General features: G+C 32.3%; 28 protein-coding genes, 1 non-coding gene and 1 pseudogene across 38 annotated transcripts in view; 14 read left to right on the top strand and 16 right to left on the bottom strand.

Moving 5' to 3' along the window:
• Window positions 1–6,199: 6,199 nt before the first annotated feature.
• On the top strand, window positions 6,200–14,680 carry LOC130799320 (ubiquitin carboxyl-terminal hydrolase 3-like). The gene is made up of 6 exons (XM_057662424.1): window positions 6,200–6,735; window positions 9,425–9,541; window positions 10,508–10,606; window positions 12,003–12,185; window positions 12,420–12,601; window positions 13,243–14,680. Exons 1-6 carry the CDS (start codon window positions 6,619–6,621, stop codon window positions 13,640–13,642), a joined length of 1,098 nt encoding a protein of 365 aa, XP_057518407.1. The 5' UTR covers window positions 6,200–6,618; the 3' UTR covers window positions 13,643–14,680.
• Window positions 14,681–15,083: 403 nt separating this feature from the next.
• On the bottom strand, window positions 15,084–24,925 carry LOC130799310 (calmodulin-binding transcription activator 2-like). 2 transcript variants are annotated; one of them, XM_057662412.1, is made up of 13 exons: window positions 24,714–24,925; window positions 23,399–23,518; window positions 22,460–22,575; window positions 21,606–21,694; window positions 21,431–21,473; window positions 19,558–19,726; window positions 18,984–19,103; window positions 18,612–18,892; window positions 17,729–18,070; window positions 16,963–17,597; window positions 16,257–16,818; window positions 15,599–15,940; window positions 15,084–15,487 (listed from the first exon to the last, which is right to left on the bottom strand). In XM_057662412.1, the coding sequence occupies exons 1-13, from the start codon at window positions 24,751–24,753 to the stop codon at window positions 15,368–15,370; spliced, it is 2,979 nt and encodes a 992-aa protein (XP_057518395.1). In that variant the 5' UTR covers window positions 24,754–24,925; the 3' UTR covers window positions 15,084–15,367. The 2 variants fall into 2 exon arrangements, with proteins under 2 accessions (XP_057518395.1, XP_057518400.1); XM_057662417.1 differs by having other exon boundaries at window positions 15,084–15,484.
• Window positions 24,926–26,654: 1,729 nt separating this feature from the next.
• Window positions 26,655–26,728, bottom strand: TRNAI-AAU (transfer RNA isoleucine (anticodon AAU)). Its single transcript has one exon. It is a non-coding gene; the product is annotated as a tRNA-Ile (tRNA).
• Window positions 26,729–30,994: 4,266 nt separating this feature from the next.
• On the bottom strand, window positions 30,995–32,064 carry LOC130815036 (uncharacterized). Its single transcript, XM_057681393.1, has 2 exons — window positions 31,454–32,064; window positions 30,995–31,310 (listed from the first exon to the last, which is right to left on the bottom strand). The coding sequence occupies exons 1-2, from the start codon at window positions 32,062–32,064 to the stop codon at window positions 30,995–30,997; spliced, it is 927 nt and encodes a 308-aa protein (XP_057537376.1).
• A 5,353-nt stretch (window positions 32,065–37,417) lies between these two features.
• On the top strand, window positions 37,418–42,562 carry LOC130799299 (ubiquinol oxidase, mitochondrial-like). Its single transcript, XM_057662401.1, has 4 exons — window positions 37,418–37,896; window positions 39,123–39,251; window positions 40,461–40,949; window positions 41,459–42,562. The coding sequence occupies exons 1-4, from the start codon at window positions 37,555–37,557 to the stop codon at window positions 41,516–41,518; spliced, it is 1,020 nt and encodes a 339-aa protein (XP_057518384.1). The 5' UTR covers window positions 37,418–37,554; the 3' UTR covers window positions 41,519–42,562.
• Window positions 42,563–44,682: 2,120 nt separating this feature from the next.
• On the top strand, window positions 44,683–55,036 carry LOC130799291 (copper-transporting ATPase PAA1, chloroplastic). Of its 2 annotated transcripts, XM_057662398.1 has the most exons (10): window positions 44,690–45,237; window positions 45,325–45,378; window positions 47,158–47,311; window positions 49,462–49,536; window positions 49,636–49,913; window positions 50,923–51,153; window positions 51,398–51,496; window positions 51,634–53,360; window positions 53,573–53,616; window positions 54,898–55,036. In XM_057662398.1, exons 1-8 carry the CDS (start codon window positions 44,881–44,883, stop codon window positions 53,173–53,175), a joined length of 2,790 nt encoding a protein of 929 aa, XP_057518381.1. In that variant the 5' UTR covers window positions 44,690–44,880; the 3' UTR covers window positions 53,176–53,360; window positions 53,573–53,616; window positions 54,898–55,036. The 2 variants fall into 2 exon arrangements, with proteins under 2 accessions (XP_057518377.1, XP_057518381.1); XM_057662394.1 differs by lacking the exon at window positions 54,898–55,036 and having other exon boundaries at window positions 44,683–45,237; window positions 53,573–54,882.
• Window positions 54,187–58,347, bottom strand: LOC130799305 (ubiquinol oxidase 2, mitochondrial-like). The gene is made up of 4 exons (XM_057662407.1): window positions 57,961–58,347; window positions 56,633–56,761; window positions 54,944–55,432; window positions 54,187–54,246 (listed from the first exon to the last, which is right to left on the bottom strand). Exons 1-4 carry the CDS (start codon window positions 58,141–58,143, stop codon window positions 54,187–54,189), a joined length of 861 nt encoding a protein of 286 aa, XP_057518390.1. The 5' UTR covers window positions 58,144–58,347.
• A 3,881-nt stretch (window positions 58,348–62,228) lies between these two features.
• Window positions 62,229–67,884, top strand: LOC130799303 (uncharacterized). Its single transcript, XM_057662405.1, has 3 exons — window positions 62,229–62,428; window positions 62,591–62,658; window positions 66,725–67,884. The coding sequence occupies exon 3, from the start codon at window positions 66,732–66,734 to the stop codon at window positions 67,281–67,283; it is 552 nt and encodes a 183-aa protein (XP_057518388.1). The 5' UTR covers window positions 62,229–62,428; window positions 62,591–62,658; window positions 66,725–66,731; the 3' UTR covers window positions 67,284–67,884.
• Window positions 67,885–68,633: 749 nt separating this feature from the next.
• On the top strand, window positions 68,634–76,887 carry LOC130799282 (serine/arginine-rich splicing factor SC35-like). Its single transcript, XM_057662386.1, has 8 exons — window positions 68,634–68,876; window positions 68,975–69,053; window positions 69,185–69,264; window positions 69,347–69,413; window positions 72,895–72,948; window positions 73,909–74,121; window positions 74,211–74,427; window positions 74,503–76,887. Exons 1-7 carry the CDS (start codon window positions 68,801–68,803, stop codon window positions 74,326–74,328), a joined length of 687 nt encoding a protein of 228 aa, XP_057518369.1. The 5' UTR covers window positions 68,634–68,800; the 3' UTR covers window positions 74,329–74,427; window positions 74,503–76,887.
• Window positions 76,888–82,436: 5,549 nt separating this feature from the next.
• On the top strand, window positions 82,437–86,326 carry LOC130799277 (MDIS1-interacting receptor like kinase 2-like). Its single transcript, XM_057662382.1, has 2 exons — window positions 82,437–85,005; window positions 85,662–86,326. Exons 1-2 carry the CDS (start codon window positions 82,557–82,559, stop codon window positions 86,111–86,113), a joined length of 2,901 nt encoding a protein of 966 aa, XP_057518365.1. The 5' UTR covers window positions 82,437–82,556; the 3' UTR covers window positions 86,114–86,326.
• A 1,033-nt stretch (window positions 86,327–87,359) lies between these two features.
• LOC130799269 (glutamate decarboxylase-like) lies at window positions 87,360–94,510 on the bottom strand. Its single transcript, XM_057662375.1, has 7 exons — window positions 94,290–94,510; window positions 93,872–94,076; window positions 90,346–90,546; window positions 89,769–89,983; window positions 88,985–89,238; window positions 88,839–88,891; window positions 87,360–88,226 (listed from the first exon to the last, which is right to left on the bottom strand). Exons 1-7 carry the CDS (start codon window positions 94,373–94,375, stop codon window positions 87,738–87,740), a joined length of 1,503 nt encoding a protein of 500 aa, XP_057518358.1. The 5' UTR covers window positions 94,376–94,510; the 3' UTR covers window positions 87,360–87,737.
• Window positions 94,511–110,568: 16,058 nt separating this feature from the next.
• LOC130799265 (uncharacterized) lies at window positions 110,569–120,344 on the top strand. Its single transcript, XM_057662369.1, has 13 exons — window positions 110,569–110,940; window positions 113,890–113,963; window positions 114,332–114,415; window positions 114,516–114,596; window positions 115,240–115,320; window positions 116,136–116,228; window positions 116,435–116,614; window positions 116,712–116,779; window positions 117,743–117,794; window positions 118,286–118,339; window positions 118,415–118,507; window positions 118,813–118,879; window positions 119,776–120,344. The coding sequence occupies exons 1-13, from the start codon at window positions 110,799–110,801 to the stop codon at window positions 119,847–119,849; spliced, it is 1,143 nt and encodes a 380-aa protein (XP_057518352.1). The 5' UTR covers window positions 110,569–110,798; the 3' UTR covers window positions 119,850–120,344.
• Window positions 120,345–121,906: 1,562 nt separating this feature from the next.
• On the top strand, window positions 121,907–129,062 carry LOC130799250 (translocase of chloroplast 34). The gene is made up of 8 exons (XM_057662358.1): window positions 121,907–122,117; window positions 122,541–122,652; window positions 122,765–122,872; window positions 123,542–123,666; window positions 125,633–125,897; window positions 127,101–127,169; window positions 127,271–127,432; window positions 128,192–129,062. The coding sequence occupies exons 2-8, from the start codon at window positions 122,554–122,556 to the stop codon at window positions 128,300–128,302; spliced, it is 939 nt and encodes a 312-aa protein (XP_057518341.1). The 5' UTR covers window positions 121,907–122,117; window positions 122,541–122,553; the 3' UTR covers window positions 128,303–129,062.
• A 245-nt stretch (window positions 129,063–129,307) lies between these two features.
• Window positions 129,308–132,932, top strand: LOC130799259 (uncharacterized). Its single transcript, XM_057662365.1, has 3 exons — window positions 129,308–130,118; window positions 130,491–131,365; window positions 132,558–132,932. The coding sequence occupies exons 1-2, from the start codon at window positions 129,900–129,902 to the stop codon at window positions 130,605–130,607; spliced, it is 336 nt and encodes a 111-aa protein (XP_057518348.1). The 5' UTR covers window positions 129,308–129,899; the 3' UTR covers window positions 130,608–131,365; window positions 132,558–132,932.
• Window positions 132,933–132,966: 34 nt separating this feature from the next.
• On the bottom strand, window positions 132,967–135,771 carry LOC130799243 (probable aquaporin PIP1-2). Its single transcript, XM_057662351.1, has 3 exons — window positions 135,497–135,771; window positions 135,273–135,378; window positions 132,967–134,103 (listed from the first exon to the last, which is right to left on the bottom strand). The coding sequence occupies exons 1-3, from the start codon at window positions 135,631–135,633 to the stop codon at window positions 133,354–133,356; spliced, it is 993 nt and encodes a 330-aa protein (XP_057518334.1). The 5' UTR covers window positions 135,634–135,771; the 3' UTR covers window positions 132,967–133,353.
• Window positions 135,772–139,115: 3,344 nt separating this feature from the next.
• Window positions 139,116–147,726, top strand: LOC130799226 (diphthine--ammonia ligase). Of its 4 annotated transcripts, XM_057662333.1 has the most exons (13): window positions 139,116–139,350; window positions 140,230–140,354; window positions 140,513–140,584; window positions 141,382–141,461; window positions 142,187–142,412; window positions 142,494–142,526; window positions 142,816–142,898; window positions 142,988–143,060; window positions 143,249–143,594; window positions 144,158–144,489; window positions 144,873–145,204; window positions 146,024–146,366; window positions 146,841–147,689. In XM_057662333.1, exons 2-13 carry the CDS (start codon window positions 140,277–140,279, stop codon window positions 147,060–147,062), a joined length of 2,220 nt encoding a protein of 739 aa, XP_057518316.1. In that variant the 5' UTR covers window positions 139,116–139,350; window positions 140,230–140,276; the 3' UTR covers window positions 147,063–147,689. The 4 variants fall into 4 exon arrangements, with proteins under 4 accessions (XP_057518316.1, XP_057518326.1, XP_057518322.1 ...); XM_057662343.1 differs by lacking the exon at window positions 139,116–139,350 and having other exon boundaries at window positions 140,287–140,354; window positions 142,183–142,412; window positions 146,841–147,726; XM_057662339.1 differs by lacking the exon at window positions 139,116–139,350 and having other exon boundaries at window positions 140,287–140,354; window positions 141,382–141,488; window positions 142,183–142,412; window positions 146,841–147,725.
• A 761-nt stretch (window positions 147,727–148,487) lies between these two features.
• On the top strand, window positions 148,488–151,206 carry LOC130799219 (type III polyketide synthase B). Its single transcript, XM_057662327.1, has 3 exons — window positions 148,488–148,723; window positions 149,256–149,624; window positions 150,157–151,206. The coding sequence occupies exons 1-3, from the start codon at window positions 148,540–148,542 to the stop codon at window positions 150,780–150,782; spliced, it is 1,179 nt and encodes a 392-aa protein (XP_057518310.1). The 5' UTR covers window positions 148,488–148,539; the 3' UTR covers window positions 150,783–151,206.
• Window positions 151,207–155,930: 4,724 nt separating this feature from the next.
• LOC130799211 (gibberellin-regulated protein 1-like) lies at window positions 155,931–157,007 on the bottom strand. The gene is made up of 3 exons (XM_057662321.1): window positions 156,843–157,007; window positions 156,488–156,530; window positions 155,931–156,363 (listed from the first exon to the last, which is right to left on the bottom strand). Exons 1-3 carry the CDS (start codon window positions 156,921–156,923, stop codon window positions 156,182–156,184), a joined length of 306 nt encoding a protein of 101 aa, XP_057518304.1. The 5' UTR covers window positions 156,924–157,007; the 3' UTR covers window positions 155,931–156,181.
• Window positions 157,008–166,195: 9,188 nt separating this feature from the next.
• On the top strand, window positions 166,196–168,247 carry LOC130799201 (snakin-2-like). Its single transcript, XM_057662312.1, has 3 exons — window positions 166,196–166,357; window positions 166,740–166,776; window positions 167,743–168,247. Exons 1-3 carry the CDS (start codon window positions 166,259–166,261, stop codon window positions 167,922–167,924), a joined length of 318 nt encoding a protein of 105 aa, XP_057518295.1. The 5' UTR covers window positions 166,196–166,258; the 3' UTR covers window positions 167,925–168,247.
• A 1,105-nt stretch (window positions 168,248–169,352) lies between these two features.
• Window positions 169,353–175,102, bottom strand: LOC130799196 (uncharacterized). Its single transcript, XM_057662305.1, has 6 exons — window positions 174,575–175,102; window positions 172,713–172,912; window positions 171,935–172,075; window positions 171,771–171,851; window positions 169,927–170,051; window positions 169,353–169,827 (listed from the first exon to the last, which is right to left on the bottom strand). Exons 1-6 carry the CDS (start codon window positions 174,795–174,797, stop codon window positions 169,779–169,781), a joined length of 819 nt encoding a protein of 272 aa, XP_057518288.1. The 5' UTR covers window positions 174,798–175,102; the 3' UTR covers window positions 169,353–169,778.
• Window positions 175,103–176,127: 1,025 nt separating this feature from the next.
• Window positions 176,128–181,915, bottom strand: LOC130799187 (probable alkaline/neutral invertase B). Of its 2 annotated transcripts, XM_057662297.1 has the most exons (6): window positions 181,650–181,793; window positions 181,440–181,517; window positions 179,574–180,090; window positions 178,579–179,010; window positions 177,642–178,200; window positions 176,128–176,699 (listed from the first exon to the last, which is right to left on the bottom strand). In XM_057662297.1, the coding sequence occupies exons 3-6, from the start codon at window positions 180,039–180,041 to the stop codon at window positions 176,404–176,406; spliced, it is 1,755 nt and encodes a 584-aa protein (XP_057518280.1). In that variant the 5' UTR covers window positions 180,042–180,090; window positions 181,440–181,517; window positions 181,650–181,793; the 3' UTR covers window positions 176,128–176,403. The 2 variants fall into 2 exon arrangements, with proteins under 2 accessions (XP_057518280.1, XP_057518285.1); XM_057662302.1 differs by having other exon boundaries at window positions 181,440–181,915.
• A 4,250-nt stretch (window positions 181,916–186,165) lies between these two features.
• LOC130799174 (uncharacterized) lies at window positions 186,166–197,851 on the top strand. Its single transcript, XM_057662275.1, has 10 exons — window positions 186,166–186,607; window positions 187,810–189,421; window positions 190,614–192,020; window positions 192,538–192,890; window positions 193,141–194,828; window positions 195,398–195,827; window positions 196,374–196,536; window positions 196,712–196,815; window positions 197,051–197,142; window positions 197,340–197,851. The coding sequence occupies exons 1-10, from the start codon at window positions 186,333–186,335 to the stop codon at window positions 197,411–197,413; spliced, it is 6,198 nt and encodes a 2,065-aa protein (XP_057518258.1). The 5' UTR covers window positions 186,166–186,332; the 3' UTR covers window positions 197,414–197,851.
• A 227-nt stretch (window positions 197,852–198,078) lies between these two features.
• On the top strand, window positions 198,079–198,621 carry LOC130799181 (uncharacterized). Its single transcript, XM_057662286.1, has one exon. The coding sequence runs from the start codon at window positions 198,079–198,081 to the stop codon at window positions 198,430–198,432; it is 354 nt and encodes a 117-aa protein (XP_057518269.1). The 3' UTR covers window positions 198,433–198,621.
• Window positions 198,622–202,852: 4,231 nt separating this feature from the next.
• On the bottom strand, window positions 202,853–204,874 carry LOC130799165 (uncharacterized). Its single transcript, XM_057662265.1, has 2 exons — window positions 204,236–204,874; window positions 202,853–203,393 (listed from the first exon to the last, which is right to left on the bottom strand). Exons 1-2 carry the CDS (start codon window positions 204,669–204,671, stop codon window positions 203,071–203,073), a joined length of 759 nt encoding a protein of 252 aa, XP_057518248.1. The 5' UTR covers window positions 204,672–204,874; the 3' UTR covers window positions 202,853–203,070.
• Window positions 204,875–210,270: 5,396 nt separating this feature from the next.
• LOC130799159 (protein VACUOLELESS GAMETOPHYTES-like) lies at window positions 210,271–213,568 on the bottom strand. The gene is made up of 3 exons (XM_057662255.1): window positions 213,527–213,568; window positions 212,264–212,739; window positions 210,271–211,282 (listed from the first exon to the last, which is right to left on the bottom strand). The coding sequence occupies exons 2-3, from the start codon at window positions 212,709–212,711 to the stop codon at window positions 210,957–210,959; spliced, it is 774 nt and encodes a 257-aa protein (XP_057518238.1). The 5' UTR covers window positions 212,712–212,739; window positions 213,527–213,568; the 3' UTR covers window positions 210,271–210,956.
• Window positions 213,569–216,430: 2,862 nt separating this feature from the next.
• Window positions 216,431–220,977, bottom strand: LOC130814890 (uncharacterized; annotated as a pseudogene).
• Window positions 220,978–238,706: 17,729 nt separating this feature from the next.
• Window positions 238,707–241,576, bottom strand: LOC130799154 (protein VACUOLELESS GAMETOPHYTES-like). The gene is made up of 2 exons (XM_057662245.1): window positions 240,703–241,576; window positions 238,707–239,305 (listed from the first exon to the last, which is right to left on the bottom strand). The coding sequence occupies exons 1-2, from the start codon at window positions 241,145–241,147 to the stop codon at window positions 238,935–238,937; spliced, it is 816 nt and encodes a 271-aa protein (XP_057518228.1). The 5' UTR covers window positions 241,148–241,576; the 3' UTR covers window positions 238,707–238,934.
• Window positions 241,577–247,830: 6,254 nt separating this feature from the next.
• LOC130814822 (uncharacterized) lies at window positions 247,831–248,535 on the bottom strand. Its single transcript, XM_057681085.1, has one exon. It carries the CDS (start codon window positions 248,533–248,535, stop codon window positions 247,831–247,833), a length of 705 nt encoding a protein of 234 aa, XP_057537068.1.
• Window positions 248,536–260,000: 11,465 nt separating this feature from the next.
• Window positions 260,001–262,072, bottom strand: LOC130799150 (berberine bridge enzyme-like 8). Its single transcript, XM_057662241.1, has one exon. It carries the CDS (start codon window positions 261,997–261,999, stop codon window positions 260,398–260,400), a length of 1,602 nt encoding a protein of 533 aa, XP_057518224.1. The 5' UTR covers window positions 262,000–262,072; the 3' UTR covers window positions 260,001–260,397.
• A 2,779-nt stretch (window positions 262,073–264,851) lies between these two features.
• LOC130799131 (transcription factor bHLH121-like) overlaps window positions 264,852–268,572 on the bottom strand; it is a 4,644-nt gene continuing 923 nt past the window's right edge. For 3 of the 4 annotated variants that reach the window (XM_057662211.1, XM_057662224.1, XM_057662233.1), the window contains exons 2-5: window positions 267,976–268,107; window positions 267,005–267,132; window positions 266,428–266,919; window positions 265,401–265,869 (exon numbers count right to left, since the gene is read on the bottom strand). In XM_057662211.1, the coding sequence (XP_057518194.1) occupies window positions 265,729–265,869; window positions 266,428–266,919; window positions 267,005–267,132; window positions 267,976–268,107 (893 nt within the window). In that variant the 3' untranslated portion in view covers window positions 265,401–265,728. Of the gene's footprint in view, window positions 265,307–265,400; window positions 265,870–266,427; window positions 266,920–267,004; window positions 267,133–267,975; window positions 268,108–268,572 lie in introns of those variants that run through there. The other variant, XM_057662217.1, reaches the window with a different exon arrangement.

Raw genomic sequence — 268,572 nt, 5'->3', positions numbered from 1 at the left:
TGAAAATTTTTATAATACTAATCAACTAAAATTTCTTTTTCATAGAAAACAAACTAGACACATTCCCGTGTCAAATACGGTTTATAAATTATTTAATTTAAAATTTATAATCATATATATGTAATTAAGTTATTATATAACTCTTTAATTATATTGAAACTATAGATGTACAAAAATATTTTATTGAAAGAATATTTTTTACATTAATAACTAATATTTCATCTAATATTTATCCATTGTAATTAAAAGATAACTAAATATATTATTAATTGATTGTATTTGGTAAAAAAATTACTAGTAAATAAAGTATAGTTTCAAAATCTTTTGTAACTAATTAATTAAAATAATCTAAACAATTTTTGCCTAATTAGAACTTGTTTCTGCATTGGTATATTGTATAGATGGTTAAATTAATTTGAATACTAAAATTGAATTTTTTTTTTAAAATCATATCATACAATCTAATAAAAATAAGAGAAAATTTACAAGAAACTACCTATTCTATAGCATCTTTTGCAAAAAACTATCTAATCTAATTTTTTCTGCAAAAACTACTTTACATGATATTATTGTTTGTAAGAAATTACCACTTCACGGAATCAGTTAGTTGACCGTCAAGTGGGTTTTTAACCTTGCACGTGACAGGCACGTGACTTCATCTGACGTCGTTTTGCCCTAGTTGTTTTAACCTCCATGACCCGAACTCCTTAAACCCACCTCTATGTCTCTCTTCATCTTCTTCCAACAATGAGTATTTTCCAAAAACAAACTAATTTCCACTTTGCATTAATTGGGAAAGTATTTCCCACATTATCGTCCACGTAGGATAGGTTTGGGAATTTTTAATTTTTTTTTAATATAACCGCTAGTTGAAATGGCGGTTTTGTTTAGGAATCTTAAGTAAACCGCTATATGAAATGGCGGTTCACATGAATTTCAATTTTTTTTTTTTGAAAAAAAATTTAATATAGCAAACCGCCACTTAAAGTGGCGGTTTTGTAGCTGTACAAAACAGTTGCTTCTGTTTTTATTTGGTCACTTCATCTCACTTGTTCTTCCTTCCTCCTTGCTGCTGCCGGTTCTGTTTTAAAAAAAAATTCTTCAATCCTCATTTACTTCATATTCACAATTCCCCTCATTCAACTAAATTAATCAACTACATTCTCATCTTCTCTTTCATTACTTGTTCATTTTCATCATCATTTAAGGTATTAATATAAACCCTAATTTATTTCAATTTGCAAATTGAATATTTTGTTCATTAATGTTGTCATTTGAAGTTATAAATACATTGATTGTTTGTTACATTCTATTGATTTCATGATTTAAGCTTACGTTTTACACATGTGTAGTTGAATTTTATGATTTGGTTTGTATGAATATAAAGTGTTTGATGAAATGCTTCAATGAAAGTTTATTACTTTGTTGGGTTAGTTTAATGGTTTTAGTATATATTAATGGTATTTTTAGCTTTATATTTGAATTGAAATCACATGAAAAACATGTTTGTGTTTGCAGAATATGGATCATTATCCCGTTATAGTGTATTGGGGTGGGGAAGTAAGTTATACTAGATCTGATGTTGTGTATAATGGAGGATTAAATACACTGATGTTTATCCATCGTCAGAATACTAATTTTGAGGTGTTTCATAGCAAAATCTGTGATTTAATTGGTTGTGATCGCAACTCAGATGAAATACCCGGTGACTGGGAAAAATGTGTTAGTCCCGATTAAGAATGATGAAAGCATAAGTGCTCTTGCTTATACGGCATCACAAGCCCCTGGAACGGCAATGGAGGTTTATGTTGAATTGGTTGCAAATTTGAATAATGCGAGGGAAAGTCATGACTAACATGGAACTTCCTGAATCATGTCCTAGTGAACGCCATGATACATTCACAGAAATGTTAACTAACCCAAATTACGTTAATGAGCAATTGGATGAGCTTACCTCTCCAACTCATTCACGTAGCATTGGTGGTGGTGTAATGAACACCTTCTCCACGAGTCAATTGGGTAGGCGTAATGCGAACGAGGTTGATTCTTTAGATCAGGAGGATGAGCATATTGATTCTGATTCAGAGGAGGATGATGAAAGAAGAGAAGCTCTAGATACAGCGATTAGAGATGGTGCTCCATCTCAAGACTGGCTTAGAATTGATGAGATTGATCAAAGATAGATTGATGCATAAATGACCTGGAACGATGACAACTCCATGAATGAAAATGGAGACTTTAGGATAGGGCAAGAGTTTAGCTCCTTAGACCACCTTAAGAAGAATGTTAAAGCATGAGCGATTTCTAACAATAGAAATTTCCGTGTAATTGAGTTGGAGCCTTCAAAGTACGTTATCCAATGCACTAATGCGGAGGATATTGGTTGTGAATGGAGGATGCGAGCTGTTATGACCTCACAGCAACATCATGCTCCTGTCAGAAACCAACCATCTTCAAGTTACCTTGCTCACATGTTCTTGCAGTATGTCGAGCTCGTAACATATCGCATGATGCTTTTGTGGACACTTCGTTTCGCACTACAAAATACGTATCGACATATAAGAAGACTTTCATGCCTGTTCCAGACATGTTCACCTGCGATCCTTGGAACGGTCCTACAATTGTTCCAGATCCCTCAACGAAGCGTGGAAAGGGTCGTCCGCGATCAACTCGTATACGGAACGAAATGGATGCACCATTGACGTGTCCTCGTAACACGTGTAGCTTTTGTGGATTTAGTGGTCATAATAAGAAAACATGCCCTCGAAGGTCAACAAAGTATGTTTTTTTTTAATATTTTGTAATATCATGTTGATTCACCTAATATTTATATGATTTTTATAACACTTATGTATGTAACAGCGATCATGACGATGCCGGGCAAGTTGATCCATCAGTGCTTACGCTTCAGGCAACACACAGGAGCATAGCTGCGTGGGAGGGCTCCACTGCCCAATTGATTACTCATCCACCGGTGCGCAAAACAAAAGGGGCCGGGGGTTGTAGTGTAACAAACTTTGTATATTCTTATATGATTTGAACTTCTTGTATGACTTTCCATGATTGTAATATATCTTCGCATTATTTTCATAATTAATTTTTTCAAATCAAACTGGTTCATAATTGATTATTATTGAATAGATGGTATTGAACTAGTTTAATGCAAGTTGCGTTCTATATTTAAGGAAAAAAAAAAAAAAAAAAAACCAAGACCAAACCGCCACATGAGATGGCGGTTTACCAAGGCAAACCGCCATCTCAAGTGGCGGTTTGATCTGAAAAAAAAATAAAAAAAAAAATTTTCCACGTGGACGGTAATGTGGGAAATACTTTCACACATAATGCAAAGTGAGAATTAATTTTTTTTTAAGCAATATTATGGGAAAAACTCATCAATCGTACCCTCACGTGCTTGAAATGCAATTCAATCTCTCACATCACCTTTTGTCCCTCCTTACACCCCCAAATCTCCTTACCTCTGCTTTCTTTGTTCAAACCCTAATTTCAAGTTATTCGATTTTAAGAAACCCAGAAAATCTCAATCCAATAATGGGTCGGAACCCGGGTTTGTGTCCGGGTCTGGGTCCGACGCAGAAAATCGACAGGTTATTGATGAGAAGGGTGCTAGGATTCTGACGTTAGCAGCGAGGATTACGAAGATTTCGATGAATAAAGTGGCTGTTCAATCGTGAAGTGAAGCTGAGAGAAAAGTTAGAGAATCTGCATTGGCTAAGAAAAGAGCTAAAGAAGCAATTGACTATGTCATGAGTATTTCTTCAAAGTTTAATAATATCAAACCGAAGAAGGTTATTAATAATAATGTTGTTGTTCCGGTTTTAGCTCCTGATCCGGCCCCGAATTTAATCCCAATTAAGGTTGAGAAAGATTGGTGGGGTCTGCAATGGTGGTGTTGATCAAGTCAGTAATAGAAACGGCCCAGTCGCGATGGCGGTGGAGAGTAATGGAGGGAGTAATGAGAATCTTAATCATATTGGGAAGAATCAAATTGATAATGGAGGGAGTAATGAGAATCTTAATCCAATTGATAATCATATTGGGATGGATCAAATTGATAATGGTGGTGTTTTTCCTTTTTTTTTATTTTTTTATTAAAATATTTGTTTTATTTTTAAAAAAAATACAAGGATCAAATTGATAATGCCAAGTGGAGATCACGTGCCTGTCACAGGTCAAAGACCCACTTGACGGTCAACTAACTGATTCCGTCAAGTGGTAGTCTTTTGTAAACAATAATATTATGTAAGGTTGTGTTTGGGTATATGTATTTCATTTGAAGGTATATGTATTTCATTTGAAAATTTAGAATTGGCTTAAATTTATTGTTTAGCAAATCAAAAATTTTCAAATTTGTATTTAGATCAAATTCCACAATTGTTTTTAAAGTAGTTAAAGTTGAGAATTTGAGAATAACTACTCAAACCTTGTCATTCTCAAATTCTTCATTTGTGATTTCATAATTTAAATCCATAATTTGAAATAAAATACTTGTTCTCAAACCCTACATAAGGTAGTTTTTTGCAAAATAAATTAGATTATGTAATTTTTTTGCAAAATGTGTCACAGAATAGGTAGTTTATTGTAATTTTCTCTAAAAACAAATGGTTGAATTAATTTGAGTAGAAGTATTACATATCTTTGAAGTTTTTAATCGTAAATCTCCATACTCATACGTTCGTGCATTGCATGAGTTTTTATACTAGCTTTCTACAAATAATCTAACATTTGCATGCATTTGCCTACAATATATTATTAAAAATAATCTAAAATTGGAAAAATTTACAATGTACGAGACTTTTATTTGTATCAATATTTATTTTCGATTTTTTTCATTATTTTATTTTATTTTTACAAATTTAAACTATATCACCTTTTAAATCTAATTTACATATTTAAGTTTCTTTAAATAACATCCACATAATTCAATATCATCTCCATTAATTTAATAGAGTATCACATTTGTTACAAAGAAGACAATGTTACAGTTTCCATATTTATCTCAAATATCACTCTATTTTTCTTTGATGAGAGTTAATTATAACAACAATTCTTACGTAAGAACGTCTTTTTAAAGACGACTCTCAAAAGCCCAGCTTAAATCTAATTTATGTTAACTTTTTTCAAAAAAAATTGACGCATGCGTCTAAAGTAGAATATGAAAAGTCACGTAATATATTTCGAGTTATAACAACATTTATTTGGGGTTATAACATAATATATTTGGTGCTATACCAGCATATATTTGAGGTTTATAACATAATTTATTTTGGATTATAACATAATATATTTGAAGTTATAACAATATATATATTTGAGGTTATAACATAATATATATGGTGTTATAACAGCATATATTTGTGGTTATAACATAATAAATTTCGTATTATAACATAATATATCTATAGTTGTAACAATGTATATTTGAAATAATAATACATATATATATATATATATAGAGAGAGAGTTATAACAACATACATTTGAGATTATAACATAATATATTTGGTGTTATATAAAAATATTATACCCAACACGGACCATTATATACCGAACTATATATTATATTATAACCCAAAAACAAATATATGTTGTTATAACCTCATATATATCATGTTATAACCTCAAATATATATATTGTTATAGCTTCAAATATATCATGTCATAATCCCAAATAAATTATGTTATAATCCTCAAATATATGCTGGTACAATACCAAACATATTATGTTATAACCCCAAATAAATGTTGTTATAACTCCAAATATATTATGTGACTTTTCACATTACACTTACACGCGCGTGTCAGTTTTTTTTAAATTAACATAATGGGCTGAGCTTTTGAGAACTGTCTTTAGAAAATATGGTCTCTCAAGAGAGAGGCCGCTTTATTAATGATACCCCTAAGTTTTTTTATTATCAATAGTATTCTCGTATTGTTGAGCGTTTTACAACAGTAAACTTTTTTCCGTCGAAAATCGTTAACTTTCTTTTATGTTTTGAATTGAATAATAAAAAAAATTAAGGGCTTTGAACGATTTTGAATGAAAAAAGTTTTAAAAAGTTACAGTTATAAAATGTTTAATAATGCGACGTTACCATTAATAATAAAAAAATTTAGGACTACCATTAATAAAGTGTAAAAACTTTAACATATAAATTGGATAATATTAAAGTCAAAGTTTGCATTTGTGCTACTTCGTCAACCTCTCGTCATTTCTCATCTATCTTCTTCCTCTACAGTACTTCAACCTTTTTTATTTTCCTTGGCATTTTCCATTTTTAACACCCTCCAAAAAAAAACAATAAAAAATACTCCTTCAAAATAAACCCATCTTTCTTGCTGTGCTTATCATCAATTTCTCTCTACCAATTTCCCAGTTTTTTTCCAGCACTCTTCTACTCTTCCATCGTTAAAATAAAAAAAAAGAAACCTTCAAACAATTTTCAATTAATTGATGAAATTTTATAGCTGATCATTTTTCACTTTTTCCCAAATTAAAGAATTAAAGATTAAAATCTTATAAATTATAAGGAGAGAAAAAAATTGGAGAAAATTAGAGGAATATTAAAGGAGAAAATACTAAGGGAACGAAAAACAATAATGGGGGCAGCTGGTTCCAAATTGGAGAAAGCCCTCGGTGATCATTTTCCTGAAGGTGAAAGATACTTTGGTCTCGAAAATTTCGGCAATACTTGCTATTGCAACAGTGTTTTACAGGTTGATTTACTAGTTTTTGCATTAGGGTTTTTGAATTAAATTTGTTTAATGTTGATTTTATGTCAAAGATTTGATCTTTAATTTGTGATTGTGAATTTGATTTGGGTTTTTTGATTTTTAGGTTCGGCTAACGTAAACATCGAAGTTAGAATATGCTTGATCGATTATTTCATTGTTTGCGAGTTGATTAGGTATTTAGGTAGTATCTTAAATTATTTGTGGGTTTTTTTTCTTCCCCATATAATTATCCAATTTTTTCTTTTTTCTTCCTTCAACTAGGGTAATTTTTTTTTTTTGGAAATTTGTGTTGTGATGAATTCTTTTTTTTTTTTGTGTGTGTGTGTGTGTGTGTTACGAATCATGTGGTGAAGAAATGGGAAATATTCTTCATTTGAAATTGATAGGTTTTCCCTTTTTGACATGTAATGAACTTGGTATTGGCATTCTTATGATTGAGACATCTAAATTTGAATAGATTGGAATGCTCAATTTTGATTCTTTTGGAACTCGGAAATATATTAGAATTAGGGAAATTTTGGATTCAGATAGCTGGTGAAATGTCATTTGATGTGTTGTGGAACTTTTTGATGGTAAAAGGGTGGTATATCACTTGCTATTGGCTCCTTTATTGAGCCTTTTGTGCTTTAAGAGTCTTTTTGGCTGTATTTGGTAATTTTTTGTTGGGATCTAGGGAAGAGGATACGAGTAGAAGGTGAGAATGATTTGTTTTGCTCCTACAAGTTAAGAGAAATTGTATTGTTGAAGAGTAGACCTATTTATGCAAGCTAGAAAGAATAATTTATATACTTCCATTGGGGGATAAGAGTCGTGGCATCGCGGGCATGTGATGATACAATGTTAATCTTTAACAGGAGAGGCCATTTTCTCTAGGAAATTGATATTTTACATGCCAAGGGTTTGGGGTTATAAAGTAGGAGTATAATTTGGTGTTAAATGTTGTCGCCTTGTTGAGCCTATGGCAGGTTGATAAATCATTTTTATTGTCTAGTGGATTCAGAGTTTCAGATATTGTTGAGTTTTTTTGCTATGTTCTGCTTGAGGTATCAAACTTCAAGAAAACCTTAATGTTCTGAAATGTTTAACATAAGAGACTTTGATCCTTCATGGTTGGTTATAATTTAGTGCAATACCTCTTTTACGAGTGAAGATTAGCTGTTGTAGCTGTTTGGCATTTTGACATGTCAATCAATCTCCTTTCAGTTAAACAATGGAAAACCATTTTTAGAAAATAAGACCAACACTTGTTGGCCTCGTATTTTCGTACCAAGTATCTACATAACATGTCACAAAATAGAGATATTGCCTTCTAGTGCTTTGAAATGTTAGTACTTAAGACATTAGACCTATCTTTGAATTGCTTTTGATTATCATAGTGGGCTGGTTCAATCGCAAACATTTGATCCACCTTACGTATAATACCAAGATGAAGTATTGATTGCTTTTAGGGATTGTGAGAAGTCCAATTGGCTTGACTTTATCTTACTTATATTGATTTCATATGCTTGAGAGATTGTATCTCAAGAGTGTGCGAGATTGTAGTCAAGAGTGTGCAACTAGTAAGGATAAAACTAGATGTAGTTCAATGAGCAACATGTGCTTGTGGGTTGGTTATGCTACATCCACTTTCACTTATAACATCATTAATAACAAGACTCCATCTGATCTTGGGAATTTTTTGTCCATAATCTGTATCTTATTTTCAATTTTCCAAGGATATTAGTGAAATTATTTTCAAGACAATGTGGTATCTACTATGGCATTTTGCGAAACAATATTAAACATTGACAAGCGGATATAAATTTTGGCCTTATTAATCCTTCTTAGCTATGTAGCAAAAGGTGAGGATGGGACCTGAAAGTGTGATAGTAAATCAGTCGTACCTCCTTTTTTCTGCTTGTGAGACGTAGTTCAGGCATTCTATCTGGTTGTAGTATCTTATTCATATTTTCACGATTAGCTTTTAGCTCCATGGAGGGTATTAGAATTCTTTGAGAAAAGACAGGTAGAAATTTGAAGCATTGAACAGTGGAGATTTCCTTTGGGTATGGACCTGTACAATTTGGATGTAGTTCAGGAAAGGGTGTTACCGAGTAGTCGTCCTGCTTTAACCCTACGGGCAGTATTACTTTTGATGACAATCAGTGATATTTGAGAACTGGGTTCTGTGCAGGTCTAACCTTTTTCCGTGCGAAGTTTCTGGTTTTAAATCTCATTTATCTTGAATTTTTGACAATATGTGTGATTGTAGTGCTGTTCACGTTCCAACATATTTGTGTAGTTTGCAAATATTTTCAATTTTGAATTGTATAGATCCAACATCGTATTGAATACTTCCCTTTCCTACGAGTTTCTTATTGCTTGGACCTTCTTTGAGCTATCTTGAGATCTGTCGATAAAGTGCATTCATGATGTAAAAGGCTTATGTTATACTCTTCATTTTCAAGTCCATTCTCCGCTTGTTGTTCGCTTCTTTTGACCGTAATATGTGAGAGATATTGGTCAAACGGGGCTAACATCAAGAGACCGAGCACAGTGGGTGTATGATTTTAAGCAATATGAGGAAACAATTATCTAAAAGACAATTTTCTACACGCCAATAGAAATCTATGGAAACTTAGTTTGAGGCCGAGTTTCATTCATTGTTTTCTATTGTATATTTCTATGCCAGGCACTTTACTTCTGTGTCCCATTTCGTGAGAAATTACTGGAATACTATGAGAAAAACAAAAATCCTGCTGACCCAGAAGAAAATTTGCTCACGTGTTTGGCAGATCTATTCACACAGGTATGTGATTTGATTACTATGAAGGTTCAATATACTTCTTTGACACTGTCATTGTCCAGTAATCTTCAAACTGGATTATTATTGTTGTAAAGTGTAATTTTCACTTTTAATTACCTTTTGTTTCTTTCTTTTTTTCACTGTTTTTACATATTTTGAAATCCCTGTTCATTTGTTTTGTTTCTTATGCTTTTAAATGCAGACTAATGTTTTGGCGTCTTAGTTTTGCTTTCTCTCATGTTTCCTACTCTCCACCTTTTGGCCCTACCTACTATAATTATATATCACACCAATAACTATTATTAGTCATAGTACAAAAGTATGGTCGCGAAACAAATTTCACGGCCAATATGGATGATTTTGCAGCCAATGCGGCCTATATTTCGTTAGCAGCAAACTCAAAAACCTTTACACTACGATCGTGATACAGTGAAGCGGCCTTGTTTTTGCACTATGTTATTATTCTCTCTTTATTTGTTAATTTGCTATTTATTACATAATTAATATCTTAGCATCCTTAATATGTGTAGCTACAGTAAAAGGGTTGAGTGTATCTTATCTTAAAAAGTAGCAGCTAAAAAAGGAGTGCGTTGAAACAAAGAGCTGTGTATAGGGTAGTTACAATGTTTGTTTCTTAAAGTTTTACTTGGGACTTCTCGAGTAATCATTTAGTTGGGCAGGGCTAGCTACGATTGGAACAATCTATTCTTGACCTGTAGTAAAGCATTATGGATATATGTTAACTAATGGTTGTCACATAACCAACTTCGCCAATAGTTGAATTACTTGTGACGTGACAGCTTAGTGGCTAGTTTTCTTGATTTTAGTTCAGTGGAACCTGTGAGCACTTTAAGATGCATAGAAGTTTGATGAAAAATTTCTGATCCTGTTTTCTTTTCTTAATTTGGATTATTACTACTTGTTGTATATTGTCGAGAATCAAGATAAACATTGGATTTCTTTACGCAGATAAGTTCCCAGAAGAAGAAAACTGGGGTAATTGCTCCGAAACGCTTTGTACAGAGAGTTAGGAAAGAAAATGAGCTTTTTCGTGGTTACATGCATCAGGTATGTTGCTAAGCATCACCAATGCTTTGCAATTATTTATCATTTTTCACCCTTCTAGGATGCATGGATACTTAATATGTGCTGCTACTCTCCTTGGACACTTATTAGGACATGATCATTATATTTTCTGTATATATATTATAAACTCTTATGAATTACTTTATGTATATATGTGACATCTGAAAATATCTTTTTCTATAATATATCAATCTTAAAAATGAAGAACTATAATTCAAGTGGTAAAATAAGATAAATATGTAATTTTCATTTGAAACTTGTATGAATTTATAATAGACTTATATATAATTTTGAACATATTTTTTTTGTACGTATACCCGTGTCCTACATTTTTTTATTTACAGTGCTTCGTGTCTTTCAGCTCTCGTATCAGAATTCATGCAACCTAGTAGTCCTGCATATTTTAAATTACAGTGTCCCGAGTTAGCATCTAGAATGTTCATTTATTGCTAAAGGCTTTTTATAGTTTTATTTTGATTTTGGATTTTGGGTTTTCGTGTTTCACCCAAAAATCCCTTATGCCCTCTTGTTACTTGAGAACTGTTAAGAAACATGTTTAATATCAATACTTGACTCCCTCTTATAAAACGTTCTTTGTTTCAATGGGTAAATGTGCATGAAAAACTTAACTTACTGCATTTAATAGATCTGTCTTGATATTTCAGCGGACTATAATTTATCTCTTCCTCGTCAACAAATCTGAACTTAGTTTTTATCATCAACTCAGTGGCTCTGGTTTATTTTTGTGAACCTGGATTAATCTTAGCTCATTGTAAGAATATACTTTTATTTCATATGGGTAAAGACAACGACTTGACGTGGCATGGTTGTTTTTTTTCTGCATTCAAATTGTGCATAATAAAGTCGAGCTTTTTCTTTGACTGGAAAGCTTGGACTGATTAAAACTGGTGTTGGCAATACATGATCGTCATCTAGTATAGTGCCTAGAATATCCTCTATACTTTGTTTTATATACATGTATATATAATCGTTATTATTCATGTTAACTGTCTCAGTTTTTGCCTCGGCTATTTTTAAGCTAACCCTGTGTTGGTCAACTACCCTATTGTATATTCCATGAGAAAAAGCCTTCTATATGCGTCTCTTACTTCAGTATTCAGCACTGTCACATGATGCTCTAATCTCCTTGCGAATAGCGAATCAAAAAAGCGAATTATGGTCGGTTTGGGCTATTTTAGGGTCATTTTGAGCAAATTGCGAATTCAAAAAGTGAATTAACGGGCAAGTTATGTTACACTGCTATTCACTAGTGCCATCAGGCTGTCAGAAAATTAGTTAGTCCTTTTAAGGGTATAATGCCCATTGGCCTATTGAAATTCATTTCCACTTATATTTGATTGGTCTTGTTCTTATGTAGGATGCTCATGAATTCCTGAACTTTTTGTTGAATGAACTTGTCGATATACTGGAGAAAGAATCTTCAACTGTAAAAGATGGCTCAGATACATCGTCTGAAAAGATTGCAAATGGGCCTACAAATGGCTTAACGAATGGTGTACATAAGGAACCTCTTGTTACTTGGGTTCATAAAAATTTTCAGGTAATGTTACGAATTAATTGCTCAAGTGCGGTTTTTTTAGGTTATCCCGTTTTTGAAGGACTAGGTGTTTGGGTATTGTTGGGTGCTGTCAAACAGTTACAAATTGAAAAGAATAATAACGGCTTTTGTTAAATGTATATGATGTTGCTCCTTGTATTTGAAACTGCTGCTATATATTGCTGCCATATGATGTGCAAACTATCATAGCTTCTGATGGATGACACGCAAATGCAGGGTATATTGACAAACGAAACAAAGTGTCTGAGGTGTGAGACTGTCACTGCCAGAGATGAGACGTTCTTCGATTTAAGCCTTGATATAGAACAAAATAGCTCCATTACGAGCTGCCTCAAGAACTTCAGCTCAACTGAAACTTTGAATGCTGAGGATAAGTTTTTCTGTGACAAATGCTGTAGGTATGTTCACCTTGTTCTCATTTCTTTGTTTCCGTTGCCTCCTGTGAAATATCAATTCTTGTGTAAACGGGACTGGCCTATGTAAGATTGAACTTTTTCTCTTACATACTTACTCTATCCCCTTGAGTTTGCTACATTTTTTTCCCATCACTCTTGATTTGCTACAATTCTTATCATGTAAATGGTCCTACCACTTTCTATAATTCTCTTCCACGTATTTTTTCTCTCGTTCAATATCATTCACACAATTGAAACTTTTGTCGTGTTCTTCTGACAATTATTAAGCTAACCTATAATCTTTCTGCCAAAGTTCTTTGTAGCAAATTCAAGGTGACAAATGAGTATATTGGTTAGCTTTAAACTTACTGTTTGTGCATCTCTATGTTACTTGAACTCTGTTATTGATGTTGTATACTGGTACGTGTTCAAGTGTCAGATACGTCTAAATATTCAATTTTATGCCTACAATGAATTGTCTAAGTGTCATACCAACGTCCGAGTATCAAGTATCGGACACGGGTACGTGAAGCAAAATGAAGAGTCCAAGTAACATAGGTGCATCTACTGGATCCAAGAACCGTAAGAACCAAAACTGTTTTCCTCGTTTGTTACATTGTAAATAACTGTCCCGTTATATGCAGTTTGCAAGAAGCACAAAAGAGGATGAAGATTAAAAAGCCGCCTCACATCCTTGTCATTCATCTAAAGCGCTTCAAATACATAGAGAATCTTGGTCGGTACAAGAAGCTTTCTTACCGGGTGGTGTTCCCGTTGGAGCTAAAATTAACAAACACAGTGGAGGATGCAGACTCCGAGTATTCTTTATTTGCTGTAGTTATACACGTAGGGACAGGACCAAACCATGGTCACTACGTCAGCCTTGTGAAAAGCCATAACCACTGGCTGTTTTTCGACGACGAGAATGTCGATATAATAGACGAGTCGGCAGTTCAGACTTTCTTTGGATCAGCGCAAGAGTATTCTAGCAACTCGGAGCACGGATATATTTTGTTCTATGAAAGGCTTACAAGCGAGACATAACAAGTTAACCAAATTTTTTTTTGTCTCGGACAACTTGTCTCTACTCATGTCATGTGTAACTTGTGAATTAAGCGCGAAAACCTCAAAGTTCCTGTTGTACAGACGATGGAGTATCGTTTTTTCTTCTGTTACATTCTCTTTAGTTTTCCCGATGGGGATGAAAATAAATCGATTGTAAATGTCAGTGTGAAGAAATATGTGCACCAACTTATGGGCTGCCGATAATTACAAATCGGATTTTATACACTCCAGCTCAGGATCTTTTGCATTTTCGCTCTGCACCTTCTGGGTTTTCATTAGTGCCTGATTACTTTGGAAGCTTGTATAATGCTGGTTGAAGAAAGAAAATTGCACTTGACCTTTGAAAGTTCTGTGGGTTGTTCTTGGATGATTTTGCTAGTGATGATGAAAAATTTATTTCTCTTTCAAGTTTTAAGATGGTTTTGCTAGTTAAGTTCATAGAATGTAGCATTTTAATTTTTATGTGACCAAGTTTTGTGCAAGCTGTATTGTAAATGAAATGATGACTTGTATGTGGCTTCCTATAGGGCATCAACATATAATAAGATTCATTTCTAAATAATAGTTGGAACGTATGAATACAATTTAGTGGTTGTACCTTGTATTCGCCTTAATTTAGGAGGGTATGGATACACTAAATAGTTGTGTATGAAAAGTCATACAATCATGAGTGATAGATAGGTAGTTGAGGCTTGCCTACCCTATGACCCATCCACCCCAAATCCGTCCATTACGCACACTACTTGCCCTTGTAATATTCTAATTAGCATTTAAAGTTCTATTTTTAGATGTCTCAGATCTTATTGATGGCAGGTAGATGGATATGAGGCGAGTATGACTATAGTGAATATATAACTAGTTACTCCCTATGTTATGTATAATTTAGGGTAAAAAGAAAATTGTTGTTTTCTAAGAAAAAGGTGAATAATGGGAATAAATAAAGAGAGTTTGAATCGTGTAGATAAAATTAAAAAAGAGTTAAAAGGTATGAATGAGATTAAAAGAAAGTGATGGGTCATAGTTCAAATATAAAATTGATGCAAATTAAATGGAAAAAACCAAAATGAAAATGTTGTAAATTAAATGAGATGTTGGGAGTAAATGATAGATAGAAAGTAATTTTAAAGATATAGCAGCCATGTAACAGCCGTGGACAATATGATAAATAAATGGGTATGCAAAATTGTAGATAAGTATGGAAATGAAAAAAAAGTTTTCACTCCTCAAACTCACCACCACTCCACCGAATTGACATCCCAAGTGAGAGCTTGGAACTTATTAAATATACAATAACATTTTAACACAGCATTAAACCTAAACATCAATTTTCCAGGATAATTTTCAGTTTCAACATGCTTAGCTACACATATTAACAACAATTTTGCAAAATGAAGGTAGTATCTAACACACCTTTAACATATTTCCAGAAGATTAAAAGAGCAATAATTTAGACAACAGAACTAGATTACAGAGTTATTCGAATATCCAACATATTCGATGTTGTTCAGATGATTTTTACTTCTAATCTATGGTGTCAAACCGGAAAATGCCTGCATTCTACACATCAGTCTTCTAAATATTCTCCTAATTAATATTATACTCATTATTATTTACATGAGAAACTATTACCTTTCGTCCAATTAAGGTGTAGACACTTCACTTTATGTACAAGTTGCAAATTAGGGCGAAAAAATTATGAGCCAATTATTCAAATGCAATAGCCATGAAGTTGTCATCATCCAGTAAGCTTTCGACATCAATCATGTCCTCTTCACCTTCAACTGGTAGATCTTCTGAACTGTTCAAGACGCTTCCGTGCACCTGCTGCAATAAGGCAGAAGAAATAAAAACAATTTGAACTTGCATTAAATTTACTCACTAATTAAACACCATGAATGACACTACTAAAATGAATTTAAGTGAATACAAAAATACCTGATTCTTTTGAAAGCCTTCTACGGCAGTGAGAAGCCTTCGATACTGTGCTCTTCCCTCGGGATATTGAACCATGGACTTCACCCTCACGAGGGCTTTTTTTAGCCGTTCTTCCGTTTGCTTTCTTCCTTCCTTTAAATAATCATAATCATCATCTTCAGAAGGATTCTTTTGTACGTCTTGCGTTTCCTGTGTGCTGGATGGCTTGTTGAGGGCATCAGGACGGAACCCTCGTAGTCCAGTCCCTCTCCGTCTCCACCGCAGAATTACTTTCTCCAGTATTCCCACAGACCATACTACAGTTTTATATCGTTTTCTAACCTGGTGACCTCTAACATGGGCCTAGAAAAAAAAAATAGAAAAAAAACAATTAGTTATAATCTATAATGGTAATGTTTGCTTTTTTTGTAATTACAGATTTATGGATTTTAAACATTCACAATTCATAAGGAAAAGTAATATATAGGACACTTGGACCTGCCGTCTGATAATAAGAAAAAGGGTCAAAAGCCATGTACTTTGGCCAAGTATTATACTGAAGGGCAAATCAACAGGAACACAACATGGTACACTTAGACGGTCAGCCCACAGCAGGTTCAAAACAATGATCCTTAACTGAAAAACACAGAATTCAAGAAAGAAAAAAGTAAGGATGCACCTGGATTTTAACAACTCGTTCACGAATAATCAGAAATTCTTTCCTCTTCTTGTATCCACGGAATTTTTTCTGGATACGTACCGCAGCAGAATGGGCTTGCTCATCAGGGTGTCTAGGCCTCTGAATCTTAGATGATAGAAGTGAAAGAAATTGTTCATCACTGAACAAATCATCATCAGCAGGTGCACCACCCTTACTGACATGCTTCCTTTGGAAGGACTGCATCCTGAAAACTTGATGGATACGACCAGCAGCTTGTGTGGCATTGCGAACAGCAGCTAAGGAATCCTTTAGTGACAAATCGGACCCATCACCTTCATTGCCAGGAGTTGCCACCTTCTCTCTCATTGTTTGTACAGCTTTGCTTATAGAATCTTCAGTCATTGTAAGGGTCTCAAGGTGAGCAGTCAAAGAATGCTCTGCAAGGAAACCAGATATTCCTTTGAATCCATTAGCTGAAGCTAAGTCGGCAGCAGTTCGACCCAAGTGAAATTCTGGAGAAGGATCTGTAACTGCTCCTGATGCAGCTTCAAGCGCAACTAAAAGAGCGACAGTTGTCTCTCTAGAAATAACACACAATATAGTAGTAGATGTCAATCAAAAGACAACATAGTCAGAAGAAGATTTGAATGTTAAATCTCACCAGAAATGTACTAGTAAACACAAAAACTTTGCATAGCAAGTTCCAAAATAAAAAAGACTTTACCTTCCACAAAATGCAGCCCAGTGAAGTGCTGTCCAGCCGCATATGTCCCGGAAATTCACACTAACACCAGCAGCTACAGTAGGGGGGATAATCCAATCTAAACCAAGTGCAGCAGCCAGATGTATCAACCCTTGCCCCTGTTTATCAAGTACATTTGGTCCTTTTCCATCTTCATTTACCTTGTCAAACAGCCAGGAGACCACTTTCTCTTTCAGTTGTTGTTCAACCCCCACACAGAGCTCATCTTCCATTGATAAAAGAATTTTTTTAAATACCGGCTCCATTTTTCTAAAACTCTCAGATGTAGAATCAAAATTCCCTGGAGATTTAAGAGACAGTAGTTCATGAAGCCGGATCCATAGCTGCTCCTCTGTCATACTGTTTCCAGAAACATTTGTACTTTTCGCCTTTTGACTATCTACAATATAGTCAAATTCTCGCACTTGACTACAAGCAAACCTATTGGAACAGGTTACATAGAAAGGGACTCGTCCAGCTTTGTGTAATGGCGCATGGCAACAGAGAACACCATTACCAAGAACTAAAGCAGGAACCTCAACTTCCCCAAACATGCATGACCAATTATACTTGGACACCTCAGTGGGACTCACCAAAAATTTTCCTGTGATCACAACCTGTTGTTTGATGCAAGTAACGCAAAAGGTCAGAAGTAGATAAACCAATATGTTTCTATCTTAATCACGTTAATTCAAGTTTTTGGAGTAAAATAAAAGTACGCAAGTCTTTACCGTTTATACAAGATTACCTTAGTTTCAGTGTCGGTGGAAGAACAACTTGGTGAAAAATCTTGAATGTCAAAAAGCTGATCTTGGCCAATTGAGGGACTCACTGAGTAGTTCTCAAGTTGTACTGAGGGATCATCAACAGAAGCAGTACTTTCAATATTTTGCCATGAAAAATCAGAAGACGACTTCAAATTTAAGTCATCTACACCGGCTAATTCCTTAGACATCCATTTAGAGAAACTATCAACTTTTTGCAAGCCTTCCCCTGCAATAATGTTCCCCAGCAATTGCTGCTTTGCAGTACAAGAAACATTTGTATTGTCTTGAAATTCCGTGCTAGAAAGTTCTAATGGGTTGATACTCTGACATACATAAAAATACATGTATTAGGATGAATAATGCATTGTTCCTGAAATATATGTGGGAACATAGAACTCAGCAATGGCACATAAGTCCTGTGAATAATGCCCACATTGCACATATATCATAGCATTCTTAGTGCAAATGAATGAACAACACGTATAATTTATAAACAGTATTCCAGTTTTACAGAGAGATCAGTAGGGTTTTAAGTTCTAAGTACTAAAAACAAAACCAGTCATGCTTGAAGGTAAATTTTCAATAAACAATAAAAGATGAAATCATAAGTTTCATCATTCTAAAGCAATTTTCTTCTAATAACAAAAGCATGTAATAAGCAACTCATGTACAACATGATTATTGGAAATCTCCATATTATATGAGACGTTTATGTCACCTAAGACAATAATTATAATGAGGACATGCTCAAGGCATTAAATTTGAATAGCCTACATTCTTGATTCAACTACACGTAAAATGAATCCTATGCCAAAAAAGTCAAAATTTTCCCATACTCGTAATCAAATTAAAACGAAAAATTACCGGAAAGTACGGAGGTAAAGAACCTCCTGCTACAGCATTGAAACCTAAGCCAACATCCGAAAACTGGCTGATGTTCTCATTGTGATCCCCAGTGCTTCCCACAAGAGGAGCCACAGACATCAATGGATTAACCTGTAGATTTCCTGGGCCTCTAGTACTCTGTTGAAAGACCTCTTCCCATGATGCCAAGTCCAGTGTCTTAAACTGATTATCATCATTAGTTCCAACATCTTGTTGAACAAGTGAAACATAATCCAAAGGCTGAACCCCATTATATTCCTCTAGAAAACATGTAGTGGAAAAGAGGATAGCAGCTTAATATAAGTCAACAAAACAGCTGTGTAAGTGATTAAATTAGGTGCTGATACATACCAGGGAATGTTTGCAGAAAGTTAGAGCTCAAGAGGGGACCCATCTTGTTGTTTTCAAATCTGTCTTCTACGGTTGAGAAATTTAGAGAAGGGTACTTTGACATTGCCTGGTGATTATCCTCTGCACAAAAAGTACAATTGACTTCGTAAATCATGTAGAATTTATCTGAATGAATCAATCTTAAATCTTATCTTAAATACTCCCTCCAATTCAGAGTTGATGTCCCATTTGCCTTTTGGCACTATTCACACTACATTCTAAATTTGTATTTAATTCTTAATCGATAAGTTCAACTATAGTCGAGTGGGACCTTGTTAGATTCGTCTCAATGTGAAGTTTATTAATGTCAACTTTTAATAATAACTATGCACAATTAGAGATAATATGGGTTGAATTAGTGCATTGACAAACGTGTAAAATGCAAATGAGACATCAACTCTGTATTGGAGGGAGTATAAAAAATATGAAATTGATTCACTGCCAGAGAAGACAAAGGAAAGCGCTAATGATCAGTGATCACTAAAAGTTGACAACCATTTACCAATATTGAATTACAAAGCAGGGAGGAAATTACCAGATTCAAAATCATCATACGAAGAAGTCAAAGAGCTAACTGCACTTGGTGATCCAGCATTTCCAGTAAAAGCATCATTATAACTGTTTGAAACACTGCTCGACATAGAGTTACTAATCTGGGAAGTTGAAATAACAGGTTCAGTCCCTCTGACGTTGTTCCGGTTACCCTGTTTCATTAATAAAATGAGGAAATGTTCCGGAAGATGACCAGTGAATGGGTCTAAAAAAGAAGGAAATATGTTCAAGACTTCAAGTTGTGCTTAATTTACAATTTGTCAATTCAAATCCAAGCTCTATGTTGACTTGATCCAAATTAATTCAAATTCATTGTATAGGAGTACATACAAGTTTTATATTTATCCAATTTTATTTCTTAACAATAGTCACGAATATGTTTGGATATCATTTAAGGAGAGAAGGGGAGGGGAAGGAAATGAAAGGCAGGGGAGGGAAATGGTAGTCCATATCCCTTCCAAATCTTCCATAGTAGGAAGTCTTTAATTTATAAAAATTGTGAAGAGTTTTTCCCCACAATTTCTTTACCTACATTTCCCTCCTCTCCCTTTTGCTATTCGAATCTTTGTTACCAAAACTCGGGAACACATCCGACACGAGTATGTGTGAGTGTCCACTGTGACAAATTATAGAAAAAAAAAATCAGGTCTATGTGTCGTATCTATGTCTAAGTGTCGAGGGTCTGCCACTAATTAAGTAAAATAAATAGTCCAGGTGACAAAGATCAAAATAAGGAAAATCACATCCCTTCTTCCCTCCACTTCCTTCCATCAAAACATAGCATACAAGAAACTCATAATGGCATGTGTAACCCAAGGAAAATTTCCAAAAGAAAGGAGGGTGACATGGGGAGACTCAGATAAAATGTTCTTGAAAAAACACTTTCTCATATTTTTCCCGAATACAATTCTTGAATAAAGTATTTATTCATGAGATTCAAATATCAAACTTTCACCAACTAAGAAAGTCAATTGATTTTCTCATTACACAATTATGATTCAAAATGAATCTTCTCTTTAAGAAAAGAATTTAGGCCTAGCTCTAAGGTTGTAGTTACAACTCCAACGAGCAGTCCTGGAGAACGTTGACATCAGATTGTTTAGAAAAGCCTTTTGACCTAATTTCCAACCGTGTACAAGCCCTTTAGTTTCTCTCTACATCCATCTCCAAATATAACTTCTTAGCCCATATTAAATAAACGACAGTAATTTGTGTTGGAAAATAACCCAAATGTGATCCCACATCGAAGGATTATAGACTAACATATAAGCTTGATAAGCTACTCCTATTATCAATTGGTTTAAGGATGAAAACTCAGTCGGATTTGTGTATAATCAACTCTTCTCTTGAATCTTGTTGTGTACAAGCCCAATGACAAGTTTATCAATTTGACCCCATTTTATGAAATAAATGTAAAATATCAATGCATGAGTAGGTAGCAATTCATCAAGTTGTGCCTTCTTGGGTTGTCTTGCATCTTGTTAGTTCTTACATATCACTTAAGAAATTGAAACCACAATTCCACAAACAAAATGTTCAAGGACTAGGGCCATATATAGCATGTCAAGAAAAAAACTAAGACAGTGACACTCAGTGGATAGAAGTCGCAGCATCAACATATTAAACAAAAATAAATAAATAACTACAAGAAATAAATCATATGACAGAGGTTTTTCTTCTTATGCTCATCTGTCATCAATCCCCACATTTCTTCTTGCCAAGAATGGTCAGAACTGAATTGTGAAAATATTCTAGGGATAAAGGTAAGATGTATTACAATTACCTCAACATAGAAATATTGTTATGACTAAACAAAAGTACAAACATAAATTCAGCAAGTTCTGAAACCAGCATACCTTCACTTCCAAGTAATGCACAAAGACTATATGCATGAACTCTCTGCAGCATTAAGAAAGAACTAGTGAGAGAAATTAAGAAATGTCCCAAACTTCAAAGCATTGAATCTTATATTAATACAGCATTTCAATGAAAGAGGTTAAGAAAAATTATGTAGAAATTCATAATACATACTCTTCTAGCAACCAGTAGCTGCGCCGCTGAAAAAATTCGTTATCTTCGCCATGGGCATAGTAGCAATGCAACACATCAACACTTCCCACCTATGATTACTTGAAGCATTAGGTCTCCTAGTCAAACATCTATAATAAATACCTAAAATCATAACTATCTCTGACCTAACATAAAGTTTTGCTTCAAAAGCAGGGTGCTAGTAACAACTTTCTCGATTTGTTTCATTCTTGCATTAAACAAAATCATGTACCATACTATCATCCCAATTCCCAACCACTAATGCCGAAATAGTGAAACACCATATTTACAACATGTCATAACCTCAATGCTATTTAGTAGAGCCCACATTCTAGGCGAGATTTGGGGTCGGGTGTATGAAATCTTACCTTTGTTAGTGATAAAAAAGAGTTTGTTTCGTACTGATCCTTAGCAGCAAACACCGTCTCCAACTTAACATAGATGAGAAGTGTGCATAATTTTAAAAGGTCGTTTTAATGTAGTGTATTATAATCAGAAACTAAAATACTATAAATCTTTGGACTCATCGAATTAAAGGACAGAGTGAAACACCGTATTTAAGAATATCACTTACATCCTACTGTTACATTTGAAGAGAAACTTCTATTTGAGATGTGATTGAATACTCATAAGGAACTACATTTAGAAATGATTCAAAAAGATTAACAACATTCTTCTCGTTTTTCTCTCCATCCATGCTGTCCTTATTGGGAGGCAAAGTAAAGAGAATGAGAAATCAATATGTTGTTTTTGGTGTCATGTAAACCAGTTCAAACTTCAAAGACCCCATACACATTTAATGACAAGCATGTAAAGAGGACAATCGTGCACCCTACCTTTAGCTTCTCATGAGCTTCCTTGACAGTCTTTCCATCCTTTTTCTTTCGCCAATTATGGCCATCCTTCCTGAAATATCTCAAAACCTTTCGGTCAAAGAGAAAGAGTGACCCACCTGAGAAACAATTTACATCAAGATATAATAAGTCTCAAAAAAGATTCTCTGGCTCAATTAACAGGAATAAAAGAAGGGGAGAGGATACAATAAGTCTCAAGACAAACTAAAGAGTAACTTTTAGTACAGGAGGAACCATGGAAGATCAAAATGATAAAAAATTGGAATAATTGCTTATTAAAGGCCAACCTTTTAGCCCGTGTGCCGATAAACGACTAACCTTACGTTTATTCTGCAAAGGTCAACCTTTTGCTCCCATTTGGAACGAAAGAGCCAAATGACTTGTAATATATCATACAAGTCACCTTTGACTTTTATATATCTAAAAATGCGCAAAAATGGAAAAAAAAAATTCCCTACTACCCTGTCTCTCTACCAAACAACCACCGCCTATTCTACCCCATCCACCACCACCCAGCTCTTCTACCACTCTGGTCTGTGTAATATTCTACCATAGCAACACTTATTACAAACATTACAATTTATGGAGTGCAAAACTCAACCAAGGTTCATCACTAAAATGGGCGGTTCTCTTTCAACGACCTGCTGCATGAATCTAAAATGGCATTTGATACTATGCCACAAAGGGCAGTTTTCAGTAGCTACATAAAGCTTCCTTAATGGAATCAAGTTTAATAGATGTATAAGGGGAAAAAGAATAAAATACATAAACATGTAGCCTACAACAATACTTTGTACTGAATGTAGCAGCATGAAAGTAAATGTTGGACAAGATGATTGTGTACCCTAGAAATAACAACCAAAATATAAAGCAAAATCATCATTAGTAATACGCTTTAAGCAAAGTTCACACAAATCTTACTTGAAGGGCGGTTTGGAGGTTCAGTAGAAATTTGAAATTTTGGGTAATTCCTCAGAATTTCACATATTTCAGCTGGTCGCAGCCATCGATGTTGTGCTTCCAATTGTAGTTGTTGAATATCTGTACTTGTTGAGGAAAGAGTTAGAAAGCAGCACAGACAATCAGTGTAAGTGTCTATATCCACAAACACAGAAATTGAAGTTGCCAATTACAGTAGCTGGATCATAATAGTCGCCATCTCTCATGTTCTCACTTTCAAGACCCAATATTTGACTTCAGATCTACAGAAACGGACACAGGATGGTGTTTCGAACTTTTCAAGTTGCCAACTATAAGGTTGAATCATTATATTGCAGTTATAAAGATAACTCAGAACCATGAACATCAAACTTCATGGCTCAAACAAACACACCCTCATCAGTCATCCCAAATTGAAGTCTGTTGTTCCAACTCACGAGTTACCCAATACTTCAAAACCAAACCTAGATAACCGTACATATGAATTCTATGCGTGCCTACACACGTACTCAAAATTGAAATAAAGTGAGGCTGGGTCAACACATCATTAATAAACACAAATTGCTAACAAACGCAAAAGACCGAACCAAGGATAATCATGAAGAGAAGAAAAAGACTGAACTTAAGAATGAACTTCCACAAATAGTATTAAGCTGAGTGTTAAAATGCAAATAACACTCAAAAACAACTACAGAAATAGCAAGTCACTAAAATGCTTATTATACACCATTATTGACCCGAGCCAAGTCAGCCAACAATGCAAAACCTACCACTTCACTTCTCAACATTACAAAAAACGAAAGCCATAAAAAAAAATTTGCTGCTAAATACACAATTACAAACAAAAGATTACCTAACATTCACTAAACTCACTCAACTCAATCACTGTTACGAGACTGATGTCAAAAAAGTAAGTAAACGCAGTCCCAATCTCCACTGTGAACGCAATAATTCAGAGTAACCACCGTCAATTGCTTAATCAATCACTAAACTTATTAACTAAACAATTTCAAAACCGTCCATTGCTTAAACAATCGCTGAAGTCGTCAACTAAAGAAAAGTCCGAAAATTAGATACACAATAAAACACTCGATTTTCTTCTTCTTTGAGCCCAAATTAACTAATCAACACTCAAATACACAAATTAAACTGAAAAAATACATATTTTCAATTGAAGCAAAAGAACTATCTAAATAAGGTGTTTATAGTGAAGTAAATAAAAAATTCGAACAATTTGTCAAGAACTTAATGCAAAAACGACAAAAAAAGTGAAAAAAAGAGTGAATCGAGTTCAAACCTAGACGAATTCCAGGATTAATAGATCCTCTATCCGCCATGAAAATTGAAGATAGAGAACGAAGATTCGATCCAGAGCCAGAAGTAAGGATTTAAGTGATGAAGGAATGTTTGGTAGGGTGAGTTTAGGAGAGAGAAAATGAAAGGAAGACGATCCGAAAACGTAAAGCTGTTTTTCTTGCAAATGGGAAAAGAAAAAAGAGAAAAGAGGATTTTAGGGGTGAATTACTGTTTATATAAGAAGAAAGGGAGAAAAAAAAAAAAAGGAGAAAACAATGGGAGCAGGAGCTGATGAGTTGTTGAAGCAGCTTTGTCCAAATTTCACGTGACCGAAATCGAGAAATATGAAGTATTTTATATTTTTATGAATGAATGAAGAGTTGTAACTTGGGAGTAGATCGAACTTTTTGTCAAAATAATGCTGTCATTCAACCAAATATATTAGATAAATTTGGCAAATAATCGTTTTTGTTAAAACTTCTGATTGATTTGATAACTGATTAATAATTATTTATGGTACTTATTTAAGTTCGTCGTTTTGAAAATATTTGGTAAAAAAAAGAGTATGTATTAGCTAGTTGCTGTTTATTAGAAAAAAATTATTCAAAAATAAAAAATCATATAAAAAATATAAAGAATAAGTTTTTGTATTGCTTAAAAGTCAATTTTCAGTTGTCTTATAGTTATTTACCAGTATTTTTTTGACTGTTTAATTAACCTAAAATCAAAAGTCAAAAACCAAAATAGCCAAAAGCTATCAAATTGGCAAACACCCCATTATCCAATAATATTAACGTTACTAATGTATTTTGTACTTAATTTAAGAAGTTAAAAGTAAAAATTTCTAGTGAAAAATAAGTATTAACTATCAAGCTAATTTGTATGATTTACATATTAAAATCATAAATTTAAGTTAAAAATCATTATTGATTGCATAATTATTTGTTTACATTTTAATTAAAATCATTTTACAAATTTAAATCACCCATAATATTTCAAGTGGCTTGTGTTTTTTTGGTATTTTAGAAAACAATAGAATTACTAAATGCCTATAATTGCTAAATCAAATATTTTCTCATCGTTGTATAATACTTTTGCAACTGAAAATGACATTTTTTTTAATACAATATGTTATTATGAGTTGCGAATATTTCAATAAGAGGTGATATATTGTCCTAAAATTTAACTATCCAAGGAAAATTGCAATGAATTTAAGCAATCATTGAGACAAAATGAAAAATGTTGAAATCTTGATGACTTTCCTATTGTAATATAAAATTGGTCCGTTATTGTTAGACTATATAATATATTCAGAGGCCTATCCAATCAGAATATATTATAATCTCTAATAGATTCAATATAAAAAACCGTCAGCAACCATAATGGTTTTATCTTACTAAAGAGATAACTAAGTTTCTTTAATATATTGTGAATACGTTGAGATCTTATATAGTTTTATATAGTGATACGTAAAACTAATTCAAATAAATTACATTTTTTGTGGATGGTAGTTGAGAAGAAAAAATCTGAATAGTAGTATTTTAAATAAGATAAATTAAAATATTAAACTATGATAATTCTCTGGCCTTAAATAATTTAATAGCAATTCTTATTTCTCACAAATCATCATTTAATTAAAGTTTATTTTATAAGTCATATTATAAATTTATAATATATAATGTTTTACTGTCATTAACTTATTACGACCCTCAAATTTATTTGTATTTGAGCTTTTTACATTAAAAGTAATATTTTAATAGTGTTGCTTAATTATTGTAAGACATAATATAACATATACTCTTTTTGTTTTTAAGAATTTGCTGCATATTATTTTTTCACACAATCTCAGATAATGACTTAATTGTTAATATTTTTAATTATATATGATAAAATTATAAAAAATTAATAATTATTACATTGAGACGAATCCGTACAAAAATAATGGCCCATGCAGGTCTCGAACCTGCGACCTTCGCATTATTAGCACGACGCTCTAACCAACTGAGCTAATAGGCCACATTAACCTATAAATTTATAATAAAATACAAATTAAAATACTTTAATATAATTTTAAAATACAACTATTGCAAAATATTAGGAAAGACGAGATAGAAAAAGTTGACTTTAAAGATCAGAAAAGTCAATATGAGACAACTAATTTATGGTCAGATAGAAATATTTGCATAGATCTTGAACAAACCGCAGTACCGCACAGCCATCTTTTGCTATTATAAATAATGAAAAAGAAAGTGTTAAAAATAATACTCCATAAGTCTACAGTCTACACGGTAAAGAAGGCACCAAGAAAAGTCATCGAAAGACCCTGAAAAGTGAAAAGAGCGCGTATGACTCTCAAGTCGTCAAGCCGTTGATTCCTGGATGAAATGGCTCGTGAATCACAACTCACTCATGCTGTCATAGATACTCTCATCGAGTATTTGCGGGGAGGTTTTATTCAATATGTTCGATTCAACTGTAGAATTGGAGCTCAAGTATTAAATGACATAGCATATATTAAATATTTAATGATATAAAATTATACTACCTCCTATTCGGTCTAAATGTCCCATTTGATTTTTAGCATTATTTACTTATCACTTTTAATTTGTATTTTACTCTTAATTTATAAGTTAAAATATAGTCATGTGAGATCTTGTTTGATTCGTCTTAATATCAGGATTATTAATATCAACTTTTTATAATTTTTAATTAAGAATAATTTAAGATATTAAAGATTAAAATGTTATCTCGGCAAATGTGAAAAGTCAAATGGGACATTTAGGCTGAATAAGAGGGAGTAAGGAAAATAGTACTCCTTTTTTGAAATTACACAGGGTTTTTAAAGATTGACAATTTTTAATATTAAATAGTAAAAATGGTTATACACAGAAGCCAATATTCATTAACTTATGTTGTTAATTGACAATTTTTGACTTATGTATAAGCCCATATTCATTATATATTGATAAATTAGATGACTTGGTTGAGGTTTGATTATATTCTAGATTTGCGTTTAATTATAGATAGTTATTAAGTTAGTGTAATTTTTTTTAGAAAATCTCTTTTAAAAGTTTAATGGTCATGTTTATTATACTTCATTTATTTTATTTTCTTTAAAAAATTTATCCAATTAATGAAGTGTCATCTGGAAAGATGGTATCAATGATCTTAAGTAGTAATGCAAACTGTAAATAAAATTATTTTATAATAATTTTAGTTTTATTACCATAAAAATATCATAATATATTTTCAAAAAATTATACTCCCAACAAATTATTTTTAGGAAAAATTTCAAGTGGTGACCTTAAGTTTTTGGCTTTTGTACAAATGTTTTTTAAATCCACGTTGCGACCTTGAACTTTTAACTTTTCCATGTGAAAGATAAAATGTTAAGTTTTGAGTTAAATTAAGATTTATTTCAGCTGAATTTTGAAATATGTGGTCAATTAGGGTGGCCACCGACATTTGCTTTTTGAAAACATGTCATTACATTGGTAAAATTAGCTTTAAAAAATCCCCTTTTGTGTACCACGTGGAAAAATTGAAAGAGCAAAGTCACTATGTGGATCAAAAAAAAAAGTTTATCTACCACGGGGAAAGCTAAAAGTTCAGAGTTATTACATGGAATTTCTCATATTTTTATTACCAATTTACCATCATTTAATTACAACAGTCAAATTGACCAACATAGGATAATAAATTCGCAAAATAATCTAACAACATTTAAATAATTAGTCTCTTAAAAGACCGTCTTTTTGAGAGACGTATCTCAAGCCCAATCCATTAAAGATTAATACTTACTTACCGTATTCTTTATGCGTACTAATATTATTCTTAATGCTTACTTATCGTATCCTTAATATCATCTTTCAATATCTTAAATGTCTATTTACATCATTCTTAATGCGTACTTATAATATTTTAAAAAAAATATATAATAGGTCGATCCAATTAGAGATGGTCTCTCAAAAAAATTTGTGACATTCAAATGGGTAATTTTTTTTTTATCATAAATTCTTGTGAGAGACGGTCTCTTTGAGAGACCATCTCTAATTGGGCCGGGTCATTATTTATTTTTTAAAATATTGTAAGAAGGCATTATGATTGATGTAAGTAGAGATTTAAGATATTGAAAGTAGACATTAAGGATACAGTAAGTAAACATTAAGGATAATATAAGTAGGCATTAAAAATATGATAAATAAGTATTAATCTTTAATGGATTGAACTTGAGATACATCTCTCAAAAAGACGGTCTCTTAAAAGACTAGCTTTTTTTTTTTTTTTCATTTGGCCCATCAACTAATGATTGTTGTGCATTTAGATTGATTACGTAACGGGCTCAGTCCCAAGTCCCAACATGGCTATCAAGAATCCACAAGTCGTAAATGTTTTTATTTCATCCAAAGGAAAGTAAATCAGTTACTGTTTGTTTTATATAAGACCGTTTCATCATTATACGAGTCCGTATAAGTAAGCTTATTTCTCTAAGTGATCACATTGAAATTGTAAGCGATCATTTTAAGTTTTAAGTGATAACTTTAAGACTATAAAAAGTCATCACTTTTTAAATGAATATACGTTGGGCCAACCCAATTAAAATGGTGTTACTATGAGACCGTCTCATATGAGAATTTATGATCGAGTTTTGCAATTGATTGTTAATTATTCGTCGTTTGCCTATTGGAAAAGTTGGTTCATCATTTTTTTTTTGGTAGTGCTCAAGTCAATTAAATGTTATGGAAATATTTGATAAGAATTATTTGTTACTTATTGGTTTTTTACAAGTAAAAAGACCAGTCAAAAGGTTAAAAGTTAAAAGAGTAATTTTTTAATTTTTGCTTTTAAAAGTTAGTTTTCTTAATTGTAACTGAGCCAAAAGATAACAAAAAATCATTTATGAAAATACATCTAAATTCAACTTCATTTTGAGACGATTAATATATAACATAAACGAATTAATATTGATTAGAAATGTTAGTGCCTTAGAGCATTTTTATTCATGACTCAAAAAAAGGTCATCTTAGTATTTCACAACTTTTCTCTCTCCTAAAAGTTATTCTTTCAATTTAATTTTATTAACAATGACCTCTTTTAAAAGGTTATCATCCTCTCTTTCTTACTTTTTTTCTACCCCACCATAATTTTTCTCCCTTAATTTATCTAACATTTATCTTTATTTTTTATAATAATATTTTCATTTACAAAGTTAATATAATTTTTTATTTGATTAAAATAGATCTACTATTTTATAATTAAAAAAAATTATTCTTTTAATAAAACTAATATTTTTTAATAAATATAAATGTAGACATTAATAATAATTAAGGAAAATTCGTTAACTTCAAATAAAGATTACAATGCGCATACATAAAATAAATACACAAATTAAAAAACTAAAATTTTAAATGATACATTAATTGCGGTTCCCTTCAAACTTTTGCCAGATATTTTCAACCAAGTCATCTTTAAAGGATAAATGTGTTTGTCGATCTTCAACATCATCCTGATTTGCCAAGTATCGGTTGATATCAACAATTCTATCTGTGCAATACTCAAAGTCATCATTTAATCCACTTGTACCTTCCGATTGACCTTTTGGGCGATCTCCCATGAACTCTCTACCATCAGCATAGTGTGTATATGTATCTCTTTCATCTTTCACTATCATATCATGCATAATTAGTACAAGAAGTAATTATATCAAAGACTCTTTCTTCATCCCAAGCAAGTGAGGGCTTTCTAATTATTGCAAATCGAGCTTGCAACACCCCAAATGCTCGCTCCACATCCTTTCTTGCTGTTTCTTGATGTTGGGCAAACAACCTTGCTTTTGCTGTTTGTGGTTCAGTAATAGACTGAATAAAAGTAGCCCATTTAGAATAAATGCCATTAGTGAGATAGTAAGCCATGCCGTATTGATTTCCATTCACCGTGAAATTGACAGGTGGTGGAAATGAGACCAATGCATGCCAAAAGTTGATGAAAATGAGAAGACTAATGCATGCCAAAAGGTAATGAAAAGGAAAAGATTAATGCATACCAAAAAGTGATGGAAATGAGAAGACTAATGCATGAAAACCTTACATATATAATTAAAACATCTATTTTTAAGACATTACATAATTAAAACATCATTTTAAAACATTACATAATTAAGCCATCATTAAAAACAATAAATAATTAAAACATAATTAAGACATTACATAATTAAACTATCTACTGACGATTATAATTTTGAAAGTATTGTCCAAGTTGAACCATCATATCAGCTTCCCATGGCTAAAGAGTTTCCTTTTTGCTTAATGTTTGACAGATCTCCCAATTCATTCGATAAATTCCAGTAGAAGTTGTTTTTGTTTTCGGGCTTCTTTTCGTTTTTGAAGTTCTATCTTCTCCTTCATTATTTTCTAAATTAAGTCGAAGACTCTCTCCAAATGCACTCAAAGCTTGAATTGATTGATCTGCAACATTTTTCCCAGTCATGTGAGTCTTAGCCTTCTTCACACCCTCGGGACGAGTAGATGATCCTCCTTGAGGTTCACTTGTTGGTGTTTCAGAATCTTCTTCCGTCCTTGATCTTTTTCCACTACTTTCACTACTAATACCACCAGTTGGTTGTTGATCCAATTGTTTTTTTGATTACTTTTTACCACTTGCTTCCACTTGTTATACTTTCTTAAAATTTTCCATCGCTAAATCAAGTTAAAGTTACCGTGTTTTCTTTGATGGATTAAATGCGCTTCTTTAAGCACATCTTCGTCTGTCGTGCCACTCTTCTTCCTCCTAAGAGCCTCGTCATAACTTCCAGACCACTTCAAATATGCTAGAGCAACTCTACCCCAACGACATTTAAGCATGTCGGCGGTTCTTCGTGGGATCAGATGGGGTCGTTCCATCCTCGCTGCATCATAAGCTTCCGTAACTTTCTGCCACCTCACTTTTATCTTTTGGTTGGTGCTCACAATTGGATCTGTATTTGTGTTCATGACTGAACATATGAGAGCAATATCTTCAATCAAATCCCAACTTTTCTTTGAAGGTATAAGGCCTTCATCATTAGAATGCTGTTGAGATGGTTGAACCAATTGAGTGAAACTCGGTGGTGAACTAAATTGTGAAACTAGATCTTGAAATGATGGTTGGGTGTCAAGATTAGTATCAACATGATGAACAAAATTTCCCCCATCTTCACCATATTGATCATCTTGATCATTTCCTTCATTTTCATCATCATCATCAGCAGCAGCATACTCCATCTCATTTTCGTCTAAACTTTCACCCCTTATTGGAGTTGAATAGTTATCAATATTAGAGTTGACATTGTGAAATTGATGATGATGGTGAAACATAGTTTGAGAATTTTGGGTATTTTGAGGAACTTTATAAGATGAATTTGAGATATTTTGAGGAACATAGTAAGAAGAATTTGGAGTATTTTGAGAAAATGGAGGATTGAATGGAGGATTTTAAAACTGAATTTGAGCACTTTGATTGTTAGAAGATTTTTTTTCTTGGTTTTTTTTACATGGATTTCTTCCATAATTTGGGTTATTTGAATCCATATTTTTTTTGGGATTCATGAAATGATTAATTTGGTATTTTTTTTAACAAAAAAAGTAGGAAAATAAGAAGAAAATATGTAAATATAAATTATGTCAAAAAATATCAATATTGGTCTCATTTTATAGATCTCAAAAAAATATGACCGTTGGTATAATTTTTTTTTTAAAAAAAATTATTTAAATACGAAAATTGTCGTTAAAGGAAAAAAACGGGTATTTTTTTGCACCCAATCAAAAGCCAACAAGTGGCGTTAGCAGCAGGCTGGCTGTTTTCCCCACCCAATCACACAGCGACATGTGGCAATTTTTTTTTTAAAAAAAGGGGGTGACCGTTCACATGAACGGGTCACCTATTGACCTATTTGTCCAACCTTTTCCCCAACCCACCCAATATTAGGTCACCATTATAATCATTTTTGCCATGATTTGGTCATATGACCTCTAAAAGGGTCACCATTATTGATGCTCTTAGTGGAATGCTGGGAGGATGAATGAGTAGAAGTGAGTTTAACACCCGAATTGAAACAGTCGCAGAAATTAATCTCATTTTAATCACAAATTTAACGTCTAAAATATTTTTTAAATGAGTGATGGTAGTGATTAAAAAAAAATTCTACGATGATTAGAAACTTGTTAATTTGTAATGTGGTTATTAATCATAAGAAGTAACGTAAACTTTGGAGGTAAAACTTAAAGTTGAGCAATTACCCACAACAATTTGGAAAAAATATAATAATTATTCGAAAATTTTATTTACCTATGTTAGGAATAAATTAAGTATTTATTACATATATACAAGTGATTATTGCACAAGAAATACAAGTTACATAACATGTTACATGTACAACAATGTTTGCCCAAACTTTAAACTATCTTAGATAAACCTTTCTTACACCATATTAGACCGAATTGAGGATAAAAATAACTTCAAATCAGCCCCAAAACAGTCAGCCCCTAGCTGCCATACTATCCCTCTTTTAATCCAAAATCCACTTACATACTCCAATAAACTCTCTACCCAAAGCCCCTTTATTCTTACCCAAAAACACCCTCATAACAAACATGAAAACATGATAAATCAAAACGTATTTGCTGTTCAGATTTTCAGCTCCATCAACCTTCTTTCACTCTTCATTTTACTCCTAAATTCATCCATAAGCGTAATAGAAGTTCAATCTTACAATTCATAGCAAAAACACCTTCTTTTCTATTCAAATTTTCTTCAAAAACCATCAAAAACTTCTGAAAGTTTATGTTTATAAACTCAAATATTCCAAAAAAAAACAAACTTCATTTCAAGAGCTTTCTGTAGACACCAAACTTGAAGAAATCCACCAAGTAGAGTAAGTTATGTTCATTTCTTTATTCCACTAGTTTTGTTAAAATTTGTTCATGTAAAATTCTTTTTACATGAAATCTTTCTATAAAATAAGACTAATATAAAATGGGTATTCCATCATAATAACTAAGAAAGATAATTTTCTAAGAAGGCCTAGAAATTTCGGCCAAAAGAAGAAAATTTGAAATAGTTTTCTTCCATCAACTTACAATCTCCTATTTGTATTTCATAGCCAAAAACTCTCAAGTTGTGGAACTTGTTCAACAAGTGTTACTCAACACTAATCAATCTCCAAATTAAATAAAATAACAAAGGGTAAGTAAATCTAAAAATCTTTAGCTAGAAATCAAAAGTCATCAAGTTATATAGAAAGATCCGAAGTAATGGTATTTTTGAATTTTTTAAAAATGATTGTAGCAAAGGAGTTAGATCTTAGTTATTGAGAATTTGTACCAAAGGTTGAGAAGTACTTTTAGAGCTAAGGATCGAGGTATGTCACATGGGGTGATTTTTAAAGGATTTAAGAACAAGTTGTGAAAGTTTGTGTATAAACTCGTTATAAAAATAAAATTCCCAAAGTGAAGTTCTTAAATCTTGAAAAATGATATCAAAATGATAATTTTGAGTATGGATGAATTATTACATGTATTATTATTGTGGGCAACATGCATGTTGATTTTATGAATTGTTGTATGTTTAAAGGCATGTTTAACAATACTTTGTGAGAGTAATTGTGATGAAAAAGATTATATGGACTTGAAAAATATTTGAAATGCATTTTAAAAATAATTTTTAGTAGCTATATGTTAAGAAATTCCCTTGGATATTTTTCTTGAAATTTATTGGTTAAAATGATATTTTAATGGATTATAAGGTGTTAAATACTCTTATAATAAAAAATGGTATTAAATAAAATCTTCATCATCAAAATAATTAATAAAAACATATTATAATATGTTCAATAAGATTTGGCCAGAATATAATTAATTTGAAATTTTCATGATTTTTGAGTAATCGTTTAATTGTTTATCAGTAGATTGTGAAATAGTAAAATATAAAATAATTACCAAATAAGAATATGTGGACCTAAAATTTATGGTAAGATTTTGGGACCATTTTATGGACATTTAAGAACCTTAACAATTTTTATTTGGTTATTAACAATTGGTAAGTTAAAAAAAGGGTAAAAAATAAAATAAATACTAAATGACGTATTTTAGATATGAAACATTTTTGAGAAACTTATATAAACAATAGATGCATGTTAAAAAATTTATATGATTTTCGTGACCATATTTCGACTTAAATAAATTCTATTTGTTTTATCGGTAAAATAACGACATTAATACGAAAAATACCCCAAGTGATTCTTAATGGTTATTTGAAATTTTATAACCCTTAAAGTTTTACCTACTCCTATTTTTATCCTACTCTATACTCTATACTCTATAATAAGATACTATACTATACTCTATAAAGTAACCTAACAACCTATTTTTCTTTTTTCTTTTTCAATTAATAATAATAAAATACTATACTCTATAAAGTAAACAATTAGCTACAGTGTAGGTCAATCACTTTTCTTAATTCCCGTGTCCATGCAAATGTAGCGACTAAAATGGAACGGAGGAAGTACGAAATCTTCTGTCGTAATAATTTTATATACTTATGAACTATATGCTAGTTTGTTTTGAAATTTTGAATGAATTTCAAAACTCTTTTAAGTTATATTTACTTTAAGAAAGATTGAAAAAAAAACATTTTAGTGGTTTCCTTGAAAAATGGTATTAAGATTTAATCACTTGTTACGATGCATTTTCTTACGTGCTAATGACGTCCCAATATAATATAAAGGTTACGTTTGAAGATGTGATTATGCTAAGCATGTTTTACTCATGTTGGAAAAATTATGATTTGATTTTGCTATGTTGCAAATAAAATATGTTTTGCTATATTGTAAATAAAATATGTTTATCATATGGAAAAAATCAATATTTTTGACTTTTCAAATGCTATTGAAATTACAAGATATATATTATATGCAAAAATATTTTAGCCTAAATGGCGGATACATATGCCACAGCAAATATTGTGTGCATGATTAAACGGCTCACCAATGCTGAGCGCGTATTGTTCACAATACCATTGTGTTACACTTGCCGGACATGCCGCGGACAACATACCAACTACCAACCGAGTTACAGGATGACTCACAAAGTACCCATGCAAATTTACAATTTGAGTTTGAAGTTGATTTGGATCCATTGAGATCTTAGGATTTATGATGAAAAACGAGAACTTGGAATAATTATGAAACCATTGAATTGAGTTTGAATGATGATATGATTTATCAAATGAAAAAGCATCTTTCAAAATGAATTTACTCAAACCAGAATATTTTAACAACTTGTTTGACGGGCACTAGTGTTATACTCAGCCTTTTGCGGATACTATGCTTTGTATGTTTTTCAATGGTTTTTGTTTTTAGAGTGAACCCCCATGGCACCTCGACGGAGAATTGATATTCGAGCGAAGGATGAACTTGAGTTGGAGATTGACTCCCTTTTGTTTAGATCTCTTTATTGTATCTGTGAGACTATTAGTACAGTTGTTTAGATTTGAACTATTTTAAAGATGTAATTCGAACTTCAGAATTATTTCGATTTGGTTGTAATTTTCCTTTATTTTGGACAACTAAGACTTCCGTTATATTGCTTTGGTTTTGGTTCAAGTATTTTACTTAGACATTGGTTTAACCTTTAAGTAACCCCCTTAATTGTGTTGGCAAAAGTGAGCTTCCGCTTGATTAATACTAAATTCCAATTAGTTTTCGCCTTCATAATTCGGGGCGGTTACACGAATTTCCTCATATTCTTTACGATTTTGGTTTCGTTTAAGGAGTTGAAAAATGCATTTGACTATGGTCATTATGTTGAGCAGCTGAAGGAGTATAGATCGGCATAGCAGGTTTGAGCTTCAATTACATTGCATGGGAAAGTGTGGAGTGCGATTGTAGCAATTATTATACAATGAGCTTGATGTTTTGTAGATCCTATTATTCTTGTATGAGTTTTTGATTTTATAAACTTTTTGTATGAAACCATGTGACCTCTTGTATTGTTTATAGTTCCACTACGTAGTTGTGGGCTATATAGTCTAAAAGAATATTTTTGTGTAGCTTTCAAAGTCGATGCGTTAACATTGGGACCACAATCTGTGTTGGTATTGATGATTTGAGGAGCCGACGATGAATCATTCCGTCGTGGGTGGCATTTGGCATTGGCACAATCCACTCATGATAGCCCACACAAGATGAACCGCCGACCACTTTAGTAGGCAACAAGCGTGCCACAATCACCAATTCATCGTCTTGTAAGATTGACACGACACGACACATGATCTGCAAGTTCAACTCATCACGCCTGCCATTATATAACTAATCTTGTGGAAAGAGTAAAAAAAAGAAATTGTCATAGCATGTGGTATGACTTGTACAACACGTGGGCTTATGTCGTCCCACAAACTATTGTTTAAGGGTAGTCGACATACATAACTACTTATTGTACACTTGTACGTAGTCTGTCATAATACAACCTATCGAGCATGTGGCTCAGGCCATTGGCCGTTGGCTGTTGGAGCTTGGCCACGACAATCCGATCAGAAACGTGGCTCCCCAAAGAAAGAATCGTGACCGAAAAAAAAAAGTCCGTACAATTATCCAAAAATCTAAATCCAGCGTACTTGGAGCCCAAGAAATTGGTAAAATTATCAACTGCCATAATATCACTATTTTTAAAAACATCCTCGGTCTTTCTAATTTACCCGTCACCGTTTTTCATTTATATATCTACCATTTCTCTGTATTTTCACATATTCAAAAAAGACCAAACACAACTCACTGAGTCTAGTCGTCGAGAACCGACTCACCGAGCACGAAGATGAATCGCCTGGTTACAAAATCTTCGCTGATAACCATGATGATGAAAAATTCTTCATCATTTTATCTCTCTTCCTCCATTAATGGATGTCATCGGATGATTCTCGGTGGTGTAATTCAGCCGGAGATGGATCGTTGGAGTTTAATGGCTTCGGAGTTTCGCCGGAATATGACGTCATCGCCACCTTCGCCGCCTCTATCGAAGAAGGAGAAGGATATAGTCAGGGAGTTAGGGAAAACGGATACGAAAAGTGATCTTCCTGTGATTTCAAGTTACTGGTCGGTTCCTAGGCCTGAAATTGTGAAAGAGGATGGTACTAAATGGACTTGGAATTGCTTTATGGTAATTAGCTGGTCCTGTTGCTATATTTCATTTTAATTTGTTGATTATATGATATGCTTTTGTGAGAAATTTGTTGTTGATTCGTTTACTTGTTCTTGTAGATTTTGGCAAAATGTGAAAAGTAGGTTTAGATTTTATTTTAGTTTGTTTGCGAGGATAGCAAAGATATTTGATACAATCATACAAATATTTATTCTGCTAAAGTTTTAATTCGATAAAATTTTGAGGTATTACTCCAAAGTTATGAATTAACTCTGTTTCATCGGTTCTGTTTTTGATGTTACGAAATGATTATGTTGCCGAACATATGGTTTCATTTGTTTATTATGCTTATAAAATGTAAGGATCAACTTTACTTTGACTATACTACTGTTAATGATCTTATTGATTGTTTTTAGACTAAAATTGAGGCGTTAACCGTTACTAGGATGATCGTTAACGCTCTAACCCTTCCATCAGTTCCAAATTTTATTTGCTAAGCTTATTGCCAAAGTATAAATGTGGTAGATCAAATGTGTTTATAAGGTTTTTAACAATTTATGTATAGTATATATCTTCATAAGATTACTAAGCTATGGAGCTGCTCACCTGCATGATTCACGGTTACATTTTGAGATTTTTAACGATTGCGACTTGAGATTGGATTTATAGGGTTTATGCTTTACGGTATTCATGAGTTATAAGACTTGGCATCAATGTCCTTTGTGAATAAGAGTTACAGGTCTCCATCAAAATAAAAGTTGTGAATAAGAGTTCGAAATGAATGATTGTTCTTATATCTACCTAAAGTATGATTGACCTTTAAAAATTGAAGATAGACAAGAATTATTGAGTCTTAGGTTGGCTCTTTTGTTGGTTCGTTCCATTTATTTTACTATATTTGGAAAATGATAGGATATTCCCTATTTATTCATGCATTATTGTTTGTTATAAAGCTTTCACATTACGAAGAACATTAGTATAGCAGAATAAGAGGAACGCAAGAGTAAGTTTTTGATGCTTTGCACAGGCTGGATGTCATTATTAGAGCCATAATAGCTGCTTAGTGTCCAAAAACTAAATAATGCTTTAGCTAATAAAGCTAAAAAGGCTTTAATTATTGTATTGTATCAATACTTTATTGTTTAATAGATAGATTATCGAATAGGACAGATATATTTTCATATGTGATAACTTAAGATGCCATGCTGGTTGCTGGACCTTGTCTAATGTATTTTTATGTGCAGCCTTGGGAGACTTATGAGGCGGACTTGTCAATTGACCTCAGCAAACATCACATACCAAAGTTGTTTACAGACAAAGTTGCCTACAGGACTGTGAAACTTCTCAGAATCCCAACTGATATTTTCTTTAAGGTAGTATAGCCTTCTATATTTGACTGACTGTATCATGTGATATTGCAACGCTTGTGCTTTTTTGGATATTCTTAAGTAACCAGGAGTTCGGGACACAAAGTAGCAAAAATATGTAGTTAGTTATTCAAAGGAATACATACTGCTATACTGATGGAGTTACTGTACAAATCAAAGGGAAGAGGTTTAACATTGTGATTCCTGTTTTTTGTATTGATGGGGATAACTATCTTTGGTCATCGGCTATACTTAAGCGTCTATATTGTATATTAATATATCTGTTTGAAAGTTCAATTTGGAACTTGTAACAATACCATGTAGAGGCATGCACTTATTAGCTTTGCTTGATTGCATATTGCCATATCCTTCTTTTTCTCTTTGTATAGGATAGTTATGGGTTAAGAACATTGTCGTTATTCTGTCAACTTGCCTATCATGACTCATTGAGTTTCCTTTCTTCCATTTGGCTTTGCTCTACTAAAAGCATTGTGTACCATTGTAGCAACTAACAACAGTGTTTGGTTTATTCATTTGAAGGGAAGGGATGGGAAAGGGAGCGAAGGTGACCATGATTCTCTATTATGAAACACTTGAATTGACGGTAGGATGTTGTTTGTTAGAGAACGATGGTAATTCCTTAACTCTTCTAAGGTCTAACCAAGCCAAGCATCCAATATAGGTAAAATTATCCCTGATTCAGTTATTCACTCTCTTCATATTCTATTTTCAAAACCAACCTCCAAATATGTTTTAAATATGTGGAGTGAGTGAGAAGATGAATTTTTAAACCAGCTTCTTAAAGAGAATTTGTGACCTTTTTAGTTGCTTTCTTTTCTTTTGTTATAGGGTAGGCTGAGGGAGGGGGGTTCATGAGAATCAAACCCAAGTACCTCCTAAGAATATGATACTTGCTGCCACAGAGGCAAGACCTGATTCTCTACGTTCTTGCTGTTCTTACTAAGGTGATTGACATAATTGGTTCCTGCCAATGTTCCTTTGGATTGATCACACCAGAAGTCAAATTTTCACTTGTATGATTCTGTATACCTCTTAGTTTCATATGTAAAGGAAGAAATTTGTGAACTTAATGTTCAACTATATGGAGATTTCAGTTCAGAAGTGTTGCATGCTACAATTGCTTGGTTTGCTTATACGTTCTAGACCTGACTTGTTTCTCTGTTTCTTGTTTTCCTGTTTAACAATGATTCCTAGAGGCGGTATGGTTGCCGTGCAATGATGCTTGAAACAGTTGCAGCTGTTCCTGGTATGGTTGGTGGAATGCTGCTACATTTAAGATCTCTTCGTAAGTTTGAGCAAAGTGGTGGCTGGATCAAAGCGTTGCTTGAAGAAGCCGAGAATGAAAGGATGCACCTAATGACAATGGTTGAGCTTGTGCAGCCTAAATGGTATGAAAGGTTATTAGTTCTCGCTGTCCAGGGAGTTTTCTTCAACTGTTACTTTATTCTCTATTTGTTATCTCCTAAAGTTGCACACAGAGTAGTTGGTTACCTCGAAGAAGAAGCAATTCATTCTTACACCGAGTATCTAAAGGATATAGACAATGGTTCAATTGAGAATGTACCCGCTCCTGCTATTGCTATTGACTACTGGAGGCTGCCAAAAGATGCCACCTTGAAGGATGTTATAACTGTCATCCGGGCTGACGAAGCTCATCACCGTGATGTTAACCACTTCGCTTCTGTGAGTACTTTAAATTGATGATTCTTTGTACTGCTACATTGTCAATCTACAGCCACGACATTGCAAGTTAGTATGCATTCACTTAGTATTTCATTGATAGATTTCCAGCATCCTACAAATGTAGCGGTGAAGAGATGATGCTCACAAGTTTTGTTTATGTTAAGTCTTATTTTAATTTTAATTATGTTTTCTGTCAAAAGTCAATCGGAAACAATCTCTTTGTTGTCACAAAGATGTTGCATATATTTGACTCTTAAAAGCCTGCCTATGTGGGAGCCTAAATGACATTCATTAATAGTGTTAAGGTATGAAATGTTGTCAAACACCTAAGATGGAAAAAAAGTGATAATTTCAATTTTCTGCAAGATGCTCAATTCATCATATTTAGTTCTGACTGTTGCCAGAGCCTTTTACTTCCCTCCAAAAGGCGCTAAATTAGATCCTTCCAAGAACAGTCATCACATAATATACCTTTGTCGCTGAACTAATGATGTGGTTATATGATGCAGGATGTCCATTTTCAGGGAAAGAAACTGAAAGAAGCACCAGCTCCTGTTGGTTATCACTAAAAGGATCCTTAACACTGTTTGGAATGTTGGATTTTATTCTTTACGTCTACTAGGTTGAGTACGTGTATTGATGTACAAGCTTGTAAAAGGTACAGGAATATAAACTCACAAAAGCTTATTGAATGCTTTAAAAATGAATTGTTACTTTTCAGAAAATTGAATAATATCTTACGACTTGATTGTTTTTGTACTGTTGATCTGTTTAACGTTTTGATTTTACTCTTGTTTTTACCGAGGCCTGTAAATTTAATGAGTTGTTAGCTCGTCTAGTAAATTTATGTGGAGGCTTTTACAAAAGCTGGAGATTTTGATGGTCTAAAAGTAAAGTTAATACTCCCGTGTGTTACATTTACATATTTGTAATAACAGTAGTACATGCCCCACTTTTAGTTTGGCACATAGCCAACATCCAACAGAGAAGTGATGATACTCGATTACATTTGATTTATTGTCAAATCAATGTGCTCTGTGGTTTCTAAAAATCACTTTGAAGATACCTCTGATCGAGCTGCGTCAAAGTAGATCTAACTTATTTACTCAGCAGCCATGATCATAAACGTAACTAAGAGTGAAAGGGCATAGCCATGTCAAAGTAGATTTAACTAATTTACTCAATGTATCGCTGCAAATAGTCAATTTACCTTTTTGGCTATGAGAATTGACGGGCTATTCCCATCTGTCAAAGGTGACCAAAAGCTAATAGAAGCGTTGATGACTGCAATGCAAAACCATGTATATCATGTTATCATGAATCAGGACTCAGGATCCTCACGACTTCTAGGAAAAGGATGGTCGAATTTATGTGACCAGCTTTCCTCACAGTTTCAACCATGATCATGAAGCATTTTTCGATCTAGAACCAAACCTAAAAAGTATATTTTGAATGAGAACATATTATGATCAAATCGTAAGTTTTTGCTGTAATATAGAAGTATATTTAAGATATAGCTGATATTGTAAGTTTAAATACCTACTCCTCCTCTTATTTAGCACTCGTTGCTTTTTGGTTGAATATTAGTGAAAAGAAGAAAAGGATAAGCTGAATTAAGGGTGCATATTACATACTAAGTGAGTCAAACTTAAATTAAAGTTAGTGTAAATTGAAAATAACAAAAGAAGTAATATTTTTTTGAAGTTATTAAATAGCAATATTTTATCACATATAATTCTTAAATGTTTTGTTGGCATGTCTACAATTGATTGATATTGTAAGCTTTATACTAGTAAATGGAAATTTACAAAATCAATTATAATTTAAATTAATTCATATTATCATCATCATCATACCCAATATATCTCGTTTACAAAAAACTATGATTAGGGTCTGGGAAGGGAAGACGACGACAGCTCCTACCCATAGAGGAGAGTGCGGTCAAAGAATCCCTCGGCTCGAGAAAGGTTTTCAAAGAGAAAGAAACCTGCAACTTGCAAATAGAATAAATAGATTAAATTAAATCATATTACTATACTGTAATTAGGGACAAAAAAAGAATCCCTCGGCTCGAGAAAGGTCTTCAAAGAGAAAGAAACCTGCAACTTGCAAATAGAATAAATAGATTAAATTAAATCATATTACTATACTATAATTAGGAACAAAAATTAAAATTATACGATTCTATAATTTGAATTGAGGTTTTAGTAACCATGTTTGTCCCTTTACATCAATAACTCTTACGGCCCGTTTGGTTGATGGTAATGAAGTAATGGAAATGAAATGTTGTAATGGCAATAGTAATGAAGGAATGGATATGAGAATTGGTAATGGAGATTCTTTTGTTTGGTGTGCATGACTAAAGAATGGTAATGAAAGATAATATTCCATTGATTGCATTTGGTTGTTAGTAATAAAAACATGGTAATGACTCTTAGTTTCATTATTGTATATTTGTATCTAAAAGCATTATTGTATCTAAATTATTCTATCTAATGATTCTTTTTTTAATAATAATATTTTTTTAGATAATTAAATAAATTACCTTTTTTTTCTTCAGCTCGAAACAACATTATCTTATTTTATTACCACAATAATACTTCATTACCATTACAGCCTAATACCAGGTTGTTTGATGGTAATAAAAATGGCCCTTTTTGGTAATTTCATTACCTTATTTTATTACCATCCATTACCATTGAAGGCATCCAAACAACCAAATTTTTTATTACTTAATTTTATTACCATTACCGTCCTCTAATACCATGTACCAAACGGGCCGTTAAGGCACTTGATGGTCACTATGAATTTTTGGTGTTGCCATTTGGCCTCACAAATAATCCAACCTCCTTTCAAATTTGAGCTATACTTTATACAAGCAATATTGAAAGAAAATTATTACATCTAATACCAAATAATCATTTGATAAGGTAACAAAGAAGGGCCAATCATGGGTTTTGTAGTAGTTACATTTAATGTCAAATTTGAGTTTATAATTGAGACAACAAAGATTGCGTATTTTTTAAGTATTTACCATTTTTATTTAAAGATATTTACTTAGATAATAATAAAAATATTTTAATGAATTAAACAACCTAATATGTTTAGTTGTGATTCGATCAACGGGTTAAGTATAGGGTATTAGGGTTTGTATTTAATTAATGGGTTACAGGGGATTAAATTATTAATGATGCAGGTCGTTGATAAACTTCATAAAAAATAATTAATAATTGATTATTAAGGGTCAATAATTGTTATAGAAGCACATAAAATTCACGTATAAGCAAGTTAAAACAATAATAAGACCATGACTTGTCTCTATCTTCGTTTATTCTTTAAACTTATTCCTTTTTGTCATTTTAGGTTGTTCAATGTGTATTAGTATTTCATTAAAAATCATTCTATTTATATCACAAATATCGAATAATTTTAATAATTGTGATCTCAATATTTTTCTTCTAAATTTGTTTAAATATTTTTTTAATGCTTATGATCTTTACTTTTTCTCTATCATATTTATTATTCAATAAAATTAATATATCCAACATTTAAAAGTTTTTATTTTTCTAAATTTTGAAAACAACTTTAAAAATTGAACGAAGTAAATAAAAAACAGTAGTTTTTATAGTTTCTTTATAAAATAATATATCTCATATTTAAAAACTTTAATATTTTTAATAATTAAGACCATCTCATAGCAACACAACTTCAAGCACTCGACCAATGTACAAAAACTATAACGAGCTTCATCCTTTTCCCGCTTCACATTTTCAACCGATTAGATAAGGAGTAATAAAATGAAGTATAAACTCACATCTCCCTTTGAAAGAACTACCACCACTGAACAGTAAACACACCACAAGTCCGCAACCCTTACAAAATTTACAATTCCTTCCACAAAACTTTCCATTCTTTCTATCTCATTTCAACAATGGAGTCGACTCTCTCACCTGCGTGTTATTCTCTCTTTACTCTCTCCAAATCCCTGAGATCGTCCTCCTCCGTTTACCCTACCGTTTTCTCTCTCCTCCATTGCCGCCGCCTATCCACAAACCCTATCCTGACTCGCTCCCTAACCAGTCGATTGTTAACTCGGCGACTTAATTCGAGTTCAATTAGAGGTTTTTGTTCTCCGATTCGATGCTTTTCTTATGGAGGTGGCGGTGGTATTGGCGGCGGAAGCGGCGGTGGAGGTGATGGATCGGATGGTGGAGTTCCTAAAGTTACGGCGAATGCCGTTGATGATGTTTCGGCGCTTTCTCCTGACGCTATTGTACTTGATGTTACGGTAACGATTTCTATCCTTTACGTCTATGGCTGGAATTTGATGTTTGTTGTTGATTTTTTTCAGTTATTTTTTGTTTTTTAATTTTAGGGGATGACTTGTGGTGGTTGTGCATCCAAAGTGAAGAAAATACTGGAAAATCAAGTGAGTTTTTTTTTCCTCGATTTTTTAGTTGACCTTGTTGATGAAGATTTGTTTCTTAATTTGTAGTTGAAAATATTTTTTAGTTGATCAGTGTGAATGTGTAAGATGCTTTTTGTTTGTTTTTTTTTTGGTAATTGATATTGAATGCTTAGTTTTAAGAGGTTTGAGGCCCATGAGACGCAAAAAGTATTTTTTTTTTCCGGGGGGGCAAGGCAAAGGCCCGCTTTTTGCATATGAGGCGCACAATTTCGCTTAAAAGCTCCAAAGTCAAATTTAGAACATATTTGATAGTTGCAACAACAAGAAATTTATATTATTACTATATACAAGTTAGATAAACACTACATTAGCATATAAAGTCATAAGTTAATATAATTCTGAGTTGTCCACATTCTCTTGAAGGATAAAGGTATAAAGATGCAGTAGTAGTTGATGAAGTCATTGTTCTAATAAAGGGGTTTTTTTCTCTTTTAAATTCTGATAAACAACTATTCCTTGCACCTTTCCCCCGCCTCCTATATTGCGTTGTGCGTAGAGTCTTTGAGGCATTTTTCTAGTCGCCTTGCTGCACTTTTTAAAACCAAGATTGAATGTTGAATCTTGAACTTCGATTTACCTAATTGGTTGTATGAAATTGCATTTGGCTTTAGTTATTTGTTATAATAATGCAAAATGGCGTCTTTTGGTTCAATTTTCCTTACCGCCCATTTGATCATTTGTATTATATGATGTTTGATCATTAGCATTAAATGATGAAATGGTAATGAAAATTTAATTAATTTAGCTTAGCAAAACGACTTCACCAAATTTATGATTATGCTTGTTTAAATATTATCATATCATTTTCTTCACAACAAAATGTGGTTTAGTGATGTTGAAAAATTGAGAAAAAACAACACATGTTTAGATGAGAGCTTTATTATTGCGCGAACGACACAACACATTTTATGCAAATTAATAGGAAACTCATTTCATTACCATCCTTTAATATCATAAACCAAACACTGAAGTTTAGCAAATTGGGGAACACATAGGGGTGAAGCCATAATTTAAAATTAAGGGGGCTAAATTGCCGATACGCTAGCAAAATAATAATAGTATATAAAAACAAATAAAAAGTTTGAAGTTTTTGTTTTTAAATGATAAAATTTTATAAGTTCACAATAACAATGGAAATGGCTGATTAGTTAATTTATTATTAGTTCACAACAACAACAACAAAAAGTTTGTTAAAATTTTATAAGATAAAACAAAAAATATGTTAACTTATTGGTTTGAAAAGAATTATAGCAAAACATAAAATTATGGTTTGTATGAACATTCCAACTACAAGCTAAATATTATTTTTACTCTTTTGACCATTGAACTACCTAATTTTGTGATTTTAATTAACCATTATACAAGATATTATAAATAATTAGGGGCTGGGTTAAAAATACTATAGAGCACGCATTTGGTACAGTCCTGGCCCCCGATGTAGCTTCGTCCATGGCTTCAACTGAGTTGCAAAACTATTAGGTGTTAGTGTTCAATTGCAAGAAACTTAATGTAGTAGTGAATGTAACAAAAAGCAAACTATTTGTAAATTTCCAAATTATTACTAGATTATATTTTACTTCTAAGCAATTGGATATAATCCAATATTTTTTCCTATTCTGTTTTGTTTGTCACTTTTTGTTTTTTAAATCTAGCTACTTTTTCAAAGTGATTAAGCAACTATAGATGTTGATTAAGGTGTATGATATATATTTTTTTCATACATTGAATTGCGGGGAACAGCCTCAGGTTTCTTCTGCCAGTGTCAACCTTGCAACTGAAACTGCAATTGTCTGGCTTGTTTCCGAAGCCAAGGCTGTGCCAAATTGGCGACAAGAGTTGGGAGAGATTCTTGCAAAACATTTGACCAATTGTGGCTTCGAGTCTAATCTTCGAGGTTGGTTATTTAAATAATCTTACTATATTATATACAGTTGCTTTGCTCATTAACTGGTGATTCATGTTACTGTTTTGCCTTGTTTCTTCTACTTCATATTTCATCCAAGTTGTTTGTGTGGGAAAAAGGCTTTTTTTTTTGAAGAGTCAGGATTGTACTGTACTGTTGCAGACGTGGTTAAAATCATGTGTCTCTTATATATCTAAGCCAAACAAATCAATTATGCCACCAAATGCTGGTCTAAATCAAAACAGTATTTTCTCAAATTGGGTTAATGATTGAATCATTATTGATGCTTGGTTTTCTTATGATTGTGATGAACCATGTTAGTGGTTACTAGTACACAATATTGTTACTGCATTAATGGCAACCCTTCCATGGATTCAGTAACAAGGAAAGAGGAAAAACTTTTTTTTTTTTTAAAGTTTAGAGATTTAGAGATGATATGTTGTTCTTCAAGAGGTAGTGCCATTGAATTTTCCTCTTTGTTTTGTCTGCATCCTACAATATTTTATGCTCTAGTTGTTATTTTTTCCTATACGAAACGCCGCTTATGTCTGTTCAAATAAAGCTGAATTATACTTAGTTTCAGTTATTTAATTGTTTTGTTGTGTAGTGTTTACTTGGCTTCTTCTATAATGGCTCTCCGTTTACAGCCTTGCCTCATGCGCATAGCTCAATGTCAATTATCTTTTCTTTGTTCATAATTCTGATTGATTTAGTTCTTTTGGCTTGTATAAGTAGCAAAAAAAGAGTAGATGGTTACCCTTTTTCTGGTTTGGGGAATGGTTTTTGTAAAGTTAGGTTTAGTGACTGGATTTGAAGTAAAAAATTTGGGTCATTTGAGTCGAAACTCTATTTGGCACTCTAGAAATATCTACAATGTTAAGTCTCACAATATTATGACCGAATGAAGTTATTTTGGTTTAATACTATGATATGGTTAATAATATCCCAGAAAAATGGTCATATGCTTGAAATTTAAAATGAATTTTATTGTTTGGTTCGGAAATAGTTGGTCCATACATGATACATCATCATACATTTTAAATGTCTTAGCTTGACAAAAAGAGTGTAACATATAGCTTTGATGATTCATGTGAAGCTTGGTTCTTAATTGACAGGTGAGGGGGACAAGGAAGGAGATACTGCATAAGTAGGAAATACCAAAGATTCTTGTAAGGATCTAGCTTAAATGGTATGTAGTTGACTGGGTTTCACATCTGAAATGGTTTCTTTTATAAGCTATTTGCTTTCCTTTTAAGAAGTGAGTGGGTAGGCTCCACAATATATAATGATGGATATTTTTCTTGTGCCCATAGGTATATATGTTGCGGCTACTAGTGGTGCATTGGGTAGAGAGAGACCAATCAGTCATGCAAGCAAAATATGTTTGGATACTTGTGTCTCAACATCTTAGTTCTAAGTTGTATAATTTTATAATTCTTGTAGCAAATTGAGGAGTTCCGTGGACTAAAAAGTCCTATTGCATGATTTTCTGTAGAACAGTTTTACTATTGATGCTGATATTCCATAGAACATTATTTTTGTTGTATAATTTTCTGTAGAACAGTTTTTCTGTTATATAATTTTTTGTATGACAGTTTTTCTGCTGTTTGATGTTCTGCGGAACAATAAAAATGAGCCAGAGCTACTAAGGCAACTGCGGACCTTTGCCTTTTTATTAGATTCATATTGGATAATTGGAATTAATTTGTGTATTCTCAATAAGACTTCTATATCTATAACATTGATCACTTTTAAGAGGATGTTTCATTTAATTAGGTTATACTTTATGCCCAATTTCTAATGGATTTGCTCATATCATATGTTTGACATTTTTGTTTTGTTAATTTTACACATAGATTTTGTTCACTGGTTACATCGTTTTCATCCCATTGAACTTATTTTTATCAAGCGACAAGCATATCCTACTAGAAAAAGATTAAACAGGCTTCAACATGTTTTGTGGGGAAATAATGTTTTTCATGCTGAATCTTTTTTTTCGAGTCATTTGCGTTTATTACTGCTATTTTAATGAGAAAAAAAGAAATGACTTTAGCAGAAAAAAGGAGTACAAGAAAAAAACACAAGATGTCCACTTAGCTGGAAAACAATTATCAGACGTGACTCATTTCCATTATATGCAGATCTTAAACGGGAGAATGTATTTCAAATTTTTCAGAGGAAAATGGATCAGAAGCGCAGCAAATTGAGGGAAAGTGGTAAGTGTCTTTCGTTTTGCAATTTAAACTTTTACTCTCAATATTTTTCTCTTTTCTTCTTGATATATAGTACATGTACTTGATAAAGGTGTTCTACAGGTCGAGAACTTGCAGTGTCTTGGGCTCTTTGTGCCGTGTGTATGTTTGGCCATCTGTCTCATTTCTTCTGGGCAAAGGCTTCGTGGATCCATGTGTTTCACTCTACAGGATTCCATTTATCATTATCTCTATTCACATTACTTGGACCTGGACGACAACTAATTGTTGATGGTCTGAAGAGTTTCTTCAGAGGTGCCCCCAACATGAATACCTTAGTTGGGCTTGGGGCTTTATCATCATTTACTGTCAGCTCATTGGCTGCTTTTATTCCAAAACTGGTAAAACTTGAGATTCTCTCTTTCTAGCAATACAAGTTCCGTGTACGATTTGTGCCTCTTTTAATGTAAATATTATGATCATGTTGTGCGGCACCATCTTTTTGCAATCCAAGTTTGCATGTGGGTTAACGTCTCTCGTTAACAAAAACTTGGACAAATATTCTTAGGAAGCCTAGATATCAAATGTAGTTAGCTAGCTTTAGTAACGTACTTTTAGCTGGTTTTGACAGATTCTGTTGATTGATATTCTCAGCAATGCTATCATTTGCCTTTTTCATTTAGTGAATTGGAATTTTTCTTGCGCTATAAGCCTATATGAGGTTGTGTTTTAGCATCTGTTTCTAGAACATTGTAGCTGTGCTTTGTGATTTCCTTGGAAAAATAACTTGTGTCAATTTTGAAAAATAAGCCTGTATGAGGTAGGTTTCTAGAACAATATAATGGGGATATTGGATTGAGATTCTGATCATCCCCAATCCTATTTATTATATCACGCCTGCATGCTTGCTTTTCCCAATCTTCCCTATATAATTATATCCCTGCCCTTATTTTCCCTTTCAGCACTCTTCTATAACCGACAATGCTTGCAACTAATTTTGGTGCTGAATTCCCTGATTGCCCTTGTCTCCCTCATCAAGGTCAGTGATTCAGAAGTAAGATTTTTAAAAAGGGAAGTATTTGTTGTAGAAAAATGGTACTATAAAAATGATATTGGACTGAAAATTGAAATTAATTGTGAAATATTTGGTTTCTCATCATCTTCGAACCTTAATTTGTCTAATTCTTTGTTGTCTGCTGGTATACGTATCTGACTTGTATTGTCAATTTTTTTTATAAAATGAACATAGTTTACTTTGCTGCACTGATGATTTTGTAATTTGAAATTTAGTCGGATTCTGGAGCCTTTATATGCAATATTTATGCTGTGCATTTTCTCATTTTTTAAAAACTGTGTGCATGCTATTCATCTTTCACAGATGCTGTTACTTATGTTATGCTATTTATTTAGGGTTGGAAGGCATTTTTTGAAGAACCGATTATGCTGATAGCGTTCGTCTTGTTGGGAAGAAATCTTGAACAAAGGGCGAAAATAAAAGCTACTAGTGATTTGACCAGCCTTTTGAGTATTCTTCCCTCAAAGGCTCGTTTACTAGTCAATGCAGCTGAAGATACCGTGTCTACTGTTGAGGTTCCTTGTAGTGATCTCTCTGTTGGAGACAAGATTGTGGTGTTTCCAGGAGTAAGTCTCATACAACTATTTTTTTCATGTTTCAAAATGGTTATTTTTAACATTGTAATTGTTGGTATCCTTCCCATTCGTTCCCTCACTTAATTTCCTTGCCATCATTGTTTTGATTGTCATGTTTTTTGTTGGTTAAATATTGGTTTGGATTTGCATTTGTATAATTAATGGGTGGTCACATTTGTTGTAAAGCATAGAGCCTAGCAATGGCATCCTTTTAACATGATTCATTGCTTCTCAGGACCGTGTGCCAGCTGATGGAACCGTTAGAGCTGGCAGGAGTACAGTTGATGAATCAAGTTTTTCTGGTGAGCCGCTGCCAGTGACAAAACTGCCTGGGGTACGGCTTTTCATCCGTAGTATAGCATAAAAATGCTTCCTTTTAACCCCTTCCCTCCCTCTTTACTTACTTTCAAAGTTATTTGTTCTCAACATTGTCAATCCATGACCTTATTTTGTGATTTCTGTTTTTTTTAGACTGAAGTTTCTGCTGGAAGTATAAATCTGAATGGAACACTTACCATTGAAGTACAGAGGCCTGGTGGTGAAACAATAATGGGTGATATTGTTCGACTAGTGGAGGAAGCACAAAGTAGGGAAGCTCCTGTTCAGCGTTTGGCTGATAAAGTAGCTGGGCAGTTCACTTATGGTGTAATGGCATTGTCAGCTGCTACCTTCATGTTTTGGACCCTTTTTGGCTCTCGTATATTGCCATCTGTCTTATCGGGAGGAAGTTCAGTTTCCCTTGCACTGCAGCTCTCTTGCAGTGTTCTAGTTGTGGCTTGTCCATGTGCTCTTGGTCTTGCAACTCCCACTGCTGTGCTAGTTGGAACTTCACTTGGTGCTAAGAGGGGATTGCTCTTACGAGGTGGCGATGTCTTGGAAAAATTCTCTGCAGCTGATGTTATTGTGTTCGATAAGACTGGTACTTTGACCATTGGCAAACCTGTTGTGACGAAAGTTGTCACCCTAGAAAATGAGATAAATTTGCTGTCAGATGCCAATTCAGTTCACTTTTCAGAAGCTGAGGTATTAAAACTAGCTGCTAGCGTGGAGTCAAATACTATTCATCCAGTTGGAAAAGCTATAGTGCAAGCTGCACGTTCGATTGGTTGCCAGACATTCAAAGCTGCTGATGGTACCTTCATGGAGGAGCCAGGATCCGGTGCGGTAGCAACCATTGAAAGTAAAAGGGTTGCAGTTGGGACACTAGAGTGGCTCCAGAGGCATGGGCTTGAAGATAACCCTTTTCGAGAGCTAGAGGATCAAAGCAGTAATCAGTCAGTTGTATATATTGGAATCGATGGAAATATTGCTGGTCTTATTTACATTGAAGATCAGATAAGAGAAGATGCCAAGAATGTTGTTCAGACTTTATTTAACCAAGGTGTAGATGTTTACATGCTATCAGGAGATAAAAGACAAACTGCCGAACACGTCGCCTCAATTGTAGGCATCCCTAAAGACAAGGTCTTCTCTGGAGTTAAACCTCATCAAAAGAAAAAATTCATTAGTGAACTCCAGAGTAACAAGAAGATTGTCGCAATGGTTGGAGATGGGATCAATGATGCAGCTGCTCTTGCTTCATCACATGTTGGAGTTGCCATGGGCGGTGGTGTTGGAGCTGCGAGTGAGGTATCGTCTATTGTGCTTTTGGGGAATAGGCTTACGCAAGTACTTGATGCATTGGAGCTCAGCAAATTAACTATGAAGACTATCAAGCAAAACCTCTGGTGGGCATTTGGATACAACATTGTTGGACTTCCTATTGCAGCCGGAATGTTGCTTCCTGTTACAGGGGTGATGCTCACTCCTTCGATTGCTGGAGCCCTTATGGGTTTGAGCTCAATTGGGGTGATGACAAATTCCTTGCTTCTCAGATTAAAATTTTCCTCGAAACAGACATATGGCTCGGAGATTGCTCCAATTGCTGAAGATCAGTCTGCTTTTCAAGTCCTAGTTGATCGAAATCAGAAGCCGAAAACTTATTCTGATTCTAGTTTGAAAAATGCTTCATGATCATGGTTGAGACTGCGAGGGAAGTTGGTCACATAATTCAACCATCCTTTTCCCAGAAGCCGTGAGATCCTGAATCCTGTTTGTTGACCATATGCTATACATGGTTTGCAGTCATCAACGCTTCTATTAGCTTTTGGTGATCTTTGACGGATGGGGTAGCCTGTCAATTCCCGATAGCAAAAAAGGTAAAATTGACTATTTGCAGCTATTAATTGAGTAAATTGGTTAAATCTACTTTGACATGGCTGTGCCCTTTCACTCTTAGTTATGTTTATGATTGTTACAACAGTCACCGAACCAAAACTAAACCAAACAACTTTGCATCTGTTCTAGTAGCTGTATAATCGATTTTTTAATATGAGCAGAATTTCTCATATGCCATGAACCTGTATTCCAGGTTGGAGTTCATACGGACAATTTTTGGAGTTAATTCACACAAAGGTATGTCAGTTCTATATAATGATGGATTGAATTTTAATCCGTCAAATTAATCAATTGGCTCTGTAACATAGGTGTAGAGTTTTTATTATTTTGTTTTAGTTGCTATAAAATATTTTTAAAACACGTGTAATTTTTTGTAAAAATTTTTTAACTGGTTTTTCTTATAATAGTAGAATATAAATCTAAATTTAAAAAATTGATGGAAAATTCGCAGGTAATATTGATATGGAATTAAAACTTTACCAAATTTCATAAGAGTAAGTGAAATTAATTGGTTCTGTACCAAAAAATAAATAAAAAGTTCTTGATAAGATTAAATTCTTCAGTGTTATAAGTCAAATAAAAAAAGAGTATGATCAAAAATTAAACAGATCAACTGTACACAAACAAACAAGAGGAAATAAAATTATTATTTGATTTTCTGAAAAGTAACAAATCACTCTTAAAGCATTAAATAAGCTTTTGCATATTTACATTCCTGGACCTTTTTACAAGATTGCACATAAATACGCACACTCAACCTAGTAGACTTAAAGAATAGAATCCGACATTCCAAATTTAAGGATCCTTTTAGTGATAACCAATAGGAGCTGGTGCTTCTTTCAATTTCTTTCCCTGAAAATGGATATCCTGCATCATATAACCACATCATTAGTTCATATTATGTGAAGACTGTTCTTGGAAGGCTCTAGTTTAAAGCTTTTTCGGGTAGTAAAAGGATATGGCAATAGTCAGAACTAAATATGCTGTATTAAATTTCATGCACCAAGCGCACAGGACGGATCACAGAATATGGGATTAAGCATCTGGCGGAAATTGAAGATATAACACTTTTTCCATCTTCGGTGTGTGACAATATTTCATTACTAATGACTTCCATTTAGGCTCCCACATAGGCAGGGTTTGAAGAGTCGACATATGCAATATTTTTGTGATAACAAAGAGATAGTTTCCGATTTGACCTTTGATAGAAAACATAATTGAAATGAAGATAAAAGGGCCCCACAAGCTATGTTGTGCATCACATTGTTTTAGGTTCAATACGGTAGACTAAAATACCTAAGAACAGAAGGTTGTATGCCTGTACAAATACTCTTTTCTTGCCAGGATTAGTAGTCATATATCAACCCCTTTAATTAGAACTAATATAAGACTTAACATAAAGAACACTTGTAAGCATGATAAAATGAGTCATCTCCTCACCGCTACATTTGTAGCATGCTGGAAATCTATCATAAACCACTAAATGGATGCATACTAACTAGCAATGAGTGGCTGTAGATTGACAATGTAGCTGTACTAAGAATCATCAATTTAAAGTACTCACAGAAGCGAAGTGGTTAACATCACGGTGATGAGCTTCATCAGCCCGGATGACAGTTATAACATCCTTCAAGGTGGCATCCTTTGGCAGCCTCCAGTAGTCGATAGCAATAGCAGGAGCGGGTACATTCTTAATTGAGCCATTGTCTATATCCTTTAGATACTCTGTGTAAGAGTGAATTGCTTCTTCTTCGAGGTAACCAACAACTCTGTGTGCAACTTTAGGAGACAACAAATAGAGAATAAAGTAACAGTTGAAGAAAACACCCTGGACAGCGAGAACTAATAACCTTTCATACCATTTGGGCTGCACAAGCTCAAGCATCGTCATTAGGTGCATCCTTTCATTCTCGGCTTCTTCAAGCAACGCTTTGATCCAGCCACCGCTTTTCTCAAACTTACGGAGAGATCTTAAATGCAGCAGCATTCCACCAACCATACCCGGAACAGCTGCAACTGTTTCAAGCATCATTGCATGGCAACCATGACGCCTCTAGGAATCATTGTTACACGGAAAAATGAGAAGGAAGCCAAGCAATTGTAGCATGCAAAACTTCTGAACTGAAATCTCGGTATAGTTGAATTTTATTCCTTTATTTACATACGAAACTAGCTAGGAGGTATACAGAATCATGCAAGTGCCAATTTGACTTTTGGAGTGATTGATCCCAAGGAAAAATAGCAGGGACCAAGTATGTCAATCACCTTAAGTAAGAACAACATTCAAAAAGGAAATGAACATAGAGAATTAGGTCTTGCTTCTATGGCGGCAAATATTATATTTTCAGGAGATATTTGGGTTTGATTCTCATGGACCTCTCCCTCAGCCTACTCTTATGTCAAAAGAAAAGAAAGCAACTAAAAAGGCCACTAATTCTCTTTGATAAGCAGATTTTAAAATTCATATTCTCACTCGCTCCACATGGTTTAAAACATATTTGGAGGTTGGTTTTGAAGAGAGAATATGAAGAGAGTGAATAGTTGAATTAGGGACAATTTTCCCTATATTGGATACTAGGTTTGGTTAGAACTTATGAAGAGGGGAATTAAGGACTTTACATCATTCTCTTAACAGACAAAATTCAACAGTCAATTAAAGTCTTTCATAATAGAGAATCACGGTCTCCTTTGCTCCCTTTCCCATCTCTTCTCTTCAAACAACTTAACCAAACACCGTTGTAAGTTGCTATAATGGTACATAATGCTTTTAGAAGAGCAGAGCCAGATGGAAGAAAGGAAACACAATGAGTCATGATAGGAAAATTGACAGAATAAGGCCAATGCTCTTAACCCATAACTACCCTATACAAAGAGAAAAGTAAGGATATGGCAATATGCATGCAATCAAACATATTCCTTTTGATTTGTACAGTAACTATATCAGTATGGCACTACGTATTCCTTTGAATAACTAACTACATATTTTTGCTACTTTGTGGCCTGAACTTTTGGTTACTTAAGCATCTCCAAAAACGCATAAGCATTACAGTCAGTCAAAATACATTTTTCGGGCTCTTTATGTTTTGAGGGTTAATTTGACCACATTCTTCTAGTATTTCTTCTGTTCGCTACTTTGAGGATGGATATGGATAATTTGTCGCCTTTTTTTTACCTAGATCCTGTTTCGAGCAGGATGTTGGATTGATAATGATGAAATGATGATGATGACATCAAATATAGAGGGCTAGACTACCTTAAAGAAAATATCAGTTGGAATTCTGAGAAGTTTCACAGTCCTGTAGGCAATTTTATCTGTAAACGACTTTGGTATGTGATGTTTGCTGAGGTCAATTGACAAGTCTGCCTCATAAGTCTCCCAAGGCTGCACAAGATTTTAAAATACATTAAACAAGATTCGGCAACCAGTATAGCATCATTCATGTTTATCACATATGAAAATATGTATGTTAAATTTCTATAATCTATTCTACAAAAAAATATTAATACAGTACAATAAAAAGTTTAGCTTTATTAGCTAGGATTATTTATTTTTGGATCACTAAGCGGCGATTATAACTCTAACAATGAGATCCAGCCAATGCAAAGCATCAAAGACTTAAACTCTTGTGTTCCTCCTGTTCTGCTATACTAATATTCTTCGTAATGTGAAAGCTTTAGAATAAACAATAACGCATGGATAAATAGGTAATGTCACGTGATTTTCAAAATATAGCAAAATATATAAATTGAACAGAAGAAATACATAAATTGTTAAAAACCTCATACACACATTTGATCTATCAAATACTTTGGCTATAAGCCTAGCAAATAATATATGGCAGGAAAAGAGCGTCATGGATCATCCTAGTGACGGTCAACGCCTCAATTTTAGTCTATAAACAATAAATAAGATCAATAATAGTAGTATAATCAAAGTAAAATCAATTCGCAAATGTTATAAGCATAATAAAGTGAAAATAAACCATATTTTCAGCAACATAATCAACTCTTAATATAAAAACGGAAAGGATGAAACAATGAACTCATATTTTCTTATTAGAACTATCAAGAAATTAATTTAAACAAAAACTTAAGCTGATGGTTGAGACTTTATGATGTGTCATATATTATAACACATTTCTTCATATAAGAGCCCTTTGGGTTAAAAAAGTGGATGAAGTACAGAACAACCTTTGTTATACTTGGCGTTAAATATTTCACTAAAAATGAATGGTGGTTGAGAGTTGGACCCATGACCTCTTTCACGCTGACTTCTGATACCATGTGAAAGAATCAACTCAACCAAAAGCTTAAGCTGATGATTGAGGCTCCATGATATGTATATATTCCAACACGCCCCTTCACACAAGGTCCATTTGAGCTAGAAGTGTGGATACAACACATACCTTTTATTTTTATATATGGCGCTAAATATTTCCCTTTAAATAAGAGCTAAAAGGTTGTTGAGATTAATCCGTGACCACTTATTACGCTGGCTTATGATACATATTAAGAGACCAACTCAACCGCTTAAGTTTATAATTAAGGCTCTAGAATATGTTATACGGATAAGCTAGTTACCATAAAGCAATTCCAAGTCCAGTTAGTGCCATCCTCTTTCACAATTTTGGGCCTAGGAATCGACCAGTAACTCGAAATCACAGGAAGATCATCACTTTTCGTATCCGTCTTCCCTAACTCGCTGACTATATCCTCCTCCTCCTTCGATAAAGGCGGTGGAGGTGACGATGACGATGATGCCATATACGTCTTTCACAATTTCAAAGCCTATTAGGAACCGACTACTAACTCAAAAAGCTTAAGTAAATATGAAAAATTGTGTCTGATTGAGTTGTGGTGGTCGAGCTGCAATGGCCAATACGCTATATAATATATATAAGCTTAGCAGGTTGTGTATAGCAGGCCATGTACAAGAAACAGTCGTGTTGACATCCCTCAAATAATAGTTTGTGGCACGACATAATTAAGCTAACGTTGTTACGTGTTGTGTAAGTCATACTAAATGCTATGTCATGAGTTTTATTTTATGTTTTTTATTATTTCCACAAACTACAAGATTATTTATAAATGGTAGGCATGATGGCCGGGTCATAATTGCGTTGCGGATTATGTGTCGTGTCGTGTCATACTCTTTCCTATTTTTTACAAGTGTTTTATTTATTTTTTTGAATACTATTTATCTTTTACTCTTAATTTGTATTTTATTATTAATTTATAAGTTAAAACATAATCAAGTGAGATTTTATTTGATTCGTCTCAATACAAGAATTATGCATATCAACTTTTCATAATTTTTAATTATATATGATTAGAGATATTAAGGATTGATTATATATTAGATAGAGTGAATAAAGCAAATGGGACACTTATGGTGAATATCAGGGAGTATCATGTTAATCTCACAAAACGGTGACTTGTTGACTATTGCGTGCTTGTGGCCCATTGCAGTGGTTCGCAGTTCGTCTTGTGTCGGGCTATTGGTTTGTTCCATGCAACCTATAAATCGGCACAACTTGTGTTTATGTCTATCTTTAAGTTTTCTGATTATGTATGTGCACACTTAATTATTATGAATAATTTAGAAAAGTAACTTGACGATGTTTATAAATTATAAATATGTTGGTGCAAATTTAATCATTTTTTCTTTATAAATTTCTTCCTCATTATTATCATTTGTGAAGTATTATTTGGTGGTAATAAATTGATAGTAATATTACTCCTATTATATTAGCACATAAAAAACTTGTTCTCGTTACTAACATTCATGAAACTACGGCCCATTTGGTACATGGTATTAGAGCGGTAATGGTAACAAAATTAAGTAATAAAAAATTTGATTGTTTGGATGCCTTCAATGATAATGGATGGTAATAAAATAAGGTAATGAAATTACCAAAAAGGGCCATGTTTATTACCATCAAATAACCTGATATTAGGCTGTAATGATAATGAAGTATTACTGTGGTAATAAAATAAGATAATGTTGTTTCGAGCTGAAGAAAAAAAATAATGAAGAAAAAAAGGTAATTTATGTAATTATCTAAAAAAATATTATTATTAAAAAAAGAATCATTAGATAGAATAATTTAGATACAATAATGCTTTTAGATACAAATATACAATAATGAAACTAAGAGTCATTACCATTTTTTTATTACTAACAACCAAATGCAATCAATGAAATATTATCTTTCATTACCATTCTTTAGTCATGCACACTAAACAAAAGAATCTTTATTACCAATTCTCATATCCATTCCTTCATTACTATTGTTATTACAACATTTCATTTCCATTACTTCATTACCATCAACCAAATGGGCCGTAAAAGTTATCAAGAAAATATTTTCCTTATCCATCCCGAGTTAATGACATATAGCTATCAAGTTCGATTTGAAAAAGAATTGTACTCGCGCTATTTCATCCAACCATTATTCAAAAACAGATATGAAATATTTATTTTTTAATGATTTGTTGATTTAATTTCCTATAATGAGCGCAAAGTTACACGATCGTTAAACATCATCATCTTTTTTATTTTATTGCCACTTCTATTTTAATAAATTTTTGATACTGTCCCTGGACAATAATAATAATAATAATAATAATAATAATAATGATAAGAAAAAAAAAATTAATATTTAAAAAAAAATAATAACAACGTGCAACTGAGCCGCGGCCGAGTCGTGGGTTTTGTGCGACTTGCCCCTTTAATTTTTTTTTTAAATATTATTTTTTCTGTTATTATTATTATTATTATTATTATTATTATTATTATTATTATTATTATTATTATTGTTATTATTTTTATTTTTATTATCATTATTATTTTTATTATTATTATTATTATTATTATTATTATTATTATTATTATTATTATTATTATTGTTATTATTTATATTTTTATTATCATTATTATTTTTATTATTATTATTATTATTATTATTATTATTATTATTATTATTATTATTATTATTATTATTATTATTATTATTGTTGTTGTTATTATTTATATTTTTATTATCATTATTATTATTATTATTATTATTATTATTATTATTATTATTATTATTATTATTATTATTATTATTATTATTATTATTTTTATTATTACTGTTATTATTATTATTATTATTATTATTATTATTATTATTATTATTATTACTATTATTATTATTATTATTATTATTATTATTATTATTACTATTATTATTATTATTATTAGTGTTATTATTATTATTATTATTATTATTATTATTATTATTATTACTATTATTATTATTATTAGTGTTATTATTATTATTATTATTTTAAATATTATTTTTATTATAATCATTATTATGATTATTAATATTATTATTATTATTGTTATAATAATAATAATAATAATTAATAATAATAATAACAATAATAATAAAAATAATAATAATAATAATAATAAAAATAATATTTTAAAAAATTATAAAAAATAAATTTAAAGGGGTGAGTCGCGCAAGACTAAGCCGCGGCCGAGTCGCGAGTTTTTGTGCAAGTGAGTCGCGGCTGAGTCGCGCGCGACTCGCCCTTTTAATTTTTAATTTTTTTAAATATTATTATTATTATTATTATTATTATTATTGTTGTTGTTGTTGTTGTTGTTGTTGTTGTTGTTATTATTATTATTATTATTACTTATTTATATTTTTTCTAAATATTGTTTTTATTATTATTATTATTATTGTTGTTATTTTAAGTCCAAAGGCATTTTTATCATTTTATTAATATATAGGAGGCGATAAAATAAAAAGGGTGATGATGTTTATCGATATCCCAAAGTTACCAGGTTGATCCTTCTTTCCAATTAATATTGTTGGAGAGGCATAAGGATTGTAAGATCACTCCTCTTTCTAGGATCTCGTCAACAACATTTTTTCTCACTGGAATGTAAACTATACTTAAAGTTTCAACTTGTCTCTCCAAGAGTTTTCTATCATTGAACCTCAAAGACCAAAAGACCATATCACATTCCCTATTGAAATACAAATCACCACCTTTGTGTAAAAAGGTTCTTCATTAATGTCCAATGTTATTATTGATTAATTAACAATTAGCTAGTCACTTGATATATTATCTCTTTAAGAGACATATCTCAAGCCAGTCCATTAAGGATTAATGTTTACTCACCGTATTCTTAATGCCTACTCACATTATCCTTAATGTTTATTTACCGTATCCTTAATGTCTACTTTCAATATCTTCAATGTTTACTTACATCATTCTTAATGCCTACTTACAATATTTTAATAAATATATAATTGATTGACCTAATTAGAAATGATCTCTCAAAGAGACCGTCTCTCACAAGAAATTGTAATTAACAATAATGCTCATTGATTTTTTTTTTCATATGTTTTTATGGTTAACAATATTCGATAATTAATTGTGTTTATAAATAGTCTGAATATTTTAATTTTAATTTTATAAATAGGAGTGAATAAAGTTTTTATTAATAAAATTTAGTATGTAAACTAATAATATATAAATTATTATTGAAAATAATATGTTCAATAAACATGGACTTTTTTATGATTACTAAGTGAGCAAATGGGATTTGTGCAAAATTACTGCTTCGTCCGTAATTTAGTCGTTTCATTACTTTTTTTTTTAATATCATCCGTACATTTTAATTTTTTTAAATTTCATCTACATAATTTACTTTCTTATTTATTTATGTAAATTATTTACATTTTTTAAAAATTCATTATCTTTACTACTAAATCAAAGGCGCAGAGTAGTATACTATAATTTTGTTTTAATCTAAGTTTGAACTTAGAAAAAGAAAATGTTGATTTATTCATTATTTGATTTTTCTAATTGAAATTGAAAAGGAAAAAAAAGGCGAAACAACTTTCGATATCCAGCCGGTCTTTTTCTCTCTCTTTGTTGATCTTTCTTCGTCACTAAACAATTTTCGCTCTTTTTGCTATCGGGAAACTGATTTTACACGTATTCTAACCCTAATCGACATTCAGCAAACGAGCTCACCCCTGTAAGTACAGCGATTGTCTTCATTTGTGTTCATATATTTCCTAATTTGTTGATTCATGATAAAAATTTTAAGATCGAGTCTCATCGTATTATTGGTTTGATTTCAGATCCGTTGTCTATATTTTTTATTTTTTATGTTAATCTTTTTGTATTTATATTACAGACATTCCGAAATTTGCCTATCAAACACACCAGCTAAAACCTGATCTTGAGGAGTTGGATTAGCACCAGGTTTTACTAGATTTTTTTTATTTGAGTTTGTTTGTTATCGTTACTTTAAAAGCGTTTATGTTTTTGTTGTTAATCTTTCGTGCCGGAAGTCTTCATTTGATTGGTATTTTGGAATCTGTCAGTGATTTGGGTCGGTGCAAATTTGATTAGATTATTGGTAGTTGAAGTAAGAATTATTTAATGAGTTCCTGGGCTTCATTTGTTGGTTGTTTATGATTAATTTGGTTGTAGTGATTGGTTTTGGTAGATTGGAGTTTGGACAATGATTTTAAATAAATTAATGATAATCAACTAAGACAGGAAAATAACTTGTAGTTTGCATAGCTTTCGTTAAGGTTTATGAAATTAATTTTAAAGGTGTCTACTAAGCATCTTTAGTATTCAAAGAAAAGTAGGTTAATGGTTATATCTTATATGTTAGAAAATTAAGCGAAACTTTTTTGAGATGCTTCAATTATCATGGGATATAGAGTTTTATGGTTGATTTATGAATCTTATATGGGCTTTTGAAGCAGTAGGGGTATCTATCATCATTCAATCACTCTTTCATGATGTTAATAGTATAAAAAAGGCAACTTTGTCTGTTGCGAGTTAAACAATAGGACTTTTTATTTATGTTAGAAAATTTCGTTGGAGTGTTAATTGCAATTGCAAATGTTTGCAATTTTCTGGTGAATGAGTGTGTCTAGGTTATTATATTATAAGGCTTCATTCTCTGTGATTGAAGGAAGAAGACTCACTTGACCTGATTTATTACCGGGCTATTAGTTGGTGGTGCTTGTTTGACAAGAAAGCTTGTGTTGCAGTAAAAGGTTAACATGTTTTCATTCGGTTACTAGGGATGAAGAGTAGGCTACAAAATCTTCAATTAGTGAGGTTTTGTATCATTATAGTTACACATGGTGTATAATCCGTTTTGAGTGGTTGCTTCTAAAAAATAGCCAAGAACCCCTAATTACATTCACACCTTGTTTGGGTAATAATTTATTTGGAGGGAAAGAACGAGAAGGGAATGGAGGCAAGGGAAACAAAGGGGGAGGTAACAATAGGGGAAGTCTTTATTGTTTGTTGGGAGGGAAGATAGGGAGAGGAAGGGAAATAACATTTTCCCTTTAAATATTTTCACATTTGAAGAGATTTGGTTATTAGCAAAATTAAGAAACTTAATCCTTTCAAATCTCTACCTTTCAAATCCCTCGCTTTCAAAACTAGTATCCGAATGAAGGAAATTGTGTCCCTCTAAACTTCTCCCATTCCTTTCTCAATCCCCTCAAGCCAAACAAAGCGTTAGTGTCTAGTTTTCTTTTATTGATGATAAAAGCATGCTTGTATATGTCATTGTTGTGCTTGCACTGTGTCATGCATGGAAAGAAGGACGCATGAACAACAACAAATATCAATTCTGTTACAAGGAAGATGCCAAAGAATATAATGAGAATTCTCGAAGGGAATAGTATCACGTTTGTTAGGTTTGGTAAAAACAAATATATGATGCTTATAAGGCAATAGTAGACATGAATGGAAATAGACAAATATCTCTTGATTGTAAAGGAAGTGCTTGAATTCTGCCCATATCATTTTTCTTCTTATTCCTTTTTTTCTTTTATTTTGTTTTCTATTGCTTTAATCTGAAATCCAGTCTATTACTTACACAGTGACACATTCCTTAGTTCTTTATGTAAAGGATCCTCTACAACCACAAAAGCTTATAGATGGTTGGTAAATAGGTAGATGTCAAGCAAAACCTGCTGTAAAGCATGTTTCTACCAGCTTATTCCAATAGAACAGATTTATCTGATAATGCTGCCAGAGTCTTATACCCTTGTAAATGCCTCTAATAATGATCAACTTATCCTAGGAACCAGTTGGTTGACTTTGGGTAATGGCCTTTTATGAATGGTTTAGATTTTCTTGGACATGAAGCCACTTGATCCTAGGTATAATTTACAAAGGATACTCCATTCCGTATTTGGTTGTATTTACCAGGAACAAGGATGTGTCTACCCTATGCTTTCTTTCTTATGAAAGTAGCTGGATACCTGGAATAGTCTTTGATAGAGGTTTCATGCTACTGCTAGGCTTTGGAGGTCTCGTCACAGTAAAATATTTGATAGAATTAACGGATTCTACTATTAGCATATCTCTAGTCAATAGTTATGTTATGATTAATGTGATCATACAATTCACTGATAGTTTGTCGGTTTTCCTTGTTAATTTTCGGAGCAATAAGTTCCCCTGCATGCCTATTGAATTGTACGCTTTTTGGTTTCCTTTAGGTTACACTGCAACAATTAGCTTCGTGTTGGGTTTCTCATTTCATCAAGGATTAAACTTTTTTTCAGAGCATGTTAGAAGGTTACATCACATTCTTTCTTCCCCTTGCCACCACAATAGAAATTTGAGTCTTTCCAACCATTTTAGAAGGTCAGCTCACATTCCTTTCTTAGCCACACCTTGGGCAATATGGTCTTTAAGGAATAGGCACATTTTCAAGTATCATTTTCTTGAATTAAATGTTGTTTGGAATAAGGCTAAATACGTAGCAACCCTATGGGTTATGGCCAATGGTTTGTTTGGGAGCTTTGCTATTAATGATTTATGTAGTAGCGATTGAAAGATTTTATTGTGATTAGATGTTATTGCAGTGAGATTCCTTATCCCTATCAATGCCTTTTACTCTAATAAAGTTTTTCTTTATTAAAAGAAAGAGAGAAAATGTCTGACAAGCCTATTTTTGCTGTTGGAAAGCAGTTTCATTTAAGTAGAAAAGATTTTGCTTACAATATTCCAAAGTTTCATACCTTTGGCTATGTTTCATATAATGGTCATCTAGCCCTATCTTATACATTGATACACTAAGCATTTTATGAAATAGACATCAAGGATGTGTCTTCTCTATTCTCTCTCCCTTATGAAAGCATTTGGATCCTTGGATCAGTTTTAATAGACGTCTGGTACAACTGTTCGGCTTTGGAGGTTTTGTCATAGAAGAAGATGATTGTTTTGCATAAGAAATTACTCCAAATCATCTCAATTAAATTGGAGGGATTTTATGGTTAACCTTGGTATGACTCCAGTCTTGTTTGATATGATTTTGGTGTTTATACGTTATACTATTCTCTTATTGTTTATCATTTTTTCCTGTTGTTAGTTTTGCCCCTTTGAGCAAATATCTTCCCCCCATATCAGCTGCATGCTCTGTTCAACTGAAGCCTTCTTGGCTTCTCTTTGGTTACACCCCAACAGCTAAGTCCTTGGTGGGTTTTTCTTTTCATCAAAGCTCAAACGGTAAACCCCATTTAGAGTTTTGGCATTAAAGATCAAACCCATTTACTTCAGCTTTCGTGTAAAAGATCTAACGCATTTGCTTCACACTACCTTCTACCCCTTTTTCTGTATGTCACTTCAAAGAGGAAATTTGAGTCTTTCCATTCTATAAAGTGAGACAATGTCACTTTAGTGTAAATCTCCGACTATATTATACCTGTGTATATCACGGCCTGCTAGGGTCACCCAATAGGTTCTTGATTTATTTGATAACAATGATACCTCTTGTGGAGTTTCTTTTAAATCTGAAATCGAGTTAGATTTATGTTTGAAATGTGGATGGGTGTGTATTATCACAAAGTAAATTGAGGCACATGAATTTTTAATTCAAATTGTGTTTGACCCCCTTCTATCGAATCATCTTAAGTTCATGGTATTAAGACAATTTCTCACTTATTACATCCTAATAACCATGATAATTAGATTAAGACTTATATATCTTTAAACATGTTTCCAAGTGCTTACGTGCTGTTCTTTTCTATCCCAAAATGTTAAATTAAGAGGGGTTAAGTCAAGGAAAAAATTTCCTCCGTTCTAATGGCTGTCAGTGGGAACTGGGAAGTTCCTTTTTCTGTCTTTCTGCCCTATCTTTTTACTTCCGACACTATTAGTATTTGCTATTCTTTTAATAATGCTGTGCTGCTGCTTCAGATACGCATTAGTTCCTTATCATCAGTGTCACGAAGTAACTGGAGATATAGAAGTTATATTCCTGATGTTGTCTTTTTATATAATACAGGCTGGTGATGGGGGCTTTTATATCAAAATTTTGGTTCATGTTATTCCCCGCAAAGGAGTATAAGATAGTGATTGTTGGTCTGGATAATGCTGGAAAGACAACTACTCTTTATAAGTTGCACTTGGGAGAGGTGGTTACAACTCACCCTACAGTTGGTAGCAATGTTGAGGAGCTTGTCTACAAAAATATTCGATTTGAGGTTTGGGATTTGGGCGGGCAAGATAGACTGAGGACGTCATGGACCACTTATTACCGAGGAAGCCATGCTGTTATAGTGGTGATAGACAGCACTGATAGGGCTAGGATTTCGATCATGAAAGATGAGCTCTTCCGGTTGCTTCCTAATGAGGATCTTCAGCAAGCTGTTGTTCTTGTCTTTGCAAATAAACAAGATCTGAAGGATGCTATGACTCCAGCAGAGATAACCGATGCTTTGTCCCTTCACAGCATTAAGAATCATGACTGGCATATTCAAGCTTGCTCTGCCCTCACCGGTGACGGGTTGTATGATGGATTAGGATGGATTGCCCAACGGGTTTCTGGTAAAGCTACGAGTTAATACAAACTCGGAACTATTGTCGTTTGTTAACCCCTTTTTTTCTCTTTTTTTTTCTCTTGATTATACAGGTGCAAATGTACTGTTTGATTTTGTAATAAGTTTATATGTGGATCAAGATTCAAATAGATACTTGCCAAAATTGGAATTTCTATTGAAGTTCTGTATTTTTCTGTATGAGGTAGCTCTTCATCACTGGTCACATTTTCTTTCTTTTGCTGGGGGGCCTGAAGTAAGGTGCTGCTACTTGCAGTTGTGGCCAAATGTGTGCAAATTGTTGCATACATCTTGTTCTTGAAAAACCTAATTTATTTCTAAAGAGCACCACTATTTTCAAATACAACAATGTTATCTCTACGATGCTGAATGACTCAAGTGTGCAATTGTATTCTTGTAAAATACAAAGGAGTTGTATCTGATTGATTTTTTGATTTTAGAAAGCGTAAATGGTTTATTGAGCCATTTTAGTGTATCAATCAATACTTAATATATACTATAGGGAAACATTTGAGTGTCATGTGTAATGAATTAATTTCTTTCATGCCTTATTACAAGAAATAACTATTTTTGTAAGAGACAGTCTCTCAAAGAAATAGACCTCAAAATAAGAAGCTCATACTCTTATTTTCTTAATTTGTATTAATTAGGCTATTTAACTTATATATCTAATGCGTCTCTCTGAGACATTGTCTCTTACAATAATTTGGGTACAAGAAATAATACATGATATTTGTTGATAACTAAAATTAGCATAATATTCTTAATTGAGTACAGTTAAATTAATTACGAATATTTAGAAGCAAATAAAGTATCAAAAATCTTATTAACTGATAGAAAAACTATATTGCAATTAAAAATATTATTTGTGATTAACAAAGGATTGAAATTAGCTTTCTAGTAATAATAGTTGAGGGTATTTTACGTTAATAAGTAATAACTGAGTATTATTTATAAATTTCAAAATCTATCTGCCTATGGGTCCTACCTGCTAAGAGAGTAGACACGCAGCACCAATATAGTAAGCCTGTAATTTTTTATGAACAAGCTTGGTCTGCTACTCACTCTTGAACACTTTAATCGAATCTTATTTCACAAATCATTATTTCACTCTTGAACAAGCTGATGTTGGAAAACTGACTTTTTTAACTTGTTTAAAAGCCAACAAAAACAGCCAACATTTTCAGCTGGTCAAACAAACTAATTAAAAAGTCAACCACTAACAACTAACAACCAATTCCTATTATTGGAATCGACAAGGATCAAACTTGCTTTTTTGTGGAGTAATTTCGTGTTGGTGACGTGTCGTTACTATGCCGACTGGATATAAATTCAGACTCAAATTGGGATCCGTTCAACTTCCTGATCATGACCCTATTTTCTTAGTTTACTCTACACAGTCCACAGTCCCTAAACTTACCATAAAATTGTTTCCCAATCTTTCCGCTTCAATCCAGGAACCCTAATTTTTTTTCCTATTCTCTTACTCGAAGAAATCGCAGAAAAGAAGGAAATTCACGAAGATGTCACACTTCGGAAGAGATGGTCCTCCCGACATCACCGATACTTACTCTCTTCTCGTTCTCAACATCACTTTTCGTAAGTAATTATTCTCTTTTCTTCGAAACCCTAATTTTCCGTAAAACCCTAAAATATTTGTATTCCTATTCGTTGAATAATTTGAGATTTATTGATAGGTACTACTGCTGATGATTTGTTTCCATTGTTCGATAAGTATGGAAAAGTTGTTGACGTTTTCATCCCTAGAGACCGAAGGTCAGATTTTTATCATTTTTCCTTCAATTTTGTGCTCATTTCGATCATATCGTATTGTTTCCTTGTAGGAATCAAAGAAATGAAGCTGATTAATTTTGTGTTGATGATTGTGTTGTTTTCGGGTGAGTTAGGACTGGTGATTCGCGTGGTTTTGCGTTTGTTCGGTATAAGTATGCGGATGAGGCTCAAAAGGCTGTGGAGAGGCTTGATGGTATTTGTGTTTACTTCATTTTATTTGATTGTATTGGTTGGTATTTTTTTACTATATAATATAATATAATTATGTTTTGTAGGGAGGATGGTGGATGGTAGAGAAATAGCTGTCCAATTTGCGAAATATGGTCCGAATGCAGAGAAGATGTAAGTCTGCTCCTGTTTTAATTTCATAGTCGAATTACTGCCTTTATGTGGGGGTTTATTTGTTCTGTAGTGGTGGTGGTTTATAGTGTCTGAGTGAGTGTATGACATACTTTTAAGGTTGCTCTTTTTGTTCAATATGCTGATATGCATGAACGTATATGCAACATGGCTATTCACTTATTTTTATGGAATGAGTTTAGAGTTATACATATTATGCTTTATTTAAAGCTTTTATGGCGTTTTGAAATTGAAATAGATATGTGCATGGTTGTTTTATTGTATATGATGGACACTGTGGAGACTGAGTTGGTTTGTGTATGTAGTAAAATGTCTTTAGAGAGGTTCTAATTGGTTATTTCTACAGAATGTTTTAAGGCGCCGTGTCTGGTATTTTATTAACGATCTACTCTTATGTTCCTATGCTTTAGAAAAATTTAATGGATGATTGGTATCTCAACAATCAATGTAGAAGTAAAAACAGGATAGAATAAGGTGTGTGTCTATATATATATATATATATATATATATATATATATAATCTTTTAGGGTTTGTAAAATCAGAGTATCAGAAAAATAGTAGGCGGTGTAGGCCAAGGGGATGTAGTAGAAGCTAAGGTACTTTATTTATTACTTTCTATGGGTGTCGCAGTGTGAAATTGAAGAGCTAGTGTGTGATTTCCAAGAGTATAATAGGCTAGGGTGAAAGGAAAATGGAAGTGTTATTAAGGAGGATACAAATTTTGGTGAGGTAAAAGATGACCATGCTTTAATTGAGCTTAGAACCAGAGACTATATCCTGTCTCGTCTCCTCTTCTTTTGAATGCACCGCGTGTTATTTGTGTCTTTTTGGGTTTGTTTCTCTACTCTATTAATTTGAAAGAGTTAGTAGTGATCATTAATGTAATAGTGCCCAAAAGAATGCCAACTTGAATGTATTATGGATTGTGATTGTTTGGTTGATGATGGCATTTTATTTGCTAGGTGTACTAACAGAGGCTCTTTTTTATAGTTGTTATGCTTTCCAAAGTAATTTACAACTACTAAATATAATACAACTAAGTAATATAATAATAAGCAAGGTTCGATCCACAAGGAAAGTAAGACCTTCAATTGATTTAAGTATATCCTCTTAGATAAGAACACTAATATAAGGGGGGTTAAGTGTAATGATGAACAAACTTGTTTAACTAAAAACAACTAATGAAGATGATGTAATTTTAAATAGATAAAAACCATTCTTGAGTACTTGTTAGTATTCCAAATTCACACATTAATTTTCAGTTTTCCCAAATCAACATAATCAACTAGTTTATTGAAAGGAAAAACATCTTTATCTTGATCATAAATGCATAAATGAAAAGCATCAAAAATTCATCATAACAAGTCGATAAACTTATGGGATTGTAAACTAAAGCAAGATTACAATTAACCCAAAATGATAATCCTTAAACAATTTATAAACTAAAGGAAGTTCTATAAATTCTTCAAGTTGCTACCACACTTAAATTAGACAAAGCAATCTAATTCAATAGCATTTGAAAAACCTATTTGCAACTAAGCATACCAATTAAACCAATTCAAGTCATATTCAAGAGTAAAGAGATTATCCAAGATGATTGTATTAATAAAGGGAAGACTTACAATTCAATGGCAAAAGAGGGTACTAACTTTCCTCAAGATGAGATCCTTAGCCAACAATGGTCATTTCCGACAAAAGTATGAAGAACAATAAGTTTTAAAGATTTTTCCCTAACTCTCAAACCCTAATACAATTTCAGCTAAATGTTTTTGATTGCCAAAAAAAAAACTGCCTTCCAACTATTACAATCCATCTCCTTTTATATTAATTTACAAAAGCTTACTTGCAAAGAGGAGAAGAAGAGAAATCATTACTATGATTTTCGCGATTTCTTCGTCAACCTTGCTGCTTCTTTTATCCAATCGCATTCCCCAAAATGAAGGCGGCAAGTTTCAAATCAAATAAAGCTGGGGCGCTTCAGGTCGTGGGCCGCGACCTAACTCGCGAGCCGCGAGTTGGTCCTGTTGCGTTTTCTGCTTTATTTCTTTCCCTCTTCTGATATCAATACTAACAAAAATAATAAAGCTAATAATAATAATAATAATAATAATTAATTATACTAATAATATTATTGACATACATAGAAATAAAAGTAGAAGTTGTAGATATTTAGCTAATAAAAAATTATAAAAAGAAAATAGAAGATAATAAAATAATATAAAAATAAAGCTCTATCATGTACTGTAGGGGGATGGTTTTCAGCTGTGTCCCATTATTCGTTTCACTTCACTCACGAATCATGATTGGGTTTGATCGTCCTCAATTGGATTCGTTTGCGAGTCATATCTCCATGATTTGCAATTTGAATAGGTTAAGTTAACCTTAGTTTTAAAAAGCATGCCTCGCTTTGCGGCTTGTACGCCTCAAACTCAAACTTGCCTAAAAACTCCCTTCTAAGTAAGCTTAAGCCCACACAAGAGGCACACACCTTGGGTGCCTCAATGTGCTTTGCACTTTGTACACCCGGTGCACCTCCTTGTTGGCTGAGTAATTAACTTATGCTTGTTTGTTTGAAAAAGAAATAACATTTGAAACTCAAATTACTTGAATGTGAAGTTCAAGAAAATGTTGCTTTTTTAAGAAAAACTAAAAGTAGGTGAAGAAAATAACTTTGGGTACTCCTCTTATTTTCGTTATTATGGTTATGTGCTTAAGTGGTGTTTACTACAAGGAAAATGAATATTTTCAAGCTTGTTGATATTAATATAGGAATGTCACGTTGTTTTAAGTATTATTTATATCTAAAACTGACGTTAAGCTTTTTAGCAAAAAAAGTGTCTCGCCTACAAAAAGCTCACGTCTTGCGCCTATAATCGAAGGACCTTTTGCGTCTCAGTGCGTTTCGCGCTTTTTAAAACTAAGAAATAAGAAATTAAAAATCCAAACAGTAGAAGTCGGAAAATAAATAAAATACAAGAGGTCTATGCTTGATTTGTGCTTGATATGTGTTTGTGGTGTATTCATTTAGTGTCATCTACATGATGTCTATGCTTGATATGTGCTGGTGATGTATTCCTTTAACAATTGGTACTCACTGTTTGCTGACAATTTTTTATATTCCAATTCCTATGTTTCCCATTTTCTTTGATTGTAGATGATATTAATGACTATTTATTTGGGGTTCCATTTTAGCGTAATTCCCTTATTCACATGGCTAAAGTTATTTTATTACCATCTAAATGTTTTTCAATAATATTTGAAAGCTAGTCATCTTTTTACTTTTTTTGTTTATCTCGATCTCTTAAGTACATAGTAATTATCTTTGTGTTGGGAAAATGTAATAGACAAGGAAAAAAGTGCATTTAGGAAACTTGGTGCTTGTGATTTTTGAACAAATGGCATTTTATATGCTCAGTGCTTGATCTATCAAGACTTATTATGTTTGTTTATGTTTTTCCTCAGTCAAAAAGGAAAGATTTTGGAGCCTGTTACTAGGATTAAAAGCCCGAGACGAAGGTATGTTTTGTCTCGATCCCTTGGATGGAATGAAATTAACCTACAATGTTTCGTTGGTTGAGGGCTGTAAAAATTGTTTTTTTAGCATTGCTATCATATAAGGTTGATAACAAATCAGTGTTTGCTGATTTTATGTCTTGGCTATTTGTATAAAGTGAATCAGTTGGTTCAACTTACTAGTTTTAAAACATAGTACTCATGCTAGTGGTGGCTGTTGCACTTATTATGTAGCATCCACTGTGGTAGAATGTTTTTAGTGAATGCATGTCTATTACGAGTGATACAATGTTTGTATGTATCCTTTCTTCCTTGTCCCTAAATATAATTGATGGCATAACTTTGGTTAAGCTTTTTGCATACTAGAATTGTGTTGTTAGAAGGCAAGAATTATTGATGGAAGTAGCTCTTTATTTTATTGTTTCAGTATTGAAATTTTCGAGAGTCCCATTCTCGATGTAACAATTTTATAATTCTTTGGTTCATATTATAATAGATTGTAGTAAAATGATTCATTAAATCTAGTGCATTTCTTACTTATGTGAAGTTGCGGTTGATGTTTATTATCAAAAGTCTATTGTAAACAATCTTTTTGTTTTCACAAGGGTAAGGTTTCGTAAATCTAAGTCTGCAATCCCCAATTTTGCCAAGTTGGGAGTGCCACCTAATATCATTGGGTAAGTTGGAATGTTAATGTCGGAAAAAAAAAAATTGAGCGTGTGTGCCTGGTTTTCACTCATCTTTTATTAAGCCACGAATTCCTCACGTTGCTTTTGCCATACTCTTGGAAACATTGTGAGGTAGAGTGTGATAGCTGAACTTCAGGGGCTTGGGGGCTAGTTTAGCAGACATGGTGTGGCAGTTTATTCCAGTCTGATGCCTTTTTTGTTTTCAAGTCTTTGCTATTTTATACTAGGGTATATTTGTTTCTCTGTTGATAACTATAGTCACTATTGCTTTTAGTCATCGAGATGATTACGGTAGATATAGAGATAACAGAAGAAGTCGCAGCAGAAGTTTGGATAGGTATAATCGTGACAGGTATCGTGGAAGTGGAAGAGACAGAGATCATCGCCGTCGAAGTAGGAGTCACAGTTATACTCCTGATAACCATAGAGGTCGGGGTAGAGGTCGTGACAAAGATGAAAGAAGCTATCGTGGCAGAGTAGTTGAAAGGTTGCTACTTCCTTGTGCTTTTTTTTCCATAGTAATTTGGCTACAATTTCTTCTGTCAATTGACAATTTGATGTATTGGTTTGTGGTAGTGCCTCTCCGAGACAAAGTCCAAGTCCTCGTAGAAGTGTCACTCCACGGCGTAGTGCTTCACCTTGTAGTCCTTGCTCAAGAAGTCGTAGTCCTGAGAAACGCAACAATGATGAGTGATCAGCCTTCTTTTGCTGCTACTCGCCATGTCTTCAAGATGTTTCTCAATGTGGTGGGTCTGGCGGTTTTTGTAGCTTCTCACCTGGAAAGCTACCTGAGGTATGTTCTTGTGGTTGTTTAAATTCCTTTATTTCATGAGAACCAATATCTTGGTGTATGTCTCTAAATTGGCAGGAATGATGTCCTCATGCAATTGGAGAGGCAATGAACTGTAGATGAACATGAAGGTCAGATGATGTGATAATGTAGAAAAGTCGGTTTGTGCATGAGATTGGGATATATTGAACTGAACTTTTGGCTACGGTTTGATACTTTAATGGATGTAATGCATTTGCATACTTTGTTGTGGGTTTCCTTTAATGCTATATGGAACTTGCTGATGGCAGATGATGTGTCTTTGTGCCAGTTATTCAGAGACGTAACCCTGGTTTGTCTTTAGTCTTTTGCGTGCATTGTTTCATTTTCTGAAATACCTATCTGTTTTATTTTATTTGTTTTTTAATTTTTTATTTATGGGTGGGTGTTTATGCTTTATATGAAACATTATATATTGGATAATTTTAACTAAGCATGATCACATCTAGTATTTTAGCTTTGAGTGAGAAGAAATGAGGCTGACCAAAAAGCTGAAGGATGTGATGTTGGTGCTGCTAATGGCGCTTGTGTTCGTTTGATAGATGATAACTAACTTTATGTCAGTAGCTAAAAGGAATATACGGTCTCATGTCTGCTGAGCTGATCTTTATTGGTTTCTGTTTTACTGTGAACTTTTCTGATGGAAACGCTGGTGCTATTTCAAGTTGACTTATTGTTGTAAATCCCTGCAAGTCGGTGAGACTACTAGATTTGCGCTTTTGATGTGTGAATCAGTATTTGATCCATCATATTTGATTTTAAGAATTTTGTTCTCCATGATTTTTAGTTTTTTTTTTGATGGTCATGTCTCAAGAAAACTAGATTGCATGAGAGGAATGGTACCTGTGCTGTTGGACTTGTTACTGCCAATTATTGCAGCTTTTTTCATGTCGCTGATTCCACATGTGTAAAAAAATTTCGTGAGCTGTAGTGAGGAATGTATCCACAACAGTTGGGTGTGGTAACAGCCTTTTGTTCTTGATTGTGTTTTTTAGCTGTTTGAGACTACATAATCAACTGCATGTTAGTTTTTGACCTTTGTATTATGCGTTGGTAACTTGTATAGCTTATTGCTCGTGACTGTAGCTGCGCAGCAGTAGCTGAGCAACTTACTGTAGTTTATTGTCTCGTGTCCCCTGGTTGCTGCTTTGGCTGATAAATTGTCGGTGCCCTTTGTTGGGGTCGAGTCGTGCCATTTAAGGTTGGTCCAGTAACCGTTTTGAGCCTCTTGTAGCTGTAGTACGAGTCTATTTTTGGAACTGCCAGTAGAGCTGCGAAGTTGTGTGGTTGTGAGCTTACCTTTTTATTATTTACCATATTAATACTTTATGGGCAACAATAGGATTGCCCATATGTCCATCATTTGTCTCATCCTGTATTTCATTTTTGGTTTTGCACATGTCAGTTTAAAATCTCTTTTATGTTATTTCAAAAATTGGTGTGCCATGTTCCTAAATAATTAGCACAAGATGAGACATAGTAATGAGGTAGATCATTTGTTATTCTCTGTTGGGTTATCTCATTAAATTATAGGAAGCCATGAGAGGTAACTTGCTGGTTTCTAGTGATAGGAGTTAAATTGCTAAGGTGGTTTTGCAGTAGAAAAAGTGCCTGCAATGTTCATTTATATGCTCTGTTGCTTCCTTGGCCCAGTTTTTGAAGGCTATGGTCACACTGGAGTAACTTTATGTCTTTGGCTGGGATGGATTGGTAGAAATGGAACACAAATTTTTGCGAGAGACGGTCTTTTTGAAAGACCATCACTAATTGGGCCGGCCCATTAAATATTTTTTAAAATATTGTAAGTAAGCATTAAGATAGATATAAGTAGATATTTAAGATATTGTAAGTAGGCATTAAAAATATGATAAGTAAGTATTAAAAATAACTTAAGTAGGCATTAAGAATACGGTTTGTGAAATTTGAAGAAAATAAGTAAAATGATATTAAAAAAAAAATCTCAAAATGATTATTGGGGAAATTTATTTTTCAAAATAAGCACTTTTAGCTCTATGTTGGGGTTTGGTATTTGTTTGCATTTACAAATAGCGGTCTATTACTAAGTTGAGTGAAAAGAATTCAATTCATGCTGTTGGTGAGAGCGGCCCATTGCGGAGCTGACTTCTTTGTTGGGCTGCTCTTACTAATAGCGGTCGATTGCTGAGCTAAATTCCTTTGATTTAACTTAGTAATGGGCCGCTGATTGTAAGTAAGAACAAATAGTAAGTGTATATTGAGTCGGACTAATAGAGATTGTCTTACCATGACTGTGAAACGATCTCATTTGAGAATTTGTGTAATTTTTTTTATTTTAGTTAAATCAAAAATGACAAATGCAATTTCAAAGAAACTAATACTACTATAATACTCCCTCTGTTCTTTTTTATTTGTCCACTTTAAGTTCATCCCCTTTAAGTGAGAGAAAATTTAAATTAGACTTTTAAAGTATATATTAATGATGAAATATATTTATGTGAGATCTTGTTAGATTTGTCTTAATGTAAAGTTTTTTAATATATAATATTTATAATTTTTTATGATGCGTACTTGTGGATATTAAGACTTAAAATTTGCTAAAAATGCGTGCTAAAAGATATAGTGAACAAATAAAAAGAAATAGGAGTATTTTTTTTCAATTCTAATCAAATGTCTATTTATATTTTGCATGGTCATCAATATATTATTTCAATTGTGCATAATTAAAACATATAATTATGATATTAAATAAAATTTACATTTTATCAAATCCAAAAGATTCTAATTAAATATGTTTTAACTTATGGGTATTGCTAAATATTGCTATCCTTTTCATTTTATTGCCACCTCTATATTAATGAAATTACGAAAATGCCTCTAGACTTAAAATAACAATAATAATAATAATAATAACAATAATATTAATAATAATTATTATTATTATACTTATAATAAAAATAATAATAATGATAATAAAAATAAAAATAATATTTAAAATAATAATAATAATAATAATAATAATAATAAACCATGGCAATGAGTCTTTCTTCAACTTGACGACCCAACATCACTTTTGAAGTGACTACACCTCAACTATTGCCGCAATGCCGTAGAGAATAAAGCATTGGTGCACTGCCTAATTCACTAATTTATTACGAAGTGCAAATTATAGTCTAAAGATAGTAGAAGTAACTAACCAAACAATTACTCTGCTGTGGGGTGCAAATTGGCAATGTCAATAGTCAGTAGTCAGTTTTATGGATAGTCCAGTCGGTTTCAAGTATTTCAATTTCAGTAGAAAAATGCAGTAGCTGGAGTTGCGGCCACTATCAGCCGTCTAAAATCATCAATTTTCCTAATTCGTTTCTTTCGCATTGGTGATTGTACCCAACTTCTTTGTCGCCAATTATTCTTTTTATACTTCTCTCTCTGTTTTTAAGTAACGGTCACTGTTTGCTTTTTTTTATTTTTGAGAGACGGTCTCTATGAAAAATACATTAGATATTATTTAAATAGTCTAATTAATACAAATTAAAAGAGAAAACAAAAATATGAGCTTCTTATTTTAAAGTCGTCTCTTTGAAAAAAGGTCTAAAATAGCTGTATATTTTATTATTTTTTTCCACATCATACCTTGTTTTTAGTCATTGTTTGATGTACAATTGTTAGAATATTTTGGAAATGAAGAGGGTAATTAGTCCTATGTTCTAGATATATTTGATTTTTGTGTATTTTTTTTTTCACAATTCACTAACTTTACTTGTTTTCCAAAACTAATTCACCACAAGGAAAACTATTGATTTTCATTGGTTCTTATCTTCAATTTCTTAGATTGAATGGTTTTACTTGGATTATTCGAAATAACTAGATTATCATGATTTCTATGTCTTCAAATAACTAGATTAAAATAACTCATACCTTTTGAGTATTAAACAAGAATATTGACTAATTTATGGGATAAAGAAAGGGGTGTTCAAACATGTTTAATATTTGATTTTAAAATTTGGATAGTTTATCCGAAATCGAATTATCAATAAATTAGATATTTGGTGTTAAATTTTTTTGAATATATTACAACTTTACAAAAGCGGCATCTCTCTTGAGAAACCGTCTTTTTTAAAGATGATTTTCAAAAGCCCCGCTTATTATGTTAATTTAAAAAAAATTGACGCGCGCGTGTAATTATAATCTGAAAAGTCACATAATATATTTGGAGTTATAACATTTATTTGGGGTTATAACATAATATATTTGGTGTTATACCGGCATATATTTGAAGATTATAACTTAATTTATTTGGGGTTATAACATAATATATTTGAAGCTATAACAATATATATTTGAGGTTATAACATAATATATATGAGGTTATAACAACATATATTTGTGGTTATAATATTTTATATTTGGGGTTATAACATAATATATGGTTCGGTATATAATGGTCTGTGTTTGAGGGTATAGTATTTTTATAACACCAAATATATTATGTTATAACCCCAAATATATGTTGTTATAACTCCATATATATTATATTAGTACTTCAAATATACATTGTTACAACTCTAAATATATTATGTTATAACCCCAAATATATTATGTTATAACCCCAAATATATGTTGTTATAACCCTATATATATTATGTTATAACCTCACATATATATATTATTATAACTTCAAATATATTATGTTATAATCCAAAATAAAATATGTTATAAACTTCAAATATATGCTGGTATAATACCAAATATATTATGTTATAACCCCAAATAAATGTTGTTATAACTCCAAATGTATTATGTAACTTTTCACATTACAGTTACACGCGCGCGTCATTTTTTTTTTTAAATTAACATAATGGGCTGGACTTTTGAGAACCATCTTTAAAAAAAAACGGTCTCAAGTAAAAATTGTTGTTACAAAAGGAGTAAAAAAGCCTCTTTTATTTCTCTTTCAATCTCGCTATTTTCTCAAAGTCTTTTCTTTTCCCTCTAGTTGCTCAAAGCCCCAAAAGTTAAGTAGATTTGACGGATGTTGAAAACCTAGAGCTGTTCAAAAGTGATCCGACCCGAAAATTTGATTCGAAATCGAAAATAAACCGACCCGAAAATATATTCTTTTTTTAGGTTTATCAAACCGACATTACTCGATCCGAAGCTATACCCGAACCGGTTGACAACCGAAAATGGAAAAATTGAACTCGAGCTGTAACCGATTTTTCTAACCAACACATAACCGTTAACCGAGAATACCCGAACGTAATAATGACCGACCCGAATCATGCTCGAGACTGAACTCAATCCGGCTAAAACCTACTTAACCCGATTGAAGTTTAGATCAAACTACTGTAAACCTAAACCAATTTTTTACATAGAAGTATGATCGACTCATATTCAATCATCTTATTAGTCATTTTAATAAAGTGATAAATTTTTTAATAAAATAAATTTTATAAATACATGGTTTCATATATTTAGAGTTAATAATCAATGATCAATGTTTATTTAACTACTTTAATCGAATTAGATAAAAATTGATAGCACTTTATAATTTTAATTTATGGTCAAACAAGTAAAAGTAACAATGTATTAATGATCACTAATTGATTTGCATTTTCACTATTTTGCTTTAAGTAAAGAAATCTTTTCATCAATTAAAAAATGACTAACAACTTAATCTAATATTGACTCGATCAACAGTAATTAGTAATTCGCAATTCGTAGCCAAATTCTACTTGAAAAATACCCGAACCCGATCTGCACCAGGTAAAACCGAACCAATTATTAACCGATGACAACCCGAGACCGATTGAAACTCGACACGAACTTCAACCGACACCGAACTGATGCTAACCCGATAGCTCGAATAACCGATCTTCAACCAAACCGTGAATAATCGACCCGACCCAGTGTGACCCGTCGCAACACGCATCCGAAATATAACTGATCCGAAATACAATCGAATGACACCCGTCCGAAACCGACCTTATCACCCGAATGAACACCTTTATGAAAACCCATAAGCTTTTTTAAAAGGTCCTCAGAAAATGTGAAACAAATAAGTAAAATTAACCAAAAAAATAAAAAAATTGAGATTCGGCTAAATTTAATTTTTAAAATAAGTGTTTTTATGTCCAAGCCTAAGGTTAGATTAGTTCGCGGTTACTAACAACAAACAAAAAAATTGGTCAAAAAAAGTCAAAATTGATTATTTTGGAGAGAATGTCATACAATTAGAAGAGACAAAAAAGTAGAAATTATGTTTCTTTGCAGTTAGTAACGCGAACAAACATGTTTTTAATTTTTTTTGTCCCTCCTATTGTTGTGTTTGTTCGCAGTTATTAACTGTGAACAAACAATTTTAACTTCTTTTAACCAATTTTTTTGTTCGCTGTCAATAATTGCGAACTACATTAACCTTAAGCTCGTACATAAAGATACTTATTTTTAGAATTAAGTTTACCTAAGCTCAATTTTATTTTATTTTATTTTATTTTATTTTTAGTTTTGCTTATTTCTTTCACATTTTCTCATTTGAAAGACCTAAACTTTCTGATTTTGACCGAGGATATTGAGATTTCTAAGCCTAGTACAGTTGTACTCCCGAATATAAATTTATTCTTGATAACTTTTGACCAAAAGAGACCATAATAGTTAGATTCGGATCATGATTTTTAGTAGAAGTATTTGAAAATTGAATATTTAGATTTTTAAATTCGGGTTGATTTGATATTTAGTTTTAAATAGATAAAGGATCTATTTTTTTTTATTTGATTCGTACCTTTTTATAGAGGTATAATTCTTATTTGTAATTGATTAAGAACAAATAATAAGTGAGATAAAATTATAAATGATTGAGAATAAAAGAGATAATAAATTTATGGGTAATATTAAAGTAAAATGTAGGGTCCATTATTAAAAACCGATATGGTGCAAAGTAAAAGGAAAAACACTAAATAAATATTAAGTGCAAATTAAATAGAATAGTGATAGTAAAATTAAAAAATAAGGGTTTAGTTATTTATTACTAATTGTAGTGCTGACGGCTAAGGGCACTAAGGTCTTGTATTAATTTTTATCTTTATGTAAATAATTTAATGTAATTTGATAATTTGATAATTTAATGTAAAATGGTAAATATTAAACAAGACAAGGGATGGAATCTCACCTCTATAATTGTTTTATGTAATAATAATAAAAAAAAGAAGAATAGGATTGACTTAATCAACAACTAAATGATAATTTAACGCTGATGTTAGTTGATGATGTGAAATAATTCTGGTAATTAATATATTTAACAGCCTGAAATATTATAATTATTATTTTAGCGGATACTACAAAAGTACAGAACATCACTTTCTTTGTCGTTGATTTAATCTTGTGCACAAAAATCTTCCAGAATCAGAGGCATTAGGTGGCAAATACTCATTCAACCATGTTGAATACTACGAAATTTAAAGAAATTAACATCACATGTCATTCAAAACTGGCGACTTTGCTTCATTAAAGGACGTTTTAAAAAAATCTAAATTTAGTATTACTCAACGGATACAATTTAGAAAATTATGAATTATTTTAGTCATGGAAAACTTTTTCTTTTATTTTTATTTTTATTGTATGATTTCAGTTCTCGCCGTTTATGAAAAGGGTTTACTCTTCTTTTCTTTGCGAGTAAAATTCTCTGATTTTACTCCGATTATGAAATGAAATGGAATGTAATATGGAAATATAATATCAATTCTTCATCTCCGTCTAGTTTGTCGGAAATTATCCTTACCTCGAAATCTGAAAAATATATCACTCCGAATAAATTAATGTTTTTTTAACGAAAATAATAGTGGGTTCTGAATAATAATCTTTTATCCTCTCAGAATTGTCATCATCATAAATAAACTTATAGGATATAAAGGAGGGGGGAGTACATTTGGAAGTCAACAGACTCGAGAACTTTTTTATGTGGACAAACAAGTTGTATAAATACCATCAATAAAATATGATTCTAAATCAAACTAAAATCTTAGATCTGATGTTAAAAATTAAATAATCAAATTACTTTTTATAGCCAAAAAGATAGAAAAATTCATAATTTTAATTAGCTCAATCCCAAAAAGGTAGCTATGCCCTCTAAAAAATCTCTGTTTCCTCTATTTCCCTTGCTGTTTTGCATGATGCTATACTTTTCATTCAGTTGCACCTTTTCTGGTGCAACTCAACAAGAAGCAGAAGCTCTTATCAAATGGAAAGAAAGCTTACATAGTCTAAATCAATCATTTTTGTCATCTTGGTCACTTCCAAATGATGAATTTAGGTCAATTACTGTTGCTCCATGCTATTGGCTTGGTGTTGGCTGTGTTAATGGTAGTGTTACAAGGTTAAACTTAACCAATGTGGGTTTAACAGGCACTTTAAAAGCCTTTAATTTCTCATCTTTGCCTAATCTATCTTTCCTTGATCTTCATGATAATAATCTTTTTGGAAATATCCCTTCTTCAATCACTAATCTTACTAAACTTACTAGTCTTCACTTGGGTAACAACAAATTCAGTGGGAAGATACCCACAGAACTTGGGAAAATGAGTGCCCTTAAGAATTTGAACTTCATTAATAATTTTCTTTTTGGGAATATCCCATCTTCTCTTGGCAATCTTTCCTCTCTTTCTCTCCTTATCCTTGGAAATAATCGGTTAGTGGGTAGGATTCCTCCTGAGCTAGGACAGTTGACAGCAATAAACGAGCTTCGGATCAATTTGAATAACCTTACAGGTCCTATACCGCCTTCTATTGGTAATCTAATTGGCTTGAAAGTTTTGTCTTTGTATGGGAATAATTTATCAGGTATATTACCAAAAGAGTTTGATAAACTCACTAATTTAACCTTATGTTACTTGTCAAATAATACCATATCTGGCTCATTACCTGAGAAAATTTGCCAAGGTGGTATACTTCAAGATTTTTGTGCAAGTAATAACAGGTTTTCAGGTTCTGTACCTAAAGGGTTGAGAAACTGTACCAGTTTGACAAGGTTAAGGCTTGATAGAAACCATCTTGTGGGGAACATATCAGAAGATTTTGGGGTGTACCCAGTTCTTGATTACATTGATTTGAGCTATAATAGCTTTGAGGGTCAGATTTCTTCCAATTGGGCAAAGTGTAAGAACATGACTAGTCTCAAGATTTCTGATAATCATATTACTGGTGTAATACCTCCAGAGTTAGGAAATGCAACCATGTTGCATTTTCTTGATTTGTCATCGAATCGTTTAGTGGGTAATATTCCGAAAGAATTGGGAAATTTGCAGTCATTGTTTAACCTCACATTGAGCAATAACAGGCTTTCGGGGAACATTCCCAATGAACTTGGAAATCTGGTCAATTTAGACTATCTTGATCTTGGCGCGAATGATTTGATTGGAAAAATCCCGGAGGAAATTGGTAATTGTGTCAGGATGCTTTACTTGAATCTGAGTAGAAACAGCTTGCGTGGAGCTATTCCATGGCAGATAGGGAATCTTGTGGAGCTACAAGAAGTGTTAGACTTGAGCAGAAACTCACTTTCTGGTGAGATTCCCTTACAACTTGGAAATTTGGATAAATTGGTGGTGTTAGATCTCTCCTCTAACCATCTTTCGGGCCAAATTCCATGGACATTCGATCAATTGCTAAGTTTGATGCATTTTGATGTGTCCTACAACAATCTTGAAGGTCCAATTCCTGATAGCAAAGTGTTCATGAACATGTCCATCAACTCATTCATCAGAAACAAAGCTTTATGTGGAAACATGACAGGCTTAATGCCTTGCCCTAGAACACTGGAAAATTCTAAAGGAAAAGGCAAAGATCTTGTGCAACTAATCACTGCTCCTGTCGTCGGAGTAGGAGTTTTTCTATGTATCATTGTGTCGGTTGCCCTTTGTATGCATAAAAGTGGTATAAGGGAAGGAAATCGGAATGTACATAGACAAGACACACATCGAGAAAATATGTTTTCGGTTTGGGACTTTGATGGAAGGCTGGTGTATGATGACATAAAAGAAGCGACAGAAGGTTTTGACACAAAGTATTGTATAGGAGAAGGCGGACATGGAAGTGTGTATAAAGCAGTACTTTCAACAGGGCAAATTGTTGCTGTTAAGAAGCTGAAAACTTTACAAAACCCAGGTTTTGAAAATCAAAAGAAATTCGAGTCACAAATAGAAGCATTAACTAAGATGAGACATCGTAATATTGTGAAGCTCCATGGGTTCTGCTTTCATCCACAACATTCATTGTTGGTTTGTGAGTACTTGGAGCGCGGTAGCTTGGGTAACTTACTTAAGAATGAAAAGGAAGCAATAGAATTGAATTGGGAGAAGAGGGTAAATGTGATTAAGGGGATCGCCTATGCAATTTGTTACCTGCACTATGATTGTTCTCCTCCAATAATCCACAGAGATATTTCTTCCAACAATGTGTTACTTGATGTAAATTACGAAGCTCGAGTTTCCGATTTTGGCACAGCCAGGCTTATAAGTCAGGAATCTTCTAACTTCACTGAGCTTGCTGGAACATTTGGATACATTGCTCCTGGTAATTTCTCTTTTTCTCTTCTTATTCAACAGTTTATGCACATCACTTCAATATTTATCAAGAATGTTGTCATGTGACTCTGTCATACTGTACTATTGCACCGGTTCTGAAAGATTCCTGGATTTCTAATTTATATAAGATTAAATTTGCTCAACCAAAAACTTAAGCTAATGACTGGAGTTATACTCTATATGTTTTATACTTTATCACGCCTCCTCACACAAAAGTTCTCTGGGCTAAAGGGCGGATGTAATCCTCATACATGGTGTTTTGATATTCCACTTGAAATAATGAGTAGACGAGATTCAACATTGTGACCTTTTGTCACATTATATTTTGAATTTTAATACTATATCAAGAAACCAACTCAGCCAATAGCTCAGGGCTAATGGTTATAACCCCAATATGTGTTTTTTACTCTATCAATAAGCAGTAATACTTCAAGGGATTTTCAATACACATAGACTCAAAAGATACAAAGATAAAATATATTTTATGCTTATAAGCATCAAATTAAACTAAACTGAATTGAATTGATTTTACTGATTGATTAGAGCTAGTTTGATATCTAGTGTTTTGGTGTGTCAATAAATACATTGCTCTAGTTAGATATGCACTAATAAACACAAACAAACATATTTCATATCTTCCTGCAGAGCTTGCTTATACAATGAAACCCACCAAGAAATGTGATGTTTACAGCTTCGGAGTTTTAGCACTAGAAATTATATTGGGAAGTCATCCAGGAAACCTTATATCTCCATCTTCAAGCTCTTCAGTCGAGTCCTCAGCATCATCCTCATCGCCAATATATCACACTTTACTCGAAATCAGCTCTAAATCTAGCTTTAAAGATCTCTTAGACCCTCGTCTAGCATATCCTTCACCAGACGTGGCTAAAGAGATGGCTATCATCATTAAATTAGCTTTGGAGTGCATTAACACTGATCCACAGTTTAGACCAACCATACAATATGTTTGTCACCAAATGCAACCAACGCGAAAAATAGCTGACTTTTCTGTGCTGAAGAAATGTGAAAGTGAAAGCGAAGGCGATATGAGCATGAGATCTACCAGTTCTTCAAGTCATAATGATGATTTAGTATGATTTATATCAAAACAAGAGGAGTTTTGTTTAGGATACCTCCCAAGTCCCAATCTTTGGTATGTTTAGTTGGCCAAGATGGTTATGAATTAAGACATTAAAGCTCTCCAATCTTATATTTGGATGTCTATGTACTTTGGTTTTCCATCTACGACAAAATTTATGTGTTTATCATAATTGTGCACTTCAAATATAAATTATAATGATTTCTCTTTTATTGAGTATTTTCTTTGTTTTCTATTGGTCTAATTTACACATTATTTTGTTTCATTGGAGGGAAAGCTATTTGGATTTTGACTTAATATGGTTTAAATTTGGATTTTCGGAAAGCAAAATGAAGATGATTTGATTTTAGATAAAAATCAAAACCGCAAATTAAAATTTTATCTGTAACACCCTGAATTTTCGACCCCTTGTACGAAACCAAAACCGTAAAGGACGGGAGGAAATTCGGGTGTTACATTAAAATAAAATAATAATAATAAAATTTTAAAATGTCAGTGGAAATTTCGACAGCATCTGCCCTAAAACTGTGCGCCTTTGTAGAAAAAAAAATGTTATTTAGAATCTAATAAAGTAAAGACATCAACGGCCTATCAAAACTATATCACGGCGGAATGATTCATCTCCGGTTTCTCTAAAGATCATGTCAAGCATGGATCGTGGTTCCAATGTAAACGTTTGAGTTTCAAATGACAAAACTTTTAATCTAAAAAACATACAAAGTTATAAACTACTTCAAAATTAATTTAATATAATTATAAAATATCCAAAAGTTATTAAAATATTAGTTAATGACGTCAGAAAATCTCAAAGTGTTACATTATCCCTAAATACTATTTTTTTAAATCATTTATAGTAATTTTTATATATAACATTATTTTATTGTATTCATTTCAACATATACTTTCAAGACGTAAATATAATGTCACCGATATTTTTTAAAAGATAATTCTATTTTATCAGTGGTAAAAAAAATTATATTAATAGATGTGAAAACCATTAATTTTCAATAAGCAAAACAAAAAGATTTTGGTGAAATACACTAATTACAATTCAAAGAAGAAAAGGACTGGCGATGACTAAAGTTTTAAATTTTTGGCCAGTATAAAAAATTTTGAAGTACGACTTAGTTGAAGACCTTTTTGGTGTAATTTTGGCCACTAAATTAGTAAATATCTAGCTTGATAATTGATCCAGTCCATTTCTCTAGAAGCATGCAAAATTTTCAAAAAGAAAACAAAAGGTGTAACATAAATTCAAATTTTCAATCATTTTATAATTTTCCAATTACAAATTAAGCGCACATAATACATACAACAATTTAAACGAAAAATTAAAGCACCAATGTGCTCTATATCCTTCAAAATTATATTACAAGATCCATGTGCAAAAAAAAAAAAAAAAAGTATAAAGTTCTCTCAATAATCATGTGACAAAGTCCATGATCTTACATTCATATATTCAAGTGAATTAATCTCATCCAAAATTATAAAACCAAAAATCCTTATTGTCTTGGTCAAAATCAATGCATGATTAACTTATAATGAAAACAAATTGTCTCCTTTAAAAAACTCTCAAAGTAAAAATAGAAATGTAGTAGATTTTATGGGTTAATTAGTGTGATCTAGCAAACACCATTAGTCCTAGACTTCTTATCATCAACAAATTTCTTCCAAATACTGCAAACCTCCATTTGCATCTGCAAAGCAGTCTTTTTCCTAGACACTGTAGTATCAGCATCTTCTTGGGTGTTTGCCAGAGTTAACTTAGCATTAGCACGAGCAGGAAGAGCGTCCAGCTCGGTTAGAACTTTCTCGATGTCAGCAACAAGACGGTCTGCGAGGGTTCGAGAGAAGTCCTCTCGGATGACAACACGCAGTACTGTTACGTGTTGTGCGTCTGGGGGCATTGTGTATGCTGGCACAATCCACCCGAACCTACGTAACATGTCTGAGATTTCGAACTCGTTGTGAAGGCTGTTGTCTTTTAAGGAGAATGCTACTAATGGAACTCCTATGTCTTTGGATACGACGTTGAATCGCCCTGTGTTTTCGATTCCTTTTCTCAAAATCATGGCATTCTCTTGGCAATTCTCCATAATGTTCTTGTATCCCTATAATAGAGATAATAATACACATTTATTAGAGAAAAATTTCTTAAATAAAGGCAAACTGAATCAGCATATTTTATTCGTTATTTCAATGTTATTAATTGACTTTCATCTAAACAGATTTTGAATGGTCAGACGGACATAACATTACCTTTGAGATCTGTATTTAATTGGTTCTTGATGACAAAGTGTTGGTGCTCCCATGTGTAGTAAATTTGACTACTTAGTAAGATACTCCTTTCGTGCACAGGTTTTGCTACATTTTCATTTTAGTCTGTCCTATGAGATTTGCTATATTTTCATTTTTGTCTATAACTCATGCTCTTTTTTTAATTCTCATCTACATATTTAATATATCTTTTTATCTTATTCACAAATTTCTTCCACTTTTCCATGAATCACAAATTTACAATTTTTATCTACTGTTATTTTCTTGGATTTGCTCAAATGTTCTTATAGCGAATGTTAAACAAGACAGAGGGAGTAGTGCACAATGCCACCTATCACCGTATGATTTTGGGATGCTACCCTTTTGACTTGTGATCACTGACCAGTTTAATCAAAGACGTATAAATTTTTGGCCTCATAATATTCACAAGCTTCTGGAAGACTTACCTCAAAACCCAAGCGAATTAGCTGATAATACTGAGCAATAATTTGACTTGATCCTACATTATCCATTTAAGTTGATTAGAAAACAGACATAAGAAAGTACTTTGCCACAAATGGATAAGTGTTGAGCCTTGAAAAGAAATTGATACCTTTTGAAAAATTGAGAGTGAAGGTGGGTTGGTCAGCACCAAGGTAGTTGATGTGGAAGATAAGTTCTTCAGGTAAGTCTTCCTTGCTCCTCCAAATGACCCACCCAACACCAGCATACACAAGTCCATACTTGTGACCACTAACATTGATACTCTTCACCAATGGCAATCTGAAGTCCCAGACCAGATCTGGGTACAAAAATGGTGCAATGAAACCACCACTTGCTGCATCCACATGAATTGGTGTATCCCATCTGCACATGTTGGAAATATTTCATATGTGAGAAAGGTCATTGCTAAAATAGTGGGTTGTAGACATGTATATAATATTTGATGGGTAATCCTCCTAATACTATATGGTTTTGGAAAAGAGTGAAATTCATCAAGTGTTGTATTCAAGCTAACGCTCATTACTCGTGGATTTGTTAGCCCGAGCCCATGGGTGTCCACACAAGTGGGCTCATGAGGTGATCATGTGACCAATTGTCACGGTCTAATAGCACATATATACAAAGTCAAGGAGAAAGTTGGTCATTTCTTTAATTAAAGTGGAAAAACAAGGTTGCATTGCATCAAATCATATCATCAGTCAAGTCGTAAATTAAAAAGATATGTTTTAAGTCGGTTCAAGGATATCAATTAATCAATGAAAAGGTGCAATATCATCGAATTTACAAAGCCAAATGTGGATAAACTATTGTCAAAGTATATAACATATTCTGGGACCTCAAGCATTCCTTGGCAAATATGAAAACAGCGTTTTCTTTTACAGTATGGAACATACCCAGTTTCTTTGTTCTTGGCCTCAAGGAGGTCGTTCAACATCTTAACATCTTCAAACTCTCCATTGAGAGTGGATCCAAGGATAGCAGCAACACAGATGGTGTTCTCATCAACCATTTCCACAGCCTTCTCAGGGTCCATCACATAGTATCCATCACTCAGCTTAACTTCCTTTAACTCTACCTCAAAATATCTTGCAAATTTCTCCCAGCAAACCTAAATATATACAAAAGCAATTATTGAAACCCTCAATGAGAATAGTAGCCTAAAACTATGCTTATACATGTACTTTTTATCCCTCAAACCTAACCAAAGGCGCTTGTGGCTTAATGAATAGAGCATTTGCGTGTTGAGCAGAAGGTTTGGGATTCGACTTCTATTGGGCGTAGATATCAGCTGGGAGTTTCTTAATTACGCGCATCCTCTTTACTCCCTCCTTGAGGGGAATAGGTATGGCTTGTCCACATCTTTCAAGAAAAAAAGACCCCTATCCGGATCCTGCCTTATGCGGATACTGGGAGTGTTCTTTACCTTAAATGGTGAAAATCAGTAAATACTAAGTGGCAACACAAATTTACCTGAACATTGGCCCCAGTGACAATGTTGGGCTTGTCAGTGGGTAAGCCCAAGGCCTTTCTCTTGTTTTGCCATCTCCTCTTAAAAGCGAGACCAGCAAGCATGATGGCCTCAGAGGACCCAACTGTTCCCACTCCAACAGCAACCTCAGCATCTCCAAGTGGTGCATTAAACAAATTGGCTATCATGTTCACACATCTATTCTGCTCCCCAAACAGTTACATCAACAAAATCTAATCAGTCCATCGTTAATATGTCATCAATAATGAATGATATGAACATAAACATGTGTTAGGTACTTGATGAAAAAGTTTATTGCTATTTTTTAGGTGAAAATTGAGTACTCCATGTCTCAATACTTCATTCATCAATGTAAAAAAGATTCATATTCATCTCAATTTATCATGACCATTTTAAAAAGCAATGTCCGGAATAAAGGTAGATAAGAATTATGGCAAAAAGATAAGAAACCAAATAAGATCTGTAGGAGAAAATTCCACGAATATAGAAATTCCTATTTTCATCATTCTGTTTGCCATAACACTTTACTAGTTCGTTTATATTGTAAAATGCAGCAAAAGCAGTTCGTAGATTTGATAATTTCAAAATAGTCATTCTATTTGCTATACATTATTATGTTGTAAAATTATCTGAAAACGGTAAAAAGTATTCGGCATGTTGGCAATTAAAATACAAATCAAATAAATAATTATAATGTTCATCAATCACTCACGATTGAATAATATAAGATTATCAAATGACCATAGATAGTCAATATAGAAAGTAAAAAAATATTTTAGATGAATTTTAATTTTTCTATATTTTTATTTTGATTTTGACTTGATAATCTCTGTGTTTAATTTGTTTGTTTTTTATCTAATTGGTTTTTGCATTATTCAAAGAATACACACTAATAAAGTAAATTCACACAAAATCAAAAGGATAAAAAATTAGCTAGATTTATCAACGTGTACTTATGAACTTCAAAATAATTTTGATGAACATATGGACTTCAGAACTTCTAGGGAGTTCTGTTAGTAGCAAACCTTTCAGGCTCACTGCCAACATATATCCTCCATTATAGGAGTTTTATTATGTTCAAAAGCTTCACTTTTGACTGATAAAGCATGTTAGTGAGCTTACCTTTCTACCTAACATTCTCTATATGCTTTTGTATAAAATATTTGAAAAATTGATAAAAGGAAAACATTTCTTTAGACGTGTATCGATATGAATAATAAAATAAATGACAGTATATTGCATACATCTATTGTAAGACCTAATTAACTTTCATGGAGTCGTCCGCAAATTTTATACTCCCTCCTATTCAGCTTAAATGTCCCATTTGACTTTTCACACTTATCAAGACAACATTTTAATCCTTAATATCTTAAATTATTCTTAATTAAAAATTATAAAAAGTTGATATTAATAATCCTTGTATTGAGACGAATTAAACAAGATCCCACATGACTATGTTTTAACTTATAAATTAAGAGTAAAATACAAATTAAGAGTGATAAGTGAATAGTGCCAAAAATCAAATGGGACATTTATGCTGAATAGGAGGTAGTATATCTTATTGAAGCGTGTGATTGTTGAGGTTTGAGAATCATCAGTTGATTGAATGCTTAAAGATGTTTTCTTTTACTTTTAAAATATAAAATTAATTCTCATAATTCATAAAAAAGATTTAATCCACCTTTATTTTGTCTATAGGGATTTTTATCTCAAATTAAAAACTATGATTATTAAAAACTTAACTGCAACATTATCTATATAAGTATGTTGCCATTATGTTGAAGTGTATATTTGCTCTCACATATGTGGGAGTCCCACATCGAAAAAAGAAAAATAAAGTATGTGATTTTAATAGTTAACCTCTCTTAGATACCTATTCTCTAATTTATTTGGTTTGCTCATACTCATTTCTAAATTTTAACCAATTATCCATCTTTAAAAGTTAAAAATAATATTATTAACCTTAATTATTTTAAAATAGAAATCCAAATTTTAGATAGTGCATTTGCATTGGAACTGCTGCACTAGCTTAGTTATAGGCCGATCAATGCAATGTTCCTACGCCAGCTTCATCCCCCCTTCACTAAAATCAAAGCCCATATAAAGTGTACTCTCCATTTGTTTGGTGCAAAAACAAGTGTATAATTTGTTTTGTGCAGAAATTATACATAATAAATTAACAGATTAATTAAAATAAATTAAAAACAATATAAACCAAATTTTTTCTCTAGATAATGTTTTTTTAGCTAATATGATAAATACTATATTTTTTATTCTTTTCATTGAATTATATAAGCCATGAAAGTCGATCATAATAAATATGATACAAAAAGTAGTAAATTGATTGTTAATGTAGACAAGATATTCACATGCATTATTATACTCAATGTGATTATTTCTCTTTTTATCCTTTTGTTTGCGCCTCTGATGAGAGGCACATGCAAAAGAAATATAAAAGTAAATATAAAAGTGAACAAAACCATTATAATTTTTCGTAATAATTATAAGAGCATATTAAGAAATACCGAAAATTAAATCTTGAATCAATTGAAGCGCATGAATTATTTTGCATTGAAAGAAGCTCATCCTTTTGTTTACTTCTATATTTTTTCTTTTATTTTTTTCATCTATTGCAATCATAAAATTAATAAATATAAGATTTGACAAGTTTTATTAATTTTCTAAATATATCAGTCTGTATGCCAAAAGACTTTTTTACGCTAGTTAGTTAACTTTTCATTTGTCTGAAATGGTAAGAGTTATTCATATCCACATCGATCGGTTTCTATTGAATCCCATGATTTAATTTTAACCAATGAATCCCATGATTTAATTTTAACCAATGTGGTTAGATTAGAGTTAATTTTCAACAAATACTTCTCCATTCCAACATACTTGCACCTAAAACTTTGTAAAACTTTGTATATATCATGCAGATACTATTTTCCATAACAATAGTACTACTAAAGCTTAAATTCCAATCCTATAGACTAAAATAATGAAGTTCACCTAAAATTTTCACATAATCCATCAATAATCAATATTATACTCTCTTGATTCCATAAACTTAAAGTAATTCATATACTCGAATACACAAAATTGTGAAGATGATTTATTTATATTATTAAATATAAATCCACAATTTTAAATCATCAACTTACGATTAATTTTCAAATATTATTCCATTTCATCACTATACTTTTTAGATTTGACTTTTTACGCAATTTAATAAGTTATTTTATTAAATTATATATTGAACTATATAGATCTAATTTAAAAATTATAAAAAGTTAATATTATGAAAATATGCAATTGAACAATTTAAAAAATTTTAATAATTTTAATTAAATATATTTTTTTTACACATTTCCCATATATAAAATAAGCCAATGTAACCGAGTATTTCAGCGTGGTGAGCGTTGAATAATAATGGATATTTAATGATCAACAATGTTCGATCACCGTAAAACAGTACTCAATGATATAAAGAAAAAGGAAAAAGTTAACCTGGAGTTCAGTGGTGACAGGGTACTCATCCATGTCAACATAATTTTTATTAATGGCAGCCATCATTAATTTATCGCACTCTGGTTCCATCCATGTTGTCACAAATGACGCCAAATTCAATCTCGGATTTCCATCCAACATCAATTCATCGTTTATAATCTGATACGCTGCTTCTTTCGGTATCGATTGTTCCGGCATCTTAAACCTGTTTTCATCACCAATCTCACACAATCACAAATATAATCTTACGTCGAACGAAAGCAAAAATCCGATTCATAAACTAACTAAATCAAAACCGATTTCAACAAAATCAAGTTAATCAGATGATTACGATCATATATAATAATACGAAAATCTAAATCCAAAAATTCCTTAAAAATATATTTGTTTGAGAATAGTATTTTGAATTTATGATTACCTAGGAAGGCAAACGCGAACATATCTGGAAGCAAAAGTGGAATGAACAGAAGCATCAGATTCAGAAGCTGCTTTAGAGAGCGCCATTTTTACGAATTTCTTCGATAATGTTTGTGTTTTGAAAAAAGAGAGAAGAATATTGATCGAGAAGGAAAATTAAATAGAGAGGATTGATTGGCGAAGAAGAAGGAAGTATGTCGTTTATATATTTATAGGAAGGATAGATGACTATTTACGGCAGAGTTCTAATCAAAACTTAAAATAATAATTATTAATTAGTAATTAGAAGAATTACAAGAATTAATTATAGATAATAAATAATAATTGTAAGAGATGTAATTTATTGATTATAGGAGAATGGTTTTGTTATGGAGTGTGGACCAGTTGTGTATTTGTATTAGAATAATAGATAGTTAAATGAAGGAGTACGTGTAAGAATGTTTCGAGTTGTCATTTTCATTAGGAATAATGTTAATTTATATAAGATTACAAATCATATTTTAGGAAATTAAATATTTTCCTAATACTCTACACAATCATAAAGATTTTACAAAATGTACATTCTAATATATTCTAAGAGTATGAACCAAGTTATATTCAAAGTATAAAAATAAAAGCTAATATTTTCATCTATTTTAATCAAATGAATGTCCTATTTGATTTTGTATCAATTTTAAGCATAAGAGGCACTACATGAGAGTAGTTAGGATTAATTGAGTTAACCTTAAAAAAAATAATCAATAAAAAATTAGTAAAAATTAGTTTTAATCAGTAAAAATCAATTATAAATCAGCTATATGAAAGATCCTTTTTAAAAAGATAATAAGATAATTGATATGAACCAGTCAATAAAATAAATTTGAACAATAGCAAGTATTGCATAACTTTGTTAATAGTGCTTTGTATTAACACCAATTACTACTCATATCATACATACTAATAAAAATTTTATCATACTACACGTATCAATTTTTAAGAATTAAGAGCCCTGATAAATGCAATTAGTTTAGTAGATTATAGTTGATTACATAATAATTTTATTTATCTAATTTAACATCTATGTTTTATTTAAAATTGGAGCTACATATAATAAATTATTTTAATGATTAAGTTTAGTACTTCTATTTACCTAAATTGAAATTTAATATGCTCAATTGAATGAAACATGTCATGTATTCAATAAATAGTTCAAATAAACGTAAGTAATTTATGATTAAAAAAAGTCATGTATTTTGGTAAATTTGTTGACGATAATATATAATTGCATCATTCTCTGAATATTATATTTTTATATATTTCATAATAATAAATTTGTGCATTGCGAGTTTCTAACTGTCTTTACTATTATATAACTACTAAATAGTTAACCTTTAAGATAAATGTTACAAGTACTAAAAGATGATAAAATAAATTTGAGAGATAAGGTTTTATATTAGTAATTTAATAGTTTTACACTCCTATATGTTACAACAAATAATTTGAATTTGTGAACATAAGTAGACCATTTTTTTATGATGATCATTTAAAATGGACCAAGTATACAATTATTGATTTTATAATGAAAAGGTTTAAGTATGCATATGGTATACAATAAATTTATTTATTTATGTAGTTTATATGATTGAGTGTTATTTTAGTTGGAGAATGTATTACTTTTTTACAGATTAGGTTTTTGGTTAGATTCTCACTGCCTTCTCTTCTATCTTTATAGGCTCATTCCAAATGTCCGACAGTCTAGCGCTCCCAGATAACAAGAGCCTCATATAGTGATACATAGTAACAAACTTCTTGTAGTTTATCAATCATGTATAGTTTAATTGGTGACATGTTTTCTCGAAATATTTGTTGGTTATGGCCGAAATTCAAAACCTACCAATAGAAAATATTTACAAAAATTTTAGTTTCTATATCTACATATTATTAATGGTTGACAAAAGACTACAAATTTATCATTAATAAATAGTACTCCTTCCACACCAATATAAATGTGCCATTTACTTGAGCACGGATATTAAGAGTGGTGTGGGGTCCATTAAAAAGGTAGTAGTTGGGTAAGTAGTGAAGGGTAATTAGTGAAGGATAGTTGGGTAAATAAGGTATATGGGTGTTTATTCGTAATTACTTGTGTGAACTAAGGATATTTAGGTAAAAAATGATTGACTAAAATAAAAATGTAACAATTAATATGGTTTTGCCAAATAAGAAAATATGACAATTATATTGACGTGAAGGATGTATTAAACATTTAAAAGGAAATAAATTCATATACTCTTTTGATCCCTCTTTGTCTATTCCCTCTCTTTTTCCTTAACTTAATTATGTATTTGCGCGTCAGCCTGTCGTTTTTCCGAAACATAAAAAACTACTTAATAGGAGTAATTAATTAGCAACTGGTATTTGGTATATAATAGTTTTAATGACAAAGTTTAGTTGTCAGATTCTTTGCTGAATTATAGAGTAATATTTGAGTAAATTTTATAATTCAGTATCTATTTCTTAAGCCAATCTTTATACCCAGAATATTTGCGTTTTTTAATTAACTGAAAATACAATTAGCCCTCGTGCTGTCATACTATACTATTGCATTATCTTTTATTTTCTTTATTATTTTTATTTTCATTTATTTTTTATATTGTTTTTATGTATATTTATGGTTGTGGAGGGCCGAACTTCCGTTGTATAATGTGGGCCACACTCAATTCTTTTCATTTGTAGGTTTTTTTTTTTTGATTACTAAATTCGATGATAATGCATTATGACTCAAGTATACATACATGTTATTTGGATCATAGAGTAAGAATTAAGTTGTGAGTTACACCAATATTATATATTTTTGTTTTTGCTCTTTATTAAAGAGAAATTTAAATTTGTTTTTTGAAGTATATATTTAAGACAAAATATATTTATGTGAGATCTTATTAATGTGTTTTGATGTAAAAAAATTTAATACATAAACTTTACAATTTTTTATTATGCGTACTATGAGATATCGAAACTCAAAATTTATTTTGAAATACGTTAAAAAGTATGGTGGACAAACAAAAAGAAACATGAAAATTAAAAAAAATCTACTCAAGTCGACAATAGAGACAATTGTCTAGACCCTATATTAAATTATGTACGATATATTAATTGAAGTTATTGAATAACATATACTTATAAATAAAAAAATTATCTTTTATTATTCTTCAATTGAATTTTAGTAATTTTGAAATACATATTAGAGAGCATTTAACATAGAAAATTTACAAACATCGTACTTTTTCATAACTTTAGCCACAATTTTTAATTAATTTTATTATTTGTCATTCAGCGTTTATTTATATTATAATCACTTTTAAGCCATAAAAATTTTAGAAACCGCCTTGAATTTTGGGATGTTTTTAGTTTTAACTATAAGCCTTATTTCGTCATACTTCTATCTATATATCTCTTAGAATCCACTCTATATAAAATTGGTTTGGGAAATAATTATAGCTAAAATTGTTGGTTAGTTTGACTAGTTGAAAGTAAAGGTGAAATAAAAATTTTGTGCTATTATTTTAGAAATTGGGCCCTAAAATATCAATTTAAAGGACTTTTTTTCAATTTAGTACAAAATCTTTTGTAAAATTACAATAAAATTTAACAAAAAATTAGTATTTTGAAAGTTGAAGCACTCCATACGTCGTTTTGAAAGTTCTGAAGTACTAGCAGGTGGTTTTGGTAGAAATGTCCAAAATTATTTAAAGAGCAAGTCTTGTATGAAATGGGTTTATACAAGTAGTCGAAATTATTTTTATTTAAAATATAAGTAATTGAGTTAAGCTTACACAATTGATAACTAAATAAAAATTTTTTATTAGTTTTTAAGAAAATAAAAATAAAATTGATTTTATATTAAGTCGTCTTATTGTGAGACTGATAAAATATTTGTCTTGAGTTTTGTACCGACACCCTTTACTCACAAAAGTTTAATCAACTATTCTACTTTGTAATATGCATACTTTATGCAATCATTTTGTATAAGAGGCTTTGGTATTGGAAGTATTTGCATCAAATCAGCTATTATGGAAACATTTGATAAAAAATTATTTATTAGCTTTTGATTGTTTATTAGAGAAAAATAAAATAAATGAAAAGGCCAAAGTCAATGAAAATTTACTATAAATAATTTTTTTAATTTCTTTAGTTAACTTTTTAACCGTTTAAAAATTAATTAATTTATTTAAAGACTTTTTTAAAATAAAAAAATCATAAGCTAAGAAAAAAACATTTGGACAACCATTAAAACTTGATGTAATTTGATTTTGTAATTTGTGGTGTGTTACTAGCTTTGTCATCAACACACACATCACGGCGTGAATTGATGCTTGTATTACACTCATAAACCCTCAATCACAAACCATTGGCGGTAGAATCAGGATAAAATAATTATGGGACTATTGGTGTAATTTTCAAATGGGAAAATGGTCGCTATTATACAAACACATTAGAATAAATAGTAGTCCCTCTGTTTCTTTAATTTAACATCAAAAAGAAAAAGTAAAGTTTTTAAAGAAAATATGAATATCCGGTAATAGAAAAAGAAACATAATAAGTCATATAGATATAATTAAATTAAAATTAATATGTATAAATGAAATTAAAAAAAATAATAAATTAATTTATAAAAATAATACTCCCTCCGAATCAATTTAGTTGTCCCATTTCCTTATTTGGCAAAATCTTTTTAGTTGTCTCATTTCTATTTTTGTCAATCTTTTTTTACCTAAATATTCTTAGTTTACACAAGTAATTACGAAAAAACTCCCATATACCTTACTTACCCAACTACCTTTCACTACTTATCCTTCACTACTTACCCTTTTTAATGGATCCCACACCATCCTTAATAACCATGCCCAAGCAAATGAGACATCTAAATTGATTCGGACGGTGTATATCTCAAAATGAAAAATAATGTTAAATATGAGAGATAGAGAAAGTAAAAGTAGAAATTTAAGATCTCAGAGATATTATGGAGCGACTTTTCAAAGAAGCATGTCCACATTATGGTAGATTTCAAAGAAATTTCCTTACGACTTCAACTGGGACATCTAATTATGAACGAAGTCATCGATTCATTCGTGAAGTATATGTTTATATTTAAAATACGTTGCAAACTATGGTACCTGATTCTAGCTAATTGTTTATTTTAGAATTTTAAATATGTTGCAAAATCTTTTTTTTTTTTTTTTTAATATGTGGAAACTAGAAAGGGAATCATTCTAGAATACTGAATAGTTTGAACACATATTACATATGTGTGTGAAACTACTTAATACAAGAATACCACACAATAATCACTCACTGTATTTGTTGATCATATCATCTAATAAAAAGACTGTAAAATATTATATGGTATTCTCACAATAATTTGTTATATAGAATAATTCTTCTCAAAGTTAATATCAATTTATATTTCTTAATAAAGGAGTAATATATGACAATTAGATGTTTTAAATTTTCTTAAAATATTATATTTTTGAATTAAAAAGGTACATAAGATTTCCAATTAAAGTTTCTTAGAATATATATATATTCGGGTTTTTTTTATGTTGAAGTATTTGCTAATCAATAAATTTTCTTCATTAAAAATTTTAATTTTCTAAAATATTTAATCAAGAAACAAAAGATATATGATAATCAAAAATTATTTTGAAAATAACAAAGCATCATTATAGTAATATTGTTAGAATATTATTTAGATTTGCCTTAAAAAATATGAGACCTTTAATTAATACTTATATTAACAATTGGATTTTTTCTCATCAAAAGAACTATATATTCTTAAATTCTCTATTTATTTTATAAAAAATGTTATAATTTTGTACTAATAACATATAGTTTTATATTTATTTAAAATTTGTATATATTTTATATACTTTTATACTAATAAGTTCATGCACTGCACGAATTTCTATACTAATTTTATTATATTAGCATCAAATCACTTCCTCTCTTCTTTAAAGTTTTTTCTACAAGGAATGTTCACTAAAATTAAGAAAAATATAATTTTAGACGAAGTATAAAGCATTATTTTATTGCATATTAAATTTAATAGCATGTCTTGTATGAGACCGTCTCACCATAAGATGAATCCAAATAGTTATCCAATTTTTCTAATTGATCACTTTAAGATTATAAGTGATTACTTTAAAAATATAAGTGATCACTTTACACTTATAAGTGATCATTTTAAATTAAGACGGTAAGTGTATATTGAACCAACCCAATAAACATGATTTCACTGTGAGACCTTCTCATTTGATAACTAGTGTATATTTAATGGAGGAAAAGTGAAAATCACAAACATTAATAAATATTAATATAAAATTAGTAGAAAAACATGGAGACCACAACTATTAGAAAATTTTTAAATAAAGTTAGTGTGAAACATGTGGGACTATTAGTAAAATAAAAATGTTAAAATAAAGTTAGTGAATAATATATGGGAAATATAAGTATTACTAAAATATTAAAATGAGGATAAACAATGTTAAATTGTTAATTATATTTAAAATTTGTGATATAATTAGAAAGAATATTAAGAATGGAAAAACAAATGAAATAATTTTAAATGATACTAAATGAGAACAACTTTAAGAAAAAAATAAGTAAATGATTATTAAAGTGCGCAAATATATATCCTTATCACTTAAATTCTTAATTCATTCTTAATTTAAATATCCTAAAAAAAAATTCTTAACTTAAACGTAATGTAATATTTAAGATCAATAGATTTTTCTTATATCATAAATTTTGGAGAATTTTAATAACAATGACAATTAAATTAGTTAAAATGAAACATAGAATAGAGGCCAAGTTACGTTGATAAGAATGTATTTTGTAGTAATTCTTGATTCCTTGCCGGTTGGATTGTTTGTTAGAACAAACTTCATCAGACACTTGTATAAAAGGGGTGTACTACCCTTCTTTTACCCACTGAGTAAAATGACAAACACTTTGCATGTATTTTTTCCCTTCTTTTCATGGTATGCTATGGCTGTGCACCTACTCTAAGCTTCTCACATGGTAACAGAGCAGGTTCTCTGATTACAGTAGGTTTGTTCGTTCATTTTTTTTACAGTCTTTTCTTCGTTTTCTTCTTGTTCTTTTCTTCGCCATAGCATATCTGTTCTTTCTTCTTCTTTTTCTCGCACTATTTTCTTGTTCTCTTTCTTCATTCATCAGGTCTGTTCTTCTTTTTTTTTGTTCACCATGACTGAAACATCTGGTCACGTTTCATCTGATAATCAAGTATCTCAACAAATTCATATTGATCTTACTCAAAATCCTGCATCCGTATATTATCTTCATCCTTCTGACCATGCTAGTACTAAACTTGTCAATACACCTTTTGATGGTAATGGATTTGGTGATTGGAAGCGCTCAGTTATAATTTGATTAATAGCCAAATACAAACTATGCTTTGTCGATGGTACGCTTTCTTAACCATCAGATAATGCTTTAGAAATGAAAGCTTGGGAGCGGTGCAACATTATGGTACTCGCCTGGCTTATCGCTTCATTAGATTGTGTTGTTGCCAAAAGTGTTATGTACAACAAATATGCTTCAGAGATTTGGAGGAACGATTTGGAGTCTCTACTTCTGCACAAATTTATTCTCTACATGATGCATTGTCTAATATTTCACAAGAAACCAATATGAGCATCACTGATTATTTTACTAAGGTGAAATCTCTTTGGGACGAACTTGATAATCTAATTCTTTACTTGTACTTGCAATGGTTACAGCTGTAGTTTAACAAAAAAGGTGTTGAAGCTTCAATAAGATCAATGCCTCATGAGTTTTCTTATGAAGGTTGATGATCAGTACAGTCCGATCAAAACTAATATACTCATGCTACTAGAACTTCCTTATGTTTCTACTGCTTATTGTATATTGTGTCAAGTGTAAAAACATAAGGAGCTCACTCGCCTCAATACTACTCCTCCTTCCGAATCTTTGGCGTTTGTTGTCAATAAGAAGCAGTTTTATGACAATTATTCTACTACTAACCGATGTTATAAGCCTTCTTCCTAAGATTCTACAGTTTATGCAAGAAATAGGCCTGGTGTTCGTTTCAAGCGAACCTCAAATTTTTTTTGTGATCATTGCAAAATTAATGGTCACACTATTGAGAGATGTTTCAAGCTTAATGGCTATCCACCTGGTTTTAAACACAAGAAGTTTGCTGGTTGTGCTCACGATGGTGAACCTAAATCTGATCTTACTGCACTTAGTCTTACTACCACTCAACTTGACAACCTCATGGCTTTTTTAAGCAAACACAAAGAATCTACTTCTGAACCTACCTCTATGGAACTTGATATTGTACCTAGCACAAAAAATCTTGCAGGTATTTTTTGTTTTCTATCTAAAACACATGCTTCTCATTGGATCATTGATAGTGGTGCTATGGATCATATGTACAATTCTTTCGATTCTTTTATTTTTGTTCAAAAGATCCTTGGAGCAAAACATAGCATCACTATTCCTGATGGTAGAAAAGTTCTGGTTGATCTTTGTGGTGATATTCCTTTGATGAATGGTATTTTACTCAAAAAGGTCCTCTACGTTCTAGATTTTCAGTTTAATTTGATTTCCGTCCCCAAACTATACCTTGATGAATATACTACTGTGTGCTTTACTGATACTACTTGTGTGCTTTAGGACCATTCAAAGACAAAGGTTCTTGATAAATTATCTAATAGCCTTTACTATGCTGATCTCTCACCTTCACTTTCATCCTCTCCAACATGTGTAGCTGCTGAATCTTCAACATCCAATAAGACAAATTATGACCTAGCTAAGTTGTGGCACCTTAGGCTAGGACACTTACCTTTTCATCAACTACGGATGTTAATCCTAATATTGATATAAATAAGATCAGTGACTCTATTTTTTGTACTATCTGCCTTACTGCAAAACAAACCAGGATGCGTTTTCCTCTCAGTAATATCAAGTCTACTAGAAGTTTTCAATTGCTTCATATTGACATGTGGGGATCGTATAGACATAATACTCATGATGGTTGTAAATTTTTTTTAACCATTGTCGATGACTATACACGAGCTACATGGTTGTACTTGATGAAATCAAAGAATCAGTATATTTCCTTTTTTCAGCATTTTTATGCATATGTGCACACTTAGTTTCATACAAAAATTCAGGCCATTCGCACTGATAATGCTCGCCAACTATGCAATGATGATTATAAACGTTTTTACCTTCATCAATGGTATTGTACATCAAACTTCTTATCGTGACACCCCTCAACAAAATGGGGTTGTCGAACTCAAGCATTGACACCTCTTAGAGGTTGTCGTGCCCTTTCTTTTCATCCAACCTCCCCATTTGTTTTTGGGATGAATGTGTTCAAACAGTTGTTTACCTTATTAATCGTTCTCCTTTACCTGTTTTGGGTAATACTTCGCCCTATGAAAAGCTATATGATGAACCACCAAATCTCTCTCACCTTAAGTCTTTTGGCTGCCTGGTTTTGTGTCCACTTCCAAACAAAAAAGTCAAAATTTCATCCTAAGGTTGATAAGTCTATTTTCATAGGCTATTCTCTCACTCAAAAGGCCTACAAAACATATAACCCTACCACTAACTCAATAGTTTTTTCTAGAGATGTTACTTTTCAGGAACATCATTCCCCTTATCACTCAACCACTCCTTTTTCTACCTTTTATTTACCAACTCATACCCCTATTCCCTGTTATGATGATCTTTATCTTTCACCTACTCTTTTTCCTATTCCTTCTCCTATTGACACGCCATATACTCCCTCTCCTATACATGTTTCTACCCCACCTTTATCCTCTCATAATACTCCTTCTCACTCCTGTCCTATATCATCTACTCTACCAAATTCTTCTGAATCTTCTACTTCTCTAATTCTAATTCATCCTCTTCTCTTCCTAATTTACCCTTAGTTGTTGACCTATCTTATACTCCTTCCTTATCTTCTGTTCCCACCCACAAATCCACTCGTGTCCACAAACCTCCATCTCCCTTCAGGATTTTGTTTGCACCACTACTCATTGGTGCAACCTTGTTCATTTTACTTCTCTTTCCCCTTCTCATCAGTCACTGTTAGCTTCTCATAGTCAATGGCTTGAGCCTAAATCCTATACAACAGCAGCTCAGGACCCATTGTGGGTCAAGGCTATGGACACTGAACTTCAAGCTCTTCAAGCTAACCATACATGGGATCTTGTCCCCCTTCCAAATGGCAAGAAAACTGTTGGTTGCAAGTGGGTTTATAAAATCAAGTTAAAGGCTGATGGTTCTTTAAAAAGGTACAAGGCTCGTCTTGTGGCCAAAGGGTATACACAGGAATATGGGGTTGATTTTCATGAGACTTTTTCCCCCGTTGTTTGTATGACCACCATCCGTTGTATACTTGCACTTGCTACTTCTCATCAATGGCCTTTACACCAGCTCGACGTTAATAATGCATTTTTGCATGGGATCTACATGAGGATGTTTATATGTTAGTGCTTGACGGCTTACCTCATCCTCCTAATATGGTTTGCAAGCTGCGCAAGTCTCTTTACAGTCTTAAACGGGCATCCCGCCAATGGTTTACCAAACTTACTACTGAGCTCATTTCACAAGGTTTTATCCAATCCAAGTTGGATTATTCCTTTTTTACTCTCAAAGATCATGATTTCATCACTATCATTGTTATATATGTTGACGATATCATCGTTAATGGGAATAATGCTTCTCTCATCTCTCATTTAAAGTCTCATCTGCATAATGTTTTCAGTATCAAGGACCTTGGCCGTTTGAGTTTCTTCCTTGGTCTTGAACTTACATATTCTGCTAATGTTATTATTATTACTCAACAAAAATTTAGCAAGGAACTCATCAGGAATGTTGATATTTCGCTACTTACACCACATGTTACTCCTCTTCCCTTAAACCACAAGTCATCCTCCCACAATTCTTTTTTGTTATCCAACCCCACTTTATATCGCAGCCTGGTTGGAAAATTAAATTTCTTAACTCATACTCATCCCGATCTCTCTTATGATATACAAACCCTTAGGCAACATATGTAAAAGCCAACTACTGCACATTTTGAGGCTGGTAAACACACGCTTGGTTACTTATCTGCCACATTGGGCCAGGGTATTCTTCTTTCGGCATTTGATCAATTAACTCTTCAAGCATATTCTAATTCGGATTATGGGGCATGCCCCGACACTAGATGTTCCATTTCTGGTTTTGTTCTTCTTCTTGGACAATCACCTATTAGTAGGAAATCTAAAAGGCAAGCCACGGTTTCTAAATCTTCCTCTGAGGCTGAGTATCGATCCATGGCTAGTGCATCTTCTGTAGTTGTTTGGGTTGTTCGACTTCTCGAGGAACTTGGTCTCTATTCATTATGTCCTATTACCCTAAATTATGACAACATGTCCGCGCTTCATATTGCTCAGAATCCGGTGTTCCATGAACGCACCAAACACTTGGAAATTGATTGCCACTTTACCCGTGACAAGGTTATGAAGGGCCTTCTACAGTTGACACATCTTCCTACTTCATCTCAATTGGTTGATGTCTTCACTAAAGTGGTTCTTTCTGCTCAATTTCGGCATTTGTTAACCAAACTTGGCATGTCTTCCCTTGCCAAGTTTGAGCGGGGGTTGATAAAAATGTATTCTGTAGTAATTCTTGATTCCTTGCCAGCTAGATTGTTTGTTATAACAAACTCCATCAGAAACTTGTATAAAAGGGGCGTACTACCCTTCTTTTACCCACTGAGTAAAATGACAAATACTTTGCATGTTTCCTTTTCCTTCTTTTCATGGTATGCTTTGGCTGTGCACCTACTCTAAGCTTCTCACATACGTAACTATGGCTGAAAAATATGTGCAGTCCTATACAAGATATCCTGTTGTCTCGGATCTATGATTTCTACAAATAGGCAACGAAAGAACAATATATATTTTTGTATTCCCCACTGGTAAGTGTGAAAGGAGGATTCAAGTTTCCTAAAAATAATGAAAATCAAACTTATATTACAAAAATTTTCGACCATTAAATATATTCATGATTCTTGAAAGAAAAATATTTAGTTCAATAAGATTTAATAATTACGGGTTTAAAATATAATTTATGTAGTAGTATAAAATATCATTTAAAAAGCACGTGGCGTCCTAAAACACAAATAGCTGGCAACTTAAGGCGCTAGCATTCTAATTTTAAGTGTGAGGCACTCAAAATAAAAAAAAAAAGAACTGTAAATAAATAAATTCTAAAGAAAGACAAAATAAAGAAAAAATATGTTGGGATAAAGGGAAAATTTTGAATTAGAGAAGCTCAAATAGTCGATATACTAGAAAATTATATATATAAAACTAGTTAAACTAAAAAATTTTCAGCCAGTCTCCTAAAAGACTGTTTCTTTGAGACGTCTCCCAGGCCGAGTCCATTTGAGTTTAATCCTAGTCTTACTCTATATTTTTCTTTATAAGCCGACCTAATCAGAAAGGTCTCTTAAAGAGAATGTCTCTCACAAGAATTTGTGTAAAATTTTTTAAATCATATGAAATGAAATGAACTTAAATGATAAAAAAAAAAGTTTTTAACAATGAAGTTGAAACTTCCTTGACTTTAAATTTCAAAAGTACTTATTCTAACCATTGAGCTATAGTAGTTTTGCAATATTTTTTCGGTCTTCAAACCATATATCATATATAAGCAAGGAGCCCAAAGCTAGAATACAAATGACCACGTTTTTTACTAGGGGGTTAAACCTCCCCCGCCCTCTGATAGCTTCGCCCCTGAACACATGTGGTGGGTGCCAATATCAAATGGGCTTAATGATTGCCTTTGGGCCATGTAAGGCACTTGACCAGTTGCAAATGGTCTAATATTCAATTTCAATTTCAGACAAAACATGAAAATTTGAAACAAATAAGTAAAAATATATATAAAAAATCACATTATAGCCAACTTTTGATACTATTTCTCAAGATAAGCAGTTTTTTTCAGACCTGAGGTTTGAGGCTGTTCGTACTTAGTAATAGCGAACAAAGGCAGAGGGTTCAAAAAAGCAAAGGGTCTGTTCGCTGTTATTAATAGCGAACAAAGCATTAATCTGGTCAAACAAGGGAATTTGCTGTTTTTAGCTTGCATATGTTCGCTATTACTAACAAACAAAGACTGGAACTCAAAAATAGTCAAAGTCTTTGACTTTTTTTGACCTTTAATCTTTGTTCACTGTTAGTAACAGCAAACAGCCCCAAACTACAACTTTGGGAAAAAACTACTTATTTGGGAAATTAATTTGCAAAGTTTACTATTGTATGAATTTTTTATATTTTTTTACTTGTTTCAAAATTTCACAAAACATGATCATAAGTGTAAGTAGTCTCATTGTATTTATACCAATCCAAGCATGCACATTAGCAAGTTGCTTGCCCATTCCATCTAAATTGAGACAGCGCAATTACAAAATGAGCACTCTCATTTGACTTGAAAATTTATCATCATTTGGTATTTGCCAAAACTCTGTCTATAGAGAACACTATTGATTAATTCTCCAGCCCCTGCGCCATATCCTCTTCTTAAAAAAAAAGACACTTAGAGGTGCTTATTCATAACTATTATACCTCTTTTCATTAACCGAGTCTTAAAACACGTGAGCAGCACCAAGGAGCAATAATTCTTTCCAGCGGTGACTACTCATAGAGACTGTAGACTGGCCCTATAGATTAATACAAATCTTTTTAGCGCACTTTTGCCTCACTCGTGCGTGCCCGGAAAACTTTCCAGGAGGTCACCCATCCTAAGATTGCTCCCCACCAACAACACTTAACTGTGTAGTTCTTAGCAAATGGGCTCTCATGAAAAGAAGATGCACCTTGTTGATATGAGTAGTCTATCAATCTCTTTTCAAGCTAAATCTAGGGTATTACATAGAGGTGCTTATTCATAACTATTATACCTCTTTTCATTTAGTGAGTCTTAAAACACGTGAGCAACACCAAGGAGCAATAAGCAATAATTCTTAGAGACTAAACGGAAAAGAACAAGGCGAAGGCGAGAGCTTTTAATAATTAACAAGCAAGGCGTATTCTTTTAAAATAAGGTTGTGTGATTGATTTCACCTAACACTTCTCTTCGCTCGACCTATTCTATGATAAAAAAAAAATTAAAGGTCATCTTAATCAAAACAAATTGTGCTGCGAGATGGAACACCACCAATGGCTTATTATGTAAGGCAATCAAGTACATGGTTGCCATAATGTATTTGTTAATCAAATGTTTCCACAAATGGTTTTATATGAAGAGGATTAAGCTAAATTTAAAAATTATAATATTTTTTAGAATTATCATATAGTATGACACATTGTTTTTTTCTAATTATATTAATTATTTTCAATCTTTTCTTTATAATGCATATTTTCTTGCCCAATGTTTTTCTAACATTATTTCTACCAAAAAAAATTTTAAATTTAGAGATTAAAAGCACTGAATATCTGCGTGTTTGAGAGAACAACGATTTGACTGCTAGGAATCAACTACCTGCAACTATGAAGAAAGACTAGCCGGGGGGCTGATTTCCCGATAAGCCTATTCGATACTTAAATCAAATCGGAACGGTGATTAGAAAAGATGAATGTAATGGCATAATATTTGAACATAGTTTCAGTATAAGAGAGAGAAATTGCGTAACTTTTTTCTGTGGATGAATGAAGTATTTACAGTAATCTCTATAGTATCTGAAAAGTAGTTGCTGGATAATAGGATGATTATGGAGATAGTGTATTGGGAAGTGATAGTAGTAAAGAGTCATTTTAGGAATTGACAGTAGTGGACAAAGGTGAGTAGTTAGATTTTTAGTTAAAGTTTATAGGATTTGATTAAATGGGTTTGAGATAATTCTGATATAGATTTATAGGAAAGTTATATTTACACATTTGACTTTAACTTGACTTTTGATGAGGGGTAATTTTGACATTTCACAAATAAAAGATATTTATCCTAACAAGCATAAAAATAAATTAAAATGGCAAAAACATCCACTTAATTTTCTATCATTTATATCCTTGCTTCTATATCAGATTCAAGACCAAATATATGATGGAAAATGTAATGGAACAACTTATTTCATTTTATGGATTAGAGAATGGTAATTTGAAAGATGTTTATTTCATACGTAAATGTCAAAATGAATATAAAATTATACTCGAGTATCATCTTAATTAATATGTACAAAATCCTCTCAAATAAGATTTAAATTCGATTAACAATTGGCTATTTCCTTCCATCATCTACCTCACAAAATTCTGTCTATACATTAAACAATTGAAAAATAAAAGGCAGACAAATCAAACCTGTATACGTAAAATATTTATCACAAGTAATTATGGTACAAAATCGTCTGGAAAGATTAAATTAGTGCTAATTTGAGAGGAATTATTAAGATTAGCTAGTGATCTGGCAACATTCATCTAGGAGGATTGAAAAGACATTGAAGGTATGTTGTAGTATTAGTGCATGAGAAGTCACGTGCGTTTGGAAGACACTTGTCCATTATAGAAGAACATTATAAGCTAGTGAGACAGGTGTTAATAGGAGAAGTAAAGAGCGCAATGAAGAATAAAGGAAAAATCACAAAAAGTGAAGAGGAACTTGACACGTCTAAGACAACGACAGTAGCATATAAGGAGATTTTGGGAATTGTTGGAATAATAAAGCAATGTTCTACATGCACAAGGATAGACTATAAATACACATCAAGGAGCTCATAAATGTGGTAATTAATTTAGAACTAATAACTACTACTAAGAGAGAGACAAGGAACTTTAAGTAATTTATTGTGAAGGAGTTATTACATCTGATTTTCAAGTACCTACATTGATCTTCAGAGAATTCATTATAATTCCTCAAATCATAAAGTCTAAGAGAGTAATTACTATTGTCTTAAATAAATTTTGCCAGATATTAATCTCATAAGACCTCACGTCAAAATAAGTCCTAAATAGTTTTCCACCTTGTAGCCACAGTGCTCCTGAAAAAAGCCTATTAGGCAATTTGTCTCAGATTGCTACTGACTTGGGAGTCGAAGTAGGTCCCCGAAAAAACATTCCGGGCCCTGCTTAACCCTTGTTGCATTTTACAGGATTAGCCTTTTTCTCGAACGATCTTACTACATAGTTTGACAAGATAGCGAAGACAGACTTCCACCAGCACTTTAACCTCTGATAAACACGGGATTAAATTCTTAAATGAACAAAACCTAAAAATCCCGACTTGTATTTAATACATTTCCCAGATTCCGGCCAACGGTTTCTTCCCTCCCTTCAATCTCAAGCAATAATCTTTCGTTGTCAAGGGAATATAAAAACCCACAAAGATTTTGTTGATGAAAATTGTAAATTAATCAATTATAATAAATAATCTTCAAGAATTTGGAGAATTATTGGCGCCCATTAAGAAATTTTTGGCGAATTCCGAGAAAATGCAAAGCGTAGTTCAAAAGCTTCGAGATTTGGATGCATATCCTAAAGTCAATGAAGATTTCTACAATAGAACCTTCTATGGTGGTCTTGTCACCCTTGTTTCTGCCATTATAATGTTCTTTCTCTTCGTTTTTGAGTTCTGTAAGTTTTTTGATCCCTATTTCTGTTTTTTTTTGTACAAATTTTCTTGCTTTAATTATTGTTTCCCTTAATTATTTATTCAATAATGTCTCTATTTTTTGTGGAGTCTGTGGGTTGTTATAATTTGACTTGAGTTTTTGTTGGGTGATTTAAATCGGATCACCCAGAAATTTTCAAGACATGGGTAATGATGGTGATGGGAGTACTTGTGTACTTGTTTAAAGTTGTGATATTTTTGTTGGGGGAACATGTGGGTGAAATTTGACAATTTGCCCTTAAATTTTGATTTTACTGTAAATTTGATTGGAAAAAGTTGAATGACAATCAATCCAGTCAATGTAAGTTCTTTAGTATTCAGGAAATCAAGAATAGCAAAATAGAGGGAAATAGAGATTTAGAGAATTTAGTCTTTTGATGTAAGTAAAGCTAGTTTTGTTTGCAATTAGGGCATTGAGTAGTAGTACAAAAGGAATTGGACATTTGATGTGAATCATCGGTCGAGCTAAAAGGCTCACGGTTAAATTTGTACCAGCTCTGAATATCAGTAGTGTGAATTTGAATAGCTCAATGGACTTCCCAAGCTCTTTTTTTTCCCTAGTTTTTGGAGTTATGGATTTTGAATCGAGAGTAGGAGGCACGACTTTTCTGTATTTTCTTGGGCAGCAATCAAATATATGTCTGAAATGGCCTATCCCAGCTAGCGGGGGCCTCAATGGAGGCAGGCGTTGAACAAGGCAAATGATTATAGTTAAATGAGCTTTTGGGGCCATAGTCTTCTTACTTCTTTGGTAGTCTATGAGTTATCTGATTAATTGACACCCCCCCTAATTGTATTTGGGGAGAATTGCGAGTTCATAAGCGAAATTAGATGCACTAGGTTGGATTATTGCTAGGCTTTAGGATATTTTCATGATATCAGGTTAGTAGGACTGTAGGAACATTTTGTCATGAGCTAATCTAAGTTGAAGAGGAAACTAATTATGCTAATGTGGACAATTTGTTGTATATTTTCAACCTAAGACCTTTTAAGTCACGTTGATTTGTTTGCATATCTTTGTATCTTTAAGGTACGACTGCACGAGTGTATTGCCATGAGTAAAAAGCTTCAGACTTGGTTTTGTGTGCCCTGGTATTTCCTTCCCCTAAAAATTTGATTAATAATGGTAGTAACAGTTGTTTGGGGGAGAGGTTTTCCTGTGAGATGAAATATACTTCTATGTTATCTTTGCATATGCTATTCATTTACGCCTTTCTCAGTCTCATTTACTTGTATAGACCATATCTGCTCTATGGATCTGTAATTGGTAATCGTGATTTGGTGATAGTCCTCTTAAGTGTCATTAATAATTAGGACTAGTTAGATAACTGTCCAGAGATTCATTAGTAAGATGCTGATTATGAATACAATGCAGCAGTATCGTAAGTTGGTCTTCAAATAGTGGTGTTGGTGGTGCTCAATACTCTTTACCCATGTACGATCCACTTTCATGTGGTTTAGTTTTTCTGACAATCTACTAAGGTGTTACTCTTCGAATGCTGCTACGAATATTCAATGGCTATCGAAAGTTATGTGGTTTGAATTTCGATATCCGCTATGCTTGTCTTTGTAGCTTACTAGATTAACTTTTTGGAGTTTCAACCTCGTCTACCTTGGTAATCAGTTGTAGCAATTTTGTGTTCTTATTAATCAATTTTCCACTTAGCTATGATCTTTTGACCTCATAAGTAAATTCCATTGAAGTTTAAATAAGTTGTTCATCTCTTATGGAGTCTAAAATTCATAGGAGATTAGTTTTGGGTGTTCATAGACTAAAGGAAATTTGGTCCTTATGCTTGTGTGCTCCTTATATATGTGAGTCACCATCCAATAGCAACAACAACAATTCCAGTTCCTTAATCCTAAAAGATTGAGGTTGACTACATAAACAATATATTATATCTAATGTTGTTCCACATGAATTCTTCTTTTCCATTCATTCCAATTTTCTACCATCTCAATTTGTAAGTCTAGATCTACTAACTTCAAGTCATCTTTAGTTTTCTTCATCCTATATTTTAAGTCTCTCTGCACTAATTTTCTATCTTTCTTAACAGTCAGCTAATACGCATCTTTGCACATGCCCAAATCATTTAAATGATTCTTTTTCATCTTTTTCTTAATATTTGCAACTCCAAAATTCTTTCTTATATTTTCATTTCGAATTCTATCCCCTAGGTATTCCCACTGATCCATCAAAACATTCACATTTTCGCTAGTCTAATCTTTCTACTATGATCCTTTCCAAAAGCTCAACATTCGGTTCATATAGTAGCCCTAGTGCTGGTCTAATGGTGGTTTGATAAAATTTACCCTCTAGCTTTAAGGGCACACCTCGATCACATAATATTCTAGTAGTCGGTCTTTATTTTTGCCACCCACACTTAATTCCATTGGTCACATCTTGTTGGATGTTCTCACTACATTTAATTATGGACTCAAGGTACTTGAAACATCCACTTTGGAAGATTTCTTTCTCTTATTGCTTTATAGTGTCTCTCGTTATCTCGTTTGTGTTAAAGTTACACTCCATGTACTAGTTTGTCTTGCTCCGTATTAAAGTGGAACCTCGTGACTCCAACACTTCTCACCATCGTTCTAACTTAGTATTTACCCTCTCCCTAGTCTCAATCAACGAAAACAATGTCATTCAACAACGGTGTTAATTAAGGCTTAAATGAAAGAAACTCATTGACCCCCCTTACCGTACTTAGTGGAATTAAGTTAGTGGTATTAAGTCAATGCAATATTGTTGTGTTGAAACTAACAAACTCTACTCAAGTTCAATACACAATTGTGATAAAATGGGATAAGTTGATATATGTTAATAGTAAGTCTAGGTTGATGTTAGATAAGTGAATTTCAAGTAAAAATAACACTCTTGTACTGCATGGTACTTCATTTTGTTGCAGCTTCATATCTTCATACCGTAACAGAGACGACCCTTGTAGTGGATACTTCTAGGGGTGGAACTCTTCGCATCAATGTAAGTCATTTTCATCTTCTTGTATTATGTTTGAGTCCTAACATCTGGAACATTCTCTCTTGCATTTGTCATTTTATATTTAGTTCATTACAATGATTTTGTGGTTCTTTTTTGCCTCATCACAACTTTTTAGACTGTTACATCTACTTTTTAACTTTTCTTTCCATAAGATACCACCTTGTTTTTTCAGTGATTCATATCTTTAGCATTAAATTTATATGTATTTACACACAAATGCCATGGATCTTTTGTTGCGTTTTGCTCTTCTCTTTGTAACTGTTTTTAGGTTTTTACTATTGTAGATATTTTGCATCTTCTGAATTTATTAGTCAATTGTTGATGTCTTGCCCTTCGCTTGTTGATTGCAGTTTGATGTTACTTTTCCTGAAGTCCCCTGCACAGTTCTCAGTATTGATGCTGAAGATATTAGTGGAGAGCGACATTTTGACATAGTATGTAACTAATGAGACCCACATGTTTTCCCAGCCCTTTTGTTTCTTTATTGATTAACATTTTGGTTAACCTATGCAGTATAATTTGTTTGCCTTGTAGAGACACGACATTGTTAAAACAAGAGTTGATGCTATTGGGAACACAGTCGAAGCTAGGCAAGATAGCATTGGAGCACCAAAGGTTAGATAAGAGACATTGTCTTTTCTCCCCTTTCTGTTCTTAACAAGGAAACTTGAGTGAGTATACGGGATAGGTTTAAGGCATAAGATATAAAAAGTGTATGGGGAGGAAGACGCGACAAGTACTCAAAACAGAAGACATTCAACCATATGTACATTTTTGAAAGTTAGTTTACAAATGAGGGAATGTTATTACTCGTTCATGAAGCCAATTAATTAGGATTTAGTTTATTTCAGATATCCTGAATATGCCGTAGGTCTTAAGAAATACTTAAAAAGGAGTTAATTAGAGCACAAAAGTTCCTTTAACTCTATCATGCTGACAATTGAATGATGCTTTTCTCCGGCCCTTCCTTTTTTTCTGTCAGATTCTTACGTGTGTTCTCTCCACCTAATTTATGCTCTGACTTAACAAATTATATCTTATTTTGGTGATCTCTTAGAAAATCCAAATTAAAAGTACATGATTATTTTAGGTTACAACTTTCTGAATTATCAAGATCACCTTTTTTTATTTGACAATAATGGTTAAAGATGTATGACTTCGACAGGATGAAGCCTTTATCACCTTTCAGTTATGATAGAGCATTTAGCATTACTCCTTATTATATGGCCTTTACTCATTTAATTTCTTTCATCTGTAGATTAAGAAGCCTTTACAGAAGCATGGTGGCAGGCTTGACCACAATGAAACTTATTGTGGTTCATGTTATGGAGCGGAATCGGTAGGTTTCTCATCCTTATTAAATGTGGTACACTGACTATCATCTACATGGTTAATAAGTGCATAGTGATTATGTCTGCCACCCTATTTAAGTGTAGCTGAGTAGTTTCTTTGTGCTTGGTTTCATTTTGTTGTCTAATGTCCTTTTTATCTAAATGCATTTTCATTTTAATATCTCTGTTCACAATATGCAATACTAACCGGGGGCAAAGCCAGGAATTTGATCTAAAGGGGACCCAATGCCATACACTAGCAAAAAAATTATAGCGCAATGACGATACACTAGCAAAATGGAATGCCATAAACAAGTTATAATTCTAACTGTTTGTTTTTTAATGGAAAAAATCTATCATTCAAGATAAGAAGTCTATTATTAGTTTATAAACAAATATGATCTGTAGCTTGTATGAAGAAGACCTTAAGTTTCGTTTCTACTACTTTGACGGCTAAACTTTAGTTGATTTTGTGATATTTAAATTTTAATCAACACTTATATCATATATTATAAACTAGTAAGGGGGGCCGAGTTAAAAATACAATAGGTCGTGTGTTTGGACTGAAGGGTTAAGCTTCCCTGGTCCTCGATGTGCCTTTGCCCTTGATTAGAACTCTTATGCCAATGTAGTGTTTTGTGACACCAAAAGGATCTCAATTACATTTTTTCCTTCAGGAATGATGTAAAGTTGATAGAATGTTTTATTTCTCGTTTATCTTCTCAAGAGAAAGGAAATTGGTTTCTTGCATGTTTATAACGTGTAATAAATGGACTTCTTTTTCTTCTGCTTTTTTGATTTGTGATTTCCCTTTTTCTTGCAGTCTGATGATCACTGTTGCAATTCTTGTGAAGAAGTTCGTGAGGCATACAAGAAGAAAGGCTGGGCATTGACAAATGTAGATTTGATTGATCAGGTTAGTTCGTGGTAGTCGCTAACATTAACTGCCTTTCAAAAAAAGGATGATGTGTTCCATTTAAATTTGAACGACTATCATAGATCTTAATGTGCACTATTTCATTGATATTTCTTCAATTTTCTAGATATATTTCGTTGTGGCAATTTTCTACCCCACGTGTATATGATTTTTCCTCTAATTTCATTCTCTTCTTTCCTGAGCAGTGTGAAAGGGAAGGGTTCTTCCAAAAGATCCATGAGGAAAAAGGTGAAGGATGCAACATCAAAGGATTTCTGGAAGTCAACAAGGTGGCTGGCACTTTCCATTTTATTCCCGGGAAGACCTTCCATCTCTCAGATTTCTTTTTCAGTGATTTTATTTCAGTTCAAAACGACAACTACAATGTGAGTTCCGATGATTTTTTTTGTTATTTAATCATATTTATATGTTTTTATCGTATGATATTTGAGACTTGCTGAATATCTTTTTGATTTATTTCAGATAACTCACAAAATCAACAAGTTAAATTTCGGAGACTACTTTCCTGGTCTTGTGAATCCCCTGGATGGGTAGGTCTTTCTTGTCTTGCACTAATTAACTTGAAGTTGGAGGGAAGAAAAAGTAAAGGCCTTTCTATATCCTTCTTATGGTGCACCATACCTACAACCACAAACATCCCGGCCGTGATCAGATCTTCCATCTTTGACGAATGACAATACCGATATCCCAAACTCCATATTACCACCTTCATGGTCAACCGACTAGTCGAATGTCTTTCACCCCAAACCACTGACACAATATCTCTATGAGTTTCTCAACCCAACACCAAGTGTGCCACCACAAGCTCCTTAAAATTTTCAAAATAAAGTTTTTTAAGAAAATAAGTCTAACATCTGTGCCTGGAGGAGTTTCAGATCTGATGCACTTTTGTTAAGAGGACCCACTTTCGCGCTAGATTCATTGAGTCCAAGAAAAAAAAAGAATTCAACCCAATAAAAAGGATTTGGATTGAATTTGTCTTCACTCATCCTTAATCATGACCAACGAGGACGTTGAGCCTTATTATTTATTGGACTTGTCTTTTGGAAGGAGCTCTCATTTGATGGTAGTAGTATTTTATTTGAAAAAGAAGTGCAATAGTCACATACCCACTTGTGCTTATTTTCGTCCACTTATTTTAGGAAATTAGCATTTAGGCCCGACGAGACCATATTTTCTTATTTTGCATACTAATTTACATTGTAATTAGATAAATCAAAAAGTTTTAGACCAGATTAGAGCAACAATAGTCAGATTAAACTAGACTAGACGTTAATACGTTCATACCAGAATATCCATTTAGGTGAACGGATCAACCAAGCCCTTTTTCTTATATCCACATTTCGTTCCTTGTATAATGTGGGTTAATCCTTAGATTTGGCTATATTCTGCAAATGATTTGACTTGTGCTATTCTTTTTATTTGAGGTTGGTTGAACATACTTTTATCAAAGTATTTAGACTAATATTATTAGTGATAATATTTTGTTTCAGGGTGCAATGGTTGCAACAGACTGCGGGTGGATCTTACCAGTATTTTCTCAAGGTTTTGCACCCTGTTTGCATGATACTTTTCCTTCGTTTTGGAGTTTATATCTGCCTTCTTTCTCTTTGCAAGGCCAACTCCTTTTCTAGTCTTATTTGTAAGGAAAATTACCGTGAATAATACAAACTTTCACTGATTTCCCTATAATAATACCAACTTTTGATAAACCATGAATAATACCAACTTAAGGGGATGTTTGCCTAGAATAATACCAACTTTTATTTATAATAGGGTATTTGACAAAAAAAACAAAGGTAAATTAATGGTTAAATAAAAGTTGGTATAATTCTAGGAAAAACACCCATAAGTTGATATTATTCATGGTTAATTAAAAGTTGGTATTATTGTAGGGAAATCAACAGGAGCTTGCATTATTTACGGTAATTTATATATTTTGAAACAAATAAGGCCGTAAAATTGTTATATTTGTATATATCCTTTTATAGGTTGATGTCTTGTTGGATCAATATGAACTTATCTCTGCCTTTTAGGTCGTCCCAGCAATATACACTGATGTTAGGGGACGCACTATCTTGTCTAATCAGGTATGCGGAATTCTTTAAAACTAGATTCTATTGTTAATCTTTTTGCTTTCTTATATCAGTGTTGGTTTTGCCCAGTTTTCGGTGACAGAGCACTTTAAGCATTCAGACTCAGGGCGCTATCAGTCTGTTCCTGGGGTGTTCTTTTATTATGATCTATCTCCAGTGAAGGTGGGTTTGTCTAAAATGGTAGCCTTCGCTCTACGTAATACATACACATTGGACAATGCTCCTCTGTCCCTTTGAGTGTACTACATCGGAATTCTTGTGCGAGTTGTCTAGTTGCAAATTTACAATTCGTGCAAACTTTAAAGGCACAGAATGAGTAATAATAGTTGTGTAAAAATTGTGCTTTTTCCTTAATTCTTCTATCGTTAAACGGTCCCGTTTCATTAATATGTTTTAATATACACGTCTTTTTTGCCGCAATTAGCCTTGCATCGGATGGTTACTTGTGTTTTTTGTTTTTGTTTTAGGTGAATTACATGGAGAAGCACACATCCTTTTTGCACTTCGTGACTAATGTCTGTGCAATTATCGGAGGTATAGTTCTTCCTCTTATCTCTTTAAATGTTACAATTCCTGACCCCACTATAATTCATATCACGCCGCCTCCTGATATGAAACTTATCTGTGGTTTTTTGTTTACTGTCTCTGAATATAGCCCGTGTTTTCCTTCCCCCTCTGCCCAAATACCACGAGATTGGGAAAAAACATGTCCTTGAATAATATTGGTCTATGATTGAATTTCTCGAAGGTGGGTGAATGGGTATAAATGTAGCACAACTACTATAGCAGACGCTTCTGTAAATATCTTTATTTTCGAGAGGTTAACACAGAAAAATATAAATAAAAAACAATGTTATTTAATTTCTGATAAAGAAACGTTAGTCGTAAGTCATGGCCTCGTGTTAGCCCTTAGTGAAAAATTCGTCGACTTGTGAGTTGTTTATGCCTCTACTGAACTGAATATGTCTGCACTTATGTTTTCCTATTTTATATATGATCCGTTCAGCCCTTATCATTATGGCCATGAGTTTATAATGACCATTACAAAAAGTAAAAACAAGGTGCTATCGCATCGCATCGCTCGCATTGTAAAGGTTTTCAAAATAAACGAACCTATATTTCCCGCGTTGTAAAGGTGTAAAAAATTACGTTTTGGGCCGTATCTAGGGTTTATCTTACGGTTTCGACTGATATAGGCGCTATGATTACCCCATCACTCCCGTTACTGCATCAGCGTTGTGTAACTGCGATCATGACTGTTACCGCATTTTTGCACTCTGAGTCCCACGCCAAATCCATATTTGATCATGAAATCTTTTCTTACCAATTGATGTTTGTGCTCAAATTCAGTTCCACTTGAGATGCTGCATGTCGCATTCGGCTCAATTTTTAATAGTATCAACTACTGAAGGAAGTGTGTTTTCTCTCAGGTACTTTTACAGTTGCCGGGATAATAGACTCTTTTGTTTATCATGGTCGTAAGGCTATGAAGAAGAAAATGTAAAAGAAATTTCGTTGTTGCTGCTAAAGCAAAAGGTTTAATATCCTCGACTCGCCTGGCCAAAATACGGTGTGAATTCAACTGAGGTTACTTCTAGAGTGTGACTTGATCATGCTGATATAGGCAATGATATGTTAGAGAATTTTTGGTCTACAACTTCGCGTGATTATTGAGCAGTTAGCGATTTTTATTCAAGCACATTGTCATTAAATTGTGTAAGTATAATTGTTGATGTAGATGTGTCGAGGGGTTCCCTTTACCACAGTCCACGAGTCGTATATGAATATCCGAGATTTAGTTGCTAAGTTTATTTCCGCAAAGAAGTACACCATTCTTGTCTTCTTTCTAGTAATTATGTGTAGGTTATGTAGACACGTTACGGTTTTTTTGAATGCGAATGGACGTTGGAAGCTAAGCTCCATGGTCGAATGCGAAAATTGTATTGCTCTCTTACTCTTCTTGCAATGTTACATTTGTTTCTTCACTTATTCTTGATTACCTCCGTTTTATATAGATAAAAACTAAGGATGGGTGAATTGTATGGCATTCCATTCTTAAGTTTGGGATTTAATTCATAATTTAGCAGTTTGATTTGATTAGAGATTTAAAAAATTATAAATTTTGGTATTAGCCGGTCTTAATATAAAATGCGCTTATACGTGTGTTAAGTAATCCAATAAATACAAATTATTAACATTTAAATTTTTTATTTTGAGATCGTCTTTAAAATTAATCTAATTTATCAAATTGTAATTTGTTCTCCTTTGATGAGAACATGACTTATATTGATTAGAATTTGACTGACCTTTTGGTTTAGCTTTTGGTCAAACAATTAAAAATGTGTGAACCTTACTTTTAAGCCCAATGGTCAAAAACCATTTTCTTGCTCCGAGTAGGTTTTTTTAAATAGTTTTTTGCTTTTTAGTTCATTTTTTTTCTCATAATAATCTATGAACAATTCGGTAATTAATTTCTATCAAACAACTCGATAACAACTTTGTTAAAAAATTAGTTTAATAATTGTTAACAAAAAAAATCAATACTACTAACTAGTTAAATAAGTCGACTAAACTGGAAAACAATCAATTACCTTCTAAAACAATGTGGTTAACAATTTTAAATTAAAGAAAAAAGAGTAAATAGAAGTAAAAACTATAAGTGTTTAAAATAGACCTGCAAATCAATATTTTACCTTGTAATCAAATCCAATTTTACCAGGCGTAAACATAGATTTATAATCATATAAAAACCAATTTGAATACAAAACCAAAATTTAAACTGATCCGAAACACCTGATCAGAAATTCCAAGTGTCAATATTAGAGAAAGTTTGCCAAATGTAAGTCATTTATAGGTTAAAGAAAAATGAAATGATATTTAATTTTGACCAATATCTTTAGTATTAAAATATTTTTAACTAACATTTATTTATAGTTAAATTAAATGAATACAAAATATTATATATATATATATATATATATATATATATATATATATATATTGTTGACATTATATCATATTATTCATTATACTAAAAAGCTTGGAAATTCTAAGTGTCACAACTAAATAAAGTTTGCCAAATAAAACTTATTTATTAGCTAAAGCAAAATGAGATGATATTTGATCTTGACAAATATATCTATCATTAAAGTATATTTGAATAGCATTTATTTATTGTTAAATTAAGTAAATTAGAGATTATAATATACTGCATAATATATTGTTATCAATTCCAAAATTACAAAGTTAATATACACATATAACTATCAAAATTGAGTATTGTTAGTGCATAATAACACTGACTTTATTATTTAACATTATACATTTATACATGTCAATGTTAAAAAATTGTGCATTTGCATGGGTTTCCACACTAGTTAATACTCCCTCCATTTTTTTTACATCTTTAAATCTCAGTATCTCTAAATACACATAATAAAAAATTATAAAAAATATATAATAAAAAATATACAATAAGAAAAATCTAACGAGATCTCACATTAATATATTTTATCTTATAATTATGTATTAAAAAACATTAGAAAACGGAATAACTCCGGATGAACACCCGCTAAAAAGGGAACTTTGGCTAAATTTAGAGGACATTGGTTAACAATCGAGGAGAGAGAAAGAGGTAAAGAAGAAGAGAGCGACCAGAAGAGGACATTGAAGTTGATAAGCCTGCCTGGCTGGGGTTTTAGCTTAACCCCTTATCTTTCTTCTTCCTTTTGCCGACTTATTTCTCCTTTCATCCTGCAACCCAACAACTTCAGTAAGTTATCTTTTTCTATTTAAATTCTGATTTCTTGTCTCAGTTTTAGGGTTTCTTACACCTTTGATGAACTCGGTCTAATTAATACTGATTCATGCCAAAAAAATATATACTTTTTGGTTCCATTTTAATTTTTTTTACGGGTTTCCTTTTATTTTTATTGGGCACTCCAAATTTTAGGTAAAAAATTAGTTTTGGTTGCTGAAATTGTTTAAAGTCTAATAAATGAAAGATACCCTTTTATCCAATTATTGAAAATTTTTTATGGGTCTGTTTGTATTTTACGTGGGTGTTTAATTTTTTTGGGTAATTTTGTTTTTGCTTCATGAAATTGCTTTTAAGTTTCCAACTTTATGGTTTTTTTTTGAAGTAGTATGATTTGTTAGTTTTAGATGTTAGTCATGTTTATTATGTTTGGCGTAGGTCGTAGATAAAAATGGCTGCCCAATCGGTTCGTGAATGGACTGGAATTCAGAAATTTCCTGCTGCAACTCAAACTAAGTTGCTTGAATTATTGGGAAAGTTGAAACAAGAGGTTTGGTCAAATTATTTTACATTTCAGCACTTTTTTGACCATGAGAAATTGTTTTGGGTAATTATTGAATGTGCTTTAATTACATTTTTCATTTGTAATCTTTTGGTTGTAGCATGTGGATTCTTTGACTATCCTTGTACTGGGGAAAGGCGGTGTTGGGAAATCATCAACTGTGAATTCCGTCATTGGTGAAAGCGTAGTTGCTGTCAGTGCTTTTCAGGTATGATTTCACATTCTATGTATGAATACTCGTAGTCTACATAATGTTTGGTCGTAGTCTACCTCCTTGATTTTAGAAATGGCAACAAATTTTGATTGTGTAAAATAAGGAAGTTGAAGTTTATGCATTGCTATATTGCTTTTGTGGTGGCATCATATGTACTATCTGTATCCCCATAAATTTCCCACACTGAGCCTCCTCATACGAGACAGTGAAAGCTTTTCAAGGTCAATAGAGAAAACTAATGGGGATGGTGGGAGTAACTATATAGTTGAAATTCATTTAATGGATGAATGTAACTCACAATTTTTCTGTTGTATGATAGTCAAGAGGTCGCTTTATGTTGAGTATCTCATCCTCTTTTGAAAAGGATTAAATTTTTTATTTGATTCTATGTTCTGTGCAAGGAATTATGTGTCTAAAGCTTCTTTATATTAGATTGGGTGCTCAAATCATGAAACTTCCCTTAGATATTTGAGGTGGTTTCTTAAAGAATGAAAACACATACTTCTATAAGCCTCTATTTTTTAACTTGAGATGGGACATAGATTGATGGGCTTCTTGGTTATTTGAGTGAGTCACTACACATTTAGTTTCCTTTTGACCAAGATACTCTATTTTATAATTTTATTGACTTTTCTAATGCATGCTTCTTTATAAATTGTATAGTCTGAGGTATCAAGACCTGTGATGGTTTCACGTACAAGAGCGGGATTTACATTGAATATCATCGACACACCTGGTCTCGTTGAAGGAGGATATGTGAATGACCGGGCTATTGACATGATAAAAGGGTTAGTGGTAGATGATATCATCTTTCCTGTTATTCTTGAAAGTCCTTTCGTTCTTTATATTATTATCTATGGTCAGAAATGATACATGCCAAGTCCTTTCAGATTTTTGTAATATGAAGTGTTTTGTAACTAAGCTACATTTCTTTCAAATGCGGGCCTATTCCTTATCATTTTGGTTGTTTATAAAACTTTCTAGTTTGTGTCTCCCATATAGTTTACTAGAAAAATATTGCAATTCAATTCTTGTGTTCACGTAGAGTAAAGGTAAATCCTAAACGCTGACCTGTTTTAATGATCAAGTTGTTTTTAAGTTTGGAAATAATAAATCAACAATGTGTTATGGGATCTTTTTTTCTCCTTCAGCTGTTTGGCGATATTATTGCACCGAAGGAACAAATTGTATTTTTGGGGTTTTTTTGAGGTAACTTTTTCTCATCTGCGATCAAGCCAGTAATGCATGTCTTATAAAGGACATTGTAGTAATTATATAGTAATAGTTAGATTGGAAAATTAATTACTAAATAGTTGGAAATTTTAAGGGGAACTTTTTTATATTTGTCCTTTAGTGTAATATTAATTGAAAAGAGAAATTTAAATGTGTGGATGGTATTAAACGACAATTTAAACGTGTGGATGAGATTAAAAAGTTGCGGGGTTCATTTGTAAAGAAGGAAATGTGGCAAAACAGTAGGATAACCCAAATAGAATATGAGGCAAATTGAGAGGGACAAATGGAGCATACAGATATAGATTAGAAGAGAAAGCTAATGAATATTTCAAGTCCTAATATATCTTTCGTTACATTACAATTTCTAGTCCTAATATATTTGCTATTCTTTAATCTCCTATTGTTTTGCACTTAGTAACTAAACTTTCTTGTTAGCCACATCCGTCACTAAGCCATCCTTATATATAATCTACTAAAGTTGTTCTTCCATGAACCATACAAAATAAAAATTGGGTCATTAGAAAGGAAAGCTCTTAAATTGGGGCTAATTCACCAAGTTTTTGGACAAGGAAATCAGTTTCATCTTTATCTTTCATTAATTCTGTTGAGAAGGTGGCTCACCACTCTTTCTGTTTGGTTGTCTTTTAGCCATGATGTTAGAATATCGTAATAGTAATGAAATTTTAGTGTACTTTTGCTAAGATAATTACATGTGAAGGTTTGTGGTCATGCTTGTCCAAGTCCAAATGTGTGTTTTTCCTTAAGAATTCATTCTCATTCGTTACTACTTGAAGTCGTGGTATTATGGTATTGAAAATTTGTAAAGAAAAACACATGTGTGAGGATAGAGTTTCATTCCCATGAGAACTTCCAATGCTGTTTTTTATGAAAATTCACACTAGATTTTTTTTTCTTACCATCACCTCTATTTATGACTTGTTATGAAACAGGCCATTAATATGTTCATTTGCTCAAGTTACTTAAATTACAAAATGAACATCCTTTCTTGTTGTGCCTTTTTTTCTCCCTCTCAGTTTTTCTTCCCTTCATACATTTCTCAATCTGTTAAAAGTTGATTTCATGAAAAACAATGCTAGAAGTCTAGATCCCAAAAGATTTGAGTCCACTACATGAATTAATGTATCAGTTTCATTGGTGTCCACATAACATCTTCTTCAAGTTGATTTCCTACCATGACTAGCTTCCTTTTATTTTCGTCTTATCTTTTTATTGTATGATGTTCTCTATTTTTGAAATCTCAGTTGCATTTGAATTTCTGTGCAATGTGCAAGTAGGGATTTGATTCATTTACCTTTTTCATCATTTGAATTATTGTGGCACATGAACACTTGCATTCAGTCCAGTTTAATTTGGAAAGATTTTGTTTGAAAAATATATGATGTCTACGATATGAAGATTTTTGATGGTATTGTTGTGATCAGTATGTTCTTTCTCCTATTTTTGCCTTTAGATGATCCTCATGCTATTTCTGTTTACTGTTTCATTTGATTGGAGCAGCTTTCTTCTGGATAAGACAATCGATGTATTGCTATACGTGGACCGATTGGATTCTTATAGAATGGACACATTAGACAAGCAAATTATTAAAGCTATTACAGATAGTTTTGGGAAAGGGATATGGGATCGTGCTGCAATAGTCCTTACTCATGCTCAGTTCTCTCCCCCTGATCGATTGAGTTACGAAGACTTCTTCGGAAGAAGATCCGAGTCTTTTCTAAATGTTGTTCGCTCTGGGGCCGGAATAAAGAAACAGGATACTCTTGTACGGCATCTTCACCTGCTTTGCTTTAGTTCTTTTCATCCGTCTGCTTGCAATATGTGTTTCTTCTAATCCATTTTTTGGGCCGACTGTTAATGTGCATGTATTGTTCTGCATTATTTCGGAAATAAAAAAAAAATGACATGAGATAAAAACAACCATACAGTAAGAAACAATCATTTTAAAAGTTCCTGCCAATAGCCTTAATCCTTATGCACTGTATTGTGTTTTTGCAATCTTAACAAGATAACTACGGCCTTTATTGTATTGCAGTACTAGTTTTGATGTGAAGCCACATGCTTCTGGTTGTGTTGGAAGTGACTTCCTGACCGTTAAAATGTCTCATTTTTACCCTACAAAATATATTTTTATTTAAACTGTTAGTTTCTTCCTTTAGCATCGCTGTTTTCCTTCCATGTCTTTGTCACTTAGACCCTATAGGAGGGCTGTGGGGATGACTTGGAAAAATGATTCATATTTACTTCTATTTTTGGAAAATTTCTTACTTACAATCTTATATCAGTCAAATAGTATGTTTGATAGTTTTTCTTGGATGAAGGGAACTGGGAATTTCTTGTTTTATTTCAGTGACAATCACTAGCTTATGTGATGATTGGTATAAGACCTTTACGGCCCATTTAGTTAATGGTACTAAATAGTGGTAATGAGGATGGTATGTAGTGTAAAATTTCATGAAAAGTTCCATGTCATTTCCATGGTGATGAAGCTTTGATTACAAAAAAAGTTCTTTTGTTACAAATTTCCATTACCACCTAATACCACCTCTCCTAATGGTAATGCATTAAAATGAAATTCATAAAGAAAATGAGATTGTTAAAGTTGGACAAGCATGGCCATCAAGGTAGCCAAGTGATTTTTCAACCAAATTTACACTAGTTTTCATTTTTATTACCTCTCGATTAATGTCTATTGTAATTCTCATTTAAAAGAAGGACCCAGCCCGGATATGTTCCTGACTTGTGAGCTGTGAACACTATTTACTATGTACTATGTAGCATATACCCAGGGACAAAGACCATCGCCTAAATAGTGAACTATTCAAGGTTGATAGAGTACCTATTGCGTTAAAGAAAACATGTCTCCAAAATTGAATTCTCTTTATATTTTGCTTGATTAGGTTAATTTTAAGCTTTCTTAATCTGAGCTTTTTTTTTTTTTTTTTTTTTTGGTTTCATAATCTGCTAGGCATCCTCAATGCCTGTTGTTTTGGTTGAGAACAGTGTTCGGTGCAATAAAAATGATGATGGTGAAAAGGTCAGTGGTTACTAGTCTTCTAATTGGTAATTGCTTTCATCTTGTATTTACTAGATGTTCAATTTAAGATAATTCACTGATAATTGCTGGCATCATTATAGATTCTTCCAAGTGGAGTTTCATGGATACCCAATTTGGTCAAGACTATCATTGATGTTGTATCAAATGGAAGTAAGGGTATCTTGGTCGACAAGAAGTTGATTGAGGGCCCGAATCCAAATGAACGCTTTAAGATGTGGATACCTTTGATTGTGTTAGCTCAAGTAAGTGTCTTGATTTACAAAATTAGTTTTTCATGTATTGATCGCTTATATACAATGTTTTAAACTGTTTGCTCACATGATCTTACGAGTCTCTTTAAATGAACAATAACAAACATCATTCTATTATCCCAACGCCATTATGTGGCTCTCGCTTAGTTGGGGTTTGGTGGGGATCAATGCATGCAGCCTTATCCTTACAGTGACAAAACGTTTCCAATGTTTCGTGATTGCACACATAATATGCAATTTCAAATACTCCGCTTCTCCTCGCTCCTCAAGGGGGTTGCACAGCAACAAAAAAAAAAAAGAGTAATTAGCGGGGTATTGTAGGTGTTGTCATATTTTAATATAAGAGAAAGAAATGAATTGTCTGTTTTAGTGGTGTATTATAGGTGGGTTATATCGGAAAAGGATAATGGGGCAAACTAAATGGAACGGACCAATTAGTATATAAAGCAAAATTTGGGGACGAGGGAATAATTAAATAAATTTCACAAATTTTTTTTGTTAACTTGTCTACAATAGGGTCTAAAATATTATAGGAAATAGTTGCGCCTTGTAATGTAGAGTAAGGGCATTAGCATTAGCTCGATTTCCATTTCCCTGCAACTTGCTTCCATATGATCAGGAGATTTGGCTTTTGCATTTTCGCCTTAGTAAACACACAACTAAAATGGAGTAGAATTTACGGGTAGTATTTATTCTTCCTGGTATCGCCCTTGGAATACCCTAAAACTTTTGTAAAATTTATGTTTGTAGTATTTTCTTGTGATCAAGCCGATTCAAGGAAAAATCAAAAAAGATATATCCAAAGAAAAGAAGGCTCCATGGGAACTCCGAGATCTAGTTGCAGCCAAACGCAGGGTCTGAAATCGGAGGCCTCACAACGCTATCAACTATTTCTCGTCTCTACTTCTATAGAGGTTATAGTTAGCATTGTGATAATCCGGCAATTTGAGCATCTTCAAGTTTCTAAAAAGTTTGCCTCTTTTATTAGTCATCTTATCTTTGCAGGCAATGAAATTTCTGATTAGTTCTTTAATCTGGTTTTTGTAGTACTGTTAGTGTATTTAATGATTTATGAGCAAACTTTTTTTTAATGTCATATCGCAATTTTGTGGCTTTGAAATGTCATTTATTTACTCTTTGCATCACAAAGTTGGCTGAGTTTTGTGGGATTCAAATAAATATGAATCTTGTAGGAAATAAAACACTTAAAAGTGAAATTCTCAAAAATAAAATTGAATGATGAATAGCGTCAATAACCGTAATGTAGAAGTATTTTATAATGGGTTACTCCACCCTAACCCCACCTCCACCCTAACCAATAATTATTTGTCAAACATCTCTGAATCTTTACGGATTTTATTCATGGGAGTAGGACCTCCAATTGTTCCAAGTCATATAATTTTGGTTGAAGAGGTTAGTATCATTAAAATAAAAATATATTTGCGATTAATATTGACTTCATAGTTTTAGGCGATTATTGTGGACAATGACAGCATGATATTTTGATGAAAAGAATGTCAAGAGCAGCACACATAAAAGATATGGACTATGGAGTATACCAATTAAATGGTTTGGTCGGTTATGAAATGTTCCCATCTGCCAATTGAAATTTGTTGATCATCTACGGTGCTAAAGTCTCAATTCTTGATTGAGACAAATTGTAATAATTCTTTTGTCTAGCTTGATATATAATAGACTATATATAAAAAAACTAGTCCGTTAAATCTTTTTGTTTTCTTAATGATAAAATTGTATATATTAACCAAAACTCTGTCTGGACACTAATGAGAGTTACTAGCTTTAGGATAAGGAAATGTTGTAGCTCCAAATATAGACGAATCTATACTCAAACATCAGGTAGCATGTGTTACCATAAATATTTTTTAAAATTAGTTTTAATATTTTTCATTTTTACTATTTTAGGAATTAGGGGTTTTCCCTTCTTTTCTTACATCTTAGGATTATTAATATATTATTCAACTTGTATAAGTCAATTTGGAGTATTGAATTTTTGTAGGTAGTTCATTTTACAAATAAAATTCTGTAAATTTTTTAATTATTTACTTCAATAAATTAATACTACCAAGATTTTAGATCCTGAATCCACTATTTGACTCCGATCCAAAACAAATGTGGAAAGAGATAGCCAAGTTAACCTTTAGCTCTAAAGAAGTCACCAATATTTTAGGTAGGTGAAAATGATTTGGAACTACAAAAATTTAATTAAACAACCATAGATTTTGTGCTCTACTTCATTTGTTTGATAGCAATGACTCAATGACTACCAATGAGGGCGATTCTTGTAGTATTTGAGGGTGTTTAGTATTATTTGTGGATGCAAAAACAACAATATATGTTGAACTCACTTGCTATATTTTTTTTGATTGTTGTTTATTTATATATAGGAGAAAGTGAGCCAAACGAGTTCAAAAAAGTTGTTTGAGATAACCTTATAAGCATGGCTACCAGACTAAAGCGAGATCCCATTGTAATCCTACGCGTTGATAGCGAAGAACTTGAAGAGTATATAAATAGCCCTAGTTTTGAGACGGATATGGTGGTGTCTTTCTCGGAGCTTGCATTGTCGTATGGCACTAATCGCAATCTAGATCTCTTTGTCAAGGCACTACAAAAGCTTGGTGTTGATCAAGGCTTGCCTCCAACTTCAGACCCTTGGGTATTTGCTCTAAGATTACTTTTTCTTCTTAGGGCGTGCCGGACAAATAACATTTTTGCCCTTTTTTTATTGACTTTTTGCTTTTGATTGATCAGAATGTTATAACATGTATTTTCAAAATCGCTTTGCCTAGCTGTTAAGCTAACAACATTTTGGTTTTTAGCTCACTTTTTTTAAAACAAATGGCAAAAAAAAAACAGCCAATAACTAAAGTTAATCAAAGATACGATGACTAATAAAAAGACATATGTTATTAGTTGGTTAGACAAGTCAACCAGCCAACACCGAATTGCGAACACTAGTCATACATGGTTTTAAGTTTTTCTTTTTTTTTTTTTCTCTTTTTTCACTTTCATGCATTTTTGTGTGTAGGTTATGAACAATATTGTGGAGCCAGCTTTGAACTCTTGTAGTTGGGACTCTAATAATGGACATTCGGTTTCTCAAGAGACGTTCTTGGAGGAACTTAGAAAGTACTTGAAAATATAGTTTAGCTTCTTAGAGAACAGCCTGTGATCGTTGCACACACTGAAAATTCTTATGATGGTAATGCTATAAAAGGTCTTTTGGCTAATAAGCTTGAAATGGACAAGGTATATATTCATCATCTTATAAGTATCACTTTAGTTAAACTTTTTATTTATGTGAAGTTTGCACATGATGTTTGCTACCAACAGTCAATTGGAAATAATTTTTTTGTTAGTCTTATTACTAACAAGCGTATACGGTACACTCAACCCTAGCTCAGTTGGAAGCTACTTAATGAAATGTTGTACTCGGTACTCCCTCTATTTCAATGACTTTGTCCGATTTCATTTGGGCACGTTTGCCAATACATATATTGAAGTCTTAATATCTCTGACGGTGCATTACTAAAAATTATGAAAAATTGATATTAATAATCCTTGCTTTGAGACGAATCAAACAAGATCCCACTTGACTATGTTTTAACTTACAGATTAATTTCAAAATACCAATAAAAAATGAACTGTCAAAAAATCAAATGAAACAAAATCACTGAAACGGAGGTGGTATTAAAAAAGTAGTTCTTACAATCAATTAAGGGATCAATTTTGTGCTTAATGTTATTAAAGAATTTGTTTTGAAAATATTTTTCGGTACTAAATGCAACATTGAAAACTCTACCATGAGATGAGCATGGAAGATTGTCTAAGGAGCGTCTTCGATTACCATTAGAGTCGTTGGCTTCATCTGCTGGTTTGTCTCCATATGAAGCTGTGGCTGAGGTATCTTTTTTTTCGTTTCCCTTATTATGAAAAATTGTACTTTATACAATCAACGATAAATTAGGAATATCAGTAATCACCTCAATATATATGTATTTAACTGATTTGATAACTAAACTTCACTTTATATATTACACAATTCAGCATTGATAAGATAATCAAATAATCCAATTATAGGCAAACACGAGCCTAAATTCTTCTGTTGTTTAAGCTAAAAATATTTGCCTATTTTCTCATGACATGTTTGTATTTCAATCCCCAAATTATTGGTTAATTTCTAAAGGGAAATTTCACATGGAAGCATTCAGTTTTCATAAAACGCCAATAGTAGCATTTTTGTACGATTTTTCCACATGGTAGCATTCAGTTTATGCACTATCTAACTGTCGTAGTATTTTCCGTTAAATTCTTGTTAATTTTTGTTTAATTCATCATTTTGTAAGATTTTTCCACACGGTAGCATCCAGTTTTTGCTCTCAAATGTTTAATTCACCATTTTAACTTTTAATTCAACGATTAATTTATGAACGCCCTTAAATGTTGTAACAATTTTATTTTCATTCAAATTATTGGCATTATAAAGTTCAAAAGATGAATTACAAACACTAATAAATAATTCAAAATGCGCATTTTATAAGCTCAAAAGGTACATTCCAAGCACTTATACATATCTACTTAATTGTTACAACATTTAAGAGCGTTGATAAATTAATCAGTGAATTAAAAGTTAAAATGATGAATTAAACATTTGAGAGCAAAAATTGGATGCTAAGTGGAAAAATTTTACAAAATGATGAACTAAACGGAAATTAACAAGAATTTAACGGAAAATGCTACGGCAATTAGATAGTGCATAAACTGAATGCTACCTTGCGGAAAAATCTTACAAAAATGCTACCACTGGTGTTTCATGAAAACTAGATACTACCATGTGGAATTTCCTATTTCTAAATTTAGTAAGCAAAGAAATTGAAGTTTTTATCAAAGTTGTATGTTTTATGTTTTTTTCACAATTCAACATCTTTGATATCATAATGAGATAAACTCACACCATTCCATTGAAATTGCAAATATTACTTTATTTTATGTAAGAACTTTTAATGCTAATGTTGGCAATCTCAATGAGACATAGCAATACATATTAGCTGATGCTGATTGCCAATTCAACTCAATTTAATTTTGTTATGAGTAGATGGACAATATTGTCAATAAAGTGTTCAATATGGTGGATGCAAATGATGGAAAACAAATAAGAGAAGATGAGTTCAAGAAGTTGTTGTTGGAGATTTTAGGGGGTATATTACAATTAGAAGGTAACCCTATTTCGATTTCTATTGACTCGGTCGTGCACGAGCTATTGATGGATCTTTCATTTTTACAAACTTCAACCTTCTAATTCTCAAGTTCTTGTCATCGACAGACTTATAAATTAAGTATGATTTATTTAGTCTATGTAAATTGTAAAGGTGTTGATATGTGTAATATGTCTATATTCTCTTAACATTTGAGAAGCATATTTTACCAACTTATATTGTTATTTGTTCTTTAGAAAACAAATAACTCTATTATACTCTTTTTATCAAACAACTGCAATATTGCTATAAGTAAACAATATGAATATTTTATTTCATTTATCTTTTTTACATAAACGGTGAAGAGAAGTAAAAAAAATTAGGTCTCCCTTCACAAAATGACTATTGAAACAATTTGTTACTTATAGCAAGAGTTTGATGTTCACCGCCTATAAAATTCTACTTTCCATTACCTTACATTGGATAAAAAAACAATTTGACCCTTTCTTTTCAAGTTCCATCTTTATATATTCATATAGTAAATGTTATAAGCGTATATCATACTCAAAATCTAGCTGAGACGCAGGGTTGAGAATAGGTGACATGCAAAATATACTCACACCTCCTTCAAAGAGAGGGCAGGAAGAATGTGGTAGGAAAAAACTCCAAATAAATGCTATAGGCCTAATTACCCTCTTAAGTAGTCCTTGCTTTGAAATTCTCTATTGGAAGAAGCAAACTATAAAAATAAAACAAAACACAAGCAATTATAGGCCCGGCCCAAAACACCCAATGATCATTCCAAAGATGGCCTCCTCTTACTATTGCAGGCCCAATACACCTTGCTGGGTTAATAATTGCACCAGTATATCCTTTCTTCATGGTAACAGTCATGGACAAGTACATAGTAAGCCCAACCACAATACCCGTAATTGAGCACATTAATACTTGGCCCAATTCCTTGGCCCGTTTCTGATCAAAGGCCATCCAAACTGAGAATAGAAAGATGAAAGTGTAAATGATTTCAGCCCATAATCCTTGGGCTGTCTCAATCCCAATTGTAGTATGCCCATTTGGGCTTGGAGCAACAACTTCAAGTGTGCACCCACCTAATAAGTACGTGGAATTTGTTATGGACCCCATAACCATCGCTTGAAGGCCCCAAGCACCAAGAGTGGACCCGATACATTGGGCTATTAAGTAGATTATGGCCCGAGAGAATGAGATGAGGCCCATAAAAGTCGCGGAGATGGTTATTGTTGGGTTCATGTGGCCACCGGAAATTGGGTGTGTTGCAAGGCGAAGGAAGGCTACGATGATAGCAACGAAACAAGCAAGCAAAATATTGGGTGTGTCATTGTGGATCTTAGACGACATGATAATGTTGTCGAACATGAATACTAGGATTGATGTGCTTAAGAGTTCTGCAATGGATGCTCTCCATACCTGAAATTAGACATAATCATTAACGTGAAAATTATATAAAATTAATCTTGACATCAATATTAACATTAAATTTTACTCTAAAATAAAAAGTATTATTTGTTTACTATTACGAAATAACGAGTTGATGTTTATATGAGAAATTAGAACTAGAAACATTAGGTACAAAGTGTTTGCTTGTTATTGTGCAACCAACTTGTATGGTTAGTGTGACTCAACCAACTAAATCGAACTTGTTGAGTTTTGAGTTGAACTCAAAATAAGAGACGTAATCGATTTTGTAACTAAATTCAATTTGACCCGACATAAAAATGTTAAGAAATATATATAACCAATACAACTCGTTTTGTAGGAAATCATCTCAGTTAGGGATGCAAACGGGGCGGGGATTGGAATTCCCATCCCCATCCCCATCTGTTAATGCAATACCCATCCTCGTCCTCATCCCCGCGGCGGGTATAATTTTTTTTCCCGTCCCCTCTCCGATGGGTTTGCACCTAAAATCATTCCCGCCCCACCACCCATCTGGGTATCCATCCCCGTCTAATACCCATTTTTCCCGCCCCACCACCATCAAATCCCCGCTTAATACCCATCTGTGCCACATATTTATATTCAATCATTTGGGCCTTAAAATCCATAATACATATCCAAACTCCAAAATCTCAAACAAACACACATCCAAAGTCTCAAACAATTACATATCCAAAGTCTCAAACAAACACATATCCCAGTACATATCTTGAGGCGGGGTGGGGCGGATATCACCTAAAACCCATCCCCATCCCCATCCCCGCGGTGGGTATGAATTTTATACCCGTACCCGCCTCATGACCCATCAAACCGGGACCCACGGGGATGGGGCGGGTCTCCTATTAGACCCACCCCGCCTGCATCCCTAGACTCTCAGTGTCACACCATGAGTCAAACCCATATAATTAGTCTATTTCTCTAATTGATCACTTTAAAATTATAAGTGGTCATTTTAACACACTGAATATACATGGATTAGTTCAATAAAAATAATCTTACCATGAGACTGTCTGATTTAAGAATTTATGCAACATGGTTACAAAACTCAATTTGTATTAATCCAAAACATCTAATTTGATATTGACCTGTTGACCTTAATGAACACTCTTAAGTAAGATTGTTTGACATGAGAAAAAAACCTGTGTTGAGAAGATTTCCTCGTAGCCAATCCAACGAAGAAATTTAACAGAAGTCCTAATCATTCTCTTATGGATTTCCCCTTTCTCGTACCATGAAAACCAACCCCTATACACAATTTTTTTTAAGAAAGTAATAGAATTAAGTAAGACTAATTCATAATAATTATAGAAAGACAAAATTAATTAATAATATAGGAGTATTTATTTAGTGCATGATTATTTACCAGGAATTAGAAACCATTTGCTGTGGAGGAGTGACTAAAACTGGAAGAATTCTACTTGCATTTGTTGCATCTTCATACTTATAATTATAATTATAATTATTTTCAGTATTTTTAATTGTAACAATGCTTTCACCCATAATTGAAACAACCAAAAGGAAATATTTTTTAAAACAAAAAGGCAAAAGAAAGATAGTTGTAATTCTTTGGTGTATTTAGACCTCTATATATAGAGTTTTATTATGTGCCCCACGTTTTATTACCAACATTTTGATTGGAATAAAAATATATTTCCCTTTATATTTATTATTTATTTTATTTTTCCCTTAATATTTATGTTATTGGTTTTGTTAACCCATTTTTGATAGTGAAAGATTAGTCGTATTATTTTTTTTTTCATTGTCAAATACGAGTACATTTTAAAAATTATTATAAGGATTGCATTACACAGATGTAATAGATTGTATGTTTTTTAATTCGAAAATACTAAGATTTATTTTATGGAGTTGAGATGTAAATATTAAAAATATAATATCTAAAAAAATTGCATATCTATATGATTTAACTTTCAATTTTACAACAATAATAATTTAATATAAGCGACAAAAAAGTAGATAATTGATCAAATCATTTAAGTAACTATTCAAAACACCATTAGCTTTAGAAAAATTGAAGTGTAAATTGAGATAATGTAATTTTTTGGAGAAAATTTTGTAAACATAGTCAAATAAGATCTTGTTTGATTTATCTCAACACAAGGATTATTAATATAAATATTTTTATAATTTTTAATTATACAAAATCAAAGATATTAAGACTTTAATAATTATCTTAACAAATGTATCCAAACAAAATAAAACAAAGTCACTAAAACGAAAATACCAATAAAGTGTATATATAATGAGCATATTACCTACTTCACTTGGAATAGGCTTGTTATATGATACTTGGCCTAGCTTTAACATGTTTTTCAAGACAATGACTAGGATGATTCCTAGCTTTAACAAAACATTTAATTACCCAATTTGTATTAGCAATTCATGAAAACAGTAATTTTAAAATGATATTTCTCCTTACAACATCGTATTATCAATGTTAATTTTAAAATAACATATGAGAATATCGTAAATCTTCGCTAATATCATTATATGTATAACACTATGAAGTTTATAGACATATTTATAGTAGTGTGTATGAGATGAGACAGAGTGATGGCCTCAATTTGGGTTGGGTCGGTTTCGATTCTGATTATGCTTCAATCTGGTTCATGACAGTTCAACTGCAGAATGGAAATTAGACCATCGGTTCAACTCTTTTTTCTTAAAATATAAATATACAAAATCATATAAAATATTAAAATAATGCGGACATACATTTGTTGACTTAGAGCAAACTTTTAAAAGCGAAAGAGTGGAAGATAAACCTTTACAATTATTCTTATGTTGAATGTAGTAAACGAGTCAATATGATGAAATAATTGCTTAAATTGATTAAAAAATTAAAAAATTGCTTATTTTTCTTTCCCTCTTCAAGTGGATTTAAAATTTCAACACTATTCTCCACATATTTTCACATAAAATCAATTGGATAACAAAAGTCTATTTGATCACGTATGTTTTGATCAATTGGTGCTTATATAAACATTAAATTCCTGGTAGAATTACTTATAATGGGGCATATAGAAGAGTTTCTTGGTTCACATCTTCAGGCAAGCAGCCATCCAGCTCCAGATGTAGGAGTATTAATTACATGTCCATTCTAATTTAAATGTTCTATCCATTTATAAATGAAGGAATAGCATGCACAAAAGGCAATCTATGTCATCCACAATGGAGGATTCTTTGATTCATGCACTTTACTTGAGAAATAGAGTAGCTTTGAGGTGTTTTTGGACAATTTTAGCTTATTTTGATACAAATATATATTGAGTAGTCAAATTATTTAATTCTAATGTTTGGTAAATTAGCTGGTTGTACCAGTTTATTGTTATGAATAAATTAATTTTAAGCAAGCTGCTCTTAACAGTATGTTCAAAATCAGCTAAAAAAATCAGCTCATAAAATCAGGTGGTCAAATTAGTTATCCTAATAAGCCATTAGCTATCAATTTATCCGCCATTTGCTTAACACCCCTTAATCTATGACTTGATCAGTACTCCCTCTCCTAAAGAAATATAGCCTCAAATACTACTAGTTATCTGATGTAACCAACTTTTTTTAAGATAATTCTCTTAATATTCTCTTGAGGATAATGATTTCTAATTAATACTAAAATACTAAGTGATCTAGGTAAGATTTAAGCAAAAGAAAATATTTAAAAGAATTTATTTTTTAAAAGTTGACATCAAAACCTATTTCATAAGCATAGGTTAGATAAACTGTGAAAAAATTAAAAAAATTAATCTAAATAATCTCATCTTTCGCTCATCCATCGTAAATAATATCATCTTTAAATTATTTTTAATAATCCAACCTTCAAAATACATTTGCCGTTGCATACCCTTAAAACCTAAAGCATGCTATAATATACCTCAGTAAAAAGGAAGAGAAAAACGAAAATTCGTAATTCCTTCTCCATCCATCCCTCCACCTTAGACCACCTCCACCACCATTGCCCAACCCCTCTCCCCCCACTGACGATGTCCCCTACCCCCTCTTCCACACCGCAGAACCCTATTACAACTGTCACCAGTTACCACCACAACCTTAGAACAATCCACCGCTTCGGCTCCTCCACCCTTGTCATGCTAGCAACGCCTGCGACCCTCGCCTGTAAACCCAGTTTTCTACAATTCATACCGCATCACATCGCATCACATTCCATGCCACCTCCACCATCGGCATCTGTCGCGACACTTTTTCTTGATCACCTCGCACCAACGACGCCCATACGACAAAGAGAATAGGGTGTTTGGCAAAGAAAAAGGGGAAGGAGAGGGGTGTTTCGTGGGGCTAGGTTTAGGGTTGGGTTTCATAGGTTGTGTTTATAAGGTGGTGGGAAAGAAAGGGATTGGGGAGGATTATATGGTTAGGGTCTTAATTGCGCAAAAGTGGCACGATGGGAATTGGTGGCTGGGGGACGCAACACGCAAGAAATGAGGTAGGGATTGTGGGAGATGTAAAGAACTTAGGAAGGGTTTTTTAGCTTTTTACTTTTATTCCTATTTTTATTAAAAAAATTAAATAATTAATATCTATATAATATAAAAGGATTTTATAATATACCACCAGCATTATTTGTAAATGTTGAATTGTTAATAAAAATAACTTACAAATAAATTATTCAAAAAAACAAATATTCAGAAATATTTATTCCATTCCATAATACTTATTATATTTAACTTTCTAAGCAATCAAATATATTATTTTGATCATTTATATTGAATTATAAAAAATTAATATTAATGAAATTATGTGATTAGACGATTCTTTTTCCAATAAAAATGCAATTAGACGATTCAAACGAGATTCCAATTGATTATATTTTTTTTACATATTAGCCGCAATATATATATAATAAGCTTAAAGAATAAGTGATGTTAATAATTGTTACGTAACGAATATTTTAGTTTGAGAAATTATATTTTTTAAATCAATTTTTTCTTAAATAAAATTGAAATAGGTTTAGTTTAGATAGAAACCGACATATTTTCTTCCCTCGACATCTGTTTATGTTTCCGCCGTCGCCCGGTTGTGAAACATCGTACTTCGATGTTCAGAGTTTAGGAACAGTTCCAATTCGCCGGTCGCTACTGCGCATTACGAATACTTTTAGTTCGGAAATCTTCGAGCAATTAAACCAATCTATTTCTCCAAATCTTCAAGCAAGCAAATCGTGCTTGTGGGTTTCTCTCCAAGGTCAGTTCTTTCACAAAATTTCATGAAAATGATTACTTTTTGGAATTAATTTTGAGGAATTTCATTCAAGTTTGTCTAATCTCTAAGTTTTTCTCTGTTCAAATTTGTCCAATTTATCCTTCATATTCCTCTTTTCTCTTTGTTAATTGTCGGATTTCAGTTGGGTGCTTGTTCACAAGTTAAACAGTATGGATTGGAGTTAAAGTTTCTACCTTTTTCATTGGGTAATCAAAATCTTCCGAATTCGTTCGTGTTATTACGTGGGTTCGGAATCATTTTTATAGCTTTTAGGGTTTGATTGTGGAAAGTTACTGTCTGATCTCATAGTGTGAGATTGTTTGATGAAGAAAGACTGAACATTACGTTAGCAATAATCTAAGTTTCTGGGTTCAAAAATAATGTTAATTTGTGGGTTTTTAATTTGTTTGATTTCCAAAATTTTAGGGTTTAAATGAGGAAAGTTATTGTCTGTTTTGATAGTGTGAAATTGTATGAAAGTGAAAGATTTAGCATTAGGTTAGCACTAGGTTTTTTATAAAAATTATTAGATAATGATGTTAGAGTTGATAATTCAATATGATAAGCATGGTATTAAATAAAATAAAAGGTTGCTTGTATGCATAATGATGCAATGATATCATAAGGTTCTTAATTTTGTGTTGAAATAAAATAAGGTAAGATAATACTGCAGGGATTTTTGTTTGGCTATGTCACTATCTAAACTTACTTAGTTTATTGATCTTGAATCTTGATAGAATCACTAAATGTCATTTCATGGTGTATTTTTTACAAGTTCACTAAATTTCTGTTTCTTGAATAATTTTGTGAACCATTTATGTGTATGTATATTGGCTTGACTTGTCTGGTTCATCATTGTAGAGTGTAGATACATTGGCTGAATTGTTGTTGCAAGTAAGCGCAGCGAGATGAAGGTGGTGGCCTTGGTCAGTGGTGGCAAAGACAGTTGTTATGCCATGATGCAATGCATCCGCTATGGGCATGAGGTGTCCTTCTCTATCACTATGGCTATATTGAGATTAGCCCCTTTGATTTCTTTATCTTAGGATTTTTGTTGTAAATAATTTAGTAAACAAGTAATCTACGAGCTATGATAGATGGTGATCTGTTGTATGAGTCTAAGTTTCTTCGACTTCTTATTTAGGTTGTGGCTTTGGCGAATTTATTGCCTGCGGACGATTCAATTGATGAATTAGACAGTTATATGTATCAAACTGTAAGTCTCTTCTTTCAATCTGTACTCGGTCTATTTCCCCCATTTTGTATTGCTTGTTTTGCTTCTAGCAATTAGATGAGTGCAAAAGTTGGGAATCCAAAGTCAATATGATTGAGATCAAGGGACGCGAAAGTCTTATGAGTTGCAGATTCTATCTGTGTATGATGTCTTAGGTAGTTTTAGGCAGCACTTTAAGCAACATATTTAGTCATCTGCTATCCATAAAGTAGTTTCTCTTGTTTGTTTTCAACTAAGAATCTTTAGCTTTAAGTGGCTCAACTATCCTATAATTCTCATGCTATGTTTCTATGTTATGATTTTCAATTGTGTTGCTTTCTTTGTCTATTTTTCTTGAGAACAAATGTTGGAAGATTAGGTGTTATTCTTATTGACTGCTAAGAGTAAGCAATCTTGTTATGCCTTCTTCTTTTGTTTCCTTAGTTATGACCTTAGTGTTATTGGGGTATTGAGATGTCTCCTCTTTCTTCATCTTTCATCTTAGCTGGGGTTTGCGAAGGGAAGGGACGGTGAGTGAAAGGAAAATAGGTGAGGGGATTGAGGTTAGTGGTCGTCCATTTTCCTTTCAAATTTTTCTTTACGCTTCAGGATTTTGTATTTTTAAAAGGAAAGAAAATGAATCCCTTCAATTGCCTCACTTAGCCTTACCCATTTGTATTTCCTTTACCATATAGGTAAGAAAAACACATTCTTCAAGGTCTCTCCCCTCTTTTTTTAAAAAAAAATTCATTCACCAAACACAATAATAATCATTTTGGCTGTTGGATACTATTTTGTAGGTGGGGCATCAAATTGTTGTCAGCTATGCAAAATGTATGGGATTACCATTATTCAGAAGACGATTACAAGGATCCACCAGGCAAGCTCTTTAAACAGGATTGCTTTGGTAATCCAATTATCTTTCTTCTTTGATGATTATATTTATGATACTCCCTTTGTTTGTTAATAAGCAGTGGTTTACATTGTTTTATGTGTTTTGTGCTTCTAGCTTATTTTATGGTTATGATATATGCATTTGTATATGTGTATATATATGTATGTAGATATACAAAGACACATGTAAAGATCCATATTACCTCTGGCTTCTTTATCATTTGTTTTTAAATAACGTTTTCAAGTCATGGATCACGTGGGGCCTAAATCTTGGAAATCACGAGATTGGGTAACAATTGGGGAAGAGGGAGATGAATTTGATCAGTAATCCTATAGAAAACATGGGTGTAAATATTTACATAAAAAGGAAAGTTGGGTTAATGTGCAAAAAGGTGATCTATTGTTTGCCAAGGCTTTTGAATTTATGTGTTAGAAGGGTTATGTTATTTGATTCAGAACTGGCGTTCCACATTGTTAAAATGCTTGGGAATGAGACATGAGGACCTGAAATGGATGGCCTGTTGTGCGATTTTTTTTCCTGGTTAAAAAAAGTGTTGTTTTTAAACCGTGGAAGGAATAAAAGTGTTCCCCTGTGTTCCACACTTGAGAGCTATATAAGAATTCTGTGGAGCTTTTTTTCTTCAATTGGTGCTGTGTTTGAATTTATGATGGGAGGCAACTCTAATTTGTTGTAGTTTGTGAATTAGACAGGCATCATGAACTTAGTTACAAAATGACTCCTGGAGACGAAGTTGAAGATATGTTTATTTTATTAAGCGAAGTAAAGAGGCAAATACCAGATATATCAGCAGTTTCTTCTGGTGCAATAGCATCAGACTATCAGAGGCTACGTGTTGAAAGCGTGTGTTCACGATTGGGACTTGTATCTTTAGCTTATCTATGGAAACAAGAGCAGTCACTCCTCCTTGAAGAAATGGTAACTTTTAGTTTTCAAAACTTTGCTAAATTGTCATTATGTTTATCCATGTCACTGATAACTGTTTTTGTGGTCCAATAGATAACAAGTGGGATCTTTGCTCTTCTTGTAAAGGTATGTTTTGCTTAAATGTTGTGTCTTGATATTATTGGTCTATGTTACTTGGACTCGGGTACTGATGTTGGATACTGGTATGTGTCCAAGTGTCGTATACGTCTAAATATTCAATTTTACGCCTAAAATGAAATGTCTAAGTGTCATACCAATGTCCCAACTTCAAGGATCGGACACGGGTACGTGAAGCAAATGAAGATTCCTAGTAACATAGATATTGGTTATGTTATGAAAGTAATAAAGAGTTCAGTTCGCAACGTTTGCTAATTCATACCATTTACTTAAATAGGTTGCCGCTCTTGGATTGCACCCAGCTAAGCACCTGGGAAAGGAATTATCACATATGAAGACCCATCTGCATCATTTAAATGGGTACATTCCACCAAACTGAGTTGGCTCATTTCGTTGTCTTGATTGGACGAGTTTTAATTTTTTTTTTTACTTTTATTGTACATGTGCAGCTTATATGGAATCAATGTATGTGGTGAAGGCGGGGAGTATGAAACTTTGACACTTGATTGTCCCCTTTTCAAGGTAAGATGGTATTTCTCTCATTTTTTTGTCACGATAATTGTCCCCTTTTCCGTGTTCACCGAGACTGATTTGATTTGCAAATGACTATGGATCAGTTTCCGTGCCTTTGTAATGATGTTAGCGAATCCTCATTTTTTGAAAATAAATACGGAAAAACACCTGATTTCGTCTTCTATTAACTGTTTCAGTTTGCTCGAATAGTTCTGGATGATTTTAAAGTTGTTCTGCACTCTTCCGATTCCATAGCTCCTGTTGGAGTTCTTCATCCTTTGGCCTTCCATTTAGAACCTAAGGGATTGGCTACAGATTCAAGTGATAGTAATCTTAGAAACGGTATTTGCTGTGAAGATGTGAATTGTGTTTATGAAGTTCAAGGAGATTGCACATTATTACATGCAAACCCAAGCCAGCGTTCCGAATCTCTTTCTGATATTATAGAAAATACAATCTGTCATTTGAAGATGTCAAAAATAGACATGGGGGATACATTTTTCATCTGTTGTTGGTTGCAAGATGCAGACGGTTTCTCAACTGGTAAATGGTTCCATGCATATGACTTTGTTTTAATGGAAAAATCCATGTGGTAACCCTATAATTTTAAATTCTCCTCATGGTGGACAAAGTCTTTTTTTTAATTTTTTTTAATTTTTTATTTTTAATTCTCACGGTTACCCTCAACTTTCAAATCAGGATAGAGCGTGACCTTATATGGCCTAAAACGTTATAACGAAGTTAAATTTTTAAATTAGTTAAGTATCCTCTTATAAAAAACTCCAAAGCTTTTCTAATCAAGTGGAATGACTCCATCTTAATTCTTCCTTCCTAAGAAAAATTTGACATATGCTATATCATATTAACATGGGCAAAAACTAATATAACAATACAAAACATCATTATATTAAGCCAATAATCACGTTGTTTGTTATTATAGTGATGGTGCAGCCTTGTAAGTTGTAACTAAAGGGTTACCGTGCAGATTTTTTTTAAAAAAGTTCATCCTTCATGCGGAAAATTGTACACCAAAAGGGTTACCACAAGGAATTTTCCTTTTTTTTAATTGACGATTACTTAATCCTAGGCTGCTTTTCAAATATTAGGTTTGCAGAGTGATCTCAAAGCGGTTTTATCCCATCTTGAGTTGCAACTTCAGCAATATGGTTCTAGTTGGGAGGATGTACTCTATATTCATCTATACATTGCAGATATGAATGAGTTTTCTGTGGCAAATGAAACGTACGTGAGTTTTATCACCCAAGAAAAATGCCGATTTGGTGTTCCATCACGCAGTACAGTAGAATTGCCTTTGTCACAAGTAGGATTAGGAAAAGCATATTGTGAAGTTTTGGTGGCAAGGGACAAAACCAAACAAGTTCTACATGTACAAAGTATTTCGCGATGGGCGCCTAGTTGCATAGGGCCCTACAGCCAGGTACTTTCTGAACTTTGTCCTAGTTTTACATGTTGTTTCCTTCTGATCACAGCTTGAAAATTTGTTAATTTTGTGTTATAGTCGAATTATATTGCTCGAATCAAGTTATTGTCACTGACATCTAAATGTTTCACAAATATACTTATATTTAGATATGCCATCGGGGGAAAGGGAAGGGAAGGAAAGGAAGGGAAATTGAAGATCCAAATCCTTTTTCTTAAGTAAAATAAATCTGTCCGAAATGGGAATATTAGGAGTGAAAATGTTTACTTCTCCGTCTCCTTCCTATTCCTTCTTTTCTGCTTTTTTTTTTTTTTTTTTTTTTTTGTGCTATGACTAGCATTTGTGTATCTTGGTCTGATTTCATGGTTGTATCATCATAGGCAACGTTACATCGCAGCATACTTCATATGGCTGGGCAACTTGGTCTTGATCCTCCGACAATGACCCTTTGTAACGGTGGCGTTACTTCGGAGTTAGAGCAAGCGTTGTTAAATAGTGAAGCAATTGCAAATTCCTTTGGTTGTTCAATATCTTCCTCTGCAATTTCCTTCGTTGTCTACTGTTCAAGACGGACTGTATCAGTGGATATGACAGAACTGCAATATAAGTGGGAAGAGTTTATGAAGCAGTTTAAGAAACTTCATTCAGCTAAGCGAAGTTCATTATTTGATCCAATTCTTTTGTTTGTTCTTGTTCCCGAACTTCCAAAGAGGTGCTTCCCCTATTTTTTAGACTAGCCCGGCTTTTTGTTTTGGGTATTTTGTTTGGTTATTCCATTTTTTTCTTCTCTTTGGACGTACTTCATGGATTTTGGTATATGCCTTGCTTATTATTGCTTCTTTGTTAAATGTGGACATATTCTTAAGTTCTATGTAGTCCTAGTCACCTTTCGTCAAATTTGTGTGTTGTACTCTTGAACTCTATTGTTTAAGGACACGCTCCAATTAATGTTCTTGAGGTACTTTTCCTTGGAATATGTTTGTAGAAAACGATGATCATTGTGCTCGGAGTTGTCTGCTTGAAATTAATGACTTGGGCTCTACAATAAATTGTGTTGTTCATGTACGATGAATAGCTTAGCAAATGTAATTGTTGGTCTTTTCTCCGTCAAGTGTCAAATCCTTGACGTAGGCACTTCTATGGTTATTGAGACTCGATTCCGATGAAAGCTTGTCAGCTTTAAGTCTAGGCTATCAATCTAGCCAGCTATGTTTCTTGGACTTGGCTACTGATGTTGGATACTGGTACGTGTCCAATTGTTGAATACATCTAAATATTCAATTTTACGCCTAAAATGAAGCGTCTAAGTGCGCATTAAGGATTGGACATGGGCACGTGAAGCAAAATGAAGAGTCCGATAATTTAGTATGTATTTGTCTTGTTTTTGCCTTTCTTATTTCCTTTAAACAGTCGGTTGATTGATCTAGCTTGTGCGTTTGCTTTTTCATCCTTATTTTAAATTGAGAAGTGCTGAAGTCGTTCGTCTATGTTACGAAATACAATCTATTTATCTTTTATTTGAATATTGTAGAGTACTCTTAGAAATAAAGCCAACACTTTACATAGAGGAGGATGATATGGAATCAGCAAGCAACATCAAAATTCAAGATCAAACACATGGAATACCGCAAAACTACTGGGGGTTTCAGGAAGATCCGTGGCATGATTCTTGTGTTCAGAAATGCATTGCGCTAGGAAATGTATGTGCTGTTACGCTGAGCATTACAAGTGAAAGTATTGCAAAGATTTGTAATGACTCTCTTGGTTCTGGGCATCCCCTTTCTGAAGGACAAACTGAAGAAATTGCAAAATTCTGCGTTTATCTTCTCGACAAAATCCTCATCGAGAACCTGTTTTCCTGGGACAATCTCATGGTCAGTTAATTATCTTTTGATCTTATTTTCTTGAACTTAAAAATCGGTAAATATTGGTCCCGATCATGATAAAAGTAAGCTGTTATATGTACGAGACTAACACTTAGTTTCGAGAGTACACACTAGATTAAGGGGTGTTTGGCAAAATAGCTTATTAAGCACTTATTTTGATACATATAGAGGGTTGGGTGGTCAAACCATCCAATGTTAGTGTTTGGTAACTTAGCTGGTTAGAACAACTTATTGCGGTTTTTTAACATCGGGTTGAAAATCAGCTTGTTAAACCAGTCAATAAAATCAATTGGTCAAATCAGCCAATGTAATCAGCTACCAACTATCAGTTGTTTGCCAAACACCCCCTAAATCACTACGAATAATGAATTTGGAATTAAAATCATGTAAAAAAGGCGTTGGTGTGTATTTATCATTGGGTTAAGTTCGTTTTGAGATTAATAGTTGTCCCCTTTTCTTCAGTACTTAAGGATCTACTATCGAACCGGTTCTTTGATCCGAATGGAGATATTGTCCCTTGGATTCAATCAAGCATTCCGAGAATTTGCGGAAATTAATTCAAGTTTCAAGAATGACCACGATTCTATCTTTAATCTCGTTCCTGTGCTCGGTTCTGGGAGGTCTGCGACATCTATGGATGCAGCGTTGACATGCGAGCTATTGGCTCATAAACCTTCTTGTTAGACTGGTTTGATACTTCCTTTCCACGAAAACGTAAAGGATAGATTGAAGATGCAGCATGGTTAATGGTTAAGCCTTGGAATATTTGATTGTTTGCCTCATGTTTGATTGGGTTTTGGTTAGGAAAATATTTATTATCCTCTTTGATATTTTGGTTGGGAAGAAATTTGCTTCTTTTTTTACCTTTTGTGTTTTTTTGTTAAAACTATTTGGTTACAAAAGGATAGGTTTTCCTCAGGGTGTTTTTTAGCTTTTTGTTTATTTAATAAACACTTTATCTGGTTGCTTTACCAATCAAAAATCAATAGTCAAAAGTTAATTATAAACCGATGAAAAAATCATGTATAAGGCCGCACCCAATGTGATCTACTTCCTCCGTGTCTTTCAATTTAGGTCGTTTTTTATTTATGGATTTTGCTAGTTATTTTGCCTCATTTCTTTGTTTGTATATAGATTTCTGTTACTTTTTGACATGTCGTGTACATTTCAACTCATCTTTAAAATAAACTCTATTATCGACTATCTTTCATGAGGTATTCAATAGCAAAGTATCTCAAAATTCTAGATAACATAAATACTAATTCTAATATTTTTGCAACACGCAACTCTATAGGATATTTAATGTCAATTTTAATGAAAAATACACATAGTGATCATCCTTATATAAGAATACACAAATTCTTGTATGAGACGGTCTCACCATGAGACATGCTTCATACTTGAATTAAATAGCCTAATAATAGAAATTGAGACGATCACATACAAAACAGGCTGATAAGAATAAGTATTCATTTTGAATGAATTTTTTACTTACACGTGATGACCATATCCACTAAGAGCTACTCCAAAATTTGATCGAAATGAAGATTCACTTTGTTATTTTTCGGGTACACCATTAATTTAAATATAAAACAAAGAAAATGGGCTAATTCGGGTTGACAATCGGGTTAGGGATTGCCAATTGAAGTAGTATAAAGCTATTCTTATGAGAGATCATCTCTCGGTGAGATGACCTCAAAACAAATAGTCCATATGCTAATAATTGTATTAGTTGGGCTATGCAACCCATATTTGAAAAGCGACTTACAATAAGACCGTCTCATACGACAAGTTGTGATCCACTTAACCTCCTAAGTCCTACGATATTGACTACAACAGTTACAATGTTCTTTCATTCCATGCATAGTATAGTCCCACTCAAAAATGAAGTTGGCCAACTTTAATTTTCACCAAAATGGTACCTTCAGAGTCAGAGACTTACATTAAAAAAAAAAAAAAAATTTAAAAAAAGATATCAAGAACATATAATTCTTGCTGCTAAACTAGTTTTATAACTAATACTTCTATCATAATAACAACAATGCAGACCTACAAATCTTTGTGAATCTCCCTCACATTAATACTATCTACTCACTCAAATTTACTTATATAAATTCCTAAACTTAGTACCTGATTTAGTGAATATAGTTGATTATTGAGCATGGGGATTGAAGACAACAAAAATGGTGCAAACTCAAAGAAAGCAAACCCAGGAAAAGCCACAATTCTGGCCTTAGGTAAAGGCTTCCCTCATCAACTTGTAATGCAGGAGTTTCTAGTTGATGGCTACTTCAGAGATACCAACTGTGATGATCCTGAACTCAAGCAGAAGCTAACACGCCTTTGTAATTATAAATTTCTCTCTCTCTCTCTTTCGTTTTTTTCATCCTTTTGGAGTATATAACATATCTTGGGGCAGGTCTCAACCATACACTTAAGCTCTTGGTTGAGTTGGCTTATTGACATGGTATCAGAAGCCAGCGTGACAACACCCCTCACTTAAAGCATCAATACTTCTAGCCCAAAGGGCTCTTGTGTGAGGGGCGTATTAGAGTATGTAATACATCCTAGGGTTTCAACCATACACTTATGCTTTTGAATGCAACGTTACAAGAGATCACGAGTTCAAATCTCAACTACTCTCGTTTAATGTGAAATATTCAACGCCAAATATGAGGAGGGCATGTGTTGCATGACTTGCATCCACACTTGTAGCCCAAATGGCTTTCGTGTGATGATCCGTATTTAGAGTATATAATATATCGTGAGGCCTTCAACCATCAACTTAAGTTTTTGGTTGAGTTGGTTTCTTAACGCATCCATCTCTAAAACCCCTTAATTTTGTTTACAATGTTGGAAAATGATGATATTTTGTAGGCAAAACAACAACAGTGAAGACAAGGTATGTGGTAATGTCAGAAGAAATACTGAATAAGTACCCAGAGCTAGCAATAGAAGGTCAACCCACAGTTACACAAAGATTAGACATTTGCAATGAAGCAGTCACAGAAATGGCAATTGAGGCCTCCCAGGCTTGCATTGCAAATTGGGGTAGGCCCATTACTGATATAACCCACTTGGTATACGTCTCCTCTAGTGAGGCCCGTTTGCCTGGTGGAGATATCTACCTTGCCAAAGGAATTGGGCTTAAGCCTGAGACGAATCGGGTCATGCTCTACTTTTCCGGTTGCTCTGGTGGTGTTGCGGGGCTTCGAGTTGCCAAAGATATTGCTGAAAACAATCCAGGTATACTTTTTGGGATGGTTTATCCCATATCGATGAATTAATAAATCTAGCGTACACACTTTATAAGTTACTAGTGTTTTTCCTTCCATTGCTATATGGTTTTGGAATGGTATCTCCTAGCTTATGAAGTGTTTGCACCTCGTGATCCTCCATTATATGTTGACATTGCCAATAAATCCAGGTGATTTGATAAAAAAAACTACCCTAATTGATTACTCCTACATGCGAACTTGACTGGGGTTCGCATGCATGTGAGAAGGGTGTTGGGATGGTTATTATCCCGTATCAATAAATTAAAGATGGTTTGCACTTTATAAGTTATTAGAGCCCGTGGCCATATGAATTTGGGTTGGTATTTCTTTGGCTTATGAAGTGTGTGCACCTCGTGTTCTTCGATTATATGCTGACATATTACAATAAATCCAGCCAAAATTTAACATGCTTGACATAACTTTGTTCAGTACTATTTTAGACGCTTTTCTTGGTCCAGATGAATACTAATATACCCGAATTACGTAACATTGATTCATAGGTAGCAGAGTGTTACTTGCAACTTCAGAAACTACAATAATAGGGTTCAAGCCACCAAGTCCCAACAGACCATATGACCTAGTTGGGGTGGCCTTATTTGGGGATGGTGCGGGCGCAATGATAATTGGAACAGACCCAAACCCTAACACCGAGCGACCTCTTTTCGAGCTCCACACCGCCATCCAACATTTCTTGCCAAACACCGAGAAAATCATAGATGGGAGGCTGACTGAAGAAGGCATAAGTTTCAAGCTAGACAGAGCATTGCCTCAAATAATTGAAGACAATATTGAAGGGTTTTGTAGCAAGTTGATGGAAAACATAGGATTAACTAACAAGGACTATAACAAAATATTTTGGGCCGTGCACCCTGGTGGGCCCGCAATCCTTAACAGGCTCGAAAAAAGACTCGATTTATCACCCGACAAATTGATTGCTAGCCGGAGAGCGCTGGCCGATTATGGTAATGCTAGCAGCAACACAATTGTGTATGTGATGGAGTATATGATGGAAGAAAATAAAAAAATGAATAAGGAAACCAAAAATGATGATGAATGGGGCTTGATTTTGGCTTTTGGTCCTGGCGTTACATTTGAAGGGATTCTTGCTAGGAATCTTATTAGGTGAAATTAAATAAATTGAGTACATTTTTAATAATGTTACATTTCACTTTGCAACAAATGCAAGGTATGTATTGTTAGTTCTTCTACTACATAATGTCTTGAATAGACAACTTTATGCACTTCTTTTTTTCTTCAAATTACATAAAAGATTGAAGTTGATTGTATTATGTTAATATTGGTGTTCTTGTGCTTGCCATTCATGGATCGACAACTAAAGTTGTTCAAAGGAGACTCGACTCGACTCGATATTTACCCGACTTTAAAAATGGATTTACAATGATCTAAAAGTTAACATGTACACAAGAATCGATTCAAACCAACCTGAAATCGATCTGATGGTCCGAATGAACACCTGTAAACTTAGCCCGTAAATAATTTCAATTCGAGTCTCTATGACTCAATGTGCATGTTAAAACTCGAATGAATGTAGCTCAAACAGTATCTAAATTTTATCATATTCTTATTCTTCTAATAAACTTACATTTATATCATGTCTTATGTCAATCTAATTTGACTCGAATTCAAATTAAACCGAACCTAATCTACTCATTGCTCTTTTCGTGATCGTTCACCTTCTATTATTACAAAAACAAAGCTCATCACCCTATCGTGATCGTATTATGTGTATATATTTTGCCGTAATTAAAATATATGCCGTTTAATCGCAAAACTACTTGTATTAACTGTAAAATCGGTTTCACGACTGTTACAGCAATCGGGACGCAAATGTATTGTACATTATGCCCCCTGCCGTCCTGTAAAATTATACATTCAAAATTAAGGGCATAGATTAGTTATTCTAAAAAATAGAATTGTTGAACATTCTGATAAAGTCCCCAATAATACCAAAATCTGAACCAAATATTAAATTTTGTCGTTCATGTTGGGCACTTTTAGTTGTGTAATTTGTCTACAGAAATGCAGCCAAATGGTCCCTGGCTTTTTCTCCCACCTAACTCTGCATATTTATACTTCAATACTTTATCTTTCAATTAGCATAATGTGTTTTTTTATGAAAATTAGTTAAAATGAAAATTAGGTAGTAAAATAAAACAAAAGAAAGAGTAAATGATATAAATAATTGGTTAAGATGGAGAGAAATAATAAGTTTATATATGAGATCAAAACAAGTAAACTGAGATCTTATATAAAAAAAATAATGTAAAATAAGTAAAACATGCTAAATTAAAAAATGTTGCTGATTGAGATGAACAAAGTGACTAATAGTTATAATTATAGTCAACAACCCAATATTCTACACAAGTTAGAATTCGAAGAAAAAAAACAGCATATCAGTCCTCCTTCCAAAGAAAGGGCACATAGAAGTACACACTTAACCACAAAGTGAGTGTTATACTTAAAAATGTCTAATAATGTAGTCACCAATTATTCCATTGAAACTATAAATGCAGCAAGTTGATCGTGTGCACCTTCTTGCACTTTTCTTCTTGTTGACATCATAATTAATCTAATTGTACGAGTAAAATATAGGAATGCACACTTGACCATTAGGAAACGATCCCTTATAATTGGACCAAATTTACTGTACACAAGTGCTTTATACTCCCTCGTTTCTATGAGAAAGCACCCATATTATATTAGATGGAATTTAGTAGAAAGTAAAATTTAGTTGAAAGATACGATAAAAAACAAGTGGATGATGGAAATAAGTGGTTAAAATAGAGAGAGAAAATAAGTTTATGAATGAGATTTAAAAAAAGAAAGTGGAATCATTGCCAAAAAAGGAAAATATGCAAAATGAGTTGAACAAACAAAAATAAAAGAGATGCAAATTGAGAGGGAGACAGGGAGACAGGGAGACAGGGAGTAATTTAAAGCAACTTTTTTTTTTTTGAAACGTAGTTTAGAGATTAGTTCAACTTATATATTTCGTCGTTGTAAAATACTTACACTATTAGACTTTTTATGTTGTTCAATACATCAATTTAATAATTAATATCTCTAATTATATTTAATAAAAAATTATAAAAATTTAATATTAATAATTTTTGTATTGAGACGAATCAAATAAAATTCCACTTGACTACATTTTAACTTATAGATTAAAAACTAATCACAAATTAAGAGTGATGAATAAATAGTGTATTATCTTATAATGTTACTAGTAATTTAAAACATACTTATATATAACGTACAACCCTCTGAAGGATTCTTTTAGGTTCTTTCCATGTAAATTACTCTTAAATATAAAAGAAAATAATTGGAAATTACTCACTTGCCAATCGCCAAATGTTATATTGATACCACCTTCAACCTTTTTGAGGAAGCAACTTCACATGACTCAACCCATGATTATAATGAAACACAAACAAACAAACAAATACAATCCTGCAAAAATTCATGAAATCTACAATGAATGGACATTTATGTTGTTTATATGATCTCTAACTTATATTTAACAAGCAGATACTGGCTCTTAAGTTAAAAGGAGATCAAAATTATTATCAAACTAAAATTTAGGTGTGCCAATTGTTTGATCACTGAAAATGTTGACTTAGCTAGATAAGTCAATTATTTAAAGAGACATTTATATAATTAAATATTAGTTATTGATTGTTGGTTGTTGATTGTTAAATGTTGGGTTTATTAGAGGAAAAATAAGCTAACAAGTCAAAATTCATTGACAAAAGTCACAAAACAATCAAAAGTAAAGATTTTTTGTTGACTTAGAAGCGAGCATTTAACTTGCTTAAAAATTATTTTTCAAATATTTTTTTTGCATTTTTGACCAATTAATAAAACAAAAGATAAAAAAAATTAAAAAAATCAACCAAAAATAGAGCAATGGTTCTTGCTTTGTAAGATATCTTCACATTTCTCACATGCCATGTCAGGAAGATATCATTTATACTAGTTATACAAAATATGATGGGATGATCAGACATTAAAAAGTGTTTGATGAGCAGGAATAAAAGACTTAAAGTAAGAGACATTTGCATAAAATACAAGTGTGTAACATTCTCTTCAACACTATTTTCATGCACTTTTATAAGCTTGTCGCCTTGCTTCTTACTTTTTTTTTTTCTTTTTTTTTTCTTTTTGAAACGATCTTACTTTTTTAATTATTTGTCCGTTTCATTTTATTGTTTACTTTTAATAAAAAAAAATCAAAATTTAAATATTATTTTTAAAAAATATATAAAAGTTATATATTTTTATAGGATTTTATTAGATTCACGGATTCTTGTATAAGATGGTCTCACTACGAGACATTCTTCATATTTAGGTTAAATAGCTCAATAATAGAAACTTATAGCTTATGGACTTCTTATCTTAAGATCGTCTCACCGTGAAACGGTCTTATGCAAGACAAGCTGTATTAGATTTGTCTTGATTTGTGGAATTTAAATATACATTGTATTTATGGATATAAGTTAAATATAAAATAAGATCGGTTTACACTAACAGTTGAAGAAGCAAATGTAATCAACAAATTGATTTTGAGAAAATTGTAAGTATTAAATAGGATTCTTTCCACCTTGCTATCAGATATGGAGCTCCACTACTCTTTTGCATCATTTTATTCTCTTTGTCATACAATTAATATTGGTTTACCCAAACGGCATGTTCTTTCAATCTCAATAAAATTGAATAGAATCATGGGGAGAACCTCAACTTATATTAGTTTAATATAAAAGATAGTTCCTGTTTAATCACAAGTTTTGAGGAGTGTTTAGATTTTAGAATGCGTGAATTAATTATGTTCTTTATAAAATGAGTGTTGGTTTATTTAGTTATTGTGTTCGTTTTTAAGTTGATTGTAGGACGTATACTGTTTATTTAGATATTTGGTAAAAATAAAAATTAGTAATTAGTTAATTATTAGAGAAAAAATAGAGAACGAGCCACAATTCAATAAAAAAAGATGATGCTCAAAATAGTTTTTCATTTGACATTAAAACTTTAGCCGTTAAACAGATTAAAAATTAAAAATCAATTGAAAAATAGATCAAAAAGTTATTTGTAAATAAAATTTATATTTGTCAAAAAAAATTTCAATTATTTGAACTTTACATGTTCGACTTGATTATAAGCTAAAAGCTAATAATTAATTTTCGAATAATTTATTGTACTCTTTTTGGTATGAAATTTACCTCACAAATAATCTTTATTAATCCATACAAAATTGCCCATTGTTCATCATATATACTACACGCCCTTAATTATGTTATGGTATCTTTAATTTGTTGAAATTATTAAAAAAAAAATAAAAAACCAACTCAACCAAAAGTGTAAGCTGATAGTTGAGGCTACTGTATATGTTATATACTCTAACATGACCCATCATACGAGAGTCCTTAGGACTATAAGTGTTGATGCAACACAGGTTATTCTCATACCTGGCACTATATATTCCACTTCAAATGATTATAACACTGATTCTAATACTATATCAAGAAATCAACTCAAACAAAAATTTAAGCTAATGATTAAAACCTCAGAATATGTTATATACTCTAACAGAAACAAGCTAAAAGGAGTGCTAATAAAATACATGTCTTTGATGTAAACTTGCTTTATCATTGATTTCTTACAGTTGCCAATTTAGAAATATCACAAATTATATTTTAACAAATACAATTAACTTTTTATAACTATTACTAATACAAAATACTGTTGATGTCATTACTTTTCAAAATTTCTTACATGTCATTCTCTCAATAAACTATTTCCCTCTAAAACTTAATGATGATGTCATTGTTATAATGACTAATGTTTATATCTTTGACTAGATTACTTTCTAAATATGACTATAATATTATCTATATTGATTGATTTTTTACTTTTTAGGTCCCATCATTTAATGTAATAGAAAATCATAAAAAACCATAGAAACATATAATATTTTATTTTTTCAATTTTTTATAAAATCTTTATAATGTTATTTATTAAATAAGTATAGGATATTTTGAGATGGTTAAAACATAAAATCGTAAATTTGTAATTTTTTGTTTATACAAATATGACAGAAATTCTAATAAAGCCATGTATCGCACGGGCATTATCTTGTTGTAAACTAAACCTATACACATGGTGCATAGGTTAAAAAAACTGATTTTATATTAGGCAACATATATTACTCGTACCAATCTAGAATTTACTTTTGGGGGAATGAAAAAATTGTTTGTAATTTATGAACAAACCAATAATATAGTTTTTATTACTTAAACAAATATTACAAATGTAAATATAAAACAAAATAGTACACAAGCATTGCCCATAATTGATGTTTTGTAAAGAAGAATATTTATAAGTTAATTAAAATAAAAAACAAGCATAAAAATTAAAACAAACATAATTCCCAGCTAGGTATTACATAGAGGTGTTCAATCGCGATATATTACTGATCAATTTCAATTTGAAATTCTCGAGTTGGATCACTTAAGGGCACTTTTTCCTGCCTCCTTTGGTGGTCAAAGTAGCGTAACAAAGACAAGCATCATAGTTGCCGTAAGTGCCTGGTGGTACGCAGTTACACCTTTTACAGCAACTTCCACACGCCCTTCGGCACAGATTTGGCCTCTTTGTCTTACTGCACCTTACCAAACATGCTGCTTCACAATCTGCCATTTTTTTTTTTCATTTTTTATTTATCAGTTTTTTTATAGGAAATTGATAATTGATAATAAAATAAATACACTAAATAATGTAATGTATAAAAGCATTAGATAAATAATATAAATTTACCTATTGGTGCACCCGGTGTTGGAGTATTAACCACACCAGTAGGCTGTATGATCGTACAAATTAAGACATTAATTTTTTTGTAAACATAAATTTGTAATTATATTTCAAGAAATGACTAAAAAAGTAAATGTATAAACATGCTTATGGTTAAGTATTCATTTGTTAAAAAAACTAGTGAGTCCTATAAACATCATTTTTAATCGACATAAATTAATCGTATTTAAAAAAATTAAAATAGTATTATAACTTTTAAAAATGACATGTTCATAAAAATATTATAGAGATTATTATAAATTTATATTCACATAATTTTGACGATCTGAGATTAAATCTCGATACGACAAAAAAAACATACCGGGTATTGTTGAGCTTGTACCATTTGAAGAACAAGAGGCAATAGAAGAAAGCAAGATATGAGAATCTTAGAGAATGCCATTGCAATGAAGTTGATTAAGCTATTAATTAGGTAGTATTATGAAAATATTTAATTAAGTGAGTAGTTTAAATTTGTGTGATACAAAAAATGAGTGTAAAAGGGTGGTATTTATAAGGCATTTTTGGGGTACACCTAAAAGAAATGGCAGTACTTGGGAAGGTAGCTAAGTGACGTATCCAAGTTGTATTTGCAATAAGTGAAGTATTTTTTTAATTATTTGTTAAGTTTGGTTGTTAGGAATATTAATTACTTTTTATTTACTTTCGTACTTATCTGGATTTGATTGTTCACATAATAGTGCACTTTACAGCACAAGCATTTGTGAATTATGAAAATATTACATAGTGTTTGCATATTTTTTAATTAAAATTTAAATATTTTATTGAAAAAAAAGTCATACAACATTTATATTAAATCAAACAATAAATAAATTTTATGTCTAGTGTCTAAGATTAAATGACAATTTTAATTATTAAATCACGATCGTTTTGTTGTGCAGCTTAAAATAATTAAAATACTTTAGTTACTAGCGATTTAGTCTTTGGATTTTAATTTTGATATTTTAAGAGTATGAAAATATGTATTGTATAGTTGTGGTTTTAGAAATAAAAAAGATATTTGATTGTATAGCCTTAGTTCGTTATAAGAATTAGTTTACATTAACTTTATTTTATTTTAGTTTATTAGTTATAAATTTTTAACTTTCAATGTAATCTAAAATTCGTAAGATAATTAGAAATATGAAAGTTATTGTATATTAGGAAAAAGTGGTTAATTAATTATATTTACGAAATATATATAATAGAATACTTCTATATACAACGGTTTTTAACAAAATGAGTCTAAAGTACGAGATTGAAAGGAAAGGTTTTTAGAGCCTTTAGTGATAAAAGAAAAAGTAGGAGGGTGATGAATAGTGTTTTGAACCCCTTTCCCTCAAATAGAATCATATTTATTTAAGATTCGACAACATATTAAAAAAAATACCACTTATAATCTAAGGCTCTCATAAACTTATTTCTCTCTGTGAAAAAGCCGCCACACTTAACCCTAATATAATATCTGCGTCCTTATATAGCCTATAAAATCAGTGAAATCAAAAAGGAGTAAAAGAAATTACAATTCCCCAAAACCACACTAATCATAAAAATGCATTATAAAGTCTCTAGCAAAGGTGCTTGTTCGAGAACTATGGTGTGTTGTATGAGCATCCTATGTTTGGCCACTATTTGTTTTCTTTGGATGCTTCATCTCAATGCCTACTCAAGTCCCTTTGCCTTCCATCTTGTTCATCAACAATAGACATAACTAAGAACGAGCTATAATATGACCAAAGTCCACGTGTGGGTGATATGACTATTTCTCTAACATGAATCTATTGAATTATAAAAATATTATTATTTATATGATTAATGAAACTTACAATTTAACTTATTTTCATTGGATAATAGTAATAAGTAATAGCATTAAATTTTCAATTTGAAAAAAATTTATCTTTTATTTAATTAATGGTTAAAAAATAAGTCTCGAATGAATTAATGTTTAAGCACAATGTATATTGGATAGGTAAAAAAATGGGAATATTTTTGATGAAAATTATACTCAATATTTGAGATACAATTCAATAGTCAACACAAATTTAAAATTATAATTATAATTTGCGAATTACAGCCTTAAAATTTAGTATTTTTGCAAATTATAATTTCAATGTTTATTATTTGTAAATTGTAGCCAATAAAATATTAAAGTTTATAAGTTCTGGCCAAAACATAGAATTTCGACCATTTTGATAGTTGAAACTTTTAGTTAAGTAGTTGGAGTATTATGTTTTTGGCTTGAACCTATAAATATTGATATTATAGTGACTGAAATTTATAAAAAATAAATATTTATATTTTACAAAAAAACTATAACTTTAAAACTATAATACCCAAACTGTTCAAATTAAAAAAAGTTACTTCCTCATATATTTGTTAAGAGATCAATGTGTGACAACTAGATTACCAATTATATACAGATAAGGTTGGCGAATTTTTGTTATGTAGGAGTATTATCTGGCTTCGAAAATGACTTGCTCTAATAAGCATGCATGCTTACATGGAAATTATGGAATATTAAGGTTTATATTGATCATAATATTATTTTTAATCTCAAAATTTTCATTTATTATTATATCATATTAGTCATAAAAATAAAAAAAAAAGTATTCAGCTACTAAACAGTAGTGATATCATAATCAAATTAAAATAAGCAGGAACAATTAAAAAGATTATATTATAATAATTTGAAGGACCAAAATTAAATTTATAACTCAAGAGGTGGTGTGGCCAACCTTAGCACTCTAGTTTTGCCTGTGTTACTAAGTCAACTCGTTATTTCTAATATATTTCGGTTTTAAAAATTAAATATAACAATTTAAAAAAGAGAAAAAGAAAAATATTGAAAGAAAAGGCGGGCATTGAATTATTTGTACACTAGTTAAAGTCAAAAAAAGCAGTAGTATTAGAAGTATTAGAAGTGTTAGTTGAATCAAATACAGCTAAGATGTTCAACTTCACTAGGCAACTTGGTTATGGCCTTAGCGGCTTAACTTATATGGGATATTGGGATATAATTCTACTAACTAGTAGGAGTAATCTTAGTCAACAATCATTCAAAAAATAAAAATTAAAATATATTAGTCAACAATAAGACTACAACCATATCTTTATCTTGGCCATGGTAGTGACTAGTGAGGACAAAACCAAGTGTATTTTTTTAGTATATAAGTATATATTCTACACCACAATTATCAACTTAAACTTTTAGATTAAAGTTTTATGATATGTTATATATTTCAGTAAGATTTTGTTCTCTTTCGACATTTAGTAACTACTATTCATTTTACTCATATCTTTGAAATTCGAGGTAGAGTATATATTTTCAGGGCCCTGTTATTTTATTTGATTAATTTCAAATACGAGGCCCTTGATAATTATGTTAATATTTTAAGTCAAAGTAAAGAAAATTTACGAAGAGAGTATCTATTTTATTAAAGAAAAATTAATAAAAATAATTGAGCGTAAAAATATAAATCACTTATTTATAAAACATTATATTCTAATCTTTGTCTTTAATAATTTACTTATTTAATTTATCATATTTTTTATTTTGAAAAAGATAGAATTATATTATCTCACTTTTATCTCATTTACGAACTTAACATCTATATCTCTATTTCTTCAACACTATTTCTTCAACACGTACTTTTCACCTACTCAATATCTTTTCTTCTACTTAATTAGCTCCAATCAAACTTTAAAAAGTATTTATCAATAAATACATCAATATCACCACAAACCCTATTTTTGAGTAGGATATTAAATTAATAATGATGATTACATTAATTTTGCGGCGACAATAAATAAGTTAGAACTAAAAACAAGCGAACATCTGAGTATGAAAGATCATTGTCTACCTAGTCATAAATTTTTTTTTATAAATCATTAATAATATTTATCTTTTCCTTCAAATTTTGTGTTTTTTTTTATAAAATACCAACATATTATTATCAAGTTACTTAGGATAAATAGATCATAAACTTAAAAGTAAAAATTTTTAATATTTATCTTTTTTTGAGAGAATAAATATTTATCTTTTTAAGCAATTACTTAAAGGACTTATAAATATATATAGGACGCTCATGAGAATTGAGATACACATGACACGAATAATCATTGGATGTGTTATAAACCATACTCTAGTACCTGACTATAGATAGAATTAGTTGGAGACGCGAGATCCATTATTTGGGCAATTAATAGTTTATTCAGTTGCCTTCTTGGCATAGTATATAGTTGTTTCTTTCTCTCTGTTTTTTTTACTTGCTCGTCATTTTTTTATGTAAAGTATTTTTTTGTGTGTGTTGTTTCTCTACAAGTAGTTTTTACAATTTAGATAACATTATCAGTCGTCATTCATTTTCTCTTATGCAGGATTTTTTCTTTTTGTGGGTAAAATTAACCACATTCCTCTAGTCCTTCCTTGAAGGAAGTAGAGGTATAGACTGTTCATCATCTTTCCTCACTCAGACCCTGCTTTTGAGCGGGATATTAGGTATGATGATAATGATGATGTAATTAAATGCATTTTTTATTAACAAAGATAATTTATGCCTTCTAATAATCATTTCATTGACTATTAGCATTGATTTAAAACACAAACACAAAGTAATTAAAATGAATGAATTTGATGCAAATAACCAATTCCCAACCTCTTAGATGAAATACTTCTAAATAGTTATAATATCTCGAGATCGATGTAGGCAACTTTTCCAAAATAAATTTGCAAGCTGGCAATAAAGTAAGGATTACCTGGAGCTTAGCTGGATGGTGTTATATTTGATGCCCAATTGATGGTATATAGGACTACTCTATTACTTGTTTCATGTGTTCAGTATTTTTGTCATAATACTTTCCTTTTATTTATAAAGAATGAGATATTTAGGTTTTACACCAAAATTAAGGAGGGATAGAGGACCACTTAAAAATGGGTGAAAAACTTTTTTTTCCATAAAAAGTATTGATATTTATGTGTTATTGTGTCGTTGTAGTAAGAATAAAAGGATAAAAAAAATGACAAAAATAAAAATGAGACATTTTTAGTGAATTGGCCCAATAAGAAAATGTTACATTCTCTATGAATAAGAGGGAGTATATATTTTTTTTTACAAAATTCAAAAAGATTTAAGAAATACTTAATTACTCCGTTATGATTTTTTTTTGCTATTAAAGGGTTTTGTAAATTACAAAAATTCAAAATTTAAATACTTAATTAAAATTTCAAAATTTAAGAAATTAGTATTTTAGTATAGCCCATAAAAATATGAGTGTAAAAGTTATTGAAGATTCTCAGCATTCAATAAACCACTGAGGAAAGAATGTATTTTATTGATTGTGTTTTGTACAGGATATAAATGAATACATGAGTTCTATATATATATATATATATACAATGGCTATGCACTAACAAACTCTAAAATAGTTGCTAACAAACTGATGCTTTCCTAATAAACTGATGCATGACCAGCTCAGCTGGAATGCCTTGGTTCAATAGTTATTAATATATTAGACAAGTTTTTAGTGAAAAATAGTAATGTGGAGTAGCAAATATTTTAAATCGGTCCAAAAAGAAAAATATAACAAATATAATAGAACTATAATAGTATAACAAACCCAATAAAATAAAAAAATATTACTTATTATCAGGTAAATGATCACTTCACTAACTCATAGTTTAATATATGTAGTTTTTGAGACCTACTACATAGATTTTATATTCATTTGAATATGGTTAGGTTTTGAATATAATACTTTAAATTTTAATTTAATTAATATCTATTCAATTTAATTGAATATATAAAAACATTTAGAATGGAGTTGTACCATATTATAATTGGATAAGTTGAAACCAAATTAAACAACTCCAATATTCTTTGAGAAAGGGTTATAATGTTATATAAAAAATTATTTTTTATATTTCCATATTTAGTAGTTTTTGGTCAAATATTGGGAGTATTCTTTTCGGTGGTGTTTGACTCAATTATTTGCATCTACTCCTATTGAGTAATGACCAACCAAAATATATATATATATATATATATATATATATATATATATATATATATATATATATATATACATATATATATATATATATATATATATATATATATATATATATATATATATATATATAATTGTTCATCCAATAATGCTTAGAGGTTTCTGGAAGATAAATTATTATTAGGAATTTTTTAGTCGAATTAGTTGACTCCAAATTATTGTGTCTACTTGTTTAGCGTGTAATAATTAAGTGGGTTAACTTTTAATATTTTCTTGGTTTTGAAATTTGCTAAAATATAATTATTAATGTTGTTAATGGTGACTCAAACTAGCAAGCACCATTGAAGTAGATGAGAGGTCGTTGCCTCAGTCCGTGGGGCGCGAAGTGCGTTCTGTTTCCACTTCACGGCTCGCGTAATTGCGGTTTTTTTTCATGGGAGATGTCTTTTGGGACGGTTACCTTTATTTGTGATCGGTTATTTGTGGTTACTTAGACCCCAAGTTGTCTTTCAAGATGGTTTTATTATATATACTCCCTTTTGTTAGCACTAGGGATTTATGATTCACAAATTGAAAGAGATCACAAGAGAGCCATTATAATTTGTGAGTATGATTGTAATTCATCTTGTAAAATCTTTGCGATCATAGTGAAAATATTTGATCTCGGTGCCGGTGGACGTAGCTATCACATTGATAGTGAACCACGTTAAATCTCTCGTGTCATTTTCTTATTGTTTGCATTAAATTTCTTATTGTTTCATTATTGTTCATCGACCTTGCTTACGCTGTAGCACAACAATTAGCACTATTCATTTTCAAACTTATTTTATATAGTCTTTAATTTACAAGAAAAATATAGTCAAGTAGGATCTTGTTTGATTCATATAAGCATAAATTTTCATTATATTACCTTTTTATAATTTTTAGCTATGCATTATTTAATTTATAAAATGATCAAAATAACGCTTTGGATTGCGTAAAAAGTCAAATGTAATAAGTATAATGGAACGGAAGAAATATGGTATAGCAATTTTAGGTTTATGATAACTTGAAAAATCTAAGCCCAAGTCTTTTTAAGTTATAGTCCGAGTCATTTAATTAAAAATTATATTGCTATTTAAATGTGTACATATAAATATAAAAAAATGATAGTCGATCAAGCTAGTTCAGTATAAATATATTTAAGGTGAGTTTTCAATTCACCAATACTAGTATCTTAGGTTCTCCTCTGTTAGTTAAGTTGTGCATATTACTTTATTTCTTATAATTATAATTATTGTGTATTCAATTTAATTCTACTTATTTTTTGCTATTTTTTATCATTTAAATTTTAATATCTTTGTCAATATATATGAATTTTATGTGTCTAACTGTAGTGCTTCACATTTAGTAATTTGGCTGTGTTTTGTTTTACATGTCCATTACATTTCACAGTGAAGTAGTGAAGAACTGAAGATGCTCTGCCAAGTTATTTATTGCGAGTTTATTGTGGTTGGTGTATAATATATTAGGGGAAACTATTTCAATTACTCACTTGTCGATTTTGCATGTACCATTTAATTTTATACACTTATTAATAAATTTTTTATTTTTAAATATTTTTTATTATATTTGATAAAAAATTATAAAATTTACATTAAAACGAATTAATAATAACTTATTTAATTATGTTTTAATTAAAAATTTAAAATAAAATACAAATTAATTAAAAGAAATAAATAATACTTTTCATAAGTTCCTTTGAGCTTAAAATTTGTTCAATACATTCTTCTAGAATTTTTTTTTAAGCATACGTTCCTGAATATATAATCCTTAAGGTACAATATACAACCTTAACTTGCCACAAAATTAGGTTGCTCTAATTCATTAAATTTTATCAAGCCAAGTTCAAAAATCATATTCTTATATTTTAATTATTATTTATTTTCTATTTCTCCAAGAACTTATTACACTTATCTTTTAATCGATAAACTAATGAGTATATATAAATAGGAACATAATACATAAACTGGAAATGACTGCAGAGCGGGTACAAAAATAAATCTAATTATATGAAATACTCCTTTATCCTTCTCGTTTTGCTACATAAAAAGAAAAATAAATGAAAAAATGATATATTAGGTAAATTATTTAAAAAAAGTTCAGCATTTAATTTTTAATTTAAAAATTTATACATTCGACAAATTTAATTACAAGCTAGCTTGCTTACATAATATTATGATTGGAAAAGCCTTCAAGTGCTCAGATGAGTGCTTAGTTTGAGCAAAAAACACTATCTGCCCGTTTGGTTAGTCATATTAAATGATATTAATGAGAATAATTGATATATAAAGTAAAATTTCATCAAATGTTTTATATCATTCCAATGGCAATAAAAGTTTGATCAAAAAAAAAAATTTTATTTGTAAATTTTGATTACCACTTCTCTCAATAATAATGCACGGAATGAAATTTATAAAGAAAATGAGATGATTAAAGTTGGACAAACATAGCCATTAAGATAGTAAGAGATTTTTTAACTAAAATTAAACTAAGTTTTTATTCCATTCGGTTGGATTGGGTGCGGCTCAAATAGGCAATGGACTTGCTCGAACGAGCGCTTAGCTGTGGAAGACTCACTTGTGTCCAACTTTGTGCGTCACAACGCACTTGGGTTCTAACTTTGTAATAATCTTTAATTTGGTGATCGATTCCTCTAATCTTAAAGCAAAGTGTCAAATTAGTGGTAAATTAAAGTGTGGAACTAATGTTGTAGTGAACTTGAGATAAGCTTGCCCTTTGTCGGTGTTCACACTATAGAAGCCATACTCGATTAAACAAGGCAAGCCTTGTATTAGTTGTATACGTAGTTGGAATTGTAATTGTTTTACAGATTCTTAACCATCATTTTAAATTTTTAATTGAGTTAGTCTTTTAACAGACATAATATTAAAATTTTAACTGTCTATTTATTATTCCTTGTCATGTTTTTTCTTTAAAAAATTAAAATTATGCACTTTCCATAAAGTACAAAAATATGCGTAGTATATTAGACGATATATAAAGATGATATAAAAATAAGAAATAATGTAAAGAATTGAATTTTGTTCTAGGATAGATAATGAATGAAAAAGAGAAATTAGATTTTGTCTCAATTATAAATGTATTACTTCCTCTATTCCTTGAATCAGGTCTAAAATATAATTCTTACTACTACCTCCTATTCTTTCTATTAGTCTCATTTACTTTTGGGTTACAATTCACTTATAACTCTTAATATATGGGTTACTATTAGTCAAGTGGGATCTTGTTTGATTCGTCTCAATGCAAGAATTATTAATATCAAATTTTTATAATATTTAATTAAACATAATTAAAAATATTAAGAATTAAAATATTATCTCGGTAAATATAAAAGAAGTAAATAGGACTAATAAGTTGAATAGGAGGGAGTGTATGTAAAGTTAAATGTCTTACTCACAAATGTCCCTACACAATAGGGTGGTACTAAAATCTTAAGCTTAAGGACCATGCTAAACATTCTACACATTCAATATCCAAATATCCAGCTCAACACCAACATATTTAGCACCTTCCTTGAAAAATCTACCAAATTTTACAAACAGTAACACCAACTTTTCTGCCCATTTTTACCTCAACTCCCTCCTATAAATACACACCATTTCTTCACTCTCATTAGCCACTCATATATTATTTCTCTATCTTTTCATTAAATTATCAAATTCTAAAAAAATGGCTTTTTCCAAAGCTTTAATTGCTTCTTTGCTACTTTCTCTCTTTGTTCTTCAGCTTGTTCATGCCATTCAACCACAGACTACCTCTAATCAAGTGGTATGTTGTAATATTATTCACTTTATTATTTTTCAACTTTTTATTGATTTTTTTTCCGGCTAGTCGGTTGAGAGACCGTCTTTTCGAGAGATGTCTTTCAGGCCCATCTCATTAAAACTTAATGCTTACTTACCGTATTTTTAATGTCTACCTACACTATTCTTAATATTTACTTATCATATCCTTAATGCCTATTTACAATATCTTAAATATCTACTTATATTATTTTTTATATCTACTTATAATATTTCAAAAAATATATAATAGACCGGCCTAATTAGAGATGGTCTCTCAAATTAGTGTTTTTTTATGTAGTTTTAAAATTATAAAGTAGTATTAAATATGGTTGATGAAACAAGAATTTTGTTCATGATTTGTGCAGGGTAGCAACACTGGAAATGTCTCTGAAAGTAAAATTGGTGAGTTTTTTTAAATACTTTTTATAAGGAATTCTCATATGGTTTAATTTCCATAGAGAAATTTTTTGAAGAAAAGGCAATTTTGCCAAATTGCGGAAAATTTAATCAAATTTTATAAATTTCCCACATGAACATCTAATAAATCTTTTAGCATATGAAAAATGAGAGTGTTGGGCAAGTGATTTTTATTTTTGAAAAGTTTTTTAGATGGTTTTTGTTGTTAGCATTGGAATACTTTTAAACTTCTTCCGTGTCAAATTAGTCGTAACATTAAAAAAGATTTACTATTCATTCATCACTTATTATTTGTGGTTACTTTTATACTTCTAAGTTCTATTAATGGATTTTTAAGTTAAAATTAAAAATAACTTTTTTATTAGGGTTTTTCGATAAAATAGTTTATTGGATATTTTTAGCTTATTTGAATATAATTGTCAAATTACTCGTTTGTAGACAAACAAATTAAACTAACGGAACTAATTAACAAGTAATTGCCAAACACCCTCCAAACTCAAATAGATGAAAGTGGAAGTATAATATAGTTTCTTTGTCACTAGAAAGTAAGTCCTCTTTGTTTTAAATTGGAAATATGTATTCTTAAATCCTGAAACCTATTTTTTCTAAAGTACCACATCCATAATTTGAAAAATAAAATAAATAAATAAAATAAATAAAATAAAAAATGGCATGTGGAAATTGATTTTTGGCTATAATTAATGTAGGGAAAAACAACACAAGACCCCTTAAGAAAAAATGGGGTGTACTATGGCAAAATATCAATATTTATGGAGGACCTTTTAAAATAAATTTTTAAAATTGTATCAAAACTTAGATTGGTTACAATTATACTTATATTTAATACATTTGATTCATTTGTTGTATGTATAAAAATTATTTGTTATTTAAAATTTAAAGTAAATTTAAAGAAACAGAGAAAGTAACTATTAATATTTGGAATATATGCAGATTGTGGGGCAGCTTGTGCAGTGAGGTGCAGCGCCACAAAGAGACCAAATCTGTGCAAACGGGCATGCGGAAGTTGCTGCAACAGGTGCAACTGCGTGCCACCAGGCACCTCCGGCAACTATGAAGCATGCCCGTGCTATGCCGGCTTGACTACGCATGGCACCAGGAAGAAGTGCCCTTAAATTTCTTTATTTTGCTCCACTCCTATTATCTATGCTACTACTCCATAATTTTTTAGGCACGGTCCATTTCTTATAACTAGTGGTATATTTGGTCCAAAATTGAGTGATGTGTGATGAGGATGATATATAATATATATGTGAGGGTATAATTCTTGTTGGTGTTTATTGATTATTGTTGTAATATTTTGTATAATGGAGAATGTCTGATCTTGTATTATTTGTAGCAGAAGTATAATATTTATGTCTATTCATGCTATTTTTATAAGGATATTTGTTACATGATGCTACAACAACAGTAATAACATTTTATTATTCAAATATCATTAAGTAGCTTTCATTTTGAATGTGATTTGAGGGTCAAAGGTACGCAATTTTACACTTGTTGTTAATAATACTACCAAAGTGATTATTTTCAATAGTTAGACCTTTGATAAATAACACCATATACGACTTTACGTGAGGTTAGTATAAAATATACTCTATTATTTTGGGTTATAAGTATTGATTTTAGTCTGATTTAAGCTTGATTATTATGCAAAATTTAGAATCTAGATCTAAGATCACACAATTATCTTTGTTTTAAATTATTCTCTTTGATCTTTCTAGATGGTGAGAGTCCAACCATAACCATCAAAATAATCCATGATTCTTTGTTCTCCAAAACCCGACATTATTAATGGTTTTCTTAATAATTGCTCTAAGAACTTGAATGACAAGCAGCAGAAAGAGACTGAAAACTAGCAACCTATCGTTAGCTATTTCACATACATAAACTCTTGTGAGACACGGTTTTTTTGAAAGACCGTCTTTAATTAAACTGACCCAAAAAGGAAAACATAAAATACATTATTTGATAGGCATTAAGAATATTGTGAGTAGGCATTTTAAGTACTTTTTCGGTGGACATTAATATATTATAAGTAGACATTAAGGATAATATAAATAAGTATTAAGAATAATGTAAGTAGGCATTAAGAATACAGTGTGTGGACATTGAAATTTAATGGGCTGGGCCAGAGAGATGTCTCTCAAAGAGACGGTCTCTAAAAAAAACGGCCGTTTCACATAAACATAGCCACTGAGGAAATATCTGGTCATTTAACTTTTATTATCGTTTTCACCATTTAATATCAAACAGCCAAACGAAAAAAAAGACCATTTACATTCCCTACTCGGCTATCATCAAAAGCTACAATTTACATTCCCACTCCTGCTGTCAAACTGTTTCCTGACATTGGGAATTTCAGTTTCTGAATATTGCAAAATTATGCTCTAACCTGAGAAATCTAAGACATGGCCCAAATCATTTGTTTTAAAAACCAATCGAGATTACCAATTTGATTCCTTATACACGTAAAAATGAGTATTTTACTTCTACGCACCTTATACTAACATTTTGGATTCGCCTCCACGTGAAGGGGAAGTACATTATACAAAACAAAAAATCCTTCGTTATCTTATAAAGCTCTTACATCAGAATAAGAATGTATGTATTTGAACAAAAGTATTAGCCATGATTCTTCATTGTTCCAGATTCATGTAATACAAACATAAAGCACATGAAGCATACTACAAGTGAAGGAAATTCGGGTTTTTTGTCCACTCCACTATCGATCTGAGTTTACGCTGTAAAATTAATGTATTCAAGATAAATAACACAGTATAATTCAACATTAATTTAGCGTTCTCCTTTCTTTCCCTAACGTTTACACAATCCCTACTGAACTAAACTATGTCACACTAGAAAGCAGGGATCGCTCGTATGGTGTGCTAAGAAATCTGAATAAGCAAAAAAAAACCATCCAGAAGCTCGCTAAACCATTTTCGTTCGTGCAGCTTCATATAAAATATAATTTACACAACTCCTGCAGGAAGGCGTAGCACAAGTTGACCTCCAAAGATGCTGCAAGAGCCAAAAAAATAAACGAAAGATTAAGTTCATCGAGAAACGTCAGTCGTATGAAGTAAAAGCAACAGATAGGAGTGAAACAAGAATGGCAACCTTTTAACATAGTAGTAACAGAAATCTGCAAGGATGAAAGTTTGCACGATCTCTGAGATAAGAACAAAGGACGGCCATAAACCATAGCCCAGAGCAGTTAGGAGATGCCCACGGGTGTCTAATACCTGGTGAAGATTGCAGTATAACAATTATTGTTTAAATAAATTACATGAACAAGAAGCTTCAAATTAAATTCACACTCAAGTGAGAATCATGGGTTAATTCTATGTTACTTGACCTAGGGTACTGATGTCGGATACTGATACGTGTCCAAGTGTCGGTTACGTCTAAATATTTAATCTTACGCCTAAAATAAAGTTTCTAAGTGTCATACCCATATCCGAGTATCAAGGATCGGACACGGGTACGTGAAGCAAAATGAAGAGTCCGAGTAACATAGGGTAGTTCGACAGGTGTTCAATCCTCATCACGTCCAAAAAGGATTAATTCTCTTTTCCCCTCTTGCATGTAGGGATACTTTAGCCTATGCCCGATTAGAAAATAAAAGAATGACTCAAGTGCATCGTATTGCTAAATTATTACATCCATACAAAAGAACCTATCTATCCTTTGAGATTGGCTCATTTACCATTTTTGTTTGTCCGTCTCATGTTGCTCCGTTTCCCATTTTACCAAAATATCCCCACAACTATCTTCCTATTACTCACTACTACTTTAATTTCAAGGTGAAAGATGGAACAACCAAGGGAAGGAGATGGAGAGTAAGCGATATATTTTTCGTTGTTTGAATATGAGATGCTGATTAGGAAGAGAAGGGGTTTGGATGAATCCAGTTCCTTTTCCTCACCCTCCCTCTCCTTAGATCATAGCTAACAAAAGTGTGAGAAGGAAACTATATTCCCTTGCTCTTCATAGTCAATTTACATCAACTTCATTTATCACATTGCTTCTCATTTTTATGAGAGCTTTACACTAGGCAACTAAACAACCATAAGCAAGTTACCATATCAACCGATCCCACAAAACACACTTGAATTATGGGAAACAAGCTTTCCATTCTTGGTTTCGGGAAAGAAAAACCAAAAGTCTATAAAACGGACCAGATATAAAATTCTAAGCTTCTTCCGTGTGGTAGTTGAGATATGAAGTATCTATCAGTGAATATGTGTCACACATGTTAAGATCATGTTTGAGTGGCAAGTAATGTAAACAGGGTCTAACAATCCGATGCAACGATCACAAGGGGCAGCAGATAACCAGCAACAAACTAGAGTTGTCTTGAAACAATTATATCAAAACGGAGAAAAAATTCTCAATGAACAGATCCATTATTGGAATGGTTAGAAACAAAATTTACATAGGTGGAGGAAATTCCAAAGTAGCACAATTCTAGGACCTCAAAGGATTGAAGGATCAAACAATTTAGAAATTGGTAACAAAAGAAGTTTGGCCACGACCACTTTTTTCCTTATATTTAAAGATATTTCATCAACTCATTCGGTCCATATGAAATTCTTCTACATTTTTAGTCAGTAGAATATTCAGCAACCCTTTTAAAGGTGATTATGGGCAATGTAGTTCATCACCTCTTTTTTAGTTTTACTTTCTTTGTGCTAGAATCTCTTAACCTATCTTTCTTAATGCACCTCTTTAGTTTTACTTTCTTTTTGCTAGAATCTCTTAACCTATCTTTCTTAATGGCTCTGTCACTGATTAACCTATCTTTCTTAATGGCTCTGTCACTGCCTTTGAAATGAATTTCTTTTAGCTTCCTGATTACTATATCTTATCATCTATAATTGACGCATGGATAAGAGTGGGCACAACTCAATTTTCTCAGTTAAGACAAGTTCCAAGAGGCTAGAGTCTAGTATTACACTAACCTGAAGAACCCAGTGGGCACAACTCAAGAATCTTGCTACTCCAAGCGCAAACACATAATGTGCTGTAAATGGTTCCACGATCTACAAACAAAATGGAAGAGTCAGGATTATAGAACATATAAACAACAAAATAATTTGAAGAGCTCGTCACCAAGACATTGTACCTTTGTATTTTGCATAACCCGTAGCTGTGGCAGGACTGAGACAGCTTCTAAATAAACACAGAAAGCCCACATTATCCTATTAAAAAAATTGTGTGATGTTGATGGATGAACCGCCAATGCCAAAACAGCACACGGTAATAACTGCAAAATATTGAAGCAATTAAAGTACAATGTTAAAGAGCAGATAATAGGAGAAAGAAGTGGGGCATGGAGTACAACAAGTGCAAGGATGTAATATGATTTGCGTGCTAATTTACTTTTTGAATTTGTGATTCGTGCAAAATGGCTCAAAAATAGCAAAATGTCGGGAAGTATTTACAAGTTCCACAATCGTTCGAAGAAAGGGAGGAAGGGATAGATTAGTAACCTCACCCACTAGTATAAATTATATATTCGCATGAAATGTACTTCCTATTTTAAATTAACAACCAGAAAAAACAATCTTCTAATTTTTACATCCTAGGGAAAACACCACTCATATTTGAAATTCCCTTCAACATGTTATTTGAGTATTCGTGCAATCATCTGCATTCACATGAGCTTACAAATTTGGAGACAAACAATATCATGAAGCACAAACCTAAAAAAACTATCTTAACCATCTAAATCAACCTCAAGCGACTATCACTATTCACCACTAATACATCTATATCAAACTAACGGCATGGACAACACTAATATTGACAATGGTAACGTGATGTTGTAAATCAACAACAATGATTTTCATCACTGAATCAGGATTGTAGTAGTTATTGGCATGTCAAGTAGCTTCACTCACCACGTAATAAATAGCAAAATTGTCCTTGTCCTCCATATAAGTTGACCTTAGTTTAAATCGGATCATATAAATGACCCACATTGTAAAAATCAAGGTCGCTGTATCCAGAAGCGTGTGAATATCATATTCCATGACAAAACTGCAGTAAAGCCTAACTGCCAAAAAAATAGCTGTCAACTCCTGTGACTTCAATGAGAGTCCTGCAAATCATCCAAAGTGAGAAAAAATCATTCAGAAATCAAAACTCAAAGAGACAATTTCAGGCTTTCAGACCAATATCAGCGCAAGATCCATAGAACAGTACATGGAAATGTCAAAACAACAATCATTAGTAGTAGTAGTAGTACTACTACTACTACTACTCTGTAATAGTGTGGTAATAAGTGAACATCTAATTCCTAATATGACTTTTCGTGAAAACTGTTTTACAATCCAACTATGGCCTGCTGCCATAATGTATCAATTCCGCTACCTTGACGAAGGGCACATGTATTAAAGTCATAATATGATCCAAATGTTAGCAAACAGATCAAAAGAATACTCTAAAATATGTCACATACTGTGAAATCATTGTCTCTCAGAGTCACCCTTCCAAGGAAAATCTCAAAATCTAAGGTAAACGAAAAAGAGAACTTGACTAAAGAACTCATATTTAGTTTTAATTAATAATACAATGTCATCGGCCAACACCATGCATCACGAAACTTCTCTCCCAATAGGTCTTGTTTTCTCAAATAGGACCACCGCAAACAGAAAATGACTCAAAGCAGATTTTTGATGTAGGCTCTTCAGTCTATCCTCCAAATGTCCTAAAATTGGTTAGCACGTGCTCATACATATCTTGAACTAACCTTATACACTTTATATACTCATGTACATTCCTTTTTTTTTCAACAATTCATTAAGGTTATGTTTGGGAATAAGTATTTTCATTTTCAATTGTAGATTTCAATTATGAAATCATAAATGAAGAATTTGAGAATGACAAGGTATGGGAAGTCATTTTTCAAATTCTCAATTTTAACTAACTTTAATACAATGGTGGAATTGATACAAATCCAAATTTGGTTTTTATTAATTTGTCAAACACTAAATTTAAGTCAATTCTAAATTTCCAAATGAAATCCTCATTCCCGAACATAAACATAGCATAAAGTATTTCACTTGGTACTTTGTCATACGTCATATCAAAATCAATAGAATCATATGCAAATCCTTTTTCCAATGGAATACTTCCTTTGCTTCATTATATGGATAGTTTCCATGGTAGATAGTCCTGGTATTTTGTATATCTTTGAGGATGATACCCTCTTCCATAACTTCATGATGCATTGATGTGGCTCATAAGTTCATTCATTAGAATAATCTTGACAGAAAAATGAGGGAAAATACTTGCAAGAAGAAAAATCAACACAAACTTTCCACATTTTCCCAAACACCCCACTCCTACTCCTTCCGAAAAAAAGATTCCCCATTCAGCATAGCATAATTTTTTTCCATTTTAAGAGAAACAAAATGAGCAAAAGAGGACACCAAATATCTGAAGAAATCAAAAAAGGTGCCGAACCTTATTCATAAGGTCAATATAAGAAAAATCTATAGCAAAAACAAACAAAATGAAACAAAAATACTCTTCCAATTTATTGGGTAAACTAATATACAAATGCTACCAACTACATAATCATAATAGTGTAAGGGGAAAAAAACCTAGTTCATAGATAACAAACGAACCGATCACATCTTAAAAAATTAATAAAAAATTAACTACTAAACTTATTTTAAATAAAGACAAAAACTTAAAAATTAAGCAATCAAAATCCAAACCCTAAATTCCCAAATTAGCTTACAAAAATCAAAATTACCAGCACAAGTTTTCTCCTTTGTGAGTTTATAGATAAGAACAGCAATTCCAATAGCATGAACAGCTTCAGCAGCGACAAAAAGATTATCATGGTCACGAACAACAGCTCTTAACAAGACTAATGCCGCCATTCCTGCAACCACTGAAAGGAACGCCTTCACTTTTGGCGGTTGTCTTCTTAACCACGCCATTACTGTCTGGATCGGTCTTCTTTGTGGCCTCATCTTCCTTATTTCTTTCTAATTTAGGAAATTTTTCAATTTTTTTGGGTTTTTTTTTTTTTTTTTTTGGTTTTTGATTTTTGTTTGATTCTTCTGCTGCTGAATTAATCGAGATTGTAAGAATTGAAGAAATATAAAGAGAAATATATGAGAGAAAGTGGGTGGTGTTTGATTAGCTAAAGATTGTCCATTGAATTTTGGAGGTTAATTATGCTCAAGGTTTCCTCTTTTTAGTGGATTTTTAGAGATTGAAGGAATGGATGATTAATTACTTTCCTTTTTTAATTGTTTGACTTGTGTTGGACTCTTTTCAATGAATTAATGCCAATTAATGTTAATTTCTTGGGAAAATGAGTTTTATCTTCCTTGATGAAAAATTATTATATTTCTTAATATTTATAATATTCTGACTTTGATTATCATCTAATTTTCTCGTTTCTTTTACTTATCATGCAATAAAAATATGTTAATTTTTCTTTTATTAATAAGATAAAAAGTTGAAAAGAAAAGAAACTAACCATTTACAAAATATTTTTGATTCTAAAATTAGATAAAAGAGTATTGGTAATTTGGTTGCGGAAAAATAATATATATTTATGATAAACTTTACGATTTATTTCTTTAAAAAAAAAGTACAATTTATTGTTCAATTTAATTAAAAGAAGTAATATGTTTGAATCAAAAGTAAAATATATATTCATGATAAACTTTACGATTTATTTAAAAGTTTATTAAAATGATTATTTTAGTCTGCTAACATAATAAGTTACAAAATTTAGGTGTTCACCTGAGTTGGTTGAATTTATTCCAATTTTGGTTGAATTTATCAAATAAGTCAGATAATATTAATCGAAATTTATGTCATTTGAAAAATAAGTATTACTTTTTAGAAAAAATGTATTTGATTCTTATCTACCTCTTCTCCTTTACTCATCCTAACATATAATCAAATAATAATAACAATAGAAGATCGAAATCGGACAACTTAACATATAGGATTTGAGTGAGTTAAGAGACTGAATAGGTCAAGTCAACTAACAACCAATTTAATCCGACATAATCCCAACCTACTTTAGTTATATTTTTTAAGAAATGAATTTTTTTATAAAAAAAAATATATAATGTTTTTGGTATATACAATAATATGTCCATTATATTTTTGAGCATACACTACGATAATGTTCGATCTTCAAATTAATCGACCTACTAAAACATCTTAGCCTGCTAATATTCTTTACAATTAATTTGTTAATATCTCAATATTTTTAATAAATTATTGACGTTTTTGAACAAGTCAGATAATGGACACTTATATTAACTAATCAACTCTAAATCACACCCATGACCCATAGTCGTCACGGTTAATGTTTTTTGCCATTTTAATGCGTAACGTGCATTGTGCACCATGTGGTTGCAGAATACTTATAATCTGCAACTTATCAAGGGGAAGGCAATCACCCAACACGCTAACAAATGTGCATGTACAAAGACGAGATAATGTAAATAAGTCTAGTCCCCAAAAATTGAAGGTAAAAAGGCACAAACTTTGGTTTACAATCAAGCACTAGGATCTACTCACCCTAAGCTAAATATAAGAGACATTATTGAATCAGGTGTTCCAGGAAGCTGATCTTTTCATGACAGGCTTCATTTGTTTATCTTCCTCCAGAGAGATCATACCCAAATGTGAAGGGTCCTCAAGCATCATTTTAGCCACCAGGTAACCAGCAATGGACCATGTTTGATACTTTCGAGCTTGTTTACCTATGTATCGGCCGTGCTTGCCATCGTAATACTCTGGCCAGCTGTCTTTCAATAGCTTTGCCTCTGCTAGGTCTATGGCTCGTCTTGCTATCAGGGGGCGTCCGGTTTTGATGCATGCAGCTGTTAGGAGCCATAAGAGCACTGCAGCAACACAGTTCACAAAACAATTAAAATGGATGCATTTTTCATTACCCTAATACCAGTTAGTAGCTCCCGCCTGACGAAGTTTGAGGGTTCATATCACTCATATGTAAGCAAACTAACCCATATCACAATTTCTTGTGAGAGATGGTCTCTTTGAGAGACTATCTATAATTGGGTTAGCTATAAAGGAAAATGTAGAGTAAGTTACTCGGTGAGCATTAAGAATATTATAAGTAAGCATTTAAGATATTGTAAGCATTGCACGCTTATTCGGTGGGCATTAAGAATACGGTAAGTTAAGCATTAAGGATACGGTAAGTTAAGTATTAAGGATATGATAAGTAGGCATTAAGGATGATATAAGCTGGCATTAAAGATACAGTAAGTAGGCATTAAGGATGATATAAATAGGCATTAAAGATACAGTAAGTATGCATAAAGTTTTAGTGGGTTGGATCTGAGAGATGTCTCTTAGTTCTCTCAGGAGACCAGCTGAACCCATATAATTACAAAGGGTTTGTCTTCAATTGACCTTTAATGCAATATGCAACTTCACATAAATGCGAAGGTACATGATTTAACACACATTTTACATTTTAACAATAGTCCATTGTCAATTGTCATTTGAGAACTATAAATCCGTAGCTCCATGGAAAATCGACATTACCACCAAGTCCAAAATCTAGCATAAGGGTTGCCGAAGATAGGGTCTAAGAAGGTCCATAAAAGGTAGAAACATGGTATTTGCACACATAGAAAATAACTAAATTGAACTTTGCACCACCATGAATCCAGAAGCACAAAGAATTGTCCAAACGAGGCAACACGTGATGCACAGGCATGCATTACGTGAAGCAGCACGTATACATAACCTGCCTCGAAAGAGCGATTCAATTGAGCTGTCGGGTGCACGCAAGTGTAAACCCAAAAAAGGCGTACCTGGCCAGGATCCTCCGTTGTGATAACTCCACCGAGTATTCTTAGGGTCACATCCTGTTATGATCCGCCAATCATGGCTCTCAATGGCTGGATAACAGACTTTTAACGGCATCTCACCAACCAATTCTTCCCACCTTGCTTCTATAAGATCCATGATAGCAGTTGATTGTTCCGATGTGGCCATTGACGAAAGAATTGCAATACAGTTCCCCAAGCAGAACCAACGAATATCCATTTTTGCTGGGCTGACATTTCCAATAAAGTAGCCACCACGATTTGGCATAAAATCAAAGACCCATTCTGGAAGCGAATCTGGCATCACATTGAATTTGTTTACGGCAGTATGAGAATACTCTTCTGTTTTGTATCGGTAGATATCGTTAAGCTGCTTGAAGTCCATCCAGTAGTAAGTTCTCATGTGGTAGCTTAAAGCATGGAGACGTTTGGATATTCGCTCAATGAACTCATTTCCTTCATCATCGTGTTTTAACAAAACTAAAGCACACCTAAGAGCCATGAAGAAAAGAGCTTGAATTTCGAGTGGATAACCATAAACACCCTGTATGCAAAATATAAGAGATTATCAGGAGGCCATATAGCACTATATATGGGGACTTCAACCATCAGCTTAAGTTTTTGGTTGAGTTGGTTCCTTGACATGGTATCAGACCCAACGTGACAAGAAGTCACGGATTCGAATAACCACCCCTCATTCAAAGTAGAATATTTAGCGTTAGGTATGAAGAGGGTATGTACTGCATCCACACTTCTAACCTTTCTTCAAAGTTCCCTACTCTACGTCAAGGTTCTATAAAACTTGAGCAATCTATTTCTAAAATATCAACAAAAACGATTCTAAACTCATGAAAAGAAAAGATTAAAAGCAGTGGCAAGAAAGTTAGGAAAACAGCATAAAAGTTGTATAGAAAGAACTTACCATTCTACGATCAATCATACAACAACCATCAGCACAAAGGAGAGTCGGAAATGTATCAAAACCCTCGGAAAGGCACAAGCTGAGAATGAGGCGCATTCCCTTCTGGCATTCAGGCAGTTCGGCTAATGTAGAATCTCCTGTACTTTTAGTGTATGCCCGAAGCAAGATGATCCACCAGAATCCTGAATCGATGGGGGCAACTCTTCCTATCGCACTTTCACCAAAGTCAGCAATCAACGTCTCATGGTTCCTGACCGGATCATGGAAAACTTTAAAGCTAGCTGGCATCACCCCTTCCCCAAGTTGAAATCGGTCTATCTTCTTCTCCCATGATTGAAGGCGGAGAGTTTTCAAAAGAAAATTTCTAACAATATCTGGTTCCCCATTCATCAAAAAGGCTAATGCACTTGGAACAAAATCCCTAACAAACACCTACCAGAAAAAAATACACTTATACTTCTTTTATAGTAAACATATCAAAAAATAGTATACATATTTATACAAAGTTCAATTCATGTGGTCGAAAACAGGAACCAACTCAACCAAAAGTTTAAACTGATGGTTGAGGCCCTGAGATATGTTATATACTATAACACGCGCCCTCACACGAGAGCCCTTTGGGCTAGAAGTGTGGATGCAACACATGCTCTCCTCATACATGGCGTGGAATACTCCACTTTAAATGAGGGGTGGTTGAGATTCGAACCCGTAACCTCTTGTCACACTAGCTCTGATAGATTGACACCATATCAATAGACTGACACCATATCAAAGAACCAACTAAAACAAAAGCTTAAGCTAATAATTGATACAAATGTAACAAATTCAATGGGACACAGGGGTATGCACTTGGTAGTTGGTACGGCACACTAACATTTCATTCGAGATCATCAAAAAAACAACATGATTACCAAATATTCAAGTTTGCACTTCAACTTAGCAGATCATTATGCATTCAAAGAAGTAAAAATGAAGACAAAAACTAGGTAATTTACCTGATCATAATTGAGTTTTTCCTCGGAATTATCCAAGGCCGCAATAGTCCCAACAGGTTGACCACGAAAATAAACCAAAGAACGCCTTAATGATTCCCAAGCTTCCCCGACTATAGGGTGAGGCTCAAAGTCAGCTTGTGACCTAGGAGTACTAAAACCAGATCTTGGGGTGTTGACACCAGACCGACGACTAGAGCTAAAAGCATTCTCCAAATGATCCGCCAACCGGGAAATATTATCTCCATTCCTAGATGATATCCTTGGAGACATAAAATCACCAAGAGACCTTTCGTCGAGGGATCTTTGTCGGCTCTCCATAGTCAAAGTTCGTGGTCTATCCAAAAGCTTTGCCAAATCACATTCTTCATTTCCATCTAACGATGTACACGCAACAGCACGCGGACTAATGTTACCGTTCTGGGGGCTTACATTTCCATTCTCGGGAACTTTAACAGAAAGCCCCATCATTCTAAGATGAAAGGTTTAAGGGCGAAACAGCCGGTTTTGTTTCGACAACCTACATTACAAATTACAACCAAATATCCTTCAACCGTTACTCATACCAAGATACAGAGTGCAGGACAATACTAATATCAAACAACAAAACACAGCAAACTCAACCAGCTGTATTAATATCAAACATAAGCTCCAACTTCCTATTACTTGTAGTTTGTACAGCCCGTTGGGTTATTGGTATCAAATAGTCGGAAATGATGATGAAAATTTAAAGTAATTTAGCTAGAAATATGATCCAATTTTATCTATCCTCACCCTTCTTTTTCTTCGCAAAATCTATTCTCATCCGTTACGACTTCAAAAAAACCGGCCAATTTGAGGGTGAGAGCAGAACTACCATGGGAAATGACAAAATACATTTTGCTACAATTAATACCAATAACCGAACGCTTGGTACACTGAAATGATTTTCCACTTCCCTAATACCATTAAGTAAAGGTATTCATTCGATTCATCGGCTTGATTATGGGTCAAGTGTTTCGGGTCGGTTTAAAATCAGAGTTTGTGTTTCGGGTTGATTTTAAGTCGAGTCAAATCGGATTCGGTTTAGGTCGAGTGAATATAAGCTCATCGGATCTGATTTGAACACCTCTACCATTAAGTGACTTTCATTAGACGACATTTCGGATATACACAATTTTACATGTACAAACTTACTAAAGGCTTTAACAGTAGAAACCAATATAGTACAAGCGGTACAACCACTGACTCACCTAAGATGCTCTTGTCCACTTGAATTAAAGTATGTATATTAACTTAGAACACTTTTAACATGTTTAAACTTTCAATTAATGGAATCATCAACTATGATTAAACTAATTTACAGCAAAACTTGTATTGATCATCAAAGTAGATACAACATTCAAATCAAAAGTATAACCCAAACATGACATTGAAATGACAAAGGCATAGGAATCTCCAAAAAGAAGAGCAGTACCATACTACCATTTATAACCCATAACTATAATTTCTTCAGATTTACAATCAACTTTTTAGAGAAAATTTCAGAAGTACTCTTATAATCATGTAAATATTGAAATTTTTACTCAATCCAAATGAAAGAATTGATATTTCCAAGGAAATCATCTATCACAAATCACAATTGTGTTCACTATAAACTAAGATCAACTTTAGTTAATGGGGGTATCATTTTTTTTAGAAAAAATTGCATGTATGAAAAAACACTAATGAAAAAAATCATATAAATAAATTCCTAAAAAAAAATTAAAAACTACCCAGAACAGAATTTTGCATGATTTGAAATACCCAAAAAGGGATACTTCTATTTATCAAACATAAAATTATGGTGTCAAAAATAAAATGCATCAAAAGATTATGATTGAAGCTGACCTCAGGGCTCAGATAATATCGCCCCACCAATTTCACTTGAGCAATAAATGGAGAGAGAAACATATACAGTTTTATTTCCTACCAAAACCAAGAATATATATTTATATACAAAAATTAAATCTTAGAAATTCATCAAATCTCTGTTAGTAATTTAATAATCAAAAATTACAAGAAAGGGGTAAATCGGTAAGTGATCAAATGAAAGAGTACCGGGTTAACGGGTAAAATAAACCGGCAAAATTGACTGATTTTAATTTGTGGGTGCTTTTGGACTAATTGAAAGGACAACTCTGTGATGTTGTTTATCTTTCTATCATATTTATGGGTTTTCAGAAAAATGGTTTGTTTTCAGGAAAAAGATGTCTTTACATAGACAGTGATGTGAGCAAAACTAGGTTGGGCAAATAATTGACGAAAGTACATTCATTCTTCGTATGTAGTTATATTATGTGTGTTAGATTATTGAGACTATTTATTTATAATATATTATTAATATTTGTTAATGTATAAGATAAAATACAGTAAAGTGAGATTTTGTCTAAATTTTTTTAGCACATACTTTTGTAATATTTTTTGTAGGATTTTTAGATGTGTATAGTTTAATATGAAGTATAAAGAATCAAAATAACACATTATAATAAAACAGAGATAGTAATATGATAATGTATTTATTTAACCCTTAACTAGAATAATGACACAAATACTAAGAAATTTTATGAATAATTGCGAAAAAAGTCAAATATAGCAAATTTAATGAAACAAAGAAATAATATAATAATGCGTTCATTTAACCCTTAACTAGAATAATGACACCAATACTAAGAAACTTAATGAATAGAATTGGTGGGAGAAAAACAAATTAATACATCTAGATAAAAGTTAAAAGGTAGTGAGATTATTATATTTAAAATATAAATATTGTCAAGAAAATAAAATTGACTAAAATAGAAATGGAATTGGCAAATTTATAAATATAAGAGAGTATAATTTATGATGATTGTTCTTCGTGGAAATAGAAAATGGTTTAGTGGTCCAAGTTAAGAACAAAAATTCCATTTTGAGTTGACTATATATTACTCCATTCGTTCCTTTTTGTTTCTCATATTACCTTTTACACGTATTTTTTAATAAATTTTACGTCTTAATATCTCTAAGTACGTATCATAAAAAATTATAAAAATTATATATTAAAAAACTTTACATCAAGACAAAGCTAACAAGATTTCACATGAATGTATTTTATCTTTAATATATACTTTAAAATTTTAATTTAAATTTTTTTCTCTTAGAACAAATTTAAAGTGGACAAACAAAAAAAATGGAAGAAGTATATTAAAACATTAAAAATAAACTAATTGTTTTGGTGTATTAATAAATCGAAAAAATTGGTGTCCAAAGAAACTGGATTTTAATATTTGGATTCTAATCTACTACGCCATCACCGCCAACAATTGTTTTTAAGATAGTTTATACGCCAATTATTTAATTATTATTAAGGAATCTATTACTTCTATTATCTCATCCTATGAAATTTGTCTCAATTTCTTTTTAAGTTTGACTTATTAAATGTTTTATTTTTATTTTTTAACATGATTTGCACTTTTTAAATTCTCATTCACTCTTTTAATTTATTTTTTTTTATCTCATCTTAAATTTTCTCCTCTTTTTCATAAAATATTACTTTTTTTCACTTGTCTTGATTTTTTTTACCAATTGTCATTTAAGTAAAATTAATGGGACCAAAGGAGTATTACATTTATCTCTTGCTAGAATTGAAGTCCAGAGGTAGACTTCATTCAATATGCAATTGGAATCAAACTAGCACTATTTAGACTTTTGTTTTTTGAAATGTTTAATTTTGATCTTAATTTTTTTTATATTGATATAAGATTAAATATCTGAGATAAATTTAATAAAAATTTTGCTTACAACTATTTGAGATTAAATTATTATTGTTAACAACATAAAAAGTCAATATAACACAAATTTAAAATACGAAGCAAAATAAGAGTATGATTAGTAAGTAAAAATGTACCTTATCATTTGAACAAAATTGTATAGAATAGAACTATATATAGTTCTTATCGCTTTATTATGTGGTTTGTCTCTAAAAAACCTGAAAAAAAATTGAAATCTACATTTAAAAAGTGCTTCACAAATCATAGAGATTATATGTCCCATTCAGTTGTTTTAGGTTAAAAAGGTTTTCTTTGTCCTAAGAAAATTATTATAATTTTCTTAAAATCTGTTCTATAAATTTACAATAATTATATTTTAGTCATAAATTACACTTTTTGTTTAGAATCTATTCACACATTTTAACAAAGTAAACTTTTTTGTCACTCATTTAAAAACATCAAAAAATGTATATAGTTGTATTTATAGCAATTTATATGGTATAAGGAAAGAATTAGCTAAAAATGGGTGATTACGAGGGGTTTATGTTGAAAGCAAGATGCATGTGATGTGCCCTTTTGTGAAACTGAGGCTTTTTGCAGTTGGAATCATGCACGTGTACGGTTCATTTGATCCAATACATACACCTCTAACGTACTGCATTGGAGTCCTTCTCTTAGTTTAAGACTTTAAGTTGTTCATATAAAAAATATCCATTAGAATTAAAATTAAATATTTTAGAAAGTGAATATATTATTTTATCAAATAATAAGTCTAATGGAGAAGAAATATGGACAATAAGCATTAAAAAAATATTAAAATAAAGTTACTAAAAAATATATGGGAATTACAATTATTTAAAAAATATTTGAATAAAGTTTGTGGAAATATATATGGACCATAAGCAATATAAAAACTTAATTAAATAAAGTTAGTAGGAAATATGTGGTGATTATAACCATTAATAAAATATTAAAATGAGTATGAACAATGTTAATTATGTTCGAAATTTGTGATATAAATAAAAAGATTCTTTTACTACAATATAATTTGCTTTTAGTGGGATATATTTAGCGACATTTAATTTAAATGTCGCTACATCAAATTTTTAATAGTATATATAGAGGATTTAGTGACATTTATTAGACCTTTTAGCAGCATAATAAAAAATCACATAAAAGCTTTTTGCAACATAGAATCTAGTGACATTTCTCAAAAATGCTACTATAGACTATAGTACCAATTACAAATGTCACTAAAGACCAAATAAAGTGTCACTAAATTACTTTTTAGTGGAACTTAAAATAAAAACCAATGATTGTTACACTTAAAATATAAATTAGTGGCATTTTTTTAATGTCACTAAATCTAATGATCGTGAAAAGTTAAATTTATTGTAGTGTTTAGGAAAACAACAAATAGAATGACCTAAAATGACAAATAGAAACTACTTTAAGGAACAAAAGGAGTAATATTGCTCCATGAAGAGTAAACTCTCTGTCCTGTAGCATTTGGTATATAAATAAATATAAAATTTGACCAAATAAATAAAAAGATAAGGATAAAAAATATTTATGGAGAGTAAAAGAAATGTGTTGATAAAAAAAACAAATTCAATGTGTTAGATGAAAATTTTAAAAATAATATGAGTCATGATAAAATAAAAATTTAGCAAATCTCATTAACAAATCAAAAAAAAAAATATAGCAAAATTTATATGACAAAGGGAGTAATTTACAAGGAACGAATATTGATCACTAGTTTATACAATACCGACTAATTCGTTGCATTTTTATTTCTTTGATTTTGCTATGAATCGATAAAATTATTATGTTAAAATTTTAATTAAAAATATAATTTTGATAAATAAGCGAAACAAACATATAGATAAAGAAAAAACAAATAATAAGAATGTCATGGATTAGATTTAAAATCATATGGATCAAGTAAGAATAAAACATACTTTTTTTAAAAGAGACTCAAATTGATCAAGGTTTACAAGTTTTGAATAGTGTTAGACCTTAAACATACTTATTTTGAACAAACTCAACCACAAATCAATCAAATTTTAAAGTTTTGTGTCCTTTAATCCAGACCAACGAGGGCTGGTGTTTCTAGGATCTAAAATGCTTGTTGCATTGATAATATATTTTGTTTAATATATTATTGAAAGAAAATATTTGCTGATTTGTTGAGTTTTTGTCTTTTTACTCTTATGATCTTTAATAGAAAAAATAAATATGATTACGATTAGTATAAAATATAGATATAGGTAGATCAATGAATCAGGTTTTGGATCCAAAGTAGTTTTACAAGGAATCTTAAAGGGGTCTAAATGTGTCATATTAAAATCTAAGTTGGGTGATCAAATCTAGGCACACAAGTCAGTTCTAGGTCCATAAACTAAATTCGAATCTAAGATTAGAGTCTAAGGAGGGAAGGAAGGCGGCAACTCATACCCATAAGGAGGATGCGGCCTAGGAGTCCCCCGACTCAAGAAAGATCGTCAAAAAATCCTCTAAAAAAGAAGTTTTTGTGACTAAAAGTTGACCGATTGATGCTGAATTCGCAAGCCCGCATATAAACACACAAACTTAATCATATCTATTGATCTCGAATTCAATCTAGATACATAAATTAGCGTAACATCTATGAAGAATCCAATTATTATTATTATTTTTTCATGTTATTCTTGAGCCGAGTTTCTTTTTATTTCTTTTAAATTATTTTTGGTAGTAGAAGCCTAACGCATGGTCTCGCACCAACCCAAATGGGATCTAGCCTAGCCTAGCCTGTAAAACCCATGTGCTTACCATGAGCCATTGGCCAAAACAGGGCGAAAATGCGGGTCTGGGTCAATCACCTGTTTAATTTAGCAACTCTGCGCCCGTCTGCGGTTTAAAGTTTTCACCCATGGCTGCTTCAGACTTTAGTCTTATAAATAACAAATAAAGATAAAGACGTCGCCATAAAACCCTGCAAAAACCCTTCTCATCCATGGCGGGTTCATCAGCAAAGAAAAACTCAAATGAATCAACAAAGAAGAAAAGAAAACTCACTAATTCACAGGACAGAGAAAAATCCTCAAAATCAGCTCGCAAGAAAAAGCATGTTGAAGAAGAAGAAGAAGAAAGATGCGCAGTTGACGAGATAAGAACATTGGAAAACACGGAGGGAGATACACAAACTCCAGTAGAAAAAATTAAGAACTTTCAATGGAGGAATTTAGACCTAGTTTTAGCACTTGATATGAGAACACTAACTGCTGAAAAGTAAGTTGCTTCCTTCTTTTGATGGATTTTTTGAATCGGGTTTTGTTTTATTTCTTTGAATAGTTATATTGTTTTTTGGGGTGTTGATTTAATATGCTGTGAAATGAGAGCATTTTTCAGGGTTTTAAGGATTTAGTGATCAGGTTTACTTGTTGCTACTGTATGAATTGGATGATTAACCTGCCATGTTATACAATTGTATTTTCTGAACTGGGTTTTGTTTCAGTTCTTTAAAATAGTTAGTATGTTGTTTGTGGGGTGTTAATTTTATTTTAATGTGATTAGAGGTTTTTTCTGGGTTTAATTTCTGTAACTATATGAATTGGATGATTAACCTGCAAAACTATTGTAAATTTTATGCAAAGTTGAATTTTTTCATCAGGGAAAATGTTTTTGTTACAATATGAATTGGATGATTAACCTGCCAAACTTAATTATTTTGCTTTGTTGAATGTTTTACCAAAACTCTAGGATTAACACTATTTTTAGATAATATTTTATGAAGGAAAGAAAGGGGAGGGAAGATGGGTGTGTTTTCCTTCTGAAAAGGAGCTCTCGCTTCCTCCCTCCCCTTCCTTTCTCTCCATTATATTCTATCCAAACAAAACATAAGAGTGTATTGATTATTGGTTCATATATAAGTGTTTATATATGCCCCAAATGCCTGCAGTAGAGGAATTGATGGGTGGTCCTCAAGGTTTTTGTTTAGTAATATTCACAATTCATTTGTTTAGTTTGATGAAAAACTGTTTGAATGAGGAAAATTGGTTTCCCTCGTTTTGGGAGGAAATTGAGTTACATGGTGGAAACTCTTATCATTTCAAAAATATGTTCCCTACCATATATTGGAAAGAGGGAAAATTGTTTTCTTGGAAAACACTTTCCCCCAGAACAATCCTGCCTTCATGCTTACGCCTTTGGTGATCATCATTAGTAGTGAGAATTTCAATTGACTTCTGTTTTGAATTGGAAGGTTTTACATTCAAATTTAACAAAAAATGATGTTAATTCATTGGTATTGCATTGAAAGTTGCATTAATAGAGATAATTGAGCTCTTTAAATTAAAATCTTTTAGCATGGTGGGAGAAATGTGGCGGAGCTTTGAAGGCTAAATATATCATTAGAATGATCTCTTTGGTGAAATTTGCTTTGGTGAAATTTGGATAGTGTTTCTTTTAACAAAAAACTGTTTTGATTGCAGGAAGGTAACGTTAACTCACAAGTTTGTGAGTTCAAGGATCACTAAATGGGACAATGATGTTGAGGAGTTCAACACCTTGAGTATTTCAAGGTTGATAGCACACATCAGTAAATGGATTCAATCGTTACTGATTACTTCCGAAAAGAACATTAGAGCTGGAGACAAGGATTCGAAGGTGTCAAAGTTTGTTTTAGATTGTAGGTGCTGGGAGATACTCAGATTTTGCTTGAAGGAATCAGAAAGAATGTGTGTTCCGTTGAGCTTGTCACGGGATATATTAAGGGTTATTGCATCTGTGGCCAGGAGTGCTTTGCATTCATCTAATTCTGTTGATACAGAAATTAAAGAACTCACTTTTACTTCTGTAGAGATTCAATTATTTAAGACTATGAATGACTGCTTAAAATTGCTATTTTCTTCCCGTGGCCGATTGTTGAATGAAAATCTGGATGTGTGGGCAGTGGCTGTTAGCTCACTGCTTGAACTTTTAATCAGATTGTACACCGAAAGTTACCAAGATAGTGGTGTGCGAGACTTGGTCACAGAATCTTCTTGTTTGGTGCTGGAGCCATTCTCCAAGTTCTTGAGGTTGCATCCTTGTCGCAAAAATGCTTTTCGTGATTTTGTAGATAAACTTCTTGAACCACTGTTGCATCTTCTGGGTTTGTTGCATGATCAAACCCGAGATAAAAGTCTTGTTTTAGTGCAAAAACTGTTCAAGTTGGTTGAGGAGATTCTTTCTTATGGATTGTTCCATTCAGTTCACCTCGATGAGTATCTTAGCTTACACATTACAGATAAGTACAATTCTTCAGTTGATAAAAAATTGCGAAGTTCAAGAATGATTATCAAGAGCTTTCATAGACACCTTTTCGATAAAGTAGATAACCTTGTTTCAGAGGGAAGGATATGGGCGTTGCCCGGTTTAGGAAATGTATTCCGTTTGTTTGTTGTTAATGTGAAAAAACTGAAGAAGGAATCACAGGTTGCAGAAAGTTCGAGAGCCAGTGAAACCCCACATCTTTCAAAGGTTAGCAACTCGACCACCGAGAAGAACCATACCACTAAGACTCCTGCCTCGGAAATAAGGATGTCATTTTTTGATTTTTTTTTGCTAACTATGGAGCCATTGTTACTCGATCTCAGCAAACATCTCCAGGATGACCATCTTGAAACATCCTTACTGAATGTGTACCAAACTCTCAAATCTGTAAATAATATCTTGTCTAGCATGTTGTGCGAAAGAACCTATTTAAGAATCGAAGATAATTCTGGAGGAGCGTGTCTGAATTTCTTCAACATAAGCTATGGTCTATTAATGTCGTGTTATGCCAAGTTTAATCAAATGTGGCAGTCAACATGGGGTATTGATAGCTTCAAGGAAGTTGATTTATTGAAGTCAATGGCTAAAGAGTTTATTCTTGTAGTTGAGAATTTCCTTGAAATTGAATATGAAGTCATTGGCCATGACTTAGTTAACATATGGCTTGTGATTCTCAGTTGTTTGACATTGGCGCATTCTTCAGAGGATGGCTCGCAACTGTGTGAACTGTTTTCACAATCGGTTGACCTTGGTTGCCGAATGGTTAATCTATACAGCGAACTGCGCCAGGTTAGTGCTAGTACCGTTGAAGACTTTTGTTTCCTTTACTGTGCTTATGTTTCAAACTCATATGTTAATGATCTGGTAGCTTCTCTGTTTACGGTTATGTCTTCATATTTATCATCACCTTGATGATAATAAACTAGTTAGTACTTAGTACTCGTGCAATACATAGATTAGTAGAAATGATTTTCAATTTTTTAATTAAAATATGAGTTTCTTAGACTTGGTTATACATTACATTATCCCAATGCCATAAATTGGCTTGCCAAAGCAGGCTTTGGGAGGGTCTTTTGTATGCAACCTTACCCTTAGCCTTGTAAAACAAAGGGGTTATTGCCTGTTCATAATTTATCATCACTTTGATGATGACACATATTAATACAAATGATATTCAATTTTAATTAAAAATATGAATATTTCACACTTATTTTACATCACACTGCCTCAATGCCATAAAGTTACTCACACCAAAGCGAGGTTTGGGAGGGTCGGATTTACGCAAACTTACCCTTAGCTTTGTAAAACAAATAGGTTATCTTCGATCCATCCTTGATAGTGCTAATAAACAAAAGTCGAAGAGATCTAGCATTTTGATTTAGGGGCTCACATGTTCATGTCATGGTTGAAGCCAAATTAAACAATAGTGCTAATAAACAAAAATTTCTAATAATGTCCCTAATAAATTTACAACCTTTGCGACACCAAAGGCATGCATTGAATAATACCCTTTTAAAGTCTTGCTACTATTAAATATAACTAAACACTATTTTCATGGACCATGGTGGCTTAGAAGGGAAAGTTAGGAGGGAAAACCTAGCCTTCGAACCTCTCTTTAGAATTAGCTAACAGATGCTGACTAAGAATAGGCTGTGACATATTCAACTAGGTTAGATGTATAACTCTCAAGTTTCTCGATTTCTCTTTGCACGCCTTACATTTTAGTATTTTTCATGTGCTGGATAAATTTATTTTTGATTGGTGCAGTAATTCCCAAGTCTCTCAGATCTCCGTGGTACATCCATACACGTTAACTTTCTAGCAGGATCTATGTTGGGCCTGAATGTGTTTTTATTGTCAAAAACCTGCTATGTTTTTTTCTCTAATATTGACACATATTCATTTTATAAAAATAATTTATGGATTTATGAACCTTTATTTTCCTTCCATTTGCTTAGTTCGGTGGCATATCATTGTGTAGGTGGATCGTGCTGTTTTCGCACTATGTAAAGGATTGAGGCATCTATCATTTTGTCAAGTAGATAGTGAAATGAAATATTCTGAGCTATCATTGAACTCCTCTCTTCATTATGATAAATTTGCCAAATCGGGTCGCTTGCTTTTGAATTCTCAAAAGTTTAGGAATGCTGTTTGCAATGTGATTAAGTTTATACCTGAAGGGCAGGCTGTTGATTTTGTTCAAAGTTTATCCGCTGATATTTCGGATTGCTTGGAGTGGATGAACATTGAAGGGGAGACACACCCCTGTAGACTTAGTGCCCAAGCAGAAATGTTGGGTTTCGTCTTCTCGGAAATTTATACTCTGGTTCTGGATTCGCTTTCAGTTTCTGCTGGTTATAGTTCCCGTATGGGCGAATCTATAGAAAAGCTGATACTGGGGATACGTCCCTGCATGAAGCATTTAACTACTTTTCTGGAAGATGGTCCTACTGGGTTTGTTTTCTCAGTATTGCGAGCAACACAAAATAAGCATAAGAATTACAAAAATGATTTATCGAGTATTTGTCCCTTGCTTCTCCTTTTCTTCTTTCGTGTGTACGTATCCTGCAGAAGCTTATACCGCCAAACGTTGAGCCTCTTGCCTCCTGATCTATCAACAAAGATGTCAAAGAAGATGGCTGACTATTATACTGCATATTCCGGTGAGAATCACATGAGGAGGACCAAATTTACTGATAAAGGATATTTTTCGTGGGTCAAATCTTCAGCATCTCTTTTGAGTATCCTGCAAATTATAAAGGATACTTATTTCCAAGAAGGTTCATTAATCCACTGTTGTTTGATTTATGTAATGCATATGATGGCTATACAAAGACTTGTTGATCTAAGTAGGCAAATCCACTGTGTGGAGTATATTATACAGAGAAATGAGAATGAAAGAAATAAAATATCAATGGATGACAATGATTTATCAGTTTCACACAAAGACAACAGAAAACAAGAGAAATTAGAGATTTTCTTGTTGGCTTTGAAGCAAGAAACAGCTGGTTTGACTGGTTTTGTCATGAAATACCTTGCTGTAGTTGATGAGAAACAGCAGCCTTTTTCTATACCTTGTGGAAAAACTACAAGTAGCCCAACCCCACTGTACATAGGCTTTGACTCATGGGATTTGGGTGTCTGCACGGTTGATGAAAAGACGCTGCCTACTGCAATTTGGTGGATTATTTGCCGAAATATCGATATATTGTGTAAATATGCTACTAAGAAGAAGTTGAAGCTGTTCCTTAATCTTTTGATTAGTAGTTCACTTCCATATAGAGAGTTTGAGGAGCGGTCTAAGCATTTTGATAATAAATTGATGAAAGTTAACATGCATCGGGTTTCACAGGAACTTCTTCAAGATACATGTTTCTATGATCAAAGAGTAAGACCTCTTAAAATTGTTCTTGACCATGAATTATTTTTCTTGTTATTATGTAATAATTTTTTCTCGAGAAATTCTTCTATTGTAATCTTGCTTTGACACAATCAATAATTGGTATTTTGTACTTATTTTGTAAGTGGGAAGGGGGCGTGTTGAAATATGGCAACTGTCACATGTAGTTTACATCATCGAAAGATCAAGAGCTAAGGGTAATGTTGACTGTTATGGAAATTGTGAACTGGGGGCTGATAGGATTCCTAGTGGTGACGGTTAAAGTCTTCAGATTGTATATTAAGCCGTAAAGAACTGGTTGATTAGTGTTTTAAATGTTTGGTGGATATTTGATGTGTGGAAGATGTAAGCTCGTATTGATGCTAACTTTGCTGGACTCAAGTTTTTATCGGAATATCACTTGCTAACCTTATTTGCTTGTATGCTTATTGCTATTATGTATATTTTTAGTCAACTTAAATGTTGTTGTGACATGTATACGTGATGTTCATGGTTTTTCTACTAGTTTGTGCGCAGGTATATGGCATCCTGTGTTTTCCCAGTTTTGAAGAAGTGTATATCACAGTTATTTATTGATTCCATGAATGTTGAAGCAGAACTACGTTCATCTGATTGGACCAATGCTTTAAGTGTGTGTCAGAACTCAGCCATATCTGTGAGAGACAAACCATTTACTTCTCGTTATTCTCATGACAATCTTGTCAATGAATGCCTTGACAAAGGATCGTCTTCTACTCCAACCATTGTGAATCTTGCTGCTTGCCGAGGCTTATTGAACTTTTTGTGCATGGTGGTGGATACTTCATTGAGCTTCAAATCGTTATCTCGTACTGTGACATATTTAATCAACTTTGAAAGGTAATGCTTTGTACACCTTTTCTTTCTCATGTTATTTACTTTGAAAGGTAATGCTTTGCAAGTGTTCATTGCATCTGTGTGTGCGTGTCATGATTTCTTCCGTGAGAATTACTAGAAAGGCATATACTGCAAATCTATGTTTCTTCAATGTTCTTATTTTTTTTGATGCACCTTTTCTCCTTCAAAGCTTCTTCGTTATATAGTTAAACCATGACAGTATGTTCATCTAAAATGCGTCTTCAATATTCAGGCTCATAATTGGTTGCTTGCTGGGTTCTCAAGGGGCCTTGTATTTGCATGAGCAGCAGGAGTTTCTTAAATTGTTGGTGGCGTGTCGCAGAGCTTTAAAATGTTTATTGATGTCTTTCTGTGAGGGGAAATCAGAAGTTTGTCGTTCCATTCCGATATTGTTGGAAGTTCGATCATCAGTTCTGTGGTTGTTGGGATCGTTGAAGTTGGTCACTACATATAAAAATGCCTTGTCATCACAGCACAATAGTACCCACTTTGATTGTGTGATTTTCTCGCTATTGGATCAGACTTCATACGTGTTTGTCAATCTATCCAAGCATCAATCTGGTTTAGCAATTCGTTTGATATCTAGTAAATCTCATCATGATAGTAAGAGAAATGAATCAAATGAACCCGATTGCTCCCAGGAATTGTCGTATGATGTTGAAGCTTGCAGACGTGCGACTATGATAATTGACGCACTAGAAGAAGAGATAAAAGGTTTTCTTCTTTTCCCGAAGGAGGCCTTCAGTATCGGAGATGTAGAGGGTGGCATACAGCCTGTAGAACTATACAAATTATCCTCTGTGATAACATGCATTCAAGGGTTTCTATGGGGATTGCAGTACTCTCTAAGCGACATATTTGCAAGCCGTGATGATTTGAAAGTAAAATTGATGAAGCACAAACATGATATTATGTCTAGAATAGACGGTTTTACGAGCACTTTTATTGAGCTCTGTGGATATTCTTCCCATATATTTCTTCACAATAATTATGAGCATCATAATCATGTTCTAGAGACAGATGCATCTAAAAAGACTGGCCATACCTTTGCAAATGATTTGAAATTTGAAAATCAAAATGGGAATCCAGTATCCGAGAAGATGAACTCGGCTTCTTGTGGAACAAATGCATCTAATTCTGGCCGAAGGAAGAAAAAGTTGAAGTCGGGTTACTTTAGATCAGCCCTTACAGGGCTGACGGAGTTTAGCTCATTCAATTACAGTTGCCTGAGGATTGATTTATTGGATAGCTTCTTAAATGGGAAAAATTTGGATGCAGCAGTTTTATTGAGAGGACTTTTTGTTGCTTCTTCAGCTATCATGAGGCTAAGCATGCTGATTGATTGTTCCCCCTTGTCATCCAATTTAATTCAATTTTTTCTCGGCTGCTCTGAAGTTATATTGATAAAGTTTTCTGAAATGCTCGAGATACCCAATTCATCTTGTTTTGGTTGGTTGGATGGACCTGTAATGTTTCTAGAGGCAATCGGGAGTCTGTTTGCATTTACTAGTCCTATCGCTACAAGAACTATCTACACCAAATTGGTAGAGTTACATGTAAAGGCTATTGGTAAATGCATTTCTTTACAAGGAAAATGTGCTATGTTAGCTTCTCATATTGAGTCAAGTTCCAAGATATATGCTGAAAGACAAGTTTTTGAATCAACTATCAGTGACCCCCTATTTGGCTTAGACAATCTCAAGGCAAGGTTAAGAATGTCTTTTAAAGCTCTCATTGAGAAATCATCAGAGCCATTGTTATCATCTGCTCTGCAAGCTCTAGAACGAGCACTAATTGGTCAACGTGAAGGCTTTACGGGGATCTATGAAGTAAAGAAAGAAAGTGATGTTGGGGGTACGGTTTCTTCAATGGTCGCAGGTGCTGTTGATTGCTTGGACTTGCTTCTTGAATTGTATAAAGGTATCAATTGTTCTAAACTTCCGTTGAACATGATTTGCAAGTTGGAATTTTTTCTAATTGATTCACAATATAGAAATTCGTTTCTTCTTGAGGTTGGTTACATGCAATAGATCATTTCTAGTCACATGGGTTCTTCTTCATTCATTTCAATTTTCTACCTTCAATCTCTATGTCCAAATCCTTCATATCCCTTTCCACTTTTGCCCTCAAGGTCATCTTTAGTCTTCCTCACGCTCTTTTTAAGGCCACCGAGTTCCAACTTTCTAATATTTTGCACCTGCTCAAACCATCTTAAACGATTCTTTTTATCTTTTCCTCAATATTTGCGACTCCTAAACCCTTTCGTATATCTCTGTTACAAATTCTATCCCTTAAGTTATGCCCGCTCTTATTTGTCTCTTGGACATATAATGTTTGAATTTCAGATCTTTCTTCTCAAATTGTGTCATGTTTATCTGCTCTAATTTGTTGTAATGGTTTCCACAATGCTTAATAGCTATTAGTAGGTATTCCTCTAGCTATATGATCAGAATATGGACCTAAATATGATTGATGTCTGACTCTTGCAGGGAAAATTCTATTGAATGCGGTTAAGATGCACATCAATAGCTTAGTTGCGGCACTGTTTAACATTATGATACACCTACAAGGCCCCACCGTGTTCTACGAAAAACCTAATGGAAATGCAGTAAACAAGAATCCCGATTCAGGATCTGTAGTTCTCATGTGTGTTGAGGTACTAACCAGAATTGCTGGAAAACGGTCTCAATTTCACCTGGAATCCCATCATGTGGGACAGTCTGTACAGATACCTACAACAATTTTGCAAGGGTTTTGCTACATTAGAGCAGGGGAAAGTTCTCATCCAAGTTCCTTAAATTTGGACTGCAAAAAGTGTGTGGAACATGGAAGCTACTTCCCGGTTGACAGGATTTTCTCGGTAAACTTATATGCAGCTTCTTGTCGATTGTTGTGGACTGTTGTGAAACACCATAACAGGTATAGACTCTTATAGTTAGGTCTCTAATGATATTGTGTTTTATTTTGTTCATGAATAATTTCTTGGTAGATGACTACGCCCAAGGCCATCTTTATTTTTTGACCACAGAGCGAAAGATAAAAAGGTCTTAAAAAATTTAAGACGTAATAAATAATATAATACTCGTTTTATTTTGTATTGTTGATATTTTAACTATTTTATAAAAAAAAACCCTAATAGCTCATATTATATAGCAAAAAGATGTAAATTATACCTAAATTTAATTCAAGTTAATATCAATCTTGTACATGAAAAATATTTTTTTGGGCCCTAAAAAGTTGGGGGCCCTGGGCGACAGCCCGCTTTGCCCTTGCTAATCGACGGCCATGACTAGGCCTGTCCTATATTAAGATTTAATTTTTATTTTTGATGAATATGCACTTGGCTAAAATTGCTTTTAGAAATAAGGGAAGTTCATCTGTAATTGAATTCTGTTTTGGATTTCTGATATTCTCTTTTCGTTCTGCAAGTTATATATGTCATTTGACTATGTTTTTAATTGTTAGAGAGTGTGTACGGTGCATTGCCCTTCTTCAAAATTCTCTTCAAATACTTCTCCGTTGTGTGGAGATTGTAAATAGTGATTCAGAAGACCAAGATGATTACTTTACTTGGAAGGTAGAAGAGGGAGTAAAATGCGCCAGTTATTTGAGACGGGTTTATGAAGAGGTATGTCAAAAACAAAAAACTCCTTTCTTTCTTTAATCTTAGTTATTGTGTCTTAGCTATTATCTACCCCATTAGCGTTCCATTGCTTGGTAGTTGACGACTATTGTGGTCATCTGCATGACTAATATTTTCTTCTTGGAGGTAACCGTGTTGCATTTTTGCATATTACTCGCAGATTGGACAACAGAAGGATGTCTTAGGCCAGCACTGCTTTATGTTCTTGTCAGATTACATATGGATTTATTCAGGTTATGGCCCTCTTAAGAAGGGTGTCAAAAGGTAATTTTCCCTTTTTATTACTTCCGATATCAAGAGCATTATGTGAACGATCCACTGTCTCATGATTCACTAATGTCCTTGCGAATCGCGAATCAAAAAAAGCGAATTATGGTCGGTTTTGACTATTTTAGAGTCATTTTGAGCAAATAACGAATTCAAAAAGCGAATTAACTGGTGAATTATGTTATACTGGAACGATCATTGATTTGTTTTTTTCGTGTTTCTAAACTTTTAGGGAAGTCGATGAAGCCCTAAGGCCAGGTATCTATGCTTTGCTTGATGTTTGCTCAGCAGAAGACCTTCAGTATCTTCATACTGTATTTGGCGGTACGCAATTTACTAAACAATTTCCAATTCACCCTGTTATGTTTGTTATATATCCTTCCCAAACCCTGATCATAGCTTCTATGAGCGGGATACACTGGGTATGAATCATAAATGACAGGCCTATCAACTTTAGTTGATAAAACTTGAAAATTCCCGATGGCTCTTTTGGTATGATGTTGACGATGTTTTTGTTGCAGAGGGTCCTTGCAGAAGCACATTAGCGAGCATTAAGGATGATCACAAACGGCAACAGTATGAAGGGAAAGTGTGATAAAACAACAACCATTTGTAATGTGTTATTCTTACGATTGATGCTGTGATATTTACCTGACGTTAAGGCAAAATTTCCCGCAATTTCAGCGGACGTATACTACTTCAAGTCGAGCTAGCTGCTTGTCGAAACAAGAATACATGGTGATGCAAATACAAGAGGACATGAAAACCATGCACAATGACTGGGAAAGGGTGTATTGGGTTATTCATTTTTCCTTTGCAGGTCATTTTCGAGTCAATAGTCTCATTAATCGCAACCTATGTATTTACTTTGATAAGAGTACGGTTTACTAGTTATTTAATATTCTTCAAACTCTAATCATAAATCTATAAATAAGATATGCCGTAGTAGAGTGCGCAATAATAGCCACTTTTTAACTTATTAGACTTCTTTTTTTTTTTTTCCTTGAGTTTTTGATATTCACCAAACAAAGGTGAAAGGGTGACTAAGACTTTGATTATTATAGTTTTGGTAAATGCATTGTGATCCACTCAATTTGGTCCAATTCCATGAACCTATCATATTCAACACCCCACTACTTTATGGAAAATGCAATGATATAAACTGACATCTTTGTACACATATTACTCCTTCATTTTCCTTCTACTTGTACAAACTTTACCCATTATCTTCACAAAACTATTAACTTTTTTTGTAAAGAAATGGGTTACTATGACTATTATTATTACCCATATCCAAGAAGATCTCCATCTATTTGTGATGGTCTAACATTAAGACCTCTTCCTTACCCAGTTATTCTAATTCTCATGATTATATCTATTTTTCTAGCCTTTAAATTCTACTTTGTATCGATAGAAGTGACTGAAGCTTTTGAGTTTGAAATAAACTTGCTACTAATAGCTACCCCTTTGATCATCATTTTCGCCGTTCAATTGCTTTCGGCAAGGCAGGCTCGATGCTGTTGGTCTCATGGTGGGTATCCCCCTGCTAAGTGCTGGTGCTACGAGTGTCGTTCTCGTGCTGTCGCTCCGCCACCGTACTTCCGGGTTTATTAGTTGGTTCACTTCATAAGGTATTTGTACACTATACTATATATTTGTTCCTTGTATAGGCTTGAACCATGAAACCTACATGTTATACGTACATATCATATATTGGGTTATAGAAGTACTTAATATTGTTTGTAATACAAAACTTACTTGTGTCTACTTAATTCTAATAAATTATTAGCTTGAACTTATGAATGAATTTGTTGCCAAAATTCAACTGCAAACAACTTTTCTAAATATTTTATATTCAGCGTCGAGGTTGGCTAAAGATTCTTAGAGGTAAGGAGAAGAGTAAATTAAATTATCCTCTAATTGTTAGAATTTAAAAGGGAAAACTCTCAACCACTAAACTAACTCATAATTCTTGTAATAAATTAACCTCTCTTTATTACTTATAGAGTATATAAGTAATATGATACTCCCTAGTCCTTACTATTCATTTTAATTGTCTCATTTACTTAACATTTTGACTCTTAATATTTCTAATTATGCTTAATTAAAAATTATGAAAAGTTGATATTAATAATCCTTGTATTGAGACGAATAAAAAAAATACCCTACTTGACTATATTTTAACTTATAGATTAAAAATAAAATTCAAATTAAAAGGGATTGGTAAATACTAAATAGTGATAAAAAATAAATGGGACAAGTAAAATGAATAGGAGGGAGTAAAATATTATGAAACTACAATATAGAGTATAACATATTTTGAGGCTATGATCATCGATTTAAGATGATAAGCTAATGGTTGTAGCCTTAAAATATATTAGTATCTATCAGTTATCACAATTCATGACTATAAGATTGCGTAAATTTAAAAATTTAAGGTTTTGATTTACATAGATTTAGCTTTGATTGCCTTATGTGAACCCGCAGGTGGATCCCATACTCTTTAAATTCATGGCTAAAAGTTTATAATTTTCTTGAGGAAACTAAAGCAAGAATTTGATTGTTCTTATCTGATTGATCAATCCGGCAATGGTTTAGCTGTGATTGCTGGTCAGTGGCTGCTTTCATAAACTTTTTTCTTTTTAATAATAATAATAATGATAGAATTCTAGAAAGTGTTAATTATTAGTGGTGAAAAAACCATGTGATTCTTAATGTAATTATTTAGTACAGTATACGGTAAAGAAATGGACAATAATACTTTCATACGTTGAAAATAATTATAATTATTAATTATTATCTTTATGTGGATAAGAAATCAAGCATTACCCAATTTACCATTACGGGCGAGTATAATCAAATATTCGATCCCGAACACGCAATTCGATTGGATATCCAAAAGCCAACGTGTATCTACTATCCAATCCAACTCGGATATCCGAATCCGACATTTGACAATATTCAAATCGTATTTCTAAGATATTCAATATCCGATGCCAATAAGAATAAGTTGAAAAATTCAACTTAGATACTTGAAATCTTAAAAATTGATATTAGATATCTGAAAATTGCTTATAATACCCGTATATCCGAAATCCTAAAAATTGATATTTGAATTCGTAACCCATATCTGAATTTTCGTATTGGATATTGGATCAAAATTATAATTTCGAATCAGATATTCGATCCGAATTATAATTTGAATTGAATTTCCTAAGATTAGGATCGAATATTGGATCAAATCATCAAACTTCAGATCATCAAATAGTTTTTCTTAGCCCTAATTAGCATATACCTTATTAATTACGCATTTAAGACGTTATTTTGGTCTGTCGGCTACTCTTGTAAGAATCGTCTTACGGTGGCCTCAAACAAGGAGTTGATATCATAATTTTAATTGGATTAATCAGCCCAATAAACACATCTCACAGTTTATACAACACTATTGCTTTGATTGCTTTTGTGAGAGGCCGTCTCACCGTAAAATGGCTTCAAACAAAGAGGTAGTTTTATTGATTTGACATAGTAATTAACAATGTCAACGTAATTGTAATTAATAATATTAACATTTTTTAAATTTTAAAATTACAAGTTTTTCTTAATTATATTAATAATGACGCTATAAAAACGTTTCAAAAAAAAAAAGATATTTTCACATGCCAACCAATAATATTCTTAGTGGTTCAATTTCTGAATATTAAATTTCTCTTTACTTTATTTTCATTGGCGTATGGTGGGTGTAAATGTACTACTACCAATAATATTTTTCAATTTCTAGATCAAAATTGTACTGTAATTTTGGAAAGACAATAATTGTGTTTAGTGGTTAGCTTGTTCTATCATTTGCATGATTCATGTACCAAGTAAACATACCAATCCACTCAAGCTAATATGAAAGTAGATTCAAAAAAATTTGAGCAATATACGGTACTCCTACTGTATACGAAATTGTTTTTTTTTAAAAAAAAAAAAAATTATTGGCAAAAGATAATTAGAAGAGTTTCATAGCATGGGTTACTAAGAAATTTTTCACGCTAGCTTGTTGAATAGAAGATCAAGATACTATTGTTAGTCCGATCTTGAACAAGGATATGCTTGTATCAAGTTTCTAGCAAGCAGAGAAATACGAGTTTTTGTCTCAGTTAGAATAAATTTTGCATTTTTTAAGTAAAATTTTTGGTTCGATTATCACATAATATTCTCTGTTCCTTTCCCGATATGGCTATACGCCTATACCTACTCTTTAATAAAAAAAAGAGAATGCACACCAAATTAAATACCTTACTATATAAAATTAATTTGTTAATCAAGGATAAATATTTAAGGAAGAGATAAAAATTAAACTAAAAAATTATAAGCTGTATATTGGATTAAGGAGCATAATTATATATTGTACATTAAAAGGAAAGTTGTAATTAATTTGGTGAAGGGGAATGAGATTGGGCAAATTATTATCGCTTTTTGCGGAGAAATACTTTTCTAGTATTAGACATAAGATAAATATTTCACCTCTAAAATTATTTATACGTACTAGATAAAATTAAACGAATACGACCACTTTAATAAAATCATCTTTGGTTCAACTTATATTGGTTAGATTGAATTTATTTACACATACTACATAAAATTGAATTCAAATAAAAAAATAAAATCAACAAATAGAAAATGGTTTTTAAATGTTAAAATGTCTTAGAAAATTATATATTAATCTAGTAGTTATATACATTTTCCTTTTTATCTTATAGTATAAGTTCAATTCTTACTATTTAAAAAAAATTAAATACATTTACACTCTTACTTATAGAGATTTTCAAACCTACCGTTCAATTAAAAACATGCTAATTGTCTTAGGTCACATTATAAAATTTCGTCTCAATGTTATGGTTGGGCCAAAACTTGACACCTCAAACTAGGCCCAAATTCGAAGAGGAGAATGAGTTGGCATATAATATCGTTGAAAGGAGTATTAATGGAAAATTTGAATATAATATCTTTGAAAGGAGTATTAATGGAAAATTTGAAATGTATAAGATAATTTATAAAAAAAATGAACAAAATAGTACTAGTATAAGTTTTAACTTTATTCTAAAAGTAAGCGAAAAACAAAATAGTTAAATAGCTATTTGACCTATTTTTGTGGAGCATGTTGTTCGCAGTTACGAACAACTATTTTGTCTTTTTTGACCTGTTCGCAGTTACTCCAAACCTCAGGTTTGGGAATTTTACGCTTACTTTTGGAATAAAGTTGAAACTTATACTATTTTGTTCATTTTTTTAATAAATTGTCTTATACATTTCAAATTTTCGTATTAATGAGATTAAGTGGAACCCAAGTCATTTGAGCTTGACTTAAGTGGGCTCGAAAAGCCCAAGAACATGCTCGATAAGCTTTTATTATTACTCAGTTATTTTTGTGAGAGACTGTTTATTAGAGGGACAACCTCAAAAAAAAAAAATTATATTTTTATTTTCTCTTTAATTTGTATTAATTAGGCTATTCAGCACAAATATATAGTGCGTCTCTTGAAACTACCGTCTGTCACAACAATTTATGATTATTATATTTTGCCTACAATTATATTATTAGTACAATATTTATTTATAAATTTTCTGATGAGAGACTTGTACTTCAAGTTTTAAGAAAATTTAATTTTTTCCTTTCTCATTTTACAATATTAATTATATTTAACCTTTTAAACAAATTTTAAATATAATTCAATTCTTAATATCTATAAATATGCTTTATATAAAATTTTAACTTTTATTATAAATAAATCTCGATTCAACTTCTTAATAAGATGCTTACCATCACATTGACAAGCACTTAAAGGTGGACGTAGAGTACAATAAACATATGTAAATATATTTGTATCGGTATTAAAAAAGTATATAGATATTTTATTACATGATACATCTCAAAGTAATTAATTATACACACAAACAAATTAAAATCATAACAGTCTCTATAAAGACTCATAAACTATCTAATTACGGATAAGAATATATATTACACTCTCCGTTTTAATTTGATGCTTACATTTAAACTAAAATTTTAAGACCTTTTCGGTCAAAATATAACCAATAAATTAAACTGAAACAAAAAGGGTAGTATTAGTATATAAGCATCACCGTATGTACATCTTTTTAATCTCAAAAAAATACTATACATAGAAAAATGTTAAAATACAACAATAAAGATATATATTTAAAAAGAAATACTTTAAATAAAAAATGAAATGCTGATCTTGAACCTTAGTGTAAAAAGCCCTCAGTCACAAGATGAGCCAGAGTAGAAGCAAGGATAGCCGTCGGATCTCCAAGAAGAATAGAGAAGACTGTTCTTAAGAATATCTTTAGTATTTCTAACCACTTGTTCTTAGAATTTGCACCATTTTTTTTAGATTTGATAAGTACTCTAAGATCAGTTAATTTAGTTTCTTCCATTACAGGAGTAATTGCTGAGGAAGAGGCCGATGATGAACTCTGCATGGCCATTTCCATAACACAATACACATGAAAATTGTAATCATCATAGTTTGATACATAAGACCACCCCGGAATCTTTTTCTTTGCACCTATTTTTTTTATGATAAAACAACAATTAAATTAATTAATTAATAATATCGAATTAATTCATAAGTTAAAAGTAAACATAATCTTATTTGATTTAAATTGTCTTAATGTAATTTTATTAATATTAATTTTTTATAAATTTTCATTAAATTTAATTAATTAAAAATATTTAGAAATGCATCGACAATTATGTAAATTGTTGATTTGATTAAAATAAAAGGGAATATCAACTATAACAAAAGGGTAGCAATTTTGGACAAGTAGAGGAGGTGGTTAAGATCAAATCATAATCATAATATATATATATATATATATATATATATATATATATATATATATATATATATATATATATATATATATATATATATATATATATATATATATATATATATAAAAGTAAATTTAGATAACCTCATCTTTTCATCTTTTTACGAATAGAAGTATTTAGACTTTAGAAAAGTGTATTGTACTTTTATATTTGATGACTTACTTTGTATTTTTTAAAATTTAATTTCAGTATGATATTAAAAAATAAAATTTTTGACTCAAGTATCGTGTGGTCCACTCTTAGAGAGGAATTTCTAAGATGAGTTTGGTGTACATCTACCACCTTTCAAAATGTATATTATATTACTATAATAATATTATATTCTATAGGCAATTACTAAACAAATTAAAAAACATAATAAGATTATAAGGAAAGTACACCTATATACTAAAAGTAAAAAAATGTTTTATAAGAAGAATTACAAATAATATTTTGCAAATTGTTAAAGAATCTTTATTTATCCTATTAAGTTAGGTTTTAATTAAATTAAAAAAAGTAATTTAAGTAACAAACCTTTGAGCAGCCTCTTATTGCACCAAGCACAAGTAGATGGTCCTTGCTTCTCAAGCCAAAATGTGACATCTCCAATGCTAATTTTACAGTCTAACTTAGCACATCTAGGGTGTAAATCCCATCCTGTGTCTGAGCAATGATAGACGAAGCCCTTAACGTTTTTCCCACATGCATCACAATTTCTGCAGTCAATGCAATAATTCGCCCTGGTGCAATTTGGGCCGGGCAGGGGTTTTTCAAGAAATCGATATTGATTTCCTTGAAATTTTAGTTTTGGCGAAGAAAACATACATTGGTGATGCAAATCATAGTTGCACCTCTCACATCTGTACCTTAGCCCTATACCTTCTGTTTTGCACCCGTCGCATGTGTATGGTCGTTGCTGATTGACCATCACCAAAGGATGATCATGAAAATCACTTTCTTTGTTCGTCATAATTTGATTCAGTATTAATCTAGTAACACACACAAGACGATTAATATAAAGCTAATAATTACAAATACCGTTTAATTTTAATGAAAAAATAAATTAATAAACATGTATTATATCAAACTCAAAATTCAAAAATAAAAATGAAATCATACCATATAAGAAGCTTGTATCTTCATCATATTCATCATATATATAGAGTGAGTTAATGTACGTAACGTTTGAGACGTATGTGGTTTCTCCTACCATTGTAGTATAAATAATAAAATATTATATTGCGTTATTTCGTTTGATTTTCTTCTGAATTTCACCGACATTTGAATGAAATTTCAGTTTAGAACAAAAGTCAACTGCTTTGCCTCCCTTTTTTCTTACTTCTACATTATATTTGATAGATCAGTATATATATTTTAACAATTTATATATTTAAGTTTTTTAAATTAAGTTACATGTAATTTCATATTCAAAAATTAATTAGAAAGAAGTTGACTAGTCTAGCTATAAATTTGATGGCTACTCCTCCTATTACCAATTAGTTTTAGAATATATGGAACCTCGTCGAGTTTGTGTGTAGCCAAGTTTCCCTTTCTACGGCGGGTCTTGTTGTGTACAAGTTTAATACAAAATTTATTATGATATCAGAGCCAACGGTTTTTGATCAACTGGAAACAAAAAATCTCGGTGTTCCATATAAAACAATGTGCGGGTTCGAAAAGAATGATGTTTCCGTCCAATTAGAAAATAAGCTCACATGTGAGAGAGAACACTGAAATTTAACCCACATGTGATCTCACTTGGAAGAATTAGAGAGTGGTTGGTTAACATATAAGCTTGATGGGTCATCTCCTCTTATTACTAATTGATTTTAGGATGGAACTTCATCGATCGAGTTTGTGTGCCCCTTCTCTTATACGAGTCTTGTTGTAATTGTATACAAGTCTAATAACAAACTTATTAATTTTTCCTTTTTCTTAATTGAAAATTTAACGCCCTATATGAAAAGAATTTGTGCTAAACTAATGGGCTTTTGTTTTCAAGTGAAGTAGTTAGCATCAAATATAAATTGATCACAAAAACTTGGACGATTGAGACCATCAATTTGAGCCGGCTCATTTCACACGTGTAATAACATTTTAATTTTTTGGGCATTTTTTAATTTTGACCTTCAAGGTATCAATTTTCAAAGCCGGTACCTTTAAGGTTAAAATTGATACCTTTAAGATCAAAATTGAAAAATGCCTTGAAAATGAAAAAGAATGCCCAGATTGTTACATGCGCGAATTGAGCCGGTCCAAATTGACGATCTCATTATGAGGCTGTCTCGTTCAAGACCAACTGTAAATTAATTTTACTTCTCTTACAATTATAACCTAAATAAGCATTTATATGATGGGCATGATAAACTAATTTCTTGACAGTTGATTGTCTCAGTTTCGGAATAAACTTGTGTCATGTTTTGGAACGATGATTTTATTTGGAAATTTGAAATCGGTTCAAATTTATTATTTGAAAATTTATTATTTGACAAATTAAAAATTTTCAAATTTGAATTTGGATCAATTTCACACCATGATTTTAAAGTTGAGAATTTGAGAATGACTATAGTCATTCTCAAATTCTTCATTTATGATTTCATAATTAAAATCTATTATTTAAAATAAAATACTTATTCTCAAACACTACATAATTAAATTTGACTTTAAAATTTAATTGGATTAAAATATAAGAATGAAAATGGTATACTAAAGTGATTAAATTAAAATATAAAATAAAATAAACAGATGTCTATCAAATTGATTTGGAATTGTTTTTGCTGATTGAAGAATGAAATGTGTAGAAAGTTACCTTGATTTGGAGACAATATTTGTAGTTTTTTCTTTTCCTCCAAACTTCCAAACACATACTTACGTGCCAATGATACAGTATTTTTTTGTCTTATACAATACAAGCTATAATTGTTAATCCAAATAAATACTCAAATTAAAATGGAGTATAAAAAGAATATCATATTGATATTTTTCTTTAATACTCCCTCCACACCATTTTCGTTGTCCCATTTAACTGGGCACGGTTATTAAGGGTGGTGTGGGGTCTATTAAAAAGGTGGTAGCTGGGTAAGTAGTGAAGGGTAATTGGGTAAGGTATATGGGGGTATATTCGTAATTACGTGTGTGAACTAAGGATATTTAGGTAAAAAAAGATTGACAAAAATAAAAATGTGACAATTAATATGATTTTACCAAATAAGAAAATATGACAACTAAAATGGTGTGGAGGGAGTATAAAATAATTTTATCATTATATTGTACATTTTTTATGCTATTACTATCTTATAACGAAAGAGAAGTGAAAATTCTGTACAATAATCAAACTTAGAGCTTTTATAATCTTTATTTGAGAAACTAATATTTGTTTTAACTGAAAAAAAATTTAATTCTCACACTCAAATAGTTAAATCATTAATTTATACACATATTAGTGACACGTACCATGTATTTATGACTTATATGTACTTTAATAGTATATTATACGTCCAGGTGATCAAATTTTTACAGGATTATATATAGAATATATATATTAAATTGATAGATTATCCAAATTCCAAAGTAAACCTCGTTAAGTAATCTAGCTGTACAAAGATTATGAAATGTAGTAACGTTTTGTATATAAGGATAAAAATAAATATTGAATCAAGCTTTAGCTCATACATACAATGTAATATGTGTTAATAATACTAGAAATATCCCTATTAGCTCTAATATAAATATAAAATAAAAGGGATATATATATACCTCTCCCCTCTTGTACTCTTAATAAATTACTTTTTCAATCTTAATAAAATTAGTCTTCTTCTTCCTTTCTGTTTGATTTCTCTGTTTTCCCTGTTGTTCTTTCTTCTGCAATTGTATAGTTTTTCAACAATCAACAATATGTATATCGTCTACTGGACTACATGTCATTCACGTTATATGAAAATGAAAGTAATTAATAAATAGCAACAAGTCATATATGAGATTATCTCACTTTAAGACGGATCCATACAAATAACTCATTAATTAAAAGTATATAAAAGAAAAATAATGAAATTTGAATTGTATATGGCGACAATTTTCTTTTTTTAAGAATTGGGGTTGATCTAATTGAAACTGTCTCAATGAAGAATTAGTAAAACAAAAAATTTAAAAAATATGTCATTAATATATAATACAATCTATTTAAGTTCCGTTAAAAACTAACTCACTTATTGTTTATTTTTAAAATAAATCCAACTAAGGGATTCTTTGCTCAAAGCAAAAGTGCCAGATTAGCAACCGCTAACATTGTGTTGCTACTCAAAAGTGCCAGATAGAGGTGTTCAATGGTATGGGTCAACCCAACAGATTAAGGGTCGAGTCACATTTTAACGGGTTATTAGCGGTTCGGGTTGATAATAGGACGGGTCATTAACTGGCCTTTGTGTAAAGGGTCGGGCCGGGCCGAATCTAGATAATTATAGGAATTGGTTGTAAAAAATATTTTACCATTTTTTTCAATATTTTTATATGATATTATTATAATATACATAGTTGAATTGACCCAGCGGGCCATAATGTATAATAAAAAAACTATTTTATGTACTTCTAAAAAATGGGTCAAAGTGGGTCGTATTCAAATGGGCTTTGATTCACATCGGTCCGTTTAACATTTGACATGACTAGTTTCGACCTGGCCCATTTAAATTTTGACCTAGCCCATTGAACACCTCTACTTGCAGACATGCCCCCTACCTACCCAGTACCCACCATCCACTATCCCTACCGACAATTATCTATTCAGTCCCATTCAAAACCACCAAGCCGACAACCGTCAGAATCCTCCACCGTCTAGCCCCTTACAAACAACCATCCTACAGCTATGTTCTCCCGCACCTTCATGATGGGGAGAAATGGTCAAGATAGGGCTAGGGATGAGGTTGGAGCTGGGGCTGAGGTGGAGTAACCTGCATAGCAAGTTGCAAGTCATCTAGATTAATTGAGAAAAAAATGTACCTAATATTTGGGTTTATTTTAAATTAGATATTAGGTGGATTTCTTTTCGGTGGATCGTGAATAGGTTGTATTATTTAGGACAATTTCCCTAAAAAATTTAGTTGTTGGTAATATTAGAGGTGTGCAAAAATTTCTATTCCGAAATAATCGTTATACGATTTCAAATATTTGGATAATTTATCTGAGTTTTCAAAGCCGAATAAGTCAAATTAAAGCCCTTTAAATAAGTATATACATAAAAATCTTTAATATTATTCCTCTTCAAAATTACTTTTATATATATATATCTGGTCTAATCCGGTCTAACTCGGATTTTTCTGGGTTTAAACCGGACCGAAAACCCGGAATGAAGAATAATTAAGACCCAAAACCCGGATCGGATGCAACCGTTCCGGTCCGAATTTCCGGTCTGGTCTCATTTTGCACACCCCTAACGAGCCCATATAAGTAACCTTATTTCTCTAAGTGATCACTTTGAAATTATAAGTGATAATTTTAAGACAATAAAAAGTCATCAATTTAAAAATAAATATATATTGGACCAGTCCAATTAAAATAGTCTCACTATAAAACCATCAAATTAGCTAAGCTATACACATCCACTCACATTTTTGTTCATGTTCGGACAAGTAGAAAAACTCATTCTTAAAGTCTAGCATCACGTGGGCCACAACTTCCATAATGTTGGGTTATTATTTCCTCCCACTTGGAGAAAGAGCCCATTTAAATTTTAATATGGGCTTTATAATTAATTGATGGGCTAATGTTTGCTGGAAAATAAAAAAGAAAATTTGAAATGAATGCGATAATTTATCAAAAGAAAAAGCATATAATAAGATTAAATTCAACTTATTTTCAAATATAAGCGCCTAATTCATAGGCCCGATGTTTGGGTCTGTTCGCAGTTAATAAGTGCGAATAAGGAAGTAAAATTTTTAAAAATTCAAAGGTTGTTCGCAGTTACTAAGTGCGAACAGTGCAAAAACTTGGTCAAATAGGGTCAATAGCAGTAACTACGAACAGCCTGTTTGGATTTTTAAAAATTTTACCTCCTTATTTGCACTCACTAACTGCGAACAGACTTAAACCTCAGGTTTGGAAATTACACGCATATGTATGGAAATAAGTTGAAATTGGTCTTATTCTATGCTTTTTTTTTATATAAATGATCTTATTCATTTCAAATTTTCCCATGATAGCAATTAAAAAAACGCAAATTCTTAAAATGTCTATTTGAGAGATGCATCATTTTACTCAAGTCCAACATTTTAATAAAAAATAAATTTAAACTAAGAAACAAAACGCGTTTCTTAACCTGTTTTAAGCTATTGTAACTGATGTTTTAACCTATTAAAGTTGGCATTTTAACTTATTTGGGTTTGCGTTTTAACCTATCTAAGTTGGTATTTTAACCTATTTGGAGTTGGTATTTTAACCTGTTAAGTTGTTAATCTATTAAAGTCGATATTTTAACCGGTTTAAGTTGGTGTTTTATTCTGTTTAAGTTGGTATTTTAACCTATTTAGGTTTGCGTTTTAACCTATCTAAGTTGGTATTTTAACCTGTTAAGTTGTTAATCTATTAAAGTTGGTATCTTTTTACCTATTAAAGTCGATATTTAACCGGTTTAAGTTAGGTGTTTTATGCTACTTAAGTTGGTATTTTGATTTAATCTATTAAAGTTGTGTATATTAAGTCAATGAAAATAACAATTGTAGATCAAAAAATATATATATTCATCATCATCATCCGGGGTGTATCCGTCCATAGAAACACTATGATCATGGTCTAGAAAGGGAAGGAAGACGGCAACTCATATCCATAATAGAAAGCGCGGCCAAAGAGTCTCGAGTCGAAATAGATCAAGAAATATTCCTACGACATATAGGATTGAGTGAAACTGAAATTAACTCTGCAAGCCAGCATCCTATCACACAAGCTTGACCAAACATATAATAAAAAAACACAAATATATTAATTGATAAAAAATAAAAAAGTCCAAAGAAACCACACACAAACAAACCTGCAGTATATTTTACATGTAATTAAATTAAATGAAACACACTCACAGAAGAGCAAGCTAAGGCAAAAAGCCAAAACCAACCAGATTAATCCTGGGAAAACAAAGAAGTATAGAAAACCAAAAAAGTCCAAACAAGCCCTACACACACACACACACACACAAAAGAGCAAGGAAAAACACCAAAGAGCTTCAATTATGGATGTGATTGATCAGTTGAAATCTTGATGATGAAATAAATAATCATCCAATATTGAAAACAGATTGAGTGACGAGATGAACCATGGTAGAAGCAACAAACGTTGTTGGATCTCCAATTAGTATGGAGAAGACAGTAGTCATAAATATTTTGATTATGTTGAACCAATAACTTTTGCTTTTAGAACTACTCGAACCTTTCTTCTTTATTTTACGTTGCTGATGCTTCTCAACAGAACTTGAATTCATTTGATCTGAAGATGACAGAGACTTCAAAGATTCCATAGCCATTTCCATCACACAATAAACGTGGAAATCACAGTCGTCATATTCAGATACATATGACCACCCTGGGATCTTTTTTACGGCTCCTGCATATATATACATGTATGTATTATATTTATAATTTAACGGTAATTAGTAAATGAAGTGAGACCTATTTAGAAATAATTATATATTGCAAATTCAAATTATTTAATGTGTAATTAATGATATTAACATAATTTGAATAAGTGAATATGATTGAAAAAATAAAGTACAGTTCGATCATATTTAATTAGAAAATATGTCAAGTTGAACAAGACATCCCAATTAAATGTGAGGCAAACTGAAAAAAATGAATATAGTAAAAATTAATTAACCAAACAATATATGATGACAAAAATAAATATTTGATTATAAATATTATAAATAAGCTTAATAATAAGTGTTCTAAAATAAATGAAAAATAGACGATGAGAACAAGAAAAAGAGATCTTATTATATATAATTAAAGGGGGCTTAGTCAACGTCTATGAGAACAACATTAAAAGAGATTTTGAAATATTAATTGAATTTGGTGGTGTTTCTCAATTCTCAAGGACAAAAAAACAAAGAGACATTACTATTTATTTTTATTTATTCTATTATTCATTTAATAGTAGTGAATATTATCTAGGTTGTCACTACAACAAATTTAACTTTTTGTGACATAAAATTTAGTGGCAATAAAAAAAGCCACTGTTTTATATTTTTAGTGTAATAATTTTTTGTTTTTATTTTAAGTTCCACAAAAAATTAATTTAGCAACATTTTATTTGCTCTTTAGTGACATATGTAATTATTACTATAGTCTATAGTGGCATTTATGAGAATTATCACTAGATCCTATATAGCAAAAAGCTTTAGTGTGATTTTTTTATTATGCTGCTAAAGAGTCTAATAAATATCATTAAATCTTCTATATATATATACTATTAGAAATTTGAAGTAACGACATTTAAATTACATGTCATAAATATATCTCAATAAAAAACAAATTATGTTAGTAGTGAGCTTGCCAATGATAGACGAAAGTTAGAGGTACTACTAACCTTGTACTAGATTCTTTTTGCACTTTGCACATTTGGATGATTGAGGCATTTTAGATTGAAGGGTAAAGGTGACATCTTCAATGATAATTTGTGGTTTCAATTTAAGACACTTAGGATGGAAATCCTGATCATTGTCTGTACAATGATACATATATCCTTCAATTGTCATTCCACAAGCATCACAACCTCTGCAACCAGACTTGCACTTATGATTTTTGCGACAATTCACCCCTTTTGGGGGTTTTGAAAAAAATTCATACTTTTTTCCTTTAAATTCTATTATAGCTTCTGCACTATTGCATTCGGGATGTAAATCATAGTCGCATTTTTCACATCTAAATTTTTTCCCAAAACCATCCATCTTACATCCATCACACTTGTAAAGACTTTTGCAATCAAATTCATGAAGGGGATGTTTGTGATGACGTCTTGTTCCTTGGCTCGTCATTGATTGATTTAAATCTATAGTTTACTGTCTAACAACATATAAAATAATCACTTCAATATTTAACAATGATAAATAGACGATAAATTGTAAGTCAATAGTATAGATTACATGCTAAAGCAAGGGCGGAAGTAAAGATTTAGATGTGGGTGGACTTAACAATAGTTATATCAACATCATAAAAAATTTATTTAGTTGATCAAATAGAGAGAAAACAATTTTATATCTATACAATCATTCATAAAATAGATCATACCTCGTTGTCTTGAATATTAATACAGATCGATAAGCTATAAGAACAAAGATCATTATGAATTTTTGCATAAATCAATAAATTTAACTAGACAAATCAAATTATACATCATTCAAACATATCATACTTCCTAGCTCCATAAATCAAAAACAGTGCATCAATTGTGGTTTCTATACAATTATTTCAAAAGAATCAATTGTGTTAAAAGGAATCTTTCAAAACAAAGTGTTGAAATTAATTATGTAAAACACACTTTTTAAAGAAAATGATTCATTTTATTTTGTAGGTCTTTAAAAATGAATATAATTCCACTAAAAATACAAAAACTTAAGCAGCAACAGCAACATCTAAATAAATACACAGCCTTAATACAAAAAATTAGGATCGTCTCAATTTCGAATATCGACTTAAATGAGCTTTAGGTAAAAATTCTACGAGTTTTAGATCGAGTAATCTAAACAAACAATGTATTTTTTTCATGAGTCGTCTTAGATAGACCAATCAATTTTGTAAAAATGAAAGAAAAAAAGGACAAAAAAGAATCTAATATAGCTAAGATGGCTACCTTTTGCTAATTAATTATACTATGTCTTTCAGATATATTGTGGTGAAATGATGCCAAGGTATTGAAGATCGACATGCATATATATAGCCTTAAGCCAATGGTTTGTTCTACCATTATTTTTTCCTACAATTATCACTATAAACTCTAGTGAAGTTTCCAAATATTACTTTTGGGTGCTTAAGTTTTGTTCACACGCATTTCAATGTAAACTCTCCAAAAGTGTCTAGAAACTACTTAATTAAGAGGCTCCATGAAACCCTAAAAGTTTCATAAAATCATTAACTATAAAGGGTCAACAAAAAATATCATCACAATATAAGTCTTAACCAAGTCAAGCTAAATTATACGTAGTTATATATTTTTAAAATTTTAAGTTATATATTTTTACTAATAACTCTTAACCACATCAAAACAAGGAAAAAAAAAAAAGTAACTTTAAATAGTGATTATGGATATTTCCTTTTAATATTGTAATAATTCATAAAAGGGTCTAATTTTCACCACTTTCAAGAGATATATTTTTTCATATATAGTTTATCAAAAAAAATCTTGGAAAAAAATGTTAATTAATTTTTTTTATTTAGAGTAAGGTCGAAAAATTATCTACAAGTATAAAGGGAATTAATCTTTCATTTAAGTTGTAGAGGAAGAAAACTATTACCATAAAGAATAAAGTCTCAACAAATATTAAAAATTAAAAGGCATTAATAAAAACACCAAGTACTTGTTAGCAATTTCTTAACACACGCTTAATAAGCGTGTTAGCTTAGTTGTGGATTAGGTTGTTAATGAGGGTTTGACTTAGTCAAAACCTTCCTGGAAGAATTAGGTTTTTTTCTATGAGAGCGGTATTAGTTCTAACAATGCAAACATTAAATTTAATTTTCATATTAATAATTTTAAACAAATTTAATTATAATAATTATTATTATTAAAATAAAACATTTTTACATCATTTCCCAAAAAAATACATATGTGTCACTTGATTAATTATTAAAATTTTCCTGGAATTTGTTATAATGAATCCATACAAAATTTGATATTTATTTAATAAAAAATCTAGAAATAGCTAGTAGTACATTTAGTTCATATATATATATATATATATATATATATATATATATATATATATATATATATATATATATTAAAAAATTATTTAATTCTAAAAATTTTATTACATCATTGAATTTAACATAATACACTACCAATTTATTTATTCTTAAAATTTTTATTTTCTAATTTTATATATGTTTAAAATTTTAAGTTGTGGAACGCATCATGAATATTAATGAAGTAAAATATAATTCAATTGTTATTTGAAATATTCTTTCATATTATTTTGCTTAAACAACTTCAATTAATTGTATTTTGATGATACATTCATATGTTCAATTTTTACAAACTTTTACTATTTAATTAATTTTAAGTAAAATTTGTTACTATCTTCTTTCCTAAAATATTTTGATTATTGATTTCTAATTATATCTTGCACCCATCATTTTTTCAACGGTACCGTGTATATAGGTATAGGTTTAAGGTTATGTGCTTATGTCTTATACTTCCTCCGTTCTAAAATAGTCGGTACATAAGAGTTATTGATACTATTTATCTTTCAAGCTTATTTTATATATTGAGGCTAATGTGTTAGAACAAAATATACTCAAGTGAGGTGTTCTTTGGATCTTCTAATCGAATTCTTTGATAATATCAAATTTTTATAATTTTTAATTAATTATTGCTTAAGATATAAATAATCAAAAGTACGAATTGAATTGCGTAAAAAGTAAAATATAGCAAGTATAATGAAATGAAAAAATGAAGGAATTAGTATTTTTAAGTACTAGATACAAAAATCATATTATAAGTTGATATATCAAGAAAAATAAATAAGAAAAGTCAATCCCTGGTCACATTTATTATAATGTTTAAAATTAGAAAAGAATGAATATACTAAATCTATCATTATATAATAATGACTAGCTAGCCAGCCAGCCGTATGAATATACTCCATTATATCTCGATTCCAACTACTCTGGACTAATGGGTATGAGGCCATGGGCTCATGTGATACTTTTTCTCTATTACTTTTATTACGTTTTGAGCACTTATTTTTTATAAAATTTAAAATTTAAATCTCTCTTTATTTTTTCCTATCGAATAATCTCTTACCTTGGATTATATAATTGACTATTCATAATACTGTTAAAAGTATTGAATAGGATCTTAATTCGAAGAAATTAAAGGTGAATTTTGCGATATCATTAATAACCTAAGTTTTTGCACTTTATCATTGCACCCTAAGTTTTTTCGATTATTAATGATATATTTGTGTTATTGAGCGTTTTATAGCCACAATCTTTTTTAATTTTTTCCGTCTAAAATCGCCAAAAACCATTAACTTTTTTCTTTTTCTTTTATTTTTCAATTTAAAACATAAAAAAAAATATAAACGAATTAGGACGAAAAAATATTAAAAAAAGGTTACGGTTGTAAACTTAATAACACGAGGGTACCATTGATAATAGAAAAAATTAGGTGTACCTTGATAAAGTGCAAAAACTTAGGAATACCATTGATAATTTTCTTTTATTTTAAATGTCTCATTTACTTTTTGCACGTTTACCAATACACTAATTTAATACTTAATAGCGATAATTGTGTATAATTAAATATTATAAAAACTAGATATTAATATACCTTATATTGAGACGAATCAACAAAATCTCTTTTGAGTTTTAATGAATGGATTAAGACTAAAGTACAAATTCAAAGTGAATGATAACCAGTAACCCAAAAGCAAATAAGACATATGAAAAGAAACAAAGAGAATGTATAAATACTACCTTAAAATTTCTCGTATAAGTGTATAAATAATTTGAATTTGTACGAAATATTTGAATTTCAACCGGCAGAGTTTTCATGCAGGAACCTATCTTTTAAGCATTCTTTAAAGCCGAAGGACTTTTTGGCCGCATCCTCTTTCAAGGGTATAGGTTGCCGCCTTCCTTCCTTTTCCAGACCCTGATCATAGTTTTCTATAAGGTGGATACACTAGGTATGATGATGACTATTTTAGCTTCTTATGTGTAAATTAAGTTGATATTATATTTAAATAGAAATCTATGATAAAGAATATATTTATATTCATCATGAAAAATATTTTGCTTAATATTGATAGAAATAAATATTTGTTGATATTTTTAATATTTGTCTTATTACTACTAGGATTTTTTACGGAAAAAACAAAATGATTCAGACACGTGTCAAATAGACTAATCGTTTTAGCATATCGTATAGACAATAGATAGATTTTATAATATATCTCCTATAAATTATTATACTCATTATATTCTAAATTACGCAAAAATCTAATTTTATAAATAGGAAGTATTGAAAAGAAAATTCTCATCTTTAGTTGATCTCCTTCCAAAACTTTCATTTTTGATTTATTTTAAAAACTCCAACTTTTTATTTATGTTCACTGTTAAAGTAATAAATGACCTTCAACATGAAAAGCAAAAAATATTTTGTTATTTTATTTGACTTATGAATTTTAAAAGTTTGTAATTAAAAATATTAATTATTTTTTCAAAAAAAATAAATGTAATTTTAAACGAAATAGAATTACATTTGCATTAGAAATTTAAGCTGAAGCATAATTAATTAAAGTATAAAAATTAGGAAACTTTTGATGCATTCGAAATTTACTTTTGATATATTATCTAACCATAACATAAATAAACCTAATCAAAATATTTGACATTATATATAAAATTTTAAAAATGAAACTAATAATTTTTTGTTAATCTTATAAATTCATTAGTATTCACATATTTTATAAATAATTAAGATACTTTTAGTTAAGTACTTTGGGACAAACTGCAACTATGTGACGACAATGATAAAGCTAATGAAAAAAATTATGGCTAACATTTTTCTTATAATTACAAGTAAATATATATTATAAGAAATACACTACAAAAAAAAGAACTTTTCGACTGCCCAAAATAGTCAGAAATCAATCGGTATAGAGCTATACCGAATGATTTCCGACGATTTTGGGATAGTCGGTTCAGGATATTTGGAATTTCATTTTAGTAGGAATACAGTTGGAATTTTCCGACTAACCATAGTTAGTCGGAAAAAATTAGTCGGAAATTCAGACTACCAAGTTCGTCAGAAGATAATATATTTTATCATCTGTATATATCTTACAAATCTTAATTAAATTTTTCTCCAAAATAAAATATTCTAAATGAAAAAAACAGGAGTAGTAAATAAGTATATGCGTAATTTAACTTTAAGTATATATAAGATTATTATATGGAAACTCTCCAAAAACATCTAGAAGTAAAGAGCTCCAAATCAAAGTTCAAAGTAAACGCTAGAGTTTTTCCGAAGACCATTTTCAACGGTCAATTTAAGAAAGATTAATTTATGAAATTGATAGTGAACTTCAATTTATTTTAGTAGTACGTGGAAGAAGTAGCGGAGCCACATATAAGACATTATGTTCAATTGAATCCACTTATATAAATTAAATTTGGAATTTTTATAAATTTTCGTTAATTTATTAAATTTGAGGTATTGAAATTTTTTTTAATAAAATTGATTATTTGAGTTTATAGTCGGAGACGAAGTCATGATTTTAAATTAGGAGGGCTCAAATAGTCGATACTAACAAATTATTTATCATAAAAAAACTATTTTTTGAATGAAAATTGTAAAATCATATGAACTGAAATGAACTTAAATCACAACAAAAAAGTATATTCAACAAATAGAGTTTAAGCTTCCCCTATATAATTATTCATTTTAAAAAAATCTAGTGTTTTTAAATCTATTATTTGCCAACTAAGTCTCTAAAAAAATACTATATTGCAATTAAGATAGAAAATTATAAAACTCACACTAAAAAATATGAATGTAAAATTATGAAAGATAAAGAGCAATGACATTTAACATAAATTTATTAGTTTTAAAAAAATAATTATTTACATTAGAATTTGATACTTTAACCTTATAAAATAAACTAACTTGATTTCTCTTTTTAATTTATAAAATTTTTTAATTTTTTTTATAATTTGATTTTGTATTTAATTTTTTTACTTTTTATGCAAAATGACTTATTGTATAAGTAAGAGGTTCTCTTGGTGCATTTTATATTAAATTACTTATAGATAATCAATCGTTAGAATTATTGTAAGAAAATTAATAAAGAGTTGAATTATTAGAATGTCTTTATTATGTAGAAATGTCCTATTAAAGCTGGAATCTGATTTGCGTTACCCCAATTCAATATTTAAAGTCTTAATCAAGTCGAGGAAATTAAAGTGAAATTCCATAAGAATTGACAATTTGACACTACTGCAAAGAATTTTCAACACATTCTAAAATTATTGTATTAGTTTCATCCAGGTCTATATCTAATTGCAACTTCTTAATAAATATATACACGCTTACGGAATGTACTAATAACGGCTCGTTTGGTGATCGACTAATTGGTACTAAATGGACGTTGAGAATGAAAATGAAAGTTACTGTAATTTTGGTAGAATTATCACATAGCAAATTTAATGGTCATGATTATACTCCTTCAACAATTTCATTTTCTTCATAAAATTTATTTCAATGAATTACCATTTGAACATGTGGTATTAAGTGATAATAGAAAATTTATAACTTTAGTAGGAATACAGTTGGAATTTTCCGACTAACCATAGTTAGTCAGCAAAAATTAGTCGGAAATTCAGACTACCAAGTCCGTCAGAAGATAGTTCCAACTAATTTCCTATTAATAATTAGTCGGAAAACACTGTTTCAGAAATTTATCTCAAAATGACAAGAAAAAAATATTTTTTAAAATTTCTGACCACTTTTCCGACCAAACTGTTGGTCGGAAAAAAAAATTGGATGAAAGAATGTGCCACGTCATATCCACGTGGCACCCACAAGGTAACCAATTCACGCCCACGTGTCGCCCAGCTAGCAACCACTAGGGGTGCACACGGTCCGGTCTAGTCTGGTTTGACACTAAAATCAGATCAGACCAGACCACAAATTCCGGTCTAAAAATTTTTTAGACCAAACCAGACCAATTATAACACCAGACCGGACCGGACTAGAGCGTTCTACAATGGTCCGGTCTGGTTTGGTCTACGGTTTTTTGCTTTAAGAGTTACCACAATACACATAACAAGATCAGATTATCAATGCAAATTTGAGAGTGTTAAAGAATTCTACTGAAATTCTCTATGCTAATGCATAAACACTACTACAGCACAATTATAAACTTAAGTTCTAATTGAAATTCCAAAAATCAAACATCAACTTAAAAATCTGAAAAATTCTACTGAAATTTAAAAAATAATAAAAAATTCAAATGCAAATCTTACATGTTTCATCTAAATATTCAACTGGAATGAGAAAAATAAAGAAAAATTGAAAAGGTAAGAAGAGAGGAACGCCGCTATCAGTACATTGAAAATGTCAGAGACTCTTAAGGTTAGTAGGGCAGAAGACAGTGAGTTAATGGAAAATTTGAAAACATTAAGACAAAATATCAAAAAAAAGGAAAAAAAATAATTCAACTTTCAACTTATTTTCAAAAGTAAGCGTGCAATTTTCAAACCTGTGGTTTGAGGCTATTCGCAGTTACTAACTGCGAACAGGTAAAATAAAAACAAACTAGTTGTTCCCTAGTCAGGTCTAAGACATGGATATCCCTAGTCAAGTCCGCTGAGAGGTTTAACGCCTGCAAGTCTGCTCTTATTTGCTCATCCCAAGTTCGCTTTGGTCTACCTCGACTCCTCTTACCCTGTACTATAATGCTTTCTACCCTCCTCACAGGGGCGTCGAAAGTCTTCCTCTGCACATGACCACCTTAATCTTTTCTCTCGCATTTTTCCTGATATAGGGGCTACCCCTAGTTTGTCCCTAAACTCCTGGTTCCTAATTCTATCCATCAAAGTGTGCCCACACATCCACCTCAGCATACGCATTTCTGTAACTTTCATTTTATGTTCGAAAATCTTCTTTACAGGCCAACATTCGGTCCCATATAGCAAAGCAGGTCTGATTGCCGTCCGGTAGAATTTGCCTTTTAACTTGCTTGGGAAATTCCTATCACATAACACTGCGGTTGCTGCTCGCCACTTAAGCCAACCCGCCTGTATACGGTGCTTAATATCCCCGTCAATCTCCCCATCCCTTTGAATGATCGATCCCAAATATTTGTACCAGGTTGTACTCTTAACTACTGTATCATCGATGGACACCTCTATTTCACCTACCGGTGATGTCCCACTAAAGTCACATCGCAAATACTCGGTTTTCGTACGGCTGATGGGCAAACCTTTACCTTTTAAAGCCTTCCTCCACTTATCCAATTTGTTACTGACCTCCTCTCTGGTTTCTGCTACCAGCACTATGTCGTCCGCGAATATCATGCACCACGGCACCGTCTCCCAAATAGATTTGGAAATCTCTTCCATTATGACAGTAAAGATGAAAGGGCTTAGAGCCGATCCCTGATGTAGTCTCACTTTAACCTGAAACGACTCTGTTATCCCTGCCGGTGTTTGAATGCTAGTCGAAAAACTGTCATACATATCCCCTATAACCTCAATATACACTGGAGAAATACCTCTAGCTGAGGCTATCCCAGATGACACGTCGTGGTATGCTATCATACGCTTTCTCCAAGTCAATGAACACCATATGCAGATCTTTCTTTCGCTCCCTATATATCTCCATTAGTATCCTCAAAACATGGATTGCCTCAGTGGTTGACCTTTTTGGCATAAAACCAAATTGGTGCTCTCTAATCACCATTTCCTGTCTAAGTCTCCCCCTATCACTCTTTCCCACAATTTCATTGTGTGGCTTAGAAGTTTAATACCTCTGTAGTTGACGCATACTTGCGTATCGCCTTTGTTCTTAAACAGAGGTACTAGTGTGCTTGTAACACCCCGAGATTTTAATGACGTAATTATTTAATATTTTAATGGTTTTTAAAGATTTTACAATTATTATTTAATTATTTTCGAATTAGCTTTAATAAATTTCTTTCACATACGGATTTAAATGTCGACTTATATATATATATACTAAAAATACAGTTACGATTTCTCAAATAAAGAGGTTCGAATCAAAATGATTATTTTATTAAAATGTGTGAGGCCGCGAAGGTGAGTCTCTTAATTGGATCTCGCAACAAAATGAACCGAGATTAAAAAAAAAAAAAAAAAAAAAAAAAAAAAGAGAAAACGGTGTTAAAGACCACGAAACCCTAACACTGAAGACAAGCCGTCTTCCTCTTCCCTCTTCTTCTTTCTCTCTTTCTCTCAATCCCCTTTTTCCCCCAGCCGTGCCTCCTCCCTTTCCACCAGCCGCGCCTCCCCTCCTTCCCAACAGCAGCAGCAGCCGCCAGCAGCAGCTAGGGCTGCGTTTTCTTTCCCCACGCAAGCAGCAGCCACAGCACCCTCTCCTCCTCCCTCGCTGCGTCTCGCCAGCAGCAGCCACGACCGCTGCCTTCTCCACAATCGCCAGCAGCCGCCACGGTCTAGATGCGTGGTGTTAACCGTCTAGTCTTCACTCCTTTCTAATTACCCCATTGTAAGCCCTCTCAAGTTCACTCTAAGTAATTTTGCTAGTTTCCAATCAGAATTTTACTAAGTTTATGAACTTGGTGTTAAATTTGTATGATTTTTCATTGAATCTTGTTGTGGGTAGAAAGTTGATTGATGACTTGAATGTATATGAATTGGGTTTCCGAAATATGGATGAAAAGTGTTAAACTTTGTATGATGGTTATTAAATCTTGCTGTGAGTGATAATTAGATTTGTGATTTGAATGCATTCATGAATTATGTTTTAGAAATATAAATAAATAGTGTTGAGCTTTGTATTATTTTCATAGAATCTTTTTGTGGGTAAGAGTATGTTTGATGAATTGAAAATATTTTTGATTTAGAGTTTGAAGTATGAATGAAAATAATGGTAGTATACTATTTTGATGGTGTCTTAGTAATGAGTAACCTTATTTGTGTTGAGTATGGGAGTTTTGTTAGGCATGGTAGTCTTAATTGGCCTTGTTGAAGTAAAAGAAATCATTAATGTTGATTACAAGTGCCCTCGTTAGATTATCGAAGTATAATTAAATGATATTAGTAAGGCTATGAACATAGTGTCAACTTTGAGAATTATTAAAGCTACTTGTTATGATGCTTGATTTTTAGTTCTTTCTAACCTTAGAGAATATAATGAATGATGCTGTGATGTGATAACTTTAAGACTCGTCGTTGTCGTCATATTAGCTCTACATCAACATTAAGTGTGAATCGTCGCCTTATATTAAGATGATGTGAACCGTTATAACTCAAAGTTAGTTGGCGTAGTGAAACAGTCGACATGATCCTTTTATTCTTTGCCGATGGAAAAACTTGTGTTATTGTTAAATTGACGATTATGCTTGATGTTGAATGAGATGCGTACGTGCTAGAAGTAATTGAAAACTTGTCGTGAATGGATGATAGTGGTTACTTGGTTTCTTGCTGGTATACCAAAGTAGTTAAGAGAACTTATAAGTTCTATTCCCAACTTGTATAGGTTCCCAGTTTATAAGAGGAAAGTAGACCCTTAGTTGGGTGATTTTCGTAACTTGTGGTCGTGCAGTGACGCTTGCAGGTAAGTACACGCAGTAACTGATTCTTGCATGCATCTTCAATATATTTTCCTTGCGTGATAATATTATACGAGCTAGGTTGAATATGATTTGCTATTTAAATACTGCTAAGTTTGTGTTACAAGTGGAAATCAGTTGTAAAGATGGTAGATATTGAGTTCTGATATCGCGATAGTAAAATGTTGGATTATATGAGATGGAATGGGAATGAGTCCCTTATTGATGAGATATTAAGTTGGATGTTACTGTGACTCCACTGGATTGGTACCCCAGTTGGTTTAGTTCCCGGAGGCATGGATCATCTATATATGGTCGCTGTACGGGGGTATGATCATACTTTGCCATTGGGCGCCGGCATGGCCGTCACCGCCCTTGGCTGAGGTGTTGCCATGTGGGTCTTGCAAACCCCAATATGGTGGCCTCTAGTCACAAAAGATGATACGTGGAATTAAGGAAGAAATAGAAAATGGTGAAGGCATTGAGAAGTGCACAGAAGTGAGGAATGGTTGGAGTAGATTTTTATACATTGGAGTGTCTTTCTTCCCTCGTTTTGTTCAATTGATTGTTGGTTGCATATATAACTTGTTGCTAGATACTGACGTGTACTGCTTGTTTCCTTGTTGACGGCTTGTCTCTGATGGCCCTGCTATGACACGTCTGGTCTATGACTTTACGTTGAGCAGCAGGGGCGTCGTAGATAGGTCTTGCAGGTTTTGGAGTTTCCTTGCATTGCATATGGGGGGGGATCGAGTGAGAACCTTGACGCGTGCCCTGTTCGAACCATTTTTGACGCTACATGTGATTTCGAATTGAAAGTGTGTATGTTTTGGTTGAGGCATGAGTCCTCCTTTTGATGTAATTCGTTCCGCTGCAAAGATTTATATCGTTTTATATTTTGTTATAGTATCTTGAATGGCTTGTACAGTGGATTATCTTTTTGCTTGGAAAACTGTAACACCCCGATATTTTCCCGATATATTAAATGATTTGCTAGTAATATTATTATTTTTATTATTATTATTCTTTTTAGAAAAAAAATATATTTCTTTTTATTATTTATTTTGTTAGTAGGTTAAATCATGAGACTTCAACTTTTAAGGCAATTAAAATCATTTTAAGTCCAAATCTTTTCCTAATCTATCTTTAATTTCAAAAAAAAAAAAAAAAAATAAATAAATAAATGGGAATGTGTATGGGTTGGCCGGCCATGGGTAGAATATTGGGAAGATTGTAACTTCCATTTTGGCTATTGAATGGTTAAGGAAATTATGATTAATAAAATCTCATAATTCCTTAATCAATTCCTTTCCTTACTCCTTTGCCATTTCAAATTCATTTGCAAGTGAAGAAAACACTCTCAAACTCCCTCATTTCTCACGCCTAAACCCTCCTTGATTCATCAATTTGGTTCATAAAATTTTGGTGTTGTTCTTGAGCAATTGTAAGTAAATCTTAATTTAGTTTTATTTTTAAGTTTTAATTTAAATTTCTATGTTTTTATGTGTGTTATTTTATAGTTTATGATTTTGTTCATGAATTAAAATTTATGTGTGAAAGTATGATGTTTTTCTATCCAAATTGAAGTATGGTTTTAGGGTTTTAGATATGTTTACATGTGTATGAAGAATTGTTTGATGAATGATTGGAAAAAAAAAATATATATATATATATATATATGTATATACATAAAAAAAAATGGTTGCTCATATAAAAAAAAAATATATGTGGTGATGGAAATTTATTTTTTTTATTTTTTTGATAAATAGTGGAGATTTATAATGTTGGTAGAGAAATATACATGTATATGTGTGGTGTGTTTGTGTGTGTAAATTGGTGTAAAAAGATTTATTTTTGAGAAAAATATAAATAAATAATTAAAATTTATTTTTGGATGTGATCATGAAAATTATGTAAATTTTATTGTTTAGATTTAATAGGGAATAAAGCATTGAAACTTATATATTTGTGATAAAAAAATGAGATCCCGTAGGTTTTGAAGATGATGGAAAAATTGTGTTTTTGGAGCATTTTTGGCTTTAAAATTAAGTTAAAAATACTTATACTATGTTATAAATTATGAAAATTGGTACTCGGGGGTTTTGACGCCTTCCGGACGCATCGGTGAAGTCGGATTTTCAGTTTGACAGTCTTAAGATGAGTTTCTGGACAGATTGTATAGGCTGTCCAGTTTTGTGTTTATACCATGTTATAGTATGTGATGGATGTTCATGTTGTGTGTAGCATTCTAGGTATGGATGTGATTGTATATGTGTGTTGTGTATGATTTGAGGAAAATGTGTATGTGTGCTTATTTCCCGAATACGATTGAACCTTGTAGGAAGTCGATTCGTGACCGGGAATTGATTAAGACGCTTGCGAGTTGGTTATCTTGCTTAAGGTATGTACACGCAGCGTGGTTCGCATTAGTCCGATGTATCATGTATTAATGATACCCGAAAGTAAGGCATGGGTATATAGAACGAATAATGTTATCGTTCGAATCAATAATTTTATACATTGTTATGATAAGAAGAGGTAGTATGTCCTCACTAACTTAAAAGTGGACGTAGTATGACGTCAATCTTTATATATTGTTTTGATAAATGGAGGTAGTATGACCTCACTAACTTAAAAAGTGGACGTAGTATGACGTCAATTGGTGGAAAAGAATTACTCGCGGTATATGAGGGCATTATGAGCCACCGCGGGGGTATGCATACTTAACCATAGACACCGAAGTAAGGCGAGTGTCTATGGTAGAGGCTTGCTTAGGGGTTAGCTCCCCCTAATGTATTGTCTCACTTATGGAGTTTGGAGTGTACCGGCAGTATGGCTGGATAGTACAGCAGTATGGCTGACTAACTTTTACATGAAAATAAATATTCTTAATAAGCATGATCGAAGCGTACGGTTCTGTGATTTGTTAGCTAATTAATTAAAACTTTCTCTTGTGTTATTATTTATTGGTATGCGACGTTCGCTGACGTGTGCTTTTGGTCTTAACGACCCTGCGATGATGTTGTTTCCTATCTGGGCAATGACTAGCAGTAAGTTAAGTTGCAGGTCTGGGGAGTGAGGATTGTCCCTTGAAGAAATAAATTATTAGGGTAGAAAAGTCTCAATGAGATCTTCAAAACTTAGTTTAAAGAACATTTGGTTTTTATGAGGCGACTTTCGTTCTCAAGTTGTAATAAGTAGATTTAACTTTTCGTTCTTATCCGCTGCTAAGAATTTCTTATTATCTAGTAGATCTTAATAACGCTAATAGAACTCGATCCGCACGTTTTCCTTAACTTCAAAACCGTATTTTAACTGTTTTCTAACATCCCGGTTTGACTCGGATTATAGTTGACTCGTTTTAAAAGGTCATTTTCTCTTTTCGTACGACCCGAGTCATTCCGAGATGTTACAACTGGTATCAGAGCGGGAGTTTTATTTAGTGTTATTTATCTATATCGATAGACTAACGTTAAAAAAAAAAAAAAAAAAAAAAAAAAAAATTTATTAAAATTTATTTAACGAGAGTAAAAGGGGTAGACATTAAGGGGATATGATGTGTTGTGCTTTGTATCTTAAAGCATGATGTCATGGATAACTTGATGAGTGTATGATAGCATTTCTGTGTCTATATCTCTGATGTTTTGAATTATCTATCTTTGTCTGATCTTAGAAATTGATTGTCTTGTTTTCTTTCTTTGTGAGTCAGGAAGTTCGATTATTTCTTTCTTTCATGGATAAAGGAAAAAGACCGGCCGATGAGGGAATTAATACCCGAGATGAACCCTGGAGAGCTTTAGATAATGCCCCAGCTTGGGCAGAAATAGAGGCTCTGAGAATTTGGGATAGAAAAGAGGGAGAAAGTGATTTGGATTACACCCGACGAATGGAAATGATCTACAAAAAGTCCAAACAGGTGTATGAAAGAATAATGGAAGAGGAAACGAATGCATTGAAAGGGATGATTGACGAGTTTCACCTAGAGCTTAACAGGAGGGTAAGAGTAGTGCAAACTGAGGGTCGGGACGGAGTTGACGTTCCAGAGTCTAGTGGGGCGAGGAGAGATAATAATGAGGAGGATGTTCACATAGTAGACCCAGACTCAATGCCATTTATAATCTTCGATGAGTTGGATTTCGAGAGGGATCCAGAGGAGGATCCAGAAGAGGATCCAGAAGAGGACCCGGAGGAGGAGGACCCCGATGAGGACCCAGAAGAGGAATATGAGGAGGATTTCGAAGAAAATGCTGATGAGGAGCAGGGAGAATTCATGGAGGAAGATCCTTTAGGAGTGGTAGAAGATCCTGATGAGGATAACTTAGGGGATGGATATAATGCTGATGAGGAGGGGGAACTAGCTTATAGAGATGGAATGATGAGTGATGATGATAGTGGGGAAATTATTCTAGGGGGTTGGCCGGTGAGACGAGAGGATCTTATGAGCGAGGAAGAAAGTGAAATCATGATGTGGGAGGAGGAACCACCTGAGCCAATAATTGTAGAGCTTTCTGATTCAGTAGCGCGACTTTCTATGAGTGATTCCTTATCTGTAGGAACCCCTTCTGATTCCGATAGCGCGTCTAGCGATGACTCTGATGATGCTGATTTTGACCCTGATCGATACATGGAGGATCGGGACCGCATGGATGCGTCACCTTTATTTGCCTGATTGTTTTTACCTTAATTGATTATGCATGTGTTAGAGTTAGTATGTCTAGTTCCTTAGTAGAATAAATTGCAAACAATTTTGTTGGTTAAATGATTTGGTTGTTTATCTCGGACTTTTGTAGTTTTGAACAATGACTATGTGGGAATTTATACCCAAGTATTCTTTCTAGATTGGAAGAATATGGTATATTGTTTTAAATTTGAATTTTGTTTTTTTTTAAAAAAAAAAAAAAAAAATGAATAAATCTGATTATAGACTCATTGTTCAATCTTTTTACCTTTAGGGCTACTACCTTGTATATTTTAGAGCAATAACAGAATGAGTTTTTCCTTAAACCTCAAACGCTATAGAGATGTATTTACATACCTTGTTTAACCTAATGCAGTATACCTGCCATCATGCCACCCTTTTTGAGAAGGTCCGTGCCAAGAGGAAACTCTGATCGCGTGCTTCGAAACCTAGTTAAGGCCCTAGCTGGCGCAAGGAATCCGAGACCGAAATCCTTGGAGGAAAAGGCTTCGTCAATTAGTAAGAGAATAGCCCAGAGTAAACCCTCGACTTATAGTGGAAAAGGTGAACCTTCTATGTTGGAAAACTGGCTGAGAGAATTTGACAAGCTTTTTAGTGTGGTGAGATGTCCTGCTGAGCTCATGGTTGACCAAGCCGCGTTTTTCCTAGTGGAAGACGCTGACTATTGGTGGACACATAGTAAGATGAGGTTGATATCAGAAAACAACGGTGACTTAAGCTGGGAAGGATTTAAGGGGGCGTTAAGGGACCAATTTTATCCGCCTCATGTTAGGAAGGACAAATCAAATGAGTTTGCTAGGTTCGAAATGGGAAACCTAACGGTAGATGAATATTATCAGAAATTTATGGAATACTTGAAGTTTTGCCCTGACGATGTCCCAACTGAGGGAAAAAAAATACAGCGTTTTGAGTTAGGTCTATCGTATGAGATCCAAAAACACATTGAGACTGATAGATATGATACGTTAGACCAGCTATATAAGAGAGCTGCGCAGATTGGGAATGTTATCAGGAAGGAAAAAGAGAAGTTGGGCCATAGCGGAGAAAAGAGAAAAGAGCTCGTGTTTCAGAATGATACGAATGCGAGTAATCAAGTCCAAAATCAATTTAAGAAGCACAAACCGTTTGGAGGTTTTCAGGAGAAAGGTTCCCATTCTGGTCAAAACAGCAAGAATGGGGGAAATTCGAGAATAGAGGCTAGAATGCAGAAGCCTTTGTATGATCGTAATGGGAAGGAAAGAATCTTCAACTGTAGGAGATGTCAAAAGAACCACCCAGGAAGGGACTGCCGGGGTGCGTTAGTGGACTGTTCTTACTGTGGTAAGCCGGGCCATAGATTGTACGAGTGTTATACTCGCATAGGACAACAAGAGTTGCAAGGGGGAAATCATAGAGGTTTCCAACAACAGAGAATCGCTAACGGACGGGGTGGTAATGATGCTGGTAGGGGGAATCACAATGGTGGAAGTTTTGGCCGAAACTTGGGAGGTGCCTCAAACCCAAGGTTTTCGGGGAATAACTCCGGTCTTCAGCAACGACCGGGAAATGCTAGAAACGAGAATTTCTTTTCAAGCCAACGTGGTAATCAAGGAGGTGTTACTACTTCTACCCAGAACGACGGCAGGCTTTCAGCAGTTAACTCGAGGGAGGCAGCGCAGGCGTCGGATGTGGTCATAGGTACGTTCTGTATTAATACAAAATCCGTTAAAGTACTGTTTGATTCTGGTGCATCATACTCGTTTGTTTCAAAGTCTAGAGTTAAAGATTTAGAATTGGAGAACCCCGAGAAAACGTCTTTTTCAGTCTCTACTCCTTCTGGGGAGACTTTTCAATGTAATACGTTGTTCCGTGAAGTGCCGGTTAAGATAGGGAAAGTGAAATTTCCAAGTAATTTATTTTCTCTAGAAATGGATGATTTAGATGTAATACTTGGGATGGATTGGCTAAGTAGATACAAAGCGATAATAGATTGTGAAGAACAGTCAGTGACCTTAAGTGGACCTAGGGGGGAGAAGGTTAAGTATAGGAGTCTTCCTAAGGGACCGAGGATAAAGATCGTATCATCATTAAAAGTCAAGAAGTTAATTAAGCAAGGGCAACCGTGGTTTCTGTGTAGTATAAGTAAAGTAGGGGAGCGGGAGTTGCAGCTTGAGAACATTCCAGTGGTATGTGATTTTAAGGATGTTTTTCCAGAAGAACTTCCTGGTATGCCGCCAAGAAGGGACGTGGATTTCTCGATTGATTTAATCCCTGGGACAGGACCGATTTCAAAAGCTCCTTACCGAATGGCCCCAAAGGAGATGGAAGAATTGAAAGTTCAATTGGAGGAGTTGTTAGAGAAGGGTTATATAAGACCTAGTGTGTCGCCTTGGGGAGCCCCAGTGTTGTTTGTAAGGAAAAAGGACGGAACGATGCGTCTCTGTGTTGATTACAGAGAACTTAATAAGGTCACTGTTAAGAATAAGTACCCGTTACCACGGATCGATGATCTTTTTGATCAGTTGCAAGGGGCAGGAGTCTTTTCCAAGATTGATCTGCGGTCAGGGTACCATCAGTTACGTATCAAGGAGGAGGATATTAGTAAATCAGCTTTTAGAACCAGATACGGACACTTCGAGTTTACAGTGATGCCTTTTGGGTTGACCAATGCACCCGCAGCATTTATGGGGTTGATGAATCGGGTTTTTAACGCGTACCTCGATAAGTGTGTGGTGGTGTTCATTGATGATATTTTGGTATATTCCAAGAGCCAAGAAGAACATCAAGAACATTTAAGGATAGTCTTGCAGATTCTGCGAGAGAATCAGTTGTATGCTAAGTTTTCGAAGTGTGAATTTTGGTTAGAGCAAGTGGCCTTTCTGGGTCACATTGTTTCTAAGGAAGGAATTTCCGTTGATCCAGCAAAAGTAGCAGCTGTTCGGGATTGGTCTACACCTCGGAATGTTACAGATATCCGGAGTTTCTTGGGACTAGCAGGATACTATCGTCGTTTTGTGAAGGACTTTTCCCGCATCGCTCGTCAACTGACAGCCTTGATGAAGAAAGAAAAGAAGTTCGAATGGACTGAGGAGTGTGAGAAGGCATTTCAGTTGTTGAAGGAGAAGTTAACTACAGCCCTTGTGTTGACCTTACCTGATCCATCTTTGGAATACTCCGTCTACAGTGACGCCTCCAAACATGGATTAGGTTGTGTTTTAATGCAAGATAGGAAAGTGGTGGCGTATGCTTCGCGTCAACTAAGGACTCATGAGGTGAATTATCCAACACATGACTTGGAGTTAGCTGCTGTGGTTTTCGCATTGAAAATCTGGCGACATTACCTTTATGGTGTCAAATGCAAGGTCTTTACGGATCATAAAAGTTTGCAATTTTTGTTCACTCAATCCGAGTTGAATTTGCGCCAACGACGTTGGTTAGAACTTATCAGTGATTATGATTTAGAGATTTCATATCACGAAGGCCGTGCGAATGTAGTCGCTGATGCTTTGAGTAGGAAATCGAGGCATTCAGTCTCAGCGTTAATAACCTCTGAGGAGTTGTGTAAGGAGTTTGGGAGAATGAACTTGGAGATAATCCAAGAAGGGGAATTGGAAGCCAGGTTGAGTGCCTTGTCTATTCAACCTACCTTTTTCGAAGAGATTATGGCTAAGCAACTGGAAGACCCAAAGTTCATTAAACTTCGGGAGCAGATCAGTGAAGGGAAAGCTGAAGGTTTTACAATTCATGAGGACGGTAGTCTTCGTTTTAAGGGACGGTGGTGTGTGCCGGATGGGTGTGACTCCTTGAAGGAAAAATTATTGAATGAAGCTCATTATTCTAGATACTCGGTTCATCCTGGTGGGGATAAGATGTATCAAGATTTAAAAAGCATGTTTTGGTGGTCTGGTATGAAAAAGAATATTGCTGATTTTGTTTCCAAGTGTTTAACGTGTCAAAAGGTTAAGAGTGAACATCGAAGACCAGCTGGGTTACTGCAACCTCTAGAAGTCCCGGTCTGGAAGTGGGATGACATATCTATGGATTTCGTGTTAGGGTTGCCACGAACTAAGGCTGGTAATGATACTCTTTGGGTTATCGTGGATAGGCTTACTAAGTCTGCAAGGTTTATTCCGATGAACTGTAAGTGGGATATGGAACAACTTGCTCGTGCCTATATTCGATACGTTGTTCGATATCACGGAATACCTCGTACTATTGTCTCCGATCGTGATACTCGATACTTGTCACATTTTTGGAAATCATTACAGCAGGCTTTGGGAACCACTCTTCTTCATAGTACGTCTTTTCACCCTATGACGGATGGTCAGACTGAACGTGTCAATCAGATACTAGAAGACATGTTGAGAGCAATAGCCATGGAATGGCAAGGTTCATGGGATGAACATTTGGAATTAGTAGAATTCTCTTATAATAACAGTTATCAGGCAACGATTCAAATGGCTCCGTTTGAAGCACTGTATGGTCGTAAGTGCCGTAGTCCTGTATGTTGGGATGATTTTACTGAATCCGTCACCTTAGGACCTGATATGCTTGTGCAAATGACAGAGAAAGTAAAGTTGATTCGCGATAAAATGAAGGCAGCCCAGGATAGACAAAAATCGTACGCCGATCTCCGACGTCGGCCTGATGAGTACGAAGTGGGCGACAAAGTTTTACTCCGTGTGTCTCCGATGAGAGGTGTGGTTCGTTTTGGTGCTCGTGGGAAGTTGAGCCCGCGTTTCATTGGCCCCTATGATATTGTGGAGCGGATTGGGAAGTTAGCTTACCGGTTAGCGTTACCTAATGCGCTGGGTAAAGTTCATGACGTTTTTCATATCTCCCAGTTAAAACGTTATGTTGCGGATTGTTCGCATGTCTTAGACCCGGAACCGTTAGAACTTGATGAAAGCCTCACCTATGAAGAGCAACCTGTTCAGATTTTAGATAGAAAGGTTCGCAGTACTCGGCGAAAGGATGTTGCAATGGTTAAGGTTTTATGGTCCAATCATCGGTCACAAGAGGCAACTTGGGAAACAGAAGCGTCAATGCGAGAGAAGTATCCGCATCTTTTTCCTCAGGTTAGTAAGTTACGGGGACGTAACTTTTTAAGGGGGTAGGAAGCGGTAGGATTTTTGCGCGCTTTGAGTTACTTTGATCTATTTCTTTTCGTTGTGTGCTTGTTTTATCGTTTTTTTTTATGTGTGATTGTGTGTGTTTTGTGTTTGATGGGTGCGTGTTTTGTGTTTGTACGTTGAGGTTTTGGGGTCAAAACCTTTTTAAGGGGGGTAGTCTGTAACACCCCGATATTTTCCCGATATATTAAATGATTTGCTAGTAATATTATTATTTTTATTATTATTATTCTTTTTAGAAAAAAAATATATTTCTTTTTATTATTTATTTTGTTAGTAGGTTAAATCATGAGACTTCAACTTTTAAGGCAATTAAAATCATTTTAAGTCCAAATCTTTTCCTAATCTATCTTTAATTTCAAAAAAATAAAATAAAATAAAATAAATAAATAAATGGGAATGTGTATGGGTTGGCCGGCCATGGGTAGAATATTGGGAAGATTGTAACTTCCATTTTGGCTATTGAATGGTTAAGGAAATTATGATTAATAAAATCTCATAATTCCTTAATCAATTCCTTTCCTTACTCCTTTGCCATTTCAAATTCATTTGCAAGTGAAGAAAACACTCTCAAACTCCCTCATTTCTCACGCCTAAACCCTCCTTGATTCATCAATTTGGTTCATAAAATTTTGGTGTTGTTCTTGAGCAATTGTAAGTAAATCTTAATTTAGTTTTATTTTTAAGTTTTAATTTAAATTTCTATGTTTTTATGTGTGTTATTTTATAGTTTATGATTTTGTTCATGAATTAAAATTTATGTGTGAAAGTATGATGTTTTTCTATCCAAATTGAAGTATGGTTTTAGGGTTTTAGATATGTTTACATGTGTATGAAGAATTGTTTGATGAATGATTGGAAAAAAAAAAATATATATATATATATATATATGTATATACATAAAAAAAAATGGTTGCTCATATAAAAAAAAAATATATGTGGTGATGGAAATTTATTTTTTTTATTTTTTTGATAAATAGTGGAGATTTATAATGTTGGTAGAGAAATATACATGTATATGTGTGGTGTGTTTGTGTGTGTAAATTGGTGTAAAAAGATTTATTTTTGAGAAAAATATAAATAAATAATTAAAATTTATTTTTGGATGTGATCATGAAAATTATGTAAATTTTATTGTTTAGATTTAATAGGGAATAAAGCATTGAAACTTATATATTTGTGATAAAAAAATGAGATCCCGTAGGTTTTGAAGATGATGGAAAAATTGTGTTTTTGGAGCATTTTTGGCTTTAAAATTAAGTTAAAAATACTTATACTATGTTATAAATTATGAAAATTGGTACTCGGGGGTTTTGACGCCTTCCGGACGCATCGGTGAAGTCGGATTTTCAGTTTGACAGTCTTAAGATGAGTTTCTGGACAGATTGTATAGGCTGTCCAGTTTTGTGTTTATACCATGTTATAGTATGTGATGGATGTTCATGTTGTGTGTAGCATTCTAGGTATGGATGTGATTGTATATGTGTGTTGTGTATGATTTGAGGAAAATGTGTATGTGTGCTTATTTCCCGAATACGATTGAACCTTGTAGGAAGTCGATTCGTGACCGGGAATTGATTAAGACGCTTGCGAGTTGGTTATCTTGCTTAAGGTATGTACACGCAGCGTGGTTCGCATTAGTCCGATGTATCATGTATTAATGATACCCGAAAGTAAGGCATGGGTATATAGAACGAATAATGTTATCGTTCGAATCAATAATTTTATACATTGTTATGATAAGAAGAGGTAGTATGTCCTCACTAACTTAAAAGTGGACGTAGTATGACGTCAATCTTTATATATTGTTTTGATAAATGGAGGTAGTATGACCTCACTAACTTAAAAAGTGGACGTAGTATGACGTCAATTGGTGGAAAAGAATTACTCGCGGTATATGAGGGCATTATGAGCCACCGCGGGGGTATGCATACTTAACCATAGACACCGAAGTAAGGCGAGTGTCTATGGTAGAGGCTTGCTTAGGGGTTAGCTCCCCCTAATGTATTGTCTCACTTATGGAGTTTGGAGTGTACCGGCAGTATGGCTGGATAGTACAGCAGTATGGCTGACTAACTTTTACATGAAAATAAATATTCTTAATAAGCATGATCGAAGCGTACGGTTCTGTGATTTGTTAGCTAATTAATTAAAACTTTCTCTTGTGTTATTATTTATTGGTATGCGACGTTCGCTGACGTGTGCTTTTGGTCTTAACGACCCTGCGATGATGTTGTTTCCTATCTGGGCAATGACTAGCAGTAAGTTAAGTTGCAGGTCTGGGGAGTGAGGATTGTCCCTTGAAGAAATAAATTATTAGGGTAGAAAAGTCTCAATGAGATCTTCAAAACTTAGTTTAAAGAACATTTGGTTTTTATGAGGCGACTTTCGTTCTCAAGTTGTAATAAGTAGATTTAACTTTTCGTTCTTATCCGCTGCTAAGAATTTCTTATTATCTAGTAGATCTTAATAACGCTAATAGAACTCGATCCGCACGTTTTCCTTAACTTCAAAACTGTATTTTAACTGTTTTCTAACATCCCGGTTTGACTCGGATTATAGTTGACTCGTTTTAAAAGGTCATTTTCTCTTTTCGTACGACCCGAGTCATTCCGAGATGTTACAAAAACCCAAGTGTTTACATGGGAACCACGATCCATGCTTAGCATGTCGACAGAGGTTTTGGCGATGACCTTTCCGCCGTGATTCTGTTACGAGGCCATTGATGCCTCTTCATTATGATGATTTATCGTTTGTCTAAATCTTCGGCGCGTCAAATTTCAAGGCAGATGCTGCCGAAATTTCCGTAGGATTTTGTTTGGAAGTTTTCAAACGTCATCTCTTTCTTTTTCCTATTTAAATAATTATTTATTTCTACAAGTGACACCCTTGAAGGGTCTGAAATTCAGGGGTGTTACAGTGCTATTCCTCCATTCCTTTGGCATCTAATGTGTCCTCAAAATAGCATTAAAAAGGTTAGTCAACCAACGGATGCCCTCCTCTCCTAAACCCTTCCACACCTCAATCGGGATGTTATCTGGCCCGACTGCCTTTGTTCTCCCCATCTTTTTGAGAGCTTCTTCTACTTCTTCCGTTGTAATATCCCTCGCTGGCTCATATTCCAGTTGTCTTTGGACGTCAAAAAACTGATTATCCGCCTCCTTTGGTCCCCTCGACTCATTGAGCAGTTGGGAGAAGTACTGGAGCCATCTCGTTTAGATCCCCTCTTGACTCAGGAGAACTCGTCCCTCCTCATCCTTGATGTATTTCACTGCCTCTAAGTCCTGCCGCTATTTGGCCCTAGTCCTCGCCAACTTAAAAATCTGCTTCCCCCCCTCTTTGGTATCAAGCTTCCAGTATAAGTCCTCATAATCACGGTTTTTTGCCTTCGTTACCGCTTTCTTGGCCGCCCGCTTTGCTTCTTTATAATTCACTCTCTTTTCAATCCTATCATCCTCTTCCGTGCATACCATAAGTTCCTTAAATCTTTTGTTTATATCCTTTATCTTCTTTTCCACCTCGTTTTTCCACCACCATGACTCTTTGAACACTTTTGGTTTACCCGACTTTACCCGCAAGGTCTCTTTTGTCACTTTTCTATGGTTTTTGCCATGTTCACCCACATCTCATTCGCATCCTCTGACTGGTTTGGGAAGCCCACAAAACTTATCTCGCTTGCCAAAGTTGTGACCTTTTCTCCTTTAAGTCTCCCTCACATGATCTTTCCCTTGGACTTGACCTTCTTTTCTGTTATTTTCTTCTTCATCCTGAAAATCAGTACTAGAAGTCTGTGTTAGGAGGGCATCTCTGTACCCAACACCACCTTACAGTCCAAGCATGAGGCCCGATCTCCCTTGCGCACTAAGAAATAATCAACTTGGGTTGCATGGCCACCGCTCTTATAAATGGTCAAATGCTCCTTTTTCTTTCTAAAGATCGAGTTTGCTATGAGCAAATCTTTTGCTAGCGCAAACTCCAGTAAATTCTCCTCACTCTCCTTCCTTGCCCCCAAACCAAACCCTCCATGAGCCGAGTTAAAGTTACCTGCATCTCTGCCTATGTGTCCATTAAGTCTCCTCCTAGAAAAACTTTCTCATCGTCCGGGATAGTTCTCATGAGGTCTCCTAGGTTATCCCAGAACTTGCACTTCTCCTGCTCATCGAGCCTAACTTGGGGCCCGTACACACTGACAACGGCTAAAATCTCTTCCCCCACTAGTATCCTAACTAACATAATCCTGTCACTACACCTCCTTACTTCAACCAATTGATTCAGGATATCATTCGACACTAAGATGCAAACCCTGTTACGTCTGCCGTCCAAGACTGTATACCACAACTTATATCCCTTTATACCTTTTTTTTTTTGCCCCTTCCACCTAGTCTCTTGAACATATGCTACATGGATTCTGTATTCAAAAAGCTCATTTGCCAACTCCAATGACTTGGCTTCCAGGGTAGCTATGTTCCAAGTTCCCACTCGTAATTCTAAGTCCTGCTTACGCTGCCCTCCTGACCTTCTCTCCTTGGACCTGACTTCAGGTGACCATGATGTCTTCGTAGTTCTATAATCAGTTACTACAAATTAATATAAAAGGTTACAAGCAGGTCACCAGCATGGAACAGCACAGAAGACATATAACTAAAAGGAAAATCGAAAATAGATAAACAAAATGATGTAAGAGAGCTAGAACACTGGGGAACAGACCTTACGAAAGGTGTGAGGACACAAAACAACCAAAGAAAGATCTTCCAACCCCAGCACACCAAACAGCATGCAAAGCAGCTAAATAAAACACTGAAGCAAGAGATGCACGAAGAAAACTTAAAGATGTAATATACGAGAGGTTAAAGGGGGTATCACCTACGCCTCGATATGATGGTTACCGGTGTAGAAACGCCTACGATGTTTTCACCTTTACAGTGTTTGCTTTGCCCGACTTCCTCTTTCTCCTTCCTCTGTAAAATTACAGTAGTTGGAGAAGTGAGAATCGCGTGGGAATTGCGGAGAAAATCGCCTGAAACTCGCTGGCGGATCGTGAAGAAAACACCTGAAAAACGCGAAGAAATCGCCTGCAAGTCGCCTGAAAAATGCAACAGTTATCTTGAAAAACGCTTGAACCTGCAAAAACCAAACAGGAAAAAAACAAAAATGGCAAAAACGAAGGTAGGCGACGAAGAAATCGCCTGAAGAAATCGTGAAGAAATCGCCTGATTGAAAATAATTATTTTGACCAGTTTGACTTATTTTGACTTGTTCGCAGTTAGTAATTGCGAACATACCCAAACCTTAAATTTGAGATTTTCACGCTTAATTTTGGAAAAAAGTTGAAAACTGTATTATTTTATTCCTTTTTCTGATTCTTTTTGTCTTATTGTTTTCAAATTTTCAGAGTTAATGTTAGTACCCTATAGGATTTTCAACTTTTTGGTTTACAATTCCAATTATCATGGGCTTATATGTTTAGTTTACTAGTTGGGCCTACTAGACTATGTCATTATTTAATACAGTTAATGGTATCCTGGTTAATATTACGATTTCCGGTCTGATCTGGTCTAAAAATTGTAAAATCAAGATCGGATCGGACCGGAAACCGCAATTTTAGACGAAAATCATTTATATCGTAGACCAGACCAAACACTTAAATTACGGTTTGGTCCAGTTAAATTTACGATTTTGACCAAACTTTATTCAACCATAGCAACCACTACGCGCCCACATGACAACCTACACCTCAACAACCACCATTACACTAATAAAAAAAACAATACATTTTTTTTCCACATGTAAACACCCTTACTAGAAGAGTAAGGCAAAACCATGCAGATTGCCCTAAGAAAAAAGTAAATGATGCCCAAATGTACGTCGTATACTCTTCTCTTCCCTTTGGTGAAATGATGAGTACTCCTATTATTATCCGACATTGAAAGCAGCTTGAGTAACCAAATGAGCCACAGTAGTTGCAACAATTGTGGTTGGATCTCCAAGAACTATGAAAAAAACAGTACTCAAAAATGTTTTGATTATCGCGAACCAGCAACTTCTACTTTTACAACTTATTATATGTTTCTTCCACTTGATTTTGTCCGGGCCGGGCTGCACAGTTTTCTGCAACGTAACAGACTGATTCCCTGAACTTACATTTTTAAAAGAAGAGGACGACGACGAAGACGACGATGCTGAACCATTATATTTATTGGCCATTTTCATCACACAATAAACGTGGAAATTACAGTCGCCATATTCAGATACATATGACCACCCTGGGATCTTTTCTACGGCTCCTGCATTTTATTATTTCGTAAATATCAATTTATTTATCAATTGGTGGTCTACAGTGAATTTAATATTATTTTAAATAAATAAATAACATTTCAAAACCATGATGAATGAACAAAACTAAAAAAAGTTAATCAAATGGTGATATTAGAACGTTGCATTAATCATTTTAGGTCTATAAAAGTTGAATGATGAACCTAATGGTTATAGCTAGCGTAAGAATATTGAAACAACTAACAAATTCAAAATTATTTTTCAATATGCTAGCCCATATTTATATATGAAAGAGATCTAATAAAAAAAGTGTTCAAAATGACAAGGATATAAAAAGTATTTTACATCTTTGATTTGAATAAGATAAAAAAATCTAATGTCACGATCCAGCCAAAAACAATTAATTGTAAAAGTTACTATCTTACGCTAGCCAAGGCATTTGTTGATAAGGAGTAAGGATCCATCGGAAAAGACCGTATCAAACAATGATGTGATAGAAGGAAGACTTAAATGTTAGATCTCCTTTATAATGATCGTGACTTTTTCTATATAGAAATTTGTTTGATTAAAATTGTTATATTTTTTATTGATTGTTATAAATGCCGGATGATATTTTTATCAATGAATTATTAGGTGTTCTTTTCTATAAAAAACGCATTCGTTTATAGTGATAAGAATTAATATTAAGACTTGTAATCCATCACGTAATATAAGCATTAATTATATTAGCTACTATAACATAAAATTTGAAATTTATAGCTAAATTACATGTTCAAATATATTTATTTTTTCTGATTTAGTATTGTTAACTAACGTTTTGAGATGTATTTTAGCTTTTTCCTAAATAAAATAGCTTTGATATATAATTAATAAATATTCGATGCAGTATTTAATTGTTAGTTTTGTTTTGTATTTTTCTATATGAGGACTCAAAAAATTTTTTTTTTAAAAAAATGAAAGAGTGTAATATATGAGCCCATGATCTATTACTAGACTTGTGACTTGTCAACCCGGCACAAAATTAAAATCCGATCTATTTTTCTAAAAATTAGTGATCATTTAAATTATAATGCATTTTTCGTTAATGTTTAATAATTAATTGAGTTAATATTCAACAATAATTAGTTGAAAAACTTTTTTTACCCAATATAGTATTAATGAGAAAACTAAAATTTAAAATTAAATGATAAGAATTAATATAAAATTAGTTGAAAAACTTGTATGAAACGGTCTTACCGTGAGACATGCCTCATACTTAGAATAAATAACCCAATAATAGAAACTTTTAGTTAATGGGCTTCTTGTTTTGAGGTCGTGATCTCACAGTGAAACGGTCTCATACAAGACAAGCTGTTTATAGAAATAAGATTAATTAAATGAAATACAATAATCTATTAATACTACTAACCTTCTAATAACTTCTTTTCGCACCTTGCACAATTGGAATACTGAGGCATCTGATCTTGAAGAGTAAATATGACATCTTCAATGACGATTTTACGATCTAATTTAACACATTTAGGATGAAAATCCAAATCGGTGTCACTACAATGATACGTATATCCCATAAGTGTTAATCCACAAGCATCACAACATCTACAACCAGACTTGCACTTATGCTTTTTGTAGCAGTTCACCCCTTTTGGGGGCTTTGCACAAAATTCATACTTTTGTCCTTCAAATTCTATTATCGCTTCTGCATAATTGCATTCGGGATGTAAATCATAATCGCATTTTTTACATCTAAATCTTTTCCCAAAACCATGCATCTCACATCCGTTACACTTGTATTGACTTTTGCAATCAAATTCATAAAGGGGATGTTTGTGATGACTTGTTTCTCGGCTCGTCATAATTTGATCTTAATCTTTTTAGACTAACAATATAAAATCATTTCAAAAATAAATTAGCAATAAATGTAGTTTATTAATAAAAGATTCTAACCATATACATGAATGATATTAATTCTGGCATGTTATTGCTTACCTCTAAATTGAAAAAAAAAATCTATATCTAAACATACGTTAAACCTTTGAATCATTAAATAAAGATTTAATATGTAAAAAATAAACTCAAACAGAGAGTATAAGATTGCATACAAATAACCCTGCCGAACTAGACCTTTAATATTGTGGTGCCTCGGAATATGAAAATCTAAATGTTTTTTAAGAAAAAAAGTTTAAAAAAAAAAAACGAAACAAAGATTTATTGGATTATAGTTTATAATTGTATTGCAAAAAGTTTTCTAAATCAAAATTGCTTGATTAAATCAAGTGATCACAATAGCTATTGTTCTTTTTAAATTCAAACTTAAATAGACCAACTGATTCTATTTAAAGTTTGACCCAAATTAAATCATTTTTAATCAGCTTTATAATTTTTAAGAATAAAAAAAATGAAAAATGAATATTTTAAGTAGATGAGATGACTACCTTTTGTAGTATGTATATATCATATATTATGGCAAGGTGAAGGTCTAGTTATATTATTATATATATAGCATAGGCCAATAGTTATTGGTTTGCCTACTATTCTTCCTATGTGTTTCGCTATAAATTCGATGGAAATTTCAATATATTCGTTTAGATGTTTACTCTGGTCCTAATCAATTGTGGATGTCCCAAATCCAAATTGAAAAGAAAATACTCCTTCCATTTTTTTTTTCTTCTCATTTACTTTTTGCAAAGTTTTTTGAGTAAATTTTGAGTCTTAATATCTCTAAATACGCATGATAAAATAATATATATTGAGTCTTAATATCTCTAAATACGCATGATAAAATAATATATAGTAAATATATACATTAAGACAAATCTAACGAGAACGCATAAGAATATATTTTATCATCTGTGAATGTCTTAGAAATCTTAATTAAATTTTTTTCTCCAAAATAAAAAGCATTACGAAATTAACGTGAGTAGTAGAAAATAAATATATGCATGATGTAAGATTATATAAAACGGATAATATCATATTAATGCAGGACATTCATGGCAGGTGAGCTAACACTCATGAATTACACTATGGAAACTCTCCAAAAACATCTCGAAGAAGTAAAGAGCTCCAAATCAAAGTCCAAAGTAAACCCTAGAGTTTTTCCGAAGAGCATTTTGAACGGTCAACTTAAGAAAGATTAATTTATGAAATTGATAGTAAACTTCAATTTATTTTAGTAGTACGTGGAAGAAGTAGCGGAGCCACATATAAGACATTATGTTCAATTGAATCCACTTATATAAATTAAATTTGGAATTTTTATAAATTTTCGTTAATTTATTAAATTTAAGGAATTGAAAAATTTTCTAATAAAATTGATTATTTGAGTTTATAGTCAGAGGCGAAGTCATGATTTTAAATTAGAAGGGCTCAAATAATCGATATACTAACAAATTATTTATTATATAAAAACTATTTTATTAATGAAAATTTTAAAATCATATAAACTGAAATGAACTTAAACCATAACAAAAAAATATATTCAACAAATAGAGTTTATGCTTCCCCTATATAATTGTTCATTTTGAAAAAAATCTAGTGTTTTTGAATCTGTTATTCGTCAAGTAAGTCTCTAAAAAAATACTATATTGCAATTAAGATAGCAAAATTATAAAACTCATACTAAAAAATATAAATGTAAAATTATGAAAGATAAAAAGCAACGACATTTAACATAAATTTATTAGTTTTAAAAAAATAATTGTTTATATTAGAATTTGATACTTTAACCTTAACCCCTTAACAAATGTATTACTCCAACCATTGAGCTATATTAATTTTTGTTATCTTATTAACTCCAATAGTAAGGGGGTCAAAACTAAAATATAAAGAATCACATTTTCGATTAAGGGGAGTCGTGGGAGCCTGACCCCATTTAGCTTTGCCTCCGTTTACAATTACACTTTCACCGAACCCAAAACATATTTTTTAAATAGAAAAAATTACCTAGACTAATCCAACTTTTTATTGAATTTTCTTACAATAATCCCATAATCATGAATAATCCCAATTTTAAGATCACTTACCCAAAAATATTGTTGTCCAAATGTTGATTTGCTTATGCAGGTTAATTGCTAAAAAAAAGAAAATTAAATTAAAAATCAAAAATATATAAAATAAACTAACTTGATTTCTCTTTTTAATTTATAAAATTTTTAAATTTTTAATTTATAATTTAATTTTTTTTACTTTTTAAGCAAAATGACTTGTTGTATAAGTAAGAGGTTGTCTTGGTGCATTCTTAGCAAGTACCCCTTATAGGTTATTGAATTACTTATAGATAATCAATCGTTAAAATCACTACAAATAACTAGCGAAATAGCGATGGAAAAATAGCGAGGGCACGGGTTGGTCGCCAGGGGCAACGGAAAGGCGAGGAAAAAATAAGTCGCCAAAATGGGAATCGAAATAGCGACGGAAAGGCGAGGGAAAACAAAGTCGCTAATTCGTCGCCAACTACCTTTTTTTTTTATTTTTTTTATTTAAGAAATGGCGACGGGATATTGGTCGCCATGTGGTCGCCAGAAAATACAATTTATTTTTATTTTTATTTTAATCAAGGGCGACGAGCTAGGTGGTTGCCACCTAGTCGCAAAAAAGATTTTTCCTTTTTTTTTAATAATAACTTTTGGCGACATCCTATTGTTGTCGCCTTTTGGTCGCCATGTAGACGATAATTTTTGAACTTTAATAAATATAGGCGATGGTTTTCTTGGAAGCCAATTGGTCGCCGTTACTTTTTCAAATTTGAAATATGGCGATGGGTTTGTCATCGCCGTATTATTGTCATATTTTCTATAAATAAGACGCTGAAATGTTATGCAGTGTATTTTTTGGTAAGTAAGGAACTAGAAGAGGTTAGTGATTTTCTTCTATTATCTATCTAGTTTTTTATCTTTATATGAGATGTTTTATTTATTGTTATTGTTTATATTTAATTTTTATTGTCATTTATTTGATTTATTTTTATTATTTAATTAGTACATGTTTTATTTCGTTTGTTATTTACTTGAGTTTTTTTATATTTTTTTATTTGTTTTTTTATATATTTACTTCAGTTTTTTTATATATTTTTTATTTGTTTTTTTATAGGCTTTATATATATATATATATATATATATATATATATATATATATATATATATATATATATATATATATATATATATATATATATATATATATATATATATATATACACATATATATATATATATATATATATATATATATATATATATATACATATATATATATATACATATATATATATATACATATATATATATATACATATATATATATATATATATATATATATATATATATATATATATATATATATATATATATATAGCTTATATTATAAGTATTTAATTTGATGAAACATTTATGTATTTAGAAACAATATAAATGGGATCCTCGCCTCGAACATTTCTTTCAAAGGTCATGGGAGGAAAAAGCCGCAAAACGTTATGCGGATATGCTTTCCAAATGGCACAAAACGTTGAAAAGCAAGCCTGATTTCAAACCTCTTTCCATCGATAATGAGACTTGGGCGCGATGGAAGGTTGATTGGGAACGCCCAGATAATAAAGCCATTTCGGCTAGCTAGGAATTCCTCCAATCGACGTGGAGGAAGGGACAAAGCTGAAGCCACCCATATAGGTGGCTCAATTCCGCACGCCAGAACAATGCGAGATTTGGTGAGTATTTAATTAATTTAGTAGTATTATATTGGATTTTTTTATTTTGTTTTGTTTAATTTTAAATCGTTTTTTTTTTTTTCAGGAACAATCGAAAGGTCAAAGACCCACAGCCTATGAAGTATTTACACGAACACATGGGGTTTTTGACAATGAAACAGGGGATTGTTCGCAATGGACTAATAGCAAGTCACAAAAAGTTAACGTAATAATCTATTAAACTTGTTTATTGCTTTTAAAGCATCAATTAATATTTTGTTTATCGATAATTGATTTTTTTGTTTTATTGAAGGATGAATATCGTTCTTTGATGAAGGAGCATCCAACCCGCGACCCAAGTCAAAATTGGTTGGATGCTGTATAAAATGTAGAAAGCGGGTCGAAGAAAAAAAACAAAAAAAGCATATCCGTCTTCTCAGCCTCTCAAATTATTTATCCTCCTGAGCCAACGGATATTCCGTCTTTTCAGCCTGCACAACCTGATTATGAGGCGACTATTCAACAAAAGTTTGCGGATTTGGAAGCACGGCAAATGGAGTTCAATAATCAATTATGGGCGAGCGGTCCGAATGGGAAATGCTCAAACTGCCTATGAGACTCATCAAAGGCTGACTGAACAAATTCAAAGAGAACGAGAACTCTTTTTGAAATTCATTCAATCGCATTTCAATATGTATCAACCCTCTCCTCCACCTCCTCCAAATGAATGATTATATATGTACTTTTTGTGACTATGTAAATTAACTTTAATTTTATATATAATATTTTCAGCTCTTTGTTTTTTTTTACTTGTTTTTTTATATATTTTTATGTTAATATTACACCTAATATAAAATATATATAAATAAATAAATAAATAAATATATATATATATATATATATATATATATAAATATATATGCATGCGAATATATAAATATATATATATATATATATATATATATATAAATATATGTGCGGCGACATCAGCGACGAACTAGCGACGAAGAAAGTAGCCGAAGACGGGCGACGAAACAGCTATGAACGATTGGTCGCCAAACTGGCGACGGGGAATGCGGTCGCCACTTGGTCGCAAAAAGTGGCGAGAAGACCGTTCGTCGCCGTCTCTGTCAGTGCTTTGGCGATGGATGTTTCGTCGCTAGGTTGTCGCCCCTTTTCATGAGGAAAAGGCGAGGACATGGCGACCAAAACCGGCTTAGCGACGAACGAAAAGGCGACCACCTCTCTTCCCGTCGCCAACTCAACTTTTTGACCATTTAGCTATCAAATGGCGACGAAAAGCGTTGTTCCCATTTTGAACCTTATTTGGAAAATTATATTATTGTCCAAATGTTGATTTGCTTATGCAGGTTAATTGCTAAAAAAAGAAAATTAAATTAAAAATCAAAAATATATAAAATAAACTAACTTGATTTCTCTTTTTAATTTATAAAAATTTTTAAATTTTTTATAATTTAATTTTAATTTTTTTACTTTTTATGCATAATGACTTGTTGTATAAGTAAGAGGTTCTCTTGGTGTATTCTTAGAAAATACCCCTTATAGGTTATTGAATTACTTATAGATAATCAATCGTTAAAATTATTGTAGGAAAATTAATAAAAAGTTGAGAAATTCTTTATTGTGTAGAAATGTCTAAAGCTGGAATCTGATTTGCGTTACCCCAACTCAATATTTAAAGTCTTAACCAAGTCGAGGATACTAAAGTGAAATTCCATAAGAATTGACAATTTGACACTGCAAAGAATTTTCAACACATTCTAAATATTGTATTAGTTTCATCCAGGTCTATATGTAGTTGCAACTTCTTAATAAATATATACACGCTTACGGACCGTTTAACTTATTGTTCAAGGTGCATCGTAGTAAACTAAGAATGTATTAATAACCGCTCGTTTGGTGATCGACTAGTTGGTACTAAATCGCGGTTGAGAATGAAAATAAAATTTACTGTAATTTTGGTAGAATTATCACATAGTAAATTTAATGGTCATGATTATGCTCCTTCAACAATTTCATTTTCTTCATAAAATTTATTCCAACGAATTACCATTTGAACATGTGGTATTAAGTGGTAATGGAAAATTATAATTTTTTTTATGATCAAACATTCATTACCATGAGAATGACATGATAAATATATATGTCATGAAAATTTACACTTAAAATCATTCTCATTTCACTATTTAATATCGATTAGCAAACGTACCATATAAATAATTTTTAGTCAAAATTTATTGGAAAAAAAATTTAGGGGAGTGTTTTATAAGTTACACGTAACAACATTGAAATTGCCTAAAAGTGTCGTTTTAGTCTCATGTTACAAGAAGTTTCATCCATGTATACTATTTTTGACATCTATTTAAAATTTGGAGCTAAACTAAAGTCTTAATTTTAAATACCTACTTTTTATGATGGTCCAGAAGAAAGGTAAAAGGGAATGGAGTAGTATGAAAGGAAAAATTATCTTAAAATTATGTGCCTAGAGGTTAGAATTACTGTCATTACTACTACTCATTAGTACTTAAGTGAATTAGTACCCCTGGAATTGGAGTAAATATAATTATTTATTTTTTTGGCAAATAAAATTTTTTCATTCACCAGAAAAAAGTCATTATACAACCAAAACTAGACTATATCTCTACTTAATTTGCATCAGTATGGAAACAAAAAACACCTTCTAGGAAGGGTTGCAACGCCCCACTCTTCACGTGCATAAAAGTAAGGAGAGACCAAAAAGACAGAGCCAAAAAAGGCCGACAAAGGAAGCTAAACAAGCTATCAACAAAACCAGAGAAAGGAAAACAAAAACATCAAACATCAAACGTCAAAACTCATAGGCAGGCCAGCCAGTCAGCAGCAGAAGAATGGATTGCTTTGAAGCGAAGCACAATCTCCGATTGGATTTGAAGAACCATGTATCCAGGAGTAGGCACCATGTTTTCCCAAACAGCAACATTCCAACTCCTCCATATGGCATAAATAGTACAAGTATAGATGAAACGCATGAATTGTTGGTGAAGCTTCTTCAATTTGAGTTTGCGGAAATCCATTTTATCAATGCGCTTGAATCTAAAACCCAACCATGCTTCCATACTATTTAAACATTTTTGGCTGAATAGGCAATCAAAATATAGGTGGCAAACCGTTTCCTTAGTACTCATGCACAGGGGGCAAAGGTCATCAGCTGTTACACCCCAATCTTGGAGCTTATCTTTAGTTTTAAGCTTATCCAAAGCCATGAGCCAACAACAAAAACGATGTCTTGGGATAGACATTCTATTCCATACCACAAATCTCCATTTAACTTTTGGAGTGGACTTGAAAGTCTCATGATACACAGCTTTAATGGAATAATTATCCTGAAAGATCCAACTCCTCAAAGTGTCTTTGGTGAAACAGATCTTCTTCATAACCCAACTAACAGTGATGGGTGCATTGAAAATCTCCCATTTACCACCTTTGGTATACACACCATGGACCCATCGAACCCACAAGGACTCTTTCATCATGTGAATGTGCCAGGCCATCTTCCCCATGACACTTTGGTGCCAAATGTATAAGTTTCGGATGCCAAGTCCACCAACCTTCTTTGATTTACAAACCACCTTCCAATTCACCAGCCCAGGTTTATGTGAGTCAGCAGTTCTAAACCCTAAAAAGGATCTACAAATGGAATTAATACAACTAATAACTTTCTTCGGAAGAATAAACATTTAGCATCAGTAAGAGGATATCCCCATTAGTACAGAATTGATGAGTTGAAGTCTAGCTGCATAAGAAAGATGTTTGGCTTGCCAGGTCTGAATCTCACTAGTCATCTTGTCTGCTAACTTCTCAAATTCAGCTATCGATAGACACTTGGATGAGAGAGGGACACCCAAGTATCTAAAAGGAAGAGTGCCAAAGAAAAAATGAGTAAGATCCTCTATGCATGGTTGATCGAATGTGCAGAGCAACCCCAAATGTATATATGGAAGACTTAGAAGTATTAGCATGTAAACCCGAAGCTTGGGAAAAGCTATGAATGCACTGATGAAGGGTTCGAACTGAAGAGACATCTCCTTTACAAAATAACATCAAGTCATCAACAAAGCATAAGTGAGACAATTTAATTCTCCTACACCGAGGATGAAAACCATAGCTATCTTCTACACTTCTTAAAATTCTAGACAAATATTTCATATCAATAACAAAAAGTAGAGGGGATAAAGGGTCTCCTTGGCGAATACCTCTCCTAGCTCGAAAAACAGGGGTGGGCCTACCATTAAGTAAGAGAGAATAACTAGTAGACATTATGCATGTCATGACAATGGAAATAAAATGATTAAGAAAATTAAGGGCAACCAGCATTTCCTTAGGAAACTTCCAATCCATCGTATCATAAGCTTTTTGCAAGTCAATCTTAACTAAACAACTAGGGTCACAGTTTTTCCTAGTATTCTGCAAGGATATGACCATTTCGAGCTACATCCAGTTTAATCTTAGCCCTATTCTCCAATTCCGTACAAAAAAGATTGGAGTTAAATTGAGAGAATTCACGTTGAATCAAGTCTTTTTCTTGTTTATTATTACTAAGAGCGATCAACCTTAACTCAAACATAGAAATGCTTATTTTGAAAATAAGTTTCCTCATAATCTTATTTTTAGAATTTTTTAATAATCTTTTTGATATCAATTTTTTCTTTAATTTATTATACATTTGTTGAAAATAAGCTTATCCTACATATTTGATAAATCTTTAATAATCTCTCCATTTATATATATTTCGTAAAAATGTATCCATCTAAAATTCAACTTTAATTTATATATTGTCTTTTCAAGATTGTATCAAAACATCTTCAAATAAGTAATACTTCTACGAATAAAAGCTCCTCAGTTACTAAAACATTATATTTGTCTTTAAGTTTTATTTAGGCTAGGTATTTTGGCTTTCAATGGTTTCATAACAAAAGGAGGAATTATTTAAAAATTTTTAAAATATTCATTTTTTAGCAAATAGCTATTATTAATGTCAATTTTTCAAAAATTAGTAATCACTATAATAACTTAATTAACTAAATAGGAATTGTTGTATATATTTTGTCTAATACTCCTATAATATATTTCAATGAAAATAACGATTGCGTTTCATAATTTTAACCTATTTATATACGACATTTAAGTTGTATTACAAAAGGAAGAATGAAATTACTAATATTTCAAGATGAGAAGATGTAATGAGTGAACGAAAAAAATAGAGATGAAATACTAAGAAAAATGAGTAAGGGTATTAATGGAATAAAAAAATAAAAGATGGACTAAATACTACTTAAAAAAAAAAAAAAAAAATTTCAACATGGAAATCAGAGAAAGAAAGTAGAAAGGGAAGAGAAAAAAGAGAAATCAAAAGTCCATCTTTCTTATCTTTAACCTATCAAAGCTAGCAATTCCTCTCACTTTTCTCCCTCTCTCGCGCATAACAATCAGCACCGTACCCCACTGCTGTGCGACCCACCACCAGCCGCCGTTTTATCCACCATCAGCCGCCGCTTTAGCCATCACCAGCCGCCGTTTCAACTACCATCATAAGTCCTAAGTTCTAAGTTCTCTTTGACTATTATAGAGGAACTTATTGTTGGATTTTCTTGTTTGGTAAGTTATACTCATCAATCTCCACTCTTTATCTTGTAAAATTGAATTTTGAAGTATTGCATGAAATGGTTTAGTAAGGATATCCAAGTTATTAAGGATGTTAATGAAAATGTACTAAAATAACAATAATAATAATAATCATAATAATAAATTTAATATTTAAAAAAAATTAAAAAAAAAATTTAAAGGGGTGAGTCGCGGGTTTTGTGCTATTGAACTCAGGCCGAGCCGCACAACCCGACTCACCCCTTTAAATTTATTTTTATAATTTTTTTTAAAATATTAAATTTATTATTATTAATTATTATTATTATTATTAATGCTATTTTTAATTTTTTTTAAATATTAATAATAATAATAATAATTATTATTATTATTATTATTATTATTATTATTATTGTTAATAATATTTTAATTTTTTTAAAAAAAAATAAAAAATTCAGTCGCATCTCCTCTTTTATTTGTTTTCTGTTCCTCTTACATTTTACAAAGGACCTTTCTCTCTGTCATATATATAATACTGCACTACTGGATTTCCTTTTTTACATTCTTGATTATCAAAATTGAAAATCTATCCGTCAGAATATGGTATTGAAATTTTATCAGTGAACATATATTCGTCGTATTAAAAATCTGTTTGTCCCAAGAAAGTAGAGTTCTCAAACCAAGAAATCAAAATCCTACTAGTTCCAAAAAAAATCCCACGATTGCATAGTTCCAAAAAAGAATTTCAAGAAATCACTCATGGCAATTTCATTGGATTTTTCACAAATAGAATTGTGGATTGTAACTGGAGACATTCAGAAACTGGACGCAGAATTATCGCACATTCTTGAACCGAACGGCCGTCTTATTTCGAAGTCAGATAATAGTACCATTCTTCACATTGCATCTTGGGCAGGACAAATAGAAATTATGTCCAAGATTGTTGATATTGATCCTGATGTCTTGTTTTGTCGAAATGGCAAAGGTGATCTACCGATACATGTTGCTGTCAAAGCGGGGCAAAAAGACGCTGTACGGGCATTGATCGATATTGAAGAAAATAATGAACAGATTCGATCCACCGGCCTGACTCAGTTAGAGATGGTCAATTATAACAACGATACCGCTTTGCATATAGCTTTACAAAACCATTTCAAGGATTTGGCATATTATTTGTCACAAAAAAATCCGAAGACCAGCCATTTCTTGAACAAAATGCAGATGAGTCCACTTTATATGGCTGTCAAAGCCGGATATATCGAGTTAGCTCAGAACATGTTGCGTGAAAATAGTCTAGCAGAGGATAGCACTGATCTAATGGATAGAGTATGTTCTGTTGTTCATGCAGCAATCATGGGCAGGAACAGAGGTATGCGTTAGTTATTTATGTTATAGCAGTAGCTGTGGTGCCAATTGCCAAAACATTAACTATGGCTTGGTATGAACAACTATAAAATCAAAATAGATACCCGATTATCCAGGTACTCGAAATGTTGGGTACTCGCTAATGAACATCCCTAGTTACATCCCATTGCTGCCTAAACAAACTTAATCCACTACAATTAATAGCCATTATTTATGCAAAAACTTAAATAACTAACACATACCTCTGTTCCTGCACATGATTGCTGCATGAACAACAGAACATACTATATCCATTTGATCAGTGCTATCCTCTGCTAGACTATTTTCACGCAACATGCTCTGAGCTAACTCGATATATCCGGCTTTGATAGCCATATAAAGTGGACTCATCTGCATATTGTTCAAGAAATGGCTGGTCTTCGGATTTTTTCGTCACAAATAATATGCCAAATCCTTGAAACGATTTTGTAAAGCTATATGCAAAGCAGTATCGTTGTTATTAGTGACCAATTCTAACTGAGTCAGGCCGGTGGATTGAATCTGTTCATTATTTTCTTCAATATTGATCAATGCCCGTACAACGTCTTTTTGCCCTGCTTTGACAGGAACATGTATTGTATCGGTAGATCACCTTTGTCATTTCGACAAAAAAAGACATCAGGATCGATATCAACAATCTTGGACATAATTTCTATTTGTCCTGCCCAAGATGCAATGTGAAGAATGGTACTATTAATATGCTTGAGGAGCTATCCTGTACACTATGAGTTCTTCTTCAATGCTTTTCTCTTGAAGCGATTTCTTATGCTTTCTTCGCTTAAGGCGGCATATTCCGCTTGAAATTTGTTGACTTCAGCAGTCAAATCTGTGAGCATCTGAATCGTATCAGTTAGTATGGTATCTTTGTCATTCTTCGGCCTATCAGCATCTGCATCATTAAGCCAAGCAGGTAAAATTCAACATTATTACAGTTAAGCAGTTTAGTTTTCATTAGTCATTCCACGCCATTATTATACGTTTCTGTCATGTTCATAATCCTAAGTATCACAAGTGGACTTTGCTACTAGAGCCAATAAGTCGCACCTCATACAGACCAAAGCAACTAACTTCTCAATATAACCAGCTACTATCTTTCCATGGACAAAGTGGTCAATATTTTACAACAAAGATACAGTATCTGTTGACGCAAAAGCTTCTGCTAGATACTACGGAACAGAAAATATCAGCTCTACCTCTCATATCTGTCAAATTCATAGATCGATTAGGGGGTACCATGGGTAATTTATTAAGAGTTGATTAGGGGTTACTTGTAGAAGAAGATATACATAGAGAGGGAAGGCGGAAATTAGAAAAGCAACAATAAGCAAAAAGGGGGAAAGAGAAAAACATCAGAAAATTTATACACATTATGTGAGTTCATAATCAATCTGGGAGAGTCACAAGCCTCTTTAATGATTGTATTTTCTATCTTCTATTGTAATCCTTTAAATTACAAAAAAATCTGTAATGTAATGGAAATCTTTTACAATATCACCCAAATCTAACCAATAAAGGATCCTAAGCAAAGCATAATAGGAATTTTCCTTTCTAAAACAAACATAACTTAATTAATACAAATGACCTTTTCCTAAGCGGAAACACTGTACTGAGACAACTGCCAATAGTGATTCATTACTTTGTTTTCCTTATAGTAGAGAAAAGCTAACGCTAACATACTACAAGTTCTACCGACTGAGTGAGAAGCATAAAAAGATGATAAACAGAGTGTGTAATTTACCAAGTGTGTTTCCCAACTCAATGAACTGTTCATTCAGTCAGCACCTCCGTTGCTTTTCACGACCAGCCTTCTGAAGCTTTCTAACAGCAGTGGGAACCTCAGAGTCCATTCACAGTTAGCTAATTCAAATTCTGCATTTAGCACCGCAAAACACCAAATGATTGTAAAACAACATAGCAAAACTTGTATATGAAACTTACTTCTAAAAGCGCAACGCTTTGCAATTCCAAGGCACAAAAGGTCCTTAAAGCCCCGAGCCTTTTGTAGGCGAGGCACACTTTTTTCACTAAAAAGCTTAAAACTAAATTTCAAATCATATAAAGATTGAAGATGACCTGAAGGATAGGGGTGAATGACCTAGAATGATATATTGAGATGGTAAAAATATGAACGAATCAAGAAGAAAACTCCATTTAGACGAAGATCGGAACTGATATATTAGACTATTAGTTCATGTAGCCGCTCCAATCTTTTGGGATTATAGCTCTAACATTGTTGTTATTGTTGAAAGACAAATGTACAACAGCCTAAAACAAATCAATACATGCTAACATTACCAAAGGACTTCAAAGCATTATCAAGTTTATGCTTTATAGTGCCAGACCGAAACACTCACTGCAATTCCAAAGGATTGCCCTAGCCAATCTCAGAGTCGATCTTAATAGACTACAAATGATCATAAGCATCGTGAAGATTGACTAAATAGCCCGCATTGTAAGGCTATCAACTTAAAATGCACTGATCTGACAGATAATAGAATGTAATCACACAATTAAAACAGACAAATTATTCTTCCCCACTTTAGATGGTAAAATAAAGATTTTTGTTTGGGTTTCCACACTACTCAAGCCTCTCTAATCAAAACCCATGAAATCAATCTCAGTCCCCAAATGAAAACATACAGCATTAATATGAATTTTCAGTCTGATTGCAGTTAATAACCACATATCCAGATCACAAAGTCCCATCAACAATTTCATGACAAAAATCAATTGGGAAAACTTAACATCCAATCATTCTTTCCAAAAAGTAAAAACCCACATGAATTAACAAAACCACTACTACCCGGAAAAAATTACACATTTAAATTCTAGTAAGATACACCAAAATCCCACCTTTATTTCTTGGGTAATAGTAGTACTAAATACACTCTGAGGTAGCAAAAACTAAAATTTCATACAATAAATCATTGTCTTAAAAAGAAATACAACATTTAATTTCCTAATTAAATGAAAATGAAAGAATGGAGTGAAAAAAAATGACCTGAAGAAGGGTTGGAAGGAAGCGGTAGGTAAACGCCGTCTGAAGGAATGAGATGCATACTTTATGTTTTTCTGATAGTCCTTTTCTTGGGATTTCAGCAGAGTGGTCGGTGGATATCCAAAATTACACATCAATCATCATATGCCGACATGCCGTTCACCCCAGATTCCTCTTTCTCTTAGCCTTTGATTGATCCTCAATTTGCTACAGCGCTTTCCATAGAGCGTCACAAATTATCGGTTTAGTTTAAAAATGAGTCGGTTATTTAGACAGTACATCGTTTTAGTCTTTGATTGATAAATGCTCATGCTAACAACGGTTCAGATTCCAAAATAATTATCAAATTATGGCTCCTCATTTTCAAATTGCTTCTTAGAACCCTAATTTAAAAATTAAGTTGCTTCTTAGAACCCTAATTTAATAATTTTACATACAAATGAGAAATATAGGGCATAATTACAAAGGAATTAAACTTTAAAAAACAACTACACTACAAACCGTAATCTCCATTTGTATGAACGAGTGAGGTTCTTGAAATTTGTTAAAGTTTTTTTACATTTTTTTCGTCTTTGTCACCCACTTTCTCATCTCTCTTTTTGATTTCTTGTTTGAACATCAATAAAGAAAGTTAGCAGGTTTCAGAAGAAGAGTTGAAAGGAGTATACGATTGAGAAGTTGAGATGAGGGACAAGAGGAGGAAGGCAGTAACTGCGGTCTGCGGGTATAGTGTAAAATATCCATTTTAATATCTAAAATGTTTAAATAAAACCTTAAAATATACTCCATCCTATTCACCTCAATAGTCTTATTTGACTTTTTACGAATTTTAAAAAGTGAGACCTTATGGGTGGAAAAGAGAGTGGTATTATGATTTTTAATGTAATAGAGAAAAATTAGTAGAGATAATAGAGGCTATAATTGAAAATAGGATAAAATCACTAAGGGCATAAAAGTCAAAAACCAATACCAAAAATAGAAATGGGACAATTAAGGTGACTTAAGCATAAAAAAAATAAGACACATTAACTAGATTGGAGGGAGTACATTTAAGGATTTACCTAGTGTTTGGCCAAGCTTTTACAAACTTTTGTAAAGAAAAGCTAAAATTTGACCAAACACCATATTTCTAGAAGTTAGAACAATTTTTTAAAAAAAAAAAAAAAAAAAAACTAAAAGCAATTTCTACAAAAGTCAAGAGGAAAAGCTACAAATTGTAACTTTTCCTCCCAATTTTTAAAAGCACTCTATACTTTTTTGATTTTATGTTAAAAAAATTTCTATATTTTCTCCAGGATTACTTTTTTTTTCTTTCCCCATATCTTCCTTCAAAATTTAAATTTTCTACTTCATTACATAATTATTCATTTATTGTCAGAACCTCATAAAAAATAACTAAACAACAAACATGGAACTAAAATACTAAATAGAATTACCTTGATTAAGATTTCAGATTGAGAATTTGAGAGTGAGAGGCTGAGTTTGAGAGCAGTGAGAGGCGTGAGTGAGTTTGAGAGTGAGGCGTGAGTGAGGAAGTGAGAGGCGTGAGTTTGAGAGTGACAATAGGGTTTTAGTGCTGATTTACTGATAGTGATATGATACTACTTCAGTAACTTCTTGGGCCATAAGCCCATAATCTTTTATTTCTTCTACTTGGTCTTGGGCCAACATAGCTCCTTTCGGGCCGGGCCAGCCCGCGGGCCAAACGGCAACCACAAACACGTCCCAAAAAAATTCGGGCCATTTATTTTCTGCCCAAACCCGCCCATCGGGCCATATTTTGGTACCCAAATCCTCACTTTTTTGGCCGGGTCGGGTCGCTCGGCGGGCCGGTCCGTCTATGATCAAGTCTAATTTTTTATCACTAGGGATGGCAACGGGTCGGATCTGGACCGGGTCCAGGTGGACCCGGATCCAAATCTGTTTTCAAGAACGGGATCCAGATCCGGACCCAGATCCGCGGGTCCAGTTTTGCAAGACCCAGATCCGGATCTGCGGATACTGCGGATCCAGTATCGGATCCGGATCCAAAACGGGTCCAGTTTTGATTTTTTTTTATTTTTAAATGTGTTGAGATTGCAATAAAGCGATATTTATAGACTAATGTTAATAATATATATAATTTCACAATGAATCACCCAAAAAAACATTATACAACTTAAAAATTGTCTTAAAAAAAAACAAAATTAGGGAAATGTGTTATTTTTACTAGTCTTCAGAGAATTCGTCATTGATGGACAGTGCATTAAGCTGCAAACGGGATTCATGCTGCAGTCAAGAAGTTAGTAATAGTTGAGTAGATTACATAAGTTAGTAATAGTAACTTATGTAATCAAGATTTACCGAATGAGGCGTGCGTGAGGGAAGTGAGTCTGTGAGTGTGAGGAAGGGGAATAGGGTTTTAAATTTTAATATATATTTAATATATATATATATATATATATATATAAAAAAGGGTCCTCCAGATCCACGGTCCGGGTCTGGGTATTTTTCTCAGATCCGGACCCTTGAAATTTAAACGGGCCCGGATCCGACGGGTCCAATTTTTTATGACCCAGATCCGCAAAAACGGATACGGATCTACGGATCCGGGTCGGGTCCAATACCCGTTGCCATCCCTAGTTATCACAATCAACATTCCAATTATTTTAAGTAATTCTATGCTTATTGAATATTATGCGATCAAATTACATCAAAATTTCATATATGTTTCATCTTTAAGTTTATTAACATATTTAAATATGTTTTCTATATAGTAAATTGTCAAATTTGGAATTTATTTTTATTTTCATTTACTTTAGTGTATTTGAATTTTTTTTTTTTTGTAACAACATAATGATTATTTTTTGGTGTATGCTATATTTTTTTGGTGTTCTGAAATCAATACTTTGTGACTTAACTCGACTATTTTTTAGTGTATGCTATATGTTTTTCCATCATATGACAATACTAACTTTAAGTAAACATAGGAAAAAAAAAAGGCCAAACACACAAATTGTTTTTGTTTCCCAAAAACTCTTTTTAAAAATATAAGGTCAAACATATCTGTTTTTAAAAAATGTTTCTTTAAAAACAGTTTCTACATAATTACTTTGGAAACAAAATTTGATTTTCAAAAGTTAGGCCAAACATAGTCTATTCCAATTATTTAATGTTTATCGAATCCAAAACCTAAAATGTCTATTTCAAGATTCAAAATGTCCAATTTAAACTTTAAAATTGCAATTTCAAAATTATGGGTTGGATTTGTGATTGGTTGCACTTATGCGGCCGTCTCACAAGAGATTTGTTGTATGTGCGTAGGGGTATTCAATGGGCCGACTCCCATTTTGAACCCCTTATTTGGCCCGTTTTTAGAAGGGCTTTGTAAGGACCAAGTCAAAAATGGGCCGATCAAACATGGGCTATACTATAATTAAAATGAAGCGGGCTATAAAAGGGTTTAATAAAGGTCGGAAACGAGCCTTTGTAAATAAAATAATTAATGTATAATTTAAATGTTATAAATAACAATGTCAATGGGATTATTGATATTTTTTCAATTTAATTATTATAAATGATAATTTAATTGTTATAAATTGATAAACGAGGATACAAAAATTTTTAGTAATAAAAGTGGTTCGGGTTGGGCGGAGTCGAGTTTTGCCCATTTAAAGCCCAAATTATGTTTAAAGGGCCTTTATCCAAGCCGACCTATATGTACTTAAGCCCGGCCCAACCCTATCCTTATCCTGCCCTTTAAACACCTCTTCATGTGTATTATTGTGTAGACTAATTGGCTTATACTTCAATATTATTAGTATAAAATGGCAGTAAAATAGGTGTATTAGTAAAATAGTAATTGTATTAGCATATAATTATCATATTAGTATAATATTAATTGTATTAGTTTACCATTAACCATATGTACGTGCATTATAATATTAGTTATATTATTGCAGCATTAAGCATAATAGTATAATGTAGTTGTATCAATATTGTTTTGGTTGTATTTGTTTAGCATTAGTCAGATCATATTGGTTAAATATTAGTCAAATTAGTGAATTATTAAAAAAATAATTATCATATTATTATTATATTAGTTTGAATTGGTGTTTTATTAGTTGTACTAAATTGTTGGGGAATTTTCTCTCCTTTCTCGAATATTAACTAGAAATAAAATATAATATTAATTTAATATACTTTTATTTATACACATGATTGTGGGCGGAAAAATTACCAATTTACCACCTTTTTTATTTGGTTGCTTATTTACATATATATTTGTAATGTTGCATTTAACTGTACACAAAAAAAAATGTCATTTATTTTATTATTGCAAATAATCAATAGTGTTCCATTTTCTTACATTATCTCTATCTATATACTCTCTTTGTCCCTCTCAATTCACATATATTTTCATTTTAGTTTGTCTCACTCATTTAGCATTTTTTTCTTTTTGGCAATGACTCTACTTTCTTTCTTTAAATTTAATTCACAAACTTATTATATTTTTTCATCTTAATTACTCATTTCTATCATTCATATGTTTTTTTTTTTTTCTTATTTTTCAATTCACTTTCATTTTCCACTAAATTCCACTTAAAATAATTTGAATACATTCTTATAAAAGAAAGTATTGTACAAACAATCCAATTTAAAAAGCTGAGAAGCCTTTTAACATTATAACTGTACGATAGGCCTTAATTAGCGAACAAACAACGTACATATACTTATATGAATGCATACGATACAAGTATACTTAATTTCCAGCAAGGCAGCAATAGTACTAGCTACTTCTTGATCTTATGTTTTTTCTATTCTATTATACTTGTAATTAAAAATTATATTTTCTCATATAATATATTACAATTAGTTGTATAGTATTTCAGAACAGGTCAGTATGAAGCTAAGCAAGCCATGGTGTGAGCTTACTTACATACTTATCCTATTAATGTGGAAGAGTTGAAATACTTATTGATTAAGAATAAAATACAAAAAAATAAACTGTAAACAGTGTTAAAAAACCAAATAAAACAAATTCACTGAAACAAATTGAGTATATATTTTACATGAAAGATTACAAATAAACAATACAAATTAAAAAAAAAACTCAGAAGCCTTATTAACAGTACAACTAAACAAAATATAAATAATTATTGAATGCATATAAGTAAACTTAATTTCTAGCAACAATACTACTAACTGTTGATCTTATATTTGCAATTGATAGTAATATATATTATATTATACTTGCAGCTGATAGTGGCATTTTCCCATATAATATGTCACAATCATTGCAAGCTAGTATTTCAGAACGCTAGTATTTCAGAACGGGCCGGGTGAAATATGAAGCTAAGCAAGCCATGATGTATGCTTACTTACTTACATACTTATCCCATTAATGTGGAAGAATCGGAATACTTTGTTCATTCCTAAAAAAATTAGTTGGATCAACCTTAGTCTTAATTTCAACCAACCTATCAAAATTATCCTTAAAATACATAACTCCATATCTTTTTCCTTCAACATAACTTCTAGAACCTTGATGATTAATCCCCAAATCAATATCCCTATAATTCAAGAATGCTTCCCTAGGGTTTTTCGACACAAAAGGAGTCATATAACTATGCAATTTCCTCGTCAATTCTATATAATACTTCGCTCTATCATCTCCTCCTTCTTTCCAATCCGTCGCATATTGAAGCTTAAATAAGTGTCCAGCCCTATGCGGAAATGGAGTCGCATCGGCTGAAATCTCCGCCATTTTTCCTCCATATGGGTTAAACGTAAGCTGAGGAGTTCTCAATTCCGCCATTTTTTTCCATAATCCTTCTAATCCATATCTTGGAATTGGTTCTAGAAGATAATCCGACTTTCTTTTTAGGTAATTTATATTCACAGGCTGCCTATTCAATAAAGTTTCAACTGGGGTTCCTAAGGCAAAATCTGAGTAAAAAAGTACCGAGTCAACCCAACTCATTTCATGACAATCTGACTTTTCTAGACCCAACAAAGGAAAATTCTTCTTCACAATAGATAAAATCGATTTTACATCGCCTAAAAATAAGCATCTAAATGTGGCTCGGTTTGTAATACTCGTATCATTTGTGACATCTAAGGTAAGCCTAATGAAAGCATTAGGATCCAAATTAGGTGCTATATTTTGGTACTGAATTACAAGATCGGTTAAATTCTGTTCCAACAATCTACTAACCTTAAAAACCGTAACTTTTTCTGGTACACGTACTAATTTGATTTTATACGAAATTATGACGCAAAAACTCGATCCACCACCACCTCCAATAGCCCAAAAAAGATCTTCCCCCATGGAAGCTCGATCAAGTATCCTACCATTAACATCCACAATTATAGCATCAATAAGATTATCAACAGTAAGACCAAATTTCCTCATCATATTTCCATACCCAGCTCCAGTAATATGTCCTCCAGCACCAACAGTAGGGCAAACCCCAGCAGGAAAAGCATGGATTTTACTCTTATTAGCAATGGCATAATACACTTCTCCTAGTGTTGATCCAGATTCTACCCATGCAGTCTCTTCATCAATGTTTACGTCGATTTTTCGAAGGTTGAACATATCAACTACAAAGAAAGGAACAATGGATACGTAAGATAGAGCTTCGTAATCATGTCCTCCACTTCGGATTTTCATTTGGATTCCGGTTTGTTTGGAACATAGGATAGCTCCTTGAATGTGGGAAACATGGGTCGCGGTTAGAATGAGTAAGGGTTTACGAGTTGTGGAGGTGTTGAATCGAAGGTTTCGTATGTAGGTTTGTAGAACGGTTGGAAATGATGTATTTTTTGGTGCGTAAATGAGGGGTGAGATGGGATAAGATGGATTAGATTGGGAATTAAGACATTTTATTAATGTGTCTTGGATTGAATAATTATGATTATCAGCTTTTGTATTTGTTAAACTTAAAGTTAAAATAATAAATAAAAATGGAAAAATCATCATGAACGGGATTTTCATCATATATAAATTAATATAAGTAATCAGAAAGATTATATATTTTTTGAGTTTATTATATGAGTTGAGATGAAATATTGTGCGTGGTTTGGTATTTATTTATAATGGTGGGAATTAAGTAATTATTCCATGAATTAAACGTGGTAGGCTTTGAAATGTCATTATTGGCTTTAATTATCGTGAAGAAATTTGTTTTGAATATTTAGCTATATTTGACCAATTAATATATTAAAAATTGTAAGAGTTTGGATTTACGTGTGAAATAATATTTTTCTCTGATAGCTAGGTTTATACAAAAATGATCTCTATATATTTTATGTTTGAATTAAATTAACTTTTTACAAGAATATGTACAAGTAAATTTAAATCATCTCAAAAAGTTAGAAAAAGTCTAGTTTTATAATATTCACTCTTAATGATTTTTTCTTAAAAAATTAGATATGCGGACTAACAATTAACACCAAAAAAACTCAAAATTATCACAAATGTTAATATATTTAACAAAGTATGAATCAACTATGTGATAATAAAATAATTATTACATGGTCGATTTTTATTTGGAGACTGGAGTAATTCAATGATAATAATTTAAATGCATTTACTTATGGATGATGAATAAAGGCTTATATTAGATCATTATTATCGCACTGGGTTTTTTGACTGCACGCATTTTGCATTCTTTTTTACTTCCTCTTTGAAAGTATCGGGTATAGTTTGTCTGCCTCATTCAGGGAAAAATAATCCATTCAAACCCTATCTTATGCGGGATATTGAAATTGTCCGCTATTTTTTATTTGTCGTTCTTGGCTTGATAAGCCATCAACTAATTGTCTTCATCAAGCCGGTGATACTCGTCATCATCATCATACTCAGTGTATCCAGTGCATAGAAAAATATGGTCAAGGTCTGGAAAGAGAAGAACAACACCAGTTATACTAATCGTAAGTGTAAGAAAAATATGTCATAGGGAATTGTTCATTGTGTAATATATATATATATATATATATATATATATATATATATATATATATATATATATATATATATATATATATCATATTTCGATATACTTCCTCTATTTTTTAGTTGTACTAATCGCAATTACAGGTGTAGAAAACAAATTTGATGATCCAAAATTTATTCGACCTTATAATCAAATCCAATTTGACTCGATTCTAAACTGATTTACATTATATAAAAAATAATATGAACACAAAACTCGATTTTAAACCGACCCCAAACACCTAACTCGAATCAACCCGATAACCTGAATGAGCACATCTAATTGCTATATATGCTATAATTGACTTTGTTATATAAGATTTTTTTTGATTGACTATTATATTTCTATATACAATTCCTTTATTATATAATTTAAGTTTTTACTCCAAAGTCATAGGCTTCAAAGATGAAAAAAGCTGACTAACGACATTGGTTGAATATTCTTTTACAAGTTATATACAGATGGATGCGGATCATGGGAACGAAATAACGTAAATTATAGGTGGCCGGAAAATGACGTTCAGGAGATCAAGGAAGATAATTTCATTGACCTAAATTTGGGCTCTAAATTCCACGTTCTTATATTTTCCAGAAGACGGCGGGCAAACATAATTAGGATTAAGGAAGTCGCCACAATACAATGTGGAGTGGAAAATATCAACGCCAGTGAGCAGTTTCTGCGAGCAGATATATCATTATAGTCTTATGAGGTGGATACACTAAATATGACGATGATGATAATGTTAGAATTTATAAAATCAGTATGGGAAACCCAAACAAAAAAGAAGAAAGGGTAATTCATAAATTAACAAAATTAAAAGAGGTTCATTACTAAAATTATTTTATAGTAGTAGTTACTCCTCAAGCTTATAAAATAGTTTTTTTTTTTTTTTTTCGATGTAAGACACTTTACATGTGGATAATAATTATCAGTTTACATTATTATAGATTAGATTGTCAATATGGAAATGCTTTATTCTTAAGAAGGATAATCAAAGAAAGATGTTTAGCATAATTTTGTCAAATAATAGGAATATATGTATTTCAACTATATGACGTAATAGCTTACATATACATCTAATCAAATAATTAATCCTATTTTTTCTGATTAATTCATACGTGTAGTGTAATGTAATGTCCTTTTATCTATTTTTTTTAAGTGTGGTCAAGAAATTAAACGAGAGAAAGATGATTTGATGATGAATCATTAAATGATAAGTATCCTAATTGTTAGTTAAATATATGTTTATCCTAATTGTTAGTTAAATATATATTTATCACAAATTATTGTAAGAGAAGGTCTCACCTAAAGATATGCAATATATATGATTCAAATAGCATATTTCATACATATTATGAGAATATATATTCTTTATTTAATATCGTCTCAACGAGAGACAGTCTCTCACAAGAATAGCCTTATAAGTATAAAATGGCAATAACTTATGCAAGCCGTTGTTAGTTGTAACTAGACTTAGCCACGGAGGATTATCATCAAGATTTTGCATCGCTGATCATCGATGGAGAATGGAGTGTTTCTCTGGAATTCATATATATATTTCAAGTTAAAACGATATCAACAATCACCTACTCCAAAATAAATAAATAAATAAATATATATATATATATATATATATATATATATATATATATATATATATATATATATATATATATAATTCATATTCCATTATATTATTTTTCAAAATTGGATTGCGACTTTAATCAGCGATATATTGGTAATCAATCTTTCATTATATGATTAATGAATATAGTCATTATGTGAAAGATAGTCTTTTAATAACGACATTTAAAATAAAAAGTTCATATTCTCATAATTTATATAAGATCATAATAAAAGTAAAACTTTGAAAATTAAGGTACCTAGGGGTTAATTTGAATGGTGACATGAAGGAAAAATGATACTTAAATAGTACGACAATGGTGAATAAAATGGAAAATTATCAATTATTTTGAATGAAAAAAATCTTTCTCCTCCATCCCATTAGGAAAGTAATTCCTCAATTCCTCCTTCCCCATCAATAACAATTGTAACCACTGACAATAATTATGTATATTTAAGATTAAATCAATGCATTGGATAGTGTAGAAATCAAATTGAATAATTGGTGTGAAGCGAACGGAGTGATATAAGCAATAACATGATGTATTCAAGGAAGGGACGACCTGTCACAATAAACATTGAAATACTGATTTTTCTAACATAATTAGATCAAAATTACATATCTGCTCCAGGCAAAATCCTGGCCAAAATTTACAATGATCGCACGAGCTTGAAAAATCACCGTTCCTGTAAAGTGGTGTCAATATAGGTTATCCTTCGAGATTTTCGACCAAATGATCATTGATCAGACAGTATGAACACGATCATAAACAAATTCAAATTAGCGCGAAATAAAAACATCCTGTTCATTTCCGTAATATGTTCAAATTTGACAGACATTATCAGTAAGCAATATGTTGTGTTATTGAATTCGATCATTCACGATAATCAAGGAAACTGAACAGATAATTACAGATTAAAGCGTAGATTAATCATACTAATTGCCATCAACAGCACTACTCTGATAGTAACTCCAGAACTTAAATCAACAAATCATTAATCAAATCATTAAAGCAATTATACAACTGCGGGTTAGACGGACTGAGATCCGTTTGCCAGATTGATAGTATGAAAGGAAACTCTTACAGCAGTCATATTTAACGTACCCGTCAATTAATATTCTTGCCACCACCAACTATGCTACTTGAGGAGCTATCCTGTACACTATGAGATGAACATCTACTTCTTGAACTACCTTCTTCCGCAATGCTTTTCTCTTGTAGTGATTTCTTACGGTTTGTCTGCGTATCCTGTAAAACAAACACAGACACCTTTGGCAAAATGAACAATTTTTCATGTGTTATCACTTTTTAAAATTTTGGGCAAGTCCAATTATCACCCTTCAATTTTGGTTTTCCTATCAGAGGTTAGATACTCAGATCATCATGTGGAAGTTCCTTAACAGGCATTTGACTATTGGTATTAAATGGTGTGGATTGTGGTAATGTGAATGAGTTTTAGTTTTTATTTTATGGTTCCCATGGTAATGGAGCTCTCTCCCTCAAATATGAGTTTTTCTTCGTGAATTTCATTACCACTTAATACGACCTTTTCAAGTGGTAATGGATACAAATAGATTTTGTAAAGGAAAAGAATGATAATAATATAGGCATGATGGAAAAAACAGTGTCAAGCAGTTTTTATAGCTATATTACATAAAAGTTTCAAACTATTTCCAGTTTACCACCATTTAATACTAACAACCAAACAAATACTAACAACCAAACAGATACTAACAACCAAACAGTTTGTAAATCTCTACACATGCAAGGAGAATGAGGGATCTTAGTAAAAGTGATAGCACAGACCTCATCAGTAGTGGAACCAGGAGTTTTAAGCTCTAGATTTGTTGGGACATCATCAGAATCTTCTTTTTTACTGCTTCGTCTCTCTTGCCTATCCGATGAAGTTCCAACACCTTGTTTGGCTGAAACTTGGGTTCTACTACCCGGCTGGATGGAAGGAGAAACTTCCTGGGTTGATGGCTGCTCAGCTGGAGGATTCGGGGCCACGTACGGAACAAAAGTTGAACACGGGTTGGCGAACATTCCAGGATTAGCACTGCCAAAAAAGGAGTACGGCTGCATAGGAATATGCATAGGCATGGGGGCATAAGAGGGTGCTGAGGCAACAGGAATAGGCATGTGGTACGCATACGAGGATGGATGTGGAAGAACGGAATCCATAGCAACCCATGGATAAGTAGACCCGACTCTCTGTTGACATTGCACGTTAAGTCTATCGATATCCGACTTTAAGGTTGCCTTCTCTTCCCTAAGATCATTCTTCTCTTGCGTCAACTGTTGAGGAAAAGGGGTCAGAGCTTTTTTATGAGATATACATCCTTGTTATCACAATATTACAATTGTAAAAGGGAAGAAACACCTCACGAGCTTCTTCGCTTAAGGCCGCATATTCCGCTTGAAGTTTGTTGACTTCAGCAGTCATATCTGTGAGCATCTGAATCGTATCAGTTAGTATGGTAGCTTTGTCATTCCTCGGCCTATCAGCATCTGCATCATCAAGCCAAGCAGATAAAATTCAACATTATTAGAGTTAAGAAGTTTAGTTTTTATTTGTCATTCCACGCCGTTATTATACGTTTCTGTCATGTTCATAATCCTAAGTATCACAAGTGGACTTTGCTACTAGAGCCAATAAGTCACACCTCATACAGACCAAAGCAACTAACTTCTCAATATAACCAGCTACAATCTTTCCACGGCCAAAGTGGTCAATATTTTACTACGAAGATACAGTATCTGTGGACGCAAAAGCTTCTGCTAGATACTACGAAACATAAAATCTCAAGTTTACCTCTCAAATCTGTAACACTCATAGATCGATTAGGGGTACCATGGATACTTTATTAAGAGTTAATTAAGGGTTACTTGTAAAAGATATATATGGGGGGATTAGAAAAAGCAACTATAAACAGGAAAGGGGGGAAAAAGAAAAACATCAGAAAATTTATACACATTATGTAAGTTCATAATCATTCTGGGAAGGTCACAAGCCTCTTTAATGATTATATCTATTGTAATCCTTCAAGTTACAAGAAAACAATCTATATTTCTATTTTAATCTAGTTTATATAATGACAGCCTTACAATATCACCCAAATCTAACCAATAAAGGATCTTAAGCAAAGCATATTGGGGATTTTCCTTTCTAAAACAACAGAACTTAATACAAATGCCCTTTTTCTAAGCGGAACACTCAACTGTGACAGCTGCAAATAGTGATTCATTACTTCGTTTTCCTTATAGTAGAGAAAAGCTAACGCTAACTTATTACAAGCTCTACCGAATGATTGAGAAGCATAAAAAAGAGGATAAACAGAGTGTGTAATTTACCAAGTGTGTTTCCCAACTCAATGAACTGTTCATTCAGTCGACACCTCCGTTGCTTTTCTCGGCCAGCCTTCTGAAGTTTTCTAGCAGCAGTGGGATCCTCAGAGTCCATATCACAGTTAGCTATTTCAAATTCTGCATTTAGCACCGCAAAACACCAAGATCATTAGTCACACAACATAGCACAACTTGCATATGAAATCTTATTTTTGAAAAGCACGAGGCGTTTCAAGGCAGAACAGGTCCTTGGAGCCCCGAGCTTGTTGTAGGTGAGACGCACTTTTTCACTAAAAAGCTTAAAAATCAATTTCAAAACATAAATATTATATAATACATAAAGACTGAAGATGACTTGGAGGAAAAATTTGGAAAAGGATATGAATGACCTAAACTTACAAATTGATAGGGTAGAAATCAGAATGAATGGAGAAGAAAAGTTAATGTGAACGAACATTGAAACTGACATATTAATTCATGTTGCCGACTGCAATCTTTTGGGATTAAGGCTCTAGCATTGTTGTTATTGTTGAAAGAAAAATGTACAACAGCCTAAAACAAACCAATACATGCTTATCCTAATCCAACTCGCAACTCAACCGT

The sequence above is a fragment of the Amaranthus tricolor genome, chromosome 1 (genome assembly GCF_026212465.1).
Source record: "Amaranthus tricolor cultivar Red isolate AtriRed21 chromosome 1, ASM2621246v1, whole genome shotgun sequence".
NCBI classification, from domain to species: domain Eukaryota; kingdom Viridiplantae; phylum Streptophyta; class Magnoliopsida; order Caryophyllales; family Amaranthaceae; genus Amaranthus; species Amaranthus tricolor.
This window is presented reverse-complemented; position numbering and strand designations above follow the sequence as displayed.

Coding starts and splice junctions, on each gene's coding strand:
- LOC130799320 (XM_057662424.1), top strand. CDS start 6,619: ATGGGGGCAGCTGGTTCCAAATTGGAGAAAGCCCTCGGTGATCATTTT. Junction 6,736..9,424: donor ATTGCAACAGTGTTTTACAG/GTTGATTTACTA, acceptor TTTCTATGCCAG/GCACTTTACTTCTGTGTCCC. Junction 9,542..10,507: donor TGGCAGATCTATTCACACAG/GTATGTGATTTG, acceptor TTCTTTACGCAG/ATAAGTTCCCAGAAGAAGAA.
- LOC130799310 (XM_057662412.1), bottom strand. CDS start 24,753: ATGGCGGATAGAGGATCTATTAATCCTGGAATTCGTCTAG. Junction 21,695..22,459: donor AAGCTCATGAGAAGCTAAAG/GTAGGGTGCACG, acceptor AAGTAATCATAG/GTGGGAAGTGTTGATGTGTT. Junction 18,893..18,983: donor CTTTCTGCAAACATTCCCTG/GTATGTATCAGC, acceptor CATGTTTTCTAG/AGGAATATAATGGGGTTCAG.
- LOC130815036 (XM_057681393.1), bottom strand. CDS start 32,064: ATGTTTCACCATCATCATCAATTTCACAATGTCAACTCTAATATTGAT. Junction 31,311..31,453: donor GAAGATGTGCTTAAAGAAGC/GCATTTAATCCA, acceptor TGGTATTAGTAG/TGAAAGTAGTGGAAAAAGAT.
- LOC130799299 (XM_057662401.1), top strand. CDS start 37,555: ATGAATCGCCTGGTTACAAAATCTTCGCTGATAACCATGATGATGAAA. Junction 39,252..40,460: donor CAACTGATATTTTCTTTAAG/GTAGTATAGCCT, acceptor AATGATTCCTAG/AGGCGGTATGGTTGCCGTGC. Junction 40,950..41,458: donor ATGTTAACCACTTCGCTTCT/GTGAGTACTTTA, acceptor TATATGATGCAG/GATGTCCATTTTCAGGGAAA.
- LOC130799291 (XM_057662398.1), top strand. CDS start 44,881: ATGGAGTCGACTCTCTCACCTGCGTGTTATTCTCTCTTTACTCTCTCC. Junction 45,238..45,324: donor CTATTGTACTTGATGTTACG/GTAACGATTTCT, acceptor TTTTAATTTTAG/GGGATGACTTGTGGTGGTTG. Junction 49,537..49,635: donor CAGCAAATTGAGGGAAAGTG/GTAAGTGTCTTT, acceptor GGTGTTCTACAG/GTCGAGAACTTGCAGTGTCT.
- LOC130799305 (XM_057662407.1), bottom strand. CDS start 58,143: ATGGCATCATCGTCATCGTCACCTCCACCGCCTTTATCGAAGGAGGAG. Junction 55,433..56,632: donor CAACTGATATTTTCTTTAAG/GTAGTCTAGCCC, acceptor AATGATTCCTAG/AGGCGTCATGGTTGCCATGC. Junction 54,247..54,943: donor ATGTTAACCACTTCGCTTCT/GTGAGTACTTTA, acceptor TATATGATGCAG/GATATCCATTTTCAGGGAAA.
- LOC130799303 (XM_057662405.1), top strand. CDS start 66,732: ATGGGGGCTTTTATATCAAAATTTTGGTTCATGTTATTCCCCGCAAAG.
- LOC130799282 (XM_057662386.1), top strand. CDS start 68,801: ATGTCACACTTCGGAAGAGATGGTCCTCCCGACATCACCGATACTTAC. Junction 69,265..69,346: donor GGCTGTGGAGAGGCTTGATG/GTATTTGTGTTT, acceptor TATGTTTTGTAG/GGAGGATGGTGGATGGTAGA. Junction 69,414..72,894: donor GGTCCGAATGCAGAGAAGAT/GTAAGTCTGCTC, acceptor GTTTTTCCTCAG/TCAAAAAGGAAAGATTTTGG.
- LOC130799277 (XM_057662382.1), top strand. CDS start 82,557: ATGCCCTCTAAAAAATCTCTGTTTCCTCTATTTCCCTTGCTGTTTTGC. Junction 85,006..85,661: donor ATTTGGATACATTGCTCCTG/GTAATTTCTCTT, acceptor ATCTTCCTGCAG/AGCTTGCTTATACAATGAAA.
- LOC130799269 (XM_057662375.1), bottom strand. CDS start 94,375: ATGGCGCTCTCTAAAGCAGCTTCTGAATCTGATGCTTCTGTTCATTCC. Junction 88,892..88,984: donor CACTCTCAATTTTTCAAAAG/GTATCAATTTCT, acceptor TGGATAATGTAG/GATCAAGTCAAATTATTGCT. Junction 88,227..88,838: donor TAATTCGCTTGGGTTTTGAG/GTAAGTCTTCCA, acceptor TCTCTATTATAG/GGATACAAGAACATTATGGA.
- LOC130799265 (XM_057662369.1), top strand. CDS start 110,799: ATGCAAAGCGTAGTTCAAAAGCTTCGAGATTTGGATGCATATCCTAAA. Junction 116,780..117,742: donor CTTGTGAATCCCCTGGATGG/GTAGGTCTTTCT, acceptor ATTTTGTTTCAG/GGTGCAATGGTTGCAACAGA. Junction 117,795..118,285: donor CTTACCAGTATTTTCTCAAG/GTTTTGCACCCT, acceptor TCTGCCTTTTAG/GTCGTCCCAGCAATATACAC.
- LOC130799250 (XM_057662358.1), top strand. CDS start 122,554: ATGGCTGCCCAATCGGTTCGTGAATGGACTGGAATTCAGAAATTTCCT. Junction 122,653..122,764: donor TGGGAAAGTTGAAACAAGAG/GTTTGGTCAAAT, acceptor TTTTGGTTGTAG/CATGTGGATTCTTTGACTAT. Junction 127,433..128,191: donor CTTTGATTGTGTTAGCTCAA/GTAAGTGTCTTG, acceptor TTATGTTTGTAG/TATTTTCTTGTGATCAAGCC.
- LOC130799259 (XM_057662365.1), top strand. CDS start 129,900: ATGGCTACCAGACTAAAGCGAGATCCCATTGTAATCCTACGCGTTGAT. Junction 130,119..130,490: donor CTCCAACTTCAGACCCTTGG/GTATTTGCTCTA, acceptor TTTTGTGTGTAG/GTTATGAACAATATTGTGGA.
- LOC130799243 (XM_057662351.1), bottom strand. CDS start 135,633: ATGGGTGAAAGCATTGTTACAATTAAAAATACTGAAAATAATTATAAT. Junction 135,379..135,496: donor CAAATGGTTTCTAATTCCTG/GTAAATAATCAT, acceptor AATTGTGTATAG/GGGTTGGTTTTCATGGTACG. Junction 134,104..135,272: donor AGGAAATCTTCTCAACACAG/GTTTTTTTCTCA, acceptor GTCTAATTTCAG/GTATGGAGAGCATCCATTGC.
- LOC130799226 (XM_057662333.1), top strand. CDS start 140,277: ATGAAGGTGGTGGCCTTGGTCAGTGGTGGCAAAGACAGTTGTTATGCC. Junction 143,595..144,157: donor TGCAGACGGTTTCTCAACTG/GTAAATGGTTCC, acceptor TTCAAATATTAG/GTTTGCAGAGTGATCTCAAA. Junction 145,205..146,023: donor GTTCCCGAACTTCCAAAGAG/GTGCTTCCCCTA, acceptor TGAATATTGTAG/AGTACTCTTAGAAATAAAGC.
- LOC130799219 (XM_057662327.1), top strand. CDS start 148,540: ATGGGGATTGAAGACAACAAAAATGGTGCAAACTCAAAGAAAGCAAAC. Junction 148,724..149,255: donor GCAGAAGCTAACACGCCTTT/GTAATTATAAAT, acceptor GATATTTTGTAG/GCAAAACAACAACAGTGAAG. Junction 149,625..150,156: donor TATTGCTGAAAACAATCCAG/GTATACTTTTTG, acceptor ATTGATTCATAG/GTAGCAGAGTGTTACTTGCA.
- LOC130799211 (XM_057662321.1), bottom strand. CDS start 156,923: ATGGCATTCTCTAAGATTCTCATATCTTGCTTTCTTCTATTGCCTCTT. Junction 156,531..156,842: donor TACAAGCTCAACAATACCCG/GTATGTTTTTTT, acceptor ACGATCATACAG/CCTACTGGTGTGGTTAATAC. Junction 156,364..156,487: donor AACACCGGGTGCACCAATAG/GTAAATTTATAT, acceptor AAAAAATGGCAG/ATTGTGAAGCAGCATGTTTG.
- LOC130799201 (XM_057662312.1), top strand. CDS start 166,259: ATGGCTTTTTCCAAAGCTTTAATTGCTTCTTTGCTACTTTCTCTCTTT. Junction 166,358..166,739: donor AGACTACCTCTAATCAAGTG/GTATGTTGTAAT, acceptor TGATTTGTGCAG/GGTAGCAACACTGGAAATGT. Junction 166,777..167,742: donor TGTCTCTGAAAGTAAAATTG/GTGAGTTTTTTT, acceptor GAATATATGCAG/ATTGTGGGGCAGCTTGTGCA.
- LOC130799196 (XM_057662305.1), bottom strand. CDS start 174,797: ATGAGGCCACAAAGAAGACCGATCCAGACAGTAATGGCGTGGTTAAGA. Junction 172,913..174,574: donor AAAGGAGAAAACTTGTGCTG/GTAATTTTGATT, acceptor GATGATTTGCAG/GACTCTCATTGAAGTCACAG. Junction 170,052..171,770: donor GTGCCCACTGGGTTCTTCAG/GTTAGTGTAATA, acceptor AATCTTCACCAG/GTATTAGACACCCGTGGGCA.
- LOC130799187 (XM_057662302.1), bottom strand. CDS start 180,041: ATGATGGGGCTTTCTGTTAAAGTTCCCGAGAATGGAAATGTAAGCCCC. Junction 178,201..178,578: donor GTATGATTGATCGTAGAATG/GTAAGTTCTTTC, acceptor TTTTGCATACAG/GGTGTTTATGGTTATCCACT. Junction 176,700..177,641: donor CAACGGAGGATCCTGGCCAG/GTACGCCTTTTT, acceptor GTGTTGCTGCAG/TGCTCTTATGGCTCCTAACA.
- LOC130799174 (XM_057662275.1), top strand. CDS start 186,333: ATGGCGGGTTCATCAGCAAAGAAAAACTCAAATGAATCAACAAAGAAG. Junction 186,608..187,809: donor AGAACACTAACTGCTGAAAA/GTAAGTTGCTTC, acceptor TTTTGATTGCAG/GAAGGTAACGTTAACTCACA. Junction 196,537..196,711: donor TGAGACGGGTTTATGAAGAG/GTATGTCAAAAA, acceptor TATTACTCGCAG/ATTGGACAACAGAAGGATGT.
- LOC130799181 (XM_057662286.1), top strand. CDS start 198,079: ATGGGTTACTATGACTATTATTATTACCCATATCCAAGAAGATCTCCA.
- LOC130799165 (XM_057662265.1), bottom strand. CDS start 204,671: ATGACGAACAAAGAAAGTGATTTTCATGATCATCCTTTGGTGATGGTC. Junction 203,394..204,235: donor CAATAAGAGGCTGCTCAAAG/GTTTGTTACTTA, acceptor TAAAAAAAATAG/GTGCAAAGAAAAAGATTCCG.
- LOC130799159 (XM_057662255.1), bottom strand. CDS start 212,711: ATGACGAGCCAAGGAACAAGACGTCATCACAAACATCCCCTTCATGAA. Junction 211,283..212,263: donor CAAAAAGAATCTAGTACAAG/GTTAGTAGTACC, acceptor ATATATATGCAG/GAGCCGTAAAAAAGATCCCA.
- LOC130799154 (XM_057662245.1), bottom strand. CDS start 241,147: ATGACGAGCCGAGAAACAAGTCATCACAAACATCCCCTTTATGAATTT. Junction 239,306..240,702: donor CGAAAAGAAGTTATTAGAAG/GTTAGTAGTATT, acceptor AATAAAATGCAG/GAGCCGTAGAAAAGATCCCA.
- LOC130814822 (XM_057681085.1), bottom strand. CDS start 248,535: ATGGGGAAGATGGCCTGGCACATTCACATGATGAAAGAGTCCTTGTGG.
- LOC130799150 (XM_057662241.1), bottom strand. CDS start 261,999: ATGATGAAAATCCCGTTCATGATGATTTTTCCATTTTTATTTATTATT.